We start from the raw sequence: 288,358 nt of genomic DNA on the forward strand, positions 1-288,358 counted from the left end.
AAAAACACTTAAATGCATATTTCTGAATTTTAAAAACCAGCATTAAGAGGCTAGATATTGTATGATTCCTATAACATTCTGGAAAAGGCAAACTATAGAGTCAAAAGATCAATGGTTTCCAGGAGTTTGGAGGTAGTATTGATTGGATGGAACACAGTGGATTTTTAGAAGCAGTGAAAGTATTCTGTATGATACTGTAATGGTAGACATATGACATTGTGCATTTGTCAGACGCATGGAACTTTACCGCACAAAGAGTGAACCTTAATGCATTCAAATTTTAAAAAATTATTTAGAAGGCCAAAGAGTGTAGTACAGAATGTAACAAAACAAGAGTCTATCTATATTACAAATGTATGAAACAACCCTCCAAGGGTGAAGAAAAAGAAGGAATCGCCCCCCCTTTTTTTTTTTAATCCCAGTATTCTAAACACTTGATCATGGAATTCTGTTAATGTTAGCAGAGTTAGAAAATTACACCTGGGTGGCTCAGTTGTTTGATCTACTGCCTTCGGCTCGGGTCATGATCCTGGAGTCCTGGGATCGAGTCCCGCATCGAGCTCCCTGCTCGGCGGGGAGTCTGCTTCTCCCTCTGACCCTCCCCCCTCTCATGCTCTCTCTCTCTCATTCTCTCTCTCTCAAATAAATAAAAATCTTAAAAAAAAAAAAGAAAATTTTTCAAGTGACATCTCCAAGTAGATACTGAAATACTCTAATAAAGATGACAGGTCTAGTTATAATGTTTCTTGTGACAAAGAAAGAAACCTGCTTTCTCAAAAGGGTATCATTTATTTTTGAGAATTAATTTTTTTTTAATTTCCAGAAAACACCTGTTTACAAAAGAAGGAGAAACAGACATTTATGTCATAACACAGGCCAGGCCCTTTCATTAATCTTATCTTATTTAATCTTCTACAACCTTGACAGATAAGAATTTTCATTTCCATTTTATAAACACTACATAAAGTCCCAGATCATAGAGTATGTGGTAAATTTTTGATGAGCATTTAAAGAAAATAAAAGAATAATTTAAGCAGGTCATGCATGTAAAACAGTATATTACATTTTGCTAAGGGTGGAAATGCATAATAAGCCTAAGTACTATTTAATTAGAAAGTTCAATTACTGTTCAACTTTTACTGAAATGTTCAGAAGGATGTTTCTGAAATGGATGCTTCAGTTAGAGAATATGAGTTGAGCTGGGCTTTGAAGCGTGGCTAGAATACAGGTAAACAGGCGGCAGGAGCAGGACAGCTCAGACGGAGGCAGCTGGAGGCAGTCACTCAGGCGGGAAAGAACACGGTTGTGTAGTCAAGTGGACTGAAGTACTTCCTGGGAGCCTCCAACTGTAATATTTTTCACTGCAATGTATACAAATTCTACGGTCTACATCCACTAATTTCATGGCTCTCTTATAGCTAATATTTAATTTTCTTTAGTATGATATGGAAATATGGAAACATCATCAGATAAATCATTAAGCCAAAGAATGTAAGAGCAAGGAGACTTTGATGCAGATGAGTTGTTAAAATTTTCCAGGACAGCATACATGGTAAGTGGCAGAGTTGGGGTATGAACAGACATGTCTGGTTTTCGAGTCTGTAAGCTTTCTACCTAATTAGTTTGATTCCTCATTTACAAACAAGGAACTTAAGTCTGGAAAAGTTATATTACATAGTATTTATTAAAGAGTAAATTCAGCGGGGTTTTCCTCTTGCTATTTCTCTAAAAATGCATATAGAATAACAGAATACAAAATATAAATAGAACATAGTTAAGAGGCTCGGTCATGTAGAAAAGAAATCCATAGCAGAAGAGAGGCTAGGGAGAAAGATGACTGTCTGGTTTGTGTTGAATTTGAGTTGCTGCTAGATAAGCTTTGGATTTTCAGGGCATTCTCCGAATTATGGGAAGAGCCACTTGGAGTTTCAGCAGATCTTGTACAAGTGTTTGTATTTATGTATGCTTATTCTAATTCCAAAAGTTTCTTTTTTTCCTCCAGTTATGCAACCAAGTTGTGAATCACCTCTTTGACAGGTAGGTATTAGGTGTGTGCATTTCTTTGGCTTGATAGTTTAAACTGCCCTCTAATCATTACTCTCTTTGAAGATTCAGACTTAAAAGAAGAGATACAGTACTTAGTCACTCCCACACTGGGAGATATGCCTGGTCTGTACCTGCACCCCCTTCTCTTCAGTTCTTGAAAGCCTGATAAACACCAGGCCTAGAGCTTGTCCAAACCTACAGCTGATGAAGAAAAACAATTCCAATGTTACTGTAAAAGAGTGTTATATATCCTGCTTCTTTTCCTAGGAATTGAGGAAGAATATCTCTTTTTGGAATATATTACCCACTTAATTTAGATTAAAGTTATATTTTTAAAAAATAATAAAATTGAGCATTTCATCTTTTAAAAAGATGACAAATTTCTGTTAAAAAATATACACACATACATATATTTTCCAGAATGCTTTCATCTGAAGCACAATAATTGTGATGCAAGGAGCAAGAAAATGAAACATTAAGGAAACATTCTCATCACCTAAGTTTCTCGATATTTTCTTGTTTACTCAAACATATTTGTAGAAGGGTTTGATGTATTCTTGAAGTAATGTAAAATCTTATATCATCTTTGTTTCAAATGTCATCTTCATATTGTCTTTTTCACTTGGCCATGAATTAATCAAGCTCTTCCTGTTGGTCTGCCTGAGAAAGGTCTTAAAAGTGGTTTTGTTTTTTTTTTTTTACCATTTTGAAGTTTCCTTCTAGCCAATTTTCATCTATCATATTTTTAAAGTAAATGTGCAAATTAAGTATGCCAACCTTTTTTATTATACATCTACCATGTACAAAATTCATATTTCCTAACAGAAATTACTAATGGAGAAACATTTAGAATGCATACTAGCCTCTATTAGTATTCTATTAATAGGAATGGCCTGATAACTTTGTTTTATGAAGATTTTTTTCATTCCAACTTGTAAATCATGTATTTTATGCTGCTCCCTACAAAGATGCACTGTAAACTTAGTGAACTGAGCAATTAACTCTGCTAAGACTTCACTTGCACTTGCTGAAGGACTTGATAACATGTCTGTACTTTTCTTTCACAAGGCAGCCTTTGTTCTTGTAACTCTCTCCCCTTTCTCCACTCCTTACTACAGAAAATTGATGAAAAATGTTTAAGTGGTAAAAATCAGTATGCTGCACACCACAAAACATGTAGCCAAAATAAGAAGCCAATTGCCAGGATGCTCAGACATCCTGTTTTAGAACAGCACACTTATGGAGGGGAAAGTCACCTATTGATGAAAGTAAACTTGGAAAGATTTCTATTTCAGTATCCTTTTTTTTTTCTTTTTAAAGTCTCCTGCCTCCTGCCCCCATCTCCTACTCAACTCCACTTCCCAATTACAGTAATTAAAAAGGAGGACATATCCCAGTGGAATGCATCTTTGTTTTAAACTTCCTTACCAGAAGTGTATTGTTCTTTTTTTTTTTTTAAAGGTTTCACATTTATTACTACATAACCGTTCCGTAGAAGTGGCATTTTTGGTAAAAGTGACATAAAATGTTTTTACATTTCTTGCTTCTAGTGGGAAAGATTTATCAATACCTATTAAAATGTAAAATGCACATTTCCTTCAACCTGCCATTCCTACTCCTGGGAATCTAGCCCCAAAAATAAACACGTCAGTAGATAAAGGCATATAAGGATGTTTAATGTAGTGCTCGCTTCGGCAGCACACATACTGAAAAAAGGATGTTTAGTGTAGCATAATTTGTAGTGCCAAAAAATGAAAAAAAATGAATGCTCAATAACGGGAGAGATGCTAGATAATGTTATGTCTAAATTATGGATTATTGCGCTGCTATTTAAGTATGAATTCCTGTTATACGCAAACGAACTGAAGGTATTTCCTCTGGGTGTTACTGGGTGACACATTTGAGAATATGGTCCCACTTTTTAAGTTAATGAGCAAAATAACCCTGTATTTTCATATGTATATAAATATATTATGAATAGGTCTGCATAGAATTATATAAATCAAGAGAAAAAAAATGGATGGATACGTATTAGGCTGTTAACATGGGCTACCATGAAAATGGGGTACAAAAGGGGCTGAAGTGGGGAAAGAGAGGAGATGATATTTTAAAAAATAGTCATTACTAAAGATGTATGTGTTCATATTTATGTATTATCTAAAATTTTATACATATATTTATTAATAAAGAAATGAATATTTTTTAATAAATAAAAGGCTTGGGCAATAATACTTGAAATCTGCACAAATCTGTAATAATTCATCAATGGAAACCAGAACTAAAGCTAGGAAGTAAATCACCTGAGGCAATTTGTTCTCATAATGAAAAAGTATTCCTTAGTACATTATAACCATATTGTAATCTTAAAATGCCATTAAAATTTAAAATCTCTCTATTTCCATTACAGATTATCTGGGAATGTATAATAACTTCCATTTGATGATATTAACTGCTACCATTTATTGAACACTTTGGTGGCAGGCACTGTGCAGATGCTTTACCTTATTAGTTAACTTCGTACATATGCTATGAGGGAGACACTATATTCCTTACTTTGTGGTTGCTAGAACTGAGAATTAGAGAAGGCAGATAGTCCAGGGTTACCCAGCCAGCAAGTGGCAGGCAGGATTAAAACTCATATTTGTCTGACTCCAGGAACCATTCTCTTAAGTATTCTATATTAGTTCCCCATTGTTCTGAAACCAGATTTCCTCTGTATTGTAACCCTTTCTTCTCTTGAAAAGGGCTTCTTTGATATGTAGTGTAGCTAGAAAGAAAAGACCATCAAGAAAAATTCTATGATGAGTGCTGCTTATCTAGTTTTGTTGACTATCCAACATTTTTTTTTTTGACCATCCAACACTAAGCATAAGTTTCTCAATACAGGATTTTATGGCAATGATAAAAATAATCACTAATTTATTTAAAAATATCTGTTGAGTACCGACCAGGTACCTACATACCAAGCATTATTCCAGGCATTATTGAGAATGAATGGGTCCACATTCTATTATATACCGATACATACTAAAAACAACACAGGATTATATAGTAAGGTCGTTTCATTTTTGTTAACAAAAACAAGTGCCTACTAACATTGCTCAAGGCACTGCTGGATACTATAGTAAAAAAGACCAAGTCTCTTCTGTTATGGAGCTCAATTTCTAGGCTAGAGGGTGGAGGCAACATTAATCGAACACTTAAGAACATACCAGGAAGAGTTAGAAATATAAGTGCAAAAAAGAGAAAGTAAATAGAGGGGGACAGGGCTAGATTGGGTGGTCAGAAGATCCCCAAGACCATGATCCCCAACATCATGAAAAACTGACTTGCAAAGTATTTAGCAGTGAGAAGTCACTGGAGATTTTAAGCTGGGGAGGATTATGATCTAATTTGCATTTTTAAAATACCACTTTGATTAAAGTGAAAGATAAGGTATATATAAAACAAAAATTATTAGGATCCAAAACAGTAATAGGAAACAGATATAAACAGGTAATTCATAGAAGAAAAATTGATGTCCAATAGGTATAACAAAAGATACTTAACCTCACTAGTCATCATGGAAATTCCATTAACACAACAATTAAAAAAAATTCAAGTTTAAAAATACCAAGTTCAGGAGATCAGCACGACCACTTTGGGAAGAACTAATTGAAAATGTGCATACCTTATGATCTAGCAATTCTACATCCAGCTAATGAAAGTCATATACGTTCATACAAAGAGTCACATACTAGGATGTTCCCTGGGGCATTGTAATAGAGAAAATTACAGAGCAACGTAAATGTGAATCAGTAGGAAAACTGAAAAAAAGTCAATTGTAGTTTATTCATAGAGTAGAATAAAATACACAGCAATTAAAATGAACAAGATCTGTAAGAATCAATAGAGATAGCTTTCAATAAAGTAATGTCTATGGGAAAAAAAAGGTCCAGAATAATACTTTTATGTAAAATTTTTTTTTTAAAGATTTTATTTATTTATTTGAGAGAGAGAGAATGAGAGACAGAGAGCACGAGAGGGAAGAGGGTCAGAAGGAGAAGCAGACTCCGTGCTGAGCAGGGAGGCCGATGAGGGACTCGATCCTGGGACTCCAGGATCATGACCTGAGCCGAAGGCAGTCGCTTAACCAACTGAGCCACCCAGGCACCCACTTTTATGTAAAATTTTTAAGAATACAAAACAATCCTATATTTTTGTTTATAAACACTTACATGGAATAAAAACGTAAAAACAGCCTGAAAGATAAACACCAAATTTAAGGGGGGGATTAGTTCTGGATTATGGAACTGACGAAAGGAACGAAAAAGACATCACCATTCTTGTGATATCTATTTTTATCATATTTTGAACACCATTCATATCTGTAATGACAACATATTAACTTGTTAATTCTGAGTGGTGAGTATACTGATATTTGTGGTCAAATTCTTTGTATTTACTCAACTTATGATATCTTTCAATAAAATAAAAATATTACCATGGCTGCTCTTAAAGAATGGATTGTAGAGAGGCAAGAGATCAGTTAAGGTCTAAGAAAAAATGCAATGGTGGCTTGAACTAGGATTATAATAAAAGAAATGGGAAAAAATAGATTAATTGGGTGATGGTGAATCAAATATAAGGTGTAAGGGAAAGAGAAGAATGAAGGCTGTCTCTTCAATCTGTTTTTGCATGTAGACTTACTACCTGCTTGGCGTTTTATCTTATTGGGCAAAAACATGGATAGTATGAAACTCCCTGTGCAGTTCCACTAAATGTCACTTACAGTCAATTAACAATTACTGGTTAATGACATCAGGCATAAAGGTAGGAATACTGTATTTCCATATCTTGTTAGGAGGTACTCTACTCCCAAGTAATGCAAAAGCAGAACATTAACAGAACTTAGTTGGTGCCTACCACATTTCTAGTTAACCATGCTTCTTGATTTTGATTCCTTTGACTTCAATCTTGTCATTTGATTCAGACCTCCCAAGTTGCCCGTGGCAGTGACTAGATCTTCTTTATCTCTCTAGTTACCTGTCTCACAGTGGCAGTAGCAACACATGGCTTAGGGGAAGCCTTTGAATTTCACCCCCTAACCAACATCACTATTCCCCAAATAAATGGTGTGCTTTCTATTCAAACAGAGTTTTAATACAGGTCTCCTAACCACACTTGCAATGAAATCACCATCCCCAAAACACTCTTACATAAAGATTCTGGAGCCAACTTGACACTCAACAGTCCTGGGTTATTCTGGGATGTTGGCCAGAACATGGCATTAAGTCTAGAGGTGGATTATCGGGACAGAGGCTGTAATACTCATTTATGTCTTCTTTAGAAAGTGATTATCCCATAAAATTTGAGAAAACTGGTATGAAACACATGGGAGGCCAGGTCTTGAGGAACTCCTTGAGGCTTTACTTGAATGCCTGAGGAAAAACATCTTATAGTAGTCAAGGATTCATGAACCTGGCAGCTGGGTTTACAAAGAGACACTTGGTTTACTTTTTCAAAATCAGCCAGTATTTGCATTTACAAAGAAAAGTTATCATCATATGAAATAGCATAATTTGATTATTGTCTATCTCCTGCATTAGAATGTAGGCTCCTTCTGGGCAGGAATTTTGTTGGTCTTCATCACTTTTTTATTCAATATATATTAGTTGAAGGAATTTGATAAATGGAAATTATCCATTTATTATTATTATCCATTATTATTACTTGCTGGTATGGTCGCCTTTATATGTACAGATATGATTTGCTTTCACCATGATGGACTTCACACCATTAGTAGTTCCTGTTATTGGCAGTGAAATTATGATAAATAAATGCAAGGACAGAAACTATAGTTGATAAAAATTAATTGCAAAGGGTTGAGGCTTATGTTGTACATATTGCTGCTGTAATAAAATACACAAACTTGGTGACCTAAAGCAACACAAATTTATTATCCTTACAGTTTTGTAAATCACAAGTCTGAGAGATCTGAGGTTAAAGTCTTTCTAAAGGCTCTAGGGAAGATTGTTCCCTTTCTTTTCTCAGCTTTTAGAAGCTGCCTGCATTTCATGGCTCATAGCCCTTCTCCCATCTTCAAATTACATAATTCTAACTTTTGCTTCTATTCCTCACATTTTATCTCCGTGGCTTTGACCCTCTTGCTTCCTTTTTAAAGGGATGTTTGTGATTACACTGGGCACACCTAGCTAATCCAGAATAATGTTCCCATCTCAAGATCTTAATTTAATCACAATTATAATGTCTCTTTTGCCATATAAGGTACATATTCACAGGTTGTGGGATTTAGGTTGTGAACATCTTTGGGAGGCAATATTCTATGTACCACAGTTATTTAGAAATCTTATTGCATTGAAATTTTCACTCTTTGCTCATTCATTATTTGTTGCTTCAATGTGAAAAATCTGAGAAATTTAGAGGCACACGGCAGAGTTTTACCCTGAATCAACAAAACTGGAAAGTTATTTCTACCTCAACCAAGAAGTCCTGATTATTTTTTCTAACAGATAGGAACAGGGGGAGCACTACTTTTCAATTCTTTCAAAAGATTATAGCAAGACTAACCTCACCTCAACCCCATTCCTCACCTTCCTGCTTTTCAGTTATATTCAAAAGTATGATGAGCTTCATAGTAGCAAACTTGGTAGGGCAGGCTCTTAGCCCAAGGATGTTGTCTTTATTCTAAACATTTTTTATAGCTTCTTTTTTGGAATTGTCTTTAGAGACAGTTTACCAGACACACAGGAAAACACAGCTCGTTATTTTAAGGTCACAAGGTACTTTGCCTACTCTGTCTTCTTCCCTTCCCCATTGTTTTAATCCACTTGCCTTCATCCCCACTCCTTCCTCTGCAGATACTAGTGCCAGAGATCTGTGAGGTAGAGAGGAAGGCCTGGGGAGAGGGAGTGTGGCTGAAAAGGGACAGGGAGAGTTTCATGCAGAGCTCGAGTAGCAGAATGCAATTTAAGTTTATTTGTGTGACCCAGCCTACTTTAAACATTGTTGCATAACAATATTTGATAATTCACTAAGTGTCAAAATTCAGGTTAAAATAAATCCCTGTTGAGAACTGTCTATAGCTGCATCTAAACTTCTATTAGTTCCCAATGTGTTTTATTTTATTTTATTTTAGTATTATCTTTTTAAGTAGGGCCCACACCCAGCATGGGGCCCAATGTGGGGCTTGCACTCAGGACCCTGAAATCAAGACCCGAGCTGAGATCAAGAGGTGGATGCTCAACAGACTGAGCTCCCCAGGCGCCCCCCGATGTAGTATTATTTTAAATAAAAGGGTATACTTAGTCAAACAGACTTGTCAATATGCTATTTTTGACAAGGGATGTGGGGGCATAGGAGGAGAGACTAGAAAAACTCTCTCCTGTACTGATTTTCTTCTAAAGGAGGTCTCAGTTTAGAGGCTTTCTTTTTTTTTTTTTTAAATGTTTTATTTATTTATTCATGAGAGTCAGAGAGAGAGAGAGAGGCAGAGGGAGAAACAGGCTCCCCACTGAGCAGGGAGCCCGATGCGGGGCTCGATCCCAGGACCCTGGGATCATGACCTGAGCCGAATGTAGACGCTTAACCATCTGAGCCACTCAAGTGCCCCTAGAGGCTTTCTTAGAGCAGCTCTGTAATTCAAAGCTTCTCAGATCAGGCAATTAAAGTTTACTCTTTAGATACACAGATAAATGAAGAAAATATTATTGATAATGGCATCATATAAAATGATATAAAATATTATAGTAATATATATCACTAATTAATATATATCATATATAATATATATTACTAAGTATATTATATTAATAAATATATATTATTAATTAATATATATAATATAGGCTATACAATGTTTTTGAATATTGGAGTTATTAAATGTAAGCACAATTCACAAATTCTCTGATATTTTCGATTCCTGAAATTAAGAAGATCTGACCAGTCAGATTCTTTCAGCAGTCCCATTCAGAAGAAAGTATCTAAAATATCTCTAACCACCACATATATTTTTTTCTTCATTGGACCAATTAAGATTACTTTTCAAATTAAATAGGTCTATAAAAGTAACTTAAGACTAATCAAAAAGAATAGAGAAAGTCCTACTTTAGATTATAATCTCACATAGGAAAAGGTGTTTTTTTTCTTATGAAACAATTTTACTCTATTTAACAAAACTGCCATTTGGCTTCCTCCCATGGCTCATCTCCTTGCTATAATCAGAATAAAAAGTTCTAAATTCTAAATCTATGCTGTCCAATTGGTAGCCACTTTCAATATGTTGCTATTGAGAACTTGAAATGTGGCCAGTCCAAATTGAGCTATTAAGTGTAAAAACTCAAAGATTTAGAACAGAAAAAAAGCATAAAATATCTCAATAATTGTTTTGCTAATTACATGCTGACATGGTATTTTGAATATATTAAGTATATTAAAATGAATTTCACCTGTTTTTCCTTTTTTAAATGTGGGTACTAGAAAATTAAAAAATTTACATATCTGGGTCACATTCATACTTCATATTGTATTTCTATTGGACAGCACTGTTCTAAATCAGCAGGGCAGTATTTCCTTCTACAAGATTATCCCTGAATAGACATGTGTGAATGACTTATAGTATATATATGTATTAAAGTATCTTTAATTTAAAATATTTTTAAAGCATTATTTAATCCCTAGCTCTCTCTCAAGAAGTATACAGGTAGGTCCCCCGTTTTCCAAATGCACCTCCACAGACATAAAATGACTGACATGATGTTAAAATGTATGAGCTGTACAGGGGCTCTAACTCTGTACCCAGACAATTACAGGGCCTTCTTCATACTTACTTTTCTTTGTATACATTCTTAGGGAAGAAACAGTCTGTCCATTGGAAGAAAAAAAAATCCTGCTTAGAAATAACAAATCATTAATAACGCAACATATTTTAAGAAAAAAGGAAAAGAAGAAGATAACAGGAGAGGAAGAAAAGGGGAGTATGTCAGAGGGGGAGACGAACCATGAGAGATGATGGACTCTGAAAAACTGAGGGTTCTAGAGGGTAGGGGGGTGGGGGGATGGGTTAGCCTGGTGATGGGTATTGAGGAGGGCACGTTTTGCATGGTGCACTGGGTGTTATGAACAAACAATGAATCATGGAACACTGCATCAAAAACTAATGATGTAATATATGGTGATTAACATAACAATAAAAAAAATTAAAAAAAAAAAAGAAATAACAAATCATTGACCCTCAAAAAGCAGCTAGGGAGCAAATGGGAGCTTAAATGATGGATTTCAACAGAGGCTGCCTCAACCACAGTAAAAGACAAGGGAAAACTGAATCAATTGCTGTAAATGTCAAAAGTATTATGAGAGAAAAGCTATCAAAATTCTCACCATCTCAATACTCCACAAAAAAGAACTCTTTTCTGAACTATATTTACAGGAGGGCAAGTTTTGTACTTTTTTTTTTTTTTTCCCTCCAACAAGTGTAATCAGCTCTCCCTGTATCTATCTATCCATCCATTCTCAGAGGAACAGAAACCTGGTCTTTGAATAAACTTCAGAAAGGACCCTTTGGATTATAGTAGTGATGCTAGGGAAGAAAAATAGAGTTTTAGACATTTCTGTTTCTGAGCAGAATCCAAGAGAATGTTCAAAGGGCTCTCGAGTAACTATATACAACTCCCACATCCTTTCCTTTTTAAAAAAATGAGTAATTTTGGGGCACCTGGGTGGCTCAGTCGTTAAGTGTCTGCCTTTGGCTCAGGTCATGATCCCAGGGTCCCGGGATTGAGCCCCTGCATCGGGCTCCCTGCTCAGCGGGGAGCCTGCTTCTCCCTCTCCCTCTGCCTGCCACTCCCCCTGCTTGTGCTCTTTCTCTGTCAAATAAATAAAATCTTTAAAAAAATTAGTAATTTTTATGAAAAGTCTCTTCCACATTAACTGAAGTCTAGATTTATGATTTATATGTAGTTTCCTTAACTCTTCTTAGTGTTATTTATTTTTAAAGATTTATTTATTTATTTATTTGAGAGAGCGCGCGCAAGCAAGCAAACAGAAGTGAGGGGAGGGGCAGAGGCAGAGAGAGACAAGCCGACTCCTTGCAGAGCAGGGAGCCCAATGCAGGGCTCGATCCCATAACCCCAAGATGATGACCTGAGCTGAAGTCAGATGCTTAACCAACTGAGCCACCCAGGTGCCCTCTTGGTGTTCTTTTTTAAAGTGAGATGTAATTCACATATCATTAGATTGTATGATTAATTTTTTTGAATATTCAGAGTTGTACAAACATCACTTCAGTTAATTTTAGAACATTTTCATCTCCCCCAAATAAATATTGCACCTTTATTATAACTCCCTCAACTCTTTCCATTTCTAGGCAACCACTAATCTTTCTGTCTCTATTAATTTGTCTATTCTGGATATTTCATAAAAATAGAATCATACAAAATTTTGTAGCCTTTTATGATTGGCTTCTTTCACTCAGCATGTTTTCAAGGCTCATCATTTTTCAGCATATATTAGTATTTCACTCCTTTTTATGGCTGAATAATGTTCCAGTGTGTGTGTGTGTGTGTGTGTGTGTGTGTGTGTGTGTGTGTGTGTGTACACATACCACATTTTATTTAGCCATTCATCATTTGGACATTTGGACTATTTCTACTTTTAGACTATTATGAATAATGCTGCTATGAACGTCCATGTTCAAGTTTTGGTTGAATGTTTCATCTCCCTGGTATATAATAACAAGTGGAATTTTTAAGTCATATGGTAATCTATGTTTAAATTTTAAGGAACTTCCAAACTGCTTTCCAAAGCATCTCCCATGCCATTTTAATTTGGTTTAGTCTATCCCACCCAAACTAATTCAATTCAATAAGCATTCACTGTGAACTTATATGTCAAGTGGTCTGCTTGGCAGAGAGGACACAGATGACTAAGACATCATCCCTGTCCACAGGGAGCCCACAGTGTGATGAAAAACCTCATAGTTTAGTAGAAATAAAGAATTCTTACTAACCTGCCTTAAAGAGGGAAGGAGAAAATACTTGTGGTCTAACAGTACCAGATGAAGACAAAATGCTCAGGTAACCCTGGTACTTGATAATTATACCAACTAGCATTTGGGAAATGTTTAATAATGGGGTTTTTATTGTTTATATTTCTGCTACTGTAGCTTTTCATACCTTTAGATGAAACTTAAACTGAATTCATGTTAGCTGTTATTAAAAATTACCCACATCTAGTGACATTTTCTAAGTATATGGAAAATAAGCAGTCATGATCCAGTTTTCATTATATAGTTATCCGAACCAGAAACTCACTATCACAGTATGAAATTAGCTTACCATAGGGATCTTTGAGACGATTCCAGTAGCCAAGGGGAAAAAATTTATTTAATTTGGCAAGCTGATATTCTCTAAACCTCTTGTAGAAGCAGAAAAGAAGAGATGCCTAGGCAAGACTGAACAGTGGACAAAAAGGTAGAGGAATTATGTGAAAGTGAGGTCATAAAATGCAAAGAAGAGAAAGTTTTAAGGAAGGAGTGGTTAATAATTTTAAAACCTACACAGAAATTTTACTAGAATACAACCCAAAGGAATCCATTAATTTTGGTAATTAAGGTATCATTGGTTAACAAAGCAGTTCTAGTGCAATAGAGAGAGCAGTGTTTGGAAGAGACCGGGGTGTGAAGTAGATCAGTCTTTTACAGACAACAAATGTGAAAGTAATGGGAAGAAGATGATGTGTTTCTATACTGAGAGGATAAAATCAATGGAGGAATGGCGAAAGCCAAAGGAGAAAGGGGATGATAGAAGATTAAGAAAGATTCATAAGTAATCTGCTGTGGATATGATAAGCACCAGGGGAGGAGTTAGCCTTGCACAGAGAGGGACCTTCTTTTAGAATGACTTAGAAACTATGCTCCTAGGACATTTGCTTCTGAGATGGAACACGTATGCTTCTGATAGGGAAGAATGGATACTGATGAAGATGTTTGTATGCAGGCAGTGGGGATGGGGAAAAGTTAAAGAAATATATTAACTACTACCTTATTTACATGGCACTTTATACATTAAAGCAATTTCACACACCTTAATTGCATAGGAATCTTATAATAACCCTGCAAATAGGCTCAGGGAGACTGGAATGAGTTGCCCAAAGGCCTTCAGCTGGTGAGCTACATAGGAAGAACTTCTTCAAACTCAAATGTCCCATGCCCTTTCAGTTATTTCAGTAATTATGTACAAGCAGAGGAGTAAGGTGGTGAAGGAAAGAGCCATGGGAACTATGTGACTAGCTTGAGTATTATGAAGGAATGGATCTTTTCAAGTAGGTGAGGGAAATCTTTGCAGTAATTAGATTTACAAAGCTCTTTCAAGGAAGAAGGCTTAAAGAAATGTCTAATCATATTTGTGTCGTGGATGCTTTCATCACAATGAAAGAAACAGAAATAAAGTCAGATTATTATAAGACATGGCAAAGGGTCTAACCCATGTGGTAGCTAAAATCCCAGGGACTTTCCTTACTGGGGTGTTTAGTACTAAGTTTCCTCTCATCATCATTTGGAAATGTCCTTTTTGTTTATATTAAAATTTCTGAGGGTGTGATCATACAATGTCAAAGCATTACTTGGTATGGACAACCAAACCAATAAATTCTTTTAAAAATTCTTTTCATCAGATCATACCCTAATTCTTACTGAGAAGATAATTAAGCAAATATGGCATCAATACGTGCCATGCTTGTTGAGGTTATTGTTGAGGGAGGGGGATGGCAGTACACAGGAGGGTCTTAAAGTATTTTAAGAATCAAAAGCCTGACAAATCAGAGTGTTTGGTAAGGAAATCCAATCTACGCTTAATGAAAAGAGAACCTTTGAATGTTTATTTTGTGGGGGACTTTCTTTTTTGGCTGAGATGGGGCACCTTGGAGATAATGTAGTTGTGGGTGGTTTTGCAAGAAGAGCCTTACTTATCTCTTATTACCTGACACTACTTCCAATTAGCTGTCTCTTAAGGTCTCTTATGAATACCTCTTATGGTCCAACCAGATACCTCAAGTGTGCCCTTGGAAAACGAAACAAGGCAACCAGACTTTTACAGCTTTACCAGACTCGCTTTACTGACTTTGTTATTTCTGGCAGGAAAAGGAACTGAGCCAAGGAACATCTTCAAAGGTAGAGGCCCCCAGGAGGGTAGGGCCAATTGGTAGTAAACGTCCATTTGGCCTTCTGGCAACTACAAGCAAGGGACATTATAAAGGCAAGAGCTCTAGTACACTGCAGGGATGCAGGTTTCATCCATCCATCTACTGTTTAACACTTTTGTTATTTCCTCCCAAGGGATGCTTGCTTTTCTCTGTAGGCTACATGGGAAGTTAGAGAAGCTGGAAAAGCAATTTTCTTTTCCTCTCCTTCTTAACCATTTCCCCTAATCCTGAGACACAGGTCTCTGCTTTGTCCTTGGCAGGGGGGATGGGGTGGGGCTGGTCAATCTCTAAGGCAGCCCTCCCCATCTCCAGTAAAGTTCACTTTAACAAGAAGCAAATTAAAGATAGAGGCTTTTTAAAAATGAACTATAGTTTCCTTTGATAAAAATCTAGGTTGAACTTATGGACTATATCAAATATTTTCACTTTCATGTCAGTCTGGGCTTCCTCTAATAGGGTAAATTTATCTGTTGAAAATGAAAACACAGAAAATGAGATAATATTTCAATTTGGTTAGAAATAGTTCTTTCTTGACCTTGTGCCAAATATAATTTTAACTGATTAAGTCTGCCTTTCATCCATGGTATCACCATATTGTTATCAGGGTAAGAATACTGTTTTACAGAAAGATTTGGAAATAAAACAAAAGTTAATTTTGAAAATCTCATTTTAGTTTTTTTTTTTTAAGATTTTATTTATTTATCTGACAGAAACACACACACACAGAGAGAGAGAGGGAACACAAGCAGGGGGAGAGGGAGAGGGAGAAGCAGGCCTCCCGTGGAGCAGGGAGCCCAATGCGGGGCTCAATCCCAGGACCCCGGGATCATGACCTGAGCCGAAGGCAGACGCTTAACGACCGAGCCACCCAGGCGCCCCTCATTTTAGTTTTTGTATTTCCCTTGTGAGAGACTTACCTTGTGTGCCTAAGCCTCTTTTAGGTAGCAGACCATTGAATTCTTAAGGACTCATGCTTCCTCCAAACTCTCTTGTACACTGAACTCTCTTATGGATATTATTGTCCCTTCTCTAACACAGCTTGTCCTTATGTGTAATTGCTGTGACAGAGGAAGACAGAGAAAATGATCACAGAACACCCCTGGTTATTATCAGGCAGATTATTTCTACACAGATTCTTCCTATTCCACTTAAGGTTATACAGTCAGCTTTTCAGAGCAATAATTCATTATGATATATTATGAGAGAAGATATTGAGGCAGCAAAGTATAATCTACTAACTTTTAAAAATAAGCATCAAGCATTAAACCTTCATTATTACAAAGCTATAATGAATATTTTTAAAATTCTATTTATTTTTATTAATAGATTTATTTTTTAGTATGAAACATATCCTGCATATTAATTAAAACACAATAAAGTTTCTAATTATAATAATGGAGGCAATTAGGTTTATTTAAAAAAAAAACTAAAACAAATGAGTTAGTGCATTGTCAACCTGAATAACACTTGCGTTGGTGAGAGGGCAGGGAAACAAGCACTCTTGCACACTGCTAATATCATGTTACCTTTCTGAAAGCCATTTGTGTCAAAAGCCTTGAATTCTGCATACTCTTTGACCCAATCTTATGATTAAGCCCTACTGTTTTATTTTACAGATGAAGAAACTAAAATTCAGAGACTAACTTCCCAAGGTCATATAACAAGTTAGTAAGGGAGTCATGATTGTCCAACTCAGTTACCTAATCCAAAACTTATGCTTAATTCCTACACCATAAACCGCATTGAATGAGGGATTCGTTTTTAGAAAATATCTGTATAATAGAATAATATGCATCAATTTAACATGCTGTACAAGAATATATAATATCATGGACAAATATATGCAAAATGATAAACAGCAAAAGTAAATTTAAGAATATGATCTTAATTTTATTAAAAATACGTAAGTACATAAATAAGAAATATGTTACAGATATATAGATGAACATCTAGAGAGACTAGGGACATGACAAATAATTTATTTTCTTCATTTTGTTACCTGTCTTTCCTAAATTTTCTACCTTTGCATTAAAAATTGTCTTTTTAGGCACACCTGGCTGGCTCAGTTGGTGGAAAATGTGAATCTTGATCTTGAGGTCATGAGTTTGAGCCCCATTTTGGGCACAGAACTTAATTTTAAAAATTGTCTTTTTAAAGATGTTCAATATCAGTTCTCAAACTGTGAATCTGTAATTTAAAGGCATAATGTACTTTTATCTGGAAAGGTAAATGAAAATGAAAGATATATTACTATTAAAATAGATGACAATAATGCTCTAGTAGTCCATCTTGGTTTCTTCTTACTTTAAGTCTAAATGTTCTAATTTCCTGGCAGGGAGATAGCAAAAACCATGGGAGCTTCTACTAACTGGTCTTTTATCTCTAGTGTGAATGGCATTATTCCATCAGAATGTGGTCAAAATCAAGGACTCCCCAGTTAGTGAAAATGAGATTCAAGAACTCATGTTTATTTATTGATGAAGGATAAGGATGGGAAAAACAAAGACTTGCTAACTTTCCCATGTTGATTTTCATTAGTAAAATTACTCAGCATGTTTGTTCAGTCTGCAGCTTCTTTCCATATGACTTACAAGGTGTTGTTTTAACAGGAATGGAACTCACTGAGCAATGTGACTGACTGAGGAAGAGCCGGTTCATGCAGATAGTAGCCTCCAGCTCTATCCTAGCAAAGAAATATTCTTGTTGGATTTGTTGAAAAGCTCTGAGAGGAAGGAAGAGACATTAGTGAGAATTTCCCTCAGATAACACAGGTTTTAGTTTAAAGAAATCCTGCTCAATTATGTTCTGCAAATATCATATATGAGTAATTTAAAACAGAGGTTGGAAACCTTGCTTTTTTTTTTTAAGAAAATTTTTTTTTCTGCCAAGCTTCTCATTCTTATAATGCAAACACGTATGTTTATTAGATAAGTCATTCTTCCTCCTACTTTCTTTCTGGGTGAAGATTGGGTCAGATCTAGTTCAATAACTGCAGAGTTGTCTTACTACCATACTTCTTTTCCACAGGTTAGAAGTACTAACTGTATATAGAACTTTATTTGAACTTTTGTTACATTTCTAAATATTATATGTACATGATAGATAATTTTGAACCAAAGTTTTTAGACCAAAAAGTCCAAGGAAGATTAAAACAACCATAATCCCACCACTTGGGGGGAAAAAAAAAACCCAAACCCTTAAATACTATATACTCTTCTTGATCTTATTGTATATTAGCATATTAAGGGCTCTTGGCAGTCAAGAAGAAAGAAAACAATTTACCTTTGTTACAAACCATGTTTTCCAAACTTCGACCATGAATCCTTTGGTAGCATAACACCTATTAATAAACTGAAGAACTCAAGATTTGAGGAACACATTTTTAGAATGCCACTTTAATGAATGTATCACTGTCCAGGATCTTCAGCCATATTAGTAATCTAGAGTTAAACAAAATGCTCACCCGTCTACATAATCTCACACATACTAAAGTTGAAGAGTTTATGGTGATATTTACTTCAAGAAAGCAACATGTATGGGTAATTTATAATATGTAAATTATATCTCAATAAAGCCCCCCACTTTTTAAAGAAACCAATATGTTTGTGTTTCAGGAATACTGAGAAGTGGAGTTACTTGATGAACATGAAATCAGAGCAAAAGGAGGATAGTTTTACGAATTATTTTATGCTGGCCAAGAGGACTTATTCCTGCCCACAAGAGAAGATACCTCTTTAGTTACTATAATATCTCCTAGATTTATACTATACAATTCTACCTCTTCTAGTTTTTCTTTTCAAATGTTCTGGCAATACAAAATTAATCTACTTACAGTCAAAAAGAGTGAATGTATACTCCAGAGTGGCAATGAACAGGCAACAGCCATTGTCTAAAACGGACTACCATAAGTGCATTTCTTTTAAACTTCATGTTTTTCCTAGTATATACACATGAAGAAATATTTTTAAAATTCAAAGGTTAAAGTTTTCAATTCTGAATCTTTAGGGATAACTGATATACAAAGAATATTTGTTAACCTGCAACTTTATATTCCCTAAAATACATCAAATATACCCTATTGAGAAATAAAGTTCAAAGCTAAACATCTCCCTGTCATTCTTACTTTTTCTAGAAGCAAAACTTCACAAGGTTGACATAAGTACTAAATCAGAATCTCAATGTATCCCTCTTAGCGTTGACATGTAAAAAAAATGATCTCATTTGCTGCCATAGATGGATTATACCAACTAAATGAATCTCAATGGCCACTTCTAGTTCATTTTTGGGTTGGTTGACACATTTTTATCACCCACACAAATACAAATATAAAAAGATGCTTTTCTGTATGCAAACTTTTTATTGAACTATTATACTATTTAAAATAGTATAACCTCTTCAAAGAGGTCACAAAAATTACAGAACTGAAAATTTTTAGGTAAAACTCTTCAAGGGTAAGTTATTCTTTTTCAGTCAGCTTATACAAAGTTTAGTAGCAAGAGCATACTACTATAGAGACCTGCAGTTGGTTCAGACTCAGTTTCTGCTCATGCTATGTAGAGCGTCCACGATGCTTTTATTGTACTCTGCAATCTGCTTGGTTACATTCTTCATAATTGACTGGTAATCACTCTCTCGACTCTTGGTTGCTATGACTAATTACATGAGTTAAGGGGGAACAGTGATCAACAAAAATAGTAATCCACTTTGGCTTAGGAACTAAATCATTTTTTTAATTTTTCTTATTGAAAGTTCAAAATGGTCAGAAAAAGCACAATTAGAATATATTAAAAAATATATATTAACAGATGAAGATCAATTAAAACCTAAAAGGCTAAGCAAAACTTGTTTCAAAAAAGTTCACCTTACAGTATAAGAGCTTTTTTAAAAAAAGATTTTATTTATTTGAGAGAGAGGAGCAGAGGGAGAGGGACAAGCAGACTCTGCACTGAGTGCGGGGCTCCACATGGAGCTGAATCTCACGACCCTGAGCCAAAATCAAGAGTTAGATGACTAACCTGACTGAGCCACCCAGGTGCCCGTAAGAGCTTTTTCATAGTTAATATTATGGATCTCAGTCTAATTTTGGTCTGAGAACAACTGAATGTTCAGAAGAACCATGTTCTCTAGAGTACCACACTGAATTTCAGAAGTCTCTAGAATTCAATCTACTTCAAAATCCCCTACTTTGTGTTGCATAAACTAAACCGCTGGACTAAAGCACATTGAGAATCTTTTGCTTTTAAACTGAGTAGCACGACTGCTGGGAATAGAGCCCCAAGCCCCAATGCATTTGATGTGGAAGTAAGCCGGGAATCCGTGCTGCCCTGAGCTGAAGTTTGGCAGTTTCCTAGAGGAGAATCTAAACTACCAATGACTCAGGAGCTACTTCTCCAAGCTAGAGATGTCCTCAAACGGTCAAAGAAGGGAACAGAAAATAACTTTTTGGGAAATGTTTCTTATAATTTCACAACACATATCCTCAACAGCTGCTTCCTCCTACATAATCACACAGAAAGATTAGCAAGAAGATGGGATTTAAGTACCACCCTGGTAGAAATTGAAGTTGAATTGGCTGAAACACAGATGAGCTTGAAAGTCAAATTTCTCAGGATACTACTTGGGCTTCCCTCCCTCTGCTGCCCAGATATCCAAGGTACAGTATTATAAGCAACAGCAATTATGAATATACATATATGCATGGTTTTATATAATTCTTTCAGTAGCTCTATGAGAAGGAAATATTAACTATATTTGAGATGACAAAATTGGGGTTTAAACAAATTAAATAAATTGCCTGAAGTCCCTAACCTACAAGTAGTAAAGTCAACACTGAAAATTCTGTGCACTTAAGTCACTATGCCACACTATGACTTTGTACAGTCTGCTTTCTATTGTTACTTTGGTATACACACACATACCCTAATTATTGTAGACTGGAAACTGAGTCTTACTCATTTATTCCCCACATAGTTTAGCTTGGTGTTTTGTACATACTAGGTATTTGATAAGTTGGTGTTAAATTTCATTTCATTTCATTTCTTTAAAGAAATTCTTACGAAAAAAAATCACTCTGGGGTGCCTGGGTGGCTCAGTCAGTTGAGCATCTGACTCTTGGTTTGGGCTCAGGTTATGATCTCAGGGATGTGAGATCGAGCCCTGCATCAGGCTCCCCGCTCAGCAGGGAGTCAGCTTGAGATTCTCTCTCTCCCTCTACCTCCCTACCCCCCCTCAAATAAGTGAATAAATCTTAAAAAAAAAAAAAATCACTGTCAAGTTCATTTGCTTTTTTTTAAAGGATACATTCTTTCATCACAAAATTATTTTGCTCATGGTGTTGCCACTTCCTCTCCAAATTTGTAAGCTAAAAAACACAAAATAAAAATGTTAAACAGTATCCATACTCAAAACAATTATACACGCTTTTAAGAGGATAAGAAAAAAAACATTCAATTTTAAATCTTATCAACTCCTTGCATTTTGGTGAGATAAAGCCATGGCAGACAAAAAGGAAAATTAGAAAGGATTAAACAACAGTAAATACATTAATAAATACAATGTTGAATTTGACAACAGGCTTTACTCTATATGTTTAATTGGAAAATATTTACAATATTTATTATGCCAATGAACATGCCAACTGAAAGACAATTTATGACTTTTCACTTTCCAAAAAGAACTTGAAAGAAAAGAATGGGACATGATGGGAATCTCTCCTTGAAATCTGGAAGTCTAATGCTACAAATGTGATATATATTCTAACACTGTCAAAGGTTCAACTATATAGGAGTAACTTCCTTATTTCCAGGGCTAAATTTCCTGTCTAATTCCAAAAGCTGTGATAAGAGCAGAGCTGCAGTGTGAAGATTGTAAGAGGGTTGGTAAAAAGCTGGCACTGTTACAATAATTTCTGCATCAACAGGAAGCTAATGTGGATATTATATTGATGGTTGCTTCCTCAGAAGACAATTTTACTGTTATAGAATTAAATTGTTTTTCTGATTTAATTAACCTTTTAACTCTGGGTTATAGTCTTTCTTTTTTAAGATGCCCATAGTATTTTTCCTAGGCAAAGGACTGTCTGAGAAATGAAACATTACAATAACATTCTGTGTAGACATTTCTAAGAGGTAATGGTCATTTTTAAGAATCTGATAACTAAAGCAGCATTAATACTTCTACTCTCATGTTAAAATTATTTTCAGGGTATATGTTCAGTGTTAATGTAGCATCCATCCCACTGTTTCCTCTAAAGAGATAAATCTAGGTATTAGGATAAATCCTAACTAATTAATTATGTAAACTGTATGTACTGTGAGTTAACACTATTAAATCAGATCTGGCTCCCCAGATAGGAACTCAAAGTTAAGATGGACTTAAGGAAGCAGTCAGCACTTTTTGGCAATAAATCTCTAATAACCTTTTGCAAAGTCAAGTACCAAACTTTTCCCCTTTGTTTCATACAAAGAGGTGGCCTTCTTAGAATGCAGACCTCTTAAGTGCTAAATGAATAATGCTATAAAAGCAACACTCTATCAGATGGTCAACTTCCTTATATATTATACATCTGTATTAGTGACTTGCCTTTAAACCTCCAAGAATATCTTGAAGCATGAAAGTTCCCCTACAACTTCCGTAAACAGTGTGTTGTATATATTCTTTATATATTTTGAATATGAACCCCTTATCAGATATTATGATTTGAAAACATTTTCTCCCATTCCATAGGCTGTTTGCATTTTGTTGATTGTTTCTTTTGCTGTGCAGAAGCCTTCTAGTTTGATGTGGGCATACTTATATATTTTTGTCTTTGTTGTTTGTGCATTTGATGTCATAACCAAAAAACTGTTGCCAAGACTAATGTCAAGGAGCTTTATCCCTAATGTTTTCTTCTAGGAGTTTTATAGTTTGTTCCAATATAAATATATTAAATGATATCAAATAAATAATAGCCATTCATCAAAAAGTCTATGTCAAAAAGCGGTTTTCGAGAAAATAGTTGCAAAAGGAGACCAGATTTTATTTGATCAATGGGGATTTCCAAAAGCAACAAATAATATAGAGAAGGATGGTAAATTGTGAGTTATGTTATGAATTCCTGTTATCAGTATAAGGGGTTAAGTATATGACTAGCACTTGATGTGGGAATAAATAAGTAGCCATTGACTGGCTCTAAGAAATTGTGTCTGTCAAGTGTTTTCCTCCTTATTCAGTGAAAAAGGAGAGCTGATATTCCATAAGCAGTATCAGTATTTTTTCCTAAGAATCATTTAAGACAATGGCCTCATAAACTTCTTAGATTTCTTCTCCAGTATCCATCCCCAATCTAAACAGCCTAGGATAATTTTGCCACTTAGAAATCTATATCTAGACCTGTTTATTTATGAAGTAGCGACAGAATAACTGATAAATCTAAATATGTAAAATAGTGACTTCTAAGCTTTTAGTAGTTGTGGCAAACTCTGATGAGATGTCACCCCTTACAAGATGAATATAAGGTATGTCTTTGTTTTTAAAATGGTAAATCCATAAAATGAAATAGTCATAAAAATATCAAAAAAGGAGCTTGAAAATATTTGTGAGAAAATGAATGTTTAAAGACTATATGCACAGAATTTCATTTTTTGTAAAAATAATATAATCAATATGGGTGTATAACTGCAAAGGAAAAAAGTTACAAGGATATTATACCAAAATGTTAACAATGATTGTCTATCAGGATCATGTTACCATTTAAAGAAAAGGAAGAATGCATTTAGCATTAATAAATCATAGTTGCAAACTGCTAATATATACTAATTAGATGAGATGATCAATCTTTATCTACTGATTTTGTACATGCCACACATGCTTCATTTAATCCTCCAACAAATACTTATTGAACACCTATTATGTGCCAACCACGGGCACAGTGTGGGGAGAAAGTGAACGAAACAGGTATCATCTCTACCCTCTCAGACAGGACACTCAATCTCTAAGACCTCCGACATTGTTCAGGTAATTCTATCAGGATAAATGATGTGAAAGGGGGGTATGTCTGTGAATCCTGTGTAAATAATCAGAAATGTAAATCAAGAAGTTCAAGGACAGAACTGCTTTTTACAGCATTAAACAGTTTTAAAACTAAAAATAACCTAAATGTCCAATAATATGAAACTGGTTCAGTAATTTATACTATATCCATTAAGTCAAATATTATATAGAATCATATTTTTAGGGGTGCCTGGGTGGCTCAGTCGTTAAGCATCTGCCTTCGGCTCAGGGCATGATCCCAGGGTCCTGGGATCGAGCCCCGCATTGGGCTCCCTGCTCTGCGGGAAGCCTGCTTCTCCCTCTCCCACTCCCTCTGCTTGTGTTCCCTCTCTCACTGTGTCTCTCTGTCAAATAAATAAATTAAATCTTAAAAAAAAAAATCATATTTTTAAAAGCTATGACAAGGCAAACTACTTATTAGGTATAGTTAATAATGAAAAACAAGTTTCCAAATAATATGTACAATATGATACCATTTCCATAAATATAAATAAATGTATACATATACATAAAAAATGTGTGTACATATAACATATACATATAGACTAGAAGGACCCCCACAAAAATGACAAGAATTAATTCTTCTGTGATATTAGTCATTAAGGTTTATTTTCTCTATTTGTGGTTTTTGTGAGTTAGCAAAGTTTCTCCATTAAAAATGTTTTAATTTTGGGGTGCCTGGGTGGCTCAGTCGTTAAGGGTCTGCCTTCAGCTCAGGTCATGATCCCAGGGTCCTGGGATCGAGCCCCACATCAGGCTCTCTGCTCAGCGGGAAGCCTGCTTCTCCCTCTTCCACTCCCCCCTGCTTGTGTTCCTTCTCTCGCTGTTGTCTCTCTGTCAAATAAATCTTAAAAAAAAAAGTTTTAATTTTGAAATTTGTAAAAGCTATTATCAGCCAATAGGCTGTGCCCAGAACAGGGCCTAGCACAGAGTAGTCCTTCAATACCGGTTTATAGAAGGAGAGCAAAAGTAAATTCATTCTAAGTGGAGATTGTACAGTCTGGCTATCTTCAAAGCACAAAGTCTGGAAGGATAAATAAAGCAAGTTAAAAAAAATTATTTTGGGGTGAAAATATAGATTAAAAACATGGGACAGATAGTTTAAAAACAGAAATAAATTTCAGATTCTTTTTTTCTTTTTACCTGAGAATGTGTCTCATTTTCTTGCAATTGTGTTTTTAGTGTCTCAAATTCTACGTTTAGCTTCTCCGTTATTTTCTTAAAGGCATTTCTGCGGGTTGTTAATACTGTTCTCTCCTGATGTAACTTCTAGATAGATCCAAATAGAAGTAAATAACAGACTTTAGCAAATATCTAGTAAGCCAATATAAATCATTTTTAACTTAAATAACTTCAATGATATTCTGGTAAATTCTACCAAGATTATAATTACTCTAAAACCTGTTTGTAAAAATATCTTTTGAGATATAATAAGCTAAATTAGTATTAACTGTATTAATAACTCTACTAAGGCTGCTATATATGTGTTCCTATCCAACCAAATTTACTTTAAATTAATGTAAATAGCAATGAAAAACCACTGATGAGTAAATCTTAAGGAGGGAAATTTCATAATTAAACCTGCATTTAACAAAGTTCATATTTGTTGAAATGCTCTTGCTTTTTCTTGCTTTGCCTTTTGTTTAAAACTTACATCTCTCTAAATTCCTCCTATGTAGGGCGCCTGGGTGGCTCAGTTTGTTAAGCGACTGCCTTCGGCTCAGGTCATGATCGTGGAGTCCGGGGATCGAGTCCCGCATTGGGCTCCCTGCTCAGCGGGGAGTCTGCTTCTCCCTCTGACCCTCTTCCCTCTCATGCTCTCTATCTCTCATTCTCTCTCTCTCAAATAAATAAATAAAATCTTTAAAAAAAATAAATTCCTCCTATATAAACATTTTAGCTTATATATCAAATAATCAACTGCAAATAATAAATTCTATGAACTACATATATATTAAATTTGATCAAGAAAAAACAATTTGAATAATTCTGTAAGACTGTTACCATTTACCTTTTTCTTTTCTTCACCTGATGATTTTAAAGCTGGCAAATCATTATATGTCTCCAGGTCAGTTGTCATTTGCTTAATTTTGCTTTTCAGAGAATGTTGTTCCTCAGTCATCTTACTTTCCAGAAGTTCCATTTTCTGTAGATCCAACTGTAGACGTTGACTATCTGAAACACAAGAAAATTCAAGACCATAGTTAGTCAAAACTTTATTCCTTTCACAGAGAAATGCAATGCAACCATTAAAAATCATGTCTTACAAGAATATCTGCAAAAGAAACATGTTTTACTGCAACCAGTGAGACAATACAAAGGTAAATTAAGAAAAAAAAATATTCATCTTCCAGGTAACCAACATAACCTGATGTATATCAGCCATATTTATCTCCATGCTCATACAAACATTTAAGAATGCACATAGGTGTAAATTTTCCTTACTTAATAACATATTATGAGATAAAGGCCCATTATTTTTAATAGGGGCATGAAAGCAAATTATGAAATGTTATGTGTGTGTGTGTGTATATATATGTATATACACATTTGAACAAAATTTTACAACTACAAATACAGTCAATTCTTATTACTTTGGTAGTTTTATTCTATAAAGTCACTGTAAATATTGAGTTAACAAATACTGAACTATTGCTCCTAGAGGGGATATAGGGTTAGGTTCCTGAGAGCCTCTGGTCATAGTATTTTCATCAACCAACTAACACATAACCTTGTTTTATGTGTATTTCTGTTTAAACACACCTTATTTAATATATATTTTTCATTCATTAACACTGAACTCAAGGCCAACTTTATGCCTGAATGAAGCTAATCTGTAAGGCACAATGCAGCCTTCTTGGGCTTAGGAACACAAGCCAACACTTCAGCAGTATGCTTGGGAGCCATTTTATATAGCAAAATCATGAACAAAAAGTACAAAAATATGGGGAAAAAATGGCACTAAATATGTCACATAAAGGATACTTGCTAATAGTGTGAGGACTAAAACAAGAAGATAGTGTTGCTTTATTTGACCTCTGCTGGGAATGCATGTCAGACAATTCACATTTTTGACTCTGCACACGTCCACAAATGACGGTGAAAGTGCTAAAAGTACTGATTTTGGGGTTACAAATTAATTATGGTGAGTAGGCAAATTCACAAATACAGAATCCATGAATAATGAGGACTGACTGTATAGATGTGTACGTGAAGGAGGGAGTGTGTGTGTGTCTCATACTTTGTTTTTAAAGTATGAAGCACCTACTATGTGCTAGGTGCTAAGAATATAATAGAAATCAACAAAAACATTGTTTTTGCTCAAAGAGCCATATTCTAGAGGTAGAACCAGTAAATATGCATTTACAATAAATTGGATAACTACTATGAAAATAGTAATACAGGGAGCCATGAGAGCATGTGGTACTGGTCAAGAGCGTTCTCTAAAGACATACCTTTTAACTGAGTAAGGCCTTAAGGATTAGGAATCAACCAAAGCAGGAAGAAAGTAAATGTGTCCCAGAGAACACAATCAACATGTGCAAAGTCTAGAGGTAAGAAAGTAAGAAAGCATGGTACATATGCACAAATAAGAGAAGTTCAGTCTGACTAGAACCCAAAGTTCAAAGTGGGAAGAATTTCAGTTCATGAAGGGCTTTTTAAATGAAAATAGAGGGAGTTGGAACTTTATCCTAAGGGCTATGAAAAGTAATCGATGGATTTTAATTTTTTTATTGTTATGTTAATCACCATATATTACATCATTAGTTTTTGATGCAGTGTTCCATGATTCATTGTTTGTTCATAACACCCAGTGCACCATGCAAAACGTGCCCTCCTCAATACCCATCACCAGGCTAACCCATCCCCCCACCCCCCTACCCTCTAGAACCCTCAGTTTGTTTTTCAGAGTCCATCATCTCTCATGGTTCGTCTCCCCCTCTGACATACTCCCCTTTTCTTCCTCGTAATCGATGGATTTTAAATCAGAATGTGGCATAATTAAATTTTAGAAAGTTCACTCCGGTTTCAATGTGGGCAATTAATTGGAAAAGCATTAATTGGTACAGGAAGACCAGTTAAATGTTGATTCAGTGATCTACATAAGAAATCTTAGACTAGTGTAGGGGATTTTTTCCCACTAAGCAATATTAAGTGCTTTCTGTGTGCCAGGCAAACTTCCAGGCATAGGGGATACAGCAATGAACAAAGCATATGAGAATCCCTATCCTTACAGAACCTATATTCCAGTGGAAGACAACTACATACATGAAATCTAAAGCTATCTCACATGGAAATAAATGAGGAAAAAAATGAAGGAGAGATGTAGAGGGACTCGAGAGATACTAGAGAACTTGACTGGATACAGTGGTTGAGCAAGAGGAGCCAATGGAGAGTCCCATTTCCAACTTGAGTAAAGGAGTGGATAGTAAGAAAGGCAGAGGGAGGTATCAACTTTTGTTTGTAGGAGGGACTGAGATGAAGGGTTCATGCCAACTTAGGATGTACTGTTCGAGTTACCTCAGAAACACCCAAATAGTAAACATGCCCACATGCCCATATATCGATATATGGGTCTGAAGCCCTGAGAGAAATTTGAAGATAGAGATTTTGAAATCATCAACATAGAGACAGCACCTGAAGCTATGGGAATGGGTGAAGTCATCAAGAGAAAAGGATTCATGACAGAACCTGTAAGAATAACAAATTTTTAAAGAATAAACTTATATGAAAGATCCCATAAAGGAGAATAAGAAATGACCAAAGAAATGAAAGAAAAATCAGAAACGATAGTGAAAAGACATTTCAAGAATAAAAGAGTGGTTTGTAATGCAGAATACTACTTAGAGATTTAAAACAAACAAACAAACAAAAAGACTGCAAAATACAACTTAGACTTACTGTCCAGAAAAACCTTGATGTATTTCCTGAGAAAAGATTTCACAGAAAAGAAAATGGGACCAAGAGGGAGAGGAAGGCTTTTAAAAATTTGGATGTGAAACTTCTGAAAGGGAGGGATGATAGCTGGGCAGAGAATACTTGGAAGAGGCTTTTTCTTTTTTTTCCAAGATGAAATATAAAAAAAAAAAGACTGGAGAATATATTGGCAAATGACATATCTGCTAAAGGGTTAGTATCCAAAATAAATAAGGAACTGATACAACTCAACACCAAAAACCCTCAAGTAATCCAACTAAAAATGGGCAGAAGACATGAACAGACATTTCTCCAAAGAAGGCATACAGGTGGTCAACAGACACATGACAAGATACTCAACATCATTCACCATCAGAGAAATGCAAAAACTACAATGAGATATCACCTCACACCTGTTAGAGGTGTGGCTAAAATAAAAAACATAAGAAACAAGTGTTGGTGAGGATGTAGAGAAAAAAGAACCTTGTGCACTGTGGGTGGGAATGCAAACTGGTGCAGCCACTGTAGAAAACAGCCTTAAGCATCCTCAAAAAGTTGAAAATAGAACTACCCTATAATTCAGTAATCACACTATTGGGTATTCACCCCCCAAAATACAAAAACATTAATTCAAAGAGATACATGCATCCCTGTTTATTGCAGCATTATTTACAATAGCCAAATTATGTAATCAGCCCAAGTGTCCATAGGTAGATGAATGGATAAAGAAGAAGAGGTGTGTGTGTGTGTGTATATATATATATATATATATATATATATATATAGAGAGAGAGAGAGAGAGAGAGAGAGAGAGAGGTGTGTATACACACACACACACACACACACACAATGGAATACTATCCAGCTATAAAAAAGAATGAAATCTTGCCATTTGCAACAATATGTATGCAGCTAGAGAGCATACTGATAAGCGAAATCAGTCAGAGAAAGACAAATACAGTATGATTTCACTCATATGTGAAATTTAAGAAAGGAAACAAATGAGCAAAGGGGAAAAAAGAAGAGAAAGAGACAAACCAAGAAACAGACTCTTAACTATAGAGAACAAACTGATGGTTACCAGAGGGGAGGTGGGTAGGGGGATGGGTTAAATAGATGATGGAGATTAAAGAGTTTACTTACTATGATGAGCACTGAGTAATGTATAGAATTGCTGAATCACTATATTGCACACCTGAAACTAATATAACACTGTATGTTAACTATACTGGAATTAAAATAAAAAGCTTAATAAAAAGAAAAGAAAAAAGACTGTAAAGATAAATACCAAAATTTAATAATCATAAACTCTTGATAGCGAGATTGTATTTAAAATTTTCTTATTTATCCTTTTCCGTATCTCCCAAATCCTCTATAATGAATACAAATAACAATAAGAAAACAGTATTTAAAAAATATTCTGTTCTGATAGAATTATACAATATCTACCTTATCTCAGAGACTTCTTAGTGTTGTGGTTCTGACTTTATTTTTTAATTTACTTTTAAATTTTTTAAAAAGATTTTATTTACTTGAGAGAGAGAGAAAGAACAAGAGCACAGAGGGAGAGGGAGAAGTAGACTCCCTGCTGATGAGCAGAGAGCCCAACGCAGGGCTCAATCCCAGGACCTGGGATCACAACCCAAGCCTAAGGCAGATGCTTAACCAATGGAGCCACCCAGGTGTCTCAAAAAAGTTCTTTTTTAAAGTGAAAGAAAAGTAATGGAGGGAACCAATATTATTGAGTACCTGAAATGTGCCTGGCTTTATGTTATCTCTTCTACTTTTCTTAACAGCCTTAGGAGGTAAATGTTATATGATGAAACTGAAATTTAGAAAGGTAATTTTTTTTAAAGATTTTATTTATTTGACAGAGAGAGAGAGGGAGAGAGGCAGGCAGAGGGAGAGGGAGAAGCAGGCTCCCCGCTGAGCAGAGAGCCTGACGTTCGATCCCAGGACCCTGGGATCATAACCTGAGCTGAAGGCAGACACTTAACTGACTGAGCCACCCAGGAGCCCCATCAGAAAGGTCATTTGCCCAAGGTCACACAGCCAGTCAGGCTTTGGTGCTGAGTGATATTCTTTTCTTTTCTTTTTGCTGAGTGATATTATCATGTTTATGAAAGGTTCATTTTTAAAACAGCAAATGTTAATGATTCAGAAAGATGCCTCAATGAGGAACAGTGAGCTATGAGAAAGGAACAGTAACACTTGCTCAATTTTGCTATTCAGACTTCCCCAGGCATCATTCTTTGTTTTGCTTTTCTTATAGCTATCCAAGTAAAATGTGATTAGAGCAAACTAAAAAATGGATACTAAAATGGAGCTGAAATACATATATGTATCATGCACATCCAGATGAAGATATCTGAATTCAAACCTGCCTAAGCTAGTTTCCCCTCTCCCATGTTCCCAGGGCTAGGTATGACAATAATCCTAACATCCCAAACAGTTACTTGTTTGTATACAGAGGCATGTAGTGATATACATTTTCATCCTTGAACACTTTGCTTTCACTTTACCTCTATTTTAAAGTAGGGATATGAATAGCCTCAGAAAAATATGGTGATATTTCAGAGTATTAAAAGCCAAATGTGAACATCTTTCTTTTATTACTTAGAGATTTAGGGGTGAAAGATTTTTATAATAAAAATAACAAAGTTTAATCTTATAGTGGGATGTATTATTCCCTGCATATATGTATTATTTTTCTCTGGCATTTTTCATTGTTTTTTCTTTATGTTGCATTTTTGCAGTTTAACTATGATGGACTTAGGTAAGGGATTTTTAATATCAATCATGTTTGGGGTTCAATGAGCTTCTTAGATCTGTAAAACTTGGTTTTTCATCAAATTTGGGAAATTTTCAGCCATTATTGTTTCTTCAACTATCTTTTCTCCCCTATTCTCTGTGCCTCCACTCCTTCTGGGACTCCAATTATATGTATGTCAGACTGCCTGAAACTGTCCCACAGATCATTTAGGTTCTGCTCATTTTTATTCCTTCTCCAGATTATATTATTTTTATTGACCCTCAAGTTCACTGACTCTTCACCTGGTTCTTTTTTGTAATTTTTATTTTTCTGTGGGATTCTCCATCTGTTCATCTGTTATGATTTTATTTTCCTTTAAATCCTTAAATATGTTTCTAAACACTTAAAGTCTTCTGTTAATTTCAACATATGGATTATCTTAGGTTTAATGTTTATTAACTGCTTTTCCCCTTGACTCAATTTTCCTATAAATTTTTATAGTATAATTGACACTTTAAATGACCTGTTGTAGAGATTCTGGATTATATTGTGCTCCTTTGAAAAGTGTTGACTTCCATTAAATGAGCAATAAACTTTGCTGAACTAAAACCCTAAACTTTTCTCCTTTGGAGTAGGCAGTATGTAAAATCTCTATACTCAGCTCTTTCAACTTCTAACTGCTGCTTTTTTCTAGACCTTCTAAAGTTTACCCAAATGCTTACATAGTTCACTGGTCAGATTAGGATCTGAATAGAGTTTATGTGTGGATTTTGGCACTTTGTTGCCCTCTTACCATGACGTCTCCCTCTATGTGGGGAGGGCATTAAGTTGGCTTCTTCATATAAAATTTAGCAAAATTTACTTGGAATTGAGTTTTATTATCTATACAGATTCTCTAATGGGAAAATCAAATACAAAGCTGCTATTAAACCTTCTTCTTCTACCTATGAAACCAGAGAGATTATGGATTAAAATATAGGTGTAAGGTAACATTACAGTAAAAATATGTTCAAAATTGAATGACTCTCTATGTATAACAATTATCATAGAGCATAAGCTATCAAATAGTTTTTTTAAGGCTTCAAAAGAGAGTGATTTAAGAAAGGAAGTTTTTCCCAACCAAATTGAAATTGGTATAATTAAACTTGAGCATTTCCTTTTGTCCCTTGAAGAGTCTTAAAATCCAACCATATTGACATATATGTTACAAAAAAACATATGGCTATATGGCCTTAAATGTTGTTGAGTGTGTTTTGTTTTGTTGGATTCATATCTCAACTAGGGTCGAAAACAATTAAAATGAAAATCAAAGTGCTAAATCAAAGTTACTGAGGCTTATGGTGTTTCAATGCTCCAAAAAGAAAATGTATGTAGCTTGTATATTTTGACTGTTCAGTGAAATGTTATTGAACTCTAACTGAAGTTTAATTTGAAGATCTATTAGGGACATACATTTAGGAGCTATACAAACTGCTTTTCCTAGAGAAAGGGAGAAGATGGCTGGTATAGGGTAAAGTTTATCTTCCTTTAACAGCAGGTCCCCTTGAAAAGCTACAAACTTCTCCAGGGGAAGAGACAGGAAGAGGATGCAGACTAGTTCCTTCTGATATGCTATGAAGTTGCACGGTTTACTAAGCAGTGTGTACACAGTAGCAAAGTCTCAGAAGGAACCACTTTGACACGGGGAAATGTTTCTGAAATATTCTGCCATCAGTGCATTTGTTTATTCCCTGGAGTTTCCTTTCCAAAAATATAAATAAAAACTATTGCTGACAGATTCCTTGCCTCTTTACTCATGCAATACACCAGTGTTTTGCAATCTCTTTTTTCCCCATTATTGTCCACCCCAAGGAGTCTTCTGTAGACTATTTTTTTCCTAATCACCACCCTCCCATGAAACTTGTACAGTGACCCTTTTGGGGGGCCACTAACCATTATATTCAAGATATTTTTACTCTCCCTCCAAGAAATAATTTTGTCCCTTTGGGAATAATATTGGCTCATTAAGAAACAGAGTACATGAAGAAAATCAACCCTACATAACCCCAATTTTCCTGATTTTAATTTTTAATTTAATTTTTAATTATATAGAATTTAATTTTTAATTATATAGAATTATATAAAGTCTATATAAATTCTATATGATTTCCAATTATAAATGCAAGAGCCAAAGGGAGGCAATTCACAAGTGGGAATGTAAAATTCATTATCTCTGAAAGGTGAACAAGAATAGTATAGACTTTTTTTTTTTTTTATGATTTTATTTATTTATTTGACAGAGAGAGAGACAGCGAGGGAAGGAACACAAGCAGGGGGAGTGGGAGAGGGAGAAGCAGGCTCTCCCTTGAGCAGGGAGCCCGATGTGGGGCTTGATCCAGGACCCTGGGACCATGACCTGAGCCGAAGGCAGACGCTTAACAACTGAGCCACCCAGCCACCCCGAATAGTATAGACTTCTTATGGCGACTTCTAGATACAAGAAAATTTTGATGGGGGATGGTGTTAAGAGAGGGAAAATAATTTATATGCTTGGTTTAAATTAATACTTAAAAATAACTGAGTAAATGAAATTAATCGTAGGGGCCAGAAAATTCAAACCTTAATAAGGAAAATATTCAGTAAAACCCTTATCATAGTAATAAACTCGAATAAAATTAAAGCCTGTTCTCATTCTTTTCAACCCTACATCACTGGAGAAAATATAATGACTAGTTTTTAAAAGGAAATGTAAACACAAAGTATAAAAGTATGAAAGGATCAAAGTCCTGATAATTGAATTCATTTCCTGGTATTGATATTTACTTTTTAAAAAATGTGTTTCTCAACAGTCATTATACAAAGACAGCTTAAAGGAGGCAAAAACTTTAAACTGAAATTGACTTTAGATAAATGAAAACCTTAAAACTACCATCTAAAACACAAAACAGATATTTCCTAGATGGAATAATTAAAGATAAAATTCTTTGGCTTATAGAAAGAAGAAAATAAAGATGTAAAAATACTCATATCTGAAAAGATCTCAAAGAGATATTTGCACACCCATGTTCACTAGAGCATGAATTACAATAATCGAGAGGTAAAAACAACCTAAATGTCATCAATGAATGAATAAAAAGTGTAATACATACATTCTATAGAACATTATTCAGCCTTAAAAAAAAGGAAATCCTGTCACATGTTACAACACTGATGAACCTCGAGGACATTATGATAAGTAAAATATCCATTCACAAAAAGACAAATATTGCATGATTCCACTTATAAGAGGTACTTAGAGTAGTTAAACTCATAGAAACAAAGTAGAATGTGGTTAGCAGAGGATGGAGATGAGAGGGAAATGGACAGTTGTTCAACGGGTAGAAGTTTCAGTTTTGCAAGATGAAAAAGTTCTAGACATCTGTTGCTCAACATTGTACTTACAGTTAATGGTTAAGATGATATATTTTATGTTATGTGTTTTTTATTACAATTAAAAAAATTCTGATAGTCAAACCAATAGTAGGTATAAATCAAATTCAGAACATAACTTCTCTAGTTTCTTAGCATATAAATTCAGATATACAAATAAAACTATAGCAAACAAACTCTAAATAAATCTTGGCAGATAAAATATACTTTATAAAATAACTATTGTCCACCCATATCATCAATCTAAATTCAACTGTATATTAATAACATTCAGCATACTTTTATAGGTCTATAATCCTTATATAAAACTCCCAGGTAACTGCATTTTAGAATGCAGAATTCTTCAGATTTTAGAAAAGTAATATAGCACATATATTATAACTCCCACAGCAGGGCTTAAGGCAGCATCCTGTCATCAAGTACATAACTATTTCTGCAGCAAAAATTATGAACAGTCACATTAGGTAGGATAATTAAAGACTATAAATAGCCTCATATCAGTTCAGGTCAGGTCAGGTTTTGCTGCCAGGAGCTTTTTAGATTTGGGAACTCCAGATAAATAAATATTGTGGATCCATTATTCCAATTCAAGAATCCCAACATTTTTAAGTTAGCAAATATTAATTCCTTTTTTTTTTTTTAAAGATCTTATTTATTTATTTGACAGAGAGAGACACAGTGAGAGAGGGAACACAAGCAGGGAGAGTGGGAGAGGGAGAAGCAGGCTTCCCACCGAGCAGGGAGCCTGATGCGGGGCTCGATCCCAGGACTCTGGGATCATGACCTGAGCCGAAGGCAGATGCTTAACGACTGAGCCACCCAGGCGCCGCAGCAAATATTAATTCTTTATTCCTCATAATTTCACTAACTGCCAGTGTAATTCCAGGTAGGAAAAAAAAACATGGCTAATTCAAAATCACCACACACCAGCATAAAAAAACACCCATAGTTAGAAACCATCAATTCAAGAACCAAAGATTCTATACAAATTTTGACTTTATCCTAAACTCTCTTTTTTCTTTTGAGTGTAGTTGACATACTACTCTTTCAGCTCTATTTTGTGTATTTGTTTTTAATCTCTATCTGCACTGTCCAAATGACAGCCATTAGCCACATTCGGCTTTTTAACATTTGACTATGTCTAGTCCCAAGTTGAGATGGGCTGTAACTGCAAAATCTCACTGATCATTTTTGTACTGATTACATGTTTAAACAATAATCTTTTGGATAAACTGATTAAATAAAAATATATTATTAAAATTCACCTGTCTGTTTACTTTTATAACCTACCTACTAGGAAATTTAAAATTATATATGTGGCTGGCATCACATTTCTGCTGTAAAGTGTTCCTCTGGTATCATGTCGGTTATAATGGCTGAAACTAATTATAATTAAAATATTCCTTCCTCGAGGATTCCTCTCCTAACTACTCAAGACTGGAGTGGATATGAACCCAATGTAATTCTATTGCTCCTTATCCTTCTATCATAGTACTGTTTCATTATATTTTAGTTGATTTTTGTCATTATTCCACCAAGCTGAAAGTTTCTTGAGGAAAGAGACTGGATTTTTTTTTTTTAATCTCTGTGTACCTACATTATAGCACAGGCATAGAGCAAGCATTCAGTAAATGTTAAAAATGAATCAGAATGTCCCAATGAAATACTATTAAGTTGATGTGAAAAGTCACACAAAATTCTGAGCCTATAAATGACTAGAGCAATAAGCAATCATAAATTATATTCTCAGCCTTTCAAAAATATCAACTAAAATGCCATTAAATTTTTAAAGTTTCAATTTGTTACAGAAAAAAACAGGATATTAAAATCTATGTTTTCTCACCTGAAGTCAAATTCCTAGCTGTACTTTGTGATTTCTGCATTTCCGTAGATTTAAAATTGAGATCATCCTGCATCATCTTCAGCTCTTGATTGGTGATAGAAGAGATCTGTTTCATACGATTTATATTCTGTATTTGTAGAGAAATAAAAATGGAAAAAATTCGACTGATTTGGTTCTCCAAGAAAACTCTTGGAAAACACTGCTAAACAGCTAGATGTTCTGAATCGGTATTCTTTTTTGAAATACATCATTTATCATGTATGTTTTATGTATGTTTAGAAAAATATAGTGAGATTAAAAGTCAGGTTTTTGCAATAAGGAGAGACTAAATTAAAGCTAATGTAAAAGAAACAATTCTGAATTTTATCTCACTGTAGAAGAAATTCAAATACACTCTTTTAAGAACTGCTTGGAGTCTTAAGACACATAGAATATTTAAAAGAGACTGCACATTTTTCCTTCTATTCCACCACTCATTAGTAGCTGCTCAATAAACATTTTTTTATGAATCAAGATATTCCTGGATAACCTATACTCTTGTAGGTTCTTAAAAGAAAAGAATCCCTTCTATTCATAATACAAATGACTGTGTAAAAATGTATCAACATTTTCCATTAGAACATCTAGATTTTGAAGTTTCTGTGCAAACGTTACTTCTCCAAGTTCAGATACGTTAACGATGGAAGAGTATCATAATAATTACTCTGAATTGGCCCCTTACTTACTGCTAAAAATTGACATTATACATATCTCATCCTTTTCCCCTATCATCCATAGCTGAATTTTGCTAGAAATACACAAATTAATAGCTTAAAGAAATAAAATAATAAGCAAGGGAATTTAAAGGAAACAGATTAAATGAACAGATGCAATAGTGAACCACTGCATTTTCTGAGCTGTATTTGGAAAGGTTATCATAGTAAAAATAATAAGGATGCTAAGACAGGTACATGGTACTCACTTTACTACAGTGCTCCAAAAGTGCAACAATGCTGGCTTCTATCTGTGCCTTCCTTTCCAGTTCCTGATTCTTGGTTTCAGCAAAAGTCTCAATAAAAGCTGCAGATTCAAAATATAATGAGAAGCTACTGTTAATGTAGTTAACACTATATAAGTTCTGATCTATAGATCTTAACAGTACTTTCTAGAAATTCAAAGCAAATTTTAAATTATCACTATGTAATCTTTTATTAACCCAAGGGTAATTAAATTACTCAATAAGAATATTTCTACATACTTTCAAGCTTTTAAAGCTTAATAGTTATGATCTTAATACAAATAAACTAAAGGCTAAAAATTCAGGCTCAGAAGTAACAGCTGATATTAAGGAGAACATAAAAAGTCTGTTTTTACAGATCTCCTTGATATATCTATAATTATTCATACTTACAATTAGCCACTAATTTTAATATGGAAAATAGTTGCTAATTACCTATTTCATCTGAAAATGAGTATTTTCTTTAAAATGTTGCATTAATCTCAACTAAGTAAATTAAATAATTTATTCACATTATAAATATTCTAAGAAATCTTCCTTTCTCTTGTCTAATACAGAATCAGTACATAATTTACTCTTTTTTATATTCTTAAGGCATTTCTATGGCTCTTTCAAAAATAAAAACTTACAGTTAAAATAACTTTACTGTTAGCAAGAAACAACGAATTAATTTTCAGATGATTTTTGGTCCTTGCTGAGTTTTTTTTTTTTTAAGATTTTATTTATTTATTTGACAGAGAGAGGGAGAGAGACAGTGAGAGAGGGAACACAAGCAGGGGCAGAGGCAGAGGGAGAAGCAGGCTTCCTGTGGAGCAGGGAACCCAATGCAGGGCTCGATCCCAGGATCCCGGGATCACGACCTGAGCCGAAGGCAGACACTTAACGATTGAGCCACCCAGGCGCCCCAAGTACTTGCTGAGATTTTAAAGAAATCTTGGGATATTGTTAAATCAGAGTTGGCAATTACTACTTTATGGCATGCTTCTATGAAGGTAACAATTGACATTGGACCAATAAAACTTTACATTCTAGCAAAAATGATTATTAAAAAAGGAAACCAGTAAAAAAAAAAAAAAAAGGAAACCAGTAACAGATAATAAAGATCAATTTTTAAAAATTTATGAATGTACAATGCAATTAAGTTTAAGTAAAGCTCTACTTACAAAGTTAAGGTTTTTAAAAAAGTAAATGAGAAGCTGCAACAGAAGGCTACTAAAGCTACAGTCTGTAACAGAACCAAGTAACAAGATCTGAGGTAAAGGCTGATAAATAATGAGAGGAAGTATTATGAAAAGCTAAAAAAAAGGCAAAAGATACTAAAGATGAATACAGTGAAGCAGGAAAAAAAGAACATTCAACATTCAATCAGTAAGTGGTCTCTATACAAACAATAAATGTAAGTACTAGCTTTAGAATCTATCCCTAGCACAAAACTACTCATATACACACAAACGTACAAAATCTTTTTTTAAAATTCTCTACCCATTCCTAAATCATGCTAGATATTTATTAACTCTTCAAGGCAAATACTTTGAATGTCCACACTTCTGCATTTATTATTAGTCACTGTATCTTCCCAAAATGAAATCTCTGATTTGGTAAGCATGAACAGATATCTGAGAATATTTTCATATCAGTAAGGTCACTTACTGTCCATATTTTCCTCTCGTTTTTTTAGTTCCTTGTACTTCTGATTCATTTCGCCTATAAGAGATACAAAATATAACATCAATTTCAAAAACTGCAGACACAGTGCTCTAAATGTAAAATATTTCTTAGGTTTTTCAGTATACCAATAGTTACTGAATATTCGATATTTTCAATTCAGTGAAATTCTTTTAATTAACATACAATCTTTTAAAACAACTATGTATGTCTGTTTCATAATTCAGAAAAAACAAATCTCCTGACTGGAAAAGACTAAATGCTTTCCAATGGTTCTCTATTTCAGTCCCAACTTGGACCCACTCAACCTGCACATGAACAATACTGGTGGTGGGAAACATAAGCTCCCCAAAGAGTTCATTCCCATCTTTGAACAACTCACAACAGCCGGCAAAATAGCAAAGTAACCTCCCTCACAGACCTTAAAGTCTACAAAGACTGAACAAGCAATTAGAATTGCTACCGTATGAAAAAGGGTGCTGTAAGAGCACAAAGACAACTTATCTAGTTAAGGAATTTCCAGGAAATTTCTCTAAGGAAGTAATAGTTAAGCTAAATTATAAAGAACAAATGAATAGGAGTTACCTGGTTGAAACAGAGAAGAGGTTCAAAGTCAAAGCATTGCAAGTAAAGAAACCCAAAAGTGAGGATGAGTATGGCAGCACAAGGAACTGAAAGAGTGGTATGGCTGAGGCAGAGAATGTGAAGTGAAAAAGTGGCACAAAGAGGAGGCAAATGATGAGAGACCTTATAAGACACATATTATAAAAGTTTGGACTTCCACCTAAGGACAATGGTAAAACTATCGAAGAATTTTAAGCAGGGGAATAAAATGATCAATTTGCATTTCTGAAAAATATTTCTAGTTGAATGAATAAAAGGCAAGTAATACTGGAGGCAATATAACCAGTTAGGAGGTTGTCACAGTAATCCAGGTAAAAGATGAAGGTTTCTTGGAGTAGAGCAGTGGCAATTAGGATGGAAACTAGATTTTTCAATCCAGTCACTTAAGAGCCAGAGTAAATAGATTTTGTATAACTCTTGGGTTTCTGGCTTGGGCAACTGAAGACATGCTAGTATTATTAACTAAAAAGAGAAGCAAGTTTAGGAACAAGTTGCTTACAACAGGTTTGGACATGTTGCATTTAATATATGTGGAAGACATGTTTAAAAGGGCAAAAATCCGGGGTGGCTGAGTGGCTCAGATGGGTAAGCGTCTGCCTTCGGCTCGGGTCATGATCCCCGGGATCGAGCCCCTCATCGGGCTCCCTGCTCAGTGTGGAGCCTGCTTCTCCCTCTGCCTCTCTCTCTCTCTCTCTCTCTCTCTGACTCTCATGAATATATAAATAAAACATTTTAAAAATAAAAAAAAAAATAAAAGGGCAAAAATCCAAGACCCTGACAAATGGATGAAGCTGGACACTTTAGCAGCATAAAGGGGCCATTAACAGAGGTAGATCATGATTATTTTATAACAAAAGGATTTTCCGTGTAACAAAAACTGAGTTTTGGAAGGACACCACTATTCCCCTAGACTAGTGAGACCCTGTGTTCTCAGGGTCCCAGGTAGAGAAAGCAGAATAAATTTGCACTTGCAACAACCTGTAATTTCTTTATCTAAGTCAGTCAATTTTTAGGATTCTGAAAAAACTAAGGAACCTTATTAAGATGATGCCCAGTAAGGATGGCGAGAATAACAGACTTGAGATTCCTAAGGTGGTTCCTGATAAGAAGCTGGCACATTTAGAACTTTAAGGGTTCAAAAAAAAAAATCAGGGGAGCCAAAAGTTACAGTGCAGAGGTTAAAATGCAATGGTCAGCCTGTGTTCTGTATAAACTCCTACGCAGTGTTTTCAAGTACTGGCTAAAGTTAGGAAGTAGAGGAAGACTGTTGGGTTAGAGCCTCGAATTACATGGAGGCATGGACTTTGTTATTAATAACAAATTTGTATATGATTAAGTTTTTTCAAAAATAGATTATAGACAAAATTATGTCACCATTCACACTCACTTTATGGCAATAATTTTTGAGCGGGAAACAAAGACTTAGGGCTGGAATACCCTCCATAGGAGGGTAATATGCATGGAAATGTTATACAACGTATGTGAAGTAGCAGAAAAGCTAGTTTCTGCTGAACCTGCCACATCCTAGGTTTCTAAGAACGTCCTGGTTGTCTGAGAAGTCCCACTCTTCAGAGATTGGTTAGGCATTAAGGGATTAGGAGGAAGGTCTGCATCCTAGGCTTTATAAAAATTTAACTACCATCTTATCTTTCTTCTTACAAACTTAAAAGAATCTCCTATACGTGCTTTTTAAAATTCCTCATCTTGCTATCAGACCTCAAGATACTGTAATGAGGCTTCTCCTTCTGCCATCCCAATGAAATTTCTCTCAGTAAGACTGACTCCTTAATTATCAAATCCAAGGGGCAGTTCCCAGTTTTTATTTCACCCCACAATATCTGACACTATTGATACATTCTTCCTTCTTTTCAAATCTTTTCCTTATGTATTTTTGTTGTTGGGGTGGGAACTTCTTTGGTTTTTCTTACTCTCAGATCACTCCTTATGTCTTCTCTTCATGGCTTTCCCTTTCTTCTACTTTTAAATTCTGGTTTCTGCTTTTAGTTGACTTCTAATACTACATTATACCCAGAAAAATCCACTCATTCTTGTGGTTTAAGAACTCTTAAATTTGACCTTTTCCCTAATTTTCTGATTATTTTATCCAACTGCTTACTAGATACATTCATATGGGTATCTTTCAGGACATCCTAACAGTATATTCATAATTAAACTCATCAGTCTTCCCTTACGAAGTATGCACCTCTCCGTATTCCCTATTATATTTGGAAGTCCTTGGTCACACACTTATCATCCAAGTCAGAAACCTGGGAGAATATTCCTTTCTTCTCTTCTCAAATCCATGTTCTTAATTGTCATCAGACTGAGCTAGAAGACATATCTGGTCAATGTCTCCAGCTACACAGCTGGCCAGCTGGATTAGATAGGACAGAGATCCCATATATCTTAGTAGATTCCCAAGCTTCATAAAACCTCTTCCTGTATCACTGTTGCTAAGAGGAAAAGAGATCAGGGAACTAGTGAACTCCTCCAGTTTGCGATTTCTCAGTTGGAGGATTCATATCTGAGTGGCCCATGAGAAGCAATGTACAGATGTGGACAGTCCTAAGATAAGGTAAAATACAGGAGTTATTACCAAATCTATTCTTAGATTTACTCTCATAGGAGAGGACAAGATCATATATTGGGGATGCTAATCAGTATGTCACACTGGAGGTGCAAAAGCAGGCAAGTAAAAGGGTCTAAAGTAGTAAGATTCAGGAGACCAAAGGAGAAGGAAGAGGGCACATTGATAAAATAAGGGTTATTTTAGAGCTGTCCTCAAATTCTTAACATTTGATCTAATTATAGTTCTACATAATTTATTTATTCCAAATTTACTGAATGCCTGCTATGTGCCAGATACTGTAGCAGGTGCTGGGGAAATCAAAATGAACAAGATAGTTACAACTCTATCCTAGAAGAGCTTACAAATTATTAGATGTACAAAACCAAAAGTTACAATGGAACATAAGTGCTCTAAATGAGGTATGTATGAAATCCAAAAATAAGCAGATAGGTGAAAGACTTCAGCAGGTTCTTATATAGAGAAAATATTGTATCAGCAAGGCACTCTAACAGGTAATGTAGGAATTACAGAGATGAAGAAGACCTTTGCCTTCAAGACATTTATACTCTACCAATACAAGTACCCCAAAATTATAAACTATAAATTCAGGCTTTTTTCCCTCATGTGGAGGAAAAAATAAATGGGTATGGACTATTACAAAAGACTTGGAAAACTGTAGAGAGGATATCATTGTTTTCTGATGCTCTCTGCCATAGAAAGCTAGTGGAGTAAGGGAGATATGCTTTTCTTGCACTACCAAGGGACTGAGTAGCACCACAGCCTCCTTTGTCCTCACTGCCAGTTCATCTGACTCTTTTCCACCATCCAATGTTCCCTTGATTCTAGGCTTACAGAGCTATCTTGACTTTTATATTCTGAGAAGTAGTTCTGACCCTGGAGAAGGTCTGAGTACCATTTCCCCCCCATCTTCTATCTTGATTAATATATAAAAAGCCATATGCTAATGACTCTTCTGGCCTCAAGCTCCCCAAATTGGCAGGCCTACTGATTTTGGAGGTGAAAGAGCAGCAAAAAGAAAATAAAATTAGAGAAGGGGGCCAAGAATAAAACCCCAAAGGACTTCTGCATATCCAAATTCTTCCTATGTAGCACTTGGGGTCCTTCTGAGGCAAGCTAAGTCTCCCCAGTGCCTTTGAGTGTTCAATACTTTTGAATGTTCCTTATGTGACATGGTTTTAGTCTCTACCATTCTGCTCATTCTACTCTTAGTGAGTTCCAGTTTTTTTTTTTTTTTTTTTTATCCCTTTTAAAGTATAATGCCAAGGGGTGCCTCAGTCAGTTAAGCGTCCAACTCTTGATTTCAGCTCAGGTCATCTCAGGGCCATGAGACTGGGCTCTGTGCTGGGCATAGAGCCTACTTAAGATTTTCTCCCTCTGTCCCCTACAAGAAAGGAGAGGAGAGGAGAGGGGAGGGGAGGGGAGGAGAGGGAAAGGAAAGGAAAGAATAATGCCAAGAAATTTAGGATTCGAAACTATCACTTCCCACAGTCTATATATTCATCTTTCTGTTAATGCAACCTAGGATTTCAGCTGTTTTGGAGGCTGTAACACATTAATTCATACTGAGTTACTGTTTAAATCTCCGCTAACATTTTCACATATTTTAGTAAGCCAGGACACTTTCTCTTCCCCTTTCCTACTTCGATTTTAATCACTTTGGGGTTCCTATTAAATTCTATCTTTTTATATTCAGTTTCTCTCTCCAACCTACTTTTCACCTGTCATTAGAGCAGTAAGTAGTAATCAAGTATATCAAACTGGTATGCTAAAATGAGTCCATATAAGTTTAATGTTTTAAGCTAACTTTTGGCTTCAGGCTTCATCCAACTTATCAACCATACATTCTCTGCAAAATGTTTTAAATTTTGGCAGGCAAGTTTCTTTACAGCTATGTAGACCAAGTCTGATAATACTATTTCTACACACTGGAGGCACTTTAAAAATATATAATAAAAATTCTCTAAATATGTAAAAGTTGAAATTATTGCTAAAAGCCTCACCATATAAAGAAAAGAAAAAGGATCGTGAAGACATTTGTTTTAACAGAGTAATGTCAATAAAACTGGATGGTATAATAAGTAGTCCATGGAATATATTAAACACAATGTAACTTCTTAATTATTTCCTAAAGCAGTGGTTATAAACTTTAGTAGAATCAAAAGGAGGGGCTGCTGAAACACAAATTGCTAAACTCTATCCCTACATTTCAGACTCAGTAGGTCTGAGGTGGAGCCTGAGATTTTGTTACAGATGGTGCTCACGTACCTGATCTGGAAATAATAGCATCATTCTAATGAAAAATACAAAATGTAGTTTAACCAATCTTCAACTTGAACAATAAGAAATGATTCATTCTTCTTCACTGAATGTATATTGAATCTCTATAGAATGGCAATGTATAAATGCCATTTGACATCTCAGATACCAGAATATAAACCAGCTGGAAACTGAATCGATTATTTTATATATCCTGGGGAAAATACTTTCCAAAATATGTTTTGGGAATATCTCCAGGAAAGTTATTCAAGTTTCAGGTTATAAATTAATAGCATTAATAATAACAGCTAATAACTAACACTATATGCACTATGATAATGGTTTGCTATTCTCAGTCTCACACATACACACACATACAAAACCCCATTCACCTAATCTGCACAGTGACCCTAAGTAGTAGGAAGGTACTGTTATCATCTCCATTTTAAAAATGAAAGAACTAGGGGCGCCTCAGTGGCTCAGTCAGTTGAGCAGCTGGCTGATTTTGGCTCAGGTCATGATCTCAGGATCATGTGTTTGAACCCCAAGTCCAGCTCCATGCTGAGCATGGAGCCTACATGAGATTCTTTCTCTCCCTCTGCCCCTCCCCTAACTCACACATGTGCTCTCTCTAATAAATAAATAAATCTTTAAAAAAATAAAAACGAAGAAACTAAAAAAGTAATAGAAAATAAAAATGAAGACACTAAGGTATTAAAAAGTCAAACAGTATTCCAAGATCAGCCAGTAAAATAGCACAGCTCAGATTTGAATCTAGTTGTTCTGGTTGGAGAACTTGTGCTCTTAAATAAATCTATCCTGTCCTTATAAATTCCATATTACCTGACATACACAAAGAATGAAAACTGCTCAACTAGGCCATGGAACCCTGAGTATGAAAAAGTATTCTAGAGACAAACCAAGGAAAAATGTTTTGTATTTTTATTACTCTTCAAAGAAGCATATAAATTATGGAGTAAATTACAATGACTTTATACAAAGTTTAGGACAGTAATACAATGATCCTATAGCACTTCACATGTATTTCGGGTCATGATACATATTTATCACATTGTAGCAGTTAGATATCTAGACATCTGATACACCATACCAACAATCACTATTTGGTTTTACAATCTAATCCATCCTTGGAAAGACACTGTACTCTAAAAATGAAGGAATAATTTGTAGTGAGTAACAATGCCCAAAAATTTTTCTTGAGAGGTAAGTGCTTAAAAATAAAAGATACTTTTTTAAAAATGTGACGACTGTACTTTTTCAACTGTATTGGTCAAGCCTGGTCCGTCTAAGTAGACAGTCAGAAAATTAGCCCCACCTTGTGGATCATAGTAGTACTACAAATGCAGGCCTTAAGGAACAGTGAACTGTTAAAAGTGTGTATTCTCTGACCTCTTACCTCTGAAACGAATAGTACATTATATGTTAGTTGAATTTAAATTAAAAAAAAAAACCAAAGTGTATATTCTTTTGACTGACAAAAACTAAGAAATTTATAAATAACATTGGCGAGGAAGCACTTTCACATACTGCTGTTGGTTGTATAAAATGGCACGACTTTTTCTGGAAGAAATTAGCAAAAATAATAAAAATTGTAAACATAAGTAACAGTCTACTCATAATTTCACTTCTAGAAATTTATCCTATAGAAATATGCAAGTTAAAAAACATGTATGGAACAAGGTTATTTACTGCAGCATTATTCTTGGTAGTGAAAAATTAGAAACCACCTAAATATCAATGTGGATACAGTGAATACTATTTAACCATAACAATAACAAAGATGATAATGGCAACTAACAGCTGTTGGGAGTAATAAATATGTGCCAGGCACCATTCTTGGTCTGGCTTTAAAACCCTGACACTGACCACTATTTCTAAAATGAAGTATACACCCTCAAATGGAAAAATGTACATTAAATATAGTTAAATGAAAGACTCAACCTCAGAGGAATTATATATTATTCCATCTTAAAATACATATGCTTACATATGAACAGAAAAAGTCTAAAATGCTATAAACATCAAATTGTAAATAATTTAAAAGACTGGGATGACTCTAAAGACTGGGATGACTATGAAGAGAAAGGAGATGACTTTTCAGACACTTTTGTATTGCTTGAATTTTTCACATTGAGTACATACCACATTTTTATATTAAAGGCACACAATTTTAAAAAATAAATTAACTGGAGTCTTTAGTTTAAGGGAAAAATTTTTTTTAAAGATTTTATTTATTTATTGAGCGAGAGAGAGAGAGAGAACACAGAGGGAGAAGCAGACTCCCTGCTGAGCAGGGAGCCCAATGTGGGGCTCAATCCCAGGACCCTGGGATCATGACCTGAGCCGAAGGCAGATGCTTAATCGACTGAGCCACCCAGGCGCCCTGGAAAAAGTTTTTTAAAACAGGAAGGGATAACCTCCTACATACTAAGGTTAATTGCACAGTTAATGAAAGCATGAGAATGGTCATACACACACACACGCACCCACGCATACACACATCCCCCATAAAATGAAGCATATTCAGGTGATTAAAACTAGAAATTCTGGGGGCACCTGGGTGGCTAAGTCATTAAGTGTCTGCCGTCGGCTCAGGTCATGATCTCAGAGTCCTGGAATTGAGCCCTGCATCAGGCTCCCCGCTCAGCGGGAAGCCTGCTTCTCCCTCTCCCACTCCCCCTGCTTATGTTCCCTTTCTCGCTGTCTCTCTTTCTCTGTCAAATAAATAAAAAAATAAAATCTTTAAAACTCTAGAAATTCTAAGTTTATAAAACTTATAAAACTGGTAATTTTTTTTTTAAAGATTTTATTTATTTATTTGAGAGAGAGAGAGAATGAGAGATAGCACGAGAGGAAAGAGGGTCAGAGGGAGAAGCAGAATCCCTCCCGAGCAGAGAGCCCGATGCGGGACTCGATCCTAGGACTCCAGGATCATGACCTGAGCCGAAGGCAGTCGCTTAACCAACTGAGCCACCCAGGCGCCCTAAAACTGGTAATTTCTTGATAAAGATGGCAAATTGAATATGCACAGTTAATTCTAACCCTCTCCTAAACTCAACTAAAACTACAGTAAAAAGAATTTTTAAAGGTAAAACTCCCAGCAATAAGGAAAATTAAAAAAGAAAATAATAGAAATAAAATTTCAAAAACTGTAAGCAGATAGACAAGTGGCAACTAACTAAGCAGACTAGAGAAAGCCTAAACCTAAGCCAACATTGGGTAAAGCTGAGAACCAACCCAATTTCAAAAGGTTTTGGAATTTTGCATAGAAGACTGATCACTTATTTTGTGCTCCCACTCCGTGAAAGGTTTTGTCATGTTTTAAAACAGTAACACTCTTCTTTTTAGAATTTAATGTAATATAGTGAAGACTAAAGTAAAGATCTGATTTAAGTGGACTAAGAAACATTACCTACTTTGAGGAAGCTTCAATATGAGATATATAAACTCTAAAGTATTAATTTCTGGTGAGAATAAAAAATTTCTAAGTCAACAGTTACAAAAACAAATTACTCGGCTACATGTCAGAAGTAAACCTTGAGGTAAAAGGATCCTTATTTGAAAGGATATCCTGTGTTAAATGAGAATACAGGCTACTATTATCTATTTTTTGTTTTTTTCCTTTACCCAGAACAATAGTGCTTTTTCCATTACTCTTTTTCATTCAGAAGCAATATTTTTTCAAGTTTTTATTTAAATTCCAGTTAGCATACATTGTAATATTAGTTTCAGGTATACAATCTGGTAATTCATCACTTACATACAACACCCAGTGCTCATCTGAACAAGTCAACTCCTTAATATCCATCACCCATTTAACACATCCCCCCATCCACCTTGCCTCCAGGAAACCTCTGTTTATTCTCTATAGTTAAGAGTCTGTTTTCTAGTTTGCGTCTCTCTTTTTTTCCCCTCTAGGTTCATCTGTTTTAGTTCTTAAATTCCACATATGAGTGAAATCATAATGTTTGTCTTTTTCTGAGGGACTTATTTCACTTAGCATAATACTCTCTAGTTTCATCCACGTCATTACAAATGGTAAGATTTCATTCATTTTTATGGCTGAGTAATATTCCATTGTGTATAAATATACCACATTTTCTTTATCCATTCATCAGCTGATGGACATTTGGGCTCTTTCCATAATTTGCCTATTGTTGATAATGCTGCTGTAAATATTGGGGTTCAAGTGCCTCTCTGAATCAGTGTTTTGGTATCCTTTGGGTAAATATCTAGTAGTGCAAATGCTGGATCATAGGGTAGTTCTATTTTTAACTTTCTAAGGAACCTCCATACTGTTTTTCAGAGTGGCTGCACCAGTTTGCATTCCCACCAACAGTGCAAGTAGGTTCCCCTTTCTCTGCGTCTTTGCCAATCTGTTATTTCCTGTGTTGTTAATTTTAGCCATTCTGACAGGTGTGGGTGGTAGCTCATTGTAGTTTTAATATGTACTTCCCTGATGAGTGATGTTGAGCGTCTTTCCATGTGTCTGTTAGCCAGCTTTATATCTTCTTTGGAAAAATGTCTATTCATTTCTTAACTGGAATATTTGTTTTGGGGGGTATTGAGTTGATTAAGTTCTTTATAGATTTCGGATACTAATCCTTATCAGACACGTCATTTGCAAATATCTTGTCCCATTCTGAAGGCTGCCTTTTATTTTGTTGATTATTTCCTTCGCTGTGCAGAAGCTTTTTTTCTTGATGGAAGTCCCAATAGTTCATTTTTGCATTTGTTTCCCTTGCCTCAGGAGACATATCTCGTAAGAAGTTACTACACAACAGCCAAACTGTGCAAAGAGCCAAGATGTCCATTGACAGATGAATGGATAAAAAAGATGGGGTACACACACACACACACACACACACACACACACACACACACACACAGTGGAATATTATGCAGCCATCAAAAGGAATGAAATCTTGTCATTTGCAATGACATGGATGGAACTGGAGGGTATTATGTGGAGCGAAATAAGTCAATCAGAGAAAGACATGTATCATATGACCTCACTGATATGAGGAATTCTTAATTTCAGGAAACAAACTGAGGGTTGCTGGAGTGGTGGGGGGTGGGAGGGATGGGGTGGCTGGGTGATAGACACTGGGGAGGGTATGTGCTATGGTGAGCGCTGTGAATTATGTAAGACTGTTGAATCACAGACCTGTACCTCTGAAACAAATAATATATTATGTTAAAAACAACAACAAAAAAGAAGATAGCGGGAGGGGAAAAATGAAGGGGGGGATGTGTCTGTTAGCCATTTGTATGTCTTCTTCAGAGAAGTGTCTGTTCATGTCTTCTGCCCATTTTTTGACTTGATTATTTGTTTTTTGGGTGTTGAGTTTGAGAAGTTCTTTATAGATCTTGGATACCAGCCCTTTATCTGTAGTGTCATTTGCAAATATCTTCTCCCATTCTGTGGGTTGCCTCTTTGTTTTGTTGACTGTTTCCTTTGTTGTGCAGAAGCTCTTTATCTTGATGAAGTCCCAAAAGTTCATTTTTGCTTTTGTTTCACTAGCTTTTGGAGATGTATCATCATTAGCCATCAGGGAAATTCAAATTAAAACCACACTGAGATACCACCTTACACCAGTTAGAATGGCAAAAATGGACAGGGAAAGAAACAAATGTTGGAGAGGTTGTGGAGAAAGGGGAACCCTCTTACACTGTTGGTAGGAATGCAAGTTGGTACAGCCACTTTGGAAAACAGTGTGGAGGTTCCTCAAAAATTTTAAAATAGAGCTACCCTATGACCCAGCAATTGCACTCCGGGGTATTTATCCCAAAGACACAGATGCAGTGAAAAGAAGGGCCATATGCACCCCAATGTTCATAGTAGCAATGTCTGCAATAGCCAAACTGTGGAAAGAACCGAGATGCCCTTCAACAGATGAATGGATAAAGAAGATGTGGTCCATATATACAATGGAATATTACTCAGCCATCAGAAAGGATGAATACCCAACTTTTTACATCAACATGGATGGGACTGGAAGAGATGATGCTAAGTGAAATAAGCCAAGCAGAGAAAGTCAATTACCATATGGTTTCACTTATTTGTGGATCATAAGGAATAGCAGGGAGGACATTAGGAGAAGGAAGGGAAAAATGGAGGGAGAGATGAACCATGAATGACTATGGACTCTGAGAAACAAACAGGGTTTTAGAGGGAAGGGGGGAGTGGGGATTGGTTAGCCCAGCGATGGGTATTAAGGTGGCGACGTACTGCATGGAGCACTGGATGTTATACGAAAACAATGGATCATGGATCACCACATCAAAAACTAATGATGTATTGTATGGTGACTAACATAATATAATTTTAAAAAAATGAAGGGGGGTAAATCGGAGGGGGAGATGAACCATTAGAGACTATGGACTCTGAAAAACAAACTGAGGGTTCTAGAGGGGGTGGGGTGGGGGGATGGGTTAGCCCGGTGATGCTTATTAAAGAGGGCATGTACTGCATGGAGCACTGGGTCTTATACGAAAACAATGAATCATGGAACACTACATCAAAAACTAATGATGTAATGTATGGTGATTAACATAATAATAATAATAATAAAAAAAAAGAAGTTACTATAGCCAATGTCCAAGAGGTTACCGCCTGTGTTCTCCTCTAGGATTTTGATAGTTTCCTGTCTCACACTTAGGTCTTTCATCCATTTTGAATTTATTTTTGTGTATGGTGTAAGAAAGCGGTCCAGTTTTCCCAACACCATTTGAAGAGACTGTCTTTTTCCCATTGAGTCTTTCCGGCTTTGTTGGATTAGTTGATCATATAGTTGTGGGTCCATTTCTGGGTTCTCTGTTCTGTTCCACTGATCTATGTGTCTGTTTTTCTGCCAGTACCATACTGTCTTGATCACTACAGCTTTGTAATATCACTTGAAGTCCAGAACTGTGATGCCTCAAGCTTTGCTTTTCTTTTTCAAGATTGCTTTGGCTATCTGGGGTCTTTTCTGGTTCCATATATATTTTAGGATTGTTTATTCTAACTGAAAAATGCTGGTGGTATTTTGATCGGGATTGCATTAAATGTGTAGATTGCTTTGGGTAGTATAGATGCTTTAACAATATTTGTTCTTCCTATCCATGAGCATGGAATGTTTTTCCATTTCTTTGTGTCACCTTCAATTTCTTTCCTATGTGTGTTATAGTTTTCAGAGTACAGATTTCCTACCTCTTTGGTTAGGTTTATTCCTAGGTATCTTATGGTTTTTGGTGCAATTGTAAATGGGAGCGATTCCTTGATTTATCCTTTCTGCTGCTTCATTATTGGTGTATAGAAATGCAACAGATTTCTGTACACTGATATTGCATCTTGTGACTTTACTAAATTCGTTTTAGTTCAGGAAACTATCAAAATCCTAGAGGAGAACACAGGCAGTAACCTCTTGGACATTGGCCATAGTAACTTCTTTTTTTATTATTATTATTATTATTATGTTACGTTAATCACCATACAATTCAGTTCTAGCAATTTTTTTTGGTGGAGTCTTTTGGGCTTTTTTGGTTGTTTTTTTAAGATTTTGTTTTTTTTAAGTAATCTCTACATCCAACGTGGGGCTCAAACTCACAACCCCAAGATCAAAAGGCCTATGCTCTTCTGACTGAGCCAGCCAGGCGCCCCTTTTGGGTTTTCTATATAAAGTATCATGTCATCTTCCTTGCCGATTTGGATGCCTTTTATTTGTCTGATTGCTGAGGCTAGGACTTCCAGTACTATGTTAAATAACAACGGTGAGAGTGGACATCCCTGTCTTGTTCTGACTGTAGAGGAAAAGCTCTCAGTTTTCCCCCACTGAGGGTGATATTAGTTGTCGATCTTTCATATATATGGCTTTTAGGATGCTGAGGTATCTTCCCTCTATCTCTCCTTTGTTGAGAACTTTTATTAAGAATGGATGCTGTACTTTGTCAAATGCTGCTTCTGCGTCTATTGAGAGGATCATGTTTCTTTTCTTTTATTAATGTGGGGTATATCATGTTGATGGATTTGCAAATATTGAACCACCCTTGCAACCCAGGAATAAATTCCACTTGATCATGGTGAATGATTCTTTTAATGTACTGTGGGATTTGATTTGCTAGTATTTTGTTGAGAATTTTTGCATCCATGTTCATCAGGGATATTGGCCTGTAGTTCTGTTTTTTAGTGGAGTCTTTGGTTTTGAAATCAGGGTAATGCTGGCCTCATAGAATGAGTTTGGATTCCACTTCTGTTTTTTGGAATAGTTTGAGAAGAATAGGTATTAACTCTTCTTTAAATGTTTGGTAGAATTCCCCTGGGAAGCCATCTGGTCCTGGGACTTTTGTTTTGTTCAGAGATTTTTTGATTACTGCTTCAGTTTCTTTGCTGATTATGGGTCTTTTCAAGTTCTCTATTTCTTCCTGTTTCAGGTTTGGTAGTTTATATGTTTCTAGGAATTTATCAATTTCTTCCAGATTGCCCAATTTGTTAGCATATAATTTTTCATAATGTTCTCTTTTGTTTGCATTTCTGTGGTGTTGGTTATTTCTCCTCTCTCATTTGTGATTTTATTTATTTGGGTCCTTTCTCTTTTCTTTTTGGCAAGAGTGACTAGGGGGTTATCAATTTTATTAATTCCTTCAAAGAACCAGCTCCTGGTTTCATTGATCTGTTCTACTGATTTTTTGTTTCTTTTTTAAAGATTTTATTTGAGAGAGGGAGCATAGAGGGAGAGTGAAAAGGAGAAGCAGACTCCCTGCTATGCAGGGAGCCCGACACAGTGCTTGATCCCAGGACACTGGGATCATGACTTGAGCCGAAGGCAGATGCTTAATTGACTGAGCCACCCAGGTGCCTCCTAGTTTTTTTGTTTCTGTATCATTTATTTCTACTCTAATCTTTATTATTTCCCTTCTTCTGCTGGCTTTAGGCAGAAGCAATATTTAAAAAGCAACAATTAAGCAAATATTTAATGGCTGGCATTTAGCTGAGAAAGGAGAAATCTGGATGGGTTCTGCCTTTTCTGAAAAGTAGTATGGCATTTGCCAATAATGCTCTGCTTTAGCAATGATGTAGTTTATACCCAAATTCTGACCACTTAAGTAACTTTCAATAGAACTATTTCTCATTGCTTCTAGTTAGCATAAATGATAGTAACAATTACTTACAGGACAGTATATGTATTTCAATCTAAATATGTTTAGAACCCATATAAAAAAATTACCTCATCCATCACCAAGGTAAAACTACTATCTGGGTGAAGTCTAGAAAATATTTAAGATGATAAAATTAAATCCCTTAGCAGTTTGAAAAGAGAAATACTATTTTATTATATTGAAATTTTTGCAAGGAGATTATTATTTTTTTCAGTCACTTAACAAAGAAAAAGTAAAGATTTTAGATCAAAGAAGCCTATCTAGAATTGGTCAAAAGTCCAAGGGTATTATGAGGATAACTCAGCAACTGCACAATGAAGATTTTCATAGAGTAGCCAAATAACTGTTCACTGAATTTACTTAGTTAGCTTTGAGACACAGTTACCCAATGTAACTTTTGGCAAATTAAAACTTTAGAGACTTGCCAAAATGAATAAATATAATGCACTTAAGAAAGATACTGGACTACACAGAAGCAGAAAACACAACTGTACCTGGCCTAGTATATCCAAGGATACCTTTGGATTTAAAATGAATTATGCAAAACTGAAAGGATGAAGCAACTACTAACAAAGTGAGACATATACAAACATCATTTATAGTTTATATGTTATCTTAACCAGAACCCCTACAAGGCAAAAGGTGGCCTTAGGTGGATCATACAAAAGTACCATAAATAGCAGAAGGTATTATTATTTACTAATAAAATTAGTAAAATGGGCCAGAGGGAATAAAGCCTGAGGCAGGAAAAAACATGAAAGTCAAAATATCTTGATTATCCTCCACATCTTAAGGAGTGGATTATCTACAATCTTGTGTCAAGGAACTGCTGAGAATGCAGATGTAGGTGAGAACCCACCACTTTACTAGAAATCATGAATCCAAGGTAGAAATCCTCTAGAAAATAATAAAACCATTGTTAACCAATCCAACTATCTCTAAAAAGAATGCATATGTATATCCTAAGAACTAGAGCGTGCAAAGAATTGAAAGAGCCCAACTTCCATCCTTTGTTCATTCTACAAATCTTTCCCTGCTAAAGTATAGCACTGTTTCATCCATTCCACAAACATTTATTGAGTGTTTATTTTCCTAGACACTGTGTTGATGAGAGGTTACCAGAGTGAATAAGACACAGTCCAGAACCTTTGAGGATGTATAGCCTCAGAGGAAAGACAAACATCCTAGTAGATAGCGGTAATATAGTGTGGTCAATACAGTGATATATTTATGTGCAGTGTGCTCTGATAATGGAGGAGGTCACTCACTTAGCTCAGCCCAGAAATAGGTCAAGGAGAGAAGTCAGGGTTATTAGGGTGGATTAAAGGATATCTGATTTTAAAAGATGAGAAATTACTAAGGTAAGTAACAGAGGAAAGAACATTTAAGACAAAGGAATAAATAGTAGGAGCATAGGACTGAGCATCAAACAGTTTGATTTATCGTAAAGGGGGTGAGGTGTGGAGTACCATGAGGAGATTATTATTAGAATGTAAGGATAGAGATGATGAGGAGTAGGAGAGGAGACTGACAATATACAGGTCAGATTGCAGAGGGACTATAATGCCATGCAAAGATTCTTAAACTTTATCTCATAGGTCATGGGGAGCCACTGTTAAGCAGGAGAATGACACAGAATCAATTTTACATTAAGTCACTCTAGCAACACTGTGGTGGATGAATCTGAGAGGGGGCAAGACTGGAGGTGGGACAACCAGTTGGAAGTGTACTGTGATAGGTCAGGCAAGAAATAATGAAGTCCTGAGCTAATACATAACCTTCTAACAAAACCCCCTGTGCTGTTATACCCATAATTCAGGATGTTCACTGTATCAGAAGAAAAATGAATGTGTTGACATATATATATACATATATATGTATATATATATGAACATATATATATACATATATTTTTATACATAGTATTACATTATAGACTGTCTTTTTCCACATTAATCAAAAAGGACAAAGAAGGTTAGAAAACAAAAAGGAAAACAGAAGCTAAAATTCAAAACATTCTATTTATCTTAGAACTAGCAATTAATAATAAATTGTACCCTCAAAATGAGTTACTTTACTGGAAAAATAAATGGAATGTTTTTAGAAATTTAAATTTAGGATGAGGAAAATTATTCAGAAAGTTTCCTATAAAGTGTCTAAAATCAAGAACATTATCAGATTTCTCAGAATAATCTGTTAATAAAGAAAATCTAGAATACTAGGATCTATATAAATTAAAAGCAATAAAATAATTTAATAAAGAAAATAATATGACCTTAGTCTTAACAATTTATTTTGAGTTCCTCCTGCCATATATGCCATTTAATATTCATAAACCTTAGTGAGGAAGGACCATTATATTCATTTTGCAGATGAGAAAATAAAAGCTCAGATAAGTTTTATTTACCTAATAACTGGGACTTAAAGTTTGTCTGCCTTATATGACTAATATGCCTGAATATGTCTTACTTAAAGCCATTACTAGCCATATGTAAATAAAACTATGTAAGCATATCATAAGAATATTTTTATTTCACAAATGTAGCACTTCATATCAGAAAGCTAAGAATAGGCTTGGAAAGAGAATAAAACCTTGGGATCAAAGAGAACTTGGTCTAAATCTAGACTTTACCCTTTACTAGCTGTGGGAATTTTAGAAACTTCTCTGCGCTTCAACAAGTATAAAAGGGCTTATAAGACTTCAAAAAGGTCTTGCAAAGATCACATAGTGCCCAGTCCAGGTAAGTAATTAATCAAGAGTAGCTAATGCTATTATTCATACATCAAGAAAAAATATAAATAAAACTAATACACTACATTTAAAACTGAAGTAAAAAATTTATTTTTTTTTTATCTAGGAGTAGAACACTTCTTTTTAGAAAGGAGTAGAACACTTCTTTTCCCTGCTATGAGTGTTTCTTTAGCCATAACAGGTATACGCGTATATGCATACGGTTTACAATACCATATGTAACTTATAAGAATATATAGTCAATTCTTGCTAATACAAGAGCACATGAATACCGGTTTGCAGTTAATCTGTGATTAAAGTGCCATTAGGAACCCACCTTTCTCATCCTTATTAGAAAGAAGCTGCTAAGGAAACTATAATGCCCAATCTCTTCCCCCAACCACACATACACTGTAGCTCTCAAACAGCCACCAAAAGCATTTCCACTTATTCACACCCCATTTCCACTTGTTTACACCCAGAACACATTCAAGTGTTCTAGTCCCTTTGGCTCTTCAAATCTCACAGCTGGGTAAAGTTGGAAAAGGATCAGAATAATCAGTACTTGCTACCTCATTACTGGGACCCCTACAGAATTAATTCTTTCTGTTTGTGACATGATCCTCTCTGCTCAATTCTTACCCCAGTTGATTTATAGTTGACCATATTAAGGAGGTATAAATTAGAAATATGTAACAACTTTCAACTGTTTTAGTTCATTAAAAAAAAATTGTTTTGCAAAACAAAATAAATTCTTGTCATTATATAATCATTTTAAGTTATTTCAAGTTTTTAGTCAGCTGCAATAATTTAACATTAATTATAATATTTACTATTATAGTACAGTTAAGCATTTTAGTAGTTAAAGTTAGGGATCTCATTAAGAATTAAATAATAAATCCCAGGTAAATAGTCCCTGAGGCCCAAGTTAATACGAAATCAATACTGCTATATATCTGTTATTATACATTATAAAAATTCCAGAAAAATTACCTTGGTGTTCTTCTAAAGCCATGTCCAGTTGTCTAATTTCTTCATTAAACTGATTTATTTTTTCTTTTATATCTGTTAACCTGTTGAAAATATTATTTAATAAATTCATGACAGATAATTTAGATATTCAGTAGAAATATTTAATGATGTTAGGAAATCTTTTCTAAGTTGCAAAAATAGTATCTGTATATAATATGCCCTATTTTGAAGACAATACTATAAATTTAAAGAGAAAAGTCTTTTCCAGATCTTTCTTTAGGATTCATATTTAGAGTATAAGTATATCCTGAGAATGTTAGGTTGCCTGATTTCAAAAGCAGACCCTTCCCCAATGCTTCTTTTGAGTTTAACTTGTGATATTAAAGTGAAAAATCTTTAGCAACCTTCTTTTTTGTTGGTTTGTACAAACTGAACTAAGTTGGCAAATTAGTCTTAAAAATTAGAAAATAAGAGAAAATTTACCATTGACTGAAGATTATATAGGTTAAAATTTTAACAAACAGCATCTGTACTTGTTACAAAGCTATGGTAATTAAGATAGAGTGGTACTGGAATAAAGGAAGATATATACAGCAATGAAATAAAATTGAGAGTAAAGAAATGAGGCCCTGTAATTATATACAACCTATTTTTGACAACGGTGTCAAAATAATTAAGTGGGTAAAGAATATTAGATAATATCTGTTGAAAGAATATTTCAAGAAATGTTGCTGGGACAATTGGATATGCAAAAACAAAAGAATAAAACTGAACTCCTACCTCATACCATATACAAAAGTTTACTTAAAATGGATCATAGATCTAAACATAAGGGCAAAACTATAAAATTCTAAGAATAAATCATAGGCATAAATCTTCCTGACTCTGGATTAGGAACTGGTTTCTTAGATAGGTCACCAAAACCATAAGCAACAAAAGAAAAAATAAACTAGACATTATCAAAATTTAAAACTTTTGTGCTTCAAAAGACACAACTAAGAAGATGAAAAGAACCCACAGAATGGGAGAGAAACTTTGCAAATAATTTATCTGATAAGAGACTTGTCTCTGGAACATATAAAGATTTCTTACAATAATAAAAAGATAAATAACCCAATTAAAAAATGGGCAAAGGAGGGGCACCTGGGTGGCTCAGTTGGTTAAGCTTGTGAGATTGAGCCCCGCATTGGCTCCTTGGTCAGCACGGAGGCTGCTTGAGATTCTTTCTCTCCCTCTCCCTCTGCCCCTGCCCCCACTCATGCAGGTACATGCTTGATTACTCTCTCTCTCTAAAATAAATAAATAAATCCAGAAGGAGTTAAGATGGCAGAGGAGTAGGGGACTAAGTTCATCTGGTCCCTGGAATTCAGCTAGATAGTTATCAAATCATTCTGAACATCTGCGAAATCAATTGAAGATCTGAGGAAAGAAATGCTGCAATTCTACAAATAGAAAAGCGACCACTTTTTGAAAGGTAGGAGATGTGGAGATGTGAATCCAGGGCAATACACTGGAGGATACAGTGAGGGGAGGGAGCCTTGTTAAGGAGCCTACTGCAAAGTATTAAAGCAAAGGAGTGCAAAATTGGAACTTGTAGAGGTCTGCTATGGTGGGGGATGACCCTGGCTTAAAGGTGCTTAGTTGATGAAGTGAGGCAGATTCCAGGTGCGAAAGCGAGGTCTCAGGAACCCTGGGGTCACAAAAAGAATGGGGGTGCCTGAGTGCAGGAGAGTTCCCAGGCATCAGAGTGGGGAAGCTGGCTGAAAAAAGTGAGTCTAGGTGCCAGCTTTATGCTCAGTGTTGCCATACTGAGAACTGCTGCACAGTCACACAACTGCTTTCTGGGCAGCGATCCAGCAAAAGGCAGAAGCGCAGGTGACCCCGCTCCTGTTCCTAGGAGGAACAGTGTGGATCCGTGCCACAGGAATCCAAAAAGTCGGGAGACTCAAAACTGGGTTGCATGCCTGAGATAAAAACACTTGGTCACAAACTGGGTGAACACACAGTTTAGATGGAGACCAGGGAGACAAGAGTGATTGACTGCTTTTCTGTGAGGGCTCACTGAAGAGTGGGGGGCACAAACTTCAGCTCCAGGGCTAGAGATTGGGGCAACACCATTTTCATTCCCCCCCAACCCTTTGGGGCTGAAAGTCTTCAGGGAGCAAAGCAGAGTCACATAGGCAATCTGGAGCCACTCACACTGAGCCCAACTCCCTGGCAACAGCAGTGCAATTCCATCAGGGCAAGGACACCTGAGAATCAGCACAACGGGCCCCTACCCTCGAAGAATAGCAGGAATAACCAGCTAGCACAAAGTTTACTAATCACAGAGAATTTGCAAAACTTCAACTCTTGGGGAAAACAGTATATAGCATTCATGTTTTTTTTTAATTATTCTTTAGTTTTTCAGTTTTGTTTTTTTCCAGCTATTTTCTTATTTTTTCAATTCTTTTTAAAAAATTTTTATATTATATATTTTTTATTTTTGGTTTCCTTTCCTTTCATTGTATTTTATTTTATTTTTGTATATATATAAGTTTTTCTTTCTTTCCTATGTTGCAATCTAGTTTCTTTTAACAAACAGACCAAATACACCCAGGATCTTTTTGTTCTGTTTTACTTCTTGTTTGATTTTTTCTTATTTTGTTTTGTTTCTGTTTTCTTAGGGTTAGCTTTGTTTGCTTTTTTTCCTGGTGTTGTTGTTATTTTTGTCTTCTCTCTCTCTCTTTCTTCTATTCTTTTCTGGACATAATGATGAGACAGAGAAACTCACCCCAAAGGAAAGAACAGGAGGAAGTACTTACTGCCAGGGAATTAATCAATATGGATATAAGTAAGATGTCAGAACTAGAATTCAAAACAACGATTATAAAGATACTAGCTGGGCTCAAAAAAAGCACAGAAAACACCAGAGAATCCCTTACTGTAGAAACAGAAGAACTAAATTCTAATCAGGCCAAAATTAAAAATGCTATTACTGAGCTGCAGTAACAAATGGAGGCTCTAACAGGTAGGATAAATGAGGCAGTCAAACAGAAGAGAGTCAGTCATATAGAAGACAAAATGATGGAAAATAAGGAAGCTGAGAAAAAGAGAGAAAAACTACTACTGGATCACAAAGGGAGACTTCAAGAAATCAGTGATACCATAAAGCAAAATAATTTTCGAATAATACGGGTCCCAGAAGATGAAGAGACAGAGAGAGGGGCAGAAGGTTTATTTGGACAAATTATAGCTGAGAACTTCCCTAATCTGGGGAAGGAAACAGGCATTCTGGTCCAGGATGCACAGAGAACCCCCTCAAAATCAATAAGAATAGATGAACACCTTGACATATAATAGTGAAACTTGCAAATTTCAAATATAAAGAGAAAATCCTGAAAGCAGCTCAGGACAAGAGATCCTTAACCTACAAGGGTAGAAATATAAGAATGATAGCAGACCTGTTCACAGAAACCTGGCAGACCAGAAAGGCGTGGCATTGTACATTCAATGTGCTAAATGGGAAAAATATGCAGCCAAGAATACTTTATCCAGCAAGGCTGTCATTCAGAATAGAAGGAGAGATAAAGAGTTTCCAGGGCAAACAAAAACTAAAGGAATTTGTGAACACTAAACCAGCCCTGCAAGAAATATTAAAGGGGATCCTTTTAGCGAAGAGAGAGCCCCCAAAGAAACAAGGAACAAAAAGGAACATAGACAATCTACAGAAACAGTGACTTTACAGGTAATACAATGGCACTAAATTTATAACTTTCAATACTTACTCTAAATGTAAATGGACTAAAAACTCCAATCAAAAGACAAAGGGTATCAGATTGGATAAAAAAATAAGACCCATCAATATGGTATCTATAAGAGACTCATTTTTGACCCAAAGACACCTCCAGACTTGGGTGGAAAACGATATATGTTAATGGACATCAAAAGAAAGCTGGGGTGGCAATCCTTATATCAGACAAACTAGATTTTAAAACAAAGACTGTAATAACAGATGAAGAAGGACACTATATCATAATAAAAGGGTCTATCCAACAACAAGATCTAACAATTGTAAATATCTATGCCCCTAAGTTGGGAACAGCCAATTATATAAATCATTTAATAACAAAATTAAAGAAACACATTGATAATAATGCAATAATAGTAGGGGACACCCCACACACTGCAATGGACAGATCATCTAAGCAGAAGATCAACAAGGAAACAGGGGCTTTGAATGACACACAGACATTCAGAACATTTCATCCTAAAAAAACAGAATACACATTCTTCTCAAGTGCTCATGGGACATTCTCCAGAACAAATCACATACAGGGTCACAAATCAGGTCTCAAATGGTACCAAAAGTCATAGATTATACCATGCGTATTTTCAGACCACAGTGCTTTAAAATTTGAACTCAATCACAAGAGAAAATTTGGAAGGAACACAAACACATGGAGGTAAAAGAGCATCTTAATAACCAGGAAATTAAAGAAGAATTTTAAAAATACATGGAAATGGGGTGCCTGGGTGGCTAAGTTGGTTAAGCGTCTGCCTTCGGCTCAGGTCATGATCCCAGGGTCCTTGGACTGAGCCCCGTGTTGGGCTCCCTGCTCAGTGGGGAGCCTGCTTCTCCCTCTCCCTCTGCCTTTCCCCCTGCTTGTGTGCTCTCTCTCTTTGTGCAAATAAATAAAATCTTAAAAAAAAAATACATGGAAACAAATGAAAAGAGAGAAGCATATAGCAATACAGGCCCTTCTCAAGAACGAAGAAAAGTCTCAAATACATAACCTAATCTTACACCTAAAGGGGCTGGAAAAAGAATAGCAAATAAAGCCTAAAGCCAGCAGGAGAAGAGAAATAATAAAGATCAGAGCAGAAATCAATGATATAGAAATTAAAAAAAAAAAACAGTAGAACAGATCAATGAAACTAGGTGCTAGTTCTCTGAAAGAATTTATAAGATCTATAAACCCCTACCAGCCAGACTTATCAAAATGAAAAGAGAAAGGACCCAAATAAATAAAATCATAAATGAGAGAGATCACAACCAACACCAATGAAATACAAACAATTATAAGAACACATGATGAGCAACTTGTATGCCAACAAATTAGGCAATCTGGAAAAAATAGATGCATTCCTAGAAACATATAAACTACCAAAACTGAAAGAGGAAGAAAAATAGAAAACCTGAACAGACCCATCACCAACAAAGAAATTGGAGCAGTAATCAAAAATTTCCCAACAAACAAGAGTCCAGGGCTGGATGGCCTCCCTGCAGAATTCTAACAAACATTTTAAGAAGAATTAATACTGGGGCGCCTGGGTGGCTCAGCTGGTTGAGTGACTGCCTTCAGCTCAGGTCATGATCCTGGGGTCCTAGGATCGAGTCCCATATTGGGCTCCCCCTGCTCTGTGGGGGGCCTGCTTCTCCCTCTCCATCTGCCTGCCACTCCCCCTTCTTGTGCTCTGTCAAATAAATAAATAAAATCTTAAAAAAAAAAAAGAATTAATACCTATTTTTCTGAAGCTGTTTCAAAAAATAGAAATGGAAGGAAAACTTCCAAACTCATTCTATGAGGCCAGAATTACGTAGATCCCAAAACCAGACAAAGATCCCACCAGAAAGGAGAATTACAGACCAATATCCCTGATGAACATGGATGCAAAAACTCTCACCAAGATACTAGCTAATAGGATCCAACAGTACATTAAAAAGATTATTCACCACAACCAAGTGGGATTTATTCCTGGGCTGCAAGGGTGGTTCAACATCCGCAAATCAGTCCATGTGATACACCACATTAATAAAAGAAAGGACAAAAACCATATGATGCTCTCAAAAGTTGCAGGAAAAGCATTTGACAAAATACAGCATCCTTTCTTGGTAAAAGCTTTGTGCAGCATAGGGATAGAAGGAACATACCTCAATATCCTAAAAGCCACTTATGAAAAACCCACAACAAGGATCATTCTCAATGGGGAAAAACTGAGTACTTTTCCCCTAAGGTCAGGAACATGACAGGGATGTCCGCTCTCACCACTGCTGTTCATCATAGTACTCGAAGTCTTAGCCTCAGCAATCAGACAACAAAAAGAAATAAAAGGCATCCAAATCAGCAAAAAAGAAGTCAAACTTTCACTCTTTTCAAATGACATGATACTCTATGTAGAAAACCCAAAAGAGTCCACCCAAAAACTGCTAGAACTGATACAGGAATTAAGCAGTCTCAGGATATAAAATTAATGCACACACAACATCAAGCACGTTCAGGGTGGTATAGCTATAGACATAGGGGAAGAGAGGAAAAAAGAAAACAAGACAAAACCAGAGAGGGAGACAAACCATAAAAGACTCTTAATCATAGGAAACAAACTGAGTGTTGCTGGAGGGGAGGGAGATGGAGGGAAAGGGTAACTGGGTGATGGACATTAAGGGAGGGCACGTGATGTAATGAGCACTGGGTATGAGACTGATGAATCACAGGCCTGTACCTCTGAAATCAATAATACATTAAATGTTAATTAACTGAATTTAAATTAAAAAATGTTAAAAAAAAATAGTTAACCAAGACTTAGGGGAAAAAAAAAAATCAATGCACCGAAGTCAGTTGCATTTCTATACACTAACAATGAAGCAGGGGAAAGAGAAATCAAGGAATCAATCCCATTTACAATTGCACCAAAAACCATAAGATACCTCGGAATAAATCTGACCAAAGAGGTAAAGGATTTGTACTCTGAAAACATGTTCACACAAAACTTATACGACAATGTTCATACCAGAATGATCCATCATAGGCAAAAATGGAAACAATCCAAATGCTATCAAATGATAACTGGATAAGTATGGCATAACCACACAATGGATTACTATTTGGCCAGAAAAAAAAAAAAAGGAAATTAAATACTAATGCATACTACAACACAGATGAACCTTGAAAACATTATGCTGAGTGAAAGAATCCAGCCACAAAGGACCACGATATTATATGATTCCATGTATATAAAACATCCAGAATAGGCCAATCTATAGGGACATAAAGTAGAATGGTTACCTAGGGCTAGGAGTGATGGATGAGGGGGGTGAGGAAACGGATACTGGGTCTTACTGGGGAGATTAAACTGTTCTAAAAGTTACTGAGGTGATGGTCGCACAATTCTGAATACACTAAAAACCTCTGAATTGTACACTTTAAATATATGAATTGTATGGTATTATATCTTAATAAAGCTATTTTCTAAAAATAGGGGCATCTGGGTAGCTCAGCTGGTTAAGCTTCTAGCTCTTGATTTCAGCTCAGGCCATGATTTCAGGGTCATGAGATCAAGCTCCACATTGGGCTCTACACTGGATGTGGAGCCTGCTTAAGATTCTCTCTTTCCCTCTGCCCTTCCCCGTACTCAGCTCATGTTCTCTCTCTCTCAAAAATAATAATAATAATTATATTACGCAATGGCTCTTAACTAAACATTAAAAGAAATATTTAAAGTTGTAAATAAGATTGAAAGTTGCATCAATATTACCAGTGTGTACTATAGGAAAAGATAACTGTAACAATATGTACCTCTTGCACATTTAGAATATAATTTAAAAGATGTGAAATGGATGTGATATGTCCTATTATAAAGTACTTACTGTCGCTCCATGCTGGCTATTTCCTGATTATCTTCTTTAACCTATAAAGGCATAAAAAGAAAACAGTACTTAAACAATTACTCATTGTTAGGGTACCTTAAACATAATTTCCTTCTAGGTATGCTGTACTAAAATGTCAAATGTAGTCTCTTTCCTAAAACGTATTTCTTAAAATTCAAACTTTGAAGTTAAAAAACACATCATTAAGTAACTATTCACAGATTTTTCCTTTTTCTTCAAAGGAAGGGTAATGACTGATACAGCTATACCTATCCACATGGCACCATGAGGTTAACATGTCTTCAGGCCCGGAACAGTTTACATAAATACCCAGGATTTTCAGGATATCTGAGACTGTCTCCCCTCACCCCCCCAACTCACACACACAAGGCAAGGGTTGCCAGATTTAGCAATTCCGAATTTCAGATAAACAAGGAATAACTTTTAGGGCATGTATATACCATGCCCTAATATACCATGCATACACACACACATTCTTACTCTAAACATTATTCACTGCTTTCTGAAATTAAAATTTAACTAGTTGTTCCGTATTTCATCTGACAGTCCTATCCCAAGATCACACTCTCCCTCCTCTGCCTCCGATGATCTCTTTCCAAGGAATTTCAGAGTCTAGATTTTCATAACTTTCTGGAATGATTCTAATACTTAAATAGCTCCCAAGTTGATCCTAAGATTCTTCCAAACCATTTGGGTTCAACCTAAGACCACAAAGGAGTCTCATTTGTAGGTTCCTGATGGGTGTTATTCCCAAATATATATGCATTTCTCCTAAGGGCCCTATAGTTAGGGTGTCTCATTATAAATAACAGGCTAATTATAACTTGGTGCTAAATTAAAGCTAGCCGTGGGTAGTAATAAAGCTACTGAACACATGTGACACAACTTGGTGAGACACTGTGATTTCATAGGACATTTTAATTCCATTCACTTCATGGAGACGCCGATAATAATAACCACAAAAATTCATGAGCCTTGGAGCCCCAAACAAATAATGGAACAGCCCTTCAATAAGATTATCTAACTGTTTACTGCCCAACAAAGAGAGACTTCAGTTTCCTTATATGGATCCAAAAGATGAAAAAATGGCCAAAATGTGCACAAAGACCATATAAAAGTAGGATTTAAATCAAGGGGCTCCTGGGTGGCTCAGATGGTTAAGCGTCTGCCTTCGGCTCAGGTCATGATCCCAGGGTCCTAGGATCGAGTCCCGCATCGGGCTCCCTGCTCCTTGGGAGCCTGCTTCTCCCTCTGCCTCTCTCTCGCTCTCTCTCTCTGTGTCTCTCATGAATAAATAAATAAAATCTTTAAAAAAAAAATAAATCAAGAAACAGTTTATATGAGAAATGACTTTCACCTAGATTTTCTTGGTCAAATAGTTCATCTCAATTTAGATGAAACTCACTTTTCACTGTTTTTTAAGTACTGGCTTTCTGTTCAACTCTTAAGCCTTAAATAAAATAAATCAATACATTTACCACATCTTGATATAGTAAAATAAGTATTTTTGTTTTTCTACCTGCTTAAGTAATCTCTCTCTTGCTTCCATTGGAGATCCCATGCTTTTGTCTTCAGCAATCATTTGGTCTCGATGGGACTCCAATTCATAAAGTTTTTCATGCAGCAATACAGCCTCCTGTTTTACCTGGGAGTGTGCTATTTCCTAAAAGGCACAAAAAGAAGAAACATTTAATTAGTATTTTATCAAAAACTATTCTCACATAGGTTTCAGTTTATAAGAATAAGGACAAATTTAAACCATCAGCATTTTTAAATAGAGATATCAAATACCTACAGTACTCAATGATGCTACAAAGCACATTTGTAAATTGGAAGAATAAAAATAAATCCCCTTTCCTTCATAAGCTATTTTCAGTCTAAGATTCATGAGAAGATGGTAGTTTATTTTATCTTCTAAATATAAGACCTGAACAAAGACATCTCTACCAATGGGAAGATAATAAAGAAAATGTCACAATGTATGTACAATTTTAACCACAATATTAAATTTAAAGTCTAAAGAACTGATCTCTAGACAGAATATATTTTCATATATATGTAGTCATATACATACTCTAATACAATGTTACATATGTTGAACTGTCACCCAAAAAGATGTGTTGAAGTCCTGGTAATCTCCAATACCTGTGAATATGACCTAACTTGGAAATGGAGTCTTTGCCAATTTTTAGTCATGTTAAGACGAGGTCATTAGGGTGGACCCTAATACCCTAATCCAGAATGACTGGTGTCCTAAGAGAAGTCATACAGAGACACAGAAGGGGAGCCATGTGATGACACAGGCAGAAACTGGGGTGATGCAGCTAAAATAACGGAATGAATGCCTAGGATTGATAGGCACCACCAGAAGCTAGGAAGTCAGGAAAGATTCTAACAAAGTCTCAGAGGAAACGGCTCTGCTGACACCTTGATTTTAGACTTCTAGGCTCTAGAACAGTGAGAAAATTTGTTGTTTTAAGCTACCCAGTGGGTGTTAACTTTATTACAGCAGCACTAGGAAATTAATACACTAGAGTAGAATAGTTATTGTATATTCACCACTATTCTACTGTTCACAAAGAGAAAATAAGGGCTGTGGCAACTTTATTAGATAATCAAAAGAGCTAGGCTTGTTGATAGTGATGTGGAGGAGGAGGGAGAAAATGGCATTTAAAGCTGTTATTTATTAATTACTTGTTCTGTGTCAGACACTATATTCCATGTTCTTTATATACTATCTCTAATCCTCAAAACAACTCTATCAGATAATATCATCATCTCTGTTTTACACATGAAGAGACTGAGGATCTGAGATCTAAATAATTTTCTAAGTTAACAAACATAAAAGTAAATGATGATATCTGAAACTAGATCCATAGCATGAAAGAGACCAAATTTTTAAGAGGCAAGACCTCCTCTTTTTTGAAAGCCAAAGAGATGGTATCTTAAAAGGAAAAAGTGAATTAAAGGAAATGTATGAAAGTCTATTTAATATTATTATGGGCACCTGGCTGACTCAGTCGGTGGAGAGTGGGACTCTTGGTCTTGGGGGTTATGGGTCTGGGCCCCACGATGGGTGTAGATTACTTAAAAAATCTTAAAAAAAGGGGCGCCTGAGTGGCTCAGTCGTTAAGTGTCTGCCTTCGACTCAGGTCATGATCCTGGGGTCTTGGGATGGAGCCCCACATCGGGTTCCCTGCTCAGTGAGGAGGCCTGCTTCTCTCTTTCCCACTCCCCCTGCTTGTGTTCCCTCTTTCGCTGTGTCTCTGTCAAAAAAAAAAAAAAAAAATCTTAAAAAAAAGCACCATATATACAGCTCAAAGTAATGGATTAGATTGAGGTGAAAAAGTATGATAATGAAATACAGATAGGAGAAATGCAGATATTTTGGGGTATTCCTTTTCATAGTTATCTCCCCCTTCCTTTTGCTTAATCATCCTAAGACTTGTTCAAATTGCATCTCAATAAAACTGTTCCTCAATAAAACTCATGTTGATCTTTCTTTTTTTTTTTTTAAAGACTTTGTTTATTTGAGAGAGAGAGAGAGAGAGCGCACGCGCAGGAGCCAGGGGAGGGGCAGAGGGAGAGGAAGCAGCAGACTCCCTGCTGAACAGGGAGCCCAAGAGTCTACAAAAGTCAGATGCTTAACTGACTGAGCCACCCTGTCACCCCACTACTTATATATTCTTGATCTGAGAATACTCTAAGTTTTTATAAAATTTTATGTTATTGTAGGCATACACGAGCTGATGTCAAAAAGTGGCATCGATACAAACACTAAATCCAAGGATATAGCTTACACCTCTTCCTGCAGAAACTAAATTTGCCAAGTGAAATAAGATTTGATATTCCCCACAAACCCTAAAACAGATAGTGAGGAATTCTGCAGGCCAGCTGTGTTAATACTAAATGTGGTCCTTACTCTTTGAAGTGTATTTCTATTACCAGAGATATCCAAAAAAAATAAAAATTATACTCACATGAAGACAATCAGCATAGAAAACCATTTTAATAATTTTTTTTAAAGATTTTATTTATTTGACAGAGAGAGAGAGAGAGCATGAGCAGCGGGGAGGAGCAAGGAGAGAGGGAGAAGCAGGCTCCTTGCTCAGCAGGGAGCCCTACCTGGGACTCGATCCCAGAACCCTGGGATCATGACCTGAGCAGAAGGCAGAGGCTTAACCGACTAAGCCATAAGCAAACTACTTTTTCAACAGCAAATTTCCAAAAGAATTACAAAATACTCACACTTATTTCTTGTGCAAGAGAGGTAAAGGCAATCCTGTCCATCTGTAATTGTTACTAATCCTATCATCATGATAACTACCTGAATCCACAGGAAATCAGGAAAGGCAGGCAAGGTTTGGGGTATCAACAGTATACAGAAGTGTAAAAGGACACGAAAAAGGTAGTTCACAGAAAAAGAAATACATTAGCCAACAAATGCATAACTAAGTGAAAATTAAAGCAAGATAGAAATTTTTACCTATTAAACTAGTATAAATGGAAAAGGTGAATAATGCTTGCTATTAAATGAGTACACGGGAAAACAGGCACTCTCATACATTGAGTCTAGAAGTAGAAAATGGAACCACCTTTTTGGAAGGCAACTTGGCATCCTTACATTTCAGAAGTGTGTATTTAGCTTTTGACTCATTCCAAGAAACTTATCTGAAGACATATTCATTTAACTTTGTATAAAATGCATGTTTTCATTGCAGCATTGTTTATAATCCGAAAATACTAAAAGAAAACTATAAACAACCTATTCATCTACAAGGCTGTGTTATAGTCATGCAATGTAACACAATGCAGTAATTTAAAATAATGAAGGAGATCTCTCAGAGCTGATGTGAACAGACATTCAAGAGAATGCTAGGTGAAAACAAACAAAACCAAGCTGCAGACAGCATATTAAATGTGAATCCCACTTGAGGTTTTCCACAACAATAAAACCAAGATAGGATTATAAAATTGTTGTAAAGATTAAATGACAATGCTGGTGATCTACATAAAGAGCTCAAAAAAGCACAGAACAAGCACTCAAAAAATACAAACAGTTCTGTCTGGAAAGAGGGAAAAGAAACAGGTATTTTCACTTTCATCTTCTTTAATTTTTTTTTTTTTACCATAAACATGTTTTTTTAAATTAAAACTGCTTTAAGTAAATAAATAACAAATAGCAAGCATTTACATCTTTAAAGTGATGAACTGATCTCTCTCCCTCTTCACTTCTTTTGAATTTCTTGTTTATGTCTTTAAATTACCATTAGATTTTGCATGCCTCAGCAAGGCAGGATGATTTTGCACACAGTAGGTACTCAGTAACTGAATCTAATTTCTTACCAAAGTAGGATATTTGTGGTGCTGAATGAGAAAAAAATTATACTCCTCGTAGTAAACTACTAAAATAAATACATACTTGAATGAGTTCCTTTTATTTAGCTGAATTATCTTTTGTAGCTGAGTAATATAAGAACCCTTATTTGATTTTATACTTACAGCTTCCAAGCTCTCTTTTTTCATGGTCAGTGAATCTAGTTGTTGCTGAAGTGTGTCTAACTCCTAAGAAAAAGGAAAAAAGTAAATATATATACAAGTTATATTTAGAATATCTGTTTCTTAGCATTTCAAACATGGATGTGACAAAGTAAACGTTATAAACATATTTGACTCTCATCTTGCTATTGACTAGAATTTATTAACATTATTTCTATCTTTGCCAATTTCTTTCATTATTCCTAAAAACATTACCATGATCTACTTTTAAAGAAATACTTTGAGCTTGTCAAAGGTAGCCAGACCTTTTCACAGTGAATCATCACTGTGTTTCGAAAATATTAAATATCAGAAGCCCTCAAATTAATGATGTTATTGTTTAAAGTTAACTTTGATTTTTTAAAACCATGTTTCCATATCTTTTGCCTAATTTCTTTTAGGGCCAAGACATATAGTAATTTACATGGCTCACTCCTAGGGACAAGACTTTTAAGCTGATTATTATTCAAAAACCACTGGGCAAGATTAACTATATTTTGATGGTATTTTGGCATTTCTATAATACTCTTTCTTCAGTGTTTCATTGTATCTTATAAATCCTGACTAAAATAGTTATGTTAAATTGTCAATAAAGTTATATCTGAGAAACCAGAACTACATTCACTTTTGGCATTTTTGGGGACTAATTCTCTGCTTACTGTTTAGTTAAGGGTTATCTGGGTATGTAAGGGTACTAACTTGCAAATCTGAGTCACTACCATGCCTGAATGTTGGAAGAATTCTCAATAACCCCTCAGCAGGCTCCCAAATTGCTTAAACACTATGATCAGGAGGGAAGAGCTGTTCAAATCAAGGACAAAGTAAAAGATGTGCTGCTTATTAGGTAGGAAAAAAAGAAAGTAAATATCCCTATGGCTCTGGTATATGAGGTTTTTTATTATTTCTATTAACAGTTCATTAAAAAAACCCCAAGTGTTTTCATGTATCTGGATGACATGCAAAAGTGAAAGATGCATAGAAATGAACAAATAATACAGTAAGACTTAGTCATCATGCAGCATAAGAAAATGATGTTTTCTAGATTAGTGCTTCTCAAAATTTAAATGTCCGTCCATATGAAGTATCTGGGGACCTTGTTAAATTAAGATTCTGATCAGCAAGTCTAGTCAAGTTCTCAGGGATGTCAATGCTGTCCATCTTCAGACCATATAGTAGCAAGACTGCTATATGCTGGACGAAGTAGTGATTAGTATTACCTGCAACAATTTCTCATTTGTGGTTTTCATTTCTATGTACTTGACTTGTTTTTCAGGAGACATGTTTTTGATAATGCCATCTGCTGCTTGTTTTTCCTGTTCAACTTCTTCTTCTACACTTCTAATTTGTTTTTCCTTCCTGAAATCAAAAGTATCCAATATTCCTCTTACTACATTGAGGGGAATAACATCAATTAATTTTACTGAGGTCATAGTCCCAACTAAATAGGGTAAAGTTATTCAACATAGTTTGTAATCCTTATAGATATACAAAAAATTCTATTTGGAGAACAAACTGGTGGTTGCCAGAGGGAAGAGGGTGGGGCATGGGCAAAAATGGGTGAAGGGGAGTGGGAGGTACAGGTTTCTAGTTATGGAATGAGTAAGTCTCAGGGATGAAAAGTACAGCATAGGGCGCCTGGGTGGCTCAGTTGGTTGAGCGACTGCCTTCGGCTCAGGTCATGATCCTGGAGTCCGTGGATCGAGTCCCGCATGGGGCTCCCTGCTTGGCAGGGAGTCTGCTTCTCCCTCTGACCCTCCTCCCATCTCATGTGCTTTCTCTCTCTCTCTCAAATAAATAAATAAAATCTTTAAAAAAAAAAGTACAGCATAAGTAATATAGTCAACAGTATTGTAATAGTGCTGTATGATAATGGTAACTTGTGGCGAACATTGCATAACATATGGAACTGTTGAATCACTACATTGTACACCTGAAACTTAAATTAACATTATGTGTCAACTATACTTCAGTTAAAAATTAAGACAATATGAAAATCCCTTACACTTCCAAAAAAAAAAAAAACTCCCCATCAGCACAGACTTATTTTACATCTTTCTCTTCTCAATCCCCAAATCCTTCTATTTCCTTACTACTCATTTTACTTTCTTATAAGAAAACACAAAGATTATCACAGAAAAATCCCTAAAGCCTTGCACATATGAGGATGTATTTACAACTCTGTCATACCCTCAAGACAAATAAGACAATTTTAGAATAGTGATTTTTCAAACATCTTTTAGCTACAGATTCTTTGACCAAATGAAATCTTGTATTGTAGTTCACCATGTAAATGATATAAAGTAACACAGCTCTGACTGATCTGAGAGTAGGGAGACCTACAGTTCAATTTGATAAAAAAAAAAAAATCGTAACTTTAGATTAATAATATATTTTGCTTACCTACTACTTTAATTAAAATTGGTATTCCAAAACTTATCAACTATATTTTAGCGGTGCAAAATAAGTTAGTGTCTCCAAAAACGTAACACGAGTATCACAAGTATAACCATATAAAAGAAAGTCATTAATTATAAGCAATAACCATCTTTATCATATAATCATAAGAAATACCAGTGATGTGCCACTTATTACTAAGCAAGGTCAATTATCAATAGGATAGAATTTTTCTCTAGAATTGTAAAAAAATTCTCTAGAATTTTGAAAAAAAAAAAGATGCTAGTTATCATGTAAATACTTCAAGACTAAAAAGACTAATTGAAGATAAATGTTTAGTCTAAATATCAAAATTTTTGAGTTTCAAAATAGTATTCTACTATTTAATCTTTCACATGTAGTTATCAACTAATAGTTTTCACAATCACTCTCTAAGCCCTACAGATTCACATATTCCCCACACATTTTTTTACACTGCCAGAATAAAACAATCTAAACTCAGAAATTTTCCTAAACAACATCTCATAATAACCCAATAAAAGATGAACAAAATCAGACAAACAACCTGGAATTTCTATTTATTTTTGTCTATTGACAAGGAGTGATATCTTCTCTTTGAACTTCAATTACAATCGTGTAACAAACGTGTTTGCTGCTGAATTTACATGGGTTTATGGGCTCACAGAACTGTCAAGCAGGCAAGGTCATCAATTTCAATCTTTTTGTTTCATAGATTAAGGATACTGAGGCTCATGGGAGTTAATCTTTTGGAACTAACTCATTCTGAACTCCATGATTATTCACTATCAACAATGAATCTTAACCACGTTTTTGCCTAGGGTTATACAGTATTCCATTTTACAGAGGGGAAGCTGCAGCACAAGGAACGTAACTCATTTTTTGAGGGCCACAATATGGCCAGCGTTAGGTCTTTTGATGCTTTGAGCACTTGCTCCTATTATAACTTGGCAGTAAATCCACCAATGACAGTGTCATAAAAATGAGTAAACAAACTTGAAACCGGAATTCAAAACTCGGGGGCTATCTTTTCAACTTGAATCTTTCTAAACACGAAATACCTTTAAGACTAACTTTAAATCACTTTAGCAATATATCTTCCCAAGTATGCATTTTTTAATATTATATACTTTAACTTGCAAAGTAAATTTGCTAATATTTACACTTTTCAAGAGTAATTAAGAAACACAAAGGTTAAGCAAAGCATTTAACTTGTTATGCTAAAAAAGTCAAAGATGACTAAGAAATTATTCTTCTAGTCAATCTTTTGCTAAGAAAGGCTGGCTTTTTTTTTTTAAATCACGTGTTCGTTGGGTACAAAGGTTAAAGCATAGTGTAATGCAACATATGACATATTTTTTTTAATGGTCTAGAAGAAACAGTAGATTCCTTAGCACACAAGTCTCAGAGAAAAGAAAAAAGTAAAGGTAAGATCCCATATATTTATAGGTTTGATGGTTGCTGGTGAATTTAAAACAAACAAACCATATTTAGGTTTGTTAATCTACAAAAATCTTTCTTTAATACGGGATGAAAGAGCAGAAAATATAATTATATCTTCCTATGATCCACCTTAGAAATATAAACCTGAGATGTGGTCAAAAAGTCTTTTCCAAATACATTTATAATGTAATATAAAGTAATTAATTTTCTTTTGGGAAAAAAAAGGTTTCATCTAATCAAATTTATAAGATCTTTTTATTCTGAAATATGCTAATCACAGAGCATTCTGAAAGTGACATTAACTTAAAAACAAATTTCCAAGATGGAAAAAGACCAAAATTATAAGTAACTATGTTTGTAGAATGAAGAGATAGAAAGCATAAATTCAATGGATTGAAGATGAAGGTAGGGAGTGTCTGAAAAAGAGCTGAAGGCTCTCATCTCCCACAGTTTTAAGTCAACAGATTATATCAATAGACAATGTCTAAAAATAAAAAACCAAAAAATAGCTACATAAGCATATACTTAAACATGTACATACACCTAAATATATAGTCTTGACTTTCTTTCATACACATATATTAAAAATTTTAAATATACAACCACTTCACTTGTTTTAAAGTTCTTTTCAATCGATCCAGGAACTAACGAGACATTCGAAAAACACTTTCATTTGCCAGGGACTTTCCACTTTAAGATTAGAGTGCAGGGAGGGTGTGGGAACATGTATGTGTTTCACATTTCATATGTTTTAAGAAAAAATGGATTTAAAAGGAGAAAAGGAGAAATCAAAATATCCTCAATACTCTCTAAAGTTCTTCTCCTATTGAGATGAAAATATTCTCTTTTCTATCAGGCCTGCAATATGAAAACTACATGCGTCACAATCTTGTTTTGGCCCCTCTCTATGCTATTATCAGATGAAAGCCAGTCTTCTCAAACAGTAAGTTTTTACAATCAAGGTAGTGAAAATATTTTCAAAGGCATACTTTGTGTACATTTAGTAAAATATCCCAAGGCAATTAAAGCAAAAAAAAAAAAATCTAAGCTATCAAAACTAATTGGTTAGCTGTATATACTCAAAATCTGTGATATGTGAGCTAGACTCTAATCTGACAGCAGTCTTCATTTTATTTAAACTAAGTTCTTTAACAGTTGGTTAAAGAAGTCTGTAAATTTTCACTATAAAATCTGAGATTAGTTTCAGGATATAAATACCACTCTTTTATGTTTTATTTATTTATTTTTTAAAGAAATCTCTGTGCCCAAAATGGGGCTCAAACTCAGGACCCTGAGGTCAAGAGTCATACATTCTATCGACCAAGCCAGCCAGGCGCCCCTAAACACCACTCTTTAAAATGTAGGGAAGGTTTTTTAAAAATCACATACTTATGAGGAAAATTATTGTTGTTGCATTACTATTATTATAGGGATATTTGAACTGCAAAAACAGTCAAAATAAGAACTATTTTTTAGATCTATAGCCACATAAGGAAAGCAATTCATGTTGGCTGGCTCTTAAATTCAATCAATAAATGGTTCAATTTCTTTTGTTTTTTTATTTTATTTTTTTAAAATATTTTATTTATTTGAGAGAGAGAGAGAGAATGAGAGAGCACATGAGAGGGGGAGGGTCAGAGGGAGAAGCAGACTCCCTGCCGAGCAGGGAGCCTGCAGCGGGACTCGACCCATGGACTCCAGGATCATGACCCGAGTTGAAGGCAGTCGCTTAACGACTGAGCCACCCAGGCACCCCAATGGTTCAATTTCTGTTATAAAATATTTTCTGGGGCCACCTGGCTGGTTTAGTCAGTAGAGCATCTGATTCTTGATCTTGGGGTTATGAGTTCAAGCCCCACATTGGCTATAGAGATCACTTAAAAAAATAAGTATTTTCTTTTAAAACACCAAACCTTGAGTTGTTAACCCTATATACAGTTATATATTGAGTATTATTTCTTAATTATTTAATAGCCTATGTGTAGTGCTGGTAGCTCTGATTTTTAAAAACAAATTTTAAAGTAATTTCATTATAAATCATGTACAAATATGAGTTAAGAGAATTATTTGCCATGTATTTCCACATAGGTAATGAAATTATACCCACATTCTTTCTGTAATGAGTATGTAATAACAGAAGATACCTATATGATTAACTAGAATCTCTTAGCTCAGGTACATGTATCAGAATTTCCTTAATCTTCAGTATTTCATCCCAATGAAGAAATAAAAGTATTTGCTTTACTTTTTTCACAATATAACATTAAAATATTAGAGAGGTAATGTTTTGCTAAAACTATTTTCTTCCAGGGGTGCCTGGGTGGCTCAGTCGGTTAAGCATCCAACTCTTGATTTTAGCTCAAGTCATGATCACAGGATTGTGAGATCTCCCTCTCCCCCTCCCCCACCTAAAAACAAAACAAAACTATTTCCTGCCAATGTCTAATTACCTGAATATGAAAATGTGGGAAATTCTGTTAGTATTTTTCCTAATTAATGCATTTCTAATTTTTTTTAGGAAGTCAAATGTAATTTCACCAAAAAGAATTATTCTTTGATTCCAGCAGATATCAATAAAAATGTTACTATACTTGATCTCAGTTACAACCAAATTACTTTGAATATTACAGACACCAGGGTTCTACAAACATATTTTTTACTCACTGAACTCTATTTGACTGAGAACAATGTCACTATGTTATATAATAATGGCTTTGGTAACCTCTCCAATCTAGAAATTTTAAATATCTGTAGAAACTCCATCCACGTAATTGAACAGGGTGCGTTCATGGGCTTAAATAAACTAAAACAGTTACATCTCTGTCAAAACAAAATATTTCAACTGAATCCTGATGTACTTGTGCCTCTAAAAAACCTGATACTTCTGAATCTGCAAGGCAATTTCATAAGCTATTTTGATGTACCACAACTGTTTCATCTGGAATTAATAATTTTATATGGAAATCCATGGAACTGCTCTTGCAGTCTACTGAATTTGCAGAACTGGTTGAACACATCAAATGTGACACTAGGTAAGCTAACATTATTTAAATTAATCAAAACCAAAATGTGACTGATTTTTTCCTGTCCCACCCCAAGAAAGTCTCTCATTTCATGTTTTAAAGAAAAAGAAACTATTCCTGTTTAAGGGAAGCAGGAAGAAACACTGAAAAATAATTGTTGAATAGATATTCTTCCTCTGCCTTTTAGGGAAAAAAAAAGGAGAAGAAAAGAAATTTAAATGTTCTATATATGTGAGATGATACTGTCACTTCAAGTGTTAAGTTTGAAGTTTGAATACAAATACATAAGAGTAATTTTTTTTTCAGTATTTCCTTTTTTTAGGATATCTTGCCAGATAGTAGGTAAAAACAGGTGCCCTATTTTCTTAACTGAAAACCATGCTCTGCCCGAGATCAATTTTTATCACAATCTTAATCATAACATCTTTACTAACACAAACTAAACAATAAACAGATACTGCATTTAAACCATATATATTGTAAAATAACTTAATAAACAAGAAGGTGAATCTTTCCCTTCTTGTGTTGCTAGGCAAATACAAGAGTTTCTTATAATCTGTAATAATGACAGGTCTACTAAAAAATTCTAGGTAAAAATAATTATAAAATGTTAGCTATAATAATTTATTAACTATAATAATCCTATTTCCATAATAAATCTTATTCTGATTTACCAGAAAATGAGAACATCACCACGTGCACCTACCCAGATATCCTGATGTACTACAGTATCAAAACAGTACCTTATAATGCTGAGTGCTATTCAAAATTTCCTCCACCTATAAATGAAGATCTTTATAACCATTTTCAGTCCATTAGCAACTCAACATTTAATAGCTCTTTGAACAACTTAAAAAACTCAGGTAATGTACTGGTTTTTAATATTAATATTGCTGAAGGCAGTATACTAAATAAACTGAAGTAGTTTTAATTTTTCTAAATTTTAAATTTCTAGAAACAATGTAAAAGAACAATTCCTCATCTCAACAAAAGATTTACAAAATACTAAGTTTCCAAACTAGGCTCTGCTAGTTACCATCCAAATGCCATTATGCAACTTATTTAACTTTTCTGAGTCTTGGTTTTGACCAATTAAGTCATAATTATTAACAAGTATAAATCAATAATGTTCTTTGGTGAATTGATAAACAATACCTGCAAAGACAAGTAGTTATTTTGGAAAAAAGGTATTTTTTCAGCACACTTTGAAATATCTTGTGGTTTTAGTAACTTTTGCTTAAAAAAAATTATAATGTTTATTTCTAATACCAATATTATGGAGTTATTAGGACATATGATTAATGATTATTTTATTTTTGTCAATTTAACAAAATCTCTCTCTCTTTCTCTCTCGGTATTCCAATTAAGAACATAAACTTGGAAAAAGCTGGGCTTTTCTTGTTGGTGTGGTAGTCACTGTACTGATGACTTCATTCCTCATTTTTGTTGCTATGAAATGCCCAATATGGTATAATTTTCTGCTTAGTTACAATCATCACCACCTGGAAGAGCATGAAGCAGAAGCCTATGAAGATGGTTTTACTGGAAATTCAAGTTCTCCTTCACAGGCCCCAGATACAAACTCTGAAGAAACTACAGTAATATTTGAACAACTACATTCATTTGTGATAGATGACGATGGGTTTATTGAAGACAAATATATAGATACACATGAATTACATGAAGAAAATGAATTCTCTTAAATGCTTGATTTTTTAAAAAAATGTTACTGGTTTACTCACAATTTAGACATAAATGGAGATTAGGCATGTGATATACCAAACTGTGGCTAGTAGACTTTCATATTAATTGCAAGACAAATGAATATCATAGAATCATGTTTTTCTCATTGGTACTGAGCAAGTAGGTCCAAATATAGTAATTGACATCCTCTGGTAGCTTACAGTGACATTACTAGCATTACTATTTTCAGCAGTATTCAGGAGACCATACATCCTAATAAGGAAAAGACCTAAAGTAAATTATTCATTAAAATGAACTGATTTTAATATTAGCCCAGATATTTGATGTAATACATATTAAATTATATTAAAGTTTTATTGAGTAGAATCAGTAAAAAAATAAAGGTTTTGGGGGCCACCTGGGTGGCTCAGTTAGCTGAATATCTGACTCTTTAGTTTTGGCTCAGGCTCAGGTCTTGATCTTGGGGGAGCCCGGGATCCAGGCCAATGTTGGGCTCCGTGCTCAGTGCAGTCTGCTTGTCCCTGTCCTCCCACTCTGGTTCTCCCCCTGCTTGTGCTCTCTCTCTCTCCCTCTCAAATAAATAAAATCTTTAGAAAAAAATTTAAAAAAAATAAAGGTTTTGGATTTGTCAAAGTGAAAACGCTTAAACATACAACACACTAAGATTGATTTTATGCTCACAGAATGAATTCATGGAATTGGAAAGTATTTTTTTAAATGCTTCCTGAATTAGCACAATAAATTTCCTGAAAATTTAGTACTAACTTAAAGCACAGGTACAATGTCCAAGCACAATCCCTAATAAGTTACTACTGACTTAAAAAAAAAAAAAGGTTACTACTGCTTTCAGTTATAAAGGAAGATCATCACCATAATGCATGATCATCATAACTGAATAGTATGGTAGCTTCCAAAGTGGGTATCACAAGTCTCCACGAATCTTGTTTTTAAAAATCTGTATTTCTGGGCGCCTGGGTGGCTCAGTTGGTTGGGCGACTGCCTTCGGCTCGGGTCGTGATCCTGGAGTCCCGGGGTCGAGTCCCGCGTCGGGCTCCCTGCTCGGCGGGGAGTCTGCTTCTCCCTCTGACCCTCTTCCCTCTCGTGCTCTCTATCTCTCATTCTCTCTCAAATAAATAAATAAAAAATAAAATCTTTAAAAAAAAATAAAAATAAATAAAAATCTGTATTTCTGCCTCTCTTTGGGAGAGTTCTATTCAAATGAGTCTGTGCTGAAGCTGAGGAATCTTCAGTTGGTCCACGGACAGATGTTTGGGATCCTGCAGATATAGCAATGTTTCCCAAATTGTTTTCTAGAATATTAATTTCCAGGGAAATGATCAGAAGTATTTACAGGGGGAAAAACAGTACATGGTAAAAGTACTAGAGAATTACTATAGGAAATACTGAGTTTAAACAAAGTGAAATAAGAGTCTTTACCATAGGACTTATTCAAGATTCTAATAAGCTAAAGTGCTCTCTGCTCTTCAAGAACCAAGTATTAAGAATTTTCCAAACTTACTGGACAACAAAACCCTTTCTTTGAGGTATGCCTACAGTGAGTTCATAGCACAATAATGATCCAAAAACAGTTTGAACAATGACCTTGAGACTATTACAGAAAGAGTCTGAAGTTAATTATTTACTAATTCCTTATAATCAATTGGCTGTAATCAAAATTTTAACAATGCAAACAGTGGCGTTAAAAATTGTAATGAAATCCATTATTTTTACCCTGCAGAGGAGTGAAAATTAACTGTATTTATATCCTTTAGAGAAAAGAGTATCTCTAAAACACTATAATAAAATACATTTATGGATGAAATAATATGATGTTTTAGATTTTCTTCATCATCATACAGGGGAGTAGTACCTACATGTCTATATGGAGGAGGAATGGATATGAGCTGATGGAACTGGGAGATGGAGCTGGGAGATGATATAATAACACTTATTTTTTTGTATGTTCAAATTTTTTTATAATAAGGTTTTTAAAATGCACATGTACTTGATAGTTTCTCAGAAAAAAGAGTCTAAGAATAATGTATATGTATGTTATATTCTGCAAAATGGTCATTTTAAAGGTCATATCAATAGTAAATTCAGTTCAAATGTCTACTGAGGGAAATAAAAACTGTTTAGGATGATATATACCCTGTGAAATAGAACTGACTCATTTATAATGCATATTTGCTTGTGTTTATAGAAACATGTTTTCAATAAAGGATATAAATGTTTTACATGTAATATTTCTTACTAGACAATATCAATTTTACTTTATTGTTCTAAATCTTGATTATAAAAGTGAGATAATTATGGAAATGAAATGCTTTTTCTAAATAATTATTTTACCAAAATATCATTTCCTAATTTAAGAGGCAAATATTAATATTTGAAAAATGTAGTAAAGTGAAATATAATTATGAATGAGCAAAGACTACATCTAATTTCTTGAGCCTCTAATAACTGAATGCTGGCATATGAAATTGAATTAAAACCAAGTATAATGTTACAGTAATATGTTAAAGGCTCTACACTATAACTAACTTATTATGAATAGATGTTCCATAATAAACCAGATGGTTTAGTCATACCACACTAAATGGCCATACTAAAAGAGAAAAGAATGAAGTTTTTTGGACCTGCCTTCTCAAGGTATGCCATTACCAGCTCCCTTTGAATAGCCAAGGGAGTAGCCAAGGTAGATCCTTTGTGTTACTGAGATGTTGGCCATCTGATTAACGCATGAAATCTATTCACCTACTGCATATAAAAGTAAACTTCATGAAGATAACTTCTGTTCTTAATTCAATTTTCTGCTTAGAAGGGTCAGGAGAACCAAATACACTCAGCCTCAATTACAAACTACAGACATTAAGAAACTGCTGACATTTCAGGACAAACCACCAGATTTTAAGAACTTTTTCCTTAACTAAATGAACCAAATAGACTTAAAAGTCTAAGACAGTCTTAAATTTATAATCTGTGAGTTATCATTCTGGATGAAATATATATAATACATACACATATAATATTTATAAATCTGACCTGAATATTATATAACTGCAGATGAAATAAATGAGGACCTTAATGTTCTAAACTCTGTTAGGTGTTCAATGGACTACAGTTCATTATTTACTTTTTAGGTACCTAGGGGAGTTATTTTATGTATGGTAAATGATAAATATTTGTTAAATGGTTCAAAATCAGAACAGTAAAAAAGAAAGTTTTCAAGTAAGAGCTTGGTCACCATGAATATGTAATTTTCTTTGTAAATGGGAAGGACTTCCAGTATTTATAATTTTTAAGGCAGCACTTTACAGCAGTATCAAATGATAGATAAGGGAAAAAGAGGTTCCTTTGTTTGTAATCAACAAAAAAATTGCATTTATCTTTCAAGTGTTTTACCATTACATGTTAACATCCTATTCTTCATCAAATATTTACGTTATATGCATAAGTAACAGAACAGTATATTTGGTGTTACAGAATTTAAGTAATTTTGATTAATTATTATCCTTGCTCTCAGAGATTAAGACTGATAAAATTCTGAGACAAAATATGTATGGGGTGGGTGTATACAAAATAGCTTATATTTTATGTTTGCATTGCCTTAGACAATATTTAATTAAGGCCCCCAATCAATGAAGATAATTCTGTTAACTACTGTTATTATCTGAATATTTATGTCCTTCAAAATTTGTGTTGCAATCCCAGCCCCCAAAGGTAATGGTATTAGTAGGTGCAATCTTTGGGAAGTGATTAGGTAGTGAGGGTGGAGCCCTCACGAATAGGATTAGTGCCCTTATAAAAAGAGATCCCACAGACCCCCTTCTACCATGGGAGTATACAGCAAGAAGATGCCTGGTATGAACAGGAAGAGGGACCTCACCAGAATGGGACCATGTTGGTGCCTTGAGCCTGGACTGCACAGCCTCTAGAACTGTGAGCAATAAATTCCTATTGTTTATAAGTTACCCAGTTTATGGTATATTGTTTTAGCAGCCCAAATGGACTAAGACAACTACATCACATCTACCTATTACCTTTGTAGGCCTTTGTCACTGCCACACTGCCACTTATTACCAAAGTCAAAATTATTTGCTATTGGGTCTTTAACCATGTTATATAAAAAGATGTATACACATATATGCATTACTATAACTATCAATTAGAAATTAATAATTGAATAATGAAATAATGTAAACAGCTCACTAATAATGTACATTTTATTAGACTGGGCCTTGAATCTCCTAATTCAAACTAGTTAAAAAGCCCAGGTTAAAATTGTAAATGGCAGAGATGAAGATGTTCTTATCCATCTTAGATTTTAAACTACTTGAAATAGAAATTTTATTTATCTAATCTATGTAGTAATTTTATTTATCCAGGATTTGGATACTTAATGATCAATGAAAATAACATGTTTAAATAATAAAATTTGTATTGCAAATATTCAGCTTTTTAAAATAAAATGCAAGGGAAGGGGTGCCTAGGTGACTCAGTCAGTTGAGCATCCAGCTCTTGATCTCAGTTCAAGGTTTGATCTCATGGTCATGAGTTTTGGTCTGCACTGGGCTCCACACTGGATGTGGAGCCTACTTAAAAAAAAAAAAAAATGCAAGGAAAAACTGAGAAAATTTGTAAGGAAATAAATGACTTCAAAGTTAGACTACCTAATTCAGCTCCTTAAAAATGTTTGATTTCTAAATGGATTGTACTTACACTTGTCTTTCAGTAAATATGATATCCATACTTTGTGTTTCTTGATCATTTTGAGCTTTAAGCTGAATGAAGAGTTAACAGAGAAGTTAGTGATAAAAAATTACCATTAAACTGAACTACTTCTTTAAAAGTTATTCTGGTCATGAACTAATTGAGAGATTATTATAATAATCCTAATGCCACATGCAAAGTTTTTAAAAAATATATAGTATTTATTTCACTTAACAAACTACAACCCCCAAAAAAGGAAGTCTTTTTCACAGGCACTGTAATCTCACACCAAAAATATTCACTATTCTTTAGTGATCTATCGAATAATCCAGTATAAACTCAATTTATGTAAATAGAATTTCTAAAATTTATTGGGTGGTCAACAGTTGATTAGTAATATGTTGATTTTAGACCAAACACAAGTTTTATCCTTAAAAAGAATTTTACCTGAGTACTCCTACTTTACTCTACCTGTGCATATTCAGCTTAGAATTTGGTTCTATCCCAAACAACTGACAGAACTCATAAAGAAGTTTCCACATTTTACATGTGGCATTAAAAGTATATTTTTAAATTGGAAATTCTCCTGTGTTCTAAAATTAAGACTAATTTCACCAAATTATGTTTTTAGAACCCCAATTTAGAAAAAAGTCATTTTATAAATTCTATGCTTTCACAGAATAGTCTGACTGTGTAAGTTATAAGCTATATCATAAGCTATATAAAAGTTGTATAAATTATAAGTTATATAAACTATAGGCTCTATGTATGTTACTTTCTTCCAAATATTTGTAATCAAAACAAGTTAGCTACTAATATTTTGTTTTCTACCAAGGAATCTAAGAACATTGAACACAGATTCTCATTTATCAATCAAAAGGTAGTATTATATCCAGCATCATATGGTAACTATTCAATTTTCTCTCTTACTTATAAAACTTTGTAAAGGTGGCATTGTATTTCCAGTGAGTACTCAGCTCCATTTGTGCAAATATTAAACCAAAAGTATTCTAAACTAATTTATATACAAGGAAATATAGATGAGACTCCCTAACTAATGCTGTGTGAGACCAGTTCAACCTAGCCTTGTAGAAAGACACTAAAGAATCCACTAGAGAGATCTGACCAAGAGGAAGAAATTTAAAAAGAGCAACTGAAAGGGCGCCTTGCTGGCTCAGTAGAGCATGCAACTCTTGATCTTGGGGTTGTGAGTTCAAGCCCCGGAAAAGCAACTGAGGGAACTCAACTGTAATAACAGTATTTAGGATCAGAATAATACATATCTGTAAGGTGTGTAAGGTTTTATCAAACTATTTCTAGATTATAAATGCTTTGTACTGGAGGATATGATCTATGTAAGTTTATTGCTCATGCTTATAAATTTTCTTACCATGTTGTAATCATTCATTACTTCTTCCATTTCAGTATTGGTATTAAGTTTATCTACCAACTAAAAACAAAGATAGAAAAAAAAATCACTCTATTAGTCTTTATAAATTTTCTCTATAATTCATAAATTGGTATTCAATCTTACAATGAGTAGTCATTTCAAGTATTAATATTTCCAAGTATTTTATCTTCTAAAATAAAAACAAATATTGAGCTAAGTATATACCATGCGTTTGGCCAATCAATAAATCACATTTTTAGGGTGGCAAAGTGAGCAGTAATAAACCACTATCCCAAAGATCATATATTGAAAAGCTTTGCCTGCTTTGAAAAGATGTCTGGCCTTAAAAGAAGTGTCTGAAGAAGACAAAAGTTTGGGGAACCTGTGTCTGTCTCTTTTCCCCAGCAGAGAGGGTATTAACAGATTTATAAATTTATACCAGTGAAAATGCAAAATTATTTTCTTGGTTTTTTAAAAATTAAAAACAGAACAAAACAAAAAAACCCAACAGGGTAAGGCACCATCAGAACACCAGTGAGCCTACTTCAAAACATTTGGCAATGAAGAAATAGCTAATGTATTGTGCCAAACATTACTCTGGGCCTGTTGAATGTATTACACTTCACTTAATTTTAACAATTACTCCACAAAGTAGATACTACCCACATTTTGCAGATAAAGAAATTTAACAAGTTGTGGAGCCAGAAATTGAACAGGAAGGCTACTAAAAACAAACTATTTGGATATAACTATTTCTAAAAGACTAAGCTTTATTAACGTACTATGTGTTAGTACATATATCATATTTCACTTCTGATATGAATAAGTGCTACTAACACCTAACATTTGAGATCTTACTATATGTTAGATATTGGCTAAATGTCTTCCCTCTATTAGGTGTTAGTTCATTATCCTACAAATAACATATTTTACACATTATTATTATCATACTAAGTAACTTACCTAATGAATCCCACTATAACTAAAAATGGCTTTTATCTAATGTAATTTCATATTTTATAAAAAAACTTTCTCATATTTAGAACAAAACATTTACTTAAACAATTGCACTGAATACTAGGCTCTACAAAATGTTCGTTATGGATTATATAGTCCAACATATTTGAGAATTACAATATCCCATAAACAGCAAAATTTGTTTATGAGTACAATATAACAATATCAAGTAGGTAGAGCATAATTTACCTAGCCATTATGCTGGAGTGTTTCTTATTTTATGTAACACTATTTTTTACTAGAAGTGAGATAAAAGTTATCCTCTTTAAGTCCAAACACCATTGCTGTCTAGAGGACCTACAGAGTTAGAAGAAAGAAAATTCTGAGACTAGAAATTTTCAGGGGGCTAAGATCACACCAAAGACTGGGGCAGTTATGAAGAAAGCCAAGGAGACTATTTCTTCAGAAAGTCCACACTGGGAAAAATCCTTGGTGGAACTATGTTTATTTTACATACTCTATTTTGGCAGAAGGCAACCCCTGTATTTTGAATGAAACATAAGGATGGAGGTAATCTGTGTACTAAGTAATTGAATTTTTTAAGATTTCATGATAACAGCTCTCCATAGAAAGGCAAAATGTTTTTTCCAAAGAAATAACATTCAGTACACAATAAATTTTACTTTTAAAATTAATATTTTAGTATTGGTAGGGAAAAAATAGGGTGTATTGCAGTATTTGTAAGAAAATGTATTTTTTTAAGAAGACTAGAAGAATAGGGGTTAAGACGGTGAAGTAGTAGGAGGTCCCTATGCTTGCCTCATCCCTTGAACACAACTAGATAAATATCAAATCATTCTAAACACCAAGAAATCGATCGGAGGACTGAGAGAATAAACTGCACAACTAGAGGGAGAGAAGAGACCACACTCTGGAAGGTAGGACGTGTGGAGACATGATTTGTGGGGGAAGATTCATGGGTACTGTGGAGGGGAGGGAGCCGTGATCACAGAAACAGGGGGACAGGGGAAAAGGGAGAGACTGAGAGAGAGAGAGAGAGAGAGGAGAGAGGGAACAGTGAACAGAGGATAACATAAGAAAAAGACTTCCCCAAAACCACTGACTGGGAAAATGACAGGGGCTGATAATGTTGAGTTTTTACAACCAGCAGAGCTCAAAGACTGGAGTTTCAGAAATCCACACTCTGGTTGGTATGGAGCTTGGTTGGCACTGTGGTGCACCTGGGGAGGAGGGCAGAGGCCTGGAAGTGGAGAGTGCAATCTGAGGATCCCCTGGGCTGCACTAGAAGAGATGTCTCCCCCTTCTTGACTGCACTTGGGAGAGGTGACATTGCCTTTCTGGGGACAAAAGAGCTGGCAGGCACCAATTCCCTCCCCCGTACCTCAGCGTAGGCACAGAGACACCTGCTGAGGGTGGCTAACATGGACATCTGCTCTTTGCAGCACTTTACTCCAAACTCCAAACTCCTGCATTTTGGTACAACTGCCCTTCTGGGACAAACTTGCAACAGTCCCAGCACGGCAAAAGGAGCAGCACAGGTCCACCCCTCACACCAGGTCCCTAAAGGTCAGAGTTTTTAAAATTTGGGCGGCCTGCTTTGGATAGAACATAGGAGTCCTGCACTGCCAGGAGGGAGGCAGCCCAGACAGACAGGGTGAAGGCTGGGATCTGAGGACCGCATGGAACACACAAAGGGAGATTGTTCACTCTTCTGTGAGGGCTTCCCGGACAGCAGCAGGGGTGAACTCCCCTCTCGATGGATGAGGGAGAGGGCTGGAGCCATTTTTGTCTCCCACCCATCAGCACAAATTGACTTCAGTGAGCAGCACAGAGCCAACATTGAAGGTCTGAGCACCTTACACCAGGCCCCGCCCCCCTGTACTCTGCAGGTTCTTCTTTACTAGGGCAAGTGTGCCTGAGAACCAGAGCATCAGGCTCCTCCCCCAGAAGACCAGCATACAGCAAGTCTGTTGACCATAGAGAGCTGCAAAGCTTCAGTTCTAGTGGAAATAGTATCAGGCCTCTTTTAACAAGCAGACCAGAGCACACCTAGTTAAGACCTGCCACACTCTGGCCAAGGTTCAAACACTCCCCACTGCAGGCAAGAAGAAACTCTGCAGAGGACCGACCTAAGGGAAAGAGCAGCCAAAACACAGCAGCAGAGTGCACACAGCATATACCAGAAACACTTGTTTAAGCACTAAGCCCTGGACAGTATATGATCCCTTCTTAATAAAGCATTACTCTCAGGAGCAGGAAACCTAACAGGCTTTCCTAACACACTAAAGAAGATAGAGACCTAGCAAAATACTGAAATGGGAGGAATTCATCCCAAAAGAAAGAATAAGAAAAGGATATGGCTAGGGATCTAATTGAAACAGATGTAAGTATTAAACCTGATCCAGTATTTAAAGCAACAATCATAAGGATTGAGAAAAGCACAGAAGACACCAGGGAGTCCCTTAGACTTGAGAAAAGCATAGAAGACTTGAAAAAAGCATAAAGGCTTGAGAAAAGCATAGAAGACACCAGGGAGTCCCTTACCACAGATATAAAAGACCTAAAAACTAGTCACGCTAGAATAAAAGATGCTATAACTAAGCTACAAAACCAAATAGATATGATGACCACAAGGATGGAAGAAGCAGAGGAATGAAAAAGTGATAAAGAAGACAAAATTAGGGGTGCCTGGGTGACTTAGTTGGTTGAGCATCTGCCTTTGGCTTAGGTCATGATCCTAGGGTTCTGGGATCAAGCCCAACATCTGGTTCCCTGTTCAGCGGGGAACCTCCTTCTCTCTCTCCCTCTGCCTGCCACTCCCCCCTGCTTGTGTTCTCTCACTCTCTGTCAAATAAATAAGTAAAATCTTAAAAAAAAAAAAAGTTAAAAGTATGGAAAATCAAGAAGAAAAGAGGGAAAGAAAAATATTTGATCACAAACGTAGACTTGGGGAACTCAGCTATTCCATAAAGTGTAAAAACATTCATTTTTTTTAAGATTTTATTTATTAGAGAGAGGGAGAGAGGGCACACAAGTGTGAGCACAAGCAGGGGGGAGTGGCAGGCAGAGGGAGAAGCAGGCTCTCTATGGAGCAAGGAGACTGATGTGGGACTCGATCCCAGGATCCTAGGATCAAGACCTGAGCTGAAGGTGGACGCTTAACCAACTGAGCCACCCAGGAGTCCCAATAACATTCTTATCATAGGAGTCCCAGAGAAGAAAAGAGGGAGGACAGGGCAGAAGGTTTATTTGAGCAAATTATAGCTGAAAACTTCCCTAATCTGGGGAAGGAAACAGACACCCAAACACAGGAGGCACAGAGAACTCCCCTCAAAATCAACAAAAGTAGGCCAACACCAAGAGTATCACAGTAAAATATGCAAAATACAGAGATAAGGGAAAAATCCTAAAAGCAGCAAGGAAAAGAAATCCCTAACTTTTAAGGGAAGACAAATAAGGTTACCAGCAGATCTCTCCACAGAAACTTGTCAGGTCAGAAGCGGATAGCATGATATATTCAACATGCTGAATGGGAAAAATATGCAGCCAAGAATACTTTATCCAGCAAGGTTGTCACTCAGAGTACAAGGAAATATAAAGAGTTCCCAGGACAAATAAAAACTAAAGGAGTTTGTGACCACTCCACCAGCCCCACAAGAAATATTAAAGGGGACTCTTTGAGTGGGGAAAAAAGACCAAAAGCAACAAAGACTAGAAAGGAAGAGAGAAAATCTTCAGAAACAACAATTTAACAGGTAATAAAATGGCACTAAATTCATATCTATCAATAACCACTCTGAATGTAAATGGAATAAATGTTCCAATCAAGACACAGGGCATCAGAATGGAAAAAAACAAGACCCATCTATATGCTGCCTATAAGAGACTCATTTTAGACCTAAAGACCCCTGCAAATTCAAAGTGAAGGGATGGAGAACGATTTACCATGCAAATAGATGTCAAAAAAGAGCCAGAGTAGCCATACTTATATCAGGCAACTAGATTTTAAACCAAAGACTATAAGAAGAGATGAAGAAGGGCACTATATCATAATTAAGGGGTCTATCTAACAAGAAGATCTAACTATTGTAAATATTTATGCTCCCAACTTGGGAGCACCCAAATGTATAAAGCAATTAGTAACAAACATAAAAAAAAAACTCATTGATAATAACACAATAATAGTAGGGGACTTTAACACCCCACTCACAGCAATGGACAGATCATTCAAGCAGAAAAGCAACAGAGAAACGACGGCTTGAATGAACGAACACTGGACCAGATGGACTTAACAGATATACTCAGAACATTCCAACCTAAAGCAGCAGAATACACATTCCTTTCAAGTGCACATGAGACATTCTCCAGAACAGATCCCATACTGGGTCACAAATCAGGCCTCAACAAGTACAAAAAGACTGAGATCATACCATGCATATTATCTGACCACAATGCTATAAAACTGGAAGAAGTCAACTACAAGACCACAAGAAAAAATGTGGAAAGATCACAATACATGGAAGTTAAGGAACATCCTACTAAAGCATGAATGGGTTAACCAGGAAATTAAAGAAGAAATTAAAAAAAAAAAATACATGGAAACAAATGAAAACAAGATGGTCCAAAACCTTAGAGATGCAGCAAAAGTGGTCATAAGAGGGAAGTATATAGCAATATAGGCCTACCACAAAAAGCAAGAAAAATCTCAAATATACAACCTAACTTCACATGTAAAGGAGTTAGAAAAAGAATGGCCAAGTGAAGCCTAAAGCCAGCAGAAGAAAGGAAATAATAAAGATTAGAGCAGAAATAAATGGTATAGAGGTGCCTGGGTGGCTCAGTTGGTTAAGCATCCAACTCTTGATTTCAGCTCAGGTCATGCATGATCTCAGGGTCTTGAGACTGAGCCCTGAGTCAGGCTCCATGCTGGGTGTGGAATCTGCTTAGGATTCTCCCTCTCCCTTTCCCTCTGCCCCTCCCCTCCACTCATGCTGTCTCTCCCTCTCTATCTCTCTAAAAAAGGAAAAGAAAGAAATGATAGAGAAACAAAAAGAGCAGTAGAACAGATCAATGAAGCCAGGAGCAGGTTCTTTGAAGGAATTAATAAAATTGATCACTTCCTAGCCAGACTTATCAAAAAGAAAAGAAAAAGGACCCAAATAAACAAAATCACAAATGAGAGAGGCTAGATCATAACCAACACCACAGAAATACAATTATGAGAGTATTATGAAAAATTATACGCCAACAAATTGGGCAATCTGGAAGAAATGAATAAATTCCTAACATATAAACTACCAAATCTGAAACAGGAATAGAAAACTTGAACAGACCCATAACCTGCAAAGAAATTGAAGCAGTAATCAAAACTCTCCCAACAAACAAAAGTCCAGGGCCAGATGGCTTCCAGGGGAATTCTACCAAACCTTTCTTTTTATTATAATTACTGGATATAATTATATCCACTTAGTTTTTTTTTTTTAAGATTTTATTATTTATTTGACAGACAGAGAGAGCAAGCATAAGCAGGGTGAGCTGCAGAGAGAGAGGGAGAAGCAGGCTCCCTGCTGAGAAGGGAGCCCCATGTGGGGCTCAATCCCAGGACCCCAGGACCATGACCTGAGCTGAAGGCAGATACTTTACCGACTGAGCCACCCAGGTGCCACTACCAAACATTTAGAAAGTTAATGCCTATTCTTCTCAAACTATTCCAAAAAATAGAAATGGAATGAAAATTTCCAAACTCATTCTATGAGGCCAGCATTACCCTGATTTCAAAACCAAAGACTCCACTAAAAAACAGAACTACAGGTCAATATCCCTGATGAGCATGGATGCAAAAATTCTCAACAAAATACCAGCAAATCAAATCCCACAGTACATTAAAAGAGTCATTCCCATGATCAAGTGGGATTTATACCTGGGTTGCAAGGGTGGTTCAATATTTGCAAATCAATCAACATGATACACCACATTAATAAAAGAAAAGAACCATATGATCCTCTCAGTAGACACAGAAGAAGCATTTGACAAAGTACAGCATCCATTCTTAATAAAAATTCTCAACAAAGGAGAGATAGAGGGAAGATACCTCAACATCCTAAAAGCCATATATGAAAGACTGACAACTAATATCACCCTCAATGGGGGAAACCTGAGAGCTTTTCCTCTACAGTCAGGAACAAGACGGGGATGTCCACTCTCACCATTGTTATTTAACATAATACTGGAAGTCCTAGCCTCAGCAGACAACTAAAAGAAATTAAAAGGCATCCGAATTGGCAAGGAAGAAGTCAAACTTTCACTATTTGCGGATGACATGATACCCTATGTAGAAAACCCGAAAGACTCCACCAAAAAAATCTGCTAGAACTGATACACAAATTCAGTAAAGTAGCAGGATAAAAAAATCAATGTTGCAACACATTTCTGTACAATAATGAAGAAGCAGAAAGGATAAATCAAGGAATCACTCCCATTTACAACTGCACCAAAATCCATAAGATACCTAGGTATAAACCTAACCAAAGAGCTAAAAGATCTGTACACCAAAAATTATAGAACCCTGATAAAAGATGACACAAAGAAATGGAAAAACATTCCATGCTCATGGATTGGAAGAACAGATATTGTTAAAACATCTATACTACCCAAAGCAAGCTACACATTTAATGCAATCCCTATCAAAATACCACCAGCATTTTTCACAGAGCTAGAATAAACAATCCTAAAATTTGTATGGAACCAGAAAAGACCCTGAATAGCCAAAGCAATCTTGAAAAAGAAAAACAGAACTGGAGGCATCGGGACTCTGAATTTCAAGCTATATTACAAAGCTGTAGTGATCAAGACAGTACGGTACTGGCACAAAACAGACATACAGATCAGTGGAACAGAATAGAAAACCCAGAAATGGACCCACAACTATATGATCAACTAATCTTAACAAAGCAGGAAAGACTACCCAATGGAAAAAAAATCTCTTCAACAAATAGTGTTGGGAAAACTGGACAGCAATATGCAAAAGAATGAAACTGGACTGCTTTCTTACCCCAAACACAAAAATAAATTCAAAATGGATGAAAGATCTAAATGTGAGACAGGAAACCATCAAAATCTCAAGAGAACACAGGCAGCAACATCTTGGACATCAGCTATAAGCAACTTCTTACTAGACACATTTCCGCAGGCAAAGGAAACAAAAGCAAAATGAACTATTGGGACTTCTGCACAGTGAAAGAAACAATCAACAAAACTAAAAGACAACCTTTGGAATGGGAGGAAGTATTTGCAAATGACTTATCTGACAAAGGGTTAGTATCCAAAAATCTATAAAGAACTTAGAATTCAGGGCGCCTGGGTGGCTCAATTGGTTAAGCATCTGCCTTCGGCTCAGGTAATGATCCCAGGGTCCTGGGATTGAGCCCCACATCGGGCTCCCTCCTCAGTGGGGAGGACTGCTTCTCCCTCTCCCTCTGCCTCTGCCTGCCACTCCCCCTGCTTGTGGCTCGCACACTGTCTCTGTCAAATAAATAAAGTCTTAAAAAAAAAAGAACTTATGAATTCAACACCCAAAAAAATAATCCAGTTAAGAAGAAGGCAGAAGATTTGAATAGACATTTTTCCAAAGAAGACAGATGGCTAACACATGAAAACATGCTCAACATTACCTACCATCAGGGAAATATGTATCAAAACTACAATGAGATACCACCCACACCTGTCAGAATGGCTAAAATTAACAACACAGGAAACAACAGATTGGCAAAGATGCAGAGAAAGGGGAACTTCTTGCACTGTTGGTGGGAATGCAAACCGGTGCAGCTACTCTGGAAAATAGTATGGAGGTTCCGCAGAGAGTTAAAAATAGAACTACCCTATGATCCAGCAATTACGCTACTAGATATTTACCCAAAGGATACAAAAGCACTGATTTGAAGGGGTCCATGAAACCCGATGTTTATAGTAGCATTATCAACAATAACCAAATTATGGAAAGAGCACAAATGTCCATCGACTGATGAATGGATATCAACTGATGAATGGATAAAGATGTGATATACACACACACACACACACACACACACACACACAATTACTCAGCCATAAAAAAGAATGAAATCTTGCCATTTGCAATGACATCTTTGGAGCTCGAATCAATAAAGTCAGTCAATAAAGACAAACACCATATGATTTCACTCGTGTGGAATTTAAGAAACAAAACAGATGAACATAGGGGAAAGAAAAAGAGAGAGAGGGAAGCAAACCATAAAAGAAACTCTTAATGATAGAGAACAAACAGAGGGTTGATGGAGGGAGGTGAGTAGGGATGGGCTAGATGGGTGATGGGTATCAAGGAAGGCACTTGTGATGAGCACTGGGTATTATATGTGAGTGATGAATCACTAAATTCTACCTCTGAAACTGACAGTACACTATATGTTAACTAACTAGAGTTTAAATAAAGAAAAAAAAAAGAAGACTGGCAGAATTGGGCGATTGTGGGGCTCAGTCAGTTGGCGTCTGCCTTTGGCTCGAGTCATGATCCCAGGGTCCTGGGATCGAGTCCTACGTCAGGTGCCCTGCTCAGCAGGGAGCCTGCTTCTCCCTCTCCTCCCCACTCACGCTCTCTGTCACTATGTCTGTCTCTCTCAAATCAATACATAAAATCTTTAAAACAACAACAAAAAACTTGTTCTTTAAAAAAAAAAAAAAAGAAGACTGGCAGAATACATATCAATCTGTTAAGCCAAATTATTTCTGGGGAGGGAAATGAGGGAAAAAGCAAAGTGATAGTTTAATCTGTACACTTTCCCTGTTTTCAATCTTTTAGCATAAGCTTGGTATTCATGTATTATTTGGTATTTAAAATAATATATTTTTAAAGTAGCAAAAAGCAATAAAAATATTCAAAAAATCTCAGAAAAGAGCAAATACCATGTTGTAGTCTGCTAATTGTCCTTGAAACTCTTTGATTTCAACAGCTAAAGTCTCAGCTCTGCAAGCATAAAACAAATATTCATAAACACATAAATAAGAAGAGCATTACAAACATTATATATAACTATGAATTCAGTATTAAACTTCTGAAATATGTTACATTAAATGTTGTTTAGTAATAAAAAAGATCTTGTATAATTTTAACTCTAAAATTACTTACCTCTTTTCATATGACAAATATACTGAATTCTCTTGATTGTACATTTCTATCTCTTTCTGAAGTTTATTACTTTCTGTTGTAAGTTCACTTATTTTACTTCTAAATGAGAAGAAATTAGAAAGTTAGCAATACTTCTAATCCAGAAAAGAGTCTTTCTAGTCAAACAAAGCAAACTTCTCATGTGTTAACAATCTAAATGGTTTTGTGAAATTTCACTAAAGAAAGAAAAACAATTTATGTGACTTGTTTAACTAAGAATGAAGCATATCCCAACTTTGATAAGAAACTGAAAGAGATTCTCTAATCATTAAGATGAACTAGGACCACAATGTAAGTATGGTCAAACTAACAACCTTTAGACAGAAGTAGATGCTTAATTGTCACCCTCACAGCTCCTGCTACCTTCTAGGACAGGGCTTCTCAAAAGCAGCACTATTGACATTTTAGGTCATTAAAGAATAAGTCTGACAGTGGGGAAGGGGCTATGCAGTGCACTGTAGGATGTTTAACAGTATACCTAGTCAAGGTGTCAGTAGCACAATCCCTCAACCCCAGCTGTGGCAACCAAATATCTGTCTAAAAATTGCCAAATGTTCTCTAGGGGTCAAAATCACTGCCAGTTGAGAACCACTGCTATAGCATCAAACAATTACATAAATAGCTAGAACTATTTTTTTATGCTGAAGCACAAATACTGAAGAAACACGGAAATGCAGTGAAAAATAGTTCTATAACTTTTCCTTTTTTTAATTAAAAAGTGGCTGGATATCAAGAGATGCTATACAACTGATGGTCTCACTATTTTTTTTTTTTGCTGATGTTAGTTTAGGTTAATGCTAACCTTAATGGACTGATGGGGAAAACCTACATTTCTCTTTATTGCCTTCTAGAAGTCTGAGAATCATAAAGGATCCTGATAATTGAGAATTGAAAGAATCCAGAAGAACTGAGAAAGAAAACAGAACTTTTAGGACATGATAGAAGATGGATTAAATGAAATGGAAGTAAAAGAGAAAGAAGATCTAGATGATGAGCCAAGAAGAAAACAAAGTAAAATGGGGAAATGGAGATAGTAGGATATCTGAGCAAGAAAAAGGTAGGTAGAGAATAAGAAAAAAGTTCTCAGTTTAGAGCTTAATACTTAGAGCCACATAATAAACTTTTTAAATTAATTAAAATTAGGTCACATTTGTAGCAAATGACCAAATACACATTTATGTAAAACCCTACACTAGTTAATATATCATAAATAAGTATACACATTTTCCCTTTCTTATTAGATGCAACTAGTGAAATGTCAGTGGTATGAATAATATATTTCAGAGTAATTAGTCAAAGAAACATAAAAGATTATTCTTATCATTATATGAAAAATAGTGAACTTGACATAAATAGCTCATCTACATGCAAATATATACAATTTAAAATCTCAGCCTAACTGTATTATCACATATATTTTGTAACACAGCCAAATTAACTAGAAATTATATTAGAACACAAAATAATTCTTAGAAAGCAAAAGATACCTAACTAGCTTAATAAGTACCAGAGTTAAAACTTCATGACCATACATAGGAAAAAACATACCGAAGAAGCCCAAGATAGTAAGATTTGTCTAAAATTTGCCTCTGGGGACCTAAAAAAAAAAAAGTTTTTAATTATTACTGTTCAGTTTGGAAATGCCACCAAAATAGCCAAGCCAAAGCACAACCATAATTATACTCCACAATTCTGATAGTCTTTATTTATGCCCCAATAAATTTGATAATCAAGATGAATCGTTAAAATGGTAAAGAACACCGGGGCACCTGGCTGGTTCAGTCGGTAGAGTGTGTGACTCTTGATGTCAGGGTGAAATGAAAAGAGAATATCTTAGCATCATGTAATAATGGAAACTTGAATAAAGACCACAAAAATGGGACTAGAGGTAGGGCTGTTAAGACAGTAGACTCTACAGGTCAGGTTGACCGAATGCAAACTAAGAAAGTCCAGAACAGGGTTATCCAAGAAAACCTTCTGCAACAGTGGAAATACTCTATCTCACCACTGTCCAATAAAGTAGCTACTTGGGATTACTGAGCACTTGAAATGTGGCTGAGGCTACTGGAGAGCTGAATCTTTATTTCACATAATTTTAATTAATTTAAATTTAAATAGCTACATGTAGCTATTGATTTTCATAATGGACAGTGCAGATTTAGGCTGTGAATTTCTCAATGCAAGAGATTATGATTTTTCATAATTTGTCTCAGAGACCTTTTTTTAGAAACATGATCTTATTTCAGTTATTTCAGTAGGAATAAGAAAATATTCCTAGGCTCAATGTCCCAAACCTTGAGAGATGAAGTGCTCTGCAAGGTGGAAGAAGTAAGGGTAGAGAGCACTGACTGTGAGGTGTATGCTCAGGAGAGAGAATGTGTTAGAATGGGAAATGGGGCACCAGAGCAGGTAAGAACAAGTCACAGCAGATAGTAGTGCATAGTAGTAATAATCAGAACTCTCCTGTAAGACTCTGAAGTATATTGGTAGAAACCATCTTAACTGATATTGGTTCTGTTCTATAGGAGAAATCAATATAGTAATAAATATTTGATAAATTATCTATAGTATTTTTTAATAATATAAAATGTACAGACATTTCTGTGAATACATTTTTAAAGACTAAACAATTATACAATTTTGACACTTTTTCACAATATTTATAATTATTAAGCAAGCATTTCTAAACAATTGTTTTTTAATATTCAGTGAGCTAAGTAGAAAGAAAGTAGAAGAAAACTTCTCCTCAAAGGCATGGTACACTATATTATACAAGGTAGTATAATATCTTATAATTAATTTTTTCCCAGAATATCTTCATCCCTGATAAGTCATTTGTCACAAATACAAAAAATAAAAAATTCATTATAAAGCAGTTCGCCATGCTTTGATTTGTATATATCACAAACCAATTTTTTGAATCATAACATGTAGTGTACTATTATGCCTTTTTAAACACAGAGGCACAAGGGAAGATGCAGTAAAAATCTATACATTAGCCTTATTTCCTTACTTAGGGAGTTACATATTATAATGAAGCATTAAATATTAGAAAAAGTAACACTTCTTGACTCATTTCTCATAAATACATAAATATCTTAACAGTGTGATTTTTGTATCAAAAAGTATTTCAGAATATTTCTATGTAGTACTAGAATCTAATTTTCATTCCTGAGCTTTTCTTCAAATTATTTCAATTTTCTTCAAGTTATAACAAATTCCACGTTCAGAAAAATGAAGATTAAAATAGTTCACAAATGCATTTACTCTCTAGTTCACAATGTATTTTCACATTCATTCTTTTATTTAACCCTAACCACAGTCTTGTGAACCAAGGAATACAAATTGAATAGCCTTTTTATAATTCTCATTTAGGAATAAAGTACTGTAATATTTTTTTTTTAAGATTTTATTTCTTTATTTGAGAGAGAGACAAAGCATGCACAAGTAGGGGGAGGGGCAGAGGGAAAAGGAGAAACAGACTCCCTGCTGACCCCTGCTAGATCATACCCTGAACCAAAGCAAGATGCTCAACTTCCTGAGCCACCCAGGTGCCCCTGTAATACTTCTTATATAAAATATACTCATCTTTTTAAAACAGATACCTTTCATTCCAGTTTTCATTCCACTCAAGCCTTGTTGTGTTACAGGACGGTCAGCAACTTTGATTTGAGAAGATAGAACTCCTCCTGTCCCTATGGCACCGCCACGAGAGCCTGGTCTTGCTGTTCCAGGTGGCATCTAAATGAAAAACATGATTCCAGTTTTAGTAAATGAGAAAAATACTATACTGTTAAGACTGCATACAGAATATTTTCAAAATTAAAATTCTATTTAATTTGTAAAATATTCCTTAAATTTTTGAATTTCTGAAATCTGAAATATTAAATAAAATTCTTTAACATTTAAAATTCTGTGAACATTAAATAGCATATTTCTTTAAAATGTAAAATTCTACAAAAAATTTTTAATTCTATGTCAACTGTATTTCAAGAAAAATAAGGTTAAATGGGGTGCCTGGGTGGCTCAGTCATTAAGCGTCTGCCTTCGGCTCAGGTCATGATCCCAGAGTCCTGGGATCGAGCCCCGCATCAGGCTCCCGGCTCGGTGGGAAGCCTGTTTCTCTCCCTCTCCCACTCTCCCCGCTTGTGTTCCCTCTCTCGCTGTGTCTCTCTATTTCAAATAAATAAATAAAATCTTTAAAAAAAAAAAAAAGAAAAGAAAAAGAAGGTTAAATGAATAAATAAATAAAATTCTATGTGGAGACATTATTTAAAACATCTCTAAATTGGAAAAGAACTAAATATACACATATTTGTCCTTATTTAACTATAAGAAATGGTTGAATAAGTTGTAATATACAAAAAACCAGTTTATAAAACAGTATTCATAATTCCATTTCGTAAAACAAAAAGTCTGGAGAATTATATAAAAAACAGTAACAATTGTTATCCTCATATAAAATAATGATATTATAGTTCATTTTTATGTTATCCTTTTCACAATCTGGTGTTTTCAGCATCATTACAATAAGTATACATTACCTTCAAAATCATGAAAAAAGAAGACATTTTCATTTTTAAATTGAAATCATATATAATTCCATCACAAGATAGCCAAGTAAGTGTTAAAGATTACATCATTCAACAAGCATTCATACTATTACTCTATATGATTCTCTACGTCCGGTCTGCAAAATCCAATATAACATTATACACTCTGAGGAAAGAACAAAAGACTCCCTTCTTGGGGCATCTAGGTGGCTCAGTCAGTTAAGCATCTGCCTTCAGGTCCTGGGATTGAGCCCCAGGTCGTCCAGCTCCCTGCTGCTCCCTCCCCCTCTGCCCTCCCCCCTTGTGCTTTCTCTCGCTCTCTCTCTCTCTCTCTCTCAAATAAATAAAATCTTTGGGGGAAAAAAAGATTCCCTTCTTGTCAGTTCATACAACATGGATAGGTTGGGAAGGATGAGACCACCCAAAACTGTTCCAAGTTATCCTTCTTCTGTTTATCTTCCATCCTTTCTTTCCCTTTTTCCCATTCTCTGCCAAAGAATAAAGTAGTAGATTAAATATGCAGCAGACATTTTAGATAGGGATTATATATAACCATTGTCGTTCATTTTGATTGTCTTTAATACTGTTAGCTGGTAGCCTCTAATCCTATCAGCTACCATAATTCTGAAGTGATTCTGAGAATTACTTGGTAATTACTGGTGGAGCCAGCAACAGTAAAACATTCCAAAGAATATGCTGGACACAGAAACACTGTTAACCACAAATTCAAATGAAATGAGTTCAGGGTTATCCTGAGTGATCTTTGGAAGAGAATGCTAAATCTCTTCCTAGGTAAACTTTACCAAATGAAAATACAGAGAAGTATAAATTAAAATTACACACATTTAAAAGAATGAATAGACTTATGTATTTATAGGAAAATATACTTACAATATATTATTGAAGGTAATGGATAAGATACACAACAATGTATATAGTATTATGGTCATTTTAGAAAGTATGAGAATATTAAAATCATACAATCTCATATGCATGGTGCTAGTGTTTGTAAAGGAACAGAAAAAAGTCTGGAAGGATACACATCACACTGTTGACAATAGTTATTCCTGGGGTAGGACGGAACTCTGATACTTTTCCTTTGTATGTTTCACAGCAAGCATCAATATTTTATTTTATTTTTTTAAAGATTTATTTATTTATTTGAAAGACAGAGAATGAGAGAAAGAGAGAGCACATGAGTGGGGGGAGGGTCAGAGGGAGAAGCAGACTCCCTGCCGAGCAGGGAGCCCGATGTGGGACTCGATCCCTGGACTCCAGGATCATGACCTGAGCCAAAGGCAGTCGCTTAACCACCCAGCCGCCCCAGCAAGCACCAATATTTTAAAAACTACAAACATTAAATGGGTAAAGCACATGGCATGGAGTAGGTGGCCAATAAGTATCCAAATTCTTTCATAAATATTTCATTAGGAAGCATAAATTCTTACCAAAATAAAAATTCTTAATAGCTCAGTACCATATATGTGAAGACTTTAGAAAAATCATTTCAATATAAGTTGATGGTGTTGATAATATTACTTGAAACTCTAGAAAAATCTGTAAAGTTTAAGAAAACCTGACTTTACCAAAATTTTTCCCGCCAAAAATTACTGTTCTTATGAATTAAACACACGACCCACCATTATCTCTAGTTTGCAATTAGCCTACTGTATACGCTTGACATACAAGGAGTTGAAACCATCTGTTGCAAGCATCAGAAAAATTAATATGAATATTTTGGCATATTAATTTCTTTTTATGTATGTATAAATGTATATTTTTATGTTCAATTGGCACATTGCTTTTTACACTTAATACTGTATTATAAAGATATATAATTTCCTCACTCTTTGAAAATAATTTTAATGACTACTTAATAGCCTATTATGATAGATATATCATAATTCATTTAAGATTAACCTGTTGTAAGGTAATTTAAGTTGCTCTCAAGTTTTCACCTTAATCATTATGTTCTTATGTTTGTCTAATTTTGTTTCTTGTCTATTCCATTTCATTTGATGCAGGCACCAATAAACTATACCACTTAAATTATTGTACCTTTAAAATAAATTTGAGTATCAATATTAGCAGGCATCTTCTCTCAATAATGTCTTTCAGACATCCTCCCACATTTATACTTCTAGGTATTTCCCCCCCAAAAATCATGTATAATAGTATGCTGACAGAATAAAGAAAGAACAAAGTAGAATTATTATAGACTGGCTTTCCAACTTCTACCAGGTCATACGCACAAGAATTCAATAGAATTGTTTAAAACTTACTCCAGTTGCCACTCGAATATTTCCTGAGGGGGGTCGTAGTCCAGAAGGAGGTCTTCCAGGCAACCCAATTCCACCTCGTGAAACAGGGCGAGCTGCTGAAGGTTTGTGATTACTGGCCATTGTTTGTTCACTTTAACCACTATTTGGAAACAAGAAAGTTCAATTCTCCTTTGGTATCTTCTATAGCAAGACACTGGAAATCCACATAGCTTTCCTTCAGATATTTAATCCACAATAACTTTTCTTGCAAATTGCCATTCCAAGTACCACTACAAGGCTAAACCTGCTTCATTTTGTTCAAATTTGACATTGTTAGATTTAGAATGGAACCATGAAATCATTTATTATACTATGCCTTCCTCAGTTCCCTATTTTCTTACCAAAATGCCAGTCCCTCTGTCTTCAGCTCTTCCCATATTCTAGTAAAATTTCTCTTTTCTGACATATCCAGCACCTTTCTTTTCTCCGGGCTCTTGGTCTATGATTCATTCCCTTATAGTCTCAATCCTGTTATCAAATATTTCATTTTACTCTTTAACAGAATCCCAGCTTGCCCCCAAAACACTTTCAGTAGTAAAGGCTGTTTTAGCTTCTCAATCCACAAATCCAAAGCAAAGGGAGTGTACAACACTCCCCTTGCTCCCCAGTGTCACTTTCAAAATACTATTCTTCCAAATCTTAAAAAAAAAAAAAAAAATGAACAAGACTCTCTTCCTTTGACGACCAGGGAATGCGTGCAACCTTATTGCCTTGGATCTTTCCTGGTTGCTTTTATCTAGGGACCACCTAACCTCTCCCCCCATCTTCACTAAAGTCTTTTGTACCTAGTTCAATCTATTTCAGTTCCACCAATGTCCTGGATGACTTCCACGGGGATAATGGATTCAATACCTAACATTCTAGGTCACAGTTCCCTGACTTAAATTTCAGTTACTATTTCAACTCCATTTCAGTCATCCATAGCTGTGGGTGGACCTGGAGCTTGTCATCACCTGGAATTGTTTCACCTCAGTATCAACTGAAATATTTCATTCTCTGACCTTAATCTCCACTCCTTATACCCGTCTCATCTTTATTCTCACTATATCTCCCTTTAAACCAGTTCCTTAATTCACTCATACTCTCCCAGTTTATCAGCCCGCTCCTATTCCCCTCAGAATATATTATTTAAATAAGTTTGGCTGATAATTTAGAATAGCATTTTTCAGATTATGGATCACGACCTATTAGTGGCTTGTGAAAACAATTTGGCAGGTTCTGATCAATATACTTTAAACATGAAATAAAAAATATAAGTGTTCACTGCACAAAGGAAGGGTATTGTTTCCTTAAATTTTGTTTCAGTTATGTTTACATAAATTTACACCTTAGTGAAAAAATATTGCTAAAAAATGCTAACCATCTTTTAAGCTTTCAGCAAGTCCTAATCACTATTCACAGATGACTAAACAAATACAAGAATTTGAGGTATCACCAGAATTACCAAAATGTGCCAGACATGAAGTGAGCAAATGCTGTTGGGAAAATGGCACTAGTAGACTTGCTTGATGCAGGTTTGCCGCAGACCTTCAATTTGTAAAAAAAAACAAAAACAAAAACAAAAAAGCACAAAAAACCTCAGTATCTGTGAAGCTCAAGAAAAATGAGGTATGACTATTGCCAATGTAAAATTTAAGTCTATTACTCTAGCTTTCCTGATAACCTCAAGAAAATGTACAATATACAAAATTTCCACCTGATGGTCACTGCCTTACGGTCTTGGAAAAAGCTTAGCATTAGACCAGTCCCGAGGTAAAATAAAAAGGCTCACTAGTAACAAACATGCCACTAACCCTGGGTCATTCACGCAAATATTCACACAATCTCCACCGTTTTTCACACAGAGAAGCAGCCTGGCCTTTGGTTCCAGAAAAATGAGTGACACAAACTTTAGCTCTGACAGTTAACCCCTATATAACCCCCACTGGATGTGTTTCCTCATCTGTAGGACCCAAGTGTAGCAATGAGCTGTACCTTAAAGAGCCGTTGTGAAGATTACAGACACTACATATAAAATATCTGCCTCCTGATTATTGCTACCATTATCCTCCCTAAACCAGCCATTTTAACATATATGAAGAAGTGGAGAGCTGCTAATACGAGACAGAATCTGTTACTTTGAGTAAAATCTCTCAGCCCACAGTGATTTTTCTTTTTGAGGCTCTGGAATCCTTCTCTCTGGTCTCGCCTTGTCAGGTTTCCTCAGGAGACTGAGGAGGTCTCTCCACACGCTTTGCGGGACTGGAGTCGGACTTCCCTAGCCTGGCGGCAGGCTGAGGAGAACAGCTAAGAGGGGAGAAGTTCGGCTGTGTTTCCTTTGGAGCGGACCAGCTTCTCCAACGTGAGATAACCGGATCCCGAGGGACTAAGGAGGGGCTAAATGAGACCCAGGATTTCTCACCTCCTCCGTCGCGTTAAGAGGGAGGTCGCAGCGGTCAGGGAAGCTCCAGCTTCTTCACGAGGCCGCCACCCCGGCGGAACCCACCAGTCTATTTCGATAGCCGTTAGCTCACTCGCGACTCCTCGCTCAACCACGCGCAGCTTTCCTGGACTCTCAGACCGAACCACTAGCGGCCCCGCGTGACTGCGTATCCCGGCAACGGGGGCGGGGCGGGGAGAGAGCCCTCATCCTGATTGGCCAATCTTCGGCCTCCGCCCCTGGTAACTACAAGCGAGTTGAGAGTAAACTGCTCTCGCGAGATTGGAGGGCTAATTTTTGTGGCCGAAAACCTCCGTGCTTTTCGGGTAGAAATAGAAAACGGCGCCTTGGCTGAGAAAGAACGTTTCATTGGAAAACTTTAGCGTTCTTTATAGTTACAGCAACCTGTCCGATTGTGTCCCCGAACTGAATTCACTCCTAGCGGGTTTTATTATATTCTATGTCACCTCATACGTGCTATCATTTTTAATAAAAACTGTTTTAAAGTTTTTTGTGGTAGGCAGCCTTGTACAGTCTTTGTACTTCTAATTAGAGGTAGTTTTCCTTCTGGTTAGGACTACGCAGCGTATACATTAAGTATAGATGCGTTTCTGGTACCCTCTATTCCTCATTTGGTTGGAAGCTTCCTTTCAGAGTTCTTTTGATCCAAGTTTGTGAGAAAGGATGAATTATATGGACAGTTGTCTTATTTTTTTTTAAGATTTATTTATTTATTTTGAGACAGTGAGAATGAGAGAGAGAGAGAGAGAGAGAGTACATGAGAGCGGGAAGGGTTAGAGGGAGAAGCAGGCCCCTCGCCGAGCAGGGAGCCCGATGTGGGACTCGATCCCGGGACTCCAGGATCATGACCTGAGCCGAAGGCAGTTGCTTAACCAACTCAGCCACCCAGGCACCCTGGACAGTTGTCTTAAAATAACTATTTTAGTGCTCACTTCGGCAGCACATATACTAAAATTGGAACGACGCAGAGAAGATTAGCATGACCTCTGCGCAAGGATGACACGCAAATTCGTGAAGCGTTCCATAGTTTTTACTATGGAATATTACGCAACCATCAAGAAGAATGAGATCTTGCCATTTGCAACTACGTGGGCGGAACTGGAGGGTGTTATGCTGAGCGAAATAAGTCAATCAGAGCAAGACATGTATCATGACCTCACTGATATGAGGAATTCTTAATCTCAGGAAACAAACTGAGGGTTGCTGCAGTGGTGGGGGGTGGGAGGGATGAGGTGGCTGGGTGATAGACATTGGGAAGGTTATGTGCTATGGTGAGCACTGTGAATTGTGCAAGACTGTTGAATCACAGACCTGTACCTCTGCAACAAATAATACAATATATATATTTTTTTTAAAAAAGAAGAAGATAGCAGGAGGGGAAGAATGAAGAGGGGGAAGTTGGAGGGGGAAGTTGGAGGGGGAGCCGAACCATGAGAGAGGATGGACTCTGAAAAACAGAGGGTTCTAGAGGGGAGGGGCGTGGGAGGATGAGGTTAGCCTGGTGATGGGTATTAAAGAGGGCATGCTCTGCATGGAGCACTGGGTGTTATGCACAAACAATGAATCATGGAACACTACATCAAAAACTAATGATGTAATGTATGGTGATTAACATAACAATAAAAATTTTTAAAAGATAAAATAACTATTTTAGTATCAGTGTTTTTAAAAAAAACACAATGTAAGAACTACTTCATCTCAAATCCCACCTCTCTAGTAAAGTAGCCGTTTGTTTTCTTCCAGTCTTCCTATAGAGTTAATGTGATTGCAGCTATACTCATAACTTACATATATATTGGACTTGTAACGTTTTTTACATTATTTCCAACTTGCATACTTTATTTATATCCAGATTTATTTTCTAGTATGTCTGCCTTCAAGTAGTTTAAAATGAATCCAATAGAAAATGAAATAATGTCATGTGGCTAATTTCTCACATCAAGTTTGTAAAATATTTTTATGTAATTCTCCCATTTGAGCCCAACATATTTGTAGTGGTCATTTATTATTCTTTTGGTCACTGTAGTGAATGGTAGCAACATTTGCCACTCAAAAATATGCCACTTTCATATAAGGATTATTTTGAGCTAAATGCAATTGAAAAGGAGATACAAGAAAAGCTAACATTCCCCTATTTGCCTAAAAGCAGGACATAAATTTTCAAAGCTGTCCCTTCTTGCCTCTCCCTACCAGGAAGGACAAATTTAGTCATGGGAGACTTTAGACCCTTTGTCAGTCTAGACTAGATGGAGGAATCTACATAACGAACTTTACTAACTGGCCTTTATTTACCATTAGTCCCCATATATTTGCCTCTCCATAATTTGCTGCCTCTAAAGACTTAAGGTCCTTTTCTTTTCTTCTGTAAACACTGTTCCTTTGTTAAGATGTTATATAAGCCCAGACTCTAGCCATCTCTTTGAGTACTCATCCTCTGAGTTTCTCTTGTATATAGGACATATACATGCTAATAAATTTGTTTTTCTCTTGTTAATCTGTCTTTTGTTACAGCGCCCCACAGAAAGCCTAGAAGGGTAGAAATAAAAAAGATTACTTCCTTCCCTACAACCTCTGTCCAACTACTCCATATTGAGAATTGTCTGAGAGATGGGCGCCTGGGTGGCTCAGTAGGTTAAGCAGTCTGCCTTTGGCTCAGGTCATGATCCCAGGGTCCTGGGATGGAGTCTCTCGTCCCTCGTGGGGCTCCCTGCTCTGAGGGGAGCCTGCTACTCCCTCTCCTCCCCACTTGTGCTCTCTCTCTCTATCTCTCTCTCTCTCAAATAAATAAATTAAAATAAAATAAAATAAAATAAAATAAAATAAAATAAAATAAAATAATTGTCTGAGAGAAACTACTGACACGGAGATTTCTCCCTGAGTGCCTTCAGACACAAGGGAGGGGGACCCACCATTTGTCATCTGTATGCAGATGTCACAGTTGGGAGAAATATCCTAAATCTTAGAATTGCTTAACACATAATATATTTAAATTTTTTAGAGTACCAAGGACGCAACTTAGGGTTCACAGGATTTAAGGCAAACGATTGATTACAACTTGGTCCCTAGCTCTCTCGTTTTAACTAGAAAACAACGTTTAGCTTGTGAAAGTCTCCGGAGACTGCAGAGTAGGTTTGGGGAAATCGGGGCTAAGCTGCCCTGACACAACGACCGAAGCAAACTTTTTCAACAAGAGAGCGCGCAGCCCCTCGGATCAAGATTTAAAAATATCCGGATTCGGCGCCCCGGAGTCTCAGGTCCCCCTGGCGCATGGCATTGTGGGGTTTGTAGTCACAGGCCACATCTTGTACCACAATAAGCAGTTCAGCCAGGACTCGGAGTGGACTCGGGCTCGGAAAGAATCTGGACTGGGGCGATCGGGCGAAGCGGCCGGACGTTAGCCCTTCCTTGGCTGGCGGTCCGAGGCGCGGGAGGGAAGCGAGCTTCATCTCGGCGTGGGCCTCAGCAGCCGGGACGCACACGCTTTGCGTCATGGAGGGCTGAGACAGATGATGAATTCCGGTGTGCATGTCAGGGTTGCTGTGTCACTCGGCCCGTTCGGCGCTCCCCTTCCCCGTCGCCCTTCCGCACCGGCTCTCGGGCTCTTCCGGTCCTCAGCGGCCTCTCACCTGCAGGCCCCTCGCCCGCTGCGCCCCGACGCACCCCCGGCCTCCCCTGCGGACTCATCTCGCGCGGTGCCTGGGCCCCGGGCGCCGGACAGACGAGGGCCATGGCGAGCGGCGCCGCCAGGTACCGGCTGAGCTGCTCGCTCCCGGGCCACGAGCTGGACGTGCGGGGCCTGGTATGCAGCCTCTATCCGCCGGGGGCCTTTGTGTCCGTGTCCAGAGACCGCACTACCCGCCTCTGGGTCCCAGACAGGTGAGCTCTGCGAGTCCGGGGGCTCCCACCCCCCACCCCAGCCTGTGTTGCAAGCTTCCTACTGCTGATGGGAAGACAGGGACTCTTCCCGGCTGTTAGCTTGCACTCTTCCCGGCCTTGACTCCAGTCCGCGCTCCCTCCCAGTTCTGAGAGCACTAGTACTCCGGGCGCACAGTGTACGAAACCCGTGAGATTTAGGTGGAAAGAGCGCCGCTTTCGAGAAACAGAGTTGTACATTCTTGTCCTAACTTGACCACTAACGGATGGGTGACCTTGGACGAATCTCTTATCTTTTGGGCGATGATTTTCCATGTTTCTTTTAGATGGAAAATTTACTGATGCTAGGTGCACCCCCCTAAATGAAACATTGTGAAACATCTGACATGTAATTGAAGTAAAGCCTCTCTTTCCCGAGAATTTGCTCTGTAGTGTTCCCTCAAATTTAATTTTTGAGAACCTTAGTTCTCAAAAATTGCGTGGCAGAAAGTTGCATTGGCTCCTGTTCTCATTGTTCAAATGAGAGTTTCTTAGTCTGGGGTCTGTAGTGGGCCTAGATGGAGGAGATGAAACTTCTCACATGTTTTATGGATGTGTGGGGGTGTGCTGTTTTCTTGAGAGAAAGCCCATTGTCTTCCAAAAGATTGTCAGAGGGATTAACCAAAAAGAGAAATCAAGGAACAGAAGGTTAAGCTCCGGTCCAAATCATGTTCAAGGGGTCAGTTCTGATTTGTCTGGTTGTAACAGGAAATTTATTATCTGGGAGACAGATTTCAGTTCAGAAAGAGAAATCTTGAGGTGATTTACTTTGTTATGTAGTAAGTCTCCCATCAATAGAGGTTTAACTCAGAGTTTGGGTAACCATGCATAAATTCAGATGATAACTGTTGGTTAAGTGCCTCCTATTTGTTTACAATCCTGAAGAAGAATAAGACAACAGACAAGTTCCCTGTTTTTATGGAGCTTTCTTATAATCTGGGAGGGAAGGCGGATCAGAAAAAAAGTAAAATAATTGTTCATTGGCATGTGTACTATGAAAAAAGCAAATACAAATACAAAATTGAGTGGAGGGATATTAAAGAAGGAAGCCCCTCCGAGGAGGGTTTCGGTTTTGTTTTGTTTTTTAAAGCTGACACCAAGATGGACCTGGTCATGGGAGCAAGGAATGAGGAGGGATGAATTCAAAGGGCCCTGTAGACAGTAGGAGGATCAAGCACAGAGACCCTGGATTAAAGTGGCAAGTCCCTTTGTGCAGGAGGGAATGAGCTGTGAGGTGAGGGCAGGAGACAGAGGTTGGCTGGAACCAGATGCTATGGTATGAGTGCCCTGAGAAAGAGTAAGCAGAAGCCTTCAGTGAGTTTCATGCAGGGAGCAGCATGATTTGATTGACCTCTTGAGAAGTTCTGCTAGGTGCTGGTGGAGATTGGATTGCAAAGGGATAAATGTGGAAATCTGTTTGGAGTCTTTTGCTGTAGTGCAGCCAATACATGATGATAAACAGACTAGAAATATTGTAGAGCAACCTCCTGTATTGAATTGGATGAGATGATCTCTAAAGGTCTCTTTAACTCTAAGATTCTGTGTTATTCCAAATCACTTAGTAACACTAATACATAACTTTTTGTGTATTTGAGTGTAATTACTGATTAAGCTTATATCCTTAAAATTGAGTTAAGCTGGGCGCCTGGGTGGCTCAGTCGGTTAAGCGACTGCCTTCGGCTCAGGTCATGATCCTGGAGTCCCCGGATCGAGTCCCGCATCAGGCTCCCTGCTCAGCGGAGAGTCTGCTTCTCCCTCTGACCCTCTTCCCTCTCATGCTCTCTATCTCTCATTCTCTCTCTCTCAAATAAATAAATAAAATCTTTAAAAAAATAAAATAAAATAAAATAAAATTGAGTTAAGCAGAAGCATATACCCAGTAGGGTATAAATATTGCGGTAAGGAGTATCTAAAGGATGCCTGCTGTCATAGTTGAGTTTTGTAGGACTCTGCTAGATTGACAAGCGCTTAAGTCACTGGAACATTTGCATTTTTCAGGAACTTCAGGAATTTGAGGCTGAAATCATCTATTTGAAAAGTGGTGTTTTTTTTTTTTTAACTCATGTTTTTGATTTTGTTTTCAAAACCATTTGTGAATTTATTCAGCTAACGCTGATGGAGAGCCTCCATTGTGCCAGGCACAGGAGTAGATAGTGGGTGATTAGTGAGATAAGATTGTTTTATCTCTCATTTCCAACTACTTAGAGTAGGGCATCTCATAGTCACTGGTTGATGAGTCTCTTCTACATCCATATAAAAAGTGTCCTCAAGGCTGACATCCTGACAATTTCTATTTCATGGTATGTTAATAAAGTTAATGAAGTGCTATAAGTGTTTGTGGCCAAATAATAAATGAAAATTGTTTTCCCATGTACATTGTTGATAGAATTCTGGATCAGGGTAGTTAGTGTACAATTGGATTGGGAATGATGGGGGGATTTAATTTAGTTTTAGGGAAGCAAAATAATCCTATTCCAGGATGCACTAAACCAGATACTAAACCTGTCTTTTGCAAAAGCCCATTGAAAATCCAGAAACTCTCTGGGCTTTCAGAAGACGCTTCAGAATGGAGACATTATTTTTTGATTGTACATTGAACTGAACCAGTCAACATGCCATTGTTTCAGACTGCTTCAGACCTCTCTTATTATAAGCCCACTTCAAATTAAACTGGATTTCTCAAGTCTCTTACCAACTATTGTGTTGCCTTTTTAAAACTACCCATATTTGGGTTGCCTGGATGTCTCAGATGGTTAAGCGTCTGCCTTCGGCTCAGGTCATGATAGCCCTGCATCAGGCTCCCTGCTTGGCGGGGAGCCCGCTTCTCCCTCTCCCTCTACTGTTCCCCTGCTTGTGCTCTCTCGCTCTCTCTGTCAAATAAATAAAATCTTTAAAAAAAGAAAAGAAAACTACCCATATTTGAAAGATGCAACTTCAGATTTAAGGTTGTGTTTTAAATCTTCCCTGACCATACCAAGGTTGAAATGACTTCTTCCTCATGTAAACACTCAGCATTTTGGATCCTAAGTCCAGTGGTTCCATGGGGTTTGTTGAGAAATCAGAACCATTCTCTTACCAACCCCCAATTTCCTTTTCTTGGAGGCAAAATTTTTCTCTCTTTTAACTGCTTATTTTTTGTATTTTACTTCCACGTCTATGCATAAAGTGCTTTATTGCTATTTCTTTTTATTTTTAAAATATTTTAGGCATTTTCTATTCCTACTACGGAGTATTAGAATTTAGCTCTCTTTCTTCACCCTTTCAACCCCCATCACATATGCATCTTTTCTATGCTCTGACCCTAATAGTTAACCTTAATTTAGACAAAATCAGTATTTTATGACTGCATAAAATCTATTTACACTGGAGCTGTGGAATAAGCTATGATAATTTTTCCTCAACCATTTTATGATCTCCCTGTAGCTAGTAAGTCCCCTGCTTTGGGTTTTCATTTGCTTCATTTTCTATGTATTTATCACTAATTCAACTTCATATTCTTTGCTAGTTGTCTAAATCTCTTCTCAAGACCTTTAGACACCCTGGATATTTTATAGTTTCATCTTCCTGGCAATGAAAACTTTCTGACCTTGGTGCACAACAAATCCTGAAATCTCCCTTCGTTGTACTCTCCACAGTTCCCTCTTTTGGGCTTCTTGTATTAGATTTCTCTTATCTGTGTCCTTTTACTTTGTTAGTTTTCTTTCTTGATGCTTTATTGGGGCATATTCTTCAGGAGCTTCCAGAAATACAGTGCACTAATGATAAATGTATTAAGACCTTGCAAGTCTGAAAATGATTTTATTCTGTCTTCCTACTTGAATAATAATTTAAATGTTTGTACTGTTCTAATTGCCAAATAATTTTCCTTCAGAATTAAGGAGCCATTGCTCCATTGTATTCTAGCCTCTAATGTTACAGTTGAGTAGTCTGAAGCCAATCTGATTCTTGAGCTATTATTTTTTTTCTCTCTGGAAAGCAGTGTATATTCATGCATTGTTCAGGGCCATTAGTGGGCCCTTTAATGTCTGTAAGTTCTAGGACATTTTCTTAAATCAGTTCTTAGATTTCTTCCTCTTGATTTTCTCTGTCCTATTTTTCTGGAACTTTTAATTCAGATATTGAACTTGTTTCTGAATTCTCTCTCTCTCTCTCTCTCTCTATTCTTTCAGAAATTGCTTTGACTTTTTGTGAAATTATCTTCTTGTTCCATGGTTGCAATATCTTCTAGCTCTAAGAATGATAGTGATGATTTTTTTTTTTTAAGTTATTCTTAGTGGTCTGTTTCCTTCAAATTGGTTTTTTCCCCATGTCTGTTTATTTTGATCACTATATTTCATGGTGGAGAGAGCTTTCCCAGATGTCTGGTAATCCTTATTTTGTGCTCATTGTTAAGAGTGGAGGACTAAAAAGCTCCTGGGAGGGTCAGCTCACAGTTGGGGCTCGCTGGCTGGGTTATCTGGCTGGACCATTTCACTGGACTGATCTCCTGCCTGGAGGATCATTGCCCTTGTGAATGTACACTTTCCTCATACCCCAAGGCTCAACTATGGCTTGTGTCCTCCTAGTCAAAGATTTTCAGCTTTTCTAAAGAGCAAAAGTTCAGACTTTTCCTTGGTGCAAGAGGGGCAGTTGTCTGGCTGGGGTATGTAGCTGCCTTCCCCCCCCCCCCCCTTAACACTGGTATTAAGTATTTTTTTCATCAGTTCAAGAAATATTTAATGCTTACCACATGTAACATTGTTTTAGGAACTTGGGGAGATATAAAGAAGACTAGATCTGGATTTTGCCTTTCAGAACTTCATAAATGACTAAAAAAGATGCACATAAACATCTATACTGGGAAGTGCTAAGAGTCACAAATAAGTAGTTTTAGTGGTTTATATAAAATAGATTTTTTAAACATGTCTTATCTTTTGGATTTCTTTAGGCCTGTTGATAAAATGCTTTCTAACATTTAAAAAAAAATAAAGTGGATGAGTTAAAAATAGCTACTACCAAATAACTTCCTTTGAAGATTTTTTTCATATGATTCAGCTTCCAACTGATTCTGAAGATTTTCAGTAGTTCCTGCTCTTTTTTGTCCCTGTTTCTAGATTGTGCTGCTAATATTCTTGAGCTTTTTGGGGATTCATTGGTAGATTGGTCCTCTACTTTGTCTAATGCCTGCTTAGAACTCAGTTTTCTCAGGTCTCCTATAGCCTTTATTATTTTTCAACCCAGCTTTCAGTATTCAAAGCTGTATTCCTGGTTCTTTTTCTTCTCATTCCCCCTGGTCTTGTGAGTTTATGCTTTTCTTTGAAATGTGTGTGTATTTGTGTTTATCTGGGAGTCTTTTATATGCAATTGTCTTGTCTCCTTCTACTACACTGTAAACTTTTCATTTAGCTTGAGTCAGGGATATAATTCTTTATATCACTCCCAGCAGCTAACTTACTGCCTTCCACATAGTATATTGTAATCTGTTGTTTGACTTGTTAGGTAAGGCAATGATGCTGAGTGACTGATGAATAAAACAAATTGATAATTTCTCTTCCTCCCTCCCTCCCTTCCTTTTTTTTTTTTTTTTAAAGATTTATTTATTTATTTATTAAAGAGGGAGAAAGAGAGACAGACAGCAGGGGGAGTGGCAGGCAGAGCAGGCAGAGGGAGAAGCAGGCTCCCTGCCAAGCAAGGAGCCTGATGCGGGACTTGATCCCAGGACCCTGGGATCATGACCTGAGCCAAAGGCAGACACTTAACTGACTGAGCCACCCAGGTGTCCCCCTTCCTTCCTTTCAAGTAGGCTTCATGCCCAGTGTGAACTTGAACTCATGATCCTGAGATCAAGACCTGAGCTGAGATCTAGAGTAGGATGCTTAACCAACTGAGCCACCCAGGCGCCCCAGAAGTTGATAATCTTTCTAATCCTAAAATAGGTATTAATACCCTAGAGCAGTCATTTTTTATATCCCTGTATTCCCGTAGTTTGCATATTGAAAATGACTGATAGTCTAGCTACTTAGATATACATACTATACTAATGGGTACTAAGTTAATGTTTCATAGTGTGAAAATATCCGCAATGTGTTTAAGGCTTATTGATTGTAGATTCCATTATCCTAATTGCATGAATGTTTCACTTCACTAGGGATTTCTGAGGGTAACAGTCATGGATGAATAGAAATAAAGATGGAATATGAGAAAAAGCCATTTATGATACTCGTTTCCCTCCCTTTCCTTCCTTATTCTTTCTATTAATTAACATACTTTTCTCAATGAAAGAAAAAAAAACGAGTACTTTGACAATTCATCTCATGTCCTATGCTAAATCAGGGGACGAATGTATATCTTATTAATTACCATATCTTTCTAGTCCTAACAGGGGCTTTACAGAAATGCACTGTATGAGTGGCCACTCCAATTTTGTATCTTGTGTATGCATCATACCTTCAAGTGACATGTACCCTCATGGACTAATTGCCACTGGAGGAAATGACCACAATATTTGCATTTTCTCACTGGAAAGTCCAGCACCACTTTATATACTGAAAGGTCATAAGAATACTGGTGAGTATAATGCTTTGGTTTTTTTCTATATGAAGAAGTTTCATCCTGTTGAAAATAAAATTCATATATGCATTCTGTGCTATTTATTACGTTTGTTTTACCTGTGGATATGGCTTGGTAGTGAAAACCTTTCTGGATCATCATTCTGTAAATTCTTTGTTACAGATTTATTGTTGTCATCAGTAAAGGTTGACATGCTTTTATATGTAAAAAAAATAAAGTTATAAAAGGAAGAAGCTATATAATTTTAATATACTTTGTGGTTTTGCTTTTTCAACTATTTTGTGCGAGGAATTACTATGCTTAGGAAGGACTAAAAGTATATCTTCATCTTTTGGTTGTTATATCTGTATTTATGCAGCAAATCGAAGACTGAGAACAAATGTGTTTAGGGCCTTGGTATCAGAACTGAAGAATATTTAATACTTTTGAATATTGTTTTCTGTGATTTGTTTATATTTCTGATTGTCTGATGTTCCTGGATTTGTGTGTGGCTTAACAGCTCTTTGTTATAAAATGATATGCTTATTAATCAGTGCAGTCTGTGTACTTATGTGTAACAAATATGATCTGTAACCAAGTAGGATGGCCCATCAACACTTTAAACTTAATTCCCTTAAAAATTTTTTAAGATGTTTTGTGTGTGTGTATGTGAAATCTTTAATACACAGTGATACAGACTTTTTAAACTTTATTAAGGAAGTCTTGGAATGTATATGAGAGTAGAAACACATTATTTTATAATGAGTTATATATAAAAGAGAATAATGCTCTTTTCCACCCATGTATTTACATAGCGTTGTATGTATTGTCAACACATGGCCTATCTTGTTTTCATCTACCCCCTCTTCCACAACATTATTTTAAAGGAAATTTCCAATTTACTATTTCATTTGTAAATACTTCAATATGTAGCTCTAAAATAGGGTTTGGAAAACTTTTTCTGTAAAGGGCCAGATAGTAAATATTTTAGACTTTGCAGGCCATATGGTCACTTTTACAACTTTTCAACTCTGCCATTGTGTACAAAAGCATCCACTGACAATAAATAAATGAATGAGCATGTCTGTATTTCAATAAACCTCTATTTATGGACGCTGAAATTTGAATGTCATAATTTTCACATATCAGGAAATACCTTTCAATTTTTTTCTCTCAATCACTTAAAAATGTAAAAACCATTCCTAGTTTGTACATGGTACAAAAACAGGTGCCCCATAGGCATAGTTTGTTGATCCCTCCAAAAGATACAAATTATCGGGGCGCCTGGGTGGCTCAGTTGGTTAAGCGACTGCCTTCGGCTCAGGTCATGATCCTGGAGTCCCAGGATCAAGTCCCGCATCGGGCTCCCTGCTCGGCAGGGAGTCTGCCTCTCCCTCTGACCCTCTTCCCTCTCGTGCTCTCTATCTCTCATTCTCTCTCTCTCAAATAAATAAATAAAATCTTTAAAAAAAATACAAATTATCTTTTTTTTTAATAATCATTATGCCTAAAATGAAACCTAATTTCTTACTATCAAGTATCCCCTGAAGGCTCAAATTACACTCAGTTGTCTCATAAAAGTTTTTTTTACAGTGTGTTTGAACTGTGACCCAACTAAGGTCCACATGTCTTTTAATCTATGGGTTTCTTTCCCTTTTTTGCCCCTCTGTATTTGAAACCAGCTTATTTATCCTGTAGGATTTCCTACAATCTGAACTTTGCTTATTTAAGCCTTATTGTTTCCTTTTACATGTTCCTCAATCCCCTGTGTGTCTTACAAGCTACTAGATCTAGAAGCTTAATCAGATTCAGATTCAAGTTCTTGGCAAATACACATTATAGGTAGTATTGTGCACTTTCTGATGTAGCACATTAAGAGGCACTTAATATCTCTGTGATGTTAAGATAAATTAGTAGGTTCAAGTGTTGTATCATTCATTCATTTTAAATTCCCATCAGTCTTTTATGTAATGGTTTTTAGCATGTGTTGATGATCACACACAGATCTAATATTTCATTAAGATTTGCAAAATCATTTAATCCTACCATTATTTTTGCATTTAATAGCTGGCATTTTTTTAATATAGAATTTTCTCATATCAATTCTTTGGTTACTTGGGAGACTTATACAAGGAAGGCAGGATAAATGCTCTTTTACTGAGTTTCAGAATGAGTAGGTTTCCTAGCATCTTTTTTTTTTTTCTTTTTCATTCTCAAATTGTCCCATATTTGGCCATTGGACACCTCTTTAAATTGGCCCCTGTGGGCTTTTGATAAGACCTTTAGCAGTCTTCCTTGCTTTTGGTACTACAGAATGTTTCAGGTTCACTTTATGCATTTCTGCTTCTAGACCTGAAATCAGCTGTTACTCCAAGAAGCTCTGTGGTTTTTGCTTTTGTTTTTTCGGTTCGCAGTAATAACTAGAAACCTCAGTTTGGGCTGGAATGGTGCTCAACAGGAGTTTTTTAAACCTAATCTTGTTTTATAATTCTATAAAACATATGTAGTTCAAAGGAAAAACAACAAGGTATATTCAAAGAAGTCTAGATTTAGTCTGTATTGCCTTTTTGCACTATTCCTTTCCTTATATTTTTTAACTTTGTTAGCAGATATGTATGTATATTTATATTGTCCCTTTATATGTAAAAGATAAACAGATAACATACTATATGAAATTTTCTGCCCTTCCTCTTTTTGCTTGATAATATTACCACCTTGGAGATCTCTTTATTATACTATATAGAAATCTTCTGCATTCGTTTTTACAGTGGCATTTTTATTCAGTTTAGCTAGCTGTACTATGGTGATTCTAGCTTATTCAACCAGTCCCGTATTGATGGACATCTGAATCTTCAATCTTTTGCTAGTACAGTTAGTGCCATGATCAGTCTCTCTGTATATATGTCATTTCCTTCTTTTGGAAGTGTCACTTAGGTATAATATCCATGTAGTTTTATTAGGTATTAGGGAATCCCTTCGTTAGATGTTGTAACTTTTTTTGCATTTCCAACAACATCATATGGGTCCCTATTTCCCTCACTGATGGAGTATGTTGTCAGATTTTTAGATTGTTGCCAAAATGATAAGTGAAAAGTGAAATTTGCATCTCTCTGTTCATGGAGGGGAGCATCTTCATATATGGAAGGGATTTTTACCCTTCTTTTTCCTGTGAACTATATTAAAAACTCTTGCCCATTTAATACAGGGTTACTGACCATATTTGAAGCCCTTAATTGGAGTTATTAAGCCTTTGATACAAACTACAAATTTTTTCCCAGTTTGTTATCTTTTTTACTTTGCACATTTTTTGTAATGTGAAAGTCAGTTTTTATGTAATCATGTTTGTCTTGATCTTTTAAGGTATTATAAGACCTCATAGAAATCTCTACAGTAAAAAATACTGCTTCAATTTTGTAGGGTTTTTTTCCTGCCTGATTTATTTCTGCTTTATCATAAGGTAATATTTTGTTATTTTGTTAATTTGCTTGATGGTTTAGAAGCCAAATGTTATTTGCTTTTTTTTTTTCCTTTTTTGACACCCCATAGCATGCTAGTGAGTATAGCTGAAGAAATTAATGATTGACAATCTTATGTCATTTTTTGGTCAGTTTTCTAGCCCAAATTTTATTTTCTACATAGTAAAGTAGTACTGACCTTTAGTTGGTATTATATGTATAACACTTCCCAGTTACATTATAAGTTGTGATTCTAAGTAATATGTTGCATTATATGATATCTTAAGGCTTTTCTCCCCTACCTATTCAAAGCTGAATGCTCCCTATACTTATTGAAAGAGATTTATCTTGTTATTCGTTCTTTCTGCCTGATCTTGAAAGAAATTTTAAGAAACTTTCTGAGCTCTCTAAAATAATGTTTCTCTTGAATTATATGTTTCAATGATCTCTGAGAGAATATAAAGAGCATTCCTGATTACAGCTATCAAGATTGGTAGCTAATTCTTCTTATGAAAGAACCTCCTGTTCCCACAGATTTAAAAACAAACTTATTTTGTAAATTCAGCTTGATTCACTATTATCCATTAGGAAATATATGGTATAAGTTTTTGGAAGTAAATTATTATTATCTGAGAAATAAGTTTATCCAAAAGAAAAAAGTTTTTAAAAATTAACCATTTCCTGATAACTTACGGTTTTCTCTTTTTAGACTGGTTCATGAATAATGTATTAATATAAAATCAAATGGTTAAATTTACTACTCTTCTGGACATTTGAGTTTAAAGAACAACTGATGATGCATAAGCTTTTAAGTTGATTTTTTAAAAATTTTTAATTACTTGAAAAGCAACTTTTCACATAAATGGAAAAATTTACTTTGATTTCAATATTCAAATACAGTAATCATTTTTATGGGTACAGTAATTTGTTTTGGTCTTTGTCCCTATGACTAAGCATGGGTAATACTTTACAGATACACAGAAGATATTTTCTGTTCCAGTAACTGTTTCCTGACTAATTTATTTTTCATTTTAAAGATTAAAATCATTTCATTTCTCTGAACTTTAGTTTCCTCATCTGTTAAATGGGAATGATAGCACTTAGTTCCTGGGGTTCTTGTGGAATGTAATGTACTTTTTATGGTGTCTGGCACATGTAAGGACTCTATGTCTTTTAGTATCACTAAGCAAAGGTTAGCCCAACACCAGCACCTGTTTACAACTTCGTATTTTACATACAAATACTATTTTCCTTTTGTCCTACTTGCTTTTCTACTTGTTTTTAGTTTTATTATACTGTATATGTTTATGAAAGTCACTTAAAATTTTTCTGGAGCAGAGTAGGTAACAAAATTTGGGGAATGTCTATTTAAATATAAACAATGCATATATAGTTCCTAAATTATATTCCTATGCAGGTAAAAAATTGTTTTTTCCTAAAGATAGTGACTGCTTTTTTTTCATTTCCATATTTTTCTGTATAACTGTAACTGATATTTTACAAGGGTTGCAGGAAGTCTCCTAAATGCCTATAACATTTTTCAAATAGTCTAACACATAATGAGTCAGAATAGGCTAAGATATGGTATAGTAACAAACACTTCCCTGATCTCAGTGTCATCACACAAGAGTATTTCTCACTCATATATTCATCATGGATTAGGGAGGGGAATCTGCTCTTGGAGTTTCTCAGGGACCCAGGCTGGTGGGGGCTTTCTCTTTCTATGTGCTTCAGGAGTTTGGTGTAGCAGTGAAAGGGCAATGTGATTAATAATGCATTGACTCTTAAAAGCATATACCTGAAAGTGTCAGCCACCATTCATACTGTTAACTAATGTGTGCATCATTGGCTGTGCCTGACGTCATGCACATAAAGGGCAGGGCATCACAGTCTGTCTCTGGTTATCAGTTACTCAGCTTGCTCTCCCTTGCATAGGCAGAACATACTCACCTCTCTCTCAATGTCAGACAACAACCCTGGATTCCCCTTTGCCAATATATTTCCTAGAAAAAATTCTCATATTTTTGTCATTTTTAACTTAACTTTTGTAGCTTAAGAAAGCTGTGACATAGGGGCTAAATATATTTGTATATTACAAAATGGCTTTATTCTATCCTTACATTTGGTTGTTAATTTCGCTAGATGTAAAATCCTGTGTTAAAACCATTTAATCTTAGAATTTTGAAGGCATTGCTCAATTGGCCTTTAGTGTATGGTGTTAAATGAAAAATTTGATGCTGTTTTGATTTCCCGTCTTCTCTGTGAGATACACTTCTAGTCCCCTTGTAAGCTTTTAGGATCGTCTCTATTTCTGATGTTACAGATTTTCACAATGCATCTCTGTCTCAAAGTGCCTTTCATTTGGCACCTTTGTGAGGTCATTGAATCTAGACATTCAGGTCCTTCACTTTTGAGAATCTTTCTTGTATTATTTCTTTGTCCTCTCTGCTCTGTCCCCTGTTATCTCTTTTTGGAATCCCTATCGTTGGATATTGAACATTCTGAAATTATTTTCTGACTTTTTAAACTTTTCTTTTTCATTTTTTGTCTTTGTCTTTTTAGTCTAATTCTCTGGAGAGACTTTTTTTTTTTTCCTAGAGCCATTTAGTTTTGGTTTGGTTCTTCTACTTTTAGCTTTCATTTTTCTTGTTCTGTCACTAGTTTTTCTTATATAATATCTTACCTATTTGCAAATATTATAGTATTTGTTTTTTTGTTGTTTTTTATGTGTTCTTCCTTTTTTTTTTTAAGATTGATTGATTTATTAGAGAGGGAGTGCAGGGGAGGAGGGAGTTGCAGGTGGAGAGAGTCTTAAGCAGACTCCACACTGAGTGTGGGGCTTGATCTCATGACCCCGATATCGTGATTTTGAGCCAAAACCAAGAGTCGGGTGCTTTGACTAACTGTGCCACCCAGGCGCCCACTTTTTTTTTTCTTCCTGAAGTTGGATTTGTCTCTTCTGGATTGCCCAGCCCTTTCCCCCTTATTTTTGTGTTTCTTTGTTTGGATTTTTCTCTTTCATGTTGAAGAGTTTGATTAAATGGTTGTTGATATTAAATTGGCTGCTCATCTTTAAAAATAAGGTATAAAGAAGTAGACTGAAAACTTTTTAGCTTGTATAGATAGAGCTTGGTGATTGGTGGGCTTCATTAGAAGGCAAACTGGTGGTGGTCTGACCTTTAGGAGGGGATACCCTCTCATATGTCCTTATCTGAAGCTCTTTAGCATTATTCAGTCTTCCAGAGCAGAATTCTCCTGTCTCTTGCCTGGGTGGAGGGGAATATATGCCTGGTTGCTGGTACTGTGGAAGAAGGGGATGTAGATTTTCCATTTATTTCCCTTGTGTTTCATGGGGCTTCTTGTTCCAGACCTTTATTTTGCCCAGCTACCTGAATGTGCAAACTGTGCTTCAGTTCCTCCAGAGAATAAACCTCCAGTTTCCTGCAGTGGGGGAGGATGTGCTTTCCTGACACTGTAGGCTGAAAAGAGAGATATAGCATTTCAAGTCCTTTGCTTAGCCCCATTCTCCATCGAACCTAGTAGCTAGATATTGAGTCTCATGAGAGTTCCCTAGGGGGAGTCACTCGTTTCCAATCTCTCTCTGTGGGTGTTTAAATTATAATCTCCATTTTGCTAAATCTGTTGTGTTCTGTTTTCTTTGTCCTTGTAAATTAATACCACTGATAGATTTACTGTGAACAATCTGCCAAATTTTTTTGAAAGATTTATTTATCTGAGAGAGAGAGCGAGCAAGCGAGCAAGCAAGCGAATGACTGTGGGGAGGGGCAGAGGGAGAGAATCTTCAGCCGACTCCACACTGAGTGCGGAGCCTGACACAGGGCTTAATCCCAGGACCCTGAGATCATGACTTGAGCTGAAATAGAGTCGGATGCTCAACTGACTGAGCCACCCAGGCGCCCCAATAATCTGCCATTTTTAATCAGAACTCTGTCTTTTTTGTTTTTTTTTTAGATAATTTTTCACGTTTAATTTTTAGCTTGTATAATTTTATATTAAGATAATAAGACATTTATTTTATTTTATTTTTTTAAAGATTTTATTTATTTATTTGAGAGATAGTGCGAGAGGGAAGGTCAGAGGGAGAAGCAGACTCCCTGCTGAGCAGGGAGCCTGATGTGGGACTCGATCCTGGAACTCCAGGATCATGACCTGAGCCGAAGGCAGTCGCTTAACCAACTGAGCCACCCAGGCGCCCCTAAGATAATAAGACATTTAATTACCTGTTTCCATTGCTGTTGAATATTTAGTTGGGCTCCATTGTTTTGTGTTTTTTTTGTCATTTTAACTAAATATTTTTATAAACAGCATTTCAAAATCATTTGCATTACCTTTCTATGTAGTTTTTTTGTAACCAGAAGGCATTGTGCAACCCATTTGATCCTGCTCCCTCATTTTGCAGATGAGGAATCAGAGATTATCCCTTGGTCAGACAGTCCGTAAATAGCACAGCTAGGACTTGCGTCCAGATATTCTGGCCCAGAGTCTGCTGTTGATCACTGCACTCTTCTTCATCTCCATTGAGTTAGCCTTAATTGACCACATTACTGTCAGTTCAAAAAGTGTTTTTAAAATTGCAGTGCTTTGGGGGCACCTGGGTGGCAGTGTCGGTTAAGCATCTGACTCTTGGTTTAGGCTCAGGTCATGGTTTCAGGGTCGTGAGATTGAGCCCTGTATTGGGCTCCATGCTCAGTGTGGAGTCTGCTTGAGATTCTCTCTGTCTCTCTCTCTCAAATAAATAAATAAATCTTTTTAAAAAATTAAAAAATAAAATTGCAATTTTCTAATAACCCAGCAAGGTTGAACATTTTTCTATATGACATTGTATTAACTAATGCCTTTTTTCCCTTTAGTTTGTAGTCTTTCATCTGGAAAATTTGGGACATTACTTAGTGGCTCATGGGACACCACTGCTAAAGTCTGGCTGAATGACAAGTGCATGATGACCTTACAGGTACTGTAGTAGTTCTGTGTGAATGTTCTACATAGTAATTAAATGTAATGATTTCTGTGGCAACTCAAGTTAATTCCCATTTCACTCACAGGGTCATACAGCTGCAGTATGGGCAGTAAAGATCTTACCTGAGCAGGGCTTAATGTTAACTGGATCAGCAGACAAGACTATTAAACTGTGGAAAGCTGGGAGGTGTGAGAGGACATTTTCAGGTAAGATCAGAGTAGACAACATTTTAGTCTCATCACTTCATATTCACGCCAGTGGTGTTTTCTCAAAAGCTTAGAGGCTTGAAAATGGTATTTGAAAAACATCAATGTATTTGAACCATTTAATTTGGGTAAATGTAACTTTTCTGACAACTAATATTTAAAATCTTTTTAAAAGATAAAATGAAACCTCTCATAAAACAACTAGATGTGGACTAATCAGTGGCTACTTGATGAGCTTATAATATGGTATGCAATTTGTTTTTGGTTTAACAAGTTCACCGTGAAACTTTCAAGCATAAGCTTTATTGATGGTGGGTCACTACTGTTAATTTCATATATAGAGGAAGACATCATTAGTGCTTCTGTGAATATTGAAGTACGTTATTTAGTAATAACAAATTTCAGGCTTATGTTGGGATTTTAGGTGGGTAGTCTTTTTGAACCTCACCTATTAAATAACTCCTGCACTGAAGCATCTGCTGACTGATACTGGTATTGCTGATTTATTTGTGGAGCACTTAAATTTTTGGTGTGAATTTTTTTGAATTGTTTTTCCTCTCTTTTATTTATTTTATCCTTCAAAGTTGATCACTAGTCTGGATAATACTTCAAGAAGTCCCTTTGTGCAGGTAAAACTATCTATAGATGGACAAGTTATAACTAAGCATCACTGTGTTCCTGCTTCCATACATATATTTTATCAAATTGTTATTAATCTTCAGTAGCTAATCTAAAGCAGCAAATACTGAACATGGAAAATTTTTTTGATTCCTGATCTCCTTTATTAGGTCATCAGCTTCAGAAAATGTTCTGTCCTTAAAAAAAAAAAAAAAAAAAAGTATGGGCGCCTGGGTGGCTCAGTTGGTTAAGCCACTGCCTTCGGCTCAGGTCATGATCCTGGAGTCCCGGGATCGAGTCCCGCATCGGGCTCCCTGCTCAGCGGGGAGTCTGCTTCTCCCTCTCCCGCTCCCCCCTCTTGTGCTCTCTCTCTCATTCTCTCTCTCAAATATATAAATAAAATCTTTAAAAAAAAAGTAATATCTTCTGTACTGCCCCAATTTATATTGAAAGAAATTGAGTCTTAGGAAGTTTTTAAAAGCATTTTAGGGGTGCCTGGGTGGCTCAGTCATTAAGCGTCTGCCTTCAGCTCGGGTCATGATCCCCGGGTCCTGGGATCGAGCCCCACATCACGCTGCCTGCTCCGTGGGAAGCCTGCTTCTCCCTCTCCCACTCCCCTTGCTTGTGTTCCCTCTCTTGTTGTGTCTCTGTCAAGTAAATAAAATCTTTAAAAAATAAACAAAAGCATTTTTAATTTTTTTATTAATGGAATACATGTATTTTTTTACATAATTAAGAATAATGAAGTTTATGCCATAAAATCTTGCCTTATGAAAAAAATGGTGTTTAGTTTTTATTGTATCATTTTAATGCTTATATTTGTATATATTATGAAATGTTTCTGCTGATAAAGCAGTGATGTTTGGTTTTATATTTGTGTTTTGGTTGAATCAGGGGAGAAGTTATGATTTGTTGAATCAAAAGAAGTGGAATTGGGGCACCTGGGTGGCTCAGTCATTAAGCGTCTGCCTTCGGCTCAGGTCATGATCCCAGGGTCCTGGGATCGAGCCCTGCATCGGGCTCCCTGCTCGGCGGGAAGCCTGCTTCTCCCTCTCCCACTCCCCCTGCTTGTGTTCCCCTCTCTCGCTGTGTCTCTCTCTGAAAAAAAAAAAAAAAAAATTTTAAAAAAAAAAAGTGGGATTATAAGGCAGGAAACTTGAATTCTTGTTTTAGGTTTTCCATTAGTTGTGTGGTTTCAGATAAATTAATCTCTCTTAACCTATTCTTTCATACTTTAATAAAGTTTACTTTTCTATAGTGGTTTTTATTTCAAATTCTTAAATAATTGAAATATTTTTTATAATTAATTTTTCTTAATTTTTATTAGTGCCTTATTAAATTCAGTATTATGTTTTGAGAAATTTAGGGGCTGTTACTCTTTGTCATGTTTGAATGTCTTGTATGTTATGAATTACTCTTGTTACTGGGGATGAAAAGTTGAAAATGAATTGTCAGGTAAAAATGAAGAATTGTTGGGATCAGAATCTTATTTCTGAAAAGCTTTAGGAAATAATTTGGAGAAGATAAGATAAATGTAAAATAACTTCTGAAGGCTGGTAATAAAAAATATTGCCAAACCTAAAATACAAATTTTGATTATCAGGCTTTTCTACAGAAAAAATATTGTCTACTTTGAAAATCAGTTATTACTACTCACTGATATGTTTTATAATGTTAGTTAAATGCATAGATCCATCAATGAAATCATCCATCTTATTGGTTTATATTATTCTTTCATACAGGGCATGAAGACTGTGTAAGAGGTTTAGCAATTTTGAGTGAAACAGAATTTCTTTCCTGTGCAAATGATGCTAGTATTAGAAGGTGGCAAATCACTGGCGAGTGCCTTGAAGTATATTACGGACATACCAATTATATTTATAGCATATCTGTCTTTCCAAATTGTAAAGGTAAGATTAGCTTATATTAAAAATTTTACATTTTATATCAAGCATTGTTCCATTCCATTCTTGTGTTGGGGGTAGAAGAGCTAATTATCAGTTTACTAACTGTGATTTGAATAATTTAGTAGTTTTATCTCATTAAGGATCTTCTCATAAAGGAGAAAATTGTGTGATCATCTTTATATTAATTCACATTTGATGGTTATGTCAAAAAGGTTTTGGGTATTTGAGGGAAAACTTTGTATAATTTATTAGTGCAAAGTGTATGGTATGTAAAGTGTGAAATATAGAAAATGAGATTTTTGAAGTTGTATATGGTGTGAGACAAATACATAAAATGTAAAACTAATTTTAAAATAGTTTGGGGTTAAAAAAAATCCTTATGTCTACCTGGGAGGGTGATATGTAATACATGTATTTAATTTTATTTATTCAAACTAATTTTTCCTATATTCATTAATTTTAGATTTTGTAACAACGGCAGAAGACCGATCTCTGAGAATCTGGAAACATGGGGAATGTGCTCAAACAATCCGACTTCCAGCTCAGTCTATATGGTGCTGCTGTGTTCTAGACAATGGTGACATTGTGGTTGGTGCGAGGTATTTATAGTCTAGTCAGTCAATAAATATCAAATGTCTAGGGGGCGCCTGGGTGGCTAAGTCATTAGGCGTCTGCCTTCAGCTCAGGTCATGATCTGAAGGTCATGGGATCGAGCCCCGCATCGGGCTCCCTACTCCATGGGAGGCCTGCCTCTCCCTCTGCTTCTCTCTCTCTCTCTCTCTTTCATGAATAAATAAAGAAAGTCTTAAAAAATATATATATATATCAAATGTCTAGGCCTTTGGTAGCCTCTCTAGTGCAGAGATAAGCCATAAGAGAACTTCAGGTGAATTGGGAGACCGTATGTATATTTCTGGACTGAAAAAACAGTACTAGGCATGACAACTTTTACATTAATGATACATGATATTTTACACTGGTATTGTACTGCAAGTTGTGCAGTCAAAACATTGAATGCAAAAGAAATTGAAGAAGGTAGAGATTAGTGTGGGAAAACTTTCTGAAGAAAAATTTGAATTGAATATTGAAAGAATGAGTAAGAAGGGAAATGATAATTTCTATCAAAACAAATGGTATATATAAAGGTGTAGTATGGGCACGAGAGTGATATATGTGGGAAATGAAGGAAAACGGTGGAGGACTCATGCTGGGGAGTAGTGGGGGGTGCTGATAAAGTGATAAGGCAGTAAAGCAGAGCATAACTATGGAAAGCTTTGAATGCCGGCATTTTTTAGATTCTGTGCTTGAGGTAAAGGTTCTGGCTTTTGAAGTAGTGACATAATTAAAACATAACCTGCGAATTAATTACATACATAGGTTGGATTTAACTAGTGATGACAGTGGGCAGGAAAGCAATTTATTTTTTAAGTAATAAATGCTTATTGTTATTTTTTTGTCGAAGATTTATTCATTTGAAAGAGACAGAGCACGAGAAGGGGGAGAGGCAGAGGGAGAAGCAGACACCCCACTGAGCAGGGAACCCAACGTGGGGCTCAATCCCAAGACCCCAAGATCATGACCTGAGCCGAAGGCAGACGCTTAACCATCTGAGCCACCCAGGCGTCCCAAGGAAAGCAATTTAGAAAGCAGTTACAGTAGTAGGGATGTGCCATTATGAAATATTATCCCCACAGTGCTAATAGATAAGAAGCCAAAATATGAGATGTTGCAGAGGAAGGATGATCAGAATGATAAAAGAAAAGCGTAAAGCTTCTCAGTTTTGATGATTGCATTAATAAAATTGGGGAAGTGGGAGAACTAGTGTGGTATAGAAGGTGAGGACCTCAGTTTTAGACTTCTGAGGTTCAAGTTGATACGCCACAGTCATGCCAGTGGATCTGGCTTGGAAGATGGAGAAAAAAAGAAAGCAGCAGCTATAAGGGATGGAGGGCCTAATAAAGGAGGTGATTTACTTTTTGGCTGGGTCAAGTGCAGATTTGTTGGTTTTGTTATTTTCCTCCCAAGCATTTTTAAAGTTGAAGAAAAATAAACGGAAAGGGTGAAGTTCCTGTTAGTGGAAGGTTAAGTAAGAAACCAAGTTCTCTGTAGAATTGGGCAGGATTAGTGCATTTGAAAGTGACTAACTTACCTCTCCTACCCAAAACTAGAGGTTGGGGTTGCCATCTAGTCCAAGGCGAGGATGGTTTTTTCTTGATTGGGATTACATCGCTAGTTAATCAGAGTAAAGACAGACTCCATGTTTCCTGAATGGACAGATAATGAGCATTTGCTATTTTCTAAGCTTTATGTTGGGTGTTTGAAGCCTTTGTAGAGTAAACCAACCCACTGCCTTTCTTTATACTCTCATACCTTTGTAATATTGATTTGAGGTGTATGTTATGTCTCTAGATTTTTATGATGATAAATACTTAACTTGGAATTCAAAATTGTGTCAAATATCTATTTCTCTGTCCTTTGCCAGTGACTTTTCCCTTAAATTATCCTTTTTCTATCCTAAACATGGCTTTAGAAAGTAGCAGAAGATAGTGTGTGAAGTCAGCATAGGGCTCTACGCAGCCATAAATACATAGTAATGTTTCTCATATTCACAAATACGGATTATTTTTGCTTTGGATCATTCAGATGTGATAATGTTCATGCACTATGGCAGTGACTTCAAATCAATTTGTTTTTTCGTTATAGTGATGGTATTATTAGAGTGTTTACAGAATCAGAGGATCGGACAGCAAGTGCTGAAGAAATCAAGGCTTTTGAAAAAGAACTCTCTCAGGCAACCATTGATTCCAAAACTGGTGATTTAGGAGACATTAATGCTGAGCAGCTTCCTGGGAGGGAACATCTGAATGAACCTGGTAAATATTTCAGTGTATGTAGTAGTAAAAAATGCTACCATGTTTGCCTTTTGGAATAATTAGAATGGTAAGAAAAAGAGGTTGTTTTGCTAGTCATTAAGTGTTATTCTCATTGCCATATAGGGATTTTTTTTTAGAATTTTTACTGTTATACTTAACCACTGTGAGAAACCATGTTCTTGCCTCTGTCTCACAGTTTTAAAGACTTTGAGCTAAACTCCTCATAAACAGGAATCTTGTTTTTGTTTTAAATAAATCTAATACTTAGCTCATATATAGGTACTAAAAAGTCACTCATTTAATACCTTTTGGTTGATTGGATTCTCTGAGAGAGGTTGTATAGACTAAAAATAAAAATGAGTTCAAATAAAGCAATGTCTGCCTAACGAGTTGGGGCTCATTTGAGTTTAAATGAGAGGACAGTGGTTATTTCGAATGAAATCTAGATATATGCCTGATCCATTATATCACTGGTTCTCAGAACTTCGTCCATGGACCCCTGGGAATTCTGAGACTCTTTCAGGATGTCCATAAAGTCAAACTAATTTTATAACACTAAGCTGTTAATTTGACTTGTCTACTGTGTTAACATTTGCACTTATGGCCCAAAAACAATGGTGGATTAAAAAAAATACCCCAAAACTGCTGGCTCCTCAGTATAGAAATCAAGGCGATGACACTAGACTGTTCTTGTAGTTGTTGTGCTCTTCACTGGCATGTAGGTGCAGTTAAAATAAAAAGCCATTTGCCCATAAGAATGTCCTTGATGAAGCATTAAAAAGTAATTTTACCACATCTCGACCCTTTAGTGCATGTCTTTGTTAATATTCTAGTTGACAAAATGTAAAGTACAGATAAAGTACTCCAAAGTACCATGGTGTTTCGAGGATAAGTACTTGTGCATTCCTTTGAGTTGCAGGCTGAACTTTTTCGTGGAATGCCATATTTATTTCAAAGAACAACTAACTATGGTTATCCAAGCTTGGGTTTGGGGCAGAGTTTTTTTTTTTTAAATGACTTTGAATTTTACTCTGCTATTCTACCTTTGATTCTTAAATGTTCTATTTTAAGGTACTAGAGAAGGACAGACTCGCCTAATCAGAGATGGGGAGAAAGTCGAAGCCTATCAGTGGAGTGTTAGTGAAGGGAGGTGGATAAAAATCGGTGATGTTGTTGGCTCATCTGGTGCTAATCAGCAAACATCTGGAAAAGTCTTATATGAAGGGAAAGTATGTCAGCTTCTACTTTCTAATTACCATTATCTTAAAGCATTAGACAAAGGTTTTCTTTTCCCTTTTCCCCATGCTAATAAAATTTTCTTTGGTATTTGACATTTAAAAATCCCTTTCTATGGAGAAGATTTCCTCTTTTCCCTGCCTTGAAATTGATTTGTAAAAAAGTTCTTTCCATGTAGGGGAGCTGCATTTAATAGATTAGCCACTGTTTGTCTTTGGGTACTTACCATGTGTAAACTGTTCCCAGCCATTTTGGATTAGGAGCTTCTGTGCCACATTTCACCTAATGCTTTGTGCCTCACTATATTTAACTTGACAAAATATGAGGGCCCCTACAGAGCAGTGCTTATAATGCCAGCATGTTTTGCTGAGTGGGGCATGGTAACAGCTAATACTTTGGGCCTTGAGATCAACCAATTAGAAACCCTCCTTTGGCCTTAGAATTAATGTGTAGTTGTAATACATCCCCTGCCTCCACCCCTAGTGAAATTCTAATCTTGCAGCACATGTAGATGGTTGCTATCAATCATCATATGCCAAGTGGAAGATTTTAACATTGCATTTTGGAGAAAGTTTAAGTGTTAGAATAATTATTTTAAAAAGGACATATAACATCTGTGATAAATATGTCATTAATATGAACAGATAAGTTAGTAATCATTTGTCTCCTTTTTGTATTCCTATTGAAGGAATTTGATTATGTTTTCTCAATCGATGTCAATGAAGGTGGACCATCATATAAATTGCCATATAACGTCAGTGATGATCCCTGGTTAACTGCATACAACTTCCTACAGAAGAATGATTTGAATCCCATGTTTTTGGATCAGGTGGCTAAATTTATTATTGATAACACAAAAGGTCAAATGTTAGGACTTGGGAATACCAGTTTTTCAGATCCTTTTACAGGTAAGTTAGGAAAGTCTTCAGTACTTTCATCAATGTTGGTTGATTTTTTTTCTGCTTTTGATGTGTTTAAACATCCATTATGATTAGCTGTTTAAATAAAAACCAAGATCTAAGATCTGTAGCAGGTTTTTACTTTAAATTCGTATTTTTAAACCTCAAATTATATAGTAATTCTGTATTTATAGAAACAATTATATGTTCCTTTTCAAGATTTTATTTATCATTTATTTTAGAGAGAGACTGTGCACATGCGGCGGGGGGGTGGAAGGGGCAAAGAAAGAGGAAGACAAAGAATCTCAAGTAGACTCCATGCTGAGCCTGATGCAGGGCTCTGTCTCACATCCCATGAGAGCATGACCTGAGCTGAAATCAAGAGTTGGATGCTTAATCGACTAAACCACCCAGGCGCCCCTTTTCCCTTTCAAAAATATAGCCACACTGTAAACTAAGTAAAATCACGAAAATTTAATTTAGTCATATGAAATGAAAAGAAACTCAGAAGTTCCTTTATATAGTTACTCCTCTTTAAACATACATGTTTTGGTGAATTTTAGTGAACAGAAATTCTTTTCACATGAGGCTAAATTGGTTAGTTGGGCATCAAATCTAGGATTGAACTATGGGTAGTTTTAGTTTACATGTGCTTTGTATTCCACATTTTTAAGTCATATATAGTGTTTATAACATAGTATATAGTGTCTAAAATGTTCTAAATGGGGATTTGAGCAGAGGCAGGGTAGGGAAAAAAAAATGTTATAAATGGTTTTAGGTTCTCAGACCAGTCCATAGATTATAATCCTAGTAGTATTAGTCTGAGTCCTTTTTCCTAGGAAATGGATTATAATACTAGTTGTACTAGCCTGAGTTTTGGGTCCTGGGAACTGAGGCCATGGTACAGGAGGAAATAAATGCTTCCTTTTTTCTCAGGTACAGGGCCAGCAATAAATAAAATTCTGAAATTAGCACTTTATTGTTAATATTTTCCTGTTGTCATTTCTCATGGCATTTTTCAAGTGCTAGTGCTCTCCCTTGTTTTACAAGGATTCCATATCCCTTCCTGTCTGCCTCCCTCACAGATAGTTCATGCTCCTAACTAAATTATCTCTTTCTCTATTTCAAAATTCCATTGCTCATTCACCTAATAAAGCTAATGTCACCTGCATGTTGACTTAAACAGAATTATCAAACTGACTCACTACTGAGTATAAATGATGTAACCCCTCCCAATAGTTGCACTTGACAGGGAAAAAAAATGGGTTTATTATCTGGGTATTCTGTTGGTAGAATTTCAGACTACAGCACAGAAGAGTGAACACACGATCATAGTATTGTGTCAGCTGTTTTGTGGAGCGGAAGACAGATGTTAGAGCAGCTGGCTCCATGTGGAAATCTTAGCTCTGGCTTTTTTTGCTCTTCTGAATCTCTAACTTTATAAGCATCCTTTTGTATATACTTTTTACATATGTCTTATCGTAGACACCTCTGATTATTTCCCTAGAGGTACTAACAAAACATATACTCACACACACCACACATTTGTAAAAGTATAATTGGAAATCTCTTTCCTTTGTGGCAGTCATTGCCTTTGAAAAATTCTCTTCTCCAGTAGGTTGTAAGCTTCAGTGGATACAAGCAATCTTGTTCTCTGCTGGATCCCCAGCACTGCACGCACTATTTGACACATGAGTTAATGAACTCAGGGGTTCTCTAAAAGATTAACATTTGATGCCTGTGGTTCTGATAGCAACAGCAGGAATTCTAGTGAATTTGTATAGCAGCAGGAACTGATTACATGTCTATATTATTTAGGTCAGAGACCACCTGTAATTTCTCCTTTTATATTTGAATTTTTAGTTATTTTAATATTTAAAGGCAGTGGCTAACACCTAATAAAGTGATAAAGTTGAGAAAATGAAACTTAGAGAATCACTGAAATTTTAGTTTCTTAGTAGTCTTTCGTACTATAAGATGTGTTGACTAATTTCTGTTATACTGTCATGCGACAGCTTTGCTCTTTTTTTTTTTTCTCCAAGCTTAGAGTCTCCTAATGTAAGCATTGTGCTATTTATGAAATTCAAAATTTTGGCATACTTCAGCTTTTCCTTTGTTTGCATGCATAGGTGGTGGTCGGTATGTTCCGGGGTCTTCATCAGGATCTTCCAATACACTGCCTGCAGCAGATCCTTTTACAGGTGGGATGCAGTTTTGATAAATATAGCTTTCTTCACTTAATGTGTAGCATTTTGCAATATATGGCTTTACATTTTGGAGACATCATCTAATAATTAATAATTCCCTTATCTATATTCCAATTTTGATGGATCTCCTTTTCTTTAACTTCTAATTTTTGCTTTTTCCTGGAGTTATTTTGTAGTTTTTCTTATGACTTTTAAATAGCATATTATTAGAACTCATCGTTTTCTCCAGTGGTCCTTCCTGCAAGGAGAGCAAGAGTCATTAAGGGCATAGTTTTTAGAGTCAGGTAGACCTTTGTTCAAAATCTGGCTCTACCACTTACTTGCTATGAGAAGTTGGCGAGTTGCTTAACCTGTCTGAGCCTATTTTCTTTATCTGTGAAATTAGATAATAGGGGAACCCACCAACCAACACACAGCATGAGTGCTCTTACTGGCGAGATACTCCTGATCACAAGCAAAGAAGGAGCCATGTGAGTCGCTGATATTGGATGAAGTGGTGCAGTCAAGAAGTCTGTTTAATCATATTTTGCCTTAGCGTGGAAGGACACAGTCCACCCAGGATTAGTCTTCTAATCTATGTTATTAATGGCCTTCGTGAAGCCCTGGAAGTGTTGGTGTATCTCTTCACAATGACTTTATTTACCAAGGTATGCATGCCTCAGCATCAACACTACTGGGAAAAAATTGCCAAGCTTGGACTTTAATGCAGCTGAAGAAGTCTGTTTTCAGAGTAGCTTTTGATGTATTTTACGATGTTATTGTTGGATCATCAACCAGAGTTCCTGGACAATATACCCAATTTGGGAAGAGATTTTGGCATTTATGGTATCCACTGGCCTTGCCAACATAGATTCCTGTCTAAACCATAGATTGGACCAACACACAACCTTCGGTCACTATCATGAAGTTGTGAATTGCTCTCAGTGAGCTTCTTCTCTCCTGTGAATGAATTGGTGGCCCAGATGCCCATAGCTGCACCCTGTGCATTGGTAACCAGTATGCTACAATCACCATCTATCAAGATCAAGCTAAATGTTGTGATGGCACAATGGCTATTAAGGAAACCCTTGATGACATAATGCAATTTAATAAGGTAGTAAGGATCTGAAGAGTAGATAAGAGGTGATGGCTTATTCAGACATAGTAATGCCCTGAAACTTAGAACAGCGTAGTTCACAGATCTCATTAGCAGCTTTTTCTTGGAACAGAAAGAAGCTTCAAGCAATACCATCAAAATCAAGAGAACTCCTGGGGCCGTCTGTCTCACTGTTGCACAATGTCAGTAACTCCGAAGATTCGGTGATTATGGAGATATGCAAGATAGCATACTAAACATCCAAGAGAATTACGTAGTTACTAGGATAACTGAACCACACTATTATAAAAAATAGATAACAGCACCTACATATTGAGATGTTAGGAAAATTAAATGGTATAGTACATGTGAAGTGTTTAGCAAAATGCCTGGACTATATTTAAGCCCTCAGTATATTTTCGTATATATTCCCCCAATTTTACCAGTAGCACTGGGGCAAAGAGTTTTTCTCATTCACCTTACAGCTTAAGGTCAATCTTAATTCTCTTTTCTTTTCCTTATTTATGTGCTTCTCAAACTTCTAATGTCAATTAGAATCATCTGGGATGCTTGTTTAACTCATATCATAAGGTCCTTCCCGCAGAGATAATTCTGATACACTAGGTTTGTGAGGAGGTAAAAATACTCATGCCCTGATCTCTCACCCATGGTTTCTGATTAAATGTTCTTTGTTGTTTGCTTTGCCGTTAGATAATTTTAAAAGCTCCCTATAAGTTTCTAAAGTGAATCCAATTTGGAGAACCACTAGGCTGTTATGGGTGGGCCTAGGAATCTGCATATTGAACAGGTGACTCTCACGTGGTTGGAGAACCACATTTAGAAAAGTGTAGGATCGTACTTTGCCTTATAATTAATTCCTTGGGCAAGTTATCCAGCCTTCTTCTAAGATAGTAATAATAATGGTATCTAATTGATACTTAAATGAGTATATAAGATGCTTAGCATGCAGGGCACCTGGGTGTTGCAGTCAGTTAAACAACTGGCTCTTGGTTTCAGCTCAGGTCATGATTTCAGGGTCATGAGATTGAGCCCCACCTTGGGCTCTGCCCCCAGCAGAGTCCGCTTGGGTTTCTCTCTTCCTCTCCCTTTGCCCCTTCCCATGCGCGCAGGCGCGCGCACAGGCGCGCGCGCGCGCGCTCTCTCTCTCTCTCTCTCTCCCCCCTTTCTCCTACAAATAATAAATAAATCTTTTTTAAAAAGATGCTTAGCATGCTACCTAGCATATTAGTAAAAACTCAACAAAGCCTCTTATTCTGTGTTCTTCGTTATTTTAATCTATTTACATCTGCAGTTTGGGGTTTTTTTTCTTCTGTATAGTTTGCTTTTTCGGTATGTGTTACACCAGTTATACCAACGCCTAGATATTAAATTAAGAGGGGCTGGAAAAGTAGCTCATCTTTCTTCTTTCCACAAAGGCTGATCAGGTCTTTGAACATCTCCAAATCCTGCTGATTCTTTCTCTACACTGGTTTTTCATGTTCCTTTCTTTCCATTTTCAATGAGACATCCACAAGTAGGATCTCAAATATGAGACAGAGCTATTATCATTAGCATCCCTAAATCTTACCTAGTCTCTTTTTTGCTTATGTGTTAGCTAATCCTATTTCAGTAGAATAGTGTTCACATTTTTTTTGTTTTTAATTTTTTAACTTTTTTTTTTAAGTAATCTCTGTACCCAGTGTGGGACTTGAACTTACAACCCTAAGATCAAGAATCTAATGCTCTACCAACTGTGCCAGCCAGGCACCCTGTGTTTACACTTCATTATGGAAATCTTTTAATTTCTTCTCTCCAATTCACTAATGCTTTTTCAATTCATTAGCATCTGTAATTATAATGTATAAGGCATCTAATGTTTATTTTGTAATTTGAGAATTACTTTTAAGACTAACATTTATCACCAACTATATGCCAGGTACTATTCTAAATTAATTTATAGCCCATTTATTATGTATATAAAGATGCCATTCTGAAGTGTGACTCATAATGAAAATAAGTTATTCTTTGTAGAGAGGAGCATTTTGAACTTTAATTTGCAGTTACCTTTGCTTACTAGATGTGTTATTACATTTTAGGTGGTGGTCGTTATGTGCCAGGGTCTGCCAGTATGGGAACTATCATGGCTGGAGTTGATCCATTTACAGGTACATACTTTTCATTTCTTCTTCTTCTTCTCCTCCTCCTCCTTTTTTTTTTACATTTTTAAAATTCATTGAAACTTTTATTTAATGAAAGATTGAGAAAACTGGTATCTTTTTCTTGCTAGAGAACTTTTCATATGGTAGATTAAGACCAAACTTCTTGACCTGGCTTTTTTTTTTATTTTTTAAAGATTTTATTTATTTATTTGACAGAGAGAGACACAGCAAGAGAGGGAACACAAGTAAGGGGAATGGGGGGGGAAGTAGGCCCCCCGCCAAGCAGGGAGCCCAATGTAGGGCTTGATCCCAGGACCCCGGGATCATGACCTGAGCTGAAGGTAGACGCTTAACGACTGAGCTACCCAGGCGCCCCTTGACCTGGCTTTTAGAATGTTCTCAGAATTGTGTCATACTGCATATGGGACTCATGTAGGAAACTTTAAAAAACCTCATCTCCAGAGAAGCTCACTAAGTCTATTACTGCTCTGGTTTGAGGCCTTGGCAAGTGTAGTTTTCATAATCTTCCAATGTGATTCTAATGTATAGCCAGGATTGAAAACTGCTATTCTGTCATAGGTCTGGTTTTCTCACTACCCTTATAAAAACTGAGTTTTTTTGCATCTCTCCTTTGTTCATTCTTAATGTATTGAGAATGTTATTCAGGGACGCCTGGGTGGCTCAGTTGGTTAAGTGTCTGCCTTTGGCTCATGTCATGATCCTGGGGTTCTGGGATTGAGTCCTGCATCGGGCTCCTTGCTCAGCGGGGACCCTACTTCTCTTTGTGCCTCTGCCACTCCCCCTGCTTACATTCTCTCTCTCTCTCTCTGTCAAAATAAAAATCTTAAAAAAGAGAGAATGTTATTTACTATGCTACATGTTGTTCTGTTTAAGAGGATCCAGAAAATAAATTGCTTTTCTGATTTAGGCCTATGCTATCTGGCCTTCTGACCAATTAATTTTTCTTTTTTATTCTTAGTATCTTGCCTAGAGTCTGACACATCTTACTTGTTCATCATCGTTGAATATAGGCAGACATGCTTCCCTCTGTATTGACTATTAATAAGATGCAGAACTAAATTTGTAGTTCACCTTTTGCCATATGTTTTCCCCTACTTGTTATTTTCTTCAAGAGACTAATATATGTGGAACATATATGTTCTTGACCATAATAAAATATATACTTACGAACCAGCACTCTACTTAAGAACTAACTTGGTATGTGATGATTTTTGTAAGCTGTTTTTTCATTGCAAAAGTAACATTGGTGGTATTGAAATATAACATAATGATTAAGATTGAGGACTCTGGAGTGAGAATGCTTAGATTCAAATCTCTGTTCCACTACTTTTTACGTGTTTTGCCTTGAGCGAGTTATTCTGTTTCTGTGCCTCTACTTTTCTCATTTGTAAAGTTGAAGTAATGTCTACCTCATGGAGTTGTTAAGAGCTTAAAATTAAAATGTGTATGAAGCACTTTATACAGAATAAATGCTTAGTAATTGTTAGCTGTACCTGTTGTATTAGAAAAGAGTCTAAAGTTAACCATGCTTCCTGTCATTTTTCACAAGTTATAGTTTTTAACAGTTTGGTGTATATACTGGGCCTTATATACCTTAGTCAAACTTATTGTCATCTCTTACTTAGACAAATGAAGTAATAGCCTCCAAATTGGTTTCTCCATGGTCCGTACTGCAGCCAGCAATCATTTTATGGTCGAGCTTTGTTTATACTCCTCCCTTGATTAAAATCCATTAATGGTTTCCCATTGAAAATTTTTTTTGGCTTGTATCACCTTCCTCTCTGCCTTTTTTTCCTGCCCAGCCATACTGGCCTGTGTCAGTTTCTTGAGCGTCCCATGTTATTTTCTACCTCAGGAGTTTGGTAGATGCTGTTCTATTTTAGAATACTTGAGCCCTTTGCTTTGTTATTCAGATCACAAATTATTGTTTGGCTTTTTCCTTTGTTTTCTTTTTTTATTTAATTTTGTAATATAGTATTTATTAAATGAAATTTCCTAGATGCTCACATATGCCCTTTGCTGGATCACTTACTCTATGATAAGCTCACATTGCACCCTATACTTTTCCTTCTTATTTTACTTGTTTGGACAGTATTTGATTTGCATTCTCCTTACCACAACTAGACTCTGATGACCAGGACTTTAGGCAATGTCTTTTAGCTCATCTTTGATCATATCAATAAATATTTATGCTTTATAAGCAATTAAAATTAATTTTGTGTATTTATCTCATAACTTAATCTTTACCTACCTTATTCCTGTTTCTGATATATTCAGAAAATCAAAATGTTTTATACGTATTTTTGCAAAATACCTTAATTTTTGCATTGGAACAAAAATAAATTAAGATTTGGAATGCAGGTAAAATACAAATTAGGTTTCAATTATACTTTAATTGACTTTAGTCACTATGTATGGTGCTAAATTTTCATCCTGTACCAGTTGTTTGTGAGACACTGCATTTTGGTTACTATAATAGGGACTTAGGAAATAAAAATGTATAAAAGACTAGGACCTTTTGCCTTCAGGAACCTACATCTTGGGATTTATTGAAATGATGGAGATTATATGGTCTTAGTCTTTCTTTGACTTACTTCACTTAGCATAATACGTTCTCTTGCTCCATCCACATCATTGCAAATGGCAAGATTTCATTCTTTTTTATGGCTGACTAATATTCCATTGTGTGTGTGTGTGTGTGTGTGTGTGTGTGTGTGTGTGTGTTTGTATACACACCACATGTTCCTTATTATTTCACTCGTAATGTGGAATTTAAGAAACAAATGAGCAAACGGGAAAAAGAGAGTCAAACCAAGAAACAGTCTTAACCATAGAAAACAAACTGATGGTTACCAGAGGCGAGGTGGGTGGGGGGATGGGTTAAACAGGTGACGGGGATTAAGGAATGTATTGTGATGAGCATCAGGTGATGTATGGAAGTGATGAATCACTGTATTGTACACCTGAAACTAATATTACACTTTGTTAACTGGAATTTGAATAAAAACTTATAAAAATAAATTAAATGATGGAGAAAATGACAATGCCTACTGTATCATTTGGAATAAGCAGTAAAAGACACGAGAAGAAAGAGACAATATGCCTTAAGATGGGAATGGAAGGTTTCATAATTGTTATGTACTCTCTGATCTTTTAAAACTTTGTAATTTAGGTTGAATCTTAGAAGTATGAGAGATGTAGAGAATATGAAATGGAAAGGCTTTTGTTTTTCATTTAAGCTCCCAGTCCAAAAACTAAAATTTATTATATCAACAAATATAAACCATATATAAAATCTTATGATTTTCTTTTTTCTGAGGTTGTTTTATTGCATGCACTGAGTAGTTACATATCTCAATAATTGTTAAAACAAAGTCATACAATTAGAAGAATCTCAGTTTTGTCTACTCCTTATGACTTTCATCATCTTCTGTTCTGTAAATAGGGAATAGTGCCTACCGATCAGCTGCATCTAAGACAGTGAATATTTATTTCCCTAAAAAAGAGGCTGTTACTTTTGACCAGGCAAACCCTACACAAATATTAGGTAAGTGCATTTTAATTATATAGTTTTTTCACATATCCATAGACTCTTTGCAGTGCACTCAAGACTGTTTCTCCTCCTCACATGAGCTAGGAACTGGGTGCTTACATGATAGAGACTTCTGTTGTGGGATTACACAACTGCGTCGACTACAAATACACAGTCTGATAATGGACCCTTAATACTTTCAAGAAGCCTTATACAAATATAAGGTAAATGCTTTATGATGATTTTAATGAAAAAAAAACTAAAAGGGAAAAAATAGAAATCCCATTCCCTAAGATCTTAATGTTTTTAGGAAAAAAAATAATGAAAACGAATGAGTAAAGCATTTAAACAATAAAAATTTTCTCTTAAAAAAAATTAGTGGCCCTTAGAAATAATAATAAAAGGCTGTTCAGATTGTCCATTAAGAATGAAACTGCTCAGTTGACTTTCAATGCTTTTTCTGTTAACTTTTTTCCTCTCAAAACAAAATGATAGTTGTGTTTTGGACTGAGAATACTAGCTCTTTGCCACTACTACTTCATGAGAATTGAGATAAGATAACATATACACCTCAGTATAATCCGAGGGGGAGGGGTTGGTCAGAATTAACCTTTGTACCATATTTATAAAAATCATTGGTAAGGGGTGCCTGTGTGGCTCAGTCAGTTAACCTTCCGACTCTTGGTTTTGGCTTAGGCCATGATCTCAGGGTTATGAGACAGAGCCTCATGTCGGGCTCCACACTCAGCAGGGAGTCTGCTTGAGATTCTTTCTCTCCCCCAACCCCCCATCTCTTACTCTGTCTCTAAAATAAATAAATCTTTTAAATTGTTTCATGAAGTGTGAATATGGTAACAAAAGGCAGTATTTCCATTAAATATGTTTTTAAAGTAATGTGATGTCAAATGTGCATATGGAAATAAGTCAATAAATTAAATATTATAAATAGACATTTAACTCTTCAGTTAATTCATTAACAGTCATAGAAGTTGACATAAGTTGGCTAAAAGTTGTTATAATTTTTTCTTTGAGAAAATAGAGGATTGACCTATACTTGGGTATAATGACATGATATTGCTTTGAAAACCAAAATGATTACAAGTATGATCTACTTTAAAACTTACTTGAAGCAGAAAGTTTCATAAGATCTTAGAAAATAACAGGTAAAATAAAAATCATCACAGTAGCCTTTCTTTTTCTCTACTGTGCTCAACTATAAACATTCACAGGCCTTATCCTTAATTTATGGTCTTTGATAATTGCCATGAAAAGTCTTAACTTCCCCATGGGGTATGGTGGAATACTCTTATTGAAAATTTTGACATTTGGCTAATTACAGTTAGAAAATTTTGAAAGTTTGGGTTTGGGTTCTAGGTAAACTGAAGGAACTTAATGGAACTGCACCTGAAGAGAAAAAGTTAACTGAGGATGACTTGATACTTCTTGAAAAGATACTGTCTCTCATATGTAATAGTTCTTCAGAAAAACCCACAGCCCAGCAACTTCAGATTTTGTGGAAAGCTATTAACTGGCCTGAAGGTATGGAAACAGTCTTTAAAATGTAATTAGAAAGCAGTAAGCGTATCTTTTCATTTCTGTCAGTATTACTGGTGTTTCTAGATTGAGTAAAAGTTATCCTGGGTAATTATAATTCATAGTCTTGATTTGGCCACATGCCTCATGAGAATCTGAAGAGAATGTAACGATCCCCACACATGTACCATTTCATATGCCATTTTATAGCATTTGTGGATCCCCTGCAAACCACCCAAGAACGTTTTGTGACCTATTAACCCCAGGCTACAACCGTTTGCTATAATTATTTTTTTAACTCACTTAATTCCTTTTAAATTCCAAAAGTGTCCTCTTCCTTATTACTTTTTCATGCTATTGATTAGAGAAGAAAAATCATTTGTCCTGCTTAATATCCCATATTGTGAATTTGGCGTATGACTTAATGTGTTCCACTATGTAGTTCCTGCTAAACATAATTAGATTCTGGTTCAATAGATTTTTTTTTAGATGAATATCCTTTATAAATAATGCTGCATACTACCTTTATATCACAGGGCACATAATTTCTGGATTCTTTACTTTTAGTGATGCTAAGATTATAGAGTGGATTCATTCAGATGGTATCTGCCCATTCCTTTGAATGTAAAGCCCTCCACCAACCTGTAAGCATCCTATTAGCATTTGTCAACTGGAATTCTATTAAAAAAGCTTTCCCTCTTGGGGTGCCTGGGTGGCCCAATCAGTTAAGCTCCTGACTCTTGATTTTGGCTCAGGTCATGATCTCAGGGTTGTGAGATCTAGTCCCAAACTGGCCTCTGCACTAGGCGTAGAGCATGCTTAAGATTTTCTCCTCCCTTCCCCTACCCAACTCCCAGTCACACACATGTGCATGCTCTCTCTTAAAAAAAAAAAAAAAAAAAAGGAATACTTTAAAAAAAAAAGCTTTTCCTCTTCAACTCTCTGGTCTTATAGGAACTCTCTGGTCTTACAGGATTTTTAAAAGCAAGGTCCCCATCCCATTCATTCCACTAGGATTTATTGAATACTCAATATGTATCAAGCTAGATAATAACCCATTTAAATTATCTTTAAAGTGTATATGATCTTGTAGCGATAAATTCAGTCTCTATAAATATGAAAAATTAACAAAACTTTTAGAAATATACATATTTTGTAAAGCAGGCACATGGTTTTTAACATTTTCTGAAATGGTCGTGTGTTAATGAAATAAGATTCTTAAAACTGAGTAATAGTCATAGGAATTTTCTGGGTTTTTATAAACATTAATGAATTTTTCTTTTTAATAGATATTGTCTTTCCTGCACTTGACATTCTTCGGTTATCAATTAAACATCCCAGTGTGAATGAGAACTTCTGCAATGAAAAGGAAGGGGCTCAGTTCAGCAGTCATCTTATCAGTCTTCTGAACCCTAAAGGAAAGCCAGCAAACCAGCTGCTTGCTCTGAGGACTTTTTGCAATTGTTTTGTTGGCCAGGCAGGACAAAAGCTCATGATGTCCCAGAGGGAATCACTAATGTCTCATGCAATAGAACTGAAATTAGGGAGCAATAAGAACATTCACATTGCTCTGGCTACACTGACCCTGAACTATTCTGTTTGTTTTCATAAAGACCATAACATTGAAGGGAAAGCTCAATGCTTGTCAGTAATTAGCACAGTCTTGGAAGTTGTACAAGACCTAGAAGCTACTTTTAGACTCCTTGTGGCTCTTGGGACACTTATCAGTGATGATTTAAATGCTGTACAGTTAGCCAAGTCTTTAGGTGTTGATTCTCAAATAAAAAAGTATGCCTCAGTATCAGAACCAGCTAAAGTAAGTGAATGCTGTAGACTTATCCTAAATTTACTGTAACAATGGGGACGGGGCTGAGATTTTAAATTGATTACTGTTTTTTCTCAACGTTTTACATGTCTGATTACAGATGGTTAAAAAAAAAAGGCTGTGGATTTAAGTAAAATTCCAGATCTTGTAAAGTGGGGGGTAAGAGGAGATAAAGAAGAAATAAAATTTTTGCACTGATGAACTGTGAGATTTTCCTGTGTGATGTGGGTAAGTTTTCAGGAGTTTAGAAACAAATTAAGAATGAGCTAAAATCAACAACAACACAGTTGCTACAGTGGCATAATGTTCATACCTTTGCCACATAAGATAAGAACATTTATTTATATAATCTGCTTCTACTACTTATATACCCTAAACTGTTACTTATCAGTGGTTGTCTTTTATTTAACTTCTGCTCTACTCATTTTCATTGCTGATTCTTTCAACAGCACTGATACATTTCAAGGTCTTATTTTAGCATAAGTACTTTAGAATTTTCAAAAATTAAGTTTGTTATAAATTATTCCATATATCGGGTGCCTGGGTGGCTCGGATGGTTAAGCATCTGCCTTCGGCTCAGGTCATGATCCCAGGGTCCTGGGATCGAGTCCCACATCGGGCTCCCTGCTCCTTGGGAGCCTGCTTCTCCCTCTGCTTCTCTTTCTCTCTCTCTCCCTCTCTCTCTCTCTCCTCCTCTGTCTCTCATGAATAAATAAATAAAAATCTAAAAAAAAAAATTATTCCATATATTGAAAAGATATAAAATAATTTCTTCATTTAAGTTACTTGTAAATAGAAATTATGTTTGATGGCTTATTTTTAATTGATGGAAAAGCAACTTACTAAGCTGCATTAGGTTGTGTATCAGCAGACAGATGAGACCCCAAATTAACTCCAGGCTTATGATCCATTTTCTTTTGCCCCTCTCTATTTGAGGTAACTTCATTATTTTTGGTCATTTCCATTGTCTCAAAGGGAATTTGGAATGTGGTGAATTTTATCAAGCAACTGCAAGCAATAACAATGTTATTGGCAAGTCCAGAGCCTATCATGTAAAAGTATTTTTGAGCTTCTAACATGATCCAGGCACTATGCTAACCACTTTGATATTTAATTTCCAAAACCCCTTAGATGAAGGATGATGGTGTCTCTATTTTCAGAAGTAAGTATAATGGGAGGAATTATGATAGGAGAAACAAAGAAAAGTGCATACCATACTATACTTTCTAGACAGAGGAATCACAAATTTGTCTCTGAACATCCTAGCAATTAACACAAAGGAGGAACCAGCACTTTAATTACATAATTTAATGTGTTTACAAGAACTTGAGCTTCTTAAGAGAAGCAGAACTATTCCTATTTTTAAAAGTGGGAAAGATCTTTTCACAAAGAGCACTTTGCCTAAGATAGTGAGCAGCATTCTCAACATTTATGGTATACAGAACCATCAATTTACTGGCTTAATGACAAATTGCAAAGAGCAGTTCTTCCCCAATAAGGGAGGAAGGATTTTTGATCATCTGGATTGATTCAAGGAAAAATTTGGAATATCAAAAAAGAATCGGTAAAATATAAATAGGGGGAATGTGTATTTTGCTGAGTATGAAATTGCAACTTTCTGATGTGTACTCAGACTTTAAAAATTCTGTTGGCTGGCTCCATTAGGAACCTTTGCTTTACTCTTTGTTGAATTGGGATTTAGATGGTTAAGTCAAAGTTTTAAATGGCAAAGTTAAGAGTTTAACCCAGGTCAGCCTGGTTCCATTACAATACACTGCTTTCTTGTTAACATGTCCAGTCTAGCATGCAGTTTTAAGTACAAACAATTTATCTACAATATTTTGAAATACAAGGTAGAATCTTTGAATGATGGGAGGACATTAAGAACGTGAGTTCACTCTTCAAAATGTGAGGGGTGGCAAATTGTAAACACTGTTTGCTTCGTATAGTGTACAAGTCTTTACAACAACTTTTATAATATCAGTATTTCATGTTTATTGAAGAAAAAATACAAAATACAATTTATCTAAAGAAAAAAAAATCCCACTTGAAAAATAAGTGTTATATGATGGTTTTGTGATATTTTAAAGTCTTTCAGTTAAACTTTTTTCCATGTTCCCTTAATATTTTTTTGTTTATATAAAAACATACATTCATTGAATAAAACACACACATCAAATAAAAATTGCCTGTAATCCCACTACCCAGAGAGAACCATTCTTAACATCTTGTGGCATATTGGTAGGTGTGTAAATGTGTTGTTTTTGTCTTAAAAGACTGTGATACACATTGTTAAATAACCTGATTTTTAAGCTTGCCATTATATTAGTATGCATACCTCCACCTTAATAAATATAGTACATTATATGGATCTATCCATTTCCTATTATCTGATACTTTTCAATTTTCAGCTATCATCAGTGCTCAAACATCGTAAGTATCTTACTAGTTCCTTAGGCTACATTTTATACATGGAATTGGTGGGCCAAATTAATGCACATTCTTTAGACTTGATACATGCTGTCAAGTCACTTCCAATGGTAAAAGTCTTGGAGTTAATGTCCATATTGCATTTGAAACACAGTTGCTTGCAAAAGACATGTTATCATTGCCTTGATTTCAGAACTATTAGCCTCCATCTGGCATCACATTTTTTAAATGAGCATGCTTCTGTTGTGATCCCCCCACTCCCCTGCTCTAATCCTGCTACCCCTAGCCCCTGGGACTTGCAGTTTATGACTAGATAGCAATTCACTGATATTTTTACCTACCTCATGTTCCTTGTAAATCATGGAAGAAGCATAGCTAAAAACAGATTCTTCACAAATTCTAGGGATGAGACTGGGACATAGCTTCCTTAGCAGTTATCACTGTGTATCTATGGTTATTGTGTTAAGACATAAAATGTATAGATGATCATTTGTGATGTATCATACTTCCTAAAGGTCTTGAGATTTAAATTACTTGAGATTAGGAAGTGCTATTCAATTTTTTTAAAGTAATTTAAAACAATTTATAATCTAATTTCTAGTATATTTTTCTATAGAAAATTATACACAGGGAGTTAGTTTATTTGGGCTGCTACAACAAAAATACCATAGATTGGGTGGCTTAAAAACATTTATTTCTTACCATTCTGGAGGCCAGGAAATCCAAGATGAAGGTGCTGGCATATTTGTTTGATGAGGTTCTTACATGGCAGAAGGAGGAAGCTCTCTGGGGTTTCCCCATTTCTGAGGATTCCACCCTTCTGACTGGATTATCTCCCAAAGGCCCCATCACATTGGGGATTACATTTCAACATACTGAATTTTGGGGGTGAGACATTCAGTCTATAGTACAGTGTAGTTGTGATTATAAATACAATTTTGAAGATTTTTTTCACTTAACATCATTCCATGTGGTTTTCTTCAGGTTTTTTTTAATGAAAATGTTCATACATACAGAAGAGTTCAGAGAGTACAGTGAACACTCATGGACTTGCCAACTAAGTTCTACAGTTAACATTTTGCCATATTGGCTTTATCTCTACTCTTGAAATTACAGATATCATACTTATCAACTAAATACTTCAATATGTATCTTAAGAATAAGGACATTTTAAAGACTATTCTTATTTATAACTATCAATGTATTTAAGAGAATCAGTAATTTCATAATATCTAATATCTAGTGCATACTCAAATTTCCTTATTGTCTCAATACCTTTTAACACTTTTTTTTAAGGATCTAATATAAATAATCAAGGTTTATGTATTTATTTGGTTATATATCTCTTTGGTCTCAATCTAGAATGGTTCCTCCATTTTTATTTTCAGTATCATTGACTTTGAAGTGTCTAGGCATTCCAGAATGCAAGGTACCCCAATTTCATATTTGTAAAACATTTCTGTAACTCTTCTGTATTAATTATCTATTGCTGCTTAATAAATTACCCCAAAAGTAAAGTGGCTTAGAACAACACACATGTACTATCTGAAATTTCCTGTGAGTGAGGAATCCTGGCCCAGCTCAGCTGGATCCTCTGTTTCTTTGTTTCACATGCTATCAAGGGTATCAGCCAAGGCTGAGGGCTCGCTCATCTGAGGGCTTGACTGGGGAAGGATGCATTTTCGAGCTCACTTATGTGGTTAGTGTTCAGTTCTTTTCCAGTTGTTGGATTGAGGACTTAAAATCCTAGTTGGCTTTTGGCCAGAGGCTGCCCTCAGTTTTTTGTTTCTTTGTTTGTTTTGTTTTGTTTTAAGAATATTTTCCAGGGGTGCCTGGTTAGCTCAGTCTGCCTTTGGCTCAGGTCATGATCTCAGGGTCCTGAGATCGTGCCCTGCATTGGGCTCCTTGCTCAGCAGGGAGCCTGTTTCTCCCTCTGCTTCTGCCCCTCCCCCCATTCATGCTTGTGCTCTCTCTGAAATACATAAAATCTTTTTTAAAAAAATTAAAAAATGTTTTCCCTCCTTTATTTTCTTGTTTTTATTATTTTTTAGTTGGGGGGGAGGGGAAGAGGGAGAGAGAAAATCTTAAGCAGGCTCCACACCCAGTGTGGAGCCCTACATGAGGCTTGATTTCAAGACCCTGGGACTATGACCTGAGCCTAAAGCAAGAGTCAGACACTTAACCAACTGAGCACCTAGGCTCCCCTGCCCTCAGTTTTTTGTTTTATGGGCTTCTCCATCATGGCAAATGGTTTCATCAAAGCCAGCAAAGGAGAGGGTCTACTAGCAGAACTAAGGTCAGAATTTTTATAATCTAACCACAAACATGCCACCCACTCAACATCAAGGTATTCTGTTGACTGGAAGCAAGTTACTCAAGGAGAGTGGATTACACAGGCTGTGAATATCAGGAAAAGATCACAGGGAGCCTTCTTAGAATCTACCTGCCATACCTATTTCCTATAAACTAAAAGCTAAATCCAAAGACTTGGTTAGATTAAGATTAAAATATTGTAGCAAGAATACTTCATAGTTGTGTGTACTTTTTTTTTTTTACTAGATTGCATCATATCTGTGCTTCCTTAAAGTTTATGTTCCCCTTACCATAACTAAAGGAGGTTAGGAAGACAAAACGGTGTAATTGGCCTACTGACCATCTTCACAGAGATGGGTGAATATTTTTTAAAAGTTTTTCCATTCTTCTATATTTTATTTTTCTAACTGATTATCAGGTTTTACTTGTTTAATGGTTGCAATTAGAGTGCTTGTTTTCTGGAGGTACTAAGGCAGGATCCTGACTTTGAGGGCAACAAGTAAACCACTTTGGTGCCTCTCGTGGAGGAAAAGTCTTTAGAATACAGTGAGTAATGAAAGCTTTAAAGAGGAGAACGCCAACTAATTGCCTTCTGTAAAGTAGGTAGGCTGATACTGGTCCTAGGCCTAATATGAGGTTCTGGGACTTAAAACTTGATCTTGGAACTCCTGGACACATTGTAATAAATCAGAAAAGTAAAATGTCCAAATGGCAATGATACTTTCATCAGATGTAAAGGCATATGATATAGCAATACTTACACAGGGTTTGCAACTGAATTTAAAGCAAACCAGTTAAGTAACATTGCCAAAAAAAGACAAATTTAAGTAAATTAGATAGCATACATTAAGCAATTACTTTATACTAGTTTCAGGCTTATCCTCATTATCCCTGTGGGGTAAGTACTGTTACTAATTTTACAAGTGAAGAAACTGAAAGAGGTCAAGTAATAAGGCACTAGTAACAAAACAATGGAGAATAGTATTTAATAAATGATGTTGGCAAAGCTGGATATCAAGATGAAGAAAAATATCAATTTGTGGTAGCCACTTCACTTTATCATAATAGCAACTATGGTGGCTGGTCATGGCACGTACGCTTGATACATAGAGCAGACATTTGCCTGAAACAAGCTCTCAAACACATTTCTTTCATTTTTGTGTCTTCAAAGGAACAAATAAATTCAAGAATTGCTTATTTCTATGTCATTTAAAATTTTCAATAGCAAAAGCAACAAGTGAAAGAGTACTAGCTTTGAGGTTAAAAAGGCATACATTTCAATGACATTTCCACCACTTGCTATTAAGTCAAGATGCTTGGTCTCAGCCCCAGTTTAATCAAAGGTACATTAGGACTTTATAAAATAGAATAAAATATGTGAAATGTCTACTACATAATGAGTACTTACCAAGCATTGCTTTCACAGATAACACAAGGCTACCATCTTCTTTAACAATAAAAGTGCAGAAGATTATTTTATTGCTACTGGGAAAAAAAATGCCCACAGATGGGGGTATCCTGATGATATTTTGCAAAATTGGTAATTGTTTGGAACTCTGAACAAAACATCCTTACACTTCATTTAGACTTTCTATAATGCCACAGAACCCCACTATGAAATATAAAGATGTTTCTGCTGGATTTTAAGAATTATATCTGCCCATACTACTGCCCATGACATTGAATAGTGACTCAGGCAATATGAAGCTAGTTATGAAGACCCTTCTCATGGCTAGCAGAGAAATACAGAAAGGGAAAAGTGCATATCAGTTAACTATAGCCACCATAATACTGTTCAACAACTAACAACAATAGCATTAATTTACCTAAGAAGTTACAAGCTTAGGTGTCGCTGATCCTGACTGGGCTCATTCATGTCTGTAGGATGGAGGAGGACTCTGCTCTAGGCTAGGCTTGACTGGATAGTTTAGCTGGGCAGCTGAGCTCTACTTGTCTCTCATCTCTCTGCTGGGACCAGTGTGCTAACCTGAGTATATCATTTTCATGGTAATGGTGGAAGCACAAGAGTGAACCATCACAATTATAAGGTTTTTTGTTTGTTTGTTTTTGTTGTGTTTTTTTTTTAGGTAGGTTCCAAGCCCAAAGTGGGGCTTGAACTCATAACCCTGAGATCAAGAGTTGTATGTGCTACTGACTGAGCCAGCCAGGTGCCCTGTTTTGGTTTTTTTTTTAACACCGTGCTTCCTACACATCTGCTAACATCCCATTGGCCAAATTAAGTCATCTGGTCAACTCCAAAGGCAGGGACTTATGTGTCTTGCCTTAAGTGGAAGGACACTGCCAAATTACATGGCAAAGAGCATGAATACAGGGAGAGGTGAAGAAATGAGGACCTTAATGCAATTTACCAGAGTGGTGATTTGGAAAGAAGCTCCTTATGAATCCTGAACTTCTCAGTTCAGAATTTAACATTCCATCTCTAGCACATGCCAGGCACAGTATTAGGTGGTGACACTAAACTCACAGCCTCTGTTCATGAGAACTAATAGTATATTGGAGAAGATATCAAACAAACACCTGCAATCAAGAGTTCTGGATGCCCTGTAGGGAAGACAATGTTTTACAAAGGAAGAAGCATTTCATTTTAACGGGATTAAAAAAGGAAGTGATTTGGAAAGGTTTTAAATACGGAGTGATACTTAAAAAGAATTTTAGAGTTAACAAGATGAGTGGAGGTGGGGTTGTTGGATAGGCCCGGAGGGCATATATCTAGGAAAGATATGGGGCTACAGAGAAAAATGCTGTTCAGATCATGCAAGGTCTTACATGTTGTATTCATCAGGAATCCAGGTTGCAAGTGATAGAAACCAATTCAGATCAGCTTAATGAAAAAGGAGACAATTGTTGGCTCATTGATATGAAAATGACAGTATTAGGACTTTCTGTGTCTTGTTTCAGTAAGTGTCTCTTGTTGAGCACAGGACAGAGAACGTGACAACTAGAGATAATTTCCTTACAGTTCATTTAAGTGGAAGACTGAATTTCTCACCTAGTGTCTCTTTATAAATTCCAAATACTGATTGGCCCTAGCGTTAGTACATACATATCCCAGGCTGATGATTGTGATGAATGCTCAGTGAGTTGCTGAAGAGCATTTATAAAAAGGGCATATAAACTCCAATCTCTGGGGGCACCTGGGTGGCTCAGTCATTAAGCGTCTGCCTTCAGCTCAGGTCATGATCCCGGGGTCCTGGGAGAGAGCCCCGCATCGGGCTTCCTGCTCCACGGGAAGCCTGCTTCTCCCTCTCCCACTCGCCCTGCTTGTGTTCCCTCTCTCACCGTCTCTGTCAAATAAATAAATAAAATCTTAAAAAAAAAAAAAAAAAAACCTTCAGTCTCTGTCCACCCTCCCATGTATTTGTTCCAGGACAGAAAAGTGGTCCTGCATTTGTTTGCTGAGCTTGAAGTCTGTAATAATGTTCAATGCTGGGTCTCTTCATCTCTATAATATTATAGTGAACATATGAAACTGTCAACATTCAATCAGTTTTGACCTCCAAAAATGGCAATTTCATATGGTTCAACCTAAATAGACAATGGCATCTCTCTGGCTTTAAGCCAACCAACCTTGTGATGTGTCTATAACCTGTTCAACCATGAGTCAAAGTCCTTTCCCTGTTCTCTGCATGGCAGAGCTCCACGTAGAATTATCTAGTTTCTGTTAGAAAGCTGTTTGTAACGATCGCTCCAAATCCCGTGTGATTGTCAGTGTCACAGCGGCAGCTGAGTCCCTGTAGCTAAGTCTCTCTGCCATGTGATGAAGGAGCACTGAACTATGCCCAGCAAAGCTCCTAATGACCTCCTTTAATAAAGGAATTTCTGGCCATTAATTCACTAGGTACTTTTACTCTCATAATTTAGTGAGTTCATATAATCCTGGATAACCGTGGTTCTCCAACTGAAATTGTGTTTCATTCACTCATTTATGCAAGGAATTTTTATTAAGAACCAACTATGTGAGAAATTTTTTATTAAGGGCACTTCGGTAGTGGGAATAGAGAAGTGATTAACACAAAGTCATTGCTTTCATGGAGCTTACATTCAAGTGAAAGGAGACAGACAAACAAATGCATGTGTAGTGGTATTAAGAGCACTGAAGAAAAATAAAGCAGAGTAAGAAGAATGCAGAATGCCAGAGTGAGGATGGAAGCACTTCCTATTGTGTGGTTTTTTTGGTTTGCTTCTCCTTACCAGAATATAAGCTAATGAAGGCGTGGATTTTGTCTATTCTGTACTCTATCACCAGTGGTCAAACAATGCCTTTGTATTCTAGAACAAGAATATGGAAGAGTGGACAAAGACTGGGATTCATCTGCCAAACAGATAAATTCTTAAACCATCTAGTTGGCAGCGTCCTGGCTTCTTGCTCCAGCCAAAGAAATATGGGAACTATTTGTCAGTTTGCTGTAGAATGAGGTAGAAACTGAGAAGCTTCGCAACTGATTTTATAAGGGAAAAATTTGCAGCCAGTAATTAATATGCAACTATCCAGGCTAATACATACCATCATAGGTTTGTATCAGTCATCTCAAGTTGCCATAACAAAATACCGCATACTGGGTGGATTAAACTACAGAAATGTATTTTCTCACAGTTCTAGAGGCTGAGTCCAAGATCAAGGTGCTGTCAGGGTTGATCTCTGATGACATCTCTCTTTCTGGTTTGTAGACAGCTGGTTCCCTTCTCACACTAAGCTTTCCTCTGTGTGCTCACAGAGGAGTGGGGTGGGGGTGGAGGGGAGAAGGGAAAGGGTAGGAGACCAGGGACAGGGGAAGAGAGATCTTTAGTATCTCTTCTTCTTATAAGGACACCAGTTTTATCTGATTAGGGCCCCAACCCTCATGACTTCATTTAACTTTAATTATGTCCTTAAAGGCCCTATCTCCAAGTACAGATAGATTTGGAGTTAGGACTTTAACATATAAATTTTGGGGGGACACAATTCACTCTGTAACAAGGTTACAAATGTTACATGTTATTAATTTTATGTGCTTATTCTATGAACATAATACTTTAAATCCTTTCAGGTAAGATACTTAATGAGGCCAATATAGAACTTCCAAGAGCACAGTATGCTCAGTCTCAGCATTTCCCTTAGAAGGCAAAACTAAGGGTGGAGCCAGGGGGTAGAGACAGCTGTTTTCACAGGGCTGTAATTACCCCTGCATCTGTTTTGTTTTATGCACTTATTAAAAGTTGCTGAATGGCTGAGACAGGTAGGAAATGTGGTCAAAGGGAAGTTTTTTTTTTTTAAATTGCTTTCTGTCCCTCAAGTGGTAATTTTAGGATTATTATCACTCAGCTAGTGTTGCCCCAGGCCCTATCTTTTTTCTTCTGTGGCTAAAGCCCCTGCTGAGACCACCCTTGCCACATGATGGCAATTTTTTTTAAAATATGTATTCTTGATCCTGATTTTAAAACCTGGCTTGTGTTTCCAAAATCCTACACAGCAGCCCACAAAATCTAGCACTGATAAACCCAAAACACATACTCAATTTTCAAAAACTCACTTAAGTCCTTTATTTGTCCCTCATGCACTCTATGCAGGAAATACATAATCTCCAGAAACACTCCCTAAATTCTCCTCAGTTGTCTTCCATTTGTTGCCCTCATGCACTGCTGCTTTTCTTTTGCATTTCTTGCCTCAAATTCTTTCTAAAAATGGCCTGGGACTTCCTTACCAATCCTGTGCACTACTAACTCTTCTTGAAGCCTTCTTATCTTCTTCTCCTTTGAAAACCAAGAACTAGCCTGAAAAGGCAATTTTTGAGGAAGGAAGGGAGAGAGAAAAAATAGAAACACTGATATGCCAGTATTTTATCCCTGCTCCCTTCTCCCATCTCACCAACATAAATAATTTATGTACATTTATCAGGTCAACACACTGATTTCAGCAGATAAATGGTTAAACTTATTAGCACTTGATGATGAGGAAATAGTGTTCCAACTAATGGTATTCAAAGTAAATCAAAGGATATATATGCACCCCAATGTTTACTGCAGCATTATCTACAATAGCCAAGAAGCAACCCAAATGTCCACTGATAGATGAATGGATAAAGAAGATGTGGTAAATATATATAATATATATGTAAAATATAAATGTAATGGAATATTATTCAGCCATAAAAAAGAATGAAATCTTGTCATTTGTAGCAAAATGAATGGATCGAGAGGGTATAATGCTAAGTGAAATAAGGCAGAGAAAGACAAAAACCATATGATTTCACTCATGTGGAATGTAAAACAAAGCAAATGAGCAAAAGAAGAACAGAGACAAAGAAAGACTTTTAGATAAAGAGAACAAACTTGTGGTTGCCAGATGGGAGATGGGTGGTGGTATAGGTGAAATAAATAAAGGGAATTAATAGTACACTTATCTCAATGAGCAATGGGAAATGTACAGAATTGTTAAATCATTATATAATACAGCTGAAACTAATATAACACTGTACACTAATTATACTTGGATCAAAATAAAAAATGCAAGTTAAAACTCTATTATCATATATTAGAAAAAATTTTAAGGTTTCTGTGTATGGATGACATTTTAAATTAGCTTGATCTTTCTCAAAGGAATCTGATTAAATAGGACAAGAAAAATAAGGTGTTGCGCACCTGGGTGGCTCAGTCGTTAATGGTCTGCCCTCTGCTCAGGTCATGATCCCAGGGTCCTGGTATGGAGACCCACATGCATCCCGCTTCCTGCTCAGCAGGGGAGTCTGCTTCTCCCTCTCCTTCTGCCTCTGCTCGTGTGCTCTCTCGCTCACTCTCTCAAATAAATAAAATCTTAAAAAAAAAAAAGAAGGTGCTGATCAATTTGTTTTGGGGGGACAAAATACCATAAGGAAAATAATGTAATTTTTTTTTCTTAAGCTGTTCATAGCTGCTTACATTGTAAAATGTAAGACTGGCAACAACCTAAATGCCAGCATTTAAGAGAAATACGGTGAAATACTAGACCCAAATGCCTTTAGAAGTGAAAAGGAAACATGCCTAAAAATTAGTGTTAATGGGGGAAAAACAAGGAAGCACAAAACCCTATTCCTGTATAACTCCCTAAAATACACTTCAAAAAATGTGCCCTGGTGATGATGTTAATGAGATTTTCCCCAAGTTCTGTTACATTTTATTGTCATAAACAAACATTGGAAGACAAAAAACTACACCCATAGCTTACTGTGTATGTGTACAGGACAAAATCTGAAAAGAAGTATCAATAAGCCAAAGTGCTGCTGTAAACCTCCACCTTCTGTCCTTTCTGTGCAGAAAAGCACAGAAACCTTAACGTTCAATACAACCTGCTAGCCCTCCAATTCAAGGCAATCTCCACCTTTCGCAAGAAAGCACGGTTGGTGCCAGTCACGCCCTCCAGGAACGCCTCCCGGCCTCTGCTACGAGGCCGGAAGTGACGCACAAGTTGCGACGCCAGCACTCGCCGTCAGCACTCGCCGTCCCTAGCCGCCGCCGCAGCGGGGTTTAGGTAGCTTCAGAGACGGCCGGCTTTTGCCGAATGGTTGCAGCAGGGGGATCATGACGGGGAAGAAGTCTTCCCGGGAGAAGCGGCGCAAACGAAGCGGTCAGGAAGCGGCCGCGGCACTCACGGCGCCGGACTTGGTGCCCGCCCTAGCCAGTAGCGGCAGTGGAAGCACCAGTGGCTGCGGGAGTACCAGCGGCTGCGGGAGCGTCACCTGCTGTGGGAACACCAGCTTCAGTGGAAGTGTCACCGGCGGTGGGAGTGGAGGCAGCTGCTGGGGAGGGAGCAGCGTAGAGCGCAGCGAGCGCCGGAAGCGGAGGAGCACTGACTCATCCTCCAGCGTCTCCGGGTCCCTGCAGCAGGTGCGTGCGAGCCCTTCTCGCTGCTCTCGGAGCCGCAGTGTTCTCCGACGAAGACGGGCGGGGAGAGGACTGTAGCGACGGATGGGGCTCTTATGGTAGCTCACTTAGCGCTACGATCCCAAGGTTCCACTCCTCCTTGAGGTTCATGTTACTAAATACCGGTGAACCGCACACTCCCATGCCTTTAACTTAAAAGTTTCCGGATATGCTGATCATCTACCTCTTTGCTTTTGGCCCCTTTCCACTCCAGTAGCAGTCTACCTGAAAAGTAAGGGCCAGGAACTAGTCTTCAGCGCCCTTGAGAGCCACGGTTTACTTATTTCTTCATCTTCACGTTTTAGTAGTTTATGATTAATTCCCCCTTACAGGATGAGAAAATTGAAGCTCAGAGAGATTAATGAAGTTTACCCACAGTCACAGTTTGTTAGTAAGACCTAAATTTGAATCCAATATCTGATTATAAAAGCCATGTTTTTTTACACTCCCATCGATCTACCAAGATACCGCCGTTAAAAAAAAAAAAAAGCCGTTTGCTTGTATTATAAAACGAAAGCATGAATACATAATAGTTATACAACACAGAAATAAAGGAGAAAGCATGAGAATCTGTTTAAACCTCCCCTTTATTTGCTACGCAGCCTCTTCATTAATTCTTGTCAAGTATATGTATTTAAGTTCTTACACATAAGCTTTATTGTGATATTACCTCCCATTGAATTAGATAATGTCTTATATTTTAGTGACTGCGGGATATTCCATTTTATTTTTATTGATGAATATTTAGATTTTTAGTTTTCTTGCTGTTACAGAGAATGTGAAAATGAACCCTTGTACGTATATATTGCCCAACAAATACTTTAGGGTAGAATCTTAGAAGTGAAATTGCTGGGTCAAAGTTTATGCATTTAAAAAGGTTTGGTAGGTACCACCAAATGCTTTCCAAAAACTATTTTACTGATTTATAGTCTAAACATTAGAAAAAAATACCCATTTCTGCAAATACTCACTATATCCATTTTTGAAAAGTTTGTCAGCGGGTGAAATCAATTTTTCATTTGTTTTGATTTATATACTCCTGATTAATAGATTGAACATTTTAATATTTTTATTTACCATTTGATTCCTTCTTATATAAATTGCATAAATATATTCTCTGGCCATTTTCTTTTTGGTTGTTTTGAGCTTTTTACTGTTAAGTTCTGAATCTGTCTATATAAAGTCTGGGTTCTAATCCTCTGTGTAAGATACATTGCAAATGTTACTGTAACTTTGCCCGTGGTGTACTGAAGTTTTTTTTTCTTTGTGGTCAGGACTAATAATATTATTCTTTGCCTTCTGGATTTTGTGTTTAGAAAGATCTTTCCATACTCCCAACAAATTCTTTGTTTTTTTCTAATATTTTTAAACATTACATCTAGCCACAGTATTAATTACTAGTTTAAAATTGACTCAGAAAAATTTGTGCTAACAGGGGATTTTGTCTCTTTTTTTTCAGCACTAATATTTCTTGTTTAAACATTACATTTAGCCACAGTATTAATTACTAGTTTAAAATTGACTCAGAGGGCGCCTGGGTGGCTCAGTTGGTTAAGCGACTGCCTTCGGCTCAGGTCATGATCCTGGAGTCCTGGGATCGAGTCCCACATCGGGCTCCCTGCTCAGCAGGGGGTCTGCTTCTCCCTCTGACCCTCTTCCCTCTCATGCTCTCTGTCTCTCATTCTCTCTCTCACAAATAAATAAATAAATAAAATCTTTAAAAAAATAAATAAATAAAATTGACTCAGAAAAATTTGTGCTAACAGGGGATTTTGTCTCTTTTTTTTCAGCACTAATATTTCTTGTTTTTTGTACTTTTACATTAACTAAGACTTTTAGTGTAGTGTTGAACAGAAGCAATGATAGTAGGCATTTTTTTCTCGTTTGTTTTTTTAATGGGAACACTTCTAATGTTCCATCCAAAAGTATATTTGCCAAAGCTTGTGAAAGATACTTTTGATCAAGTTAAGGGCATTTTATTCAATTCCTAGTTCACTGAGGGTTGTAGAGTTTTATCAGATGCTTTTATGGCATTCTTTGAGATGATTACATAATTTTCTCCCTCAATCGGATAATGTAATTTTTAATAAATTGGTAAATTAACTCATGTTAAACTGTCTTGCAGTCTTGGGATAGATCCTGTTTGGTTTGTTGGTTTGGTTATTGTACTCAGCTGGAATTCAGTATTCTTTTGTGTCTGTGTTCCTAAGTAAATCAGCTTATGGTTTTTATTTTTGTAGTTATCCTGTCTGGTTGTGGTATCAAGATTATGCTTGCCTTATAGATTGATTTGGAAAGCTTTGCATTTTTGGGATGTGTTCCAGAATAGTCTCTATCTTTTTCTTGAAGAACTTTCTTTCTTATTAGAACTGGACTGTTGGACTGTATAGCTCTGTGGGTCTTAAAATTTTTTTAAATTAATAATATTAGTATTTCCATGCAGAACTAAACCCTAGTTCTAATTTATAAAGGAAAGAAGTCATTATATGTTAGGCATGTGGATAACATCTCAGAATTCTGAGAGTGCCATTACATCTGGTGTGTACTATGTTCTCTATTATTGTTGTTGTTTTTGGTAACAGCTTTACAGAGATGTAATTCATATACCACACAATTCACCTATTTCAAGTATACAGTTCACTGGTTTTGAGCATATTAATGGAGTTGTGCAGTCATGACTATAGTCAGTTTTATTTTCATTACCCCCAAAAGAAATCTGATATGTACCTTCCAGCTATCATCCCTAATACCTCCACCACATTCCATCCCTAGGCAGTCACTACTTCCTGTCTCTATAGGTTTATAGATTTCCCTGTTCGGGACATTTTATATGAATGGAATAATATTTCATTGTATGGCTATACCACAATTGGTTTTTCCATTTATCACTCGATGGACCACTTTTAAAACAGTTTCATTAGAAAATATAATAAATTTACCTGAACTATATAGTCAGGGAAGATTTTCTTAAATGACTTTTGAATTGATATCTGAATTTGTTAATTTTAGGAGTATAACATTGAGGGGGGGAATGGGGAGGAAAGGCTGTCTTAGGCAGAGTGGTACGAACAAAAGCCCTGTCTGAATGAGGTGAAGGGAGAAGAGGTTATATTTGAGTAATTCTGAGGTTGTTGTGTTTGTAGCACAAACAATGAATAATGTGGACTTATTTATTTCTATTTCTTTATTTTTTTTATTGCTTTAGTTTTAATGTTTACATTTGTTTCATTTTTCCACCTTTCTTTTGGTTTCCTTGTTATTTTTTAAATTCCTTTAAAATGTGCACTGAGTTCCTGGACTAGTCATTAACTTACTATTTCTCATATTTAAACCTTCCGTTCAAACTCAGCTCGCACTTAGTGCGAAGTCGTTGAAAGGTTATAAATAAAGAGGATGAGTATAGGGGCGCCAGGGTGGCTCAGTCGTTAAGTGTCTGCCTTTGGCTCAGGTCATGATCCCGGGGTCCTGGGATTGAGCCCCCGCATTGGGCTCGCTATTCAGCAGGGATCTGCTTCTCCCTCTCCCACTCCCCCTGCTTGTGCTCTTTCTCTCTCTCGCTGTATCTCTCTCTGTCAAATAAATAAATAAAATCTTAAAAAAAAAAAGGATGAGTATGTGTATATTTTTGGAGAGACCTCAGATTAGATAAAAGACATCCAGTTAAGTAGCTGTTGAGATAATCTAGGCAAAAGATGATGGTACCTTGTACCAGGATTATGGCAAGTAGATTTGGAGAGACTGGATAGATTTTGGAGTTAGGAGGTAAAATTGACAGAAATGTCTTAAATGACTTGGCTACTTTGAATATGCTTAAATTACATAGCAGTTTTAAAAATGAGTGTAGCTCCTGGTAAGCAGTAATACTTCATAATTGCGGTCTTCAGCATTTTTGCTGCCATCCCATTTCTTTTTATGAATTTAAGAAGAATAACAATGCATACATAAAATTTTGGGTTGAGTGGCACACTAGAGGAATATCCTAATTGTTCAGAAGTCTAAAATTGTAGATCACTCAATACTGAGTATATTTTCTTTTCTTTTTTTTTTTTTAATATTGAGTATATTTTCACTTATGTGTCCTGAGAGAATCTCTTCACTTAATATCAACTGATCAAGTTAATTGTAGTACAGACAGTAAGATCAAAGAATATTGAACAATTAAATATATTTTTTACTGGCTTTAGGTAAATAATCTATGCAAAGAAAGAATTTGGAAGTGTTTAATGAAGAAGTAGTTATTAAATGTAAATGTATGAGATCATATGCATATTTCTTTATTTAATGGTTTTTTGTCTCTTTTAATTTTAGGATACCAAATACCTTTTGCCGACTTTGGAAAAAGAATTATTCTTGGCAGAGCACAGTGACCTTGAAGAAGGTGGACTGGACCTGACTGTGTCATTAAAACCAGTTAGTTTCTATATATCAGACAAAAAAGAAATGCTTCAGCAGTGTTTCTGTATCATAGGCGAGAAAAAGTTACAGAAGATGCTTCCTGATGTGTTAAAGGTACTTCATTACATATATTATTGGATTATACATATATATAGAAATACAAACACTTTTTTTATAGTAATCATTTTGCTTCATGTAAATTATAATTGGATGTTTTCAACTCAAGCTACTTCAAAAAGATTAAAAAATGGGATCTTGGAGAAGTATAAATGGCCTTGTATATTTAGAAGTTTGCCAAGAAAAAATGGAGCAGTATGCTGTGTTTAGGTAAGGAATTTCTTAACCTTTTGGAAATAATTCTATTAAATGCAGGCAATTTTAGTAAAAAATTAGCGGTATAATGACTCTTTCTGGTGTCTTTTTTTTTTTTTTTTAAAGATTTATTTATTTATTTGAGAGAGCGAGAATGAGAGAGAGAGAGAGTACATGAGACGGGGGAGGGTTAGAGGGAGAAGCAGGCTCCCCACCAAGCAGGGAGCCCGATGCAGGACCCGATCCCGGGACTCCAGGATCATGACCTGAGCCGAAGGCAGTCGCTTAACCAACTGAGCCACCCAGGCGCCCTCTTTCTGGTGTCTTAAATAATATTCTGCTATGTAACAGTATACAGTATTGGTTGGTAAAAGCTTACATTTCTTTAAATTCACAAATATTTTCATATATTTGTTTATGGTATTCTAATTTTACAGTTATGGAAATAGGGCGTGGAAGATCTAAGATGTATAGAGCCAGCACTTGAGTATGTAAATCTTTAGAGGAATTACCTAACAAATAGGCTGCTATTAAGAATATCTGGGAACCTGACTTACTCTTTAGTTTGTTCTTTCATAATAAACATGACTTTATTCTCATCAAATGTCTATAAATTATAACATTTACATGTTATTGACCATTTTACAGATTTCATCTCATGGAAAGATTTATATGGCTTTTAATTTGTTTTAATGTAAGAGTTTGCTAACCAGACATTTTTTATGATTACTATTTTCTAGTTTATATTGGCACTATATTACATAAATGTATTTTTTTAATGTCATTTTCTTTAGAACTGTTCAATAGAAGAAATTAAAAAACTGTGCCAGGAACAGTTAGAGCTACTATCTGAAAAAAAAATCTTGAAGATTCTCGAGGGTAAGAATACATATTTCTGCACTCTGGTAACTTACTAGTTAACATATAAGTAGCATAAATCCTAAGTTATTCTTTTTTTTTACTTGATTATTTAATTTCATTACTGGGTAATCATTGAGTAATTTTTCTATTTGTACTTTGAAATATAGCTTACATAGCAGAAGAGCATTTCAAGAATAGACTTTTTGATGTGTATTTCGTTTTCTCAAATCAAATATAATCAAAGATAAGAGCATAAGTTTGTATACAATAATAAAATGAAATAAATTTTACCCAAAATGCTGTAAAGAAGTATTAATTATTGAGATGGCTTTCCTTAAAATAATTTTTTATTTTCTGCTTTACACCCCTATTGCTTGTAACTGCCTGTTGCTATACTACTTTTGCTGTAATAAGACCTGGCTGTAGAGTTGGAAGAATTTTTGCAGTTTGCCTACATTTATCTCTGCCTAAAGTGTGACTATTCTTTGTGACACTATTACCTGTAGAATTTTAGATTTTCTTTTTTTTTAATTTATTCATTTGAGAAGAGAGAGAGAGAGAGAGAGAGAGAGAGAGAGAGAAAGCATGAGCAGGGGGAGAGGGAGAAGCAGACTCTCCGCTGAGCTGGGAGCCTGATGTGGTGCTTGATCCCAGGACCCGGAGATGATGACCTGAGCTGAAGGCAGATGCTTAACCATTTGAGCCACCCAGGTGCCCCAGAATTTTAGATTTTCAGGCTTTTTTTTTCTTTTGGAACTGTACAAGGATTTTAACATTAGCATTACAAGAGAAGAAGCAAAAAAAATGGAGACTTTCAATTTCCAGAGATAATATCTCTTTGAAATGTAAAATGGTTTAATGTGCACGCTTGGCTGGTTTACTTGGTAGAGCATGCGACTTTTGATCTCAGGGTTGTGAGTTTGAGCCCCATGTTGGGTGTAGAGATTACTTAAAAATAAAATCTTTAAAAAAAATTAAAATGGTTTAATGGAATTTGTAACTTTGCTAATAGATGTATACATCTGGGTGTAGCCTATAAGTATATATATATATATATATAGATATATATATATATATACACACACATACACACACACACAGACACGTTGTGTGTGTGTGTGTATTTATAAAATAGTTAACGGGAAGGCAGTGAGAAATACCTAATAAGGCATTGAAAGGAACTCATTTTAAATATAAGCAATTAACAATTTCATCTTTCAACAACTATAAAGTTCTCAAATCTGCATCACTTCTATAGATGGCACTTTGCGTAATGATTAAATTGTTCTGACATTTTATAAGCCTGCTTTCAATAGTTTATTTTATTTATAAGGTGACAATGGTATGGACTCTGATATGGAAGAGGAGGCAGATGATGGCACTAAGATGGGATCTGATTTAGTCAGTCAGTAAGTTAAAAACTTTCATTTCCATTTCAAAATTTCTTTGTTGTTCCTTCCATGATTTCTTACCTTAAGAATGTGTTTATTTTTCTGCATTGTATTTATATAAAATCAACAGTGTAGAATTGATTTGTTTACTTGTAATGATTGGTCCTTTTGGTATATATGAGAATACAGTTAATTGCTTTCAGGATTAAGGTGATTTTCTTAAACTACTACTCATACATTTTTGACAACAGTGATGCCAGCCTGAAGCAGAATCACATCTCTCATTTGGAATTTGAATTTATTGCTAGTGATACTCATTATTTATTAAGTACTTAGTCTACCAGGTATTACGTTAATTGGTTTAAAACACTTAAAATTCTTCTGGTATCTATTAATGTCAGGTTGATAATTGTCTCATTTCACAGATGAGATAGTAAGGTGGTTCATTTTATATAGGTACATAAAATTTGACTCTTGTGATGATAAAAACTGCCCAGAGTTTTGGGATGCTAATACAAACCTTTTTATTTTGGAAAATTTCAAATTTATCTAAAAATTGAAAGAATCATAGAATGAAATCAGCAACATTAACATTTTGCTATTTTTGCTTTCTCTCTTTGTATTTATCATTTTTCTTCCAGAGCTATTTGTTTTAGCTTTCTAGGGCTGCCATAGCAAAATACCATAGACTGGTTGACTTAAAGAACAGAAAATCAGTTTCTCAGTTCTGAAGGCTGGAAGTTCAAGATCAAGGTACTGGCAAGGTTGGTTTCCTCTGAGGCCTCTCTTCTTGGCTTGCAGATGGCCACCTTGTTGCTGCCTCTTTTTTTTTAAGATTTATTTAGAAGTGGGGGGAGGGAAGGGCAGAACTGGAGAATCCTCAAGCAGACTCCTTGCTGAGCACGGAGCCTGACATGGGGGATGTGGAGCTTGATCCAAGGACCCTGAGATCATGCATAACCTGAGCTGAAATCAAGAGTTGGACACTTAACCTACACTGAGCCACCCAGGTGCCCCTTGTTGCTTGCTGCCTTTTGATTTGATTGCCCTTATGTGTGTGCGCCCCCTGGTGTCTCTCTCTGTGTTCTAATCTCTTTTGATAAGGATACCAGACACCGGAGTCTACCATAATGGCCTCATTTTAACTTAATTAGCTCTTTAAAGGTCCTATGTCCAGAATAGTCATATTTTGAGGTACTGGGGTTAGGGCTTCAGCCTATGAACTTTTTAGGGAGGAGACATAGTTCAGCCCATAAATCATTTAAAAATGCAGATGTCATAACATTTCATGCCTAAACAATTCAGTATGCATTTCCTAAAAATGAGTCTACTACATAACCACAATACATCACTTTTAAGAAAATAAACAGTAATTCAATAATGTCCTCTAATATATTGGCCATATAAAGTTTCCCCAATTACTAAAAAAACTATTTAGAGTGTATTTTAATTAATAAACTGATTCTGATCTGGGATTCAGAGTTCATGTGTTTGATTGTTAGCATCACAGAGCTGAGTTTGAAGGGAAGGTTTAAATATGAGAAATAATAAGTTTAATGACTAGTCCAGGAACTCAGTGCACATTTTAAAGGAATTTAAAAAATAACAAGGAAACCAAAAGAAAGTTGGAAAAATGAAACAACGAATGTAAACATTAAAACTAAAGAAATAAAAAAAACTACAGAAATAGAAATAAATAAGTCTACAACGTGTCTTTGTAAAGTTCAGATCATAGAGAAACTCCTTTTGGATCTGATTAAGGAGATGGAAAACAATTATAATTGAGATTAGGAAGAAGGGAGATATAATCACATAATCATAGACTGGTATGAATCCACATGCAGCGTTGTATAAACAGTCTTGACGCTAGCAAATGGATGTTTTTTTTCGAAATACAAATAAACCAAATCAACTTTCTGCAAAAGTAGAAAACTTGGAGATTAAACATAGAAGAAATTGGAAAGGTGAATAGAGATCTATTGAAGAAAACACCAAGACAAGGTGGATTCACAGCTGAATTATTACTTAACGTGAGTCAATGCATGTAATGTGTTTACATCTAATAAAATGTTCATTAATACCATCTGTTGTTATTTTCAAACACTACACCTGTGTTATTTAAATTATTCCAGGCCCTAGGAAAAGATGAAAAGGTCTTCAATTTACTTTATGACTTCTGCGTAGCTTTAATACCCCAAATTTCATAAATAGAAAAAAGCATATGGGGGGTTATAGGCGTTCTCACTGGTGAATATAGATGTAAAAATTATAAGTACATATTAGCATGTAGAATCCAGCAGTGTATCACGTGAGTAGTTACTCCACTGACCAAGTAGAATTTATTCCAGGAATTTACAGGAAATTTAATTAGACACTCTATTAGCATAATTCATATCAGCAAATTAAAGAAGAAAAATTATATGGTCAGATAAGTAGGTACTAAGAAGGCCTTTGATAACATTCAGCAGTCATTTCTAATATAAGCTATAGGTAAAAATGGTACCAGAGAAAACTACTCAGATATGATGAGAGCATTTGACCAAACTTACTACCCACTTAGTGAATTAAAATGAGGGACTAGACAGAAGCATTATGGCCATTAATTTTAAACATTTTCTTAGAGGTTCTAGCAAATGTAGTTAGACCAAAAGAAAGATGGGTGATGGAGAGGAATTAATTTTTATATGATCAACTTTGGAAAAGAAATAAAAATATTTCTCTTTTCCGTTTATAAGATTATAAACCTAGAACAGCTGAGAGATTCTAGGTTTTTTAAAAAAGACTGGAATTTGATAAGATGGAACAGTATATAAGCATAAGGAAATCAACAACTGTTCTCTCATAGCAGAAACATCTAAAAGGAATGTATTAGGGTTTTCCAGAGAGATAGAAGCAGTAGGATATGTATAGATATATAAAAGAGATTTATTATAGGAATTGGCTTATGTGCTTATGGATGCCAAGAAGTCCCATGATCTGCTGATCTGTTGTCTGTAAGCTGGAGAGCCAGGAAAGCCAGTGGCAAAGCACAGACTTAGTCTGAAGGCCAGGGAATGTGGTGTAAGTCCCAGTCTAACTCCAAAAGCCCAGAAACCAGAAGTGCCCCTGTTCCAGTGCAGATGGATTTCTGAACTCAAGCAGACAGAGTTAATTGGCCCTTCTGCCTTTTTTTTTTTTTAAGATTTTTTACTTGAGAGAGCACAGGGAGTAGCCAGAGGGGGAGGGACAAGCAGGCTCTGCACTGAGCGCAGCGCCTGATGTGGGGCTGGATCCCAGGACCCTGAGATCAGGATCTGAGCCAAAACCAAGAATTGGTCCCTTAACTGACTGAGCCACCCGGGTGCCCTGCCCTTCTACCTTTTTTATTCCAGTCAAGGGATTAGATGTTGCCCACCAGGGCTATATGCTTTACTCAGTTCACCAATTTAAATGCTAATCTCTTCAGGAAACATTCTCACAGACACATAGAATTGATGTTTTACTCGCATTCTTCAGCCCAGTGACCAGAACCTAAAAAAAAAATTCTATTAATACTAGTTGTAAAAACTATGATATGCTTTCAAATACATTTAACAGGGAACTTCTGAAGAAAACCGTAACCTTTTACTAAAAGACAAGAAAATCATGATCTGAAAAAAAATAGTGTACTTTAATTGTGTAATCTATTGTGGTTGGTGCAGTTCTTAAATAAGACTAAAAACCCAGAAACCATAAAAGAAAGAAATTTTGGGTATTAACTTGTGTTAAATAAAGTCAGTAACCAAACAAAAGATCTGGAAGAAATACTTGCAAGCAAAGTATAACAATCCTAATATTAGTGAAGGTTGAATTCAGGGCAAAAAGATTTATGCAAGACAATTAAAAGCAATTTATAATTGAAATCCACAAAGATGATCTAATGGGAATATATGCCTTACATGTGCCATATATCTATGTATTTCCTTTATATAGCTTTTATAAGGCAAAAACTACGGGAATCGTGAAACAAGAAGTGCATGAGTAGTAGGAACTTGATTTTATCTCATCTATCTCATGATAAATAACTGAATGAAAAATAAGTGAAGGTATTGAAGACCTAAATGAATTGATTGGTATAGACCATATTCTGTATTCTGAAAACAGAACTCACCTCCTGTGGAATAGCCACAAAAATTGATAATAAGTTTGGTCATAAAAATGTCAATAAAGTTCTCAAAGAACTATTGTCCTGATTTTAGAGCAGTAAAGTAAAATGAACAAAAACGCTGTGGAACCTCACTATCTACATATTCTAAAGCTCAACGCTTTTAGGTTGAAGAGGAATTATAAACCGTCTAAAAACTAACAATAAATAAAAAATTAACCAGCTCTCTGGGATACAGCTAACGTAGTACTCAGAGGAAAATTTTATCCTTAAATATATATTACTGATCGGCAAATAATTAAAATAAGTGAACTGAATATTCAAGAAGTTAGGAAAAAAAAGAACAAGAAAATAAACTTAAAAGCAAATACATACAATTAATGGCATACTTAAAGGTGAAAACCTGCGTGGTTTCTTTCTAAGATAGGACCAAGCAGAAATATCTTCTCCCATCACTCCTATTTAGCAATGTACTAGAAGTCCCAACAGGTTTAACAAAGCATGAAAAAGAAATACAAGTCACAAAGATTTGAAAGAAAAAGTAAAACTCCCTATTTGGTGAAGACTTAATGTGTTAATAATCTGTTGGGGCTGCCATAACAAAATACCACAGACTAGATAGTTTATAGACAACAGAAATTTATTTAACTACCAAAAATAACAAAGCAGAAGCATTAGTTATAAGGAATTTTTGACAGTGTGGTACTTTAAAGCTTGAAATTAATGAGTGTTAACTTAGAACAAATTTTATAAGAATGAGATTTAGGAACTAAAAATATAAAACATCCATAGTTTCTAAATACCTTCATTTCCAAAAGGGTGAGGGATGGGATTGTCACTTCAGTTCACCTTAGAAAAGCAAATGAACAAATGTATATTATGTTACAGATAGTCTAAAAACCTCAGCATCTATGATTTTGCAGTGTTTTAAAACTGCTGGGTATAGTTACAAGATTTGCAAATGTTACAGATGATGACAATTGCTTAACAAGGACAACAATTTTAAGTAAATAAGTCAGTATAGAGGCCTGGAATTAGAGTGCTGTCTCCATTTAAAAATGGGCTGGAAAAGAAGCTTTATAGCTTAAAAGAGCACTAAAAATGAGAACAGATGTTAGCTCGGCCTTTAATGTAAGATGATTATGCTCTAAAGAATATGTTTGTAATGATATTTAAATCTTGAATGATGCAATAAAATAATCAGGATTGGGTTTTATATATAAAGAATGAAAATACAAATACATTAGGGAGATCTTAGCAGTATTTTAGAATTGCTCTAATATATTTTCATGAGTTTTAAATTAATGTGCTTTTAGTGAGCGATATTGAGGGAGAATTTGATGGAAATGAAAACTGTTTCCCTATGGATAATAAGCATTGTTGACATAATATCACAGTTCTAGAAGATAAAGAAATTTAAAAATCCAGATTCTCAAAATAAGGTATACTGCAGAGTAGTTTCTATATGAGGATTATGGAAATACTGTTCCTGGTCATTGCTACTTTCTTAACAGATAATAGGCATGTTCTAAAGTAGCTTTTATTGGATTCCAGTTTTGGGGCACCTAGGTGGCTCAGTCATTAGGAGTCTGCCTTAGGCTCAGGTCATGATCCCAGGGTGCTGGGATCGAGCCCCTCATCAGGCTCCCTGCTCCACATCGGGCTCCCTGCTCGGCAGGAAGCCTCCTTCTCCCTCTCCCACTCCCCCTGCTTGTGTTCCCTCTCTCGCCGTGTCTCTCTCTGTCAAATAAATAAATAAATAATCTTTAAAAAAAAATAAAGCTATTATTGGATTCCTGTTTTAGATGATTAAATTTTTTTTTTTTTTTAAAAAATGAGATTCCTAAATAGACTTTTAGAGACTTTAGGTAACAGATATAAATTGAACCATTTATATTCACTAGAATATTTAATTAGTGAATAAAACAGGAAATTGTTTTGCAAAGTGAATAATTCTTTGGCAGGAATTATTTTTAAATTTCCACTTAATCATTTGTTTTATGAATTTCAAATGTGAATATTTTTGTTCAAAATGGAGCACATGAGTATTAAATATAAGTGGTTGAAAAGAGAAGTTGGTGTCATCTACTAATAGTTAACTATTTACAATGTACTGGTTACTAGTTACAGTGTACTAGACTTTAGTACATTGTAATAATTATATATTTTAAGTAGTCTACAAAGCTATTCCACCCTTCAAAATAGGAGTAGCTTCCTTTTTACTGCTGTTTATAGTAGGGTTAGGCACTTTAGTGAGATGGAATGAAAAGAAGAGCATATTGCTTAGATGTAGGTGAGTAAATGACTACTTTGCATTAAGATGTTTATTCTTTAAAATACTGAACTATTCCTCTGGCTTGATCAGTTGTCTTACTAAGAGCAACAGCTAGAACTGTACTGTATGACCATTCTTCTGTTGCTGAACCTTGGCAGTGAGAGTGATGCTGTGTTAATTTAATAAAAAGCCAGAGATTAGCAGCTGTGTTAGTTCTCTTAATTTTTAAATTGAATCTGTTGTGATTTTTCTGTCAGTTTACTGCCTTATCCTGTTGCTCAAAGCCTGGGTTAGATGATAGCAGGTATTTTTCCTTTTTTCTGCTATTTCCTTATCACTCTTTTTAAATAGTTAAGTTTTTCTTAATCATATACATGATTCTCGTTTTATTAATTGCCCTTTCTAGTTCATTTGAAAAATAAATTCACGGGGCTCCTGGGTGGCTCAGTCAGTTGAGTGTTGGACTCTTGATTTTGGCTCAGGTCATGATCTCGGGGTCATGGGATTGAGCCCCATTTCAGGCTCTGCACTCAACCCTGCGTCTGCTTATCTCTCTCCCTCCCCCCCGTTTTCACTCTCTCTCTCAAATAAATAAATAAAATCTTAAAAAAAAATTCACTGATATTTACAGTGTGCTAAACCAGTTGTTTAAGACTGTTCTCTCGGGTGCCTAGGTGGCTCATTCGTTAAGCGTCTGCCTTCAGCTCAGGTTATGATCCCAGGGTCCTGGGATTGAGCCCCACATCAGGCTCCCTGCTCTGCGGGAAGCCTGCTTCTCCCTCTCCCACTCCCCCTGCTTGTGTTCCCTCTCTCGCTGTGTCTTTCTGTCACATAAATAAATAAAATCTTAAAAAAAAAAAAAGACTCTTCTCTAATACACATGTGAACTTGTCCCACCATTTCAAGTGTTTGCTTACTAAGAGTCATTTATGTTGTTTCCAGTTCAATTTTTGTAGTTGCATAATTTAGTGAAATATATAAACAGATGAAATATCAGTATGAAAAGAGTAGTTGATTTAAGTGAAAAACTCAGAGTGGAGTTATTAAAAAGTTGTCATTGAGCTGTGGGATAACAATAAAAGTTTGGGGAACATCGTTAAGAGGTAGTTTTTTTTTTGCACTCAGATGTTTGTTTTTTAAATAAGCCAAAAGTAGAAATGGTTTATGTGAGTAGGATGAAATGGAACTGTTTTCCATGGATTCCTAATAAAGGTAAGGCTGTGGTATCAGATCCAAAGATTGGGGAAGGAAGGTAACACTTCTGTTTTATGTTAACTTAAAATGCTTAAATTATATAACTTTTAAAGGTGTTTTCCTATGGTAATAAGAACTTTTTTCAGGTAAACGACATTACTTGTCTAAATTAGGTAAAAGGAATTTCTTTTTTTTTTACTTTTATTATGAAAAATGACAAGGGTGTAGAAAAAATAATAGTGTAACGACACTCCCATATACATGTTGGCTAGATCTAATGATTATAGCAATTTTCATTTTTCCATTGTTGTTTCATCTTTTTTCTTAAAGTATTATGAAGTGAATTATAGATATCTTAATTCTGAATATTTGTTTGAATTTCCAGAAAATAAGGACATTTTCCCACATAACCATGTATCTGGTGTCTTTTATTTAAGAGCTTATTTATTTGAATGGTAAATGCATGCACATAGTACAAAAATTTTTAAAGTATATAGTAAAAATAAATCCTTTTCCTATTCCTCATTCTCTCTTCCTATAGGCAACCACAGTAAGCCAGTTTCTTGTATATGCTCCCAGAGATATTCCGTAGTTTACAAATTTATGTGTATGTGTATTTTTTTCTTTTCACACATTATGGCAGCATACTGTGCAAACTATTCCATACCTTTTCCATTTAATTTTTTCCATATAATAGTATGTCTTTTCTTGGGTTTTATTCTACCTACTACATATAAAGCTTCCTATATATACCTGTATGCTATTCGATGTACCTCAACATTAAGTCTGTTGATGGACATTTAAGTTGTTTACTCTTTTGTTACCACAAATGATATGAATATTTCTGTATATAATCTTGTTCCTCTGTGATTATGTGTAGCATAAATACCTACAAGTTAATTGTTGAGTCAGATATTTACTCATATGAAATTTTAAAAGATTTTTCCATAATTGACTTACAGAGTTTAAACTGATTTGTACCTCTAAATATGGAGTACATGTGTTCATACACTTTACTTAATATAGTGTTATCTAACATTTTGATCTTTGTTCACCCAATAGATAATAATATCTCATTGGAATTTTAATTTGTAGTCTCTTACTATGAGTGAAATTAACCACCTTTATATATATTTTGGAGTTAGTGGAGTTTTCTGTGAACTCTGGCATTTATTTACCCTTTGTGTATATAGTTGGAGGACTTTGGTCTTTTTTTTTAAGATTTTATTTATTTTTTTGACAGAGAGAGAGGGAGAGAGAAAAGAAGAGGGGAGGGGCAGAGGGAGAGGGAGAAGCAGGCTCCCTGCCGAGCAGGGAGCCCCACATGCGGCTCGATCCCAGGACCCTGGGCTCATGACCTGAGCCGGAGGCAGACACTTAAGCGACTGAGCCACCCAGGCACCCCAACTTTGGTCTTTTTAATCCATTGTTGGTGATACAGGTTGCAATTATTTTTTGCTTGTTGCTCTTTTTTTATACTTTAAGTACTTTTACCTTTTTTTGAATGCATAAATATTTCACGTTTATGTAATCTAATTTGGCAGTCTTGTTTTCTGGGTTTTATATTTAGAAAAGGCCTGCTCTATTCTGAAGTTATTAAGTATTCGTTATATTTTTTTTTAGTACTTTATGGATTTTTTAGATGTTTAAATCTTTGATTCGTTGGAAATTTAGTTTGGTCTCAGTTTTAAGGTGTAGGGCTCTAAGATCCCCTTTTAATTTTCATTTTGCCATGTTCTTCTTTACAACTATGAAGAATTCACTTAGCATGTGATTTTTACAATTCTTGATTAGACTGCTGTTATTCAGTAAATTTCTTCTGTATGTTTATTTCCTTTTATTCCCCTCCTTGTTTTCTGTTACAAACTTGTGGGAATCTGTACTTCTGCTGTTTTTTGTTTTTGTTTTTTTTTTAAAGATTTTATTTATTTATTTGACAGAGAGTGAGAGAGTGAGCGCACAAGCAGGGGGAGCGGGAGAGGGAGAAGCAGGCTCCCCACTGAGCAGGGAACCCAATGTGAGGCTCCATCCCAGGACTCTGGGATCATGATCTGAGCCGAAGGCAGACGCTTAAGCGACTGAGCCCCCCAGGCCCCCCTCATTAACTGTTTTTTGAAAGTTAATAGCCAAATACATGGGTATGGTTTAAAAAACACAAATAGTACACTTTCTGCCATCTTTCCATGCTTCCATAATGGTGCTCATTATGGCATATGCTCTCAAGAGCATTAACAATGTCAAAACAAACAAACAAAAAACCAAAAAAGCCCCATAATGCCAGAAAGAGAGGCCAACGCCAAGTTCTTACTAGGCCATGCTCCAAAGTCATTGTTCAGTTTCTAACTGTGATGATGAAGCGTGGTTATATTGGTGAATTTGAAATAATTGATGATTACAGAGCTGGGAAAATTGTAATGAACCTCATGCGCAAGTTAACCAAGTATGGAGCGATCAGCCCCAGATTTGATATACAACTCAGAGATCTAGAAAAATGGCGGAATAATCTCCCATCCCACCAACTTGATTTTGAAAACCAACTGAAAACCTTAGCTGGCATCATGGACCATGAAGAAGCAAGACAAAGACACAGGGGGAAGATCCTAGGATTCTTTTTCTAGGGATGTAATACGTATGTGCAAATAATATGCCTCAGTGAGGAAAAAAATTCAAACAGTACTATTTGTACAAAATAGTACAAAAAGGTATACAGTTCGAAATATTTCCTTCCTCCCTTTTCATTCCCATTCCTCTCGGGCCCTTTCTTGAGGATTATGGGTCTTTCATTGTTGTTGCTTATGTCTGTCTTTTCATTGAAATTTTCAACATTTAAAATATTTCTGTCTGGATGTTTTAATAGCTTATCTTAGTTTACCCAATTAGAAAGAAGAATTTTCCTCTGGGGCCGTGAGGTCAAATTCTGAATGAAAACTGACTTTATGCTTTGAGATATATATGGCCTTATGAATATGTATATAGCTATGGCTACATGTTGTTTTTGTTTTTGGTTTTTTTTTTTTTGGTGGCAGCAAAGCAAAGTTTATTGAGTGATAGTACAAAGCTCTTGAAGAGGGGGGGGAGAGAGGTTTGCCTGGCTACATGTATTTTTTAGGTATTACTACTTGGAGAAGTATCTCTGTAGGTAATAGAAAGTCCAAATAAATGTGAAGAGTGAAGGTTCTAGAATTAAACTGCCTGCATTTCAAATTTAAATTTAATGCCTGCCAGCATAACTCCACAGCTTGCTGTCTCTCTGATGTTTGGCAAGTTACTTAAACCCTCCTGGGCCTCAGTTTCCTCATCTGGAGAATAGGGGTAATGCCAGTACCTATCCTATAAGATTGTGGTGATGATTAAGTGAGAAAAAGATCATGAAGTGCTTAGAATAGTGCCTGTAATATGGTAAGCATCGAAAAAAACATTACTGTATTTGCTTTGGGGTTTTTACTCTGAATCTGTAATAATAACTATTCCTAAAATTCCACTTTAGGCTAATGAGTATTGGGGATTTTCCCCACATTTTTTTTTATGAAAGCCTGAAGAAAGTGAAATAATTCATTGTATTTTTTAATATTCTTTACTGTTGTTGCTTTTTAAAAAACAATTCATTGTTTACAAGGGTCTAATTTTTTCATTTGTTACAAAAAAGTTTAGGAGAAAACTATTATGTATACGTTTTCAAGCATAAAAGGATTTTTATCACAAATGAGATCAATTTGTTATGTTGACATTACTCTTTATAAACTCAGTTCCTTTAAACATATATGAATTATAAAGAGCTGACTGTACTTTTAGGCTGGTAAAGGGTAATAATAAATTGGGTATTTGTACCCCATTTATGTTCTCATGTCCTTTATAAATTGTTATTAGGCTATAATACTTAGTGTAGACTATTCTACATAATAGGGTAAGTTTATCAGAAATGAAAGGATGGGTTTTTCAGAAAACTTTCACAGAAAGTATTACTAATCATTGCCAAGATTGTGACCTAATGCTTAGACTCCACAAAGTGTAGCATGTTTGCACATCCTATATGTTTGTACCTTTAAATGTACCCACAAAGTGATCTCATGCTAATTCCTTGAAAATGCAAGAATATAGGGATAAAACAAAGAGAAAAACCCCTTTGATTTCCTTTAGTCATTTTATATAGAATAGAACCACCTATTTAAGGAATTGCCTGTTCATAAAAACAGAGTTGCAGGGGGGCAGTTTATACAATAAACACGAGTTCTTAGAGAATCATGGATGAAAGAAAAATGAGTGTGGTACCTGTGATTCTTTGCATTATATTATTTGGGGAGAGGAAATGGAGATAAGAGTTACATTTTGCTGTCTTTTGCAGAAGGAAGTTGCTGAGGGAAACAGTGGAGATGTGCATTTATTTGCTCTTGGAAAAGCCTTTTGAAAAAAATTAAGGTTGTTTTGCCTCATTTCTTAGTGTTTGAAGGTTACATTTTACCACCATATGATTTAATTTTTTTGAGTCTGTTCTAAGACTTTTGTGGTGTTTCAATTAAAAAAAATTAAGCTATCATTTAAATATAGTACAGTTCACCTTTTTTGCTTTATAGTTCTATAAATTTGGACAAATGGATTTTTTTTATCTACTGCCACAATCACAATATAGAATAGTTCCATCACACTAAAAATTCCCCCCATGGCTCTTTGTAGTACACTCCTCCCATCCCCAGTCTCTGACAACCACTGATCTGATTTCTGTCCTTATACCTTTTCTTTTTCTAGAGTGTCATACAGATGGAATAATACAGTATATAGCCTTTTGAGTCTGCTTCTTTCACTTAGGATAATGCATTTGAGATTCATTCGTATTGTTGTGTATATCAATAATTCTTCCTTTTTATTACTAAGGAGTTAGTATTCCATTGTGTGGGCATACTGTAGTTTATTTATCCACTCCCCACTTGAGGTAATCTTGTAAGCAAAATAATGAGCCTTCAAACATGTTTACACTCTGATTTTCAGAACCCGAGAGTATGTTACTTTATTTGACAAAAGGGACTTCGAAGATTTGTTTAAAGTTAAGGATTTTGAGGTGGGAAGATTATCCTGGATTACCCAGGTTATCCCACTTTAATTCCATGAGTTCCTAAAAGTTGAAGAGGAAGACAGAAGAGGTCAGAGAGATCTTACATGAGACTTGACTAGAATCTGGGAATGATCCTCAGCTTATAGCCAGCAAGGAGTCAGGGACTTTGGTCCAACAACCTCAGTGAACAGAATTCTGCCAGCAGCCCAAATGAACTTGAAATGAATTCTCCCCTAGAGCCTCCAGAAAGCAATGCAGCCTGTGGACACTTTGATTTGGTCCGGTGAGACCCATACCAGACCCATACCAGACCTACAGAACTGTAATATGATACATTTATGTTGTTTTAAGCTATTAAGTTTGTGGTAATTTGTTATGGCAGCAATAGAAAATTAATAAAGGGACATTTCAGTTGTTTACAATTTATGGTGATTTCACATAATGCCACTATGAATGTTCTCATACAAGTTTTCGATAGGAACACGAGTTTTCATTGTCTTTGGTCAAGTACCTATGATGGGGGGTTGCTAACAGGTATGTCTGCATCCTTGCTGATACTGTATATGAGAGTTCCATTTGTCTGTTGTTTTGACTTTAGCCAGTTTAATAAATGTGTAGTGGTATGGCATTGTGGTGGTTCCAAATTTGCATTTCCTTAATAACAAATGACGTTGACCATGTCTGTTATTTTGTTTATTTGCATCTGTACATCTTCCTTGGTCAAGTGGCTTAATTTTTGAACCAGTTTTTTAAATTGGGTTCTTTGTTTTTTTTATTATTGTGATTTGAGAGTTCTTAATATACTCTGAATACAAGTCTTTATCAGTTATGTGGCTTGCAAATATTTTGTCCCAGTCTTGCTAGTCTTTTATTCTCTCAACATTTCCTTGGAAGAGCAGATGTTTTTTCTTTGGGGGAAATCCAGTTGATCAATTATTTTTATTTATAGACCATGCTTTTGGTGAAATCTTTGGTTATTAATAAGATCACAAAGGAATTTTTCCTGCATCATCTTCTAGAGGTTTTATAGGTTTACATTTTTTAGGTCTTACCATTTTGAGTTAGTTTGTGTATATGGTGCAAGATATGCGTTGGAAATTATATCCATATGGATACCAGCTGTACCAGCACCATTTGTTCAGTTCCAGTGAATTGTCTTTGCACTTTTGTTGAAACTCAGTTGATCATGTATATGTGAGTTTATTTCTGGATTCTCTTCTGTTCCATCCATCTCTAAGTTTATCCTTTCTCCAACATCATAGTGTCTTGATTACTGTAGCTTTATAGTAATCTGATAATGTGCATCCTTTTTCAAAGTTGTTTTGGCTACTCTAGTTTCTTTGTTTCTTATTTTTAATAATAGAAAACTCATAGAGTGATAGGCTGGCTTCTTTTAGCCCCTGTTTTTATTCCCTGGAGAGTGAGGAGAATCAAAAGTCCTACCTTTTGTTACTTTTGCCAAAATGGCAAGATGCTGGCATCTTCTTTATCCTTCCATTGAGGTATCTTCTCTGTATTTTTTATTTGTACAAGAAATTGACTTTTTTTCTCTTTAGAAATGTATTTTAAACTTTTAGTAATTCACATGTGTAATTGTTCTTAAGTTCCACAGATCTCCCCAGTGTATTACTCTGAATTAAACAACAAATTCATTGAATTCTGGAAAACAAACACAAAAACATCCATTGAGTGTTAGAAGTTCTTTGTACATTTTGGATGCTGACCCTTTATCAGACATGTCATTTGCAAATATCTTCTCCCATTTCGTAGGCTGTCTTTTAGTTTTGTTGTTTCCTTCGCTGTGCAGAAGCTTTTTTATTTTGATGTAGTCCCGATAGTTTATTTTTTTATTTTGTTGTAAGAAAGGATCAAGAGTGGAATTGTGTTTGGGTTAAAAGAAAGGTCAGACTGATACTGGCTTGAAGACTTAAATCCCAGAGATGGGTATACGGCTGTCTTATAATTCAAAGCCAAGATTGTAAATTAAGCTGCTTTAAGGAGGAGTACTGTGGATGGGAGAAGGAAATTAGAAAAATAAAAACAGGCTTTTATTTCTTCCTTAATGAAAGAAATACGAAAGTCATTGCAAGATTCTTAACCCAGACCGGATTTAGTAGTGTGTTCTTCCCTCCCTCCCCACTTTTCTCTCTTGCCTTCTCTCTCTCTCTCTCTCCAGTTGTTATAAAATTCTTTTTTATAAAAGATTTATTAGAGGGTGTGCACACGAGCAGGGGAGGGGGCAAAGGGGGAGAAAGAGAGAGAGAGAGCAAGCATCTCAATCCAACCCCCGCTGAGTGTGGAGCCTGAAGCAGGGCTGGACTCACAACCCCGAGATCATGACCTGAGCTGAAATCAAGAGTCAGAGGCTTAACCCAGTGAGCCACCCAGGCGACCCTACAGTTGTTATAAAATTCTTAAAGTATTTGATATAAGTATTTAAATGTCATTTAAATATAAATTAGAATTACTTTAGTTTTCCTAACTCTGACAACTAATATGTCTTATCTGGGAGTAGACGTTTTATTTTTATGAAACTAGAAATAAAAAGACATCATATGTACTCATAGTTTTCGTATACCTTAAGACATTTCCTTTTTTGTGTATATTTTCTCTTTCATGCTCTTTGGTGAAAATCTTTAAATTGTATTAAAAAGCTCTGTATGTATATGATAATTTTAGTTGCAAAGCCTACATCTTGGAAAAATTAGCTCGCATAGATTTTAAAATTCCAAGCTATTTTCTGGAATATTTTTTTGACTTCACGTACTACTGATGGAAAAGCATCTAGCATTTCATTTTTCAGCCACAAGGTGGTGTACTTGTACTGCATCTACTGTCTGAAATTATGTTTGGTGACTTTCTTCAACAGCATGTTCAAACCTAACTTAAGATAAAACAGAACGTTACAAAAGTTCACTTTGGGCACTAAAAGAAATTCTTTATGGCAGCAGGTAATCTTTATAGGGATGTCCAGTTTTATTTGAAGGGAAACCAAGGGGCTTTCACAGAGAAAATAAAATAATGCATACAGTAATGCATTTTATTACATTATTATTAAAAATTTTTACTTGGCAATAACTTCACAGTTATTAAAATGTTATAAGAATAAGAGCAGTACAAGAAACATCCATATACCTTATACCTAGATTTACCTACTGTTAACATTTTATCCCATTTGCACACCCTCTCTTTACCTCTCTTTACCTCTCTTTATCTCTCTTTATATAGGTGTGTGTCCATTTTAAAACATTTGAGGCTATAAGTTACATACATCATGACACTTGACTCCTAGATAGTATGTTGTGCTTTCTTTTTTTAAAGATAGTGATGTTCTTTTTATATAGCCACAATACAGTGTCAACTTCAATAAACTTAACATTGGTATGATACTTTTATCCAATCTACCATCGGTATTTCAGTTTGTCATTTGACTAAGTAATGTCCTTTATAACATTTTTTCCCTTCCAGTTCAGCAGTGTCATCTCAAGTATAACATTTAATTGTCATGGCTCTTTAGCCTCCTTTAACCTGAAATATTTTCACAACCTCTTCTTGGTCTTTTATAACATTGACATTTAACTCCCCACCCCCTTTTAATAGAACATTACTTTTTTCCATTTGGGTTGAACTGATGATTTCTTCATGATATAGGTCATACATTCTCAGCTATAATATTGCATAGGTGATGTTGTATCCTTAGGGTAGTACATATGCTCATGCCCCCCCACCACCGCTTTTAAAGTTTAAGTAATCTCTCCACCCAACATGGGGCTCGAACTCATGACCCTGAGATCAAGAGTCGCACACTCTTTCGACTGAGCCAGCCAGGCACCCCACCCATGGCCCTTTTAATGGTGAAGTTACATTATGTTTTTGTTCAAGTCATTTAGATATATGTGCTTAGAAGAAGAATTAGGTGCCCATTCAAGGTCATGTAAGAGCAAACAAACATTTACCCTAAAGGAAGGTACTTAGAAATAGATTAATGCTCCCAGTAGGTAAAATCTGATTTGACTGTAAGGCTTGAGGTAGCACATTTTAACTTTTATTCCTTGCAAAGCTCTTAATATACTATATTGGCATTTTATCTGTCCCTGGATTGCCAAAGAATATTTGTTGATATCTTCCTTGGCATCTGCCAGTCATTCTGGTGAAAGACTAAAATCTAAGTCGGTGATATTAGAAAGAAGAATAAAACATATCTCAATTTTAGTTTTTTATATGTCCTAACTAATACCAGATCCAAATAATTTTGTAGTCTCTATTTGAGTTTGTGCTTGCATTAGTCAAATTTTAATACAAAATAAACACATGAGTGCCAAATATGTTGATGGAAAGAATGTTGTAAACTCAAAGAAATGATAACAAGTCTTTATCCTTTGGTTATTTGAAGGATTTGTTATTAAGTGGATAGAAATAATTTTGTGAGTTGGAAAATTCCCGAAATATTTCTCATATGTTAGTTTTAGGGTGTGTATAGAAATTCTCCAGGAGGTATACTTACTTATAAAGAAGGTAGTCATTTTGAATATTTGCAATTAATTAATTTCTTTTGCTGAAAAGTATTTGTAACATTAATATTTAGATGGTATAATGCCCTCTAAGAAACAACATTAGTTTGCGACTCTGTTGGAGAACATGGTGAATCAAAACTTTTTTATGATCTCATACTTTAATCCATTTACTTTGATTACATATGTATATTACATATAAAATATGTATTTCACACATACTGTAGACATCAAAGCATTTGAGGTATGAAATTAGATGAATATAAAATAATTTGAATGCCAAAGTGCCCATTAAATTTAACAGTTGAACTTGAAAAGTTATTGGATTCCTCTGTAAGTTATGATTTCTCCTACCAGCTATCCTGCAGGATATTGGAAAGGAGAAAAAGTTACCTCCATATTCCTTCCATTTTTGCTCCTTGATTTTTACAAAGGTATATACTGCTTAAATTGGTAGTGGTTTATAGATACTGTTTTTGACACTTGTATACATGTTTCTGAGTTTCCAAAGTGTACTAAGTGGTGTCCTCGGGGCTCAGAATTCAGTGTGTCTTCCCAAGTATGTGACTTAATTCTGGGAACCTGAGCAGTATTATTTGATCAAATATAGTTTTAAAAATTGTTTTATTTATTTTTATTCCTCAGACAAGACATCTGTGTAGATTCTACTTCAACTGTGAGAGAGAACAAGCAACCTGAAGGTTTAGAATTAAAACAAGGTATGAATCAAGTAGTTAATTTTTATATATCATTACCTGAAGATTATAAACATTTTACCAATCATAAATTTTCAGTGTTCCGGTTGCCCCCATTTTACAGATAAGGGAACAGAATAATTTATTTGGTCCAAGATTACAAGAGTAAAGAACATATTCTTTATTTCATGAGTGTCACCAGAAAGCAGTCATCTTGAATAGTGTTAATTTCGTAATCTCTACTGTATGTCATCAGCTGCAGATACCGGAGATACATTAACAGGATAGCTTTGGGTTATATGTGAAAAAACAAACAAACAAAAGCTTTATGGGGTGACTTTGTCTTTTCTGCAGAGATACTTTGTTATTACTCTCTTCCTTATTTATTTTCTATAAATCAGTAGTTTTTGACATTACCAGCCAGCAGAACTGAAGTGATAATTTGTAATTTATTCAGGCCAAGTAGATCAATGGGGTTGATCTTTCACATGTCTTTTTTTTTTTTTCTTGTTGGGAAAATTGAAAGTAAAATAAATTTTTATTAGTTACTCAAAGACCACCTCACATTTTTCCTCTCTCCTGATAAAAGTACTTCAGAGCAATGAGAATTTGTGGTAGCCAAAATGATTGTTTTATTTATTATGTAAGCAACTAATCTTTGATTGGCTTAGAATAGTTTCTTTAAAACTTGAGTCATAAGAACTTACTTGGTACAGAGAAGTAGGTCATCAGTTTATATAGGCAGAATTTCTTTTTTTACTTGTGGTCTGTGTTATTAATGCTTGACAAAGTGAAAAAAAATTGGATAACTAATTTTGTGATTCATTCAATGTACGTGGAGAAAGAACAAAATCAAGATTTTCTGTAATTCCAATTTATGTACTCTGGGGTTTTATAAATATTTCTGATGGTTTCAAGAATTCCATTGTTTTTCAGAAGTCCTATTGTGTTGGCCTCTTAAATAGACAAAAAAAAAATTACGTCTTTATATTCTCACTACTTCTGAGCACCCAGCAAAGACATAAAGTCAGAGTCATAGTTTCATTTACGTTTATTTGTCATATATAAATAAATGCTAAGCACACATTATTTTTATTTAACTCTTGTACACCATGGGTGATTGGGCAACTCTGCTATTCTTTCTGTCTTTGTTTCTATTCTTTGCATCTAATGAGCAGGCATTGTGGAGGGTATGCTGTTAGATCGTCTATATAGAGAAGAATGTCATGTAATTGACATGGTTGATTCCTAGGGAAAAAGGAACGGAGACCTCATTGTACAAATTAGCCAGTGCTGCCTTCTAAGGGAGGAGGTTTTTCTGCTCTCATGTTCAGGTAGTTGGAGCTCTTTAGAACTTGCTTCCCAGTGTCAAAAACCTATTTTGCTGTGATTTTATATAGTAACTTCAGTCATTTAAAAACCAGCCATGGAGGCAAAGTGGGAGAGAAAAAGAACTCAGAGTAGCCAGATACCACAAAGCCCAAATCTTTTATGCTCAGGAGCCTATATAGACCACTCTGAGGTTCTCATGTAGGCATCAGAAGCATCCAAGAACACACTGTCATCAGTAAGGGACAGCAAAGAGAGGTGAGTAAACATAACGTCACAGCACAGCAGTACCATCATGCAGTACAGTTCATGTGCATGTTGTGACTAAATCTGTAGGAAACGGTTAAATTAAGTTGCACTTTTTTTTTTTTAGAAAAGAGGGAAATAATAGGTAATATCTTCCAGAAAAATGTCTATAAAAATAGATAAAATATAAAATGTTTTCAGTTGCATAGTGGAATGAATATAAGTTTTCTAAAATATTCAATTATGTAGAACATCTTCTAGGTAAATATTAGTATAGCTAAAATCTGAACCAGATAGTAAGTAACTTGGTTGGAGTTCCCCAAGAAGCTGAGGTACACCAGGAAATAGAAATCCTAGTAGTCTCAATAAAGATTGGTGCCTTTTTTTCTGAATGAACTAATGTTGTCTATTTTTAATATGCAAAACTTGCAGAATTGATTTAATATTATCTCTAACTTTTCTTGCATAGCTAGCTGTTCTTGCTCACAGTGAGCTCAATAAAAACAGAATAGAATGCTCTTCGTGAATGTATTGTCGTTTTGTTTAATGGCTTGACCATTTAAGAAAATTAATGGAAGCTTATTTAGAATTAAAGTAACCCTTTGTTCAGGAGACCAAAATATAAAGCAACATTGAATTTTCTCTTTGCTCTTCCTGAATAAAGTAAGTCTTATTATATGACCTATTCATAGTGTATGATACTGACACGTTATTTAAATTACACTTTCAATTTTTTCAGCTTCTCAAATACTCAAATATTGAGAAATATTAATGGTGAATTAGTTAATTGAAATTTATATTTTTTTGTCTAGTTCTCATGTCATCCGTCTTATTGATAGGAAAGATCATTTATGAAACAAGCTGTGCTGAAGATGAGTATCAGATTGTGGGCTAACTTCTACCATACTTTAATGATGGACTAATAGCTGAACATCTTCCTTCACTGTGCAAACATTATTTTAATGTAAATAAAATCTGGTTGATTGATTGGTAGTATAGTAAAATAGGAACTCTTCTGTTGGAATTAGTTTCCTAACTCATTTTTAGCAAGAGGGCAGCTGTATAAGAAACATTAGTTATAGTTTTGCTCTTTATCTTCAGCACAGCTATGTTTGTGTACATGAGCACATATACGTGTACAAGCCTGAGATCTTTGATTAATTTCCTGGAGGATCTCAGGGCTTGTATTATTGAAAAGGTTTAGCTAAGTTTTTAAAACAATAATAGTTATTCTATTTAAGATTTCTTTATTTGAGAGAGAGTGTGAGAGCGTGGGAGCAGCGGGGGAGTGGGGAGAGGGGCAAAAGGAGAGGAGGAAAGAATCTCAGGCAGACTGCTGAGCACAGAGCCTGCTGCGGGGCTGGATCCCCCAACCCTGAGATCACAACCCAGCTGAAATCAAGAGTCTGTCGCTCAACCAACTGAGCCACCCAGGTGCTCCTAAAATAATAATTATTTATGTAAATTATTTATGTAAATGACCACAAATTGGTCTTTTGTGCTATAGTTTAAAAAAATGAAAACTGCTGTTTGTTAGAGGTATTTAATTGGTAAAATTTTTTTTAAAATGTCAACTCTCTGCTAATATTAATGAATTCTCTTTATATATCTATAAATAAATTTGCTTCAGATGTTCAGTAATATTTAAGTAATGGTCTATACTTAAATTATTGCTTTAAGGTTTACAACCAGGGCTATGTTTAATTTTGCAAATTATTCTCCTTTGTAACTTAAGAATTTAGTTCTTAGTTTTGCATTTCTTCTTGGACGTGGTCATGAGAAATTTTTTTAACTATACATGAGAAATAGCTAAGTCAAATTTGGATACTTAGGTTGAAGAGGACGTGAGGTTTTTAGCACTCACTTTAAAATATTTGAAGAGCTGTCAAGTGGAAGAGTGATTAGGCTTGTTCTGTATTACCTCTGAGAATAAAAATAGGGCCAGTAGATAGAGTTATCATTAGATAGATTTTGGTTCAATTTATTTATCTCAAATAATCAGAAGTATCAGAAAATGAGTGGGCTGCTTTCCTTTTGCTGAAGGATGTTTGAACACAGATTACATAAACCACCACTTGGTGGCTCTGTTGTAGAGCAGATTGAAGCAGTGTTTGTTTGGATCTTTGGCCTTGATCTTGAAGTTGATTTTCTGTCAGATTTTGTAAAGACCAGTGCCTAGTGCAGTGTCTGTACTTTATCTTTCTCTATATTTTTTATTCTATTGGAAAATTATCTTCCTTTCTATTAGAGAAAGACATGCATGCAAACATGCATAAAATACACACCAAATTTTGCTGTGGTTAGGCTCAAATTCTGCCACTGTTGTGTTTTTTAAAAAATAATGTAGTTGCCTCATGTAATTATATCTTGACCTTCCAGTTCACAAATTAGTGTAGGATGGACAGCTTTAAGAATTCTCTTGTTAACAAGAGCTTCAAAAAGTTGAAAGGTAGACTTTTATAGGGGAAAAATGTTTATCAGTGGTTAAATTGTATGATGGAAGTTTAGATATTTTCTGTGGGCTTTTTTTTTTTTTTAGCCTTTTAGACTAGTGGTCACCAAAGTGTAATTATACACACTTCCAGAGAATGCAAGAAAAAGAATACCAATACTTCTGAAGTAAATAAATATATATAAACTTATGTATTTGTCTCTCCATTTAAAAATTTCTGATTCCATATATCATTGTATAGTACATACTAACTTATAATACTACATACTATTTTATAAGTAAATAAAATACATACTGGAGCAGGTACTTAAAAACCTTTTCAATGATATGTTTATATAAGTAATGAATAGACTATCATAAAGAATCAATGATAGTCACACTTATTCTAAAAATTAAATGTGAAAGAAGAGATTTTTGCCAATATTTAGCAAAGATATTAAATATAAAACTATATGAGACCTTTTGAGTCCTTAAGGTGAGGGATAAATGGAAAACCTCAACTGATTTGTGCTCTTATTGCTCTTATTGTTACTGTTGTTCTAAGGTAGTACTGTACCAGGAGAAGCAGAGGTAAGTAGAGGGACTAGAATGAAAAAGAATGAGGAAATTAATTGGCAGTTAAAAAGGAGTTGAGTTTTGCTGAAAAGCACTTCCTAACCATAGCTGAAGAAATACATACAAGTTATAAGAAGTTAAAAAGATAATGAGAAAAATGCCCTCAGAGACTTCTGTTTGCTTTGTGAAGGAAGAGAGAGTGAATATCATCAGTTAATTAAGCAGCATTTGGAGGAGTTTTATATGTACATATTGCTGTAGAAACCTCTAGATTGGCAAGTGAACTCTGTGTTGCCTCTTCCTTTCAAGACTTGAAATCGCAGGCGCGAGCATGAGAGAGCTGTGGGGAAACTGATAAAAGTGTTTCAGGTCGTTTGGAGTTGGAGACAGAGAAGCAGATGTACAACTGATTTGTTCTCAAAGTTTGAGTCTAATTTCTTTTTTACTAGCCCTTGATTATCTCCTTGACTGGCTCTAACAAATAAGTATTCACAGAATGCAGCTTCTTAACATGAGTTAACTTCTTTAAAGGATTTTTAGAAACTCATTCTGGAGAAATGACGTCCCATTCAGCAATTGGTGAAGTAAAAAGAGATTTATGGTGTAACCATCAGTGCAACTTAAGAATTTACATTTCTCTTCTCATTCCTTTGAGCTTTTTCACAAGTTATTACCAGCAGTGACACCAAACAGGATCCTCCCACCTTTTCATCTGTCTCTTTCTCTGTGTAGTAGTTGAAAAAAGGGTGAAAATTACATTTTATGTGACAGATTAGCCCATACTGTTTCTTTTTTCCTTTTGAAGACCCCTCTGTTACATTTAATTGTGCAACTTTTCTGGATTAAAAAAAAAAATAAACTGGCAAGGTTTTTGGATGCATAATGCTTTGTGTGTGTTTTACCAAGAATGACATTATGAAGAATTTGATTTAGTATATGAGGAAAATGTTGGTTTCCATGTTTCTTTAAATTATACCCGTTCTATCTTGTGATGTATTTCATAGGATCCTAGACTAGTCTGCTTTGGAGGTTATGTAGTCCAGACCTTTAATGGATGTTTGGATCCCCTTTGGATTCACTGTACTTTTCAGTAATTATGTTCTTCTCCAATTGATTAGCAAAAGTATCTCCTTATATAGAAGTACTCCTACCAAAGGAAAGATAGTAAACATTAGGCTTGAAATCAGATTTTGTTAACCAGTTTCTGAACTTTTTGCACATCCTATACCACAGTTTTTTAATTAGAAGTTTTGGTTACAACACCATACGTAGTATGTAGTCTTTTCAAATTGATTTCTTTCACTTAGCAGTATGCATTTGAGGTTCTTCCATGTCTTTTTGTGGCTTGATAGCTCATTTCTTTTTATTGCTGAATAATCTTCCATTGTATAGATTTACTGCAGTTTGCTTATCCATTCATCTATTAAAGGACATCTTAGTTGCTTCCAGATTTTGGCAATCATGAATAAAGCTGCTGTCATCATTTGTATGCAGGTTTTTCTATGGATACAAGCTTTCAACTCTGGGTAAACACCAAGTTCAGTTTTTTAAGAAACTGCAAAATTGTCCTTCAGAATGCTGTATCATTTTACATCCTCCCATCAGTGAATGAGAAGTTCTGTTGTTTCATATCCTTGCTAGCATTTGGTGCTGTCAGTGACTTGGATTTTGACTATTCTCATGGATGTGTAAGTGGTATCATACTCTTTTACTTTGCAATACCCTAATGACATATGATGTTGAGCATCTTTTCAGGTGCTTCTTTGCCATGCATATCTCTTCTTTGGTGACTGTTCTCTTCAGATCTTTTGCCTGTTTTTTATTTGGGTTGTTTTCTAATTTTTGAATTTTAAGAGTTCTTTATATATTTTGGATACCAGTCCTTTAACCAGGTGTGTTTTGTGAATATTTTCCCCCAGTCTGTGTCTTGTCTTTTCCTTCTCTTAATGATTTTTCATAATACATACTTTTTAGCTCCATGTCTCTTATATATTTTGTTTATTCAGGTGGGCTTAAGGGACCTACGAGAGGAAGATAAATTCAGTCTGAACCAACATTTTCATCCATGATGCTTCAGTGGTCATCTGATTCTTTTAAGATCTGGGAGGCACTATTGAATATTTAAATGCATAGATTTTTAAAATATACTTGGGTTTGGATTTTGGTTCTGCCACTTCAGTTGTGTGAACTATAGGGCAAATTGATTAAACTCTGTTCCTCAGTTTCATCATTTGTAAAATGGGGATAATAAATATGAATGCCTCTTCCAATATGTTGGCATAAGGATTAAATGAGTTAACACATGTAAAGTGCTTTAGAGAAGTGAACAGTACATAGTATATGCACAGTAAATATCAGCCCTTATAATTATTTCTGCCATGATTATTGTTGTCGTTAGAATTTTCTGCTTCATCCCCTCAATATCCTACTTGCTGTCTCTAATTGGTAATAGGGTCTCTATATTTAGTCATAGGCTGCTATTATGTAACTTCTGCTCATTTGTCCTTGTGTGTCCTTTGGATTATGAAAAATGAATTTAATACTTTTTCTAAATGATGTTTGTTCAGATTTTGAAGCTGATCCCTTCTTCCAACAAATGAATTGTAGTTTTGTGCTAGGCACCAGAAAGTTAAATAAAATATGGCCTGGCTTGGAAAGAACTTCTCTAGTAAAGGAAAATAGATGTGTAAATTAATTTTTCCTACCTATCTGTGTCTGACCTTAAATTATATAGTCCCTGTCTCTTCTCTTAAAATGGGTGAACTCTTCGTGTTACTGAGACCAGCCCCTCTATTTGTATAGTGGACACTTCTCTTTTGGTACCTGTAGGTGTTTTTTTCTCTGTTCCTGATTATTGCCCCCCTCACTGGTGAACTGTTGCCAGCAGCGGTTTCACTGGTATTGCTGAGTCCTCATCTTAACCCGTCAGCCATGTGTGACACCACTCATTATTCCTCCTTCTCTGAGACTTTCTTCTCAGTCTCCTTTGTGTCATGCTGTCCTCTACCTGATTTCTAAAGGGTAAGTGCCCCACCCATCACCTTCTCTTTGGACTTTTTGTCTTCTTTTAAATTTTTTTTTATTTTTAAAAGATTTTTGTTTATTTGAGAGAGTAAGCAGAGGGTCAAGGAGACTTCCTGCTGAGTGCAGAGCTGCTGAGTGTGGAACCTGACATGGGGCTCCATCCCAGGACCCTGAGATCATGACCAGAGCCAAAGGCAGATACTTAACCGACTGAGCCACCCAGGTGCCCCTGGACTTTTTCTCTTTTCTACATCTTATGTAATTCTAAGACTGGCAACTACAAATTTATTTCTCCAATTCAGACTGCTTTCTAAACCTTTATATCTAGCTTACTTATTAGATGTTCAGTAAGCATCTTAAAGCTAATATGTTCCAGAGTAAATTCTAGATTGTTCCCTGACACACACCCCCACCCCCCACGCCCCTGCCCAAAGCAACAAAGAAAAAAACAATACTACTCCCCCTTCAAACCTTGCTTCTCCTACAGCCTTCTCCATCTCAATGAAGAGCAGTTACGTTCTGAGTGTCTAGGCCGAGAATCTGGGAATCACTCTTGACTGCTTTCTTTCATCTCTGTCAACAAATCTGTCAGCTCTGCTTTCACAGTATTCAGAATCCAACCACTTCTCACCTCTTCTTAGCCATATTATTTTGGTATTGATTCTTACAACATGCTGATCCCTCTGTTTCTAACTCTGCTCCCCTGTTGTCTCTTCCATAGAGCCGTCTGAATGACTGTAAAAACTAAAACGAAAAATGGTCATGTCATTATGCTCATCAAAGCCTTCCCATAGATTCCTATCTCAAAACAGAATCTGAAGTCCTTCCTTCCTGTGGCCAGTACAAGCCATATGTGTTACGTCCTGTCACTCTCTCCCTTGTGCATTCTCTTCCTTCCTCCTCACTTCCTTTGGCACTACAAGCACTGTTGTCAGAGATTTTGCTTTTGCTGTTCCCTCTGCTTGTATGCTCCTCCCCAGATAACCATGAGTCTTCTGCATATCATTTAGATCGTGATCAAATGTTACCTTCTCTGTCTAAACTAATGAGAGCTACTTTTTTTCAGAGCTCATTAACCTCTTAAAACCCAGAATTTTACTGAGCATTGATGTCAGATTAGAAGATACCTTTTTTGAACATAGAACTATGATGCTCTGTCATGTGTCTAGTTCACAGCATATCTCAAAATATAAATGTGAATCTATCATTTGCGACTCCAGGTTTTAGTGCCTGTCATGGAGTTTGTCCAAATCTGAGAATTAAACTCATTCACATCAGCGACGTACTCTTATTTAAGTCAACTATTTCTTCTTTAAGATCAAACATCTCCAAATCAACGAGGCCTTCCCTAACCTACTTGTGCTCACCTCACCTCTTCTCTCTTACTAAATATCACCTAGTTCCTACTACTGTTGCCTGTTTAATTACTTATCTGATCCATTGTAAAGACTGGCAAGAGGTCCTTGTTGTGCTTTTTCTCCTAGAAGGGTGATGTCTTCAGAGGCAATAATTTTGGATACTACCCTTTTATATGTTCTCACGTGTGTGTTTTATGCTGTTAGGCTCACATACTTCTGTACTGAGTTTAGCTCTAGCACCTCTCTTTCAGTTCTGTACCTTACACTTGGAGTTTCTTCTGTCAACATCATCTAATATATTCTAAGACCTACTTCATACCACATGCCTATGAAGATCTCCTTGACTTTTTCCTGTTGCCTTTTACATTGTGAAATTCTGGCATACTTTATATTTGCACAGTTTAGTACTTCATCATGTCCATATTTTAAGCAAACATAAGTACCATAAAGGCAAAATTTGTGCCTTAATCATGCTGCAAATATTTAGTTTACCCTACCTATAGCATTTTGTAAGGCCCATCTCTTCTGTGGCCTTTATAGCACTATTGTGGCATAGGTAATAGATACTGAGTGAATATTTATTGATTTTTGGATAATTTCTGAATTTGTCATTCACAGAAGTTAACGTTTACTAGTGGACACTAGTTATCCAGAAGGTCAGTGTGTGGTTGGTAGAATGCTAGACAGTTCTTCTGTATTAAATTGTTTGCATTTTTTTCTTTATGTCAGTAAGTGTCATGATTAATTTTTTAATATGGTGGTTAACATGATACACTTAAATTTAAATCAGTAGTTTCAAACACTGCATGATAGAATAACCAAGTTCTACCAGTTTTGCTGAGAGGAAGATTAAAGTCCTCTATAAAAATTATTTTTATATATTAAAAAAACAGTTGTTTCTTTTTCAGAAAATAAAGTTTTGGTTTCTTGAAAAGGCTAGAACTCACTAAAACTGTTACAAGTTGACTTTTTACAGTTAGAATACTGTAGAATTGTGTTCCTTATCACTTAAAATTTAGTAAAATCAAAGTTTTTTGTTGTCTCAAAAGAAATCCATGGAGGCATAGCATTGCTGTCCAGTGAACTATGGACTTTGTTACTAATGAGATTCTAGCAGGTTGATAACACTAGAAGCCTTGGAGAGTTGAGATTCTAGAGGGAGGGACCTAGAGGGAAGGATGGTGAAATGTGCTGTTCTAAATGGCATAACCACTGAACGTGATTAACTTAAAATTAAATGGGAAAAAACTGAAAGAGAAAACAAAGCAAAATAGTTTACCCTTTTGATAACCAGCTATAGGGTTGCCTAATAGGAATATTGGATTTTGATTTTCTTGTGTTCTCCTCCAGGATATATATTTTTACATAATTTCAAAAATGTTATTTTAGGTTTCTGAATAGCAATCAACTCTTTAAAAAAAACCTTTTTATCTTGGAAATTTTCAAACAAAAATAAGAAAAAAATAGCATTAACTCCTGTGTACTCCTTTCCATCTTCAGTTATCCCCCTATGACTAATTTTTCATCCGTATTACTACCCACTTCATATTGCTAGATTGTTTTAAAGCAAATTCTAAACATTTTCAGTTCATCTGTAAATATTTAAATATGTTTGTATCTCAAAAATTAGAGATCTCTTTTTAAGCATGATCATAATGCCTTAAAAAGTTAACATTGCTTAATATCAGATATTCAGAAAGTGTTCAGATTTAACCTACTACTTATTGGTTAGTATTGTGATATTAAGATTGATGGATTGGTACAAGAATTGTCACCCTACCACCTGATGGTTTTTGTAGCTATTAATTATTGTTGAGATCCAATATTTCATTAAGGGTTACAGAATAGTAATCCTTAGATACCCAGTGTTCAAATTTCTCTGGTTGTCTATATATATATATATATATTTTTTTTTTTTTTTTTTTTGAGAGAGAGAGAGAGAGAGAGAGAGGGATGGGTGGGGGGCAGGGGGACAGGGAGAGGATCCCAGCATGTAGCCTGACATGGGTCTCGATTGATCTCAGGACCCTGAGATCATAACCTGAGCTGATAATCAAGAGTCGGATGCTTAACTAACGGAGCCACCCAGGCACCCCTGTCTTAGAATATTTTTAAAACTCTATTTGTATGAATGGAGATCCAGATAAGTTCCCTATATTATGGTTGGTTGACACTAAGTTTCTTTTTCATCTGCATGCTTGGCCTTCTCATCCCACCCTCCTTTACCTCCCTCTCTTTGCAGTTTATTTCTTAAAGAAACCGGGTTGTCAGAGTTTCTCAGTTTGAATTTTGCTGATTGCATCCCACTGTTTTATTTAGTATTATTTTTCTGTAAATTGGTAGTTAGGTATAGAGGCTTACTCAGATTCATGTTCAAGTTTTTGACATTATTTTAGAAGCAATGTTGTGTCCTTGAGGCACGTAATATACCGTTACTTCTCTTTTTTGTGATCACGTTCATAGCCATTGTGATATCTTGTCCACAGTGGCTGATAGGAGTGCTCTTGATTTCTTGAGGCTAGCTGTTGTTAGTGATCTAGTTTTTTTCCTCTGGGAATTCTTAGTAACTTTTTTTACCCCTGAGTTCTGATTTTTTACAGGATATGTCTCAGGTATGATAACACTGCAGTTGGCAAGCCTCTTCAGTGCGAAGACCGTCACCTCAGATCGCTTTTTTCCTCATATTTCTTTATTTTCCCTCTCCACTGCCTCTTTTTTTGTTTTGTGACTTACTCTATCACTTTATTCAATTCTCTGCTCAAATGTTACCTTATCAAATCACATTGATCAGTCTCTGTGAAAGCATCCTGCTACTGTCCTCTTATTCTAGTTTTATTTTTCTTTATAACACCTGATATGTATTTATAGAGTCTCCTATGACTTAAATAAATGCAGGGACTTTTTTTTAATTCACTGCTGTTTCCTTAATGTTTAAAACACTGTCTTCTACATAGTAGGTGCTCAGTAATATTTGCTGAATTAATTATATTATGTTGTTGGACTCATGGGTCATTCATCTTGATCTCTTAACTTTTATAGCATATATTTTTTTAAAGATTTTATATATTTATTTGAGAGAGAGAGTGAGCAAGAGAGAGAACACAAGCAGGGGGAGTGGCAGAGGCAGAGGGAGAAAGAAGCAGGCTTCCTGCTCCGCGGAGCAGGGAGCCTGATGTGGGGCTCGATCCCAGGACCCTGGGATCATGACCTGAGCCGAAGGCAGACATTTAATCGACTGAGCCACCCAGGCACCCCTTTTATAGCATATTTTAAATTTATTTTTATTTCTTCTCTACATTTAGTGTTTCTTTTCTTTCACTATCTTCCAGCAACCACTGAATGTTTGCTTTTGATAACTGTATGTTTAAATTCTAACATTTCTTGTTCTCTGGTCTTCTTTCACTACATCATGTACTTAATGGCTGCAGGGTCCACTTCAGTCTAAGGATACTAAGTAGACTCCTCCACCCTTCTCCCCCATTAGATTATCTTCTGATCCCTAAATTTTCTTTATTCTTCCTTTGTTCATCTTGGTTCTTTATTTATTGTAGCTGGGTCTTTCTGGAAGCTGGTTTGGGTTTCATCAGTAGCTGTTTAGATATATTTCTCTAGGAGAGCTCTTTCATTTAAGTGGATGAGGTGGGCCTCCCAGTAGAGTGCTTGGACCTGTGGCACGGAGAGGAAGGGTTCAGTTGGCCCAACTATTTGAATGGATTTAATTTAGTTATCTTGCTGTGTGTTTCACAGCCAACTCTTCCTTGCTTCCAAGACTTTCGAAGAAAGAATTCTGTTTATTTGTGGTGTCTTTTGGCTATGGTTTTGCTTTGCTTTTATTTTTCTATCAATTTCATCCTTGCTTACATTTTGTAAGACTCTGGCAAAATGTCTTTTTAGATGATACCCTTTTTTGTCATCTAGTATTATGGTTTCATTTCTTTTTTAACTTTTTACAAGGTTATATTCTTGGAAATGGTTGAAGAAATATACATATGTTCATAGAGCAAAATTGGAACACTCATTTTCTTCTCTTCCCCTACAACTTTAACTTTCCTCTCTGTAAGTAACCACTATTAATAATTTACTTAGGTTATTTTTAACATAAATATGATTATCACTCGTTAGCTTACTTTGTTGACTTAATCATGTCTTGATCATTTTTCCATCTTATGAATTTATTAAATTTTTTACAGATGTATAAAATTCCTCTTTTTACTAATGAGTTAAAAGTATAATATTGTTTTAATTTGCATTTCTTGATTAGAAAATAAATTGAACATATTTTTTAAAGATTTTATTTATGTCAGAGAGAGAGAGAGAGAGAGCACAAGCAGGAGGAGTGGCAGGCAGAGGGAGAAGCAGGCTCCCCATTGAGCAGGGAGCCTGATGTGGGGCTTGATCCCAGGACCCTGAGATCATGACCTGAGCTGAAGGCAGATGCTTAACCAACTGAGCCACCCATGTGTCCCTAGTTGAGCATTTTTTAATGTATTTTTTGATGATTTGTATTTCATATTTTATGAAATGCTTGACTTATTTCTACCTTTGCCCATGTTTTTAGTTATTTCTTAATGATACCTAGACATTGTATGTATTCTTATATTTGCCATGAAAAAATGTATTTTATTAATAGTTGCTTGTAGAGTACCTCTGTCTTATTTTATTTATGTTTCTTTTTTTTTCCTCAGAGGTCTTACTATTTGTTTAGCTAAATTTGTTGATTTTTTTTTCCTTTATGGATTCTCCATTTTATGTTTTACTTAGGTAGGACTGATGTTAGTTTTATCCTCAGTTACTTTACAGTTTTTATGTGCTATTATTGTATTTTTAAGTATCTGTCTTCTGTCACTTCAGTGGGTTCTTGGTAGGGAAGGGAATTAGATATGTGTGCTCAATTTGCCATCTTCAGCAGGAATTGAGATAGATATTTAATTATTCCATGTTCCAGGATTTGTCTTCTGGCTTAATTTAATAATTCAATATCAAGAAGTTTCACAAGAATGTAGTCACTCATAACATTAGATACACTTCCATTTTATGCATTAAAACTATTCTAAGTTGAATTATTAGCAAGTAGAATGTAGGCTCTATTGAGGCTTAAATATACTAGCATAACTTAAAAATCCTTTTAAAATTTTATCCCTCAAAATCTTTGTAATTAAAAAAAATCTTTGTGATTAATAATTCTTGTACGTTTGTGTACTTCCAGTTGGGTGTTTTTTTTTAAGATTTTATTTATTTGAGAGAGAGAGAATGAGAGATAGAGAGCACGAGAGGGAAGAGGGTCAGAGGGAGAAGCAGACTCCCTGCTGAGCAGGGAGCCCGATGTGGGACTCGATCCCGGGACTCCAGGATCATGACCTGAGCCGAAGGGAGTCGCTTAACCAACTGAGCCACCCAGGCACCCCCAGTTGGGTATTTAAAACTTTTATTTTAACAAAAAGCAAACACACATGCATGCATGCAGAATGGGGGTGTGAAGGACAGAACATGACAACACTGATATTTTAAGGATTTTGAGTGAGGCATTTTGGGGTAAAGTTACTTTTTCAGAAAGAATGTACAAGTGTCACCCCTTTCACCTTGAGGATCATAATCGATGAGAAAAAACTATAATTTCCTAATACTAAGGATGAGGTAATTATCTTTGGAAGTGTAGTCAGATATTGTTCGCAAATGATGCTTTAAAAAACAAGTCAGTAGGGTGATGAAAATTAAGGAATAGTGAAAAGACTTGAAGTTTGATCCTTGATCTTCAAATAATTTGTCATGTTATATTGTATGAGTCACTTGACTTGTTTTCACATTTGTGAAATGAAGTGCTTATGCTAAGTTATTTCAGATACAAATTGTACAAAGCTTTGGCATCAATGGTGCAGGTATAATGGGCAGATGGAATCTATGAATACATTCACCAATACTGTGTTATGGAGGACTCAATCACTTAGACTTTGGATAATTTTTTTTCTTTAAGTTTTTATTTTTAAGCTCTACATCCAACATGGGGCTTGAACTTACAACTCTGAGATCAAGAGCTATGTGCTCAACCGACTGAGCCAGCCAAGCACCCCAACCTTCAATAATTTTACATGTAAAACAATGCCAAATTTATGGAGCACCATTTCTTCACTCATAGGATATGTATAGCTGTTTAAAATAAAGAAATAAAGTGAAGCCCACCTTCTGCCCACTAAAAAGTTGGAAACAGACCCATAGAATATATAGATGAAAAAAAATTCTTGTCAAGATTTACCTCCTTTGAAACATGGGGAGTGTCTATAAACACTTTGATTCTGAATCTTTGGTGCTGGTAACTTTATAAAATAAGGATTTTATTATTACAAGCTCAGGGCAGAAGAGCTCTTTAGCTGTGTGGTTGCTTCTTAAGCTTATAGGCTTAAAAAATTAGGTGAGAATATATGTAGCTCATTGGTTCTTAGCCATTTGAAGTGTTTGGAAAAACACACAAAAATAATATGAACATAAGGTACATTCCATTAAAAAATATTTGTACACATTCATATATATTCCTGTAGTCTTTCAGTAAGAAATATAGGCTAATGGTATATGACAGTGATAATTAGCTAGAAGATTTGCCACGTATGTCTTAAGGATCTACTAGTGTAGATTCTCCACTTATTTAATAAAAATATCTCTAAGATTTTCTATTTACTCACATATAAATTCAAAGCAAATTAATTTCATAAAAGTACAGCTACTTCAAAAATTGTGATTTAGCGTATAAGGGATTCCAGAGTTGTATCATTACATACTGAATCCTGGACCCAGGATAATAAGTGAGCTTCCATTATATTGCCTGGATGTTGTAAATTACTTATTTTTTCTAGAAAATCTGGTATCAAAAAGGTCAGGGGTGCCTGGCTGACTCAGTCGGTAGAGTATGACTTTTGATCTCAGGTTTATAAGTTTGAACCCCATGTTGGGTATAGAGATTGCTTAAAGTAAAATCTTAAATAAAAAAAGGTTGTTGAGTGAAAAAAATTTAAGTAAAATGTGATTTACTGACATGTTACTTATCTTTCATTGGCTACTGCTATCAAAAAGAAATTCTTTTGGATTACTATTCAAGTGATGAGTGTATCAAGTGAAAGATAAGTGGTAAACATATCTTGGGAGAAGAAAAATAAAGTATTGCATTTTATAAACTTTTATATAGACTTAACTTACTGTAATACTAGACCTTGTACTTTAGAGATATCCTAGGACAATTTGCCTAAACTTTTACAGGAGAGAAATTCTGGGAAGGTAAGGGATTTGCCCAAAATCACATACTTAATAGCACAGTAAGGTTTAGAACTCAGGTATCCCAACTTTCAGACCCCTTCTTTCCCCACACATCGTTATATGCTTCTGCTCTTAATTCATGATCAGGCAATGACTTCTAGTTTGAAAAACAAATCACCGTTTTTCAGAAATTTATGTTTTAAAATCTTTTAAACAGACTGCAGATTTACACTCAGAATCAGTGAGTACAGATTTATAATTTTACATTAAAGATGGCTAAGCATGAAAATGAACTTTCTGAGACTATGAACAACTTAGCCCTTCATTTATTAATTTGTTTTTGTCTCAAATTGCAATACTTATGTTAAGCATTATTTCTTTACACAAAAGGCTATATTCTTTTTTTCTTTTTTTTAAGCTGTTTGGAGATATGCATTGCTTTGGGGGAGATAGGTAAAATATTCTTTGGCATCAAATAATTAAAATTGCAACCTTGTTTTTTTTTTACAAGTTCTATTTGTAGGCACAAATATAATTTATTGATTCATTTTTCCACATTAATTTTGGAATAGGGAGTAGTTTTTTAATTATTAGGATGTAGGAGGGTCAGTCAGGCTCAGTAAATTGTTACTATAAAACCAGTGGAGTAGAATTGTTTATGGCCTCCCCTATACTTTGTATTATCCGAATTTTCCATCTGTCAGTAAGTTTTTTCTTATATAAGACTAGCAAAGCTAACAGTTGGGGGTTCATGACTTTAAAAAGAAATTAGGAATTCAAAAGATAAATGAATTGGAGGTCTAAGTGAGTACCCAAAGTTTAAATGACATCTGGACTTAATGTCCAAAGCCAAGGTAGTTGGGGCTATAATCTGTCTATATTCAAGGTTTTAGCATCAGTTACAGAAGTTTTATAACAAATGCATTTTTAAAAATTATAGTGTACTAACTTTATTAATTAAAATCCTCTTGATGAAAACTTGGCCTTAGGCATTCTCCTTTAATTTATTGATTTAGAACAAAGTGTTTGGAAAAGCATATGAAAAGATTTAGGATAATTGCAATGCAGATGGTGTCCAGCTTGCCAGGGATATTTTTCCTTTTTTGTAGTTTATAAAGAAAGCAAAGTATTTTAAATTCCTCCTACGATGGAATTTTACTTTTTCATTAATAAGCAATATTTTACTCAGGGTTTCCAACATCAGCTTTCATTTTGTAATGTAGAAGCTTCCCTGTGATATGAAGTGTTGGGACAATTTAATTAGGAAAAGAGATCATGGAACTCCATGTGATGGTATAAATTTTCCAATGCTTCCATGTTCTAAATTGGAATGAAAATACATTAAAATTTACATTAAATTATATCTGTTTTCAAAGTTGAGGAGTCAGGGGAAAAGGGGTTGGGATAGAGGTTGTGGAATGTGTTTGGGGCTCCATGGTGGGAGGTGGGGTCAAAGAAGCCTTTTAATCATAAATAGAAAGGAAATTTTGATGAGGGCATTTAGGTTACATGGTTCTTTCCCCTTTTTTGTTTGTTACAGGCAAAGGGGAAGATAGTGATGTACTCAGTATAAATGCAGATGCTTATGACAGCGACATAGAAGGCCCATGCAACGAAGAAGCTGCTGCTCCTGAGGTCCCTGAAAATACAGTCCAAAGTGAAGCTGGTCAGATAGATGACCTGGAGAAAGACATTGAGAAAAGTGTGAATGAGATTCTGGGACTGGCAGAGTCTAGCCCAAAGGAACCCAAAGCAGCCACCCTGACCGTTCCTCCACCAGAAGATGTTCAGCCTTCCGCACAGCAGCTGGAGCTGCTAGAACTTGAGATGAGGGCGAGAGCTATTAAAGCCCTAATGAAGGCTGGTGATATAAAAAAACCAGCCTAATTATTTGACTTGAATCTGAGTTCTAGGTATGTTGGAGCGAAGCCACATCATATAATTTTGTATATGAAGTTTATTTTGAGTCTTATGTGGTATTTCTCATGTAATCCTTATTAGATAAACTCATCTTAGGCCTAAAATACCTGTGGTTTTTTTTTTTTTTACTGTTGTTACTTTTATATATGTGTTATTGCTTTATGAATTTATGGCAGATATCATTGGATAACCTGGATACTTTGTTAGATGAGCATTTAGCTATGTCTGCAAATTAATATCTGAAAAGCCATTAGCAAAGAGTCACTGTATTTTTTCCTTCATTTTTAAATGTTTTGGCATCAAACCTAAAAGCTTAAGAAAGATTGACCAAGCATGTTGCTCTTAAGGTTACCTATATTTTGTGGTAGAATATTAAATTACTGCTTTTAGATTTGTTAACAATTTAAGAAATTTAGTCATGCTTATATGCGCTTTTAAAATAAGTCTGTCTTGGAGACACCTTCTGTGGGTGTGAATTTACTGGTAAAAACAGAATAACATTTTTTGTTGTAAGGCTTAGAGGTCTGAAATGGCTGAGAAAAATGTTTTTTATAAAAGAAAAAAGGGACTTAATTTAAGGCCATTTTTAAAAATGTAGAAGTAATTGCCCAACTTTAATTCCAGCAGACAAGCCATTCTAACAGGTATTTGATATTATTGGACACTTTGTTCAAGTTTTTTTCTTCAGTAAAAAGGGAACATATTTGCATTTACATTCCAAGGTATTAGGAAAAGAATATTTTATTGTACAGGCTTTTATCTCATGTTTTTGCTTGAAGATCTGATGTGCTATAATTCCATGAATTAAAAATAATAAAGACTATCATCCTGGATCTGAAGACTTTTGATACATTTCCAAAAGCAAAATTAATTTCAGGAAGCTTTGATAAGTCAATGTTATAATTAATCTAATTTTGTATAGTTTTTGTAAATAAATTAACATCCTGCACAATAATGGATGCTTTTTGCCCCATTACTAATTGTAGTTGTTTGATACTGAAATAAATTTAGGTAGAGACTCTTAAAATAAATTAATTTTTTTCTAAAATATAAATCTGAAACCACTGTTTTTATACTTGCTAACAAATATATTTTATTTGTAAACCATGCTCTACTAATGTATGAAGATTTTCCTCATACATAAAACTTGTTGGGATTGTGTTATATTAGCTGGCTTAATTATATGTAAATTTTAGAGAGTTTCTTGTGGAAATAGTGTTTATGAAACGTAAGAGTTGCAAAGTTACAAATTTATTTTTTTGTTGTTTCTGAATATGCCTTTAAATAATCCTGTCATATTTTTCCCCCCCGGGATCTTTCTAATGTAGCACAGGCCTGTGTCATCTGGGGTACTTCTCTTAGGCTGGTAAATGCGGGTATGATTCGAATAGTGAGTTCTGCTTCAAGATGGAAAAGCATTGATTATGGCAAAATAATTTTTTATTTCAACTGAAAGTTAAAATAATAACAAAGTAGTACGGAACAAACTATTGCTGCTTACTAATTATAAAATGCAGTAGATGACATTTGTGTGATTAAACATACAGCAGTAGATAAGGGTCTGAGTGCTTTGTAGCTGCCTAGTTACCACCTTCATGAAGCATTGTGTGTCTGCTCTGTTCATTGTGCAGAATGGTCTAGAGGACATTTGACTAGAGTGGTATGTGTGAGGTAGAATGAGCTTAACAAATTAGAAGCCACTTAGTTTCCTACCTTGGAAAATCAGCTCTTCTTTTTTTTAAGTGTTGAAAGACACAAGAGCTTTTTGAAAAATGAATGACTTTGGAGAATAGGAATATGTTTGTTTTAGGAAAGCCTAAGTAAATGGGAGAATACCATATATTGATCTAATGCTGCCATTTAAATCGTCAACTCACAGGTATTTATTAAATACCTCTGAGGTGTTTAGTCTTGTTCAGAATCTCAAACTCAGGGATGTTACAGTATAGATTTTAGCACAGAATAGACTGAGTAATAGTAAAGATACAGGTGCTACTGCTTTTTATGCTCCTCCCTTTTACCAAGGTAGAGAATTTTTTTTTATACTTTAAATTTTTATTATGTTAGTCACCATACATTACATCATTAGTTTTTTTAAAATAATTTTTTATTGTTATGTTAATCACCATACATTACATCATTAGTTTTTGATGTAGTGTTCCATGATTCATTGTGCATAACACCCAGTGCTCCACGCAGAACGTGCCCTCCTCAGTACCCATCACCAGGCTAACCCATCCCCCTACCCCCCTCCCCTCTAGAACTCTCAGTTTGTTTTTCAGAATGGTAAGGAGAATTTTTATGTAATGTGTAATTAGTAAATTAGAAGATCAAAAAAGGTTTTGACAGCCTTATTTTTTATTCAAATTGAAGTAATCCTGGTATTTGATGAGGACCTTGAATGATAGGTGGTAACTGATAATAACAGGTCCTCTGCGTTTGGCCTTGGGCCACTTTTTGATGATCCTGCTGATTCACCCACTCAAATATATCTTAAAAACCTATTACACCAAGTAGCCAGTGTAACATACTAATTATGAAAAATCTACTGAACCCCCAAATCCTTTAATGAACGCCATCAACTCCTTCTAACTATCAGGCAGGTGTTTTTTCCTTATAAATCTTGTTGCCAAAATCTACTTTCAGCAAATACTAGATTCTAGGGCATGATTAACTATCTGAGTAAAAGTATTCTGAATCATTTGGACAGTAATACAAATTGCAAGAAAGTAAACATTTTCAATGTCATTTTCAAGGTAGATAATGAACCCATGATTTGGGCCAAATAAAGTTGGCAGCCTAAAAATTTCAAAAATTCTCAGTTCTAGTCCATCATGAAAAGTAGGAAAAGAGTTTAGTTACAGGTATTTTTCCTTTATTGTACCTGTTTAATCCTTAAGTAAAACACCAATATGCTTTAACTTAAAACTTAGTTTTTTTATATTTTTCTTTCTTTTTTTGTGGTGGGGTGGCAGGTTATTTGCTTGTTTTAATGTTAGTCTTTTCCCTATCAAATGCTTTTCTTGAACATTTCCAGTCAATGAAATAAGGCATAATGGCATATGTAGCCTGCCTATGTGATGGCCTTGTTGGATTTGCAATTGCCTCTCTATGCTTTCTTTCAAGTAGATTCCCTTTTTAAAACAAAAAAATGCTAATGAATATTATCAATAGGAATGCAGATATATTTGATAATCATTTTTTAAAATGCATTGTGATGAAATGAAAAGCCTGTGAGTTAAGAGCAGAGGGTTCGATTCTGCACAAACCAGCTGTGTTACCCTGGAAAGTAACTAAAATGAAATAAATTGTTAGCCAATATATCAGATTTGTTTCTGCTATAATACTGTGTGATTTCAGTACAGAATACTGTACAATTTTGTAAGCTTATTTCTTACTTCCCTTCCCCTTTTCCCTGATTCAAAAATGAAGCAGCCTGTTTATTTTTTTTAGAGATTTTATTTATTTGAGAGAGCGCACGCACAAGCGTTGGGGGAGGGGCACAGGGAGAGTGAGACAGACTCCCCACTGAGAAGGGAGCCTGAGATCCCAAGACCCTGGGATCATGACCTGAGCCTAAGGCAGCCTGTTAACCAACTGAGCCACCCAAGTGCTCCTGAAGCAGTCTGTTTAATCCTTTTTTGTACTGCAGTGTTGCTGGCTATGAACAATCCAGTTTTTGGTTTTTTACTTTTTTCCTTTTGCCTGTTAGAGTCTTTATTGTCAGGATCTTTTGATAAGTACACTGTCTAGAATTATTCACATTGGCCCATAAATGTAAGTTATCCTTAATTTACTGTTTTATTAAATTTCAAGATAATAAGTATATAATTTTAAGTTAGTAAAGGGTTTTTTCCCCAAGGCTTAAAATGAAAAATAACTCTCCTTCCCTATTCTTTTTATACCAGCTTTTGCTACTAAGAGATAACCACTTTCAAATCTTTTAGTGATTTTTCTATTTATCTCTGTATTTCTAAGTAACATGATTATTATGCTCTTTCTTGATAGTTCAGTTTTAGGTTTTATTGATCTGTTTTGGAATATGAAGATGGAGATCTATTTTTTCTACCTCTTCCCTAAACACATACCTTCCTCCTCCATCCTCTCAAAATGGTGCAGTTACATCACACTTTTGGATAACATTCAATATTAACACTATTTTGACTACGTAAATACTATTCACAGCTGGGTTGTGTGGTATCTGTAATTACATTTTCTTTTTGGATCCAGTTATGTTTTAAGTTTTGGGGAATTAATAATGTAATTACCTTATTATTTCATTAGCTCAGTATTCTATGTAGCACACATTAACTTATACCCTAACTGTTCTCCAGGATTAAAAATCTCTTCTCAGTAGGTTCAAATACATTATATAATATAACTTTTTTTTTTTTCTCTAAAGACATTCCTCCTGAACTCTGTTCTATGATAATCTGGACTGATTATTCTTCACCCCTTTCATGTTGGATATCCCAATTTCCTGAATCTTCTGTCTTCATCTTTTAGTTTATTCCCTCATTTTGGTGGTGTACCTTTTCTAGCAGCTTCCTGTGAAAGAATGCAGGAACAGTAAATTGTTTTGATTCATTGGTGTGTCTCCACATGGCTCGGTTCTATCTATACAGTGCACTGAAAGATTATGTGAGTGTTGATGTCTAGGCTGAAATCATTGTTCTGAATTTTATAGGATTACTCCCATGCCTTCCAACTTCCACTGAAGCTATTGAGAAGTCATTTGTCATTTTGATTCTTGATATTTAAGTGTGTCTTCTGTTTGTTTCTCTTCAGAAGCTATTAGAATCTTTATTCCCAATATTCTGAAATTTCTTGATGATGTGTCAGAGAATGGATCTTTTTCATCCATTGAGGTAATCACCGGTGAACTTTTTTAATGGGAAAATTTAATGTCATTCAGGTCTGGGAAATTTTTAAATATTACTTTAGGTAAGTTCCTTCCCTCTTTTTTTTTTTTTCTAAAATCTATTTTTGGAGCTCCTTTTATTAAGATACCAGTACCTAGCCTGGTTATTACATTTTTTTATCTCATATTTTCTGTTTTTCATCTTTTTCTTCTACTTTCTTGTATATTTTCTCACTATTCTCTTCCAGTTCTTCTACTGATTTTTAAAATAATTATATTTTTAATATCTCAAAGATCTTTTTATTTTTTATTCTCTGAATATTCCCGTTTATTTTTTATTTATTTATTTTTTTGAATATTCCCTCTTAAAAGTAGCATTATGCTCTTGTGTCTGTAGGGCAGTGGCTGGCTGCACCCTGGTGTCCAAGTGACCTTGCTCATATCCTGGTAGGCCATGCAGGCAGAGCTTGAACCTCCGGCCAGCCTACATCTTGGTGCAACAACCTGCAGTCCTCCTAGGAACATGGCCAGACAGGTAGTCTTGTGAAGAGTCTCACAAGAACTTTAATTTACCTTTTCTTTTTTGAGGGAGGTTCCCTGTCTTGCAGAAAGATGTCTTGAATCAGTTTTCCCATCTGCCACCCTGGTTTCTTTGAAACCATGTGGTCCCTTTTACTTTGGTGTCTCCCTGCACAAGGGCCATGAGGACTTGGCACCTTTGACTACTGTTTTCTCACTGTTTATGTAAGTAATAACCTGCCTGAATCTAAAAAGAGCTCATTGTTTTTTTTTAACTGACTAAATTTGCCAACCCCTGGGTTGGCCTTTGGTGGATGTAACATTTTACCTCCTTGAAGATGTGAATTAATTTTAGTGGTTGTTTTCAAGTTTTCTTCTGCTTTTTGTCTTCTGTTTTCTTCAAGTTAATGTTTTTCTTGTTTTGTTGTTTAATGTTTTCTCAGATTTCCTTAAATCTTTGGTAATATTTGGCTGTTTTCATGTGTAAGAGTAAGACTAAAAAGCTGATTGGGAATTCTGTTTATGAATGAGGCACTTTAATGGGTGCAGTTCACTTTTCTTTTGGGTTGGCTAAGGATATCCACAGTGCCCTCTCAAGACTTTTTACTTAATCCCCCAATTTCGATAGGCTAACCCTGCTGTTAACCACTTGGTATGCCCAAGTTTATCATTTCATGCTTCAATTTTGCTCAGGTCTTCTGTGAAGCTGGTGAATGAATGGTTGACTTTTGTGAGGAGACCGGCTTTCTTTCTTTTTTTTTTTTTTTAAGATCTACTTATTTTAGAGACAGAGAAGCCGTGTGAGTGGGGGGAGGGGCAGAGGGAGAATCTTCAAGCAGACTCCCCGCTGAGTGCAGACCCTGATGCAGGGCTCAGTCCCTTGACCCATGAGACCATGACCTGAATGGAAACCAAGAGTCGGACGCCAAACCGACTGAGCCACCTGGATGTCCTGAGGAAACCAACTTTCATGTTTAATCTGCTGTTTTCTGTCTTTGTTACTGAGCTTTACTTGGGTTTGTGTTTAGAATCAAGTGGCTTCTTAGTTTCATTTGTCTATGGGCCCATAGGTTGCAACCTTCACCAGCTAAATCCATCCCACTCATGTATTTGTATTCCAGTTTCCCAAATTTTCTTGACCCATCTCTCTCTTCTCTGCCACTGTCTGAATAGATTACTGCTTTTAATCTCTTTACTTGTCATTTTAGTGGACTTTCATAAAGGCACAATGACAAATGTGTTTAGTATGCTTTGTTTAAGCAGATATTACTTGTTTTTTTAATGTTTTTACTTTTGTTGACTGTAAATATTTTTTTCTAAATTCCATATTTAGATTAATGTAGAATCTTAATTTTATTATAGATTAATTCCACTTATAGATTATAAGTGGAAAGGTGTAAGAAAGATAATATACAAGGATGACAGCTGATTAGTTTCAGTGGTAACCTGAGGCTGGCAAGGACACTGTTGCTTAAAGGTGACCATATTTCCTTCTTTCTTTCACTCCAGTAATTTTTACTAGAGTGTGTGTTGGTGTTATTCAGTATTCATGTTCTCAGACATGCAATGTACTCTTCCATTATGTAATTTCACATCCTTTTCTTTTTTTTTTCTTTTATTTTTTTAAAAAGATTTGAGAGGGTGGGGAGGGAGGGGCAGAAGGACGGAGAGAATCTTGAGCAGACTCCCTGCTGAGCGTGGAGCCTGATGCAGGGCTTTATCTAACAACCCTGAGATCATGACCTGAGCTGAAAGGATGCTTAGCAGACTGAACTACCTAGATGCCCCCTTTTTCTTTTTAATTTCAAGAACATTTACTTGAATTATTGTTTTGTTTGTTCTTTTGCCTTGCTTTGGTTTTCTTCTGGATTTTCTACTATTTGCATTGGGTCTTCTTGTCTATCATCAATATATGTCACTTTTTTGTGAATTATCATCTTCATTCTGAGTTAAAATTTTTTTCCCTTTTCACCTATTTAGGGCATTATCTTTTGTGTTTATTCACACCTGTGCTCCTTCTAGTTTAGTTTTCATGTCCAAAATGTTTGTTTTTTTTTTAATTTCTAATTCTTCCCTGAATTCTGTCACCTCATACCTACTTCTGATTCATGGTTGTTCTTTTATGGCTTTTAACAGTTTTTAAATGACTGACATTTTAAATGCAAGTAATAGTTTTGATGTGTTCTGTGTGTCTTTCTGGTGAACTTTTATTGTGTATAGGGATCTTATTCTGCCCCTTATTTATTCTCTTTTAATTTATAACAGTATTGCATAGGATTTGACCTTGATATTTTTATTTCCCATTTTTTACATGAAGCTCATTTTTTGGAACTTTATTTAGAAGGAACCTGGTTCAGATTAGCTTTTCTACTGTCATGGCCCTTTGACTGTTTCTTGTTCCCTAATATTCAAATTATGGTGGCTTTCTTTTTGAGATTTCCTGGCTCTGTTCCCCTCCTCCATTTTTACCTGGACTTCTCTTTCCATCCTCTTGTTTTTCTCTAGCTTGCTCAATTTGATTCCATAACCAGTTGATTCATTCTTCTTGGTGTGGAACTCTGTCCTAGAAGGGAGCCCTGGCTGATCAGTTTTAAGAGTTCTTAGGGGTGAGACTTTCCGAGCTTCTTTAGACCTTCTTATACCTTGCATTCACCTGATATTTTTACCTTCCAGTTTCAGTTCCTGTCTCAAGTTGATTTGCCATCATTTCTACTTATTTTTAGTTTCTCCTGTCAGGTTTATTAGATTCCCAAATGGTTTCCCTTCTCTTTCTCCCACAGAAGTGTTGACACTATGGTTTTATGAGTTGTTAGTGGTTGTTCTAACCTGCTTATATTTTGGTGTTGTGAGGATACCTACACTTTTGTTTTATGGTTTTTGGTTTTCTTTCTGTTGGTCAGCCTGGTATTATGTAGGGACTTGAAGAGATTAAGGAACTCTGTATTTCATATTGAGGAGAACTAATTTATATGTAAAATAGCTTACTGAATTATTTACAAAGTATTCTTAAAATTATTTGGTGAATTTTGATGAGTCTTTTTTTTAAATATAAAGTGATATGAGAGTTTTTATTTAAATTCCAGTTAACATATAGTGTTATATTAATTTCAGGTGTACAATATAGTAAATAAAAACTTTAAAAAAATGAATTAGGTTTGACAAGTCTAAGTTTTTTTTTTTCCTTTCTTAAGTTTTTAAAGTTATTCTAAAAACAAAGCCTGTTTATCTTATTGGGTAGAAGCAGTTGTTAGCCTAAGGAGAAACAAGTTAATATTGCTCCCTAATAGCAAAGGAATTTGGCTTTATTAGGTATATTTTCAAAACTGATAGTTATTGCCATTTGAAAGATTTTTTTAATCTGTTAAGATTAAAAATCATTTATATAAAAATAAAAAGATGACATGATAGAGTTAAAGGACCAATATTTCAATGTTTTAAAATTTGGGAAATAGAAGAATTGAATTCACTGTGTCACTTTTTAAAAGATAAATTGTTTCTTCCTTTGAACAATTTATATTTATTCATTACTCTTCTGTTTTAATACATTTTCTCTGCCTGGAACATATTTTCTCAAAGTCCAAAAGAGAACTGCATGTTTTGACAACTGATTTTTTTCCTCCTCCAAATATATTTGATGTAAGATTTTTAATAAGATTCTACCTTCAAGTGTGATATTTTAAAATCACCAGATTAATGAAAATTTGGTATTATTGCCTATCATGTTTATCAGTCTATGATAACAGGGACACAAACAAACAAAAAGCACTCTGCCCAAGATGAGATTCAGAAAGGATGAGTACCCACTCATACAAAGTTTTTCTGTCTGTCCCTTAGTGAAAACGAAAGCTTGATGTAGTTGAGAGCTATAAAACAATTTTGGTATTGAACACCTATGCGATAAATAGCTTATTTATTGTGGGATTTTTTTTTTTTAGTAGTAAATATGGAAGAGGAGAGTATAATATCAAGAACACTAAGATACCAAATTAAAATCTGATTATGCAACCCTTTGGCTTACTTATGAGTATTTCAGCCTTCATGTTTATTTCTAGGGCAAATCTGCAGTGTGTAAAAAGAGAAAAAAGTATGTTACATTTGTTTATCTTATTTACAGCCAAACTTGAAATACCACTTTTTTTTTTTTCTGGTCAAGTTTCATGTTTTATAGGTCTTTCTTGCCATTAACATTAAAATCTGTAAAGGGAATAGTTTTGCATTCTGAAGCCTACAAAAAGGTTTTTGCTGCACACTAGTTAATCAGACTGCTGCTGTAGTCACAGGAGAAGGAACTGAGATGATCACTATATATACAGCACGGTTATGAGACTGTGGAGGACAAGTAATTATCCCTGGTTTTTTATTTTGTTTTATTTTTTAAGTATATTCCTACTATCAGCTATTCTCTGTCTCTCTTTTTTTTAAGATTTATTTATTTGAGAGACAGAGAGCAGGGGAGGGGCAAAGGGAGCCAGAGAGAGAGAGAATCTCAAGCAGACTCCCTGCTGAGCACCAGAGTTCATTGTGGAGCTCGATCTCATGACCCTGAGATCATGACCTAAGCCGAAATCAAGAGTTGGTTGTTCAACCAGTTGAGCCACACAGGCACCCTAGTATTTTCTTTTTAAATATACCCTAAGATATCTTTTTCCACCTAATCTGTAGATTCATTAGTCAGAACCTAATGTGAATTTTAGCTTACGGCAAAAATCAGTCTTAGATAACTTAGTGTTTTCCATGCTGAGTAAGTGAAATCAGTTCCACTTGTAGAACATGTTTGTATCAACATAAGACAGCTATAAGAACTTGGTTTTCACATTTCTCTTTCTATATTAATTAATGTTAATTGATTTAAAAGAAAGTCTGCCAGCCTTTAGTGAAAGATAGGCATTTCATTGATACTTTTTTTAATACCCAAAATGAGCCTTTATTAGGTGCATTAATTTGGAATTCAGGAACCTTTGAATTGTAGCTCTTCCTCAAAGTATTTAAACATCATGAGTTTTCAATCTCAAGCACATTTTATTATGAAATTTATGAAATTATGTGCCTTTAATAGCTAGATGGTAATAGAAAATAGAGTTTTGGTTGGTAGAAAAATGGAGCTGACAAGCTTATGGAGAGGAGGTGGAGGGGTATAGTTTACCCACATTAGCTTTGTTGATATGCCTGCCTTGAACCAGCCCTACCTGACCAACCTTCTTATTAAATCTTTTTGCATCCTTTTTTCCTCCTTTGCTCTTGCACCTCACTATTAACTCTTTCCTTTGCTCTTCTGCCATTTTCCTATCCTGTACTTTCTTCCTTAATCAGGATTTGAGACAAAAGCTTTTTTTATTCTTTGCTGTCTTCTCAACCTATATACTTTAAAAAAAATAATACATGTCAAAAAACTTTGCTTAATAACCTGTTTTCCATTTTTAAAGTAGATAATTGAGAATTGTATAATCATAGAAAACCAGAGAAACAGAATTTCCAATTGGATGGGATATTAAAGATCTAGTTTGAAATACCAAGAAGTTGAGGGGTACCTGGGTGGCTCAGTTGGTTAAGAGCCCAGCTCTTGGTTTCGGCTCAGGTCATGATCTCAGGGTCCTGGGATTGAGCCCCATGTGGGGCTCCACACTCAGTGGGGAGTCGGCTTAAGGAGTCTCTCTCCCTCTCCCCAACCCCTCCCCCCAACTCATGTGCACACATGCACTCTGTCTCTAAAATAAATATATTTTTTTAAATATCAAGGAATTGAATGTTTATTATATATGATTGTCAAAAAAAATTTTCTTTTTAAGTGTTTTTCTCTTACAAAAGGATATTAAAATTTTTGGTCATGCCACTTCCTCCCTTTCCCACAATAATTTCAATGCATATGTCACTAAAATATTAATTCTCTTCCTCCCACCTTTCTCTCACAACTTCAGTTTAAATAATCAAAAGTACCTAAACACTTGGGGTGCCTGGCTGGCTCAGCTGGCAGAACATGCGACTCTTGATCTTGGGGTTGTAAGTTCGAGCCCCACATTGGGTGTAGCAATTACTTAAAAATAAAATCTTTTTTTTAAAAAAGTACATGAACAGGAGATTTTGAACAGACTTTTTTTTAATTTTGTTTCCTAATTTCTTATTTCTCATTTTCAGATTTATTGCATTTGTAGATTTATTGCAAATAACTTACATAAAAGGAAAGTATAGAGAGGAACTCTACTATCTAGATGTAATCTATAATGTTCTGGTCTCCCTTCAGATCGCATAAATCTTTCTAGATGTAATCTGTTAGCCATTTTGCTTTGTTCTCCAAAATTTAAAATCATGTATTGATCAAATTAGCAGTAAACACACACATACACACACTACATGAGATACTCTGAGTTGGCAAGAGTATAAGGAGTTAAAAGGCACACAATCTGGAGGAAAAGGATTTGTACAAATATGAAAGCCATAGGTTTGATATCCTTCAGATATCAAGATCGAAGACGTATAATCAAGAAATCACAAAGTGTCGGTATCCTAGAATTGTGTATTAACTACGATTGCTGATTTATCAGGCTCAGAGAAGGCAGAGGTGAGTGCTGGGAGGTGTGTGGAGGGAGCATATACAACAGTGGGGAGGGCGGCACCCAGGGAAAGAAGAGCTGAGGGAGTGTGGTCTTTGGAGACCATTTAGTGCAGGGGCAGATGGTATCCCACTCCGTTTTTGTGTAAGTATTGCATTACAATACGATAATTGATGTTTCTAATGAATCTCAGTCTGTAAGAGCTTCTTGTGCAATTGTGTGGGAATAAGGTTTGTTGTAAAAACGTATAAAAAATGTTTTAGTGTAGGAACACTAGATAGGCAACTTCTTTTCTTGATTTACTGGTTAAATGAGGTGTCATCCTCAGGCAACTATTTGAAAACACCCTATAATATCCACATACATTTGCTTTGAGTCCTGTCTGCAGTCAGAATTTTTAAGATTGCTGGAAAATATATAATTTCTGTTCACTGAAACAATAGAATAAAGAAAATGTACTTGTGTACTTTGTGGAGGATGGCCAGTTAATGTCATTTGAAGCATAAGATATGTTTATCACTGAAAGCTGAAATTAGCCCCAGAACTAGTGGGCTGTGTTTGACACTTTAAAGATATAAACTCAATGAGGAACATAATTAGGGATAACGGGCTTTTATGCCTGACAGGGGTAGGCGGCACATTTACTTAACATACATTGCCTAATGTTACTCTCTTGACAGATTCTCCAAATATCATTTTTCCCCCCCATGGCAACATGTGCTCCTTTATCTGGTGCTTAATATGAACAAGATTTTTTTTTTTTTTTATGGTTGATTGCAGTTAAATGATGAGACTCCTACAGTACGGTCAAAGTGACATATACTTTGTATGTAACAAGTATAGTATTATAACTTATCTGAAACAGTTCAGTTACACCACAGTAAAAAAAAAAAAATTGAACTTTTTATTAGCTGGAAGTTCACTGTCTCGGGCTTCCTCACAATTCAGTGCAGTATTGTGATGAACACTTTCTCTGGTGCCTTGTTTTAAATTTTTGTGTTTGTAATATCCTGAAAGGAGAGCTTCCAAATTATATTTTCATATCTACCCTATAAACTTTTAAATTTAACTAGCCAAAGAAATGAATAATCTTTGTTGCAGAATGTTTAATAAACGAAGCCTAAGTAAAATAATAGAAACACAATAAACTTAAAATGTCCTTTTAATGTTTTAAATCTGTGTCCTTTCTTTTTTGTTTTAAAAGATGGAGGTGGGGAAGAAAAGAGAACTTCAGGTTTTATATTTAATTGAACTAACAGCATGGGCTGACAAGTAATAAATAACAGCTGTTCAAAGTGACTAAATAAATTGGTTTCCACAAGCAATGATTCATCTCTGTCTTTCATTGCCATCAGGCTAAGAGACAGCTTCTTTTTGTCAGCTTATAGGAAAAATATTTGATAGTATAACAATCCTATTTCTATTTCTACAATAGAAGCTCATGGTTTTCTATAGTAGTTGCATTTTAAAGTATTTAAAGACAATTAAGTTTACATTTTGTAAACTTAATTATTTTGTAGTTCATTTACTTAAAACTTTGTGAAACTGTAATTGCCGAGTCTTTGTGGTGTTTTACAATATTTTGATAGGTTTGTTTCCCTCTTAATTTTTTCTTTGACTCATGAATTATTTAGAAATGTGTTACTTAGGGCACCTGGGTGGCTCAGTTGTTAAGTGTCTGCCTTCAGCTCAGGTCATGATCCCAGGGTCCTGGGGTCAAGCCCCGCATTGGGCTCCCTGCTCCGCGGGAAGCCTGCTTCTCCCTCTCCTACTCCCCCTGCTTGTGTTCCCTCTCTCGCTGTGCCTCTCTCTGTCAAATAAATAAATAAAATCTTTAAAAAAAAAAAAAGAAATGTGTTACTTAGTTTGCTAATATCAGAGAATTTTCTAAAGATCTTTCTATTATTGATTTTTAACTTAATTCTGTTGTGTTCTAAGGACATATTTTGTGTGACTTGAATCCTTTGATACTTACTGAGATTTGTATTATGGCCTAATATATGGTCTATGTTGGTAAATATTCCTTGCACAGTTAAGATGCCTATTCTGCTTGTCCAAGACTGTTGAATCACAGATCTGTACTTCTGAAACAAATAATGCAATATATGTTAAGAAAAAAAAAAGAAGAAGAAGAAGATAGCAGGAGGGGAAGAATGAAGGGGGGGAAATTGGAGGGGGAGATGAACCATGAGAGATGATGGACTCTGAAAAACAAACTGAGGGTTCTAGAGGGGAGGGGGGTGGGGGGATGGGTTAGCCTGGTGATGGGTATTAAAGAGGGCACATTCTGCGTGGAGCACTGGGTGTTATGCACAAACAATGAATCATGGAACACTACATTAAAAACTAATGATGTAATGTATGGTGATTAACATAACAATAAAAAAATTTTAAAAATGCACATTCTGCTTATTGTATGGTCGGGTGTTATGTAAATGTCAGTTAGGTCAAGTTGGTTAATAGTGTTGTTCAAACCTTCTATAATCTTTTTTCCCCAAGTTTTTATTTAAATTCTGATTAGTTAACCCAATGGTAAACCTTCTATATTCTTACTGATTTTTCATCTGTATCTTCTTTACTTACTGAGAGAGGTCACATTCGTTTTGTAGTGCTGCATAACAAATTACCACCATTTGGGCTTAAGGCAGCATGCATTTATTAGCTCACAGTTTTCGTGAGTCAGGAATCTGGGGGTAGCTTAGCTGGATTCTTTGCTCAGGGTCTCAGGAGACATCAAAGTGTCGGCTGCAGGTGTGGCATCATCTGAGGCTTGGGGACCTGTTCCAAACTCATGTGGTCGTTGGCAAAATTCACGTCCTTGCAGCTGTAGAGCTCGTGGTAGCCTGTTTTTTTAAGTCCAATAGGGTTGAGGTCTCTGACTTCCATCTCTAGTCTCTAGACTCTGATTAGGTCAGACCCACCCAGGATACTCTCTGCTCTAATAAACTCAAAGTTAATTGATAAATGATCTTAATTACATCTCTGAAATCTCATCACTATTGCTGTATAACATAATCATGGGAGTGAAATTCCACTTTATTTACAAGTCTCTGCCAGGGATTATACAGGGCATGTGTAGCAGGGGGTGAGACCCTTGGGGATTCACTTAGAATTCTGTCCACTGCAGAGAGATATTAAAATCCTCAACAGTATTGTGGATTAGTCTATTTCTCCCTGTAATTCTAAAATTTTTGCTTTAAATATTTTGAAGCTGTTATTAGGTAGATAAATGTTTAGGATTATTATATCTTCTTTAAAAATTCATCTCTTTATCATTATGAAATAACATTATTGTCCCTGGTAATGCTCTTTGCTCTGAAATCTGTTTTTTCTGGTAGTAGTATAACCACTTCTGCTTTCTTTGGATTAGTGTTAGTATAGTGTATCTTTTCCAACCTTGGAGGCAGCATATGGTTGGGTCTTCTTCCAGTATTGTAGTCTCTACTTTTTATTTTGGCCATTTACATTTTTAAAAATTTGTTTACAGTTTATTTTTTAAGCATAATATTTGTACATAGCGTATCATTTGCAACACTCACCTTTTTTTTAAAAAGATTTTTTATTTATTTGAGCGAGAGAGAGAATAAGAGATAGAGAGATGAGAGGGAAGAGGGTCAGAGGGAGAAGCAGACTCCCCGCTGAGCAGGGAGCCTGATGTGGGACTCGATCCTGGGACTCCAGGATCATGACCTGAGCCGAAGGCAGTCGCTTAACCAACTGAGCCACCCAGGCACCCACACTCTCTCACCTTTGAGGTATCTTCCACAATATTTCTGTCACTTTTTTTTGACAGCTTTGTTGACATAGAGCACTTGAGTGGGGGGCCAGAGGGGCAGAGAGTGAGGGAGAGAGAACCTCAAGCAGGCTCCACGCTCAGTGCAGAGCCCAATGCAGGGCTCAATCCCACAACCCTGAGCTCATGACCTGAGCTAAAATCAAGAGTTGGATGCTCAACCACCCAGGTACCCCAAAGCTCACTCTTTTAAAGTGTACAGTTTGGAGGTTTTTAGAATTATACATCCATTAACACTATCTTACTTCCAGAACATTTTCATCACTTCAAAAAAGAAATGTAAAACTCAATAGCAGTACTCCCCATGCCCACCTTTCCTCAGCCTCTGACAACCATTAATATACTTTCTGTCTAGGGATTCACCTATTCTAGACATTTCATATAAATGGAATCATACAATACGTAACTTTTTGTATCTGGCTTCTTTGTTTTCAGGGTTCACCTATGTTGTAGCATAGGTCAGTGCTTGATTTCTTTTTACAGACAAATCATTTTCTTTTGTATGGATACATCACATTTTGTTCATCTGTTCTTCAGGTGGTTGACTATTGGGTTGTTTCTGTTTGGGGCTATTGGTGAATAATGCTGCTATGAACATTTATGCACAAGTTTTTATGTGGACATATGTTTTCATTTCTCTTGGATATATGCCTAGGAGTGGGATTACTAGGTCATATGGAAACTTTATGTTTAAGTTTTTGAAGAACTTGCAACCTTTTTCCCAAATGACTGCACCATTTGGCATTCCTACCAGCAATGTACAAGGATTCCAGTTTCCTTGCCAACACTTGGTATCGTTTGCCTTTTCTCTTTTACTATTTTGAAGATGTTGCTTCACTGTGTTCTTATTTGCTCATTTTCCACTGAGATATCTCCTGTCATCATTGTTCCTCTGTACATTCTTTCTCTGCTTTTAGGGTTTTCTTCGTTACTAGTTTTGAACTACTATGTGGCTTAATGTAGTTTTTCTTCATTTTGTGTGTGTGTGTTTGTGTGTGTGTGTATGGGGTTCATGGTATTAGATTCGTGAGTTTATAATTTTTATCAAATTTAGAAAATTGTAAGCCATCGGGCGCCAGGGTGGCTCAGTTGGTTAAGCGACTGCCTTCAGCTCAGGTCATGATCCTGGAGTCCCGGGATTGAGTCCCACATCAGGCTCCCCGCTCAGCGGGGAGTCTGCTTCTCCCTCTGGCCCTCTTTCCTCTCATGCTCTCTCTCTCTCTCAAATAAATAAATAAAATATTAAAAAAAAAAGAAAATTGTAAGCCATCATTTGTTCAAATATTTTTTTGTTACTCTTTTCTTCCTTTGAGGATTCCAGTTACACACAATGGCATACTTCAGGTTTTTACCCTAGCTCATCAAGCTTCTTTTTTTTTTTTTTTTTTTTTTATATTTTTTTTTTTTTTTTTAGAGAGAGAGGCTGGTAGAGAGAGAGCATGAGACGGAGGAAGGTCAGAGGGAGAAGCAGACTCCCTGCCAAGCAGGGAGCCTGATGCGGGACTCGATCCCCGGACTCCAGGATCATGACCCGAGCCGAAGGCAGTCGCCTAACCGACTGAGCCACCCAGGCGCCCTCATCAAGCTTCTATTCACCTTTTTCTAATTCTCTTTTTCAAGTTCACTGTTTTTTTATTCTCCAGTATCTAACCTGTTAATCCCACCTAATACATTCTCATATTATACATCATAATTTTCAACTTAAGAAGTTTGATTTGCATCTTTTTTATGTCTTCCATGTCTTTGCTTAACATTTTGAACATAGAGAAAATGGTTATAGTATCTTTTTAAAGTCCTCATCTACTCATTCTGTGTCAGTTCTGGGTAAGTCTCACTTGATGAGTTTTTTTTTTCCCCTAATGGTGGGTTTGTATTTTCCAGCTTCCTTATAGGCGTGGCAATTTTCTATTGAATGCCAGACACATTGTGAATTCTAATTTGTTGGGGCTGGATTTTTTGTTTGTATAAATAGTCTTGAGCCCTTTTTTTACTGAGACACAGTTAAGTTACTTGCAACCAGTTTGACCCTTTCCATTTTGGCTTTTAAAATTTGTTGGATCCCAATGGAACAAGCTCATTCTAGGGCTGATCAGTCCCCACAACTGATAAAACATCGTTGGTGTGCTTAATGAAAACCTGAAAATTGTGAGGTTTTCCATTCTAGTTGTTGTGAATAGGCACTACTCCTAGCCTTGTGTGGGTGCTAGGCACTGTCACCTCCTGTCCTGACAGTGATTCTTTCCTGGCCCTGGTAGTTGGCTCACACACCTGCCTTGTTCACTCCTCGGCTGAAGACTCAAGGGGCGCTCAGCAGCCCCCCAGAGTTCTCTCCCTCTGTTGCTTTCTCATCTCTGGTTTACAGTATACATCAGAGTTTGTTCTCAGTGCAGACTTTTCTTCGGCTGGTTTATTCTGACTTCTGTTGTTTACGGTGTTTCTCTAATCTTATAATAAATTTGGGTCAAAACATACTCTGTTCAGGAGATCCTAAGCCCATCTCTCTACCCCCGCTGACTCCTCTTTTCCTCTCTTCCCTGCCTACAGAGGGAAGAACTCTCTATTTCTCTTATATGATGTAGTGTCTGATTCTGGAGGCATCCTCATCTCTGTTTTGAAGAAGTAGAGAAGGGAAATGTTAATTTGTTTATCCACATTCTGTTGTTCTGCGAGAGGATACTGCTTGTGCGAGACCTTGGTTAGTGGAACTGGCAACTGCTAGTCATTCGTGTCACCCTTGTTTCGCTCAACAGTGTCAGCTGTGATTTCCATTGTCATCTTTCCCTCGTAACTGTTTCCTCCAAAGGCGGTAATGGATGCTGCTAGTAAATTTGAAAAAAAATCTCTTTAAGATCTTCTTTATTTATAGTGAAATACTGTATTTTTATCTGTTTTTCTTAATATTGTGGGTAATGAATTTTAAAAAAAGTTGAAATGATGGTAACTTTAGGCCCTTATTAAAGTGGCAAAGAAGAATTATTGTGGAATAAATGTACAATTCTATGAATCATTGCTTTCTGGTTGTAAATACTGTTTATTTGTATGATGTTTAAATAATACAAAGGCAGATGGTTAATAACTCCTATATGAAGACATAAAAGTAAAGTAAGTTTGTTTAAAAAAATTTTTTTATCAAATGGCATGTGGGCAATTAATCTGTTGCTATCTTTCGTTGGGAACAAATGTAGAATGGTATAAAATATTTAGAAATTTCTCAGTTGTGGAACGTAGTTTCCTGTTTTGCTTCTCATTGATACCTCTTTGTTCTTGCTGGAAATGCTGAAGTATTAGAATACCTGTTTTCTGTAGAGGGTGGTCCTCCCTTTGCTCCAGGAATAGGTTTTGTGGCAAATCATTGAGTCAGCAATTACTTGGACTCTAACTGAAAGAGATAAAGTTCCTAAAAATTTATTATATATGTGTCTTGCCACTGAGTGAGCAAGAAAAATACATACCCATCAGTGCTGACTGGCTGGTAATTTCTGAAACACGATGCCACAGCTCCTCATAAATAACAGAGTAACAGAATCACAAAGAATTTGGCAGAGATCAATCTCTAGATGGATGAGTTGGTCTATAAGCAAATAGCTACTCAACTTCTTTTGACTTTTAAGAATGTTCTATGCACTTTCTGATCCAGACCCTTGAATTTCACCGAGTTCCTAGAGATCAAGTAGTTTTTATAGAAACCAACAAAGACTAACAAGTCAGCAACTGTGTATTGGTGTATGGAGGTACATTTTTATTTCAGTGGGAGACCCCCATATACTGCTTTTAGGAACTCTACTCCTTAACTTGATATTATGGACATCTGCCGTGACTGGTCAGTGAGTTGATTTGACCCCGATGTCATAGGATGAGAAAGTAGAGATTTCATCAATGATCAGCAAAAACCTGCAAATAAAATATTTGTGCTGCCTAGTTGTTTTATTTTTGGCGTATTTGTAAGACTGAGTTATGTGCTATTTTTGCCATTTTGTCAAATGTCAACTAACTTTTTTTTAGAGACTATTTATTTGAGAGAAAGAAAGAGATAGCATGTGAGCATGAGCAGGGTGGAAGGGGGAGGGTCAGAAGGAGAGAGAGAAGCAGACTCCCCGCTGAGCAGGGAGCCCGCTCCCCACAGGGCTCCATCCCAGGACCCTGAGATCATGACCTAAGTTGAAGGCAGACGCTTAATCAACTGAGCCACCTAGGTGCCCCTCAAATGTCAATTAACTTTTATAGAAACACAACCTTGGTAGCCAAAAACATTTCCAGCCCTTGCTACGTTTCTCTAGTATCTGTGCCCAGGGACTGTAAACTTGTAGCTCTCTGATAGGTATGTTGCTTAGTAACCCCTGCTTTCCTGTTTTGAACCTGCCAAGGTTCCCGACTCTATAAATGAACAAGGAGATAATCGAAAAGCAAGTGAATATGATTTGAACGTTCGAGTGAGATATGAACCCAAGCTGTCCTTTATCCATCTGCAGACAAGGAAAGAAGTGGCAGGAAATGTCTGGAAATGTCCCCTGAGGTGCTGTCAGCTATCATCTTAGGTGTTTTGGTAGGTGTGGGCAGGCAGGGTGCTTAGAAGTCTGAAAACCATTTAAAAAAATATGTCACATTTTAAATAGTCTTTCTACAGCATTTGCTTCATTGTACTGCTTCTTATAGAACAAACTGAGGTATTTTTAAAAGGGTTTTTATTCCAGTAGGTCACTTTGCAGGGACAAAACTGTTGTTTGGGGAGTGTTAACTAATTTGGGGATGGATGACCTTAGAAATAAGCCCGGTGCCTTCCAGGCAACCCACTGCCTCTTTCACAGTGCCCTTTCTGCTGAAGGGACTTGTGCTATCTCTACTGGCCCCAAAGAGGGAAGAATTCTCAGGTACACAAAGGTGGTAGGGACTTTGTGTGTTGCTCATATAAGCAGTGACATTTTAAGAGACCAAGGGAAATGGCAATGCTAGCAGTAAAGGTTACCTACTGTGTGTGAAGCACTTATACATACATTGTCTTCCCTCACGAAAGCAACCTTATGAGAAGTGATCGTTATCCCCATTGCCCACAGTCACACAGGAAAACAGCAGAGCGAGTTTCATCCGCGATGCCAAAGCCAGCCTCTTGCCTTTGGGTTCTGATTTTCTATTATGAATGGCTGATAACTGGAATTTTGGACATCCCAAGAGGATATAATTTTAGGGTAGGAACTCTTCAGCTTCCTGGAGTATGGAGTGACAGAGTTCATTCTGGAACCAGAGACTCTTTCACATACTATACAAATGTTTTCCTGGCTCTGAGACCATGGATGAATTCCAATGTATAATACAGCTATGAGCCAGTGATAGAAAATAAACAAACTAAATACCTTGATAGTGATAGGAGGTCTTGTCTGATCATTGGAAAAACACCCTGGAAAGCATGGCACCCATGGGCCATTGATGATTTTGCCCATTTGTACCTGAATGCCCTTAGTGCCTCTCTGTGAATATCAAGGGAACAGCATCTCCTTGCTTGAGTAGCTGCAAGGAGGGGTAAGAGCATCTTTAATCATTGATAGAGGCAGGGTTTTCTAGCTGTTCTCATCCAATAGCATAGAGGTCACTTACCATACACTGTCCATGAGAGAGTTCCAAGTGGGTATTCTTGCTTAATTGGGAAATAAAGCGAGGGCAGGGAATTGATGGCTGTATGTAGGTCTCTTTTTGGTCACTTGTCAGTTTTTATGAGGGATAGCATGTTTCTCACATGTCAACTCCAAATAATGGTAAGGCCTGCTCTGAGCACTATGTTAAAATGGATTTTGAGACCCAAACCTGTATTCTGCCAAAGGTGCAAGAAGAGGTAGTGAGTCATGAGTTTGCCACCTCTTGTTAGGTCATTAAAATACATTCCAGAAAGACCTTCAGATACCAGGTGGTTTTCTCAAAACACTGATCCTGAGAATTGAGAAATCAAATACTAATAACCAAATACTAATTTTGCTCTGACTGCTTGGGTTCTAATCCTGGCTGTGCCACGTTTGTAACATTTGGCATCAAATTCCTCTGTGCCTCAGTTCCCTCAGCTGTAAAATGGGGTTGATAATAGTATTTCCTCAATGAGTTGTTAGTTTAAATAAGCTAATACATGTAAAGTTCTTAGAGCAGTGCTTGGCACATTATAAATGTCCAATGAACATTAATTATGATTAATAAAAAGAGAGTTTTGAGTGTGTATTATGTATAGGCACATTCTGGGTTTATGCAACCCCTTTGGCCTAACCCTCTGCCCAACTTAGGATAGTGTTTATTGAAAGTGCTTCTTGATTTTCACTTGGTATCACTCTTTCTGCTAAAGACCGAGTTAGAACTCTCTCAAAACCAACCAGTCCTGTTTTGGTCTAATATGAAAACGTATAACTGGAAGAGTTGTAGAGCTTATGGAATCTACTTCCTTGTTTTCTCCAGCTGGGGAATCTGAAGCTCAGGAAGGTTGAAGACACATCCATTTTTGTTACTTAAGCATTTCTCCTATTTGCTAATGAAAAAATCAGATAGGCTGTGATGAGCATATTAAGACTTAATGTTTTTTTAATGTGTCATAGTAAATAATTATGTGCACAGCAATGCCTCCATAGAAGGAGGTATCTAGAATAAAAGGAAAATTGGGCACTAGAAAGGAATCAGGTATGGGAAGATTTGATCTTTTAGGCTGCAAATAGAGTGTGTATGGCCAAGAGATGTGGGCCTCTTCTGAAAAGGATATGCAACAGGATGTCTCAGGACCCCACCACATAGAGGGGAGTACTGAGGTCTAGAACACTCAGGGTGTTCCACATCCGCATTGTCAAATCACATAAGGAAGGACAGGGATTGTTTATGCTGAACACCTGATTCCTAATCCCAACTGCTCCTAACAAAAGACTCTGACTATAACGTGCAATAATAGGAAACATGGAAATCTTAATAAAAACGTGTGTGTGTGTGTGTGTGTGTGTGTGTTTGTGTGTGTGTGTGTGAAGCTATATTGTCTGTAAGGAGCATCCCCTCCAAACCTAAAGGCAGCATGAGAGAACTAAAGCCCAAACAGCCACTTCAGCAGTCCGGGATGGCAATCTCAACTGTTGACCTTGACCAAAAATTCTTTAGGCAGCTAGGCAGGTGACAGTGTGCCTACGAAGTGTTTTAACAGTCAAATACTAAAGACTTATTTTTTTTGTAAGAGGAAAAAGCAGTATTCGGTTTGGGACATTCACTTGGAGAACTCTAAGAGTAGAGCAATCTAAATGGGATAGCATGAACAGTACATGGTATATAGAAGAAGCAGAATAAAAGATATTTCCCTCGTTGTCTTTCTGGAATATCTGTTTGAAATAGTTGAAAGAAATGAACAGGATCATGGATTGTCAAACCTGGGTTTGCTCTGAAATCACATGAGGACCTTTTTGAAAACTACTGAACTTCTGAATCAGAATCTCTGATTGTAGAGAAGTGTAGCTAAGGAACCTGTATTTTGGGCGCCTGGGTGGCTCAGTTGGGTAAGCGTCTGCCTTCGGCTCAGGTCATGATCCCAGGGCCCTGGGATTGAGCCCCACATCAGGCTCCCTGCTCAGTGGGGAGTCTGCTTCTCCCTCTCCTTCTGCTGCTCCCCCTGCTTGTTCTCTCTCTCTCTTTCTCACTGAAGTAAATAAAATATTAAAAAAAAAGAAACCTGTATTTTTGAGGAAACTCTCAGGCAACTCTGATGCCCAATTAAGTTTTAGATCAGTGAACTACATGAACTCTCGTTCTTTTGTCTTGCTAGTTTCATTGCTCACCACTGTTTATTTATCTCTTCCCCAATTGATGGACACTGGACCTGTTCCTAGTTGGGCTATATGAATAAAGTGGCTATGAATATCACAAGTCTTGTGGATGTGTTTTCTTTTATATTGCATAAATACTTGTGTGTGGGACTGCTGGCCATTGGGTAGAAGAAACCTCCAGACCTTGGCCCAGTATGGTTGTGTCATTTTACCCTGCCATCAACCACGTTGTACCAGGTCTGTCACCTTGTCCTTGATTGGTGGAGTCAGTCTCTTTATAGTCATTCTGGAGGGTTGGGGGGGTGGGTATAGTGGCATCTCCTTGTGGTTTTAATTTGCATTTCCTTGATGACAAATGATATTGGGTATTTTTTCTTGTGCTTGTTGGCCATTCTCGTGTATATACTTTTTGACTCTTTAAATCTTTTGCCCATTTTTAATTGGTGTGTTTGTCTTTCTGTTGTTAAATTGTCACAGTTCTTTGTAGATCCTGGATAACAGTCCTTTGTCAGATACAGGTTTCACCGATGCTTCCTTCAAGTCTATAGCTTGCCTGTTTATTTTCCTAATGGTGTCTTTTGATGAGAAGCAGTTTTTAATTTTTTGATGAAGTCTATTTTTATGGTTATTGCTTTCTATGACCTAAGAAATCTTGGCCATCTTTAAGTCATAAACACATTCTCTTATACATTCTCTTTAGAAAGCCTTAGAATTTTACCGTTTATATGTGAGATATTTATTTTGCCTTTTCACAAGTTTTCAAGACTAGGTCTTCTAAAAAAAATAATGCCCAGTTAATGTTACTTTTATACATAAACAAATAAATGAAGCTGAATCATGTTAGGAGAAACCTATCACAGTGGCTTTCCTGAAAAAATATGTGCAAATGTGGAATAATTGAAAAGATCAGACCATCTTCCACATTCACATTTTTTTAAATAAGATTTTATTTTTAAGTAATCTCTGCACCCAGCATGGGTCTTGAACCCACAACCCCAAGGTCAAGAGTCCCGTGGTCTACTGACAGAGCCAGCCAGGCAGGTGCCCCTTCATGTTTTGTTTTCAAACACATAATTTAAGAAGAAGAATGGATTCTTTGATTCTAGAGGAGGCTTGAATTAAAGAGGTGTTCTCAACATATATTTGTTGAGTGAAAGAAAATTGACTGCTGTATGCATTTGTACCTAATGGTGAATCGTGGGGAGAGAGGAGTAGTCCTACACCCCCTGTATGGAATCCGAGAAGAACGGGAGAGCAGAAACCCTATCCTCTTTGATTACACGGGAGACAGAACCTTATTCTGCGGGTTCCCATTTGTCTCCATACTTGTTTTCTTCTGCCCCACACGTTCAGATCTGAGTCAGAAGACGACTCTGGCCATATTGCCTCAGGCAGAGAATCACTTGTGTTCTTTTGCAGGGCCTGGCTCCCAGATGTTCCATCGCAAGAGGAATCTGACACACTCCTCAGTGCATGGGCCATCTGATATTCCATGCAACATGGGGCAGTGGCTCATTTCAACTCTCACATAACATTTGCTCCAGAAATGGATTTTCTGAAACTTTCCACTTAAATAACTGTGGATTCAGTTTCAGGGAGGCCAACATACTGGAAACTAAGCAGAGCATTTAACTCCAGACTGTTGGGCAGGCGCGCATTGTCACGGTTCTGCCTTAATTCACTGCATCTTACTTACTTTGAAATTTGCAGCCAGATTCTACACTATTCACCTTTTAATGTCTGGAAATAACGTAAAGTATTTGGCTATTTGTTCACCTTGTTTAAGCTGTACATCTGTGGAGGGTAAGAATATATTTGCCAAAGCATAGTATACTTTTCTAAAAGATTAGACTGGTTCTCCTAACTTAGATAAGCCATAGAACGTTAGTGATCGTGTTTTTATGCAAATCCTATGAGCGATAACATTACATATAATCATGCCTCCCCCCAAAGTTTTTTTTTTATGAACTTAGAAAAGTTTCTAATATAAAGGTTATATTGTCAACAAATGCTAGTTTGAAAGCCAAATAGGATTTTGAAGATTACCTTTCTTTAACAATGCCTTAAATTTTTATCTCCTTATCCATTCCTCATTGCTTTCTTTCTCAAGACATTATGGTTTTATTGTGTCTCCACTAGGTACCTTGCATGTGATTTACACAGTGAATGGCCCTGCTTTTGGAGCAAGTTAATGATATAATATCCCCATTTATATTCAGAGCAGTCAACACTTTCCAGCTCTCAGAATAATAAAAGCACCTGCATTTAATATACATGGAAGAATGGGAAGGCAAATAGCAGATAAGGCACAATCAGGTAAGTGTAATCAGATAAAATATCACAATATTACAGTAGATCAGCATCTGGTAATGACTTGAATTTTGAAAGACTGACAAACAGCATGGCCTAAAGCAGCCAGGCATACCTCATTCAGAGCAACTCTTCCCAGAACTGATTGCTCCTCTCATGTGTTTTCTGGCAGATTAAGCAGGTTGGGTTTCTTATTTTAACTCTTCTGGAACTGCTTTGTGCCACTGGAAAAACACTGGCAATCTTCCTTTTGAGCCCAGATCAGAAACAAAAACAAACGACATATCCAAAAGTAAAGCCTTGCATCCCCCCGGCAGTTATCTCAAATTGATCCAAACCAATTTTATTAAAAATAAAAATAAAGCCTGCAGTGATAGGCAGAAAGCTTTCATTTCCATCTCTGTATTTGCCTGCATGGCGTTGATATTTTATTCTAACTTTTTTCTTAAGGCAGGGGAAAGCAGTTTATTAGAGACTGATTTGTCTCTGAGAACTTCCTCACTTTGGGCCATGCAGATGGCAGACCTAGCTATGTATCTCAGCTTGTGTGAGCCCTCATGTAACACAACCATATGGAGTCAAATAGAAAGCTTCAGATTTGCAAGTCAGAACTGAACAAACCTGGCTTGTGGAGTGGGATTTAGCAGTTTTCCTCTCCTTTTAAGTTATTCCCTGTGGGAGGCCAGCAATCTCTTCAATGAACTCCCTTGAGCTTACCAGATACCACTGAGGAAATGCGGGGTGCAAGGTACAAGGCACGGGGAGGGCCCAGGTGCAGGGGGCTGTCGGGCAAACACAGCCTGGCCCACACTCTGCCCTGACGTTCACCTCTTCTGTGTCAGGGCTCCAGCTCCTTCACAGAGGGATCACTAGTGCCTTCTCTCTTACCTGCTGCAACTGGAGTAGGATATCATTTGTAGAAAATGGAACTGATCGCTCTGTCTTCTGAGAAGAGCTGTACTCACTCTCTTGTTCCCCAATTCTGAGGCTTTTGTTTGCTTTTCTAGAGTGGCAGCCCCGGGCACTGGTCAAAAGGTGTGTGTTTAAATGAAAATGTCAGAAGTGTGAGCATGGAGGAGAGGAAATAACTGTCCATTGCATTTAGAGCAACTCTATTTTTATGGAAATGACTCTTCCCAAAATATCTCTGTCTCCTCAGCTGGTTTAGTCAGCTCAGACTGTGGTAACAAAATACCGAAGACTGGGTGACTTAAAGAACAGAAACTTATTTTCTCACCGTTCTGGAGGCTGGAAGTCCAAGACCAGGGGGCCAGCGTGGTCGGCTTCGGGTGAGACTTCTCTACCTGGTTTGCCAGCTTTGTCGATGCTGGCCATCTCAGTGTGTGCTCACATGACCTCTTCTTTGGAGAGAGAGGAAGCAAGCTTTCTGGTGTGTCTTCCGATAAGACATGATTCCCATGAGCCCAACTCCCATGACCTCATTTAAACGTGTACACCCCCCAAAGGCCCCGTCTCCAAACACCATCACATTGTGGGTTAGGGCTTCACCATATGAACTGGCAGGTGGGGGGACACAATTCAGTCCATGGCATCACGCAGTAGTATTACTGTGGCAATGTTCATAAGGCTGAGACAAAGAGAGCCACTGTCTGGCCAAAAAGGTTGACACGAAGAGTATCAGTACTTCAGTCCATGATGGAGCAAATGTCTGTTCTTATCCCTGTATTTCACACACGCCCACACCCTGTCACACCCAGGTTGGACTTGAAGAGAGAGAGATCACAGGAGAAAGTGCTGGGTCAGGGATTAAGTAGAAAAGTAACAACTTTCAGGATGTTCATGGTGTCAACATTCTCTTGGCTTTTCTACTGTACTTTCCACCTTTACGGTTAACAGGGACTAATCACCGATTTCAGAATGATGAATTGGCCCACAGGGGAGCTTCATTCACCAAGAAGTTTTCAGTTATATTCTAAATACCAAAGAGAGAACTAATTTTCAGAAGATTTCTAATGACTGGAGTGAAAGTAAGGAGTTGTGGGGAATCATGGGTTCATTACAGCCCTCTTTTTTCAGAGCATCCCATTTTATGTAATGTTTTCTTTTACAGAATTATTCATTATTGAATGCTTTTGGGAGGTGGACTGAGATTTCCATTTTACAGTAGAAAAACTGTAAGCTTCTTCAAGGTCATTAGAAGAGATCTGAATTATCAACTGAAGCATGAACTACACATTACAGAAAATTGAAAACACCTCCCCCAGAGGTTGGTTGGTTTGTTGGGGGGTTGTTTTTTTGTTTTTGTTTTTTGTTTTGTTTTGCATTTTAGTTGTTGCCTAAGAGGAACAAGCAAAGCAGCCTATTGTTGTTTTAACTTGTCATCTTGTGAGTATGGGCCATGAAAAGCCATGCTAGTCATGTTAAAAAGAGATGTATCACTATCTGATCTGTGATAGAGATAGCCTTAGATAAAGCACAACTGGGGCTATGTCAGCCTCTAAATTGAAAACATTTCTGTTTCTGCCTGAAGCCTCATTTAAATACTTATTAGAAGTATTTAATAAATAGTAACAGTGATCATGCAACCAGCCAAATTATTTTCTGGTTCCATCTGCATTCCTCACCCTTTCATCAGTCCTCCTCCTGGAGGGTGGAGATACTATGGTAAGTAACTATGTAGTAACACAGTTATCTGAAGGAGGGTGTGTGCATTGATTCATCTTGAGCGTTGAGGTATGGATTGTGCTGTATGTAATGGGGTAGGATGCATAAGCTTCCCTAACTTAAGACTGGGGTTTATACATTTTGCCACGATCATCCCATTTTGGGGGCAGGTAACGTGCTGATCTCTTAGAAATGATAGTGGGAATAGATCGAGGAGAATAAAAAGACGTGTGTGTGATGGCGTTGACCGTAAAGTGGGATAAGAATCGTTACCTGAAGGGGCGCCTGGGTGGCTCAGTCGGTTAAGCGTCTGCCTTGGCTCAGGTCATGATCTCCAGGTCCTGGGATCAAGCCCCACATCGAGCCTCGCATTGGGCTCCCTGCTCAGTGGGGAGCCTGCTTCTCCCCCTCCCTCTACCTCTCCCCCTGCTTGTGCTCTCTCTATCTCTCTCTCTCTCAAATAAATAAATATAATCTTTTAAAAAAAGAAAAAAGAATCATTACCTGAAGACAGGATTTGTGATTACTTCTTAAGGACTGCATGATTTGTTCTTTTCCTCTGAACATAACTTGTGTTGAAGGTTTTGGGTGACAAGAAAAAGATACTTCTTGGGGCGCCTGGGTGGCTCAGTCGTTAAGCGCCTGCCTTTGGCTCAGGTCATGATCTCAGGGTCCTGGGATTGAGCCCCACGTCTGGCTCCCTACTCTGTGGGAAGCCTGCTTCTCCCTCTGCCTCTCCCCCTACGTGTGCTCTCTCTGTATCTCTGTGTCTCAAATGATTAAATAAAAAATATTAATAAAAAGAAAAAAGAAAAAGATACTTCTTAGTTACCTTTGCAATTATATTTGAGTCCTATGCTCTAAGGGAAGTACCTGAGTCTGCCTTTGTTAAGTGCACGCCCCAAATCTAAATCTCAAGCTTCGAATGAGAAAATATTAGATCTTCATGCATGTTAGTTGTTAAAAAGTCACTTAACTTTTTGCTTCAGCTTTCTCATTTCAAAAGCAGGAACATATTATTTTCTGCCAGATTTAATAATCTACTCATTTCTTAGCTGAATTCTCTAGGTATTTGTCAGAAGATTTTGTCATTACGTGATGAGGCACAACAATTGTTTAATAAATTGTTGCTATAAAGACATTATAAAAATACATATATGAATACCTCTAAGAAACAAGCATGCGTAGTTGGAGATGACAAATTGTTAAATATCAGAAATGATTAGTGGAGAAAAACCATTTGAAAAAAGAGTAACTTAGCTGAGTAATGAGTGCTATGATTAACATATTCTGCAAATCTATCAATACTAGGGCTCAGCATGTCCTTGTTACTCTCTAAAATTAATAATGACAGGTACCAAGACCCTATTAATATTTTAATAGTCTAATAGGCACAGACAAGCATGCAGCAGAGAAGAATGTAAATCAGTGGTCCGGGGTGCAGGGCCACCTCGAAGAGAGTCTGCCCAGTGAGAGAGTGAGGTCCTCCTACGGCTTTCTTCTTCCTGGTTTCATTCTCATATCCACACCCAGGTTCAGAAAATGTACTAATTTTGCACAGAGGGATGTGCCAACACAAGGCAAAAACCCACAGAGTGGTTAGCATTCTTTATGCCCACAGTGTATTTTAAGAAATACTAATGTTCGTGTCAGTGTGTATCCTTCAATGCTCTGTCATCTGAAACTAGTAGGAACTCTTACAAAGAATATATATTCTGGGAGTTTGAAGAAATAGGTTTGTCTCTGATTCTGACACTGGCAGTCTCCTTGCTCAAATCATCTCCAAGTTCATCCTCAGTAGAAATGATATAATGTGTACAGACTACTGTGAGATACTTGGAAGAATAAATCTGAGTGAAAGAAGGAAAGGCAACCATTAAATAACACGTAAAGGACTTGCGGTGGTGCCTCGCACAAAGGAGGACCACAAGGAATGTTGGCTTCCCGCTCTTTTTGCTTCTGAGGGGCCCCTTTCTACAGTGACCTTTGCTTGACCTTCCTGTGTGGCTCACAACATATTTTGCAGCACTCATGAAAGTTTCCTCAGAGTCAACTTTGAATTTGAAGATGTAATGATAGTTCCCTCTTGTAATAATATGTCCCTATCATTTGACACCCATAGAGGTTGTTCTGTAGAGAAGGAGGGGCTGCTTCTCGAAGGCTGTCAATCAGCACCTCCTCATGGGATGGTTTTTTTGGTTTTTTTTTAAAGATTTTATTTATTTATTTGACAGAGAGAGACACAGCGAGAGAGGGAACACAAGCCGGGGGAGTGGGAGAAGGAGAAGCAGGCTTCCCGCGGAGCAGGGAGCCCGATGCAGGGCTCGATCCTGGGACCCTGGGATCATGACCTGAGCCAAAGGCAGACGCCCAACGACTAAGCCACCCAGGCGCCCTCACGGGATGGTTTTGAAGGATCATTTGTTAGAGGCTATACAGGACCAGAGAGACTACATCATGGAGACGAGTATTTTTCAGTTGAATTTTCTTTTTTTTTTTTAATTAAAGATTTTATTTGTCAGAGAGAGAGAGAGAGAGAGAGAGACCATGCGCACAAGCAGGGGGAGCGGCAAGCAGAGGGAGAAGCAGGCTCCCCGCTGAGCAGGGAGCCCCACATGGGGCTCGATCCCAGAACCCTGGGATCATGACCTGAGCCAAAGGCAGGTGCTTAACCAACTAAGCCACCCAGGCGTCCCGAAATTTCTAATCTAAATACCACAACTGATTTCTACAGTGAGAAAGTAAAAGCCAGAAGAAAAGAGGCATGATTCCAAAAATAAAAGGAAAGAAAAAGCAGTGTTTTGCCAGGAATGGGTATGCTCGCCCCAGGACTAACACCCTCAAATGTAGGTTTGGTCACAGCTGCCAGAATCTGTCCAAGACCAGTATTAGTTCTGTTCCCGGAGTTTCCTTATACTTCATGTGACAATGATTCCCTTTTTTTTTTTTGCAATGGTTCACTTTTAATCACCTGATTAGAGTTAGAGCTCAGAGACAAGACATACATTTCTTCTCTCTCTCTTTTTTAAAAAGATTTTATTTATTTACTTGACAGAGAGAGACACAGCGAGAGAGGGAACACAAGCAGGGGGAGTGGGAGAGGGAGAAGCAGGCTTCCCGCTGAGCAGGGAGTCCGATGTGGGGCTCGATCCCAGGACCCTGGGATCATGACCTGAGCCGAAGGCAGACGCTTAACGACTGAGCCACCCAGGCGCCACCCCCTCTCTCTTTTTAAAAAATATTTCCTTACAACTTAAAAGAGGTCAGTTTTTACTTTGGTCTCAACTCTGCTGCCGGGTTGTCTGACGGATTTTTCTCTGCGCAAGCCCGACCCAACTCCCACTCCTCCATTTGCTTGCCATGTTTTCTGGGGATTCCCGTGATTTCAGCCCTCACCACCTTTCCCTGAGCTATCGCGCCGGGCACGTCCTGGAACCGGCTGCCTTCTTGTCCCTGCCAGCTCTTCTGTCTCAGGGTCTCCTCCAGCATCACCTGTTAGGGAAGTTTTCTTTTCCCCCTCTCTCTTTCTGTCAGGTGACCTAGCACATTGAGAGTTACAGAGTGTACTTGCAGGATGAAGGGTATTTGTAGGCATGCTTGTCTTCTTCACTGGGTTGGTGGCTTCTTGACCACGGGGGTCTGCGCCATTCATTTTTATAGATGCTGCCAGAACATTTACTGAATGTTCAGTACATTCTCTTTTGTTACATGCAACAAAATAATCCGGTTAGCAGGGAGCATTTGATGTGAAAGAGATTCGTGAAATGAATAAGAGCTTATATTTTATTGTTTGCTCTAAGACAGGGAGAGCAACATATATTTAAGAAATATGGGTAAAGGGGAACATGGGTGGCTCAGTCGGTTAAGCATCTGCCTTTGGCTCAGGTCATGATCTCAGGGTCCTAGGATCGAGTCCGGTGTAGAGCTCCCTGCTCAGCGGGGAGTCTGCTTCTCCCTCTGCCTGCCGCTCCCCCTGCTTGTACTCTCTCTCACTCTCTCTCTGTATGCCAAATAAATAAAATCTTTAAAAAAAAAAGTATGGGTAAAAATAATTGATATGGTGATTATGGGGCAAACCATCTTGGAGGATGGCATAACGAAGCATAACAAGTTCATTGGCAGAGTTCTAGGCAGAATTTTGCCACAGAACCTGGCCATAGTCCCTGGAGCTTCCCCTTTCTGGGTTTAATTTTCTCATCTTGTAGAACAGAGAGAGAGGACAAAATAGTCTTACATGACTTTCAGGTCCTTCAAGCTCTGAAACCCTATCACCCATCATAACAATGGCTGTCAGGGAAGGTCCGTCACTGCCAGGAAGCCTCATCTCTAGCCCCATATAAAGGCACCCAAACATTTCTTGTACCTTATTCAGATTTGGGGTCCTCTAGTTTCTTTTTCTTAGTTTCCTCTAGTCAAGCTCTTCTTCCCTTTCCTTTAGAACTGTAATTTTGCCCTGGAGCTGCAGGATAGGTTGAACATAGTATTTATTACATGGCTCTCCCATTCTTCTATAGGGTGACCTTATTCCCCTCCCCACTGCCCACCTCTGCCTCATTGCACCAGACGAGGCTTAGCACCTCTCCAACTAGCCCTTATCTGCAGCTGGCCCAGGTAAGATTTTAGGGCCTCATGGCAAAATGCCCTGTCTTCATTTTTTGTGCAAAAGCCGTATTACCATGAACATCTGCAGCCCCTTCACCATCAGCATACCTCCTTTTTTTCTCCTTTCCAGAACCTTCCCCCTTTAATACGATAGTAGTAAATAGTTCTGCTTACAGAAGGTTTAATGCATGCCAGGTGATTGTGATAGATATTTACTTATGCCGCTGATCCTTGCAGTGTCCTGGGTAGATATTTTATATTAATTTTAGAGATGAGGAAACCGATTCTCAGGTTGTGTAAATAACTCCCCAGATTGTCCGACTCCAAAGCTCGTGCTGTTCCTGCTGCACTGTGTTGCATTTCAGCACATGGAGGCCCAGGGCAATTTTTGTTGTTTTGTTCATGTCAGCTTTTTACTTTGAGAAACAGTGTTGTCTCACCAAAAAGAAAAACATTCCACCGCACTTTATAACACATCAACTTGCTTTTTTATTTTTCCTTATATACTCTTCTGCTCAGTTTATCTTTACACATATTTTAAAGAGTTAAGATCATAATATGGATATAATCTTTATTCTAAAAATAATTCCATAAGCACTTTCTTTGTTGCTCTCTTCTGTATTGTCGTCTTAATGGCTGCATAATTTTTGTCAGATGGATTTTCATAGTTTTAAAAGTTTTTTTCCTGCTGCCGAACTTTGAGGTTATTTCCGTTTTGCGCTGAGATAAATTATGTTATAATAATGATATTTATGTGCTTTTTAAAATTAATGGTAATACAATGGCTTCTCAACCTTTTTTATTGTGGAAATTGTGACATAGTCACAGGAGACTAGAAGGAACCTGCATCTATCTGCCACTCCACTTCAACAAAAATCAACATTTTGCTCATGTTGTCTCAGTGACTCCCCCACTTTTTTCTTGAGAACGTTAAAGAAAATTTCCAAGTATCTTGTCATTGCATTAGGATAGACTTGTAACTGATAAGGACTTTACCCAGTGTCCTTTAATAGTCTATGTTTAAATTTCCCTGATTATCACCAGAGTGACTTTTCACATTTACTTTGTGCAAGTTAGGATCCAAATACAGTCTACACATTGCAGTTGGTTGTTAACGTCATTAAAGTTTCGTTCATTCTAAACAGTGCGCGTGCGTTCACACACACACGCGCGCGTTTCTTAATGCCATCAATTTGTTGACGAAACCATGTCAATTTCTGTAAAATGTCCAACAGTTCTAAGGTTGGTGGTTTCTTCAAGGTAGCCTCAACTACTATGTTACCTACTGTATTTGTTTTAGGTGATAGATGTGAGAGCTTAAGAAGATTGTGGTTCAGTTTCCTAAGAAAGAATACTTTGTAAGCGCGGTCCTTTTCACTTTGAGGTCAAACTTAGCATACTTCTTAGAATATTCTACCAGATCATAAGATTCTTTTCTTTCTTGTTCTGCCAAAAAGCCTCATGGGTTGGCAGTTTATTCATATACAAGCCCATTCATGTCAGGCGCATGTAACTGGATTGCTGCCAATCCCAGCCTCTTCTGCCTCATGTACTGGACCCAGCGTTAACATTAACCGATGTCCTCATAGCCCTTTCGACCTTAGTAGAAATCTAGGAATTGCCTGAAATACTTTTGGAAGCAGTTAGTGGCCCAAGAGAAACCTGGATTTGAACGAGAAATAATTGTGAGTTGAAGAAGGATGCCTCAAGTGCAGACAGTTTAAGTTCAAGTTGATCAGGCATGACTATCATATTGATGCCTTCACATGTCAGAGAAGGGCTGAGACCTACCTCTGTTTTTAGGCCTCTATACTCTTTGACCTTAGGGTAGTTTGAAGTTCTTCTTTCTTGAGTGTGAATGTGAAAAGCCATTGTCATAAACCACTAAGTTCTAATGAGTCTGCTTCCATCATACTGAGTCCCTGGGCACCATGCGGGAGCCCTGGCTAAAGCAGGGCAGTAGGACACTTTCCTTTCTCCCTGGAACACATTCCTCCTTGTATTTTAGATACAGCGTTTGGGGGCCTCTTCAGGGCCACACGTAATGCCCCAAATCCAATCAAACAGAACAAAGAGATGTCCAAGACATGAGATTCCCAGAATTGTCCAGGAATTGGGAGAGGCAGAGTGAGTCTCCTGTCTTTCTGGTCCCAGGAAATTGTCAGGCATGTGTGGTTTTCCCTTTAGGTCATTAGGCAAAGTGAGATCTTCCACATCCTAGTTGCCTGACTATTCATTCCAACCTACTACCTCTTCACACTCTGTAGGTAAAGCCGTGCAAGAACACGTAACATCCCACGGCAGCCCTCTCTGCCATCCCTGCAACTAGAAATGCAGGATCAAGGTGCTATTACATTTTCAAACGTATGCCAAGGGCAGTTATGTTACTGTGTTAATGGGAACATGGGTGGAAACAGCTCAAGACAATAGCTTCAGTGAGAAGAGAGCTGTGAAGTGCTTTATTTAAGGGGGTGGCTTCTCTTTGGGGACTAAATTCAAGGATCTGAATGTTTTTCTTTTATCTTTTTGAACAGGCTAGGGAATGGAGACTTTGAATCTTGACTTTGAGCTGTAGGAATACAGAGACTTTCCTCATTCTTTTAGCTTCTGGTTGCTCATTTGTTTTATTCATTACCATTGTATGGCATAGGCTCCCTCACTGGAAGGTCAATCACAGAAACTGAGGATCTGAAAATGGGGGGCGGGGGAGACTCAACATTAGATCATCTATTCCTATATGCCATTGTTTAAAATTATTTTTGGCAACTTGGTCTTTTCCCAGTTTAAGTGTTAACCATTTTTTCCTATTTACTTTTCTTAAGAAGTGGTTTTGCTGTGTTTTAGGTATTACTGAGAATCCTCGTTACTCTTCTGCTTTTTGCTAGTTGTTCCCACATATGCCTCTTTGGGCATAGTAAACAATTCTTTCTCTTTTTCAATTCACCTTTAAAATACATACAGCTTTAAAAATGGGCACTCACGTAACCTGCAGTCTGTTTGTAGCATCTGTTCTTTGACTGTATGATTCTTATTACTGTTTGATAGTTCTATAATGTGTGTGCAAATAGTAGGGTGAGTACAGTGAGTAATGTGTGTGCAGTGGAGTAATGGTGAACTGCCATCAACGAGAGGAGAAAACAGTGTCCTACCTCTTTTGGTTTTAAACAAATCGTGTAAGGAATAGAAGTAAAATTGAAAGGAGTATGTTCCTTTAATCTTGAGTTTACACAGATAACTAATATAAGGATCCCTTTAAATGTTAATGTTCGGTATTTCTCCGGGGTAACAAGACCTAGGCTAGAAAGGGTGGTGTTTTCTTAAACTAGCCCGTAATTTGTCAGTTAAGCACACTTGGCAGTTATAAGGCTCTGTACTCAATGGAAGGCGACAGTGTTGTGGCGGGTGGTCAATCATAGTGGACTTCACAGCTAAAACAGGACCTAAGAGATCACACTGTTTAATACTCTTACCTTGTACATGATAAAACTGAAGCTCCTGAGTTTTTCCAGATCACATGGCTATTAGTTGCTGAGCCTAGGTAAGTTTTTCCCCCCAATCCTTATGCTTTGTAAAGTCTAGCCAGTACTAAGTAGGAATGTCCTTTGGAACTGCTAGCTTTCTTTTGCATTTTTTAAAACTTCCTATCATGGATTATTTCTCATTTTACAGTAAGTGTTAATTTTATATTCAATGTTGTTGTCACTTAATAGGGTTATTTGGCAAATACTAAAAAATCAACAGGCCCACTAAGATGATGCCAGACTAGGTCTTTTTGCTGGCCATTTTGAAATTGTAAAAACAGTGACTAGCTCCATTATGTTGTTTTGCCTGAGTTTTCATCAGCATCAAATATATATATTTTCACTAATGCAAGGACAAAAATCATTCAAGTAGTAAGTGAAGAATGTTGGTGATTATTTCCAAGGTCAATGACAAAAATTTGCCCCTCATACTCCCTGATGGAAAATATAAGTAAGTTGGCACCAAAAATGGATAATCAGTTTCTGCCTTGAGATCTGGTGTGGATGTAACTCTTTGCTAGAAAAGGAAAGTATCCCTTTCATTCCTCTCCTGTATGCTTATCCAGATTTTGTCTTTTCTTTTCATTGCTTTCCATTTATTTAATTCTTTCGTTTGTTGTTGTTGTTAAAAACCCCTTTATTGAGGGATGATTGACATTCAAAAACTGTACATATTTAATGTATGCAACTTGAGGAGTTTGGGGATAAGTATACACCTGTGAAACCATCACCACATTCTCTGCCATATACCTGTCTATCACCTTGAAAAGCTTTCTGCTGCCCTCTTTACTTACTTTTTCTCATTTATTTAATTCTTACCTTCTGGCACTTTACTTCTGAAAAGAACCTTTCTGTAATCCATGAATACCTTCCGCTCTTTGTTTTATAATGTTAACTTGGTGTATTCTTATCATTCTCTGTGAATATATCCAGTTGGTAATCTGGGAAATTGGAATGTACTCCCCAGGAGTGTTCAGTCTATATTCATTTCCTTCTATTGCATAAGCAGTTCTGGCTTTTAAGCAAACAAAGGAGTAAATTTCTGTGTATATGGATGCAACTAAAATAAAAAAGCTTGACTATCAGACATGAATCAAATGTGCTATACAGACTAATCCATTATTCAAGTATATCTGGGACTGCATGAATTAATCTTAATCATGTTTATTCTTTTAAAAAACATCAGCAGTTAAAAATTGCATATCTCATTATTAAAAATGGTTTTAGAGCTGAGATGTAATCTCCTAAATTAAGGAATAAAAATAAGAGCAGGATGATCCAGCTAACCATTTTTCTTCTTAAAACTTGAAATAAATGGAGATCAAGAATGTTAGACATCTTTAAATAAATCAGAGGTCTTATGACATTTCTAATATTTTATTAACAAAGTTTTGATTTATCTATTTAAAATAACTAGTAAGGTATTCTCTAAGTGCTGAGACATAAATTACAAACATGAAACCTTGATTTATTGTAATGGTGGATATATGTGGGACATGGCAAGTTATCACGGATTTTACAATATTCCCCCAGTTGAGGGATGGAATCATAGAAAAGTACTGGAATAAAGTGCTGCTTTAGGCTCCGTTTGTTGTTATATAAATGATGGCTGTCTTCTAAGAAATGATATAATCCTGATGATGTGAACTTGCACTTCTATTCCAGGCACCTCCAGATTTTAGCGAAATCTGCTCATTTCCAAGTCCCTGTGATGGATCAGAGGCATTCAGATCTCTGCAAAGACGTCAGAGAAGGAAAAACAATAAAGTGTCTGCATTGGTAAATATGGGGTCTCTCCAATCTCTAACAGAATGTTAACATCTTCATATTTCTCAAAGTACCTTCATCTCCCCTACCTCCTAGACCCTCAGTGACACCCACTGCCCAGAATTTCCAATTCTCTGTCAATCCAAAGTAGGCCCTCTCTAATGTTTACCTGGGCCTCTGAGCATTACCAGGGAGAAACTGCCCGGTCCGGCAGATTGGCACCAGGTTACACGTTCGTTTGCCCACCTCAAGAACTGTTGTTGGCCTCGTGCACCATCTCCTGTTCTTTGCCTGGCTGACTTCTCCTCGGCCTTTAGGTCTCAGCCTAGACTTAAAGCTTCAGAGAAACCCTCCCTGATATCCCTATCTGATTAGATTTCCCCCTGGCCCCGTGTCCTATTCATTTCTCTCATGATGCTTTGCACTTGATAATTCTTTACTTAATCTCTGCCTGACTTATTGTTTGTCTCCACAACTAATTTCTTGTGCATGGGGACAGCATCTGTGTTATCAATGACTATAATATAGCTCTTCCTGGCACACAGTAGGCACTCAGGGAGAATTTTTGTAAGATTGGGTTTGGAGAAAAAACATTCTCTAGAGACAAAAAAAGTTTAAAAAGCATCGCTTTCAGTGAATATGGCCATAGCATAAGAGATATCCTTACAGATGTCAGGCTGCATATACCTGTCAAATGGATGTCTTGTGTGTGTTGAAATAGTTAAACAGACTCTTGAGTTCTGAATTTGGAACCTGTGGCAGTTGCTAAGCCTTTGTAATAGTGGTTCTCAACCTCCTTCTGTCTGCAGCTGCGCACAGGCTGATGCTCTGCTGCCGTGTCCCACGTGAACACAGCCAGCATTGCGCATGGTCCCACAGCCCTGGCTCTTCCTGCGCTTCTTTCTCCCCCACTCAAGAGAACCTTTGCGGATGCAAGGGAGTGAGTGAGTGTGAATGTAAGGCCAGTAGAAGGATTACCTTGAATCTGTTCTCATTTACATTCAAAAGCAAAAGATAAACCAGTTATAAGTTTGGGGTTTAAAAAAAATAGTAATGAGTAGGGCGCCTGGGTGGCTCAGTCGTTCAGCGTCTGCCTTCGGCTCAGGTCATGATCCCGGGGTGCTGGGATCGAGCCCCGCATCGGGCTCCCTGCTCCGCGGGAAGCCTGCTTCTCCCTCTCCCACTGCCCCTGCTTGTGTTCCTTCTCTCGCTGTGTCTCTCTATCAAATAAATAAATAAGATCTTAAAAAAAAAATAGTAATGAGTTACTTGCTGCATATCTCACAACCCAGGGCTTGATCCCAGGACCCTGAGATCATGACCTGAGCAGAAGGCAGATGCATAACCAAATGAGCCACCCAGGCATCCCTGAATTGGTGTTTTAGAAATTTATCCCAAACTCCTGGGGAGAATTTTGTTGCTCATGTAACTTTTGGGGAAGAAGAGAATGTATGGGTTGAGAGTGCCAAGTAGCAAGCCCTGTAGGAGAGGAACTCATGGAAATAATAATTGCATTAAAGGGCGCACTGTGATTTGTAAGGTATTGTCTCTGATGCCCTCCCTCAATGACTAATGTAAAAGACTTATTATTTAAGTTGAACCATATGAATGCAGATATGAAATATCTTTAGCTAAAAATGCCATTTCATATGATTCGAACTAATTAGTTTATTAATATTTTCTCTTGTTCATCAAAAATGCACTTGGAACTGAGCTATCAGCACTTGCCAAAATGAGAAAAAGCAGCATTCACAGTGGATTTTTTGGTGTCCCTTTTAGTGTCTTTTCTCAGGACAAGTCAACTAATCAATGAACCTGTTGATCCTGGTTGCACATCCGTAGCCCAGCACTGGTCTAAGTGCTGTCTGGGGGATCCAGAGGAGCCGGGATAGCACTGGCCATAAAAGTTACAATCTAGATGGAAGAACAAGATACATCTGGAAAATAAAACATTTTATACATACTAAATTATGTGCTCCTAACAAATAAAGAAGAATGGCTTGTCTGTCACTGTTGTTCCTCTTGTCTTGCCATATATATATATTTAAAAGCTTTTTATTTTGGAAAAATAATTTTATTAATAAAAGAATTGCAATGATAGTACAGAGATATACTCAGCTTTCCATAGTGTTAACATCTTTCATAACTATGGTACAATTATCGAAGTAAGATATTGCCACTGGCACATTACTATTCACTAAGGTACAGACTTTACTGAGATTTCACAAGTTTTTCCATTAATATGCTTTTTCTGTTCCAGGATCCTATCTGCTGACAATACCACATTACATTTAGCATATATGTATTTTAATAATGATACTATATAAAAGTAAGAAGAAAGGCATTTTACCCATACTCAGATATCACTGCTGTTAATATTTTGGTATATTTCTTCATGACACACACACATAAACACACACCACACATGTCAGGATCAAACTGAATACCTGTCTTTGTACTCTATTTTTATAATTTAACAAATTGTAAATATTACCGTATGTTATTAGTGTTTGAAATATGTTTAACGTGTGTATAATTTTTATGATATGGATATGATAACAAAAGCTATGTTCATACTACCAGGTTATTGAATGCTTGCATCCATTTTCCCTCTCCCAGATGTCACCGTGATGATTTCCAGTGCACATGAGCTCTGGGCAGCTTTCATATTTCTGCAGGTTGATGACAAGGAAGAATATATAAGGTGAAGATCTATGAATTTTCCCGTTTTATTATTTTTTTTATTGAGACACCTTTTATTGTATTTTTAAATTCAAGAGCAACACATTTAAACTATACTGAAATCTCTCAAATTGAAAATGAAAATCTTCTACTCTGGTAGGCTTACTTCCCTGAGGAAAAGAAAGTATCATGAGGTCTCTGGCTTTAGCTTGAACCTGTGCTCCTGAAATTATGAGGGGTGTTTCCAGTAATGGTATAAAAAAAGCTCAGCTTCAAACCTGAGCTTTTTCTAAAACGTGTGCAAAGTTCCCATGGGTTCTTAGGAAGAATATCCTAATCCCATTACCTTTTGTTTTTGTGGGCAGGGGTGCCATTCCTTGGACATTTCCTGTAGTTGTGGATGACCATTTTTATTTTCAGGATTTGGCTGTTCGTTTGTTACTGAGGAGTCAGTTTCATGACTAGGTAACAGAGAGCAACACTGGGGAAAAAAGGATCCCCCGATTATTCCTGCCTTTTAGAGTAGATCATTTATCTGTTTCGAAGACACTGAGGCCCACAGGGGCAAGGCCCGCCCAGAGCTGCCATGACTTGACACTGTTGTTGGCCATGAGAGGATCAGGGAAGCATCTTGGGTCCCTGGCTCCAAAAGTCACTAGCCAGTGGCTGGACACAGGGGCACACTGTTGATGTTGGGGCTGACCACAACCAGGGAACAGAGCTGGGTAATGAATGTGGCAGAGCGTGGCCCCTGAAATTAGACAGGCCTGGGCTCAAAATGGTTGGATCCAGTGCCTATTAAGGATTCTTTGACTTTAAGCAAGTAACTGAGTCCCTCTGAACCTGAGCTTCTCAACTGTAAAATGAGATTGTTATACAGGCTGTTATATAATTTGAAGATGTGAAAATGGTTGGTACCGTGCACCTGGCATGTAGTGTGCCATCAAATAAAAGTTCGTGAAATGAAGGGATGGACGAATGACTCACAGAGCCAGTTCAACACCCTATTTTTATAAAATAGCAGTGTGGCCATTTGTGATTGAAAGTATAAGAAATACCAATGCCACGAGTTAAATGTCAATTTCATTTCTTCCCCAGGGTTGCAGAAAACAGAAACCAACTCCAGCTAGCTAGCATGAAAGGGATTTATTGATGGGACACTCGAGTTCTGAAATCTAAGAATTAAAATAACCAGTCTTTGGATGGGCCAGATCCAGGCAACACCAGGGACCTCAGAAAAAGAAAAATCATGGACCTCTTGTCTAGAACACTGACATCCATATTTCTCATTTTTAGTGACCTGCAGTGTCAGATGGACCAGCTCTGGCCAAAAAGGTAGGGTTGTGTGGTATACACATGGTTGCTGGAGGCCCCTCTTCTGTATCAGGGGCAACAAGGGTAGGGGAATATTGGGAGCTAAGACATTTTTAAGGCTTTAATGAGGTGTAATTGTCATATAGTAAACCGCATATTTAGAAGGTACAAATTGATACATTTTGATATATACATAAAATTATATACAATTATATTTATGTTATATACATATATTTATCTGGAAAACCGTAACTGTGATGAAAATAATGAATATATCCATCATCCCGGAAAGTTTCTTTTTTTTTTTAAGATTTTATTTATTATTTATTTGTGAGAGAGACAGACAGAGATGGTGAGAGGGAGCATGAGCAGGGAGGAGAGGGAGAAGGCGGCTCCCTGCCGAGCAGGGAGCCCAACATGGGGCTCGATCCCAGAACCAACTGAGCCACCCAGGTGCTCCATCCTGGAAAGTTTTTTTGTGCTCCTTTGTATTTCCTCCCTCCTACTTCTTCATGCCCTTCCATCTGTTCTCAGGCAATCACTGATCTGCCTCTTTCACTATAGATGAATTTGCATTTTCTAGAATTGTGTATAAATGGGATTGTATAATATATACTATTTCTTGTCTGGCTTTTTTCACTTGGCATCATTATTTTGAGATTCATTCATGTTGGAGCATGTATCAGTACTTCACTCCTGGACGTGTAATATTCCATGGTATGGATATACCACAGTTTGTTTATCCTTTCACTTCTTCATGGACTTTTAGGTTGCTTCTGGTTCGGAGCTATTACCAATAAACCTGCTATGAAAATTCATGCACAAGTCTTTGCTTAGATGTATGTTTTCATTTTGCTTGGGTAAAAACCTAGGACTTGAATGGCTGGGTCATATTGTGGGTATGTATTTAATTTTTTTCAGAACTGGCCAAGCAGTTTTCCAAAGTGGTTGTAACGTTTTACATTCCCACCAGTGATGTATCAGAGTTCCAGTTGTCCCATACCTCACCTCTACCTGGTATGTATCCAGAATTTATTTTTAGAAAATTTTCAAAACTTAATACTAAGAAGACCAATAACCTGATTTTTTTAAAAAGATTTTATTTATTTATTTGAGAGAGAGAGAATGAGAGATAGAGAGCACGAGAGGGAAGAGGATCAGAGGGAGAAGCAGACTCCCTGCTGAGCAGGGAGCCTGATGTGGGACTCGATCCCAGGACTCCAGGATCATGACCTGAGCCGAAGGCAGTTGCTTAACCAACTGAGCCACCCAGGTGCCCCAACAACCTGATTTTTAAAAATGAGTAAAAGATTTCAATAGATAATTTTCCAAAGAAGACGTAGTGGCAAATAAGCACATCAAAAGATACTCAACATCAGTAGTCATTAGAGAAATGAAAATTAAAAGTGCAATGGCATGCTTATTCAAATAGCTAACATTAAAAGGAAGCTAATAATTTTACATTATTATGATGCCCATTTTATAGATGAGAAAACTGAGGCTCCCAAGGTTGAACAGCTATGAAGTGGTAGAAGTTGAATTTGAACCTGGGTCTGCTAACCCCTGCTTAATCTTTTTTTTTTTTTAAGATTTTTATTTATTTATTTGAGACAGAGAGAGCATGAGCAGGAGGAGGGGCAGAAGGCGAGGGACAAGCAGACTCCCTGCTGAGCAGGAAGCCCCATGCAGGGCTCAATCCCACAACCTCAAGATCATGCCCTGAGCCAAAGTCAGAGGCTGAATGGACTGAACCACCCAGGCGCTCCACCCCTGCTTAATCTTGATGTTATGCCAGCAATAGTCCTTTGAAGTAGGCTTCACAAGCAAGATTGAAAACAGGGAAACTCATTTTACTACTCAGAATACATCCCTTTCCTCTCCTGAAGAGACAAGCTATCACCATTCACAGGGGACATTATGCAACCTCAAGTTTTGGTCTGTTTTGCCTAAAGAATAAATTTTGTTTTTCCAACATTCAGCTTTGTCTGAGAGAAGTATTCAAAGTATAGAATGCCCACCAAAGCTTCATTGGTCCAACAAAGACAGAGGTCTATTTAACCATAATCATTACAAATATGAGGGTTTTTGTTTTTTTTTTGGCTCAGACTGATCTTCGTTTGCATCACAGATCTACTGTTTCTTAACGATGTGATCTTGGACAAATTACAACACTTAGAGTTTGATATCTTTGTCCGTAGACTGGGCGTGATACTGACCGTACCGTGTTTTAAGGGTTAGAGGAGCCGATGTATATATAGAGTTTACCACAATGTCCTACACTTAATAGAGTCCCAAAACAGTTACCACATGACGAATAATAATATATAACCACCCCCATAATAGGTGTGTTAAGCTTCTCACTCATTATTAAACCTAAACAAAACAGGAACTTATCCCTAGCTGATGTCTTGCTGTTCTCTGGGGACTTGCTCCTTCCTTTAGGAAATGCTAACCCACCAACAGACGATGGTATTTAATTCTATAGGAATGACTAAGCCAGCTTAGGGGCACCTGGGTGGCTCAGTTGGTTTAGCGACTGCTTCAGCTCAGGTCATGATCCTGGAGTCCCGGGATCAAGTCCCACATCGTGCTCCCTGCTCGGAGCCTCCCTGCAGGGAGTCTCCTCCCTCTGACCCTCCTTCCTCTCATGCTCTCTGTCTCTCATTCTCTCTCTCTCAAATAAATAAAATCTTAAAAAAAAAAAATTAAAAAAAAAAAGGTGAAACATGTATCCTTTAGTCATAAATTTATCCTTTAGGTAGAAATATTCTCTGAAGGGAGTATCTGTGGTTGCTATTGAACTCCACCAACTGAGTACCCGCATGGCGTCTATAGAGTTCAATGATCAGATATGTGGGAATCACATGGTGTAAAGAAATTAGAGTCCATGTAATCAAGAGCTCTGCAGAACCCCATTCCCCACGCTGAGGTGCCTGAAGGCCTACTGCAGTGTCACGTGGCTTTCACACCTTATCCGGCCCTTGCACTCCGCAGACTTCCTTCTCCCTTTCCCTGCTCTCCCGCCCCAGCTCTCCTTCCAGGCCCCTGGAAGTGCGGCTTCAGCCACCGAGGATCGGTTTTCCTCCATCCTCTTATTTTGTTTCTGAAATACAACCAGTGTTTTCAGCCGGTGCTCGGGGACTATCATGAGCTTCCTCTAAGCACTTGGATGTAAGATTATGAGGAGAGACAAGCTAGCTTCTCTACTGGATGTCTCCAGCAACTTCCTTGCAGGTAGTCCAGTAATGAGTCGGCCCCGCGGAGAGAGTCAGAGGTTCTACTGCTTGGCACCGATGCTCATGATGCAAACTTCGCAGAAGACGGCCACTGAGGATGGAATGTTGTTCACGCTGGCGAAGCTGGGCTTTGTGTTCAGAGCACCTGGGCCAGGGGATCTCTGTCACCTCCCAGCTATTATTGAACGATGAGGTGGCAGAGCACTGGGGGTGGGTGTGGGTGTGGGGTGTTTCTCCTAGAACAGAACTTAAATTGTCTCTAGCTGTGCCAGTTGAAGCAGGACACACTTAGCTGAAATCTCAGGATGGCCAGAGACTAGGGGACTGCCTCCAACCTGGTCCTTGAGCCCAAAGGTTGACATTTTCATCATTATGTGTCATTGTAGTGTTTGACCCTCTTTTGCAACAGAGAAATACTACTTGTTTTTTTCATAATTTGACTTAAAAACAAGCACATAACGCTTTAGAGTGGAGATACCTAAATTCAACCCCAAGGCCTGCAAGAGATGCTCATAACTCATCTGATGGATCCATTTATTCCTTTTTTTTTTAAATTGTGGTAAAATACGCATAACAAAATTTACATCTTTCCCATTTTTAAGTGTATGGTTCAGTGGTATTCAGGACATTCATACTGTTGTGAAACAATCACCACCATCCATCTCCAGAATTATTTTGTTCCTCTTGCGAAACCGAGACTCTATACCCACTAAAGAATAACTCCCCATTCCCTCTCCTCAGCCCCTGGCAACCACCATTCTGCTTTCTGTGTCTATAAATTTGACTACTCTAGATACCTCGTGTCTGTGGAATCATACAGTATTTGCTTCTTTGTTCCACTCATTCTTTGATAGAATCATAAGTTAGTCAGAAGATGTTCTAGAATCCTTAGTAAGGAAATCCATGTGGAGGGCTGCCTGGCTGGCTCAGTCAGTGGAACATGTGACCTCTTAATCTCAGGGTCATGAGTCTGAGTCCCCCACTGGGTGTAGAGATTACTTAAAAAAAAAAAAATCTTTAATTTAAAAAAAGAAAAGGGAAACCCATGTAGAACATTGGGTGAATCCTACTATTTATCTTGATACCATTAAGCATTTGTGTATCTGTTTTTCTTCATTCTGATTCCATGTCACAAATCAAACCTTTGATTATGGTATGGCTTCTTACAGTAGGTACAATTAATTGCCCACCAAGCATCCATCCCATCCCATATATCCTGATTAGCATTGTATTGTAGTTTGTGTGGTATTACCATCCTTTAACTCCAGAGATCAACCACAAACCAATTCTCATAAACCCATACTCTTTGTCATGTGATCAACTCAGGGATGGACATTGACCTAGGCCTAAACCAATCCTCTGGCTACAGTGATATTCACGGACAGGTATTTACCTAAGTTGGCCCAATCAAAATGAAGTCTAGGACCTTTGTTTGATAGCTGGAGAGAGAAGCCATCCTTCTTTTACTGAAGTTGAATTTTTAAAAATGTGCATACATCTTATTGCTGCAAGCAGCCATTTTGTAGCCATGAGAAGTAATCCTAGGAGGGTGCCAGTATGATGAAAAATAGAGCAAACAGATGGAAAGGAATTTAATCCTTGGTGATTAAACTGCTGAATCAAGCCTTACCTGGAATACTCCTTACCACAGTCCTTTTGAGTTCTTGGGTCAATAAATTCTCTTTATTGTTTAACCAAATTGTTTTTTTTTCTTTTTGGGGGGGGCAGGGAGAGTGCTCGAGTGGGGAGCAGAGAGGGGCAGAGAGAGGGAGAGAGAGAATCCTAAGCAGGCTCCACACCCCGCGCAGAGCCCAATGCAGGGCTCAGTCTCACGACCCTGAGATCATGACCTGAGCTGAAACCAGTCGGATGCTCAACCAACTCAACCACCCCGGCACCCCGCTATTACTCGTTTTTAGGTATATTTTAGTAGATTATTCATAAAGATCTCTGTACAGAGTCAGAAAGCAATGACTGAATGGACCTTATACATTCCCTTTGATATTAATTTCTCATTGTGAAAAAATAAATTGGCATTTCAGTTTGATATATTATTTTCTTTAGCTTGTTTCAGGTAAGATGTGGATTCATTCTCAGGATCCTGACAAATTTTAATTTCTGGCTTTGTCCTGTGACAAAGCCGCAGATTTGTCCTTACCATCAAGGTAAGGAATATCATACTAAGGAGGTGTCAAGAAGACCTTAGTGACCATGCATGGTCGGCCTCAAAGGCTCTCCTCGAACTTGAGCTTGCATTTCATCTCTTTGAACTTCTGTAGCCATTGGAAATTCTTCTGAATACCAGGGATTGCTCTAAATTAGCAGCCAGGGCTAGCTGCACTGTTGGCTACCTGGTCTCTGACACTTTGCCTCCCAATCCTGGGAGCCTGTCACCTTAGGTCCTGTGGCATTCTCTGCTTAGCGAAGGGTAGCCAAGTCTTCTTTCTACGAAGGTGTGGGCCCTTTGCATGTGGCCATGATGGATGTGATAACATCTAGCACAGTGCCTAGTATATAGTGCATTGACTCTGAATCTGAGGGGCCCCTTTACTTCTGTTATTGGCAACCCTGATAAGGTTGGAAGATACCAGGTTCAGTGAAGTTTCAAACTTTTTCCCCATATTGTTAGACACTCTTCTCAGTTATCTACAGGTACTAGATGAGAATATTTTTATGGGAAATTGTGTCTTCTCAGTGTTTCCCTCCTTCCTCCTTCCCTTAAAGAGATCTGTGCATCATTTCTTCTTTTGCTGGCCCTGGGTAAAAATACATTACACACAGAATAGTAACAACACATTAACAGTAGGGTTGTTTCCACGTGTTGTGCTCATGAAGCATTTCTTTCTAAAGGGATTCAAGATACAAAAAAAAAAAAAATGCTAATAAAGACTGCAATTATACCAAAAACCTGAGTGTTTATTGCTTTTAATTTTACTCTAGAAGTTGAGGACTCCTCAAGGGAAAGTTGTGAATGAAATTCTGTTCAGCCTTCCTTTAGAAATGTCCATGGACACCTACTCCATCAGCTGTGGCTAAATGCAGAGCTGTTCACCCTTTCAGTATCAAGACAAGATGCCCTTCGAATTTCAGTCCATAAACATTTAAATGCAGTCACTCTAAACCTAGTGTGGCCCTGACTTGTATTTTCTCATTTCCAGAGACGGGACCATTTTTTTAAAAGAGCATGCTGAGTGAACTGGTTGAATGCAGTGCCATGAAGGTCTGTAATAAATTATAGGTGGATTTATGGGTTCTGCTCAGGGCCAAGGTAGGTTGGCTGAGTTGAAATGAAATGGGACATATTCATTCAGAAGGTCCAGTGGGTCCTCAGTATTAAGGAAAGAAGATTCATGAACAGATGCTATGTTTTTCACCTCATATGCTTCCTAATCTACATGGACAATTGTCTCTAGGATTGAATAATCCCATCACATGAATGGGACACATTGTCTAGTTGGTTACTTAGGACAATTTCTTCAGAGTAACCCAACTTCGTGAGCAAACTCTCAAAACCAACCCCATGGTTAAAACAGGAAAGCATCAAAGCAATCCAAGATGGATGGGCCTCGTTTGTATTCTTATCACCTCTAAGAACAGATACGTCACAACCTCTCTTGTGACTGGTGTTTCCCAGCATGGATTACATTTTCTACCTCCCATGCTCTCATTAGGAGGAAGAGATGACCATAGATGACGGGTGAGAGCTTCTGCTGAGCTCGGCCACTTGTAGGGATGTTGTTGACTTTGTCAGTCCATTGTGACTTTCCATACACATTTATAAGTGAAACCTCTTGTGAACTGTGCTCCCGAGAAAAGTGTGAAGATGAGAAGGAGTGAGGATCTAAATTCGACAGCAGTGTTTCCCTAAACCTGGGCCAGAGTGTTGGCAGAAGCTGTGATGTTTGGAAATAATTGCTGAAATAACTGGGATTCTTGAAGGAGGGTTCAGGAATCCTGAAGATTATGGATGTTGAATATGTATATTGAAAGGGAGAGAGCTGTCCTATCTCCTGCTAAAAGCAGTTACATGGGCCTAATTCCTGCCTGAGCACTAATGATGTGCATCGGGCCTCCCCTTTCCCTGACACGAGTTTCTCTTCAGCTCTCTCTTTGGGATGGTTGATAATTAACATGGGGGTTTGCTATCTGCCTTCATTGAACTTGTGTGGTCATTTTATGCTGCTCAGGCCAGCGATCTAGCTAGTGACATCATCGGGCTAATGACTAATGTTCCTGAAGCAAAACAAGGACAATTCTATCTAAAAGAAAATTTTCTTCCCTTCTTTTCCTCTTCCAGAAGATCATTGGGATGGCTAGAATTTATATGTTGTGCGTGCACTAGAAGAGCTTCTGGTAGATAGTGCAAAGGACAAGGAAAAAAATAAAGAAGAGAAGATAATGAGCAAACTCCTCTTTGTTGGCAAAAATATTTGCTGTTTTTCTGCCTCCGAAGTTTTCTGTAACATTTCCTAGAACGTTGACCTAGAAGCTCGACTGCTTTCTGGTGGGTTTCTTTGAAGGTCCTACTCTGTGGAGAAAGGCCAACAAAAGAGCAGTTCCTGATGCAGGGGATGGAACCATCTCTCTTTGCTCTAGAATCAAGTTGTAACACAAATCTGGACGTTTGTCAGGGGGTGTCTTAACACTGGAAGCATGGGCAAATAAGAAAGAAATGGAATTAGTGATCGAAGCGCATTGATATTGTTGGGATCTTGAGACACATTGCCAGTTTGCACCCAAGAGAGGTTATACCAGTTTATCCACACACTAGCTGTGTCAGAGCATGCTCACCACCAGTATTGTCACCTTTCACATCTTTACAAATGTGACAGACTGAAAAAGACATTGAGTCAGACTCAAAAGACAACTTACTGTATGGTTCTATTTCCATGACATCCCAGAGAAGGAAAAACTATCAGGGAAAAAAGTTGGATTGGGGTTTGGGTGTGAGAAGGATTGACAGGAGAGAGATCTGAGGGAATTTCTTAGGGGTGATGGAAATGTTCTATATCTTGATTCTGGTGGTGCTTTCACGACTATATATTTGTCAAAACTCACTGAACTATACACTTGAAAAGGGTGAATTTTACTGTACATAAATTATACTTCAATAAACCTGACTTTTAAAAAATGACATTGTGGTTTTAAGTCACAGTTCTTTTGCTTTGCAGTGAAATTGAACAGCTTTATATTTATTTGCAATTTGTGTTCCTTCTTTGGAGCATTGTCTTTTCATCCCATTGCAGAATTGTCTATGGACTCTGAGCCTTTTTTCTATTAATCAGGGTGATCTTTTAATATTGTCTGTCAAACTTGTTAAAAATAATTTTTTTAATTTCTTTTTTCACTTTATTTGTGACTATTTTACGTCTTTATTTGATCTAGCCAAATTTATTGACTTTTACTCTAATGGTTGCTTTACTTTTTTGAAGAACTTCCCGATAGGAACCTTTGGAACACGGAAATGTCTCAGTACATGCTACTTTAGTTTCTCTTGGGAATTCACCAGGTAGGCTGTGGGTAGACTTTTCAAATTAAAAGAAGTAAACAACCCCTCTGTGCATCAGCGTAGTTGTTGACCTCCCTAAAAGACGCTCACTGGGCTCGTGGCTCATCCTCTCTTCCTGCTCCTCTGGGCTCCACTGGGCTGAGAGCCGAGCCACACCCTGGCCTCACCGACTCAGTTTCCCCCCCGCCCCCCAGCGGCAGTGGCAACAGCGGTTTAGACCCAGGGCCCCGGAAAGTGATTTATACCAATAGAAATCGACAAAAGCCTCAATCAATTGAAAACCTCATTTTAACATTTCCCGCTGCTCTCTAGTTTTTGGAAGTTCTGTTTTGTCCTGATGTGCTCCATAATGAGATTTGGGGAAAAAACTATGACCTCACCTGTACATTCCAGTAATTAATTATTTATTTAGTTATTTATTTTAAATATTTTATTTATTTATTTTAGAGAGAGAGAAAGAGAGAGCGAGTGAGCAGGGGGAGGAGCAGAGTGAGAGGGAGAGAGACTCTCCAGCAGACTACGCGCTGAGTGCAGAGCTAGACACTGGGCTCGATCCCAAGACCCTGAGATCAGGGCCTGAGCCGAAACCCAAAGTTGCATGGTGAACCGGCTGTGTCACCCAGGTGCCCCTCAGTAATTATTTACTGAATGCTGACCGTGTGCCTGGAGCGTGGCCGGGTGCTAGACGTACAGTGGTGGGTGAGATAGACTAAGTTTTTTTCCTCATAGCACTTACAGGCTGGTTATGCCAATAGTCAATAAGTATCAAATTGTGGGCGCCTGGGTGGCTCAGTTGGTTAAGCGACTGCCTTCGGCTCAGGTCATGATCCTGGAGTCCTGGGATCGAGTCCCGCATCGGGCTCCCTGCTCAGCGGGGAGTCTGCTTCTCCCTCTGACCCTCCCCTCCTCTCATGTGCTTTCTCTCTCTCTCATTCTCTCTCTCAAATAAATAAATAAAATCTTTAAAAAAATAAGTATCAAATTGTGACATAAGATAATTGGCAATTCTGATAAATGCTGTGACAGGAACAAAGAGGATGTTGTCCCCCTGTCGAAGTGGGGGTGCAGAGAGTGGTAGGGTTCTCCCTTTTCTCACTCCAATCTGGAAAGTTTTATTTGGCCCCAAGCTTCCTATAAATTTTCACTTCTAGGAAGACTTCAGCAGAAGAAAAATGTTTGCAAAACCAGTGCCCTGTGGAATTGTAAACAAATGTGAGAAGCTGAGTGAGCTTGGCCAAGGCCCTGTGTCTTCATCATGTATTAACTATCCTGGGGGTTGCTGTGAGAATTAGCAAAACTAGGTGTCAAAGAGGCAGGAGGGATGCTGGATAATGACTCTGGAGGCAGACAACTGGGGTTCAAATCCTGGCTCCTCCACGTAATAGCTACTGTTGTCTCGGCGAAGTTCTTTATCCTCCCTGTGCCTCAGTTTTCTAGTGCGGTGAACAGAGTTGTAATAGTGTCTACCTCACAGGGTTGATCTGAGAATTAAGTGAGTGAGAAAATATGTGGCTTTTGCTGTAGTGCTTGGTTGTGTGGAAAGTGTTTGGTCAAAGCTAGCTTCTGCCATCGCCACCATATCATCACTGGGTTCGGGTCCTAACATAAGAATGAACAAATCTCTCATGTACTATAACCATGTAGTTAGATTGTTCTGGAACAGCCAAGCCCTGGGACTGTGAGCAATAGATACATGGAATAAAGAGAAACGTGGGCAGCACATTTCTGTGGCTGCTGACTCTGTGTGAAAGGGGTCAGGGATCTCATCTCAGTTCCAACCCCGTATCCCTTTCCCTGCTTTATTGGGGAAATGACCTTGAAGGAGGACCAACTGCGCTCCGAGTAGATAGAACAGCTTTGGCTACGGCCCAGCTCCACCACCCAGGCACAGAGGAGAGCTCTCTGCTGTCTCTTGAATGATTTAGCTTTATTGGCTATTGTCTCTCTCTCCAAACTGCCTTCAGGATGAATGTCGTGGCCAGAACCCATAGAGGACACCAGCTTCCCAAGGAGTTCACGGGATGCGGATATTCTCTCCGTTTATGAAATAGCCTTCAAATTGACCATTAGTGGAGGCTGTATTTTGCACCTTGTGAAGAGGAAATTACAGTGCATTAGAAGTTCTGCACTGTGGCTTAGGCAGTGCATTAGAGGTGGGATATAGGTTGGGGTGCTTTCCTACTGGGCATAATACCCAATTTATTTTCATTTACATTACTTTCTCTACATCACTGACTGCACGAGGCATGAAACTGTTAAATGCAAGCAATTCCCAATTGCTTGGCACAAATAGAAATGCTTAATGAATAATAATAAAAAAGGAGCCTATGGATGAAACCAATATGCAAAAATTGTGAGAGCGTGTTAATCAGTTTTTCTCATTGCACAGAGCTCAATGAGCCTTCTTTTTCTTTCTCCCTTCCTCTCTCCCCTCTTCTCTCCTGCCCTCCCTGCCTCCTCTTTCTTGCTGTTTAAGTTCTTTTTTTTTTAAGATTTTATTTATTTATTTGACAGAGAGAGAGAGAGAGTATGAGAGAGAGAGAGAGGGAGAGCCCAAGCAGGGGGAAGGGGCAGAGGGAGAAGCAGGCACCCCGCTGAGCAGGGAGCCCAGTGCGGGGCTCGATCCCAGGACCCCGGGATCATGACCTGAGCCGAAGGCAGATGCTTAACTGAGCCACCCAGGCGCCCCTTTCTAAGTTCTTTTTGAAAAGACAAAGCAAATATATTTAAGTGGAACAAAATAGAGTAGTATAGTATTATTAACACAACAGATAAAATGTATGAATGTGAAAGGTTTTTTATCTGGAGAATTTCAAGAAAAGAAGGAAGGAAGGAAGGAGGGAAGGAAGGAGGGAAGGAGGGAGGGAAGGAAGGAAGGAGGGAAGGAAGGAGGGAGGGAAGGAAGGAGGGAAGGAAGGAGGGAAGGAAGGAAGGAGGTAAGGAAGGAGGGAGGGAAGGAAGGAGGTAAGGAAGGAGGGAGGAAAGGAAGGAGGGAAGGAGGGAGGGAAGGAAGGAAGGAGGTAAGGAAGGAGGGAGGGAAGGAAGGAGGGAAGGAGGGAAGGAAGGAGGAAAGGAAGGAGGGAAGGAGGGAGGGAGGAAGGAAGGAGGGAAGGAGGGAAGGAAGGAGGGAGGGAAGGAGGGAAGGAGGGAAGGAAGGGAGGCCCCTGGGCCGCTCAGTCGGTTAAGCATCTGATTCTTGTTTCCACCTCAGGTCATGATCGAAGCGCTGTGAGATCAGGCTTTGTGCTCAGCAGGGAGTGTGCTTCTGATTCTCTTTCTCCCTCTCCCTCTGGCCCTCTCCACCCTCGCTAAAAGAAAAAGAAAAGACTCTATTCCCTTCAGCTCTATGAATGGGGGCAGTTTGGCTGCTGGTATGAAAGGGGATTTTCATTTATGCATCTCATCTTAGTGACAGTTACATCTAACTAATGTTTTCCCAGCCTCCTTGGCTTGTTAGGAGAGTCGGCTTAGAGAAAAGGAAGACTGGCTCATGCAGGGGTGGTTCATCAGCACCATATTCCAAAGCTTCTGGTTCCCTTAAGCAGGAGTGGATTTTTAAAGCCTCCGTCAAAATGGATGGATCTTCCCCACCCCCACCCCGTAGCTTTACTCCCACATTGTAACTTGACAGCATATGCTGGGGTAGAAAAGGGGTGTTGTTAACGAGATCTCTGTTGGAATCCAGACTCTCATGAGCAGTATGACTGAGCAAAATGACTTTAACCTCTCTGGTCCTCAGATTCCTTCTTTACAAAATGAGCAACAGATATCTGTCTTTCGTGGTTATTTCCCACATTCTGATAACAGATGCTCAAGTATATACAAATATACATAGAAAAGAGACTGGAAGGAAAAAGAACAGAATTAGTGGCTGTTTATTTTTCCTTTTTGTTCTGCATTTTCAACTTTCTATATAGGCAAGCATTCTCTTTCAGTAGGAAAATTATAGTTTACAAAAGCACATCTTTTCTTGTTTGAGGAAACGTGGATTGTAATAATACCTATTGATTTTCCTTTTCCTTTTTCTTTTTTCCATATAATCTGCCCCTCTCTTTCTCTTTTGAAAGGAAAGCAGATGTGGGCTGTATTAGTTTCTAATTGCTGCTGTAACAAGTAACAAGTTTAGTGGCTTAAAACCACACAAATGTATTCTCTTACAGTTCTGGAGATGAGAAATCTTGAAATGAGTCTTAAAGAGCTCAACTCAAGGTGTGGGAAGAGCTGGGTTCCCTACTCAGCGGGGTGCCTGCTTCTCCCTCTGCCCTTATTTTTTTTTTTTTTTCAGCTTTTTGAGGGCTGCCTGTATTCCTTGCCTTGTGGCTCCTTCTCCATCTTCAAAGCCCATGATGCCTGTCTGCTTCCGGCATTTTGTTCACCATAGAAGGAGACATGCCTGGATAATCTGCCATTATCTCCCAATCTCCAGATCCTTATTCATACCTGCAAAGTCCTTTTTGTCATCTAAGGTAACATATGGACATCTTTAAGTGGGAGGCTGTCATTCAGCCTAACACACAGGGTTTATTAAAAGGTGAAGAATTAAATAAAAACTGAGCAAGAAAAAAAGCAACAAAGTTTCTGGTAATGTGAAATAACAAACCAAGTACTTTATGCAGAATATTTGTTCAATTCTTACAGAATTTAACTGTACTGGACCAAGTGCCCTGGCAGGAAATACAAGGCATTTGGGTCTGGCATGAATACAGAAGCTGATGTATTCTATTATAAAAAAACAAAATCATGGGGCATCTGGGTGGCTCAGTCAGTTAAGCGTCTAGTTCTTGATTTCAGCTCAGGTCATGATCTGATCGAGCCCCACATCCGGCTCCACGCTCAGTGGGAAGTCTGCTCAAGATTCTCTCTCTCCTCTCCCTCTGCCCCTGCTCCCTACTTGTGCTCTCTCTCTCCCTCTCTTTCTAAAATAAAAAACAAATCTTAAACAACAACAGCAACAACAAAATCATGACACACAACAGTGAAAAATTATCAAGCCCCTCTCCCAATATCTTTAAGGGGCCAGAAATTCAGTCTAAGATGATTATTATTCTTTCTTTGAAATGTCAATTCTTACTGTTGAAAGTCATCAGAAGCAGTCATCAGTCACCCATGTCAGGGATTATTCCTTGATTCAAAAGCAGCCTATTTTCTCCAGCTTCGTATGAAGATGTGCCAGGAATGATTTTTTTTAAAAAGCAAAAAAGTTCAAATTATTATTTGTTGTTGCAAAAATGCCACAGGTTATTAAACTAACATCAGGAATGGGTATAATCAGATCTCATCTATTATTAATGAGGTTCTGCCTTAATGTGATCATTATAGGTATGTGCCTCATACCTAGAAGCTACCATCTAACATAATAACAACCTGAAATAATGAGTTGGCAGCATGATATTTTTCTTTTGTGAAGGGTTATACCCTATAGGGTTGCCTTTTCCTTTCCTTAGAACAACAACAATAATAATAAACTGTAACATTTTAGACAGAGACGGGTGTAAGTTTTACTTGTAATATAACCGTTACTGCTTAACATCTTTACAGTTAAGATTGGTTACACAGCCAACACAAAAATGTTTTGGAAACCATATTATTACTACTTATAATGATGATCTAAGAGCCAGAAAAACTCATATAACTTTTATAACATCTACTGTGTGGGTGCCTGGGTGTCGAGACCCCCCCCCCCACACACACACACATACAAAAGAGTTCCGAAATATGACTATACTTACAGGTCAATTTACTAATAACTTTAAAAATATTTTTTTTCCTCATAGACAAGACTTTTAACTGCAATCCCTTCCTTTCTCTAAGGCACAGGCTCAGAAAAGACATAAATTAAGCCTTTGTGAATGGAAGCAGAGCCAGGCCACATCCTGAATGGCTTAGCCTTCTTTGGAGCGGGTTATTACAAATAGTTGTGCTGAGGCTTGCTCACAAAATCCTATTTAATCCTTAACGCAGTTGAATTCTATGGGGTGCAGTCAGCTAGAGACCAGATTAGGCAAACTTAAGTGTCAGGAATGAGAGTGAATGCAGAAATAAGGGGATGAGACCCAAGAATCTGAGCACCTAACAACGAAATCTGTTGAGAAGCACTCAAGGTTGGCCACTTATAACCCTCATCTCTCCAGTGGTTATTGCACAATTCTACTGCTCTCTCCCGTCACTGCTAGGGCTCTGTTTCCTCACAATCTACTTGCTTCCAGCTCTGCACTATGGCTTTTGCTCTTCCGGCCTGGGTTCGGAGCAGCGTCCGGGATCTCTCCAGATTATTCCTCAGACTTGAGCTCTCTGTAGCGTGAGCGCTATGCCCAGGTGTGGCAATCTGGAAGCTCTCTTCTCTTCCGGCTGCGGCTGCGTTAGCACCAGGCTTTCCTGCTTCTTTCCCACTGCGCTCTGCTGGATCCTGTGCCTCCACCCACCCTAGAAACATTGTCATTCCCCAGGCTCCCATTCTTGTCTAGCTTCCGTCTCTGCTAATGAGATCTGACTTGAATTTTCGCCCACTCGCCCCATGGCTCTGCTCCAGTGTTCCCCCAGCCTCACAAACCAGGTAAGTCCAGTTTTGCTCATTAGCTACTCTTCTCTCTCCATCCTATCCTCACCTACTCTGTTCTTACTGACCCTCTTGGTTAAAGGCCTCACCTTCCCCTGACTCCTCAGTCTGGAAACACGTTTTTCTTCCTTTGCTAAGTTCCCTAAATCCTAAATTCTGCACTTTCTTGTTTGACGAGGGAACACGTCTCCCCTCATTCCCAGTTCCTGCAGTCATGGCCCGGATGATTATAGTAACCACTTAACTGATTTCTGTACCCCCAAACCAGCCTTCATTCTGCTGCTAGGACTGACTTCCACTGGTGGACTCATGATACTTTGAGTAGTACTACTCTGTGTAGCAGCTGCTCAGTAAACGCTACTTCATTATTTCCTTGGCTTCGGTGACTTTATCTGGTAAACCGGAAGGTTTAGACTACATAGTTTTAAAATCTAGCTTTCATCTGATATTGTGTATGCCTCTAAGAAATAAAAGATGAGGTTTTCATCTGACTTCTACCTAAACATCTTATCATGATGAATCTGGGCCCGTGCCTAAAGAATGATCCCAACATTTGAGAGCCGTTTTTCACTCTGAACCTCTTTCTCTCTGCTCATGGATTTAGCCAATGCCAGAATATCTCAAGCTCTAAAATAAGTGATAACTTAGAATACACAATGTACTCTGCTGAGAAATAGGACATTGGGCTATTTTCTATAGTTATAGAAAATAGTTTGAAATACGTTCTTCGTATCTATAAAATAAGGAGGTTGAATCAGTGAGCTCTCATGCTGTTTCCAAAAAGTCAGTGTCTCTTTGGAACCTCATTTATATGCTGAATTGGGGTTTTTAAAATGACCTATCTTGCGGCACCTGGGTGGTTTAGGCAGTTGAGCATCGGAATCTTGATCTCAGCTCAGGTCTAGATCTCAGAGTTGAGAGTTCAAGCCCTATGTTGGGCTCCATGCTGGGTGTGGAGCCTAGTTAAACAAAATAGTAAAAAAACTAAAATGACTTATCTCATAGAATCACCACTTTTGTGTGTGTAATCTTTAGGTTTTCCTTGGGGTGACCATGATGACACAGCTCTCCTTCCTCCAACTGTAAGGTGTGTAGTGATTCAAGGCCCCACATGCTGGCCTTGGAACTCCATCCCTGCATTTTCGTGAGGCCATGCCCTCCCCAACCCCACCCCACCTGCTCCCAGCCAGTGACTGGGCAGAGATGGCTAGGAAACAAAGCGCACCCATCACTGGGATGTGCTTGGCTCTGCTCATGAGCAACTGGCTCAAGAACTCCCCCTCCGGAGAGCTGAACTTTGCTTAGAACTGCACTGCATTCCCCAATACTTCTATCCATTCCTCCTTTCTTCCTTTTCCTCTCTCACTGAGGGTAAGACCTGTAGAACCAGTCTCACCCAGCTTTTCTTCATTTTTTCTCATAAGCGTGACCCATGTCTTGAATATTGCTTCTTGATGAGCTGCATTGATTTGCAACCTATATTTGGTACCATAAGAAATTCACCTCTCTCCGTGGAAGAAAATAGAAAATTGGGTCTGGGTTTAATATCACCTGTACAACTACAACCAGTCCCTCAGACTGTTGTCTCCATAGCAAAAGTAACCATTCACCTTTTTCTTAAAAAAGTTTTTCTCCCCTAAGCTACAAAAAACACATAGCATTTGCAGAAAATACACATATGTAAAAGGAAGAAAATAAAATTATCCATAATTCTTCCATCCCCCAAATAACCATTGCTTTCAGGTCTTTTCTGCCATATGCAAGTAATTCTTCTATAACAACAACAAATACAAGTTGATACAAATAATGGTTTAGAGGAGGAGTTGGCACACTTTTTCTGTGAAGGGCCAGATTAATGTTTCCACTTTTATTGGCCCTACAGACTCTGTTGCAGCCTTTCGACTCTGGCCAGATTGGATGAAAGTAGCCATAGACAAAATGTAAACGAGAATGTGGCTGTGTTGCAATAAAACTTCATTTAAAAGTCAGGTGGGGGGCTGAAGTTGGCCTTGGGGCCACAGTTTGCTGAGCCATGATTTTGTAAAAGAAAAGATCTTGTAGGAAGATGGTATCTGTGGCTCGATGAGGATTTTCAGACCTTAAAATGACCCATGGGAGCCTGTAGAAATCAGCCTGTGACTTTGTGGAAGGGGCAGCTGCAGCAGAGGGCCCTAACGGGGTCTTGATGAGAGTGTGCTGCCACAGGCATGGCTAGCTTACCTCTGTCTGGGGGGTCCCAGGCCACAGGACGCAGGCCTGACGATGTGTGAGAGGCCTATTGTGTGGAACTTTCCCGGAAGGACTAGCTGTGACTTCAAGGGGGAAGAAGTATTAAGCTAACAACTACACTGGGGTCTTCTGCTGTTGTCAGGCATGAGTTAAGTAGGTTTCCAACGTTTTCCTAACGTGCTTTTCCTGTTTAATTTTGTGACTGCATAAACTTTCATAGCAAATAAGGAGTCAGGGCTGCAGCCCAAATGTTATGGACTCTTTATGTATCTGGAGAGCCTGTGGAGTGCGACTCCGCATCCTAATGGCACGCTTAACCAGGCGCTGGCTGGGCCGGCAAGCTTGTTTTGGCTGGAAGAGTGATTCTGCAGGAAGTGAGGGGAACCCGCCAGAGAGCTCCTTGGCCTCACTGTCTCTGTCCCCTCTCCACAGTAGGGCTTTCCCCAAGACTTGACAGGTGTTCCTCTTGGGTCAGAGTGAATTTGTCCCTCTGCTAGATTTCTGATTCTGTCCGTCTTGATTTGAGTGTTGAAGGATAAATTCCTACCTAGGAGTCCTGTTTTCAACATCCACACTTGACACTCCTATTTGTCCACAGAAATCAACGTTGACTACCTATTTTCCAGTCCGTCTGCTGGGATGGCTCGGTGCCCAATTCTTGGCAGGGTGGCCCTGCTCCAAAGGGCTAGGGTTTCAGTGCACTGTGTTTGGAGGGATGGCTGTGAGGGCTGGGGAAGGGAGGGGGCCTGGAAGGAGAAGAGCGGCAGGAAGTTGCTTTTGCTGGCATTGCCTCCAGTCTCAGGCTCCTGGCCCCTTACATCAGCAGACCTTGGTTTAGGGGTCAAGCCCTTTAGAAAACCTCAGCAGGAATTGCATGTCTGCATGAGGAATGGTGAATGTTGGAATCTGGCTTCCATGCTCTCCCCAACCACAAATACCTAGAGGAGTCATCACCCAAAATAAAACATAGGGAAGTGGAAAAAGCAGATGACAGCAGAGGGTCATCCTGAAAAATGTGTGCGGGTGTGGGTGTGCATGCGTGTCCGTACATGCACACTGTTAGTGTTTCTGCAGGTAGGTGGTAGGATTATAGGTGATTTTTATTTCTCATTTCTTTTTTATTATCTGCTTTTACATTTTTCTATGATAGATATATATGGATGACAACAAAAAAGCAAAGCAAAACAACAATAGCTTCAGAATATTAGGTATAAGAAAAAGACTTCACTAAAAGACCTGACTCCTCACTGATAAAGAATTTCCAAGCCTTCTGTAAAATGTCAGTCAACTAATGCCGGTGAAGTTCAGGTTGGAACTTTAGGACACAAGACAAAAAACCTGAAAACAGAGGAGTTGGTGCAGTGGCTGGAGCAAGGGATCATGTAATGTGGATTCTGGAAAAGCTGGGGTGGGTGGTGTTGAAGCAGAGCCAGACTTTTGGTGGAGACTCACAGTATCTGTTACTTTCCCTGAGGAGCCTTCAACTGTCCCCCACCACACCTATCCCAGCTTTCTCTGGAAGAGTTGATTGCTCCCCACAGAATTTAAGTCCACAGAAACCTTTTGCAGGCTGCCAGTGGGAGTGGTTTTTCCAGTTAGGTGGGATTCACTGATACATTCCTGTCCCTTTCTCTAGAGGTACATGGGTTCTCTGATGGAAGGAATCATTCCCCCAGTCCTTAGAAGAGAACCTGGTTCATGGTGGATGCTCAAAATAAATCTTTCTCCTCCCGCAGCCAGAAAAGCTTTTTGTTGTTGTTGTTTTACTGCTTTAGTTTATTTGTTTTTCTTTGCAGTAAAGTATATATAACATAAAATTTATCATCTTTCTTTTTTTTTTAAGATTTTATTTATTTATTTGACAGAGAGAGACCAGCGAGAGAGGGAACACAAGCAGGGGGAGTGGGAGAGGGAGAAGCAGGCTTCCCGCAGAGCAGGGAGCCCGACGACGCGGGGCTCAATCCCAGGACCCTGGGATCATGACCCGAGCCGAAGGCAGACGCTTAACGACTCAGCCACCCAGGCGCCCCGTATCATCTTTCTTTTTTTAAAAGGTTTATTTATTTAAGCAATCTCTTCACCCAACATGGGGCATGAACTCACAACCCAGGGATCAAGAGCTGCATGCTCGGGTGCCTGGGTGGCTCGTTGGTTAAGCGACTGCCTTCGGCTCAGGTCATGATCCTGGAGTCCTAGGATCGAGTCCCACATCGGGCTCCCTGCTCAGCCGGGAGTCTGCTTCTCCCTCCGACCCTCTTCCCTCTCGTGTTCTCTATCTCTCATTCTCTCTCTCTCAAATAAATAAATAAAATCTTAAAAAAAAAAAGAGCTGCACGCTCTACCTACTGAGCCAGTGAGGCGCCTCTAAAATTTACCATCTTAATCATTTTTTAAGCGTATAGTTTTGTGTTGTTAAGTACATTCATGTTGTTGTGTGACCATCACCACTATGGATCTCCAGAACTCACTCATCTTTCTCAACTGAAACTTCATACCCATTAAAGAATAATTTTCCATTCCTCCTGCCACTCAGCCTCTGGCAACTACCATTCTATTTTCTGTGTCTGTGAGTCTGAATATTCTAGATGATTCATATAATGGAAACTATACAATATTTGTCTTTTCGTGACTGGTTTACTTCACTTATTTTAACGTCCTCAGTGTTCATTCATGTTTTAGTATGTGTCAGAATTTCCTTCCATTTTAAGGCTGAATAATACTCCATTGTAGTATATAGTCCATTTTGTTTATCCCTTTGTCTTGTCAATGGACATTTGAGTTGCTTCCACCTTTTGGCTACATGAATAATGCTGCTATTATGAATATGGATGCACAAGTCTCTGTTCAAGTGACGACTTTCACTTTTGGGGAGTATTCACCTAAAAGTGGAATTGCTCAGAAAACTACTTTTTAAAGTCTAGCTGTGGCCACCCATGAGGTAGAAGGAAGATGTGAGAGGGTTAGAGCCCAGATGTAGTTGGAGAACTGCCTACTGAATCAGAAACTTTCTGGGAGCCAGGCTAGCAGTCTGTATTTTTTTTTTTTTTGGTTTTTTATTCCTTTGTAATGAAATATTTTTCCAGTCTATGGATTCTTGTGCTGAATATAAGTGCATGTGCACGTATACATGCACACACACCCTTGTGCATGTATCAAATAATCATGACAAAGTGAAAACAACTATGGAATCTAGATAAGATGTATACAGGTTTCATTTTACAATTCTTGTGACTTTCCTATACTTTTAAACACTTTCATGATAAAAAAATTCAATTCAATAATTTTCCAAGATGTTTATAGGTGAAGTTTTTTCTTTGAACCAAATAAATGCATTGTTCTGTATACTAAGGTGCATTTTAACTCAGAAAAGTTTCTACAAACATTGCTTTGACAATTGTTCCAGTTTCCCTATCTTGTTTCCTACTGTATAATGACAATCATGTGTCTTCCCTGTCTATCATATTCTCTCTCACTTTTTACAGTTTTCTTTTTTTCTTTAAATTTTTTGTTATGTTAATCACCAGACATTACATCATTAGTTTTTGATGTAGTGTTCCATGATTCATTGTTTGCGTATAACACCCAGTGCTCCACGCAGAACGTGCCCTCTTTAATACCCATCACCAGGCTAACCCATCCCCCCACCCCCCTCCCCTCTAGAACCCTCAGTTTGTTTTTCAGAGTCCATCGTCTCTCATGGTTCATCTCCCCCTCCGATTTCCCCCTCTTCATTCTTCTCCTCAGCAGTCTGTATTTTTTGTAAGTACACTGGGTAATTCTGGTGACAAGCTGGGCTTGGGAATCATAGAATGCCCTCTCCGTGATTTTCAAGGTCTTTTCCCACTTCGCAATTGGCTAAAACTCAGTTACCCCTGCTACCCATGGGCATCTGTGAAGTCCTTGGACATTTCCCTGACAGATGGAAAACAGAATTTTATGAGTGGCTCACTATCTAATTCTCACAAAAGGAGTCAGAACGGTAAATGGAATTATACCTACTAATGGGTTGGTTTTGTCCATGAGGGGAAACAGAAGTCCCCAAATTACACCTTAGGTACTTTGTTACATCACTATCTTTGTTGTTGATGTGTTCAGTATACCATGCAGATCTAGAGTAAGACCAGCTACCACTGATTATACAAAGAATATTCTTGGTATTCTTTTAGAAATATTGCATTCAATTTCCCCCAAATCTTGCAAGGCAGGTATTTCATTTTAGAAATGAGGACACTAAGGTATCAAGAGCTTATGCAACTTGTCTTCAGTCACATGGTAATACGCCTGTTTGTACGTATGCAATGACATATCAGAAATTTAGGGTTTAGGGGCGCCTGGGTGGCTCAGTTGGTTAAATGGCCGCCTTCAGCTCAGGTCATGATCTCAGGGTCCTGGGATCGAGCCCCATATCGGACTCCTTACTCAGTGGAGAGTCTGCTTCTCCCTCTCCCTCTGCTGCTCTCTCGCTCTCACTCTTTCTCTCTCAAATAAATGAATAAAATCTTAAAAAAAAAAAAGAAAGAAATTTAGGGTTTAAAGGAAATCCAATCCGGTGCCCTCATTTTCCATAGAGGCTGAGGGGTGAAGTGTCCAGCAGAGGACTAGTGGTGGACAACACTGGGATCACAATTCATATATCCTCATTGACTTTCTAATGTGTCTGTAGAGACTCACCCCCTTGAAAAATGTTTTAAAGATTTTATTTCTTTATTTGAGAGAGAGAGTGCGAGCATGCACAAGCTGGGGGCAGAGGAGGAGGGAGAGAGAATCTCAAGCAGGCTTTGCGCTTGAGTACAGAGCCCAACACAGGGCTCGATCCCAGGACCCTGAGATCACGTCCCAAGCCAAAATCAAGAGTTGGACGCTCAACGGATTGAGCCACCCAGGTGCCCCCACCCAGGTGCCCCCCCTCAAATTTCTTTTTCTTTTTTTTTTATGTTTCTTCCCAGTTAGGCTGTGAGTTTCTTAGAGGAATGACCTCATCTTATACCTCAGCATCCCATTGTGACAAGGAAGGGGCTAGGCAGGTAACAGGGGTGACTGTGGGGGGAGTGGCAGTGCAGATGAGCGGAAGACACATCTGGCCTGCAGAATGACCCCCACCCCCCAAAACGGTATAATTTATATTTAGGAATGCTGTTCCTATTTACTATCTCTGTAGTGGGAAGGTACATGGGATTTAGAGCCCCAAAGACTTGGATTTGAATCTCATTTCACTGTTTACTGCTGAAGAGGCTTAGAACATGCCACCCCAAAATATCCCACTTGTGTGTAAGGATTATTTTGAGTTGAAGGTAATTGATAATCATCAGGTGCAGGAAGGGTTCTCTGCCCTCTCTGCAAGTTGTCTAAAAGCAGGGCGTAGATTTCCCTTTGTGAGAGTGTCCACCTTCTACCAGGAAGGGGAGAGCACTCCTATTAACAGAAATGGAGAGTCAGCACTGAGACAAGCTTGCGTAAACAGACCTTACTAAAATAACCTTTGTCTTCCTTTAGTTCCTCCATACATTTCCTGGTCACTTCCCCACAACTTATTATCTCTTGAAGACCCTTTCCTTTGTCACCATGGTATATAAGCCCCAGAGGCTGCCTGGTTCTTTGAGTTTCACTGTGTGAACTCCTGGGCATGTACATATTAATAAAAATTGTGTGCCTGTTCTCCTGTTAGTCTATCTTTTGTTTAATTCATAGGCCCTCACACAGTGAACCTAAGAGGATGGAGGGAAAGTTTTTTCTCCCTGATACTTTGAGATCTTGAACAAATTATTAAACTCTCAGCCTTGATTTCTGCATCTGTAAAATGGAGAGGTTAATATCTGCTTGAAAGCTTTATTAGAAATAGAAGTAAAAGCACACTGCACAGAGCCTGATACATATTGGACACAGTAAATATTCGATCTTTCCCCACCTCCCTCCTAGGAGAAAGCTCATCAGTCTCAAGGAGAAGGCTGGTTCATAATCACAGGGGTATGCATTGCTAGTGCAACTGAAGCAATTGGAAGGTGAAGTAAAGGTCAAGTTTTTGACCCAGAAAATGTGTCTGTTTGTAGCAAATCAACAGAGGAGCCCATGTTCAAGAACAGTATTCACATAACCAAAAGGTGGAAGCATCTCAAGTGTCCATCGACAGGTGAATAGATAAAACAAAATGGAGGCCATGCCTACAATGGAATATTTTTCAGCCATAAAAAGGAAGGACATTCTGACACATGCTACAACATGGATGAACCTGGGGGACATTATGCTAAGCGAAGTAAACCAGTCACAAAAGACAAATACTGTGCAATTCTACTCATATGGGGTAACTAGACAGTCAAATCCACAGTGACAGAAAGTAGAATGATTTGCCAGAGGCTAGGGGCAGGGAGAATAAAGAGTTGTTGCTTAATGAATACAGACTTTCTGTTTAGCAAGGTGAAGAAATTCTGGAGACTGGTTGCATTGCACAACAATGAATAGGCTTAACACCACTGAACTATACACTTAAAAATGGCTTGCATGGTAAATTTTATATGTATGTTATCACAATTAAAAATTAAAAAGGGAAGAGTTCAGGAACAATAAATTTTATTTTATTCCAGCAGCACATAAAACCACATCTTTTCTTTCTGAGTCCAACCTGAGAAGTCATTTCCGTGGCAGCAGAATTCCATCCGTGATGCAACAGGTGAGAAATAGCTTCATAATTTTCAGATTAGCAGACTTTCTCTGCTAATGTCTCACTAATTACCATGTAGACTTAGCATTGAACCATAATTATTATCAGTTAATTAGACCTTAAAATGTATCTTTGATAACACCTCTGGCATTTAATTATGTAACTGGTAACTTATGAATGTTATTAAGAGGATATATGACTACAGTAAAGTGTGATTAGATCTCTTTTTTGTTTCTTGATATCATATTGATTCTCATAATAGTGTTGTAGTTTTTACAGCTTATATGGAAATGGTCATATTAAATTGATAGTCTATAAAGCAAATGCACATTTTAGCAAATATTTAAAAAGCATATTAAAAAGAAAGAGTTTGTGGGAAAAGGAAAAGTGGATATTTTTCTTGATGTCGTTCATCAAGTTCACAGTAAATACACAGCCTGTTTTCAAGGCCACTTTTTGCCTACAAACAAATAATATGCAAGAATTTATGTAATAAAAACTTAGTTCTTACTGTTGGAAAACAGAAAAAAAAAAAACAAACTACCAAACTGTTGCCAATATTGTGAGAGTAACAAACATGTTTCCCCAATAGTTGTAGGCACATCAACTCACTTTTCAAATGTCCTATTGCCATTTAGGAAAATATGCAATGAATCTTTTTGTAAAATGAAGAATCCTTTTTTAAAATAATGTGGTTCATTTCCTCTCTTTATGGGAAAATTAAAGTCAGTTTGTCTAGTTAGATTGGCCGATAGATGCTAAGCCCCTTGAGGGCAATGTTCTGTCCCTTTTACATCTTAATATCATTTACAGTTCTTAATAAGGTGGTTCATACAGAGTAGTCTTTTTTTTTTCCAGCTTTATTGAGGTATAATTGACAAAATCATTAGATATTTGAAGTGCACATTATGGGGCGCCTGGGTGGCTTAGTTGTTAAGGGTCTGCCTTCAGCTCAGGTCATGATCCCAGCGTCCTGGGATCGAGCCCCACATCGGGCTCCCTGCTCAGCAGGGAAGCCTGCTTCTCCCTCTCCCACTCTGCCTGCTTGTGTTCCCTGTCTCGTTGTGTCTCTCTCTCTCTGTCAAATAAATAAAAATAAAAATAAATCTTTAAAGTGCACATCATGATGACTTGAGATATATATACCTTGTGAGGGGAGTCCTCTCATCTAATTAATTAACACATCCATTACCTCACATATTTATCTTTTTTTTGTTTGTGTGTGAGAACATTCAAATTTTACTCTCTTAGCAAATTTCAATTACACAATACAATGTTATGAACTATCATCATCACGCTATCCATTAGATCTTCAGAGATGTTACTCATCTTATAGCTGAAAGTTTGTGCCTTTTCACCACCCTCTTCCTATTTCCCTACCCCCAGCCCTTGGCAACTACTTTTCTAGTCTCTGTTTCTGTAAGTTTGACTCTACATATGAGTTTGATTCTATGTATAAATGATACTATGCAGTATTTGTCTTTGTCTTGTTTCACTTAGCATAATATTCTCAAGGTCCATTCATGTTGTCACAAATAGCAGGATATCCTTTCTCATGGCTGAATAATATCCCATTGTACATATATATCTTGCATCTACTTTTTCCATTCATCTGTTGACAGACACTTCGGTCGTTTCCATATCTTGACTGTTGTGAATAATGCTGCAATGAACATGACAGTGAAGATATCTCAATATTCTGTTTTCATTTCCTTTGGATATATACCCAGAAGTGGGATTGCTGGATTGTATGGTATGAATATTCATTGCCTGTTGAGTAAGAGAGCTTGGAGGAAATTAAAGAAACTCTGCTTTATGTGCTTTCTCTCCAAAATGAGGATGATGAAACATGTCTTGGAAAGCAAGTAAAGATTCTGATGTGGAAAGAACACTCAGTGCCTGGTGAACTGACAGATACGTAGTCACAGAGGAGATTATGGGATATATAATAAATTGAAGACAAATAGATGGATTGATTTATATAGTTTTAACTCCATGTCCTGATTTGTGATAAAAATGTAGTAAAGTAGCTGGTATTTTGGGTACTACTTGAAATGTAACATAGAGTAAAAGTTATTATCAGAGGTAAATTTTATCTGAGTGACCAATTTGTATGGACAGACAGACATCTAATTGCCAAATATTTGCTCTTCTTATCACTCTGTGATATGCCCTCCACTTCTTTGAAGCCTCGGGACTTTATCCCCTTCCTTAGCTCAGGAAGGCATATATACCTCCTTTGATCTTTCTGTCTTTGAACCTCTCATGTATGTGGGGTGCCCATACATACAAAATTAAATTTGTTTTTCTCCTGTTAGTCTGTCTCATGTTAATTTGATTATTAAACCAGCCAAACAATCATGAAGGGTAGAGGAAAAATTTTTCCTTTCCAACATCTCCAAACCAAACATTCATGTGCGTAATCTAGATAGGAAATGCATAGTTACAATATAGAGACCCCCTGAGCATACTAATGTGTAACAGAATGACTTTACCTTTTAATAGCAAGTAATCCATTTCTGAGAAACCATCTCAGGCAATTGGTACAATTGAACTTTGTCTTTAACCTTTTACTATGATTTATGTGATTAGGCCACTGGAGGAAGTGGTTTTCAACAGCATGATTAAAGCACTTTGAAGAAATAATTTCTATCTTCAAGCATCTTGTGTACATTTTTGTTTTCAAGTGTTTGTCCTTTCTCATTAAGAAGGAGAGGCAGGAAACGGAGAAATATTGACTTTCAAGCATTGTTTGGGTGGAACAGAAAGATCACAGAATAGCAGAGTCAAAGCCAGGATACTGGTCTTTAGCAGACCTCTGCATGCTGTTTTCTTGCCTGATGCATCCTGGAACTTGGGGTATAACTAACTCAGCCTTCTGCAGATTTGAGAATTTCACCCATCTACCAGGGAGGATGATGATAATGATGATGATTCTTGTTGTTGTTGTTCTTCTTCTTTTAAATTTAGGAGACCCACCAACTTTTAAGTTTACTAAGCAAGGACATATTAAAATACAAACAAACATGATTACCATCTACTAAGAACAAATTTCATAAAAGAGACATTTTAATACCAAAAAAAGAGAAGGAGATAATTTTATAATAATGGACTATTTTATCCAAGAAAATACAGTTGTTGTATTAGTCTCATTTGCCAGGAGGTGAAATTGTGTCATGGACTAGGTTTAGAGTTCCCTGTTCAGATGACTTGCTCAAATCCAGTTCAGACTAATTTTAGGCCAAAAATATTTGACTCCGTTTCCGTATGTGCCACTGGGCCTGAAATTATGTCCAGAGGTCCTCAAATAGTGTTCAAAATCAATACAATTTATAGGCAATATGGACTGTTCCACATTTGGGGGAGGAAGGAGGAGTGTTATAAGACTGTAGCTGAAAGTGGTATGAGATTTGCAAACCTCGGAGTCATCATTCTGAACTCTTCCTGTCCTTTGCTATTTTCTTTTGAGAAATAGAATCTTGTGCCACTGCCCCAAAGTACTTTGGATCTCAAAAAAAGAAAAAGTGGATATGTTCTTTATGGAGAGAGTAGGTTGTGGGTGACCTATCTGAGTTCTCCGGCTCACTGAACAGTGATTAACATTTAAAATGCATGCAAACTGGACTCCTAATTAAAGTCCAATAATGTAAGACTTTGAACCTATTCACTGCCTTTGGAAATAATCACAGATGCTGGCTGCTTATCATGAAAAAGTCATTACGGTAAATGACCAACTCCCCCACCTTCTCCTTTCCATCAAGTGCAAAAGTGATTCTCCATTGCAGGCATTTGCAAATGGTGCATGTTGCAGAGTCAAATGTCTCCTGGTAGCTGTAATTGTTATGCAAATTATCTTGGTATTAGGAAGAATAAAAGGTATAGAGCTCCTGTCATATGTGAATTTGCAAGCATGTACCAAATTCGAGGAGGGTGGACACTCATGTTGATCTGAGGGGTTGTCAAGAACTCTTGATGGCAATTTGGACATAGCAGTGATGAAGGATGAGGGATCTTCCTCCCATTCTTTATTCTTCCTCCCTTGCTTTGCTGACTTTTGTGGGAGGGTGGATATGAGACACAGAGAAGGAATTGAAAAAATGTGATGAGATCCAAAATAGGTCAGAGGACAGAAATATTCGGGACCCAAATGTTAGTTGCAGATTGAAGAACTAAACTCAATTTGTTTGTCACAGATAGTGAATCCAGGTAAGAATCAAACTCAGCCACAGAAGAGAAAAAAGGGAAAAATGAAAACCAACATTTATTGTACACTTGCTAGGTGCCAGAGATTCCATTGGGCATGTGAGCCATTTTTTCATTTGACCTGGAAGGTAGCCTGATGAACTAGATCGTATTATTTTACAGGTGAGGAATCTGGGGTTCAGAAAGTTGGTGTACATGACGAGTAAGGTTCTAATGACTCAAAGCTAAACCTCAACTCTAAATCGATCTGATGTGAAAATTCGTGGCCTTCCCTGTGTCCAAAACTGCCTCTCAGAATTACTCAGAAATGCACCTTCAGCAGTGAACTTCCAGGAAATGTGATTTTAGAGCTGTCTCATTTTTGCACACTCTTATTCACCTGGACTTCAACACCACAGAGACAGTGTGGCTGTTTGTGGCTGTTTGTGGCAGAAGCAGTTGTGGGTATGACCAGTGCGTGTGGTCCTGGGACAGCATTGGTGGAATGCCTAACTACAAAAGGGGGCCCTGGGGAGGTCTTCGGTGTGCTTCATCAAGCCTTCTTACCAGACTGTGTGGTGGATGTGGGGTGGGTAATTTAATGATTACTTGCTCTAAGCAAATATTGAAATGTAGTCAGCAAATGAAATCACTTTCACCTTTAGGAAATCATTTATTTGATGGAGACGTTTGGAGAATGTGAGTTGTTTCTTTGAAGATTGATGAACAGAAGAAGTGATGATGAGCTGTGAGAGAATACGTTTTTCCCTCTATTCTTGTCTTTTTCTTTGGCATGGCAGGCTTTCCCAAATATTTGTGAGGCTCAGGGCCGAGTATAAGTAGGGGCCTAGATACCATATGTCTAAATATCTAAAGTTGTAAGTCTAGCTAGCAAACTATTAAATATGTTCTATCATCCTATTTTACAAATATGTCTTTATAATGACATGGAAGACCGGGTTTGCATTTAGACTTCTTGGACTCCGTGGAGCTCCACTGTAGGATGCGTGAGTACAAGGACGGCAGGCCTAGTTCTTGGAGAGCAGTCCCCCCTCTTCCCTCCTTCACATACGCCTGCACTTCAAGAGCCTTCAGAGGCACACATGAGTACATCCCAGGCTATCTGTGCAAGCTCTTCCATGAACTCCATGAATAATTACCCTCTCTGTATTCACCTCTTAGGCCTAGGGCTGTGCATCCTGGTGGTGCAGTAAGAAGGAAGGTATTGGTTTTTGGCGGGCAGGTCTTCTTGGCCATGTAGACTTCTGACCTCATGGGAAGGGGTGTGGCTGGAGAAGGACCACAGAGTGGTGTCTTTTAAACCTGGGACCCAGGGCAGGCCCCTCTTGCTGGGTCTAAGAGTGGCCTTATTGTTCATGGTATGTCGTAGAGAGGGGCAGCCTGCAAATGGGAGACAGGAGTTGCAATTTGTTACAGGGAAGATATTCTTCAACATTAAAATAGATTTTCATGTATTTTTACTGTACCAGTTCTTCAGTGTTGAAATCATTTCCATTAAGCAGGTTTTTTTTTTTTTTTAAACAAAACTAACTAGATAGTATTACACTACTATGACTGTAGAGTTCTTTGCGCTCCCAAGAAGTGGAAAGGTCACCAACTAGCTTTTCCAGACCTTATAACTTGCTTGTAGAAGAGTCTGTTAGGGAGAAAAAATTGTTGATGTGTGTACGGAACAACTCTAATCTTGAAGTTATTGGAAGAAAATGAGCCCAGAATCCATAAAGGCCATTTTCAGAGAGTCACTTTTCTGAATCCAGTTGCATTCTAATTAATATCACGGAGCGTCAGCAAACTAAGTAAGGAGCAATTATTAGCTATCAGATTCTGGGTTTGGGAGAGAAATGATGGTATATTGTGCATAATTTTTGCATCATTAAAAATTAAATCCCATAAGCGTAATGACTCAAACATCAGGCCCTGACAGTATCTGCAGATGATAAACTATGGTACGTAAAAAAACAATTTACTAGGTAATGGTGCAATATTTTCTGTATTTAGACAGAAATACTCCCCTCCCCACCAAAAAAGAGGCAAATGATATTTTAAATCAAATTATTTCTGAGCAGAAGTTAGCAAAAGAGTAAGGATAGTTACCTAATGGTATTTTCTTTTACATACAAGTCCATGGATGTATAGGATAGGCTGTTGTATAGAATACATTCATAGTTATTCTCTTTTATAGAAGGTAATTTAATGAAAAGAACATAGATTTCATTGTCAGATAGACCCATGCTTGAATCTCGGGTTCACAACCTTACTAACTGTGAACCTGAGTACGTTTCTTAGTCTCAGACATCTTCAGTTTCAACACCTGCCAAAATGAGACACTCACCTTACCTTATGAGGTTTTTGTACCAATTAAATGAGATAACATAGTTATAGCACTTCATGCTGGGTCCAGTACATAGTAGACATTAAATAAATGTTAATTAATTTCTTCCTTCTTTTTTCTATGTTGCTGAGCTCCTTCTCTGAGGAGAGGACCTTAAAATAAGAATCTGTTGCTACAGCAGAAAGTCAAGCTCACAGGATGAATCACAACCGGGAAAAAACTGCATACTGAAATCTCCCAGGAGCTCCTGAAGACCCACCTATTGGAAATCTGAGCTTGAAGCCAGCGACCGATGCATGCACGGTCAACCTCTATGAAGGCCGCTAAGATTTCTGGAAGGTGGAAGAATGATGGGCATTTGTTTCTCTTGGTTTGCTTTTCCCACAGGACTTTCATAGTTCCCTCAGTGATGATTTGAAGGCTTTAAGGAAATAAAAGTAGCTTATGTCTGAGAGCACCTAGAGTGTTAGGGCATGTGCTAATGAGAACAAGACCATGGACTTGATCTTGAGTCAGTCCCAGAGCCATAGCCTGCCATTCTAATCTCGGGTTGGTCATCTCACAAATGTGCACTCTGGGTCCAAGCTGGGACTAGAAGAGAGACTGTGGGTAGTGACTGTTAACTGGTGATAAGATGACATCCATTCTTGGAGTCCCCATGTGTGACTTCTGTGACCCAAGGAACTGATGTGTCCTCTACATTCCTCAGGGTTTCTTACTGTAAACCGGATTAACCATCTTTGTCTTACTCAAATTCTTCCTGGAAATTCTTTACTCAAAGCAAACTACCTGCACAGTGCAGTGTCATGAATAATTTTGCACCTGGTCCCACGCCTGTTGTATGGTAGTGTGGGGGGATGTCTTGGTGTAATGGAAATTACAGAAACACCTGTGTTCCCATTCCCATTCTGTCACTTATTAGCTATGAGGACTTTGGTTACTTAACTTCTCTGGAACTCAATTTCCTCATCTGCAAAGGAGGGATGATAACACCAATTTTATAGTTATTTTGCAGATTAAATGAAATAATACATAAATATTATTTCCTTTCTCATTCCTTTTAGCTCCAAGCCAAAGGTCAAATAATATAATGGAGTGTGGTGTGGTTTAGTCACGAGGTAATTAATGAGGTATTGTAACGGGCATACAGGATTTCTCTGTAGCTTCCCAGAAGCTTTGTATATTTGAGGGATTTTCTACATTGTTTGTGGTCTGTTGAAAGTTCCTCTTTTCTTTTCAAGCAATCTATATACATCCATTCCTTATTTATTTTATTTAAAGATTTTATTTATTTGAGAGAGAGAGAGAGAGAGCACAGAGGGAGAGGGAGACAGGGAAGCATGCAGGGCTCCCAACACGGGGCTTGATCCCAAGGATCCTGGGATCATGACCTGAGCTGAAGGCAAATGCTTAACCGACTGAGCCACCCAGGCACCCCTCTGTGTTTTTTTTAAAAAATCTTTATTCTTTTGATTCATTAAGGGAAATGTGTTCAGTCCATCACCTTGAAACTGGAAGTCCCAGGCTTATAAATGTATTTAACATCTTAGTTTTCTTCCTTTCACTCAGGTTGACTCAGTTAAGAAGGCTGGGCATAGTGGCAGTGGTAGAGGCAGTGTGGTGCTGAGGAGTCATGGATATATTCACGCTTTTATGTAGGTATTATGAGGTGGAAAGAAATATGGAAAAATTATATATCAAAGTGGAATGAAGAGAGATTAGAAATAATAAAACAGTTCCCTCCAGATATTCAAGATTTGAAAGAAGCCTTAGCGACTGCCAAAGAAGTGACAAGATAAAAGTGAAGAGAAAACATATTGGCTTGACTTTCAGGGAATCTAAACTTCTCAGTTCTGCCATTCCTGCTTTGTGAATTTGCCAACTTGTATCAGCCCTCTCTGCCTTGGTTCCATTTTCTTTTCTTTCTTTACTTTTTTTTTTTTAAGATTTATTTATTTATTTTAGAGAGAGAGAGCGAGCAGGAATGGCAGGGGCAGAGGGAGAGAGAATCTCAAGCAGACTCTGCGATGAGCATGGAGCAGACTAGGGGCGTGATCTCACAACCCTGAGATTATGACCTGAGCTGAAACCAAGATTTGGATGCCTAACCAACTGTGCCACCCAGGCACCCGCCTTGATTCCATTTTCTTAGAATGGTGGTGAAGGAAGGGCATTACACAAATGGTTTCCATTGTCTCATTCGAGCCTTGAAACAATTAAGGTCAACAACTAATTCATCAAGTGTCTGGGGAATTCATTGCTGAAGACTTAAAAATAGAGTTTTGTGGAAAAACCAGATAATAAGTCCATGATATGAGGATTCTATTTTAAGATGAGGGATTGAGGGTGAAACACTAGGAACCAAAGATGCCATAACATTTTAGTAGGAATATTAATACAGAAATATTAAACTGTGAAACTTTAGATTCAGTGTGACCTAACTAACCATAGGAAAAGAGATCTGTCACATTGAACAATTTGATATATGTATATTTAAAGATTTTATTTATTTATTTTAGAAAGAGAGCGACTGCTCACAGACCTGTGTGCTGTTGGGAGGTGGGGGTTGGGAAGGGCAGAGGGAGAGGAAAGAGAGAATCTCAAGCAGACTCCACGTTGAGAGTGGAGTCTGATGTGGGGCTCAATCCCAGGACCCTGAGATCATGACTTGAGCTGAAATCAAGAGTCAGACACTCAATTGACTGAACCACCCAGGCGTCCCTAAAAAATAGTCTAATGGAAAGTGTGTCCATTTCAACAGTGTCTGCTTGTCTTACAACCTACAATAAGGTAGATATAAGTAAATAAGTAGATTTTTTTAAAAAATGAGTGCAACTCACCAAATATTTTGTGTATCTACACACAAGCACATGGCTACAGAAGCTATAATTGGATATCAACAACCTAATATGGCTTGTCCATGCAGAGACTGTGCCTAAGTGTCTTATCAAACAATAGGTTATACAAAAAAAAATTGAGTGTTTTTTGAGTGAAAGAAGATTAGACATAAGGACACACTACCTTAGATCTTTAAATATCTCATATCCCTTTGCGTCTTTGAAGTTTCGTTTTTGTATTATAATATTAATGGAGAGAGTAGAACAGAGTGGGGACTGTGACCAGAGTTTATTCTTCCTTGCTCCGAGTGAGAAAATAGCAGCTTTCAAAAGGTAAAAGCCAAGGCATTTGGAAAGGGTAGAACATAAAACATTGATGATTAGGATAAATGGAGATTTCATTAGTTTTTTTCACTCAGTGGATATTTATCAAGAGCCTATTATGAACCTTAGTCTAAAAGCTTCACAAAAGAAAGGCGATGGGCAAAGAGGAATTTCATATTTACAAAAGACATGTATGACCTGATGTGCAGTTATTTTATCAATCTATGAAATTTCTAGGGAGCAATGGGGTAAGTGTGGGGACTGAGGGTGAAGCGAGGCTGTGTGGCAGGGAAGGATAAGGGAAAGAAGGACAGCTCCAGAAACCATTTGGGGAGAGAACAAGAGGTGCCGGAGTGTCTTAAAGAAAAATGTCACGAGCATTGGCAAAATAACTGGAAGACAGGCTGACAGAAGACAGTGGGAAAGAATATGGTTAACATAAAAACGTATTGACAGGGGGCGCCCGGGTGGCTCAATCAGTTAAGCGTCTGCCTTCCGCTCAGGTCATGATCCTGGGGTCCTGCCCCGTGGTGGGGCTCCCTGCTCAGTGGAGTCGGCTTCTCCCTCTCCCTCTGCCTGCCGCTCTGCCTACTTGTGCTCTCTATCTCTCTGTTAAATAAATAAAAAAACCTTAAAAAAAAAAAAAAGGGATGAGATCTAGGTTAAGAAAAAACAAACAAACCATATTGACAGGATCGAAGGAGTTATTGTGATGATTGCACCTGGAAGTAAGGCATCGTGGAGGAGCTAACAGGAGTGATTTTAGAAGTACAATTGCACAATATAAGTTGTCAAGAAGGATAAAGAACGAATTTATTCTCAGTAAGGAAAGGGCATAACTTTTATCTGTTGTAAATGGGAGACCTTGAAACTATAGAAGGTGAAGGGGAAGGGAATCGGCTTTCTTGCCCCTTATTATGTATGTCACTTGACATGAATTATCTCATGAATCCTAACAACTCTAGGATATTATACCCATTTTGAATAACGAGTACGTAAAACTCAGGGAGAGTTTAAGTCATTTGCCAAGGTCACACAGCTCCTAAGTGGTCTCTCTGATTTGAAAAGAAGCAAGGCGTGCCCAGGAGGGTGCTGCCAAGGAGACAGAAAGCACACCCATTAATTTTCAGAATTCAATATTTAAAATTGTATAAAAGGTATTAAAGAATTGAAAATACAAAAAGTGAACATTAAGGTATTACAGAAATAACAGCTGCAGGAAACAGTGACCAGCCACCAGGCTGGGGGAACAAAGCAAAGGGGATGGAATTATCAAACCTAGAGGTTTGGAGGAAATCCCGCCCCTGGTGCTGGAACCTGATCTTTGGGGAGGTGTCCTGCCGCCTGGGGCTGGTGTGTCTGACAGTGTCAGATGAGGCTGTTTCTGCCTGTGTTGGAGAAACTGCACTCTGGGGTGGGCTGCTGCTACTGGAAGCGGCGGGGTGAAGCGGCACTGCAGGGGTGTCGCTCACAAGAACTGGCCGCAGGCGGGATGACAAGTCTTTTCCTCCCCCTGAGCTCCGGTCTCCCTTCGCGCCCCCTGCTGGCGGAGCCGCCCGGCCGTGGCGAAGGAGAAACGAGGCTCAGAGCTCCAGCCCAAGTCACAAGGCCCAGGGTACAAAGATGGGTCTGAAGGAGGAGACAGAGCTCTTTGACTGGAACAAAGAAGAGGAGTTCAGGAACACAGTTTCAATATTTCACCCCCTGTAACAATTCCGAAGAGTTTTATGGCCGATTTTAATATTGGTTTTGTTGAAAGGGGCGTGAATTGCCACGTTTCGCTAATTTCTGCAAATTAATGTAAAATCTAAACTACAGAGTAGGTTTGGAAGAACTATAGCTTTAGAATTTTCAGTATATACAGAACTGCTTTAATTGGGTCTTAAACAATAAAAATGCATATTAATTGCCCTGTGCAGTGAGGTAAGAAAAGACAATTAATTGTTTAGCTATTAAAGATTCTCTTTTATTAGGACAGAAGGACAATTAGCTTTAAAAGCATTGCTCAGAACATGCGCTTTCTTTTTTCCCCCAATGTTTCTATTTTCCAAAAGAGAAAAGAACAAACCGAACCCTTTTCCTTGAGAACTACGCTTGTGAAAAAGCAAATGCTAAACAGGAATTAGGAAAGAGAAAACATCCCCCGAAGCCCCATGGGGATGACAATTCTTGGTTAACTGTAAAAAATGGGGAACGTAATTGAGACAGATGACCAAATTTAGGAAAAATAAACCTCACCATTAAAATCTAATTAAATATTTGCATTTCAGCATTAAGTTTCTTCTCAAAAGTTTTGTGAGCAGCAGGGTGACAGTGAAGATTATTGACTATAATTTGCTGAAGTTTTTTAAACTAAATTAGTTTTGTGCAATGTATGGAAGGTTTACTCAGCTGCGCTTATCCAGTGGCTGCTTTATTATTCTTTTAAAGTGAATCATTTATAACTGTTTTCAGAGATCTTTTATCAGCCACTTATCTCCTTCAACTGGACTTGTGATGCCAAGGGATAAAATGAATTGCTGGCTAATATTGTGAGAATTAATCAGACCACAACAGCGGGAGAGTAATGACTTACTTACACTTAGATATTTGCATTTGGCAGTAAAATCACAACAAAAATATAAGGATGTTTAATCTTTGGTTTCAACTTGAACACTGGAACATGTCGACAATACAAAAAAACTAAATATGAGAACCGTGTGTTTTAATTTTAGGTGATTAACTCATCTGCGGCATTTATTCTGGGAAGCAAGCTCTTATTTGATGCAAGGTGTTTTGTTTTGTTTTTCATTTTGCAGTACCTTTGAATCAAACTGGTCTAGTTTCCTTGGATTTTTTTTTTTCCTCTTAGAGGCCTTTGGACTGATGAAGTGAGTCTTGTCCCCCATCTCGCATCCTCCAAAGTCAGCTGGTGTTGTTCAGTTCTCTTTGTTTCCTCTCTGTCTTTCCTACTTCAACTGGCAGCCCCTAGGTTCACAATAACTTAGAAGAAAGCAGTGACCAAACCAAGACCAAGCGGCGGAAATATTCCTGTTGCTGCTTTGTTGAAGTGATTTCATACACTGCTTGCTCTGTGAGATCTTCAAATAAGAGGATTAGGTTCTTGCTTGTTGTATAAGCAGTGAAGGTGTACAAACGAGAAGTTTCCTGATTTGAGTCCCTTGAATCAAATGCTTCGGAGAGCATTTCCTATGATCAGAAGCCACTGTCTTCCATTTCGGTGCCTGGAGTCAGTGTGTTAATGGCATCCATTACTGGTTAGTTGTGGTAATTCATTGAAATGCTGGTGTCCTCCTCAGGAACTATATGGTTTTTGCCCTTTGCTGGGTACATGCCCATATATCTACCATATATATATGCTATATATATGTGTGTGTGTGTCCCTGTGAGTGTTCCTGTTCATACAAACTGACATGCATATTTTTTACCTTTTCAGAGGGGGCTGGCATGCTGTAAAGCACATGGACTCACAGAGACCTAAGTTTAAATCCCATTTCCACCCTGTAAAGACTATTTCCTGGTCTTCATACTTCAACCTCTTGGAACTTTATTTTCTCATGACTAAAATGAGGATAATAATATCTACCTTGCAGAGCTGTTGTGAGGATGAGAATTTGTAAATGCAAATAGTGGACACTTGCTCAACAGATGACATTGCTGAGCATTTCTATAGTTAGGAGAGAATCAAGCATCTTTGGATTCCCTGTGAATAACTGTGGGCAGGGGAGGGGGTGAAGAAGGAAATATTTGTGATGGTGTAATTTTAAGAGGACATTGTTCTTCTTCTTATTATTACTATTACTACTGTTGTTGAAAATAGCTTATTTTTAAAAATAAAAATCAATCATCCTTAATATAAAAAATTCCAACACTACAAAAAACATGAAGAAATCAACTCAAATAATACTATCCAGAAATGGCTGACTAACATCTTGATAAACATCATTCTGGGAATCTCTCTTTAGGATAAATCATAAGATGCCAACATGTTTGGTGACCTATTTTATTCTACTCAACTATATGTTCACAGATATCTTTCCCCATCAATAAACTTAAATCTACATAGTATTTCCTTTTACCTTTCATTGTGATGGAAAATTTCAAATATATACAAAGCATTCAGAATATTGTATAACTCCCATGTAGTATTATCTTAATTTTGTCTCATCTATACCTCTCTCCAGCCCCCTCCCTCCCCCATCATGGATCATTTGTAAACAAATCCCAACATTGTATCTGTATTTGTTTTCTAGAGTCACCATAACAAATGACCACAAACTGAGTGGCTTAAAATAACAGAAATTTATTTTCTCACATTCAGGAGACCAGAAGTCTGAAATCAAGGTGTTGACAGCACTAATTTCTTCTGGAGGCTTTGAGGGAGAATGTGTTCCATGCCTCTCTCCTTACTTCCTGTGGTAGCTGGTAATGCTTGGCATTCTTTATTTTATAGCTACAATAACCCCAATCTCTGTCTCTATTACCACATGGCTTTCTTCCCTGTGTGTGTGTGTGTGTGTCTCTCAGTATCTTCTTTTCTTATAAGGACACGAGTCATTGGACTTAGAGCCCACCCCAAAACTCAGGATGACTTCATCTTGAGACCCTTAACTACATCTGCAAATATCCTATTTCCAAATAAGGTTACATTCTGAGGTTTGAGGTAGATAAGAATTTTTGGAGGGTACTGTTCCATCTACCATAGTATCCCTTTGTTAACTATCTCAGAACTAATGTTCTATTGTCTGAATATTCCAATTTTTAAATTTGTTCTGTACTACTGACAGAATAGTTTTTCATGAAGCATACATCTTTTCACTCCTGTGGGAGATGGCTGGGTCAAAAGGATTCACATTTTCCATTTTGATATACGAATTACCAAATTATCTCCTGGGAGAAGTATACTGATTTACAAACCCAAGATGGTGCCTGAGTATGCACTCACTAACCCTGAATTTTGACCATTTCTTCAATCTTTGCCAATATGGTAGATGGAAAATATTTTTTACTTGCCTTTTAAAAAAATTTTTTTACGTGAGTTGGGGTGATTTTTTTTTAAAAGAAAGAATATGCAACAGTGGTGGAAATAAGAGGGAAGAACAGCTAGGAATGCTTGAATGCTGGGGCTCAAAAGTGATTCAGAGCAAATCATTTTCATGAGCACCACTTGTATTGAGAAGTTCAGGGGAAAAGCTCTAAAGAAATGCTATTAATCTTCTATATGTAGGGTATATACATTACACTGTGGGATGCTTATAGTAGAAAATGAATGCCCTGCAGATCAAGGAAATAACCTCTTTAAGTTTCTGTGGACAATTGTAACAAAATGTTCAATCTAGAGGAATTATTGCCCATTGGAGGTCACTTCTTTAACCAAGGGGCAATACTTTTTCCAATTACATATTTCACAGCCAGGTTGTATATTAGGCTTTTGTTCATTTTGAAAAAAAAAAAAGAAGAAAAAGACCATTCTAGATGGTCTCCTGTCCCATTTACCATCAGTCAGACCTATCAGGTTAGCTAACAGAGTTATAGGGCATGGCCAGTTTTCCGGCTAACGGTCAAAGGGCCTTGGGGACAAGAATCATCAGAAAGAATAGTTTAAGATTTTTAACAAAGTCATTCTTTGTCCCATATTTTACCTTCCTTCCCATTAATAACTGGAATTTTAAAAATAACATTTTTGTTTTTAATCACCAAAGTAATTAATGGTGTGCTCATTTATAATATCTAAAGATAAGGCACTGCATATAGTAGAAAGTGAAAACCCCTGATATCACCCCTAAAATAGAATAATTTCGAATACATTTTCTAGGTTTTTCTATGTGTATACAAAGGTTATTTTTACTATTTTTTTTCTTCAAAATTGGGCTCCTATTGCCTTGTGATTTGCTTTTTTCACTTATTCATACATCTGGCACATTTTTATCATGGAAATATACATAGATCAATTTCATTCTAACAGCTGCAGTATACACCACTGGAGGGATGTATCATAATTTATTTAGCCGTTTCCCTATTGATTTGGGTTGTTGCTGATTTTTCACTCCTGCAAACAGTATTTCACACTGTTCATCTAGAACTGCACATTTGTGCGGGTATTCTTATAGGATAAACTCTTGGAAGAACAATTGCTGGATCAAAGGGTAATGCACACATTACATGTTTATAGATACTGTCAGTTTGCCCCTCACCCTCCCCCAAGAACCGTTTTTCAGGTTTTACTCCCACTAGTAATGTATATATCTTATATCTTCACTTCTGTTTGCTTGGTTGTTTTGTAAATCAGAAAATTTCTTTGATTATATGAGACCAAAAGGTCACCAAAGACTTCAACTTTCCATTTCTGGGAGACACATTACATCTGTGTCATTCTTTTTTGCTCCAGAGTCAAAATGGTCTAGGAGATGCCTTTCAAGGCAGATTACCCAGGAGATGCATCTGACCTCTTGGAGGGTATGGGGACATTACTGTTGCAGGCACTGACTGGTGTTAGATCTGAAGTGAATTAGCAGCAGCTTAAAAACAATTCTTAATTTTGTACTTTCGTGCTCCTGGAAGCCACTTGCAGTACACTAACTCCACTTAATAAGCTGTGTAGTAATGGCGACAGCAAATATTTATTGAATGTCTGCTATGTGCCAGGCATTTTGCATATTTTATCTAATTTTGTCCTCCTGTGTCAGTATTATCCTGTCAGCTCTACAGACGGTGAATCTAAAACTCAGATGAAGAGACTTTCTCACAAAACCTCTAGGTAGAAAATCCAGGTTTTACATCCATTGCCTATCCCGAGATTCATGACCCAGGATTCTCTCTCTACAGCAGCACCTTTAGCGCAGGCTTTGATTAACTCATTCATAATACTATGGTTATCTGATGGGGACTTTGAACACATCACCAGCTTTTTGATCACCACGAACCATTGGCTCCTTCCTTCCTTCCCTCACTCATTCATCAGAGGATTTCAGAGTCAAGTGAGGGTAACAAACGTGTAACCTAAATGTTTAGGGTAGTGAGATAACTAACTTACAAGGAGGAATGTACTCAGGGTGTCCCAGAAGCCCAGAGAGGAAGCATCTATTTCTGCTTCCGGTGGTCAGGGAAGACTTTGCCAATTAGATCTGCAAATCTGAATAAAGACAAACCCTTCATCTCTCACAAATATCCCTTGATGTCACTATCAAAAGCTGGGCCGGATTGCACCAGGAGTTTGACTTTTCAGGGGAAAAGAGCAGGGACTTAGTGTCTCACACAGAAAAATTTTAACTTTTTTATCTGATACTTATCTCTATAGTTGTTTGAAAATTTAAGTAATTTGAAGAGAATGAAACCACTGGTAAGTTTGCTGTGTGTCTTTCTCCCCCAACACACACACATATATGCATACACATGCATATTTCTATTATAATTGTCTTCTATAATTTGCTTCTTTCATCTCAAAATAAAGAGGTTATATACCAATATATACCTTACCTTGAACTTAATTTATTAATAAAAGATGTATTTATTTATTTTTAAGGAGAAAGAGAGAGTATACATGCGTACAGGAGTAGGGGGAGGGGCAGAAGGAAAGAATCTCAGACTCCCTGCTGAGTATGGAGCCCGAGATCATGACCTGAGCTGAATTCAAGAGCTGGATGCTTAACCTACTGAGCCACCTGGGCACCCTACCTTGGAACCTTCTAAACAGGTATATACCATCTCCGTATGTGGATTTATCAAAATTAGTTTTTCAGTCTCAATGGACACTTTGGTGGTTGCCAATTTTTTGTATAATAACCAACATTGCAATAGATCTCTTTGTGTGTACTGCTTTGGAATCTTGTTCAATTATTCCCACAGGTTAAATTTCTAGAAAAGGAGTAGCCGAATCAAACAAGGGGATACATATTGCTAGAGTGTCCTAAAAAGGATTATTTCAACTACTGTCATTTATGAGAACTCCGGAAAAGACTTTGGAATCAGAAAGAACCAAGGGCATATCCTGAAGCAGCCACTTTCTATCTCAAGTTACTTATACCTGAATTTTAGCTTCCTCATCTCTGAAATCTATTAGCAACACTTAACCTCACTTAAATTAAGTGAGATCATCTTTGTATCCTTTAAAGGATCTAGTAGAGTGCTTGGCACAAAACAGTCACTTAATTTGTCATAGCTACTGGATCTATAGAAAGCTACAGCTCTAGGAGAGCAACAAGAATAATTTTTCACCCTCCTAATAATGACGCTATTTCAGGCTTCTGGTGTGATGAACTATCTAATGCTCTTTTCTGCGAGAAGAGCTTAGAAATTGCCTTCCCACAAGGGCTAAGACCTGTCCATACATGCCTTTGTATTATATATCCCCAAACATTTCCATCCTTCCATCTTATTCATCAGATTTAATGTGTCCAGGACACCACCCTGTGTGCCTTAATGACCAGGTTTAAGAATGCCTTTCTTTTTCTTTTCTTTTTTTTTTTTTTACAATGTAAGGCCTTTAACGGTATTGGTGATCTGTAAGCTGGAGCTGTTTCATGAAGTCCTTGATCACTTGCAGTGAGATAAATTGGCCCTGCATAGTAACACATTAAAAACAGGGACATCTGCACAGCTTCCCCCTAGTGCTTTATAACTGGTCTCTTCCTTTTAAATCCACATCTGTTATATAGCTCCCAAGTAAATGGCACGCATTTTGCTTAAAGACAGGACAGACTGTAAGGACTAAATTTTATTTTTTCTGACCATTAGTGCCTGCCATCAAACAGATTGTGAAAACGCACACATTTTTGAGCTGTAAGCAGGCATTTTGTATGCATCCCCACAAGGGAAACAATTCATTCTCCTTAAAAATATGTGTAGATGTATAAATTTATTTGTTAATATACATATTTGCTTCTTTATTTGAAAATATTTTGAGTTTTGCAGTGGAGAATTCTGAATTTATACATTGTTATATGATTTTAAGACTTTTTTTTTAAACTACTTTTCCCCGAAGAATGGCAGAATCTTGATAATTGTTGACGCCGGGTGATGGGTACATGTGGGATCATTATACCACTCTCTCTGCCTTGTGCATGCTTAAAATTTTGCTTAATAAAAATTAGATTAAAAAGATTACATTTTTCTGAGCCAAAATATAGCCTGCTTCACTGTGCTCTGCCCATCGCAAAACATATAAAATTCCACTTTAGACTGAGAAAAGATCCTTAGAGCTTAGTGTAAAATCAAATGACTGAGAACAACCAGTGTTCTGTTGACCTTTGATTAGAGTCAAGTGTTTTTGTGGTATTTTCAGTCTGACCGTGCTATGGAGAGTCAGGACAATTTACTTTGAATTGTAAATGTCCAACGTAAGAATTTTTTAATCCCATTCTGTGCTCTCATCTTTTGATTATTTGAGATTTCAATCTAAGTCCCATTTACCCGCTTTTTTTCCTCCTTTCTTTTAAGGGCTATTTAACTTTTCAAGTGCTACGAGCCAGGCTCAGAACATGAGAATTAGCATTAGAAAATCTGGTGTTGAATCTCAGCTCTGTGTAACCTTGAGAAAGAAACTTAATTTCTCTGAAAATCCATTTTTTTCCATATAAGAAATTGGTATAAAAATAATCCTTACGGGACCGCTGTGAAGATTAAAAAAGAGAGTCCATAAAAACACGCTTTACAAACTACAAAGCCTCTACAGCTGGAGGATATTGTGATTGTATCCTCCAAGGGCTCTAGCATCTCAGAGAATAAGGAACGCTTGTGCACCCGGAGTACAAAATATGCACAGGATAGGATAATATCCTTTCCCTTTCTGGAACAGTGCTGAGGCAAAGGGTTTGATAACCTTATTCGCACCAAGTAGTGGTTTTCAAATGTTAACATGCCCCTGGGAGCTTGTTAAGATTCAGACTCCCAGACCAATCTCTGGGATACTGATTCGGAAGGTCTGGGGTGGGGGTAAGAATGTACCTTTTTTATAAGCATCCCTGGTGATTCTGATGTAGCTGGCCCAAAGATTACAATTTGGCGAACATGACTTCAAAGGTATAACAAGTGGATATTTCCAGTTTAAAAGAAGACTGTGGGAGAAGTATTTAAGCCAAAGGAGTAAGTCCCCAGGAATGAAACGCCAGACAGCACTGTAGGAAAATTTTTTTTTAAAGGGAAGTTTTTTTTTTAAAGATTTTATTTATTTATTTGAGAGAGACAGAGAGCGAGCACACGAGAGGGGGTAGGGTCAGAGGGAGAAGCAGACTCGCCACTGAGCGGGGAGCCAGACGCGGGACTCGATCCAGGGACTCCAGGATCATGACCTGAGCCGAAGGCAGTCGCTCAACCAACTGAGCCACCCAGGCGCCCTGTAGGAAAGTTTTGAGGGGCACCTTCCCAGGGTCCTTCAAACTATGCCCCACAAGAAGGGAGGAGGCGGGGCTGAAAGTTCCATCTCTCCAATCACCGTGCTGGTTCCCCGGGCAACTCCCCCCCCCCCCCCCCCCCGCCTTCGGGGTTTTCCGACAGTCACCTCATTAACATAAACTCAGCTGAGGTTGAAAGGGGCTTGTTATGAATAACAAAAAACGCTCCCTTTCACCTATATTCCTCTTAACCTTCCGGAAATTGCTGGTTTGCAAACTGGCCTGGTAATGGGAGCTCCTGGCTTGGGGTGGGAGCGGGGAGGGAAGCAAGGAGAGAACGAGGAAAAAGGTGACCACTCCAGGTAGGTGGAGGGAGGGAGATGTTTTAAAAAGCAAGGGAATTTACGGCGCGTCTTGGGCTGCACGGGACGAGGATGTCCCCGCACTTGCTTGCCAGAGGCTTCCAAGTTTACATAGAGGCCTTAGCTGGGTTGGGCCACAGGTAGTGTCCAGATGATCTCAAAAACGCAGTGATCTCTCAGGGCTGTGTCCTTGAAAGTAGCCCAGCTGCGGGAACGGCGGGGGGAACGCGCATTCCAGGGCCGGGGTGCGGAGCCCCCGACAGCCTGGGGCTCCCCGGTGGGTCAACGCGCGGTCATGGCCTCCCGCTGACCTCCTCCAACAGAAAATCTAAGGGTTTTAGTAACTGTGCCAGGAATGGGAGGAAGACCCAACATTTCTTACTCTACATTAAAACATCACAGGCTGCTTTCTGTTAAAGCCTCTGTAGATGATTTTGCTTCTCTGTGGATCTATCCTTAAAAGAATGTTGTTCCAGAGCCTTTATTCGTATTTTTTTTGAATTATTTTGAATGTGATTATTCTTGTGTCAGGAAACCCATAGCTTTTACGTTAGTTAATTGACTTTAGAGGGGTTTGTTGCATTGTTAAATGTGATTTTTATTTAGACTTAGGGCTCAAGTATTTCCTGTGGGGAACAAATCTTTGGTTTTATAATGTAAGTCAAGGAAAAAATAGGTTTTGATTAAAAGAAAATTGCTTTATGGTCAATTTTTTTTTTTTACAAGAATTGGGACAATTGCATTAGATGAGGTTGCCCGGTATACCTGAATACCTACTCTCCAAAGGTTGTTTACTCTTTACAATATAGCTATTTTTCAGTGTTCTCTTTATCCTCTTAGGTTTACCTTCTCCATTCAGATTGTTAAGAGTTTGATTCCCTAATTATGCAATATTCAAGTCAAATAATATGAAGAATGTAAAAGCATTTGGAAACTATAGTACTGTAAAAATGTAAGAGAATATTAATATTATGGAGACTTCCGCTTCTGTACCTTCTGTGTCATGCCTAGGTTCTCAAGAGGTTTGGGAATATCTTTTTTTTTTTTTTTTTAAGATTTATTTATTTTAGAGAGAGAGTGCATGAATGAGCGGTGGGGAGGGGGTGTGCAGAGGGAGAGGGAGAGAGTCTCAAGCAGATTCCCCACTGAGTGCAGAGCCCAATGGGGGGCTCGATCCCATGACTCTGAGATCGTGACCTGAGCTGAAATCAAAAGTTGGGTGCTTAACTGATTAAGCCACCCAGATGCTCTGAGGATTGGGAATATCTTAAGGATATTCTAATTATATACTATTCTCTGCCTAGAAAGAACCCTACCCAGAATTTCTGCCTCCTATCCTTGTAGCTTGCATTGAGTAAGTTAGGATATAATGTTTCCGTTTATCTGTCTTCTATAAG

The 288,358-nt window shown here is 37.0% G+C and overlaps 4 protein-coding genes and 1 non-coding gene across 5 annotated transcripts; 4 read left to right on the plus strand and 1 right to left on the minus strand.

Annotated features, from left to right (window-relative positions):
* Positions 1–19,580: 19,580 nt before the first annotated feature.
* IFT74 (intraflagellar transport 74) lies at positions 19,581–105,684 on the minus strand. The gene is made up of 20 exons (XM_025853011.2): positions 105,511–105,684; positions 103,071–103,209; positions 99,841–99,976; positions 97,784–97,832; positions 96,197–96,295; positions 95,974–96,034; positions 86,059–86,118; positions 84,678–84,739; positions 72,591–72,729; positions 71,338–71,400; positions 67,355–67,498; positions 65,815–65,855; positions 58,209–58,288; positions 39,841–39,894; positions 38,155–38,252; positions 37,194–37,320; positions 26,285–26,448; positions 25,417–25,542; positions 21,544–21,604; positions 19,581–19,895 (listed from the first exon to the last, which is right to left on the minus strand). Exons 2-20 carry the CDS (start codon positions 103,188–103,190, stop codon positions 19,777–19,779), a joined length of 1,803 nt encoding a protein of 600 aa, XP_025708796.1. The 5' UTR covers positions 103,191–103,209; positions 105,511–105,684; the 3' UTR covers positions 19,581–19,776.
* Positions 75,159–82,171, plus strand: LRRC19 (leucine rich repeat containing 19). The gene is made up of 5 exons (XM_025852878.2): positions 75,159–75,212; positions 76,085–76,171; positions 77,747–78,260; positions 78,929–79,114; positions 79,620–82,171. The coding sequence occupies exons 2-5, from the start codon at positions 76,094–76,096 to the stop codon at positions 79,952–79,954; spliced, it is 1,113 nt and encodes a 370-aa protein (XP_025708663.2). The 5' UTR covers positions 75,159–75,212; positions 76,085–76,093; the 3' UTR covers positions 79,955–82,171.
* Positions 105,685–106,473: 789 nt separating the features above from the next.
* Positions 106,474–106,580, plus strand: LOC112809686 (U6 spliceosomal RNA). The gene has a single exon (XR_003204643.1). It is a non-coding gene; the product is annotated as a U6 spliceosomal RNA (small nuclear RNA).
* A 2,076-nt stretch (positions 106,581–108,656) lies between these two features.
* On the plus strand, positions 108,657–144,715 carry PLAA (phospholipase A2 activating protein). Its single transcript, XM_025852965.2, has 14 exons — positions 108,657–109,425; positions 115,814–116,007; positions 124,316–124,416; positions 124,508–124,628; positions 126,989–127,156; positions 127,617–127,752; positions 129,857–130,026; positions 131,098–131,255; positions 131,951–132,170; positions 134,291–134,362; positions 137,540–137,608; positions 141,069–141,170; positions 142,530–142,694; positions 143,978–144,715. Exons 1-14 carry the CDS (start codon positions 109,277–109,279, stop codon positions 144,541–144,543), a joined length of 2,391 nt encoding a protein of 796 aa, XP_025708750.1. The 5' UTR covers positions 108,657–109,276; the 3' UTR covers positions 144,544–144,715.
* Positions 144,716–156,656: 11,941 nt separating this feature from the next.
* Positions 156,657–203,410, plus strand: CAAP1 (caspase activity and apoptosis inhibitor 1). The gene is made up of 6 exons (XM_025852972.2): positions 156,657–157,116; positions 161,461–161,661; positions 162,654–162,738; positions 164,054–164,129; positions 181,907–181,980; positions 199,703–203,410. Exons 1-6 carry the CDS (start codon positions 156,811–156,813, stop codon positions 200,047–200,049), a joined length of 1,089 nt encoding a protein of 362 aa, XP_025708757.1. The 5' UTR covers positions 156,657–156,810; the 3' UTR covers positions 200,050–203,410.
* Positions 203,411–288,358: the final 84,948 nt, after the last annotated feature.

This window comes from Callorhinus ursinus, unplaced genomic scaffold (genome assembly GCF_003265705.2).
Source record: "Callorhinus ursinus isolate GAN/ISIS: 27379988/994484 unplaced genomic scaffold, GSC_fseal_2.0 scaffold42, whole genome shotgun sequence".
Taxonomy (NCBI): Eukaryota; Metazoa; Chordata; class Mammalia; order Carnivora; family Otariidae; genus Callorhinus; species Callorhinus ursinus.

Bases quoted from the DNA above. Each gene is read 5' to 3' on its own strand.
- LRRC19 (XM_025852878.2), top strand. From the start codon at position 76,094: ATGAAAACTACATGCGTCACAATCTTGTTTTGGCCCCTCTCTATGCTA. The intron at 76,172-77,746 runs GTAAGTTTTTAC...AATTTTTTTTAG, and splicing joins AAAGCCAGTCTTCTCAAACA to GAAGTCAAATGTAATTTCAC. The intron at 79,115-79,619 runs GTAATGTACTGG...ATTCCAATTAAG, and splicing joins GAACAACTTAAAAAACTCAG to AACATAAACTTGGAAAAAGC.
- IFT74 (XM_025853011.2), bottom strand. From the start codon at position 103,190: ATGGCCAGTAATCACAAACCTTCAGCAGCTCGCCCTGTTTCACGAGGT. The intron at 99,977-103,070 runs GTAAGTTTTAAA...TTTTTCATTTAG, and splicing joins ATATTCGAGTGGCAACTGGA to ATGCCACCTGGAACAGCAAG. The intron at 39,895-58,208 runs GTAATTTTTCTG...TATCTCTTATAG, and splicing joins GGCTTTAGAAGAACACCAAG to GCGAAATGAATCAGAAGTAC.
- PLAA (XM_025852965.2), top strand. From the start codon at position 109,277: ATGGCGAGCGGCGCCGCCAGGTACCGGCTGAGCTGCTCGCTCCCGGGC. The intron at 127,753-129,856 runs GTATTTATAGTC...TTTTCGTTATAG, and splicing joins GACATTGTGGTTGGTGCGAG to TGATGGTATTATTAGAGTGT. The intron at 142,695-143,977 runs GTATGGAAACAG...TCTTTTTAATAG, and splicing joins AGCTATTAACTGGCCTGAAG to ATATTGTCTTTCCTGCACTT.
- CAAP1 (XM_025852972.2), top strand. From the start codon at position 156,811: ATGACGGGGAAGAAGTCTTCCCGGGAGAAGCGGCGCAAACGAAGCGGT. The intron at 157,117-161,460 runs GTGCGTGCGAGC...TTTTAATTTTAG, and splicing joins TCTCCGGGTCCCTGCAGCAG to GATACCAAATACCTTTTGCC. The intron at 162,739-164,053 runs GTAAGAATACAT...TTTATTTATAAG, and splicing joins AATCTTGAAGATTCTCGAGG to GTGACAATGGTATGGACTCT.